The sequence below is a fragment of the Plectropomus leopardus genome, chromosome 2 (assembly GCF_008729295.1).
Source record: "Plectropomus leopardus isolate mb chromosome 2, YSFRI_Pleo_2.0, whole genome shotgun sequence".
Taxonomy (NCBI): Eukaryota; Metazoa; Chordata; class Actinopteri; order Perciformes; family Serranidae; genus Plectropomus; species Plectropomus leopardus.
In genome coordinates, this window is record NC_056464.1 from 27,330,508 (window position 1) to 27,544,161 (window position 213,654).

The 213,654-nt window shown below is 38.8% G+C and overlaps 10 protein-coding genes across 14 annotated transcripts; 5 read left to right on the forward strand and 5 right to left on the reverse strand.

Annotated features, from left to right (window-relative positions):
* Positions 1-4,538: 4,538 nt before the first annotated feature.
* Positions 4,539-103,668, forward strand: cacna2d2a (calcium channel, voltage-dependent, alpha 2/delta subunit 2a). The gene is made up of 37 exons (XM_042506155.1): positions 4,539-4,590; positions 5,766-5,797; positions 5,931-5,990; positions 28,124-28,168; positions 33,677-33,815; positions 49,271-49,402; positions 49,633-49,690; positions 64,233-64,283; positions 64,599-64,698; positions 66,731-66,892; positions 69,549-69,659; positions 70,533-70,611; positions 74,934-74,983; positions 77,968-78,057; positions 79,848-79,916; positions 80,530-80,604; positions 80,690-80,764; positions 80,878-80,949; positions 81,095-81,166; positions 81,346-81,407; positions 83,886-83,962; positions 88,251-88,311; positions 90,223-90,320; positions 91,351-91,441; positions 91,534-91,596; positions 91,751-91,854; positions 91,980-92,078; positions 93,730-93,821; positions 94,408-94,455; positions 94,549-94,620; positions 94,710-94,862; positions 95,017-95,069; positions 95,219-95,274; positions 96,136-96,259; positions 96,590-96,699; positions 96,969-97,051; positions 99,805-103,668. Exons 1-37 carry the CDS (start codon positions 4,539-4,541, stop codon positions 99,925-99,927), a joined length of 3,093 nt encoding a protein of 1,030 aa, XP_042362089.1. The 3' UTR covers positions 99,928-103,668.
* A 164-nt stretch (positions 103,669-103,832) lies between these two features.
* On the reverse strand, positions 103,833-108,872 carry abhd14b (abhydrolase domain containing 14B). Its single transcript, XM_042497474.1, has 4 exons — positions 108,736-108,872; positions 107,410-107,624; positions 106,855-107,096; positions 103,833-105,188 (listed from the first exon to the last, which is right to left on the reverse strand). Exons 2-4 carry the CDS (start codon positions 107,621-107,623, stop codon positions 105,009-105,011), a joined length of 636 nt encoding a protein of 211 aa, XP_042353408.1. The 5' UTR covers position 107,624; positions 108,736-108,872; the 3' UTR covers positions 103,833-105,008.
* Positions 108,873-109,102: 230 nt separating this feature from the next.
* mst1 (macrophage stimulating 1) lies at positions 109,103-127,010 on the forward strand. Its single transcript, XM_042508225.1, has 18 exons — positions 109,103-109,359; positions 111,268-111,412; positions 112,159-112,274; positions 112,354-112,468; positions 113,254-113,390; positions 114,117-114,237; positions 114,356-114,474; positions 118,850-119,024; positions 120,223-120,353; positions 121,091-121,193; positions 121,939-122,075; positions 122,208-122,240; positions 122,331-122,445; positions 122,541-122,618; positions 123,750-123,896; positions 123,994-124,100; positions 124,406-124,545; positions 126,592-127,010. Exons 1-18 carry the CDS (start codon positions 109,311-109,313, stop codon positions 126,751-126,753), a joined length of 2,130 nt encoding a protein of 709 aa, XP_042364159.1. The 5' UTR covers positions 109,103-109,310; the 3' UTR covers positions 126,754-127,010.
* Positions 127,011-130,260: 3,250 nt separating this feature from the next.
* On the forward strand, positions 130,261-146,229 carry si:ch211-161c3.6 (high mobility group AT-hook 2b). The gene is made up of 6 exons (XM_042507072.1): positions 130,261-130,941; positions 134,538-134,707; positions 136,557-136,640; positions 138,945-138,995; positions 139,111-139,149; positions 141,655-146,229. Exons 2-6 carry the CDS (start codon positions 134,603-134,605, stop codon positions 141,736-141,738), a joined length of 363 nt encoding a protein of 120 aa, XP_042363006.1. The 5' UTR covers positions 130,261-130,941; positions 134,538-134,602; the 3' UTR covers positions 141,739-146,229.
* A 2,437-nt stretch (positions 146,230-148,666) lies between these two features.
* Positions 148,667-155,192, reverse strand: si:ch211-161c3.5 (uncharacterized protein C3orf18). 2 transcript variants are annotated; one of them, XM_042494606.1, is made up of 5 exons: positions 154,852-155,192; positions 153,595-154,026; positions 153,354-153,379; positions 152,926-153,055; positions 148,667-151,065 (listed from the first exon to the last, which is right to left on the reverse strand). In XM_042494606.1, the coding sequence occupies exons 2-5, from the start codon at positions 153,853-153,855 to the stop codon at positions 150,985-150,987; spliced, it is 498 nt and encodes a 165-aa protein (XP_042350540.1). In that variant the 5' UTR covers positions 153,856-154,026; positions 154,852-155,192; the 3' UTR covers positions 148,667-150,984. The 2 variants fall into 2 exon arrangements, with proteins under 2 accessions (XP_042350540.1, XP_042350548.1); XM_042494614.1 differs by lacking the exon at positions 148,667-151,065 and adding an exon at positions 151,736-152,444.
* Positions 155,193-155,659: 467 nt separating this feature from the next.
* On the reverse strand, positions 155,660-162,273 carry LOC121957623 (calglandulin-like). Its single transcript, XM_042506311.1, has 6 exons — positions 162,266-162,273; positions 161,794-161,953; positions 158,982-159,156; positions 156,845-156,989; positions 156,482-156,582; positions 155,660-155,703 (listed from the first exon to the last, which is right to left on the reverse strand). Exons 1-6 carry the CDS (start codon positions 162,271-162,273, stop codon positions 155,660-155,662), a joined length of 633 nt encoding a protein of 210 aa, XP_042362245.1.
* Positions 161,856-176,304, forward strand: gnb1b (guanine nucleotide binding protein (G protein), beta polypeptide 1b). 3 transcript variants are annotated; one of them, XM_042507084.1, is made up of 11 exons: positions 161,856-161,944; positions 166,890-166,998; positions 167,134-167,172; positions 167,492-167,598; positions 167,884-167,947; positions 170,632-170,794; positions 170,889-170,955; positions 171,073-171,274; positions 171,391-171,607; positions 171,761-171,896; positions 174,559-176,304. In XM_042507084.1, exons 2-10 carry the CDS (start codon positions 166,942-166,944, stop codon positions 171,865-171,867), a joined length of 1,023 nt encoding a protein of 340 aa, XP_042363018.1. In that variant the 5' UTR covers positions 161,856-161,944; positions 166,890-166,941; the 3' UTR covers positions 171,868-171,896; positions 174,559-176,304. The 3 variants fall into 3 exon arrangements, with proteins under 3 accessions (XP_042363018.1, XP_042363013.1, XP_042363027.1); XM_042507079.1 differs by lacking the exon at positions 161,856-161,944 and adding an exon at positions 161,949-162,234; XM_042507093.1 differs by lacking the exon at positions 161,856-161,944 and adding an exon at positions 161,949-162,234 and having other exon boundaries at positions 171,761-171,876.
* Positions 176,305-192,888: 16,584 nt separating this feature from the next.
* Positions 192,889-198,061, forward strand: tardbpb (TAR DNA binding protein b). Of its 2 annotated transcripts, none has more exons than XM_042507117.1 (5): positions 192,889-193,670; positions 194,822-194,985; positions 195,101-195,250; positions 195,356-195,526; positions 196,390-198,061. In XM_042507117.1, the coding sequence occupies exons 1-5, from the start codon at positions 193,430-193,432 to the stop codon at positions 196,879-196,881; spliced, it is 1,218 nt and encodes a 405-aa protein (XP_042363051.1). In that variant the 5' UTR covers positions 192,889-193,429; the 3' UTR covers positions 196,882-198,061. The 2 variants fall into 2 exon arrangements, with proteins under 2 accessions (XP_042363051.1, XP_042363058.1); XM_042507124.1 differs by having other exon boundaries at positions 195,101-195,241.
* A 1,675-nt stretch (positions 198,062-199,736) lies between these two features.
* Positions 199,737-205,556, reverse strand: cenps (centromere protein S). Its single transcript, XM_042496633.1, has 5 exons — positions 205,418-205,556; positions 202,148-202,271; positions 200,550-200,583; positions 200,368-200,434; positions 199,737-200,172 (listed from the first exon to the last, which is right to left on the reverse strand). The coding sequence occupies exons 1-5, from the start codon at positions 205,445-205,447 to the stop codon at positions 200,059-200,061; spliced, it is 369 nt and encodes a 122-aa protein (XP_042352567.1). The 5' UTR covers positions 205,448-205,556; the 3' UTR covers positions 199,737-200,058.
* Positions 205,557-206,256: 700 nt separating this feature from the next.
* Positions 206,257-208,334, reverse strand: rbp7b (retinol binding protein 7b, cellular). The gene is made up of 4 exons (XM_042497716.1): positions 208,231-208,334; positions 207,426-207,604; positions 207,149-207,250; positions 206,257-206,402 (listed from the first exon to the last, which is right to left on the reverse strand). The coding sequence occupies exons 1-4, from the start codon at positions 208,301-208,303 to the stop codon at positions 206,349-206,351; spliced, it is 408 nt and encodes a 135-aa protein (XP_042353650.1). The 5' UTR covers positions 208,304-208,334; the 3' UTR covers positions 206,257-206,348.
* Positions 208,335-213,654: the final 5,320 nt, after the last annotated feature.

Here is a 213,654-nt window from a genome sequence, read left to right on the forward strand (position 1 = left end):
AGCAGGATCAGGCCAGAATAAAAGATAAGTAAAAAAATAAATTAGAAGCTAAAATTAAAAGACAAAATAAAAAATAAATAAATTAAAATAAATTAAAAGATAAGTTAAAAGACAAATTAAAAGACGACATCCTGTGAAAGCAAGTCTATAAAAATGGGTTTTAAGAATTGATTTAAAGAAGTCACTGATTCTTCTCAATATGGGAAGGACCCTTCAGAAAGCTATTCTATATTGAGACGACTCTTTACAAACAGCTTAGTGGCTTATCATGATGATTGTTACTGTCCAAAGCCAATCATAATAAAATTCACTAGGGGTCTTTTCTCGCCACGTTAGTCTGTCTAGGAAGGTTAAGTGACCTCAGCAGGATCATTTCACAGTCTTTTGGTCCCCAAGGTGACTTAAGCATTCCCAGAAACTGAGCAGAGGGAGTCATTTGGAACATGTTGAGTACCTCGATTCAGTGCTGCAATCACATGTACAGGCTGTTTCGTGTTTTCTCAAGTGCCCTCTCACTCAAACACACACATTGTAGGGCTGTTTTGGAGTGTCCCTCCAGATCACACAGATGACAGTGTGGTGTGTCGAGTGCCCTTTAAGTTAATGCTCAGTGGAAGGGCCTAACAGGCTGCAGCAATCATACAGGCGGCCCTGTGTCGAGTTCGCGCTCATCACAGCATGACGCTGTCCATCCCTGGTGCGCTGTCATTCCCCTTGAAATAACATGACTTCGAGTGATTAAACTGCTCCCCTCTGGAACAGAGCAAACTGAACTGTTATGAATATTAAAGATCCTAATCGCCTCATGCTGAGCTTTTTGTTATTACTTTTTTTTCCCCCCTTGCTCTGTGAGTTCACAGTCAGGGAGCACGGCTTTTCACCGTCAGGGTTCTTGGACAGCGGAGACATCTCCATGCTGCACATCCTGCTGTTGGGTTGTTTGTACATTTACACCATCACCTGCAGCATTATGTACGGTGTTTGTGTACGTGGCAGACTCCATTGTATGTTTTTTAAGACTGGAGACCTTGCAGAGGCACTTCACATGCCACTATCCATTACTGAGTTGTGTTTATGGTTCTTGACCTTGCCTGAAGGCTCGGTGACAAATCGCTGTACATGTGATGCATTTAGTGTCAAGGTTACAATGGCAATAACATTACAGGGGCCGCGCTCACGTTGTCAACTCATCTGGTGTCTTTGTGCCTGCATGCTGTAGTGTTATTTGCTGTGTTGTGTGGGCCTGTACCGAGCTTATCTGTGCTGTACTGTGCTGATCTCACTATGCTCATCCAGTGCTCTAAGCTGCTTGGGCTCCAGCCACCAGCATAGATGATATATCCCTGCCCCCCTCCTTCCCACATCTCTCACTCTGATTCATTGGCTGTTTGTGTTGCCCATCCATCTGGGCCAACACAGAGGAAGGAAAGACACATGAAGACACATGGCTGTTTTGGAGCAGGGGGACTGCATTAAGCTGCTGGGGAAGAGATAGGGTCCCAGAGAAATGGTGTCCTACCAGGGGAAGAGGGAGGAAAAATACCAAGGGAGAAGCAGCTGGAGAAACAGAGTGCTGAAAAAAAAGATGTGTAGGCTACTCAGGGGGAGAGAAATGGATTTTCTAAAGGGACAAAGTAGAGATTCTTACTGACAGATTAAATGCTGAGAAAAAGACTGAGCCAAGGGGATGAAAGACGAGCTAGATCAAATATCATGACAGAGGGTTGAAGGGGGAAAAAAAGTGTGGAGACAGTTCAAACAAGTGCAACTTGTTTTTCTATGCCCTCAAAAAGATCGATGCATAATAATTAAAAAAACATGCACTGTAAAATTTGACTAATTGATCTTAGACACTGATTGCCTTGAAAAAGAAAATATAACTATTAATCTTAATTGTTGTTTGCTTATATATGTGTTAGGTTTTCCCGAAATTTAGCTGTATTTGCTTAAATTTGTGAAGTTGTTACAACTTAAAATTGACAAGTGAAATTACCTTGTTCTTTCCAAGTGTCAGCAACTTCAGTAAACCACGTTAGTCTGACCTAACTTGATAATAAAAAGAAGATTTTGCCAATGACAAAGTGAGGAGATCTGCAAGTTCTGTTTTGTCAACATATTTAAGAAAATTCAAATATGATTGACTCATTTGCAACCAGCAGAATACAGAAACAGTAAACTTGGTTTACTGAAGTTGCTAAAACTAAGAAAGATTAATTGAATTAAACTTAAGTTGCAGCATCTTTACAAAATTAAGCAAATACAGGTACATTTCAAGTAAACGTAACAATTAGATACAAACTGATATGCACAATTTTAGATCTTTTGCCAATATTTGATATGTGGATATAAAAACAATCCATTTGGCCAATAACAGATACCAATATCAATATATAATCTTTTATTTCCACCCAATTCTAGTAACCATCAAGTCTCTTCTGTAGTAGAATTAACATCATATTATGCCCTCCAGCAGATGGAGACATAAAATACAATGCTTTTCAGTGTATGTAATACATGGAAAATAATAAAAATATTTCAACTTAAGGTTGATGTTTTGTACATGTTCACTTCATCAATTAAAAAACAAATATTGTTTTGTAATATCAGCAGAAATCAGCACGATTCCAATATTTCATTTTTAAGCCAATATTGGGTCGATATCGATGACATGATGATTTTATCCTGCATCCCGAAATAATTGTTTTACTTACTTTGAGGCAATTTAGATTTTTGAAGTAAAATCAGCTTGTCAGATTTTAGAGTGTACTACATATTCCAGTTGACAGCAAGTGAAATCATATGGCTTTCATTTTCAGGCTAATCTCAGAGCTGGGAACTCAGTGAGATTATTGTTCAGCTGCTCAGTGTTTATCCCTAATTGAAAATGTAGTGTTGATAGTTTCACCAAGAGATTACCACTGTGGCGCTGCCCTTTAGGAGGACTGACCCTCTCTTACGGAAAAGCCACACAATTACTGTCTTTTCTAATGGACTCTTTGGTAATCATTTCAGGGGGCTAATTAGATCCTCATTTCATTGTTTTAGTCACCTATTGTCTCATCGGGAAATGAATGAAATCTTATCATTGTTTTTTAAGGCTTGTTCAGGTGATTAAAAGCACAATGCAAAAAGCACAAAGAGGTCCAGGAATTTCCGTGATTCTCTTCTATTATGTGTCACAAATTCGATTAGTGATATCATATTTTGTACAAAGTTTGAACTGTTAGGCACCACTAACGTCCCTATATGATATATCTGCAAGAGTGTGGGCTGATACTCTGGGCCTGGTTTGTGTGTGCTTAGAGGAGGAGGAGCAGTTTGTGTGTGTGTGTGTGTGTGTGTGTGTGTGTGTGTGTGTGTGTGTGTGTGTGTGTGGGAGGGGCAGCTGAGATGAGGTGGGCGGGGCTTTTCATAGAAATAGGACAGCTTTTACTATAATGACAGTTTATGACTAGAGTGTTTTTTGTAGATAAAAGTTCTCCCCTGGTAGCGGACTGCTTTCTTCATTGTGACTCCTCAAATGAATGAGCTCACACTTTAGCAGGGGTCTAAATAGGGTTAGTAATTTCAGGGCTCTGGGACTTTACGGCTGATCACATTATTCTGGGACAGGAAGAAGATCGCCCCCTAGAGGCCTGGGAAAACCTAGATACTGAGACACGAGAGGGAGGGAAGTAGTGAGGGACAGAGACTCGAAGGCTTCACCATATTTGCCACTTGGATGACTTCCTATATGAGAAGCCCACATACTATAAGCTTCTTCAGAGATAAGCCTCAGCCACATCATGGTAAATCACATTAGACTGTTTAGGATGTTTTTTAAGGAAACATCAATGGGTAGTGGTGGTTGATACTAGTCTAAGATGAAAATTTTAATATTAATACACGTCAAATTGGATTGGATGTTATATCTCTTCTGTGTGGGTAAAATGCATCCAAAAGAAATGGTGTCATGCATTGACTGTAGCGACAGGATATGCATCACAGTACAGGGGTTACAATTCACCGTAACTACCGTAAGCAAGGCTTACATGTATTGCAATTGTTTAAAATCTAATTTAAGGGGAACCGCACTGTAAAATGAAACTAGTTGCTTAAACTAAATTAAAAATGTGTGTGGACTACCCTAAAACTTTAACTTGACTGAAAAGACAAGTTGAAATAATGTTGTAATTATTCTAAATAAATAAACTTTCTTGGTGTATCTAAAGAATTTAAGTATTACAAAATTAAGACTTTATTTGTCTAGAAGTCATTTCCAATAATTACAAAATTACCTCATTTTTTGTTCTCAGATTCAGTCAACTTAAAATTCTAAGATAGCCTGTACACTAAACTTAAAGTTTGAATAGACTCAGCCGTACGTTAAGTGTGACCTGCTGAGACGTTTCAGTTGCCAACTTATTGTCAGTCAAACTGTGTTTCTCTTGAGCTATATTTGCATGCGTTCTGTGGCACTTAAGATCTTGACAGCAGATGAATTTTGAGTCACAGCAAACATTACCTCTCTAACTCACGCCTGCCTGTTATCTAAAAGCATGGACAAATACCTTGCTGACTCGGCAGCAAACAAAAGACCACAAGAGAAAAGTACACAGCTGAAAAACTAACCTGCAAATGTCATGATTGGTCAGCATGAATTTCAGCTTGAGTGTATCTACCTGGGTAGATAATAATAATGATGATCTGTGCCTTGGCTTTTAGCACAAGTTTGTTTACATTGAATGTTATACCCCTGCCAGCTCAGCTGTTAGACAAATACACTTACGACCACCTCAGCAATACGTAACAACACATGGTATTCAAATTCCCACAGTCTAATTTTGTATTTCTGTTGATAACAGATCCTTGCCGTTGATTTTCAGGCGTGGGATTTTTACATTTTGTTTATCTGTAAAATCATTGTTTATTTAAAATGTATAGAAGTTTTACAACAAGCCAATTTTTAAGGTACAATTTACAGCTTCTAATGCCGATTAAATTTGTGTTGAGCTGGTTCTCCAAGTGTACAAACAGTTTTTGTTTAAGACAGTTGAGAAAGGTATATTTTATAATATTTTATCTAAAAATAACATACGCTTCCCCCTATAGGTTTGTGTTTTGTAATGTGTTACTGTTTTTTTAATTGTATTGGTTCTATGTGTTTTTTGTATTATACTAGTTCTATATTTTTTCTCTTCACTTGAAAAAAAAGCATTTTCCACTAGTTTTTGGTTATCTTATTGTAAGAGCATTTATTGATTTTGTACTTAATATTTATGGTATTCTAATGAAATGGTGTTTACTGTATCTTTACATTAATTGTATTATTCCTTATATTTATATTCCTTATATGATGTTCACTGTATCTTCACATTAATTGTTTCTTTTTATCTTATAAAATGTATATTTATATTGAAATCAACTTTCTGTAGTGACATTACAATTATTAAGACTTTTAATGTTGAAACACACCTGTCTCATCCTCTGCTAATACACACGTGATCATTTAAATAGAACAGCTGATGGTGAATAAACACAGAGCGAATCTAATGAATCGATATGCGAAATACGTAGTTCGCTCTTTCTTCTGTTGAACTATTAATAAATAATTGTCAACCAGACCATCCTGGTCTTCGCTGGAACTTTAATTTCTTTGAGTTTTTGTTTTGTGTTGCCAAGCTGTAATTTGGACCAGTACTTTAAGGGGAACTGTGTTTTTGGGGTTTGGCGCTCCCTAATCTCGGAATTATCCATTTAATTTACGGCTGTACTATCTGTTGTAGTGAACAAGGTCACCATCCCCATCGTCCCATCTGTATGTCTGTCTCACTCTCTCACGCACACACACACACACACACACACACACACACACACACACACACACAGAGAGAAATCAAAGTCCTACTGATTTCTGACACTCACACTGCTGTTTTTGTGTTTCCTTGTAGAAACTGGCCAAGGAGGCAGAACAGCTCCAGAACCTGCACGTATGGCAAGACGGTGTAACGGTAAAGTCGGACACCCGCTCCTCTACCTCCTTCTCCGAGACCTCTTCTGTCTTTTTTCCTTTTCTTTTCCAGACAAAACTGGTTTATCCTCCTATCAACTGTTTTCCAATTTCCTCTCAATTTAGCTGTTTTTTCCCCCATTTTACTTTTAACTCTTGAATGACAATGTGATCAGCATCACAGAGACAACGTGGTACTAAAATCTAGTGGAGAAAAACAATGATACACGCAAACACAGTTCTAACATGGATGCGCACACACACACACACACACACACACACACACTATAATTTCTTACTTTTGGGGTTGTTATTTTCATGCTCTTCAGTATTATCTAAGAGCCTTCTGTCCGTTTTGTTTCGCAGGCCACAGCAAGTTGAACATTGCATTCTCTTGCAGCTGACCTTTAAAACACAAGAGATCCGCTCTTGAAATGAAAAAAAAGAAGCAGAAATGGTATTGGTTTGTGTGTTTGACTGTGTGTGTTTGTGAGCCTGCCTGCTCCACTGACTCTCAAATTTGCAAACACATAAATGCCCCATGAACATGCTTGCACACTGATGCACGCGCAATCACACACACACACACACACACACACACACGCATATAGCCTTACCCGACAGATACACATGCACATTCCCTACTGTCATATCCTCTGTCTCCAGGGAGACGAGCTCGCTGTCATGGTACACTTCCCACAAATGGATTTTTAACCCAGCGCCTCCTGGGGGATATTTGAGAAAAGGCTTTAACTGATTTAAAACGAATAATTATGAGCCCTACTTCCCTGCAAAGTCCATTTTTATTCATGGTTGCTTACACTCTGAAGCTGTAGTCTTGGGGTGGCGGGGCTGCACCCCTCCCACCCCTCCCTGCCGGTCCGAGGGAGGGAGCTGCAGTGCGGCTGTCCCTTCATCTTAGGCCTGAGGGGGGTTGATGCCTGCCTCTCGCTGCCCGGCTCTGATGCACCTCGATCGGATGTCTAGCCATGCAGTAAGCGGAGCCCGGGTCACAGTGACCACACACAGCACACCTGTTCATAAGTAGCTGCATCCAATATGGCATCAATACCTCCTCAAGTGGAAAAGCCAGCATTCTCTTTAATCCAGTCCCCCACCAACCCCCCCACCTCCCCTTTTTCTCTTCTTGTTTCCCTTTCTCTCTCTCTCCATCCACTCACCAGCCTCATCCCCACTGCACCCACCATCACATTCATATACTTTCTCTGTTATCTGTATGTGTCGTTAATCAGGCATGAAAACAGTTGGAATATATCATATTGTTGCAAATACTGCAAAAGAATCCTAATGGTGCTCCTCTATTAATAATGTATTGGAACTGATTTCATTTGCCTTTATAATTAGGCCAGGTAATGAATCTCAGCAGGGGCGACTGTGAAACCATTAAAAAAAGAGGTGGAGTGGGGGAGGAAGAGAGGAGTGGGAGAGGTAGATATGCCACATCCTTGCAAGGAGATTTTTTTTTTCCCTGTTTGTAGATTTTGTGCTTTCCTAATTTCTCTTTAGGTGAACACTCTGCTGACTGACACTCTAATTAGATTAGGGCTGCATGCTCTTTGGGCATATTAGGAGGAATGCGTCGCATCTTAAACTAGCGGGTGGAGCAGTCTGTCAAATGAAGAGAAAAGGTGTTTATGCATGAGTGACGGTGTATTTTGATAGAATTTGTGAGAGTGTACGTGAGTGTGTGGGGGTTGGAAATGCGTAATGTTTGTGTTTGTCGGCGGGCGGGAATTTATTTGCATGTGTTTATTAACGGCAGGTTCTGTACCTGGCCCAGCCCATCTGCTCGCCTCACCAAACCAGTGACATCATAGGAACTCAATGATACGCCTGTTCCTCATAGCGGCTGCCATCGCAGCTGTTACCGTAGCGATGGAAAGACCTCTCTCTCTCTCACGTACACACACATTCAGGATTTTTCCCGGTCTAACTGCAGAGCCAGTTTTCTGACCATTTCGACTGTTGGACATTATGGATGTCAAAATGTTGATCGTAACAACTGTTGTGATGGTCGTTCAGGGTTTTAAATCCACTGAAATGAAATGGTGCGTGAAATAGACATTAAAGTGTTGGATTGCCGCTGGTTTCTCAAGGTCAGGTGCCCATCCCTCTGTGACAGTCCACTCTTGTGTTGGCAACAGACTCATCCCAAGGCGAACAGTCATTTTAGTGCCACTTTGCAATTCTCATAGGAAGGAGAGAGAACCAGCAACTTCAGAGCAAGTATCCAGACTCCTCTAACCAAAGTTTGTAGCCAAAAAAGAAAAAAAGAGTTCTATTAAACATCTCCAGATAATGTCAGCATAGTACTACTTATAAATGTTCCTATTGCAGAATGAGATTAAAATCCTGGGTCCTACAGCTCTGAACCTCCAGCGCTTTAATCAGCCACGTCAGAGGCTGAAAAAGTACCAAAAGTTGCAGTTCCTCCAAAGGCCACTTGAGGCTGGCTCCAAAACAGGGTCTTGAGTCTTTATAAATGGCAGATGGCAAACCAATGGGTGCGCAAGATAGTTATGTCTATTATTTACAGTATAATGTCTTTGGCTTAGATGTTGCTTTTCCATACAGAAAGCCAAAGTGCACTTCTCTGGGTGCTAGATTTCCTGGTTGTTTGACTTTTGCAAAATGTAGTTTTTCTTCCAGAATGCCAATGAACAACAATGTTAGCAACATCTATGACAAGAAGGTCTACACTCAAGATTTGAATAGTTTTCAGAAGCACGCATTTAGCATGTAAACATTTTAAGCATATAAATAAAATTGCAGCAGGACAGCCAAAAGAATTGGAAAAAAACAGCTGAAGAAATTCTTAGCTGAATAATATCCATAGGATTGCTTTGACTAAATTATCAGTAGATTTAAGCTGAAAAATCAGTAGGATTCTTATGTTATTGTTCATTTAAGGATTGAATGTACTCATGCAGAATGATCTCTCATTCAAAAACAAAGCATATTTGTTGATATTATGGCAATGCCCGAATATGGAATTTACAGGTTGTGAATATTGACATATATTTTATTCTACTTAAAAAGTATGGGTTACACCCATTCAGTTTTTCAATCCGGATACCGATACTTGGGCTGTGGGTAACGGTAGAGTTGTATTAATAAGCTGTATGCCTGACTGTGAAAGTGACTGGGATCATTTTTTTATGTGTAAGGCAACATTAGGCTGTTTAACTAACTTTGTAAAACAAAATGTAACTAATAAATGCATAACAATAAATTGTCATTTATTATTAAAATAACATATTGTGCAGCAGCAACTTGGTAATACCTGATCCAGCTATTTGGTCATTAACAGCCCAATATTTGATGTCAGTATCGTATTGGGGCATCCCTATGAAGATGACCATAAAAATGACTAAGATTAAAAATAAATAAATAAATTAATTAAAATTCAACTAAGGTCAAACAGACTGATGATGTATTAACTGGAGAGCAAGTAAATGGTGAGGCTTGCTAAATATGCTAGGTGTAGTGGAAGACACAATGTAGGCGTGTGCACCAAGCTTATTATGTATAGCAAGCTGTTTTTTTTACTATGACAGTTTAATATATCATGACTAATTAGCTTTTTGACCAACTAAAATGTAATGATGTGATATATGTGTGAAATATCTGAAACAAATGTTTTTAGTAGTCATGTATGAATTATACATACTGTATCTCCAGTGGGATTCAGTACAAGCTATTATATAATAAAGGACCTCTTTACATCTATCATGTCATTATAGATCTCTTTACATCTATCATGTCATTATAGATACATATCTTCAAATGAATTCTGAAAGATATATTTGGAGATATCTTGTCCTGACTGATCACAGTATAATTAGGACTCAGTAATGAATTTGCGCTGTAGATGTGTTATGGATTCTCTGCATGTAAAGTGCTGCTATATATTTATTAAAGTGACAGTTAAAGGGTTTTACCGTTTTTTATCCTAAACTAGAAAAAAAAACCTCACAGATGCTTGTTTCACATCTCTGTGCAGTATGAGTGTATGATAAATGGTGAGCTTGGCCTAGTTTAGCTCAGGTCATGCATGTGTGTGGGTTCAGTGACAGTGACTAATGCTGAGGGTTTAATACTTTGTAATGGTTAGCCTACGGTTAACACATCTTTGCACAAGGACAGTACAAACAATATCCTAACGATTACGTAATCATCAGAAATACTCTCTCTTTTTAGGAGCAGGTACAGCATTCAATTATTCCTTAACCCTCGTGTTGTCCTTGGGGTCAATCTGACCTCAAACGAAATCTTTTGCTATCAAAATATCTTCTTTATACTTATGTGAACAAGGTCTTTTGGCCCTAAATTCCAAAATGAAGGGAAAATGTGTGGTAATGGGTTGGACTAAGGTAAGACTAAAGGTGTAACACAGAATTGATTGACAATTTATACAATATGCTTTAAATAACAGTCATAACAGGGCAGGGTCAGAATGACCCCGGAGGACAAAAGGTGTATAGCATTACAAGGGTTAAAAAAAAAAGTATATCACACAGATTAGTTTGATTAGTGTAATTAGTGACTTAACCAATTTGTTTTCCTTTGTTTGTAGAAGCATCCATTTTTGGGAAACTTTAAAATGCCTACAATCAATATTTCTTTAATTTAAAAAAAATTATTTAAAAAAATGACTGCGCATGGCACTGGTAGTGATAAACCAACAAATATTGTCTGACTGTTGTCTTTTTCACCTCTTGCTTTATAGCTTCTTTCAGCTCAGCCTAATTGTTTTATCTTCCATCCCGCAACTGTTCGGTTTTTGATCACTTTCAGGCTTTCATAGTGTCATTTTCAGCCACAGTGTGCAGTCTTTATGAGTGAAAAAGCTCTTGAAAACTCACTGTACACTACCTGCTCAGCACCAAATGGCATACAGTCAAATTAAGTGACTCGCTGGTGAATGCAGTGGAGTGTTGAGTAACTAAAGAGACAGATTCCTCCCAGGGGTTGGTGGAGACCAAAAACAAAGACGAGTGGATTTTGGAATTGCATTCATAAGGTGACCAGAAACACGACTCCAAATGAATGTTGCTCTGTTTCTGTTTAATGCGAAAACTGTCTTCCATAAACTTGATAATGTATCAGGTTTTTTGTTCACAATAATTACACACTAATTTCACAAAACGGAAAATTGTTCTCTGTCACGATAATTGTCAAACTAATGATATGGCCAACCATATATTATCAGCAACATCATCATCAATCAGTTGTTTAACCACTCAACCCGTAGCATACACTGGCTGCAGATGATGACCACTGTCACTTTGCTGAAGGAGGGTCGACACGCAGTGCAACATGTTGGAGCAGACACAAGATTGGATGAAAGAAAAGGACGGATTGTGATGTGGCAGCTGCTGTACGTTTGAAATGCATTAGCGCTAATAGCGGTGCCATTAGGGGAGAGAGAGGCACTCTGTTGATGGGTTGCCATGATGAAACCAGGGAGAGGGGGTGACAAAGAGAGGCACGGAGGGAGAGAGAGGTGTAAGTGAGAAAGCAAGTGAGTGAGGGAAGAAGGTATAAGAGACGGAGAAAACGGGAAACAGAGATGGAGCCATCTTCCAGGCCATTTACTGCAATCATCACTCTCTAATCAATCAAGCCTTTCATCATAGGACAACACAATCTCTCCTTTTCTTTCTCTTCTTCTCTCTGCCTCTTTCTCTCTTCATCTCCACTCAGCCACCCACTCTCCTACATAACACAGCCGTGTTCGTGTGACTTCTTTTTTGCTCTTCACACGTGTATGTTCATTGGAACCTTTGTAGTACCTGCAAATAATATTCATAATAATGTTACGCGTAGGATACACACCCAGCCTCACCAGCTCTAATAGCCTTTGCTTTTCCCATCGTCTTTTGCCAGTTCCTTGAATTATATGCTGTAATTTTTTTGTGTTGCAATTAATGGTAATGATTAGAAATGGGATACATAGAATAGCAGATTAGCAATAGAATAACACAAAGCCAAACAGTCCTACTGAACACAAGCGAAACAAAACTGGGGTAGAGTTAGCATAAAATTAAAGCAAGAGGACAAATAATCCAAGATGCAGGATGCAAAATGTCAATATAAAATTATGCAAACAAATAGACCAAAAACAACAGCAATACAACCACACTAAAAAATAAATAAAACATTAATAAAATAGGTCAAACTAATAAACAATAAAAAACAGACAAAAAACTCATTAAAGAAAGTCTATAAAAATGGGTTTTAATGAGTGATGTAGCTACATTTAGCTGGTATTTTAGCTTCATTTACTGCCCCCAAAGTCACAAAAGTCCCCTCTGGGGTGTAACATGACCTGAAGTTCTAGGGGCACTAGCTGGAGTTACAGGGGTTTGTTCACTTGACCAAGTTCGGCTCCTTTCATAATGCCTCTATTTGAGATAATTGGCCCTTCAGAGGAAATGAGTGAGAATCATTGTGGCGACTCTCAGCCCAGCCCTCGAAGCTACCAGCTCCATTAGCCACAGAATACATTAGTCTTATGAGGGCTGCCTTTGACAGATTCAGATTCTGGTAAAATAGACAGAAATGAAGGGACGCCTCATTCTGCCTTTGTTTCATCTCGCTATGCTCTTAACATGTTCATTTTTTTAATATCCTTTCTCCTCTTTCTTGGAAATGATGGCAAACCCCTTTTTTCATCTCTCACTGGATTTACTAAAACAGGCAGCAATTGCCCATTTTGTCAAAGCACATGCGTTTTAGCATTTGTTAACAAATCTATTCCTGCTGAATTGTGACATTTTTCGTTCCCTCCCACTCTCATTAGTTGAGCTGAAGCAATAGGAGAAAATGGATGCAGTAATAATTACCAAGGTAGTAGTGTTTAATTTGGAAGTGATTTATATCAGTTTAGCTTTAGACTGTTTTGTATTTCTTGAACTGCACATCTGTCCCTGATGCAGACCTTCTAAAGCAGAAGTAAAAATCATTTTGCCAAACACCTTGTGTCGGCACCACAACAACCAAACGGATCTCCACAATGGAGGCCCGAGAGGTTGGAATATAGGTACGTGTGAGCCCTTTCTTAAATGCACCGTGCTTATTTCAAACCTCGATAAGCATAGCCACAGTGTATAATCACACATAAACTGCATCTATTTTGTGAGCTTTTTTTTTTTTTTTTTTTTTTAACTTACTTATGGCTGCGCTGAGACAGAGTGCTCGCAGCCTGCCGAGCACATAATGGAACTCATAAACAGTGTTATCACTGAATCCTGAGCCATGGAACGGACTTCCATCTGCTCGCCACAAGCAGGGAAAGAAATGAGGAGGGGTTATGTGGAGAGAAATTCTCACACAGTATACAATTTAGCAGAGTCTCCTCCCTATCAAATGTATCTGATGGTGTGGGTGCCTCAGTAGAAAGTGGACCAAGCTGAGATGCATTTGTAATGGATGCTAGCACACAAAAAAGAGAACGCTTTGAGTGTGTCTGTGTGGATCGAGCCACATTTGATCGACTGATCAGTTAGTATTACGTCTATACAGACTTCACCTTAAAGAAACATTTTGCTGCTGGGAAGATGGTCTTATGATAAAACTAGGCTTTCTACAGGAAAAAGATGCAAGTACTTTTGAAATCAGAAAACAGAGAAAAAGGATTGGAGCATTCGCTTTTGTTTTTAAAAGGTATAAATCCTACGTCTGCAAGAATGCACTGTGCCACAGCACACCAATAAACATTTAAAAAGACAATAAATGACAATAACAAAAAGTCTTTTGTTAAGTATGTACTGTACTATGTGACCATCTAGTCACCTACCACTCACTGAATTATTTGGCCTGAGAAGAAAAGCTGATCTGTTTCATCTCATTAGATGTTGAGGTATTTGGCACAGAAAGCATGGGGTATCAGCCAAGGTGGCACTCTGAACCATGTAAGTGTTTTTATTAAAAGAATAGCTCAGTTATTGCCGAGAGTTAGATGAGAAGGTCGTTATCACTCTCATGTCAAGTTAAATATGAAGCGGGCTTCCGGTTTGGCGATGTAGGAGAGAGACGCATGGGGTAGGGGCTCCAGATCACTTATCGTTTTAACTTTAATAACTGAACTTTTAAACGCATATCTAACGTCGTATCGACGTATTCCGACGCTTATTTGCTTACTGCCTGTGTAACAGTGCGACATTTGTATAGTTTGCTGAACTCTCGCAACGGCGAAATGGTGGAAACAAGAAACAGCTTAGCAAGCAAGTTAGCAACAATGGCGGCTGCACCCACTGACGGGGAAAATCCGGACCACGGCAAACGCGAAGACCCCATCTCCATGTCTCAACTAATAACCGAGCTGTCCAAGCAGCGGGCCAGCTTTAGAGATGATACACACAAAAATGTCATCCAGTGACTAAGAAGGCCCAAGGCTTATATTTGCCTGTCCTTTACAATCCATAAGATTAGACGTCCTAGAATATCAGCAGTAGAAAATTAATATGAAAAGAATCTTTACTGTAATTTCTAATTATTAATTATTTTACATTTTAAGACTTTCTTAAAACACAACAGAGAACTACATCATTTCAACTCATCACTGGGATTATTCCATAGTTTAACTCCCAAAACTGTAACACATTTGCATTTTACATGAACAGAGAATACTAAGAAAAAAGATGCTTTTGCTCAATAGATAGAAAACCTACAACTACCAGAATGCAGTGGCCGCACCAGACCAATAAACGCTCTTGCTGGTGGGTGACATAATTGTGGGACTTAAATAATATATACTACAGTAGTGGTTCCCAGCTGGTCCAGTCACAGGATCTCATTAGCTCCACACATTATAAATTTCTACATATTTAATTTTATATCACAAAATGTAACCAAATGTTGCGCTAGAACACAATAAAATAAACTTATTGTGAAAATAATCAGAGAAGGCATTTCAAATTAAAAGCTCTATGCCAGTAATTCACTCAAAGTAAAGCTTTTTGTTTTTTTTACAAACTTGACATGTTCATAGGTCGCCACTGGTTCAAACTGCAGTAAACAGTATGTTTTCTTCAACATTCACTCAGGAGCAAAAATCAGCTGAAAACTGTAAACTTATAGACGTAATGATTTGACTGTTTTGGTAGATAATTGTCGATATTCCCTGAGATAAAAATTTTTATCTGGATAACATTTTTTGCCATATCACCCAGCCCTGTAATCTTGGTTTCTGTTCGATCAGTTCTACTTAGTTTTACTGTCTCTTGGTCCACTTTTGTACTCGTTGTGTCCGCAGTGGCAGCATGGGTGGCTGAAAATAGGAAGTACAGCCTGTAGTTTGAGCAACAACCCAAGTGCCAATGAAAAACCGCCAGATGACCTGTTGTGCGTCATCCTGTGGTATTGTGGGGGGAGAAAGAAGATCAAGGCCATGGTTAGATGGAGGGAAGCTGACCCCAGTTCATTGACACAAACTACCCACATTGTTAGGATACAAAGCTGCTTGAAAATTGGCCAAGTGTCTTTTTAAACTCTCATGTTGTCTCCCTTTCCCTGAGCTCTCCTATCTCTATGTCGTATTCTCTCCTTTCCTCCCCTCACTTTCCATCAACTGCTGCTCGGCTCACAGCTTTGATCAGGCTGTTGGTTGCTGTGGTGACCCGGCAGTTTGGTATTTTCAGCTTCTTGATTGCAGACCACTGTAATTTGCTTAAGTGGTGCTCTCTAAGGTATAAATGTCCTTTTTCTCTGTTTTTTTCTTCTTCCCTTCTCAAACTCTTTCTCTCAATCCTCCCCCCTTCTGTGGCTCTTTTCTTCCCCTCCACATCTCACCCCTAGTGTTCCTGTGCTGCTTCAAGAGAGACCTCTTGAAAACTCATGCTGTTCCACACTCGAGCAGGGGGACACTGGCGAAGTCTAAAATGACTCAAAATGGAAGAAGCACTGAAGTACCTGTGCAAGTAATGAGAAAGCTAAGATAAAAAATAACACAGAGAGAAGGAGAAAAGTTCTGGTGTGTCAGTAAGCTTTCAGTCAGAAGCAGTTTGCCCAACTGTGATGCTGCGTGCTAGCCAGGAGGGAGGGTTGAGAGAGAGACCCCGTGTCTAAATCCCACTGATCGATCCCCTTGCCTCACAGGAGATGGGAATCAATAGTCAGAGAAATCCACAGAGCCATGCTACGGACCTCGATTTTCCCATTTCAACACATGGCCAAGACCCATGAAATGTTATTTTTAAGGCCCTTCTGGTCAGAGCAGAGTCATAAAAAGAAATGTATTTTTGTATTTCAATATTTTCTCTTATTTTAATTCAGACATTAATATTTATTGCCTTTTGGAGCTAAGAGCTTAAATCATCAAATAAAACATTAATTTGTTTACTGACATAAAATGAATCAACATTAAACATTTCAGCAATTTAATTGCTTCTATTAGAGGTGGTAAATATGTAAGCAAATGAGAGGAGGGAGAGATGTATAATGGCAACATGGGATTTTAGGGGTAGCCCCATAGGCTTGCTTCTCATATTTCAGCTATTGAATTACATCAAAAATTGAAAATGGATGCTAAAATTGGATAAGATTATGTAATCTAGTCATGGTTTTGATCTGGATCAGACTTTCAGTATGTGTTGTTAAACACTTTTTAGTGGGATTGATACACCTTTGATTTAAGTGGATTTCAAAAAGACAAATGTTATGACTGTTAAATCAGTCAAATATAGACTTATTTTTGTTGAGCACTTGATTTGTTAAACAGATACAGTGATTGAGTAGATAAAGTTGACTTTAGGCAGACTATTGAGCCTCAGTACAGTAAAGTGACAAAATAAAACAGTAGTTTCATGGGGGGGTTGTCCCCGTAAAACCATCCCCCAAATAACTCAGTATCCAACAAAAATTACTCAGTTTTAACTCTAATAACTATACATTTTTTTATAATTGTGCAGTCAAGTTTCTAACAGTTGCGTCCTTTGTGCTGTTTTGTGTCTCTTCATATAAAAAACACTTAATGTGGCCTCAGGCTGGCTATTCTACCTGTTGTTCCTCACATAGGTAGTAGCCTGCATTGTTCGTAGACCCATTTAGAGCAATTTTTATCTGGATTTGGTCATCTTGAAAAGTTTGTGCTTGGAACAAGCCGTTCAGAAACAAAGCAGGGTCAAAGATGTACATGGAAAATAATACATTAAGAAAACATTAAAATTGCATTCACACATTAATGGATAATAACAGGAACAGGGTGATTCAATCTGATGTTGCTTTAAAAAACCAGCGCATATAATGGACCAGTTGATCCTGGGGAGCAAAACATGCAATTTCCCAGTCTTAAAGTTTTTGAATAACTGGGCTGAGAATACTCATTCCATGTGAACATGGGAATTGATTTATCACAGCGCATGAATTATTACAATTTCTGCTCTCCTGGTGTAGATTTTGGGGATACAAAATACTACAGACACACTGCCCCCCCAGTAGAACCGCTATTGCCAGCGTTAAGTGAGGATGTTGTGGTTCATGGCCTTTGCCTTAAAGGTCTAGTGTGTAGGATTCAGTGTCATGTCAGCAGTAAGGTTACAGATTACAAAAACATGGCCCTATCTAGAGTCAGTTTTTGGTTTGTCCATTCTGAGCTACCGTAAAACAACATGGTGGACTCCATGGAAGAGGACCTGCACCAAAAAAAACACATTTTTGTTTCAGGTGATCTCAAACTAATGAAAACAAAGTTGTGAATGTTATATTCCATTTCTGCCAATATGTCCCACCAGATCATACTGGTCACACTGGACCTTTAAAACTCCATAGGCCATCAGGGCACCCTGACAGCACTTTTTGATTTCAGACTGAAAAATAATTCTTATAAAAAATGCTGGTGCCAGCATCTTAAATATATCAATTTGTTGCTCTTCTGTCATTTTGAGTTGAATATCTTTGGGTTTCAGACTGCTTGTTAGACAAAAGAAGCGATTTGAAGATGTCATGTTGGGCTCTTGTGATGGGCATTTTTCACTATTGTCAGAGATTTTATGGACTAAATGACTCATCATCTTATCTTGTCCAAGTAAAAGAGATGTCTGCAGTAAAAAAAGCACATATTTTACGTCTGAGGCTTCCTTGTGTTGCATTTTACCAAAGTGTTGGGGTAAAGTGATGCATCTGAGCGGGCGGGTTGTCATTTTATGAGCGGTGACAGGCTGGTTTTGCTGTGGCAGAGGGGAGATGCCCGCTGTGTTTTTTAGTGTTTGCTCACTGTATTCTGTCCTCACTGTCCTTGGTGCCTGTCTGCAGATATCTTCAAGAAGGCTTCCCTTTGTCATTTAAATGTTAAAATCATTGTGAGGGACAGCAATGCATCTGATGGAAATGATTATGGGGTCGAAAATAACAGGTTTCCTTTGGCTGGTGCTGATTGTTGATTGGCCACTCTCAGTCAGCCTGTAAAGAGGAGGTGGCGACTTCTATGGACTCTATGGACTAGCAGTGGTAAAATGGCTGAAAAACATCGGCGAAATGAAAAAGCTGTAGGAAAAATGGAACCTGGAAACATTTCACAGAGATAAGTGGAGCTCCGGTGTCACACCAAGCCGCTGTGTGATTGGACAGGGACATCCTGACCGAGCAGTTTGTTTGTGATTGGTCACCCTGGCTACAGATGTCATAAAAATGTTCAACGTGGATAATTACATTTGCTTTATCAAATCCCTCTGGAATCCAATGATAGCGTTAATATTGCCATGGCCTGTTTATCTTATTTGTCTTCATTTGGTGTTACAGCACCTCTTCCCTGCTTCCCCTCCGATGATCAGATTGGGGGCTTGTTTGGGAGGTGTTGGCATGCGTGTGTCATGTTGGATAGGCTTTTTATCTGGCACTGTGTCCATGCAGTGTGGTGATGCTATCAGCGTTAAAACCTGCTCCTCAATGGAGCCCTGTCAGCCAACAATGGAGAGCAGCATTACCCAGAGTGCAGCAGGACAAAGCCTTCTTTCGTTATCGCAGGATTGGAATATTCACAGACTGATTTAACTGCTTTTACCAAGGGGGAAGTGTCAGGCTCTGAAAGAGAGAGACAGCACAGCAGCGATGGGAGAGAGAGAGGGAGGAAAAGAGGAGAAAAATAAGATTCTGTGACCTGCAGGATGTTTACAAAGAGAGATTTATAGAGCAAAAATTGCAGATTCATGGGTGAAATTGGGGGCATGAAATGTAACCGTGGCATGTGTAACCTTAATATTTTTTTTAAAATTATGTATTCTTAATTTCACAATAATCAAAACGTCTCTCTTTCTAAATTGTTCTCCTCCTTTTCTCCTCCCTCACTCCTTCATCTATCTCTTGGGTTGCTGCCCATCTTCGTTAGAGTCTTTGAAGTGAGCGTGCAGTTAGAGGAGGCACGGCGCTCTGTCTGAAGAAGAGCAAGACATTGATGAGATGTGCATGGAGAATGTCATTCACTTTGCTGAATTTGCACTGTGTATTGGAGCTTTAATCTGGGGGCACATTTGTTTATTGGCATACAAATGAACATCTGCATGGAGCTATGCTTGGACGCCATGGTCTCAGCAGCTCCCTAATCGCTTAAAAGCCTGGAGATGCAGAGCATGCCAATGAGCGAGCGACAGAGAGAGTCAGAGAGAGAGAGACAGAGAGGGAGGCAGCCGCGCCCAAGGCCTCCGTCATGCACTCCTTTATCTGAGTTTCACTCCAGCTCGATAGCTCTCTCTCGCTCTCGCTGTCTTCCAGGCCAACAGTTTAATTTCCAGTTTGCTGGTTGACTCTTTATTGACTTGACATTACAAAGAGGCATTTCAGTAACCTTCAGTGGTTAAGACAACAGCCATATTTTTCAGACCAGACACCTCAAACAACATGTCTGCATTTATTTGTAAAGTGATGAGACAGGGTACCAAACGGCTCCTTCTAGGATAGAGGTGCGAATAAACTTTTAAATGTAAAGAGAAAAAATGCTATAAAGGGAAAATTAGTGACTTCAACGGCAACAGGTTAAAGTCAAAGATACTGTTGTGTTATAAAAATAAGAAATAACATTTTATTTATATTAGAAAGCATCTTTTTCATCATGTATTTATGGAGAGTTTGTTTTCTCTTGTCTAGGTGACCTTTTTATATGTGCATTTAAAAAACACTGATGTCACCAGAGAACCACTGGTATGTTGATTTAATGCTTTCTGTCCTGAGTTAGGCTCACTTAAACTTTGTTGGTATTTTTATTGTTCTTATTCTTGTTTTATTTCATTATTGTGGCCAGGTGAGTTTGTTTACCTGAATAATAACGACGATCCTGATTATAAATAGCAGATACAGTAGATTTAAAGGTGCTGTATCTAATTCTGGAGAAAGATACTTGCCAGTGGAGACCCGTTGAATCATAAATTAAATAATCTATATATTATATTTAATAATATATTACTTGGGAATGAGATCCAGCAATCAACTTTCTTTTTGCAGAGTTAGTAACCCAATTCCAAAAAAGTTGGGATGCTGTGTTAAACCTAAATAAAAACCGAATGCATTAATTTGTTAATACTTTAAGAAATATATTCAGTTAAATACAGTACAAAGACAAAATGATTAATGGTCAAACTGATAAACGTTGTTGTTTTTTATAATTATACAATAATTGTGAATTTGATGTCTGCGACACATTTCAAAAAAGTTTGGATAGAGACATGTTTTCAATGTGCTATATCACCTTTTCTTTTAACAATAACTGAGGACACTTACTGTTGAAGTTTTGAAAGTGACATTTCTTTCTCAAGATCCACAAGCTGCCTCTCCAAAACATTCAAGATTTAAAGACTGTGTGGAAGAGTGGGCCAAAATCCCACCTAAACACTGAGAGATTAGTTTCCTCATACAGAAAGTGTTTTGAAGCTGGCATTGCATCAGAAGGTTTGTTCAAATATTTAATAATTTCAGCCAGTGTGTTCAATACTTTTTTTCCTGTGTGCTTCCACTTTATTGCACAGAGTTTTTATGGATTGATTTCTTCATCAGTTTAGTTTTATTGAGTTAATGCCAATGTCTGGTCCAATAGAATGTGAATAGTTGTATTGAAAATATGTTTAATGAGAAGAATTCGACATGTTGAACACTTATCTCTCTCACTGCTGGTGTCAGAACGTTTTTTGTGTACTTTTGCTCAATGTCCCAACTTTTTTGAATGGTACAACACTTTTAATGGCCAATCAGGTGTTTGCTATACACACAGATGCCTTCATGAAGGTTATAAAGTTCAGTGTTTGTTGAACCTGTTTGAATGGTGTTCATTCAACTTTATGGTCGTCTTAGAGGCTGTTAGTTTGTAGTGCTGTTGAATTTGGCATTACATGGAGAGGTTTATTTTGTTTTAACCATTTCTACTAATTAGGGTAACAAACTATAGTCTCCAAGATGAAGATAACGTTGAGTGAATCAAGCAACAGCACCTTTCTGTGACAGCTGAAACAAAACTGAACATTATAACCTCCATGGAGAAAGGATTTCTTACACGGCTGTTGTGTTTGAAGGCATTAGTTTTAGCTCAGTGTACCTAATAAACTGGCAGCTGAGTATATATTGAACTGCCTGCCTTTTACACAGTAAAATGTTATATTTCAGTACCACTTAGGAGCTGCTAGTTGCTGGATCCCCCATTTAAGTGCAATTTAGGTACAAGTGAGAATCCTTTCTTGTCCAAATGCTGAATTTTGCACATTTACATGAATAGGGAATATGCCCACACTCTGTAAAGAATACGATTTAACATCCCCTGAATCAAAAAGGCTCCACCAAAGAACAAGAATTCATATTTTATTCACAGACAACCCCTGCAATTCAAGATCAAAGTGACTAAAGGGCTTTCAGATCTCTGACAAATGTCTACATGTCTATGATTAATTTACCTCTGTTTGAAAATCTTATTTTGAGAGCTCACGTTTCAACACTTGTGCAAACCTGTGGGCCATATGAGCTAAAGGAAACGAGCTGAGCTAATTCATTTCTGATGGCGTGTTGTGATTTCATTTTGACAGGTCTCCTTTCAGTACAAACGCCCTTGTGTGTGTATTTTCCTTTACATTTTATTCTCCAGATGAAATTAGGTGTCAGTCATTTCTTACTTAACATACGTAAATTGTAATGCACCCGTGCGCTACGTGTGCTCTGGAGTCAAAGTGTCAACGTAGCCTATGTGCTTAGCGTGGAGGATTGCATCCCCGCCCGTCACAGGAGAGGTCTCACCAGCTAATATGGGCGAGTGTTTATCTAGTTCAAATGTCTTGAGTTTCACAGCATTTGACATGTAGAGATGGGATATAAGGATGCCGTGGAAATGGAAAGACAGAGGGAGAGATAGGTAGAGACATGAGGAGAGATTGGAGTGGGCGAGATAAGAAACGGAGTTATAGCTGCATAACAGGTTTGCTTCAAACTTTAGCAGTTCTTTTCTGCAGCCAAATCACATTGTTTTTCCTCCTTTATTCTGGTTGCATTTTCACACTAAATGAGCTGTGTGTGTGTGTGTGTGTGTGCGCGCGCAGGTTTGTGTGTCGGTGTGTACCTTATGGGCTGATGTGTGTGGGTTAATGAAGAGCAGTAAATGAAATCCTTTATTGTGTTTGATATAATGTCAGCTTCCATTAGGGAAACTGGTGCTACGAATGATTGCTAGACTATCGAGGCCAGGAGAGAGGTGCACCGCGCGTGTGTGTATGTGAAAGATGCTGTGTGTGTGCGTTTGTGCGTGTTTGTGTGCACACCCCAGGGCACGGCGGAGGCACAGAGTGTGTTCTGTAATTATAAAATCATTAGCAGGTGTCCAGAGGAGATATGAATATGACTGTAATCTGTCCCCACCCATGATGGAGCGCTTGTCTCACGCTCAAATGTCAACCTGTCTCAGTCGGCCCATTGAGAGAGCTCACAGATTCAGAATTCAAAAGATTTAGTCCAAGCGACCACACTCCGTCATTACATGTACCCCTACATATGACAGCCTTTATGTAGCAGCCATTTTTCAATCGCACACTGTTAACTCGGCCCCGTGCTTTACTGGATAAATCATCTGTCAAGGTCCTCCTCACATATGATGAAATTTTGGGGCTCAAAAGGCTCCTCCGACCTTCACTTGACAGCAGATTTTTTGAAGTTTGAATGTATAACTACAAGCCATGGGTGGGTGACATTAAAATAACAGCATGCAGCGATGACAAGAAAACACGCTGGCAGATGAACAACCTCATAGTCTGAAAGAGTGACAGGCGTACAGACAAACAAAAGATAGGCAGGAATGTATCTGGTCAGACATAAAAATGAGCAGACATTGTAGCCCTGGCGAGGAGACAAAGTCACATTGTAATCTAGAGCAGAGGGGCGGTTTCTATAGCAACAGTAGGCATCTAACCTACGCGCCGCTGCTTTTGCTGAAATCTGAAATTGGCGAGAGGAGGCTGGTATTGAGGATAGAGAGATTGGGAGAGATGAAGATAAGACAGGGCAGGGTGGAGGAGGAGGAGGAGAGATGTGGCAAAGGGAGGAGAGAGGAAGCAGATCGAGATAAGGGTGAGGAGAGGGAAGGAGATGAGTGCAGGAAGATTGATGTAAGGGAGGGGCTGGAGATCATCACCTGACCTCAGTGTTTGTCTCCTGTTTGGAATTTGTTGGTCCACTCAGCATGATAGATTTAATTTACTGATAGCACTTTGTGTCAGTGGGAATTTCTCAGACTTTGTGTGTTTCTTTTACGCTCACGTGGCGTGTGAGCGCATACACTCGGGCCTTGAGCGCTCACTCGCTCTCTATGTACATTAACAAATGCATAAAGACTGTGTATGAGTTTAACTCTGGTATGTGTGCACATTTTGAGAGATATGCATGTGGGATAATTGCTGGCTTGGTGTTGTATCAGATGTGTGTTTAACCCAGACCCTGAGCCCATAGAGACCTGTGACCAGCCGCAGCAGATGGCCATGCTGCCCCTGGGGGCTGCTCAGAGGGTCATGGTGGCCTCTGACTCGTCCACACGGAGCCACCTCTTCTGTGCATGTCTATGTGGTGTGTGCCGGAGTGTGTGGTTGGAGGCAGAGGTTGCTCATGAGTTAGATCGGTTTAACTCTAACTGCTCAAATAACTATGTTTAGAGGTTTTATTTTAATATTTCAGAAGTCAACAAATGTGTCATTTATGTGTTATCTGAAATGAAGCAATGGTTACAAAGAAATTGTATTTTACTTTGTAGTACTTTAGGTATTGTTAGAAATTACTATTTGAAATCCAGTAAAAAATCTTTCATTTGCCCAGTCTGCTTTGAATACCAGATAAAAGCTTGATTTTACAAAATCGCCCCCACCCCCTGATTGCTCTGCATCTTTTCAGTCTTATTCATTAAATTAGCATTTAAAAGCAATGTATAAACATTTAGTATATTTATTAAAAGCAGATAGAAATGTTTATTTTTGTATTTTTGAACAACTATAACTTCCCATGTGGGCACTTGAGTATATGAAATTCATACAAGAAGTTGTAGTTGCTTTACATTAATTAAAATATACATTTTCAGTAACCTGCTTATAACTACTACTGTGTGTGTTTTAACCCATTTAGAATTAGATTCACCTTCATTAGCTGAGTGTGTATACACATAAAGGGAATTTGACTGTTTTTTCTTTTTGCTTCTTGAGCTTACACAGAAATAGACATAGCAACTAGAAACAATGTGAAGAAAGCTGAACAAGTAAAGGTAAAGAATAGACAAGACTATAATCTGCACAACTATGTGAAATAATGGGTGTATTTATAAACATTATATAAGTTTAGATATAAAAAGCACCAATGACAAAAAATAAATAAATAAAACGTCTATTGCAAGTCAAGTGTTAAACTACATAGTTGGTGCAAAGAAATCAATATTAAATGGATATACATGGACTGGATGATTATGTACAGTATGTGGATGTGTACAACAACAGTAACAGATTATATGTACAGTTACAGTAATTTCTTACATGTTTACATTCTGCTATATGAATACAAAATTGTACTATACTATACTTTTCTATACTACTATACTATACTATATGAAAGTAAACTATTACTAACTATAACTATACTACACAAAACTATACATACAAAACTTGCTCAAGTATATTAATGCTACTGATGTTAAGGATGTACTGTGCTGATTACTGCTCACTGTGAAGGTTCAGCAAGTGTAAGTGATATGTATAGGGTGAGGGTGCAGTAAAGTAAACACAGCTGTCCAGCTGTGCAAACAGACAGGATACCAATGACAGGTAGATGGCAAATAAAAGGAAAAACCCACCTAAAACATGTTAGACAGGTTCCACTGGAACAGCTTCAATGCTCCTTTGCATATAATCTGCTTGTCTGTGAGACTCCTCTAGAGGGATAGGATAGCATATGATTCACAAAAATTTCATGCTCATCAAATCAGTTCAGTGACCCCGTGTGGTCTGTATGGGATGATCTGCAGTCATTCTGTATGTTTCTCTGCTCATTTACTCAGGTTTTCCCTTTGATTTATCACACTGTGAATGATATTATTTGCAATAAAAAGCCATAATATGGGATGGATACAAACTAACAGTGTAATGAAGCGTTAGCCAGCAAGCTACAGTGTTGAACCTCTCACTAAACTCTCTCCTCAGTTATGTGTGTTATGTTTTTTTGAGTGTATTATTTGTTTGAGTAAAGCTGCTGGACGGTGTCCCTCGGGTGCAAGGAACCAAGCGTTTATTTACAGGAAGCAGTCCTGAATAATGAGTTGTAATGCCGCAGTAGTGAGAGTAAACTCTTTAGAAGCGAGGGACCAGTCTAAGCAGGACTGGGCTCCAGATCAATCCTGCTGGCAGACACAACAACACTGTTGCTCTGCCACAGTCTCACTCGTTCTCTGTCTCTTCTCTCTCTGCAGAGGCACGGGCTATTTTTAGCCCTGGCAGCTCTTTCCCCACTGCACCCACCACCACCACCACCACCACCACCCATCTCTCTCCTCTCAATTCATCCCTTCATATCACCCCGACCTCAGCCTCCATACTAACCCTCCACCTTAACCCAAAGTACTCCCTGAACGATCCGCTCTGATCCCTCCACTCAGCTCCTCTCCTTCGCTCCTGATCTCTCTGACAGAGCTGGGGAGGCAGAGCGAGTGCTGGTAAGTTGAGATGTGTCAGGGGGGCAGATTCTGCTCCTCCTCTATCTTGTCCACGCTTATTACCCAAAGACACAAGCTGTGTCCAGGCTGGTCGGCCCCCATGTTTGGTGTCAGTGCGAGTTTTGATCATACTGCATTTCTTTGGTGGGTTGTTAGGGAGTGAGCCGAGCTGATGACTGACTCTCTGATTAGCACTGGAAGCCAGCCAAGACCCCGGTCGTGGTGTATAGAGAGGCTCTCACGCCGAAGGGAGCTGAGAGAAGGATGGGGGCTGACAGAGACAGAAAATACTTGTGCATATAGGTTGTGTGTGTGTGTGTGTGTGTGTGTGTGTGTGTGTGTGTGTGTGTGTGTGTGTTTGTGTTTGTGTTTCTGAATTAGCTAAACGAACAGAGAACAGCATGTGTGTGAGACAGCAGGAAATGAAAACAGCGAAGAGCAAAACGGTGAAAGCGTGCGAATTGATAGAAAATAAGTCCAACTGGGTAAGTCGTGTCTAAGACTACCTGTACAGTAGACTCTCTCTGTCTCTGTCACCCCCCCCATCAGACCATGACTACTCCTCCAGTGAGGGCGAGTCAGTCACTGTGCTGCCCTTGAGAGCGCGTCCTTAGCCAGCCTCTTCATGATAATGAGGCAGGCCCCACGGACGCTGCTCGCTGCATGCAACCCCTGCCCGCCCTCTCGCCTGCCTCTACAGGAGATAAGGACGCCAGTTCAGAGGAGAAGAGGACAGCGGGGAGGCTAAGAGCCTATGGGGGTATGGGGTTCTTTGCTCGGGGTAAAGGCCAGGAGCTTGGTGACGAGGGGCTGAAATCTTGGGCTTCGGCTGGTGACTGGTAACTTCAGTATGTAATTAGAGCAAGACAGTGTAACAAAATAGCATAATTTGCATTATTTTCCTTATTCCTTTTCCTGTTTCTTTCCTTTTGTGAGAGCTGTTTTCCTCGACTGAAAACACAGCCAGCGGAGGTCGATAAGACTCCCAGAGAGAGTAGTATTTTGAGTTTATTCTCCTCTCACTGCATACAACAGCTGAATTCTTTGTTCAAGTTTTCCACAACACATAAAAATGTTCCTACGGTGTTTTTTAACACAAGTTTGAACATGTGCCACATACATTACATCTTATTAACACAAGCAAAGAGTACCTCAGAAATGAGTCCTTAAACCTGGAAATTAATTAGCATTTCAGCACCTCCAGTTCCCTCGTCTAAAAGTCGATATTTTGTTTTGTTTTTTGATTTTGTTTTAAATAAGATCTGTGGTTAACACAAGCTGAACATTTTGTTCTACAACATAAAATACGTCAGTAAATACCCCACTCACAAACTTTGAAGCTTTTACATGGTGGTTGCTAACAAGTAGCTAAATAAGACTACAGAACGTCATCCCATATAGCCATGCCAAATGCAACTTTATAGCCTCGGTGGTGCAGGTGCAGTGGAGATGTGACCGTAGTGTAGTTTAAGCTTAGCAATAGCTTTTTACTTATGGCGATTACATTTAGGCCTCAAAAATCCTGAAAGTGGTCTTCATTTGTGAAGATTATCTTGCTGAACAAAACATTTAAGTCTCATCAGTGTTGTGTTTACCACAGAGCTTACATTCTGCAATCTTCCAAAATCCAATGGAAAAGTCCAATGGGCTTTTTGACGAGGGAACCAGATCGCCGTTATCTTCCGGGTTGGCCTACAGAAAAATGTCATTCCTGGGGCACTCTATTGCCCAGACGCATTACATCCTCTGATATCTCTCTACAGCTGCCTGCCCGCCTTTTCATGACTGTCATTCCACATCACACTACTCCTCCTGTGTTCTGTGATGCTGATTATATTCTCATGCTGAACAGTGTGATTGAATATAACCATGGCTCTCTCTAGTTTACCACCGCCAGGACTTGGGGGCTGATATAGACACTGCTATATCTTCTCTCATCACCTGTCTTTTCACTCTTCTTTTCTGCACAGGAGAATGCCATTTCATACTACGATTCCAAAGCGGATTCAGACTATGTGAGTACAGTACAGACTGCACCCCCGTCTGCCTGCCTTAAACCCCAAATCCTACCCACTTACCCCTGCCACCCTGTCCTGCACAACCCCACCCCGTCTCTTCCCCCGGATTCCTGTGTTGATGCCCCCTCACCCAACCCCTCCGGTCGCAGGCCCCTGGGATGTCTGTGTGTGTTAGTGAGGTGACACTGCTTTATGGTGAGTTGGTGTGACAGAGCAGGGGCAGGCCGACGTGCATGTGACAGTGACTTCAGCTGTCCTCCCCCAGTCTTATTTCCAGAGTTTTCTCCCTCCCCGCTCTAACTGTGACGACGGCAGACCTGCGGTTGTTAGATCTCTGCACCCATCAAGTGGCGGTGGAAGAAGTGTTCAGATCCTTTACTAAAGTAAAAGTACTAATACCACCCTTTGAAAATAATCAGGTACAAATAAAAGATCTGCATTGAAAATGGTACTAAATTAAAAGTAAGAAAGTATGATCATGACAGTGTATTAAAAGTAAAATTACACAATGCAAAAAATAAAACAACAAAAACAAACAAAAAAGACTAATAAACCTCAAAAAGATCAACATTTAGAAACAATAATAGAAAAAATACACAAAACTGCAAAAACAATAAAAAAAAAAGGAGAAAAACATCCTCCCCAAAAATCTATTATTATCTGCCCCCCACCCAGCTCAAGATTATTGAAACAAGGAAAAAAAACATCAATAAAAGTTATAAACAATACTAAAAATGACACTCACCAACTTGTACTTGTTGCAACTGTACTTGTATTAACTGTTTGGTGATTTAATTTACAACAAACATTATATTTTAGAAACCCCTCTTATATTTTTTATGCAAAAATCTTAATTTGTGAAGTAACTAAAGCTGTAAGATAAATGTAGCAAAGTAAAAAGTACAATATTTCCCTCTGAAATGTAGTGGAGTAAAAGTGGCGTGAAAATGAAATACTCAAATAAAGTACAAGTACCTTGAATTCATACCTAAGTACAGTACTTGAGTAAATGTACTTAGTTACATTCGTCCACTGCCATCAAGACACCTCACGCCAAAAGTATATCACAATTTCATACACCAGGAAACCATTTTTATCATTTGTGTCATTCATATTGCAGAATATGAATGACATTCAAAGAAAGCTCTGCAGGCAAGGTGCACTGTTTCCTTCAGAAAAGCCCTGCAAGTCACCGCCACCTCCTCTCTGGCTGCAGTTCTTGCTCAGGATAGGTCACACTCTGCGCCCGTGTCCGCTGATTGATTAAGTTTCAAGGAGGAGTGCAAGAATCGCCCCCTAGATCACCAAAGCACAAAAAGATGGGAAGAGAGTGAGATAGAGAGGGGAAGAGAGTGAGGCGGAGGAGCCATAAATCATGGTGTGATTTTCTCTTTGTGCACGCCACTCCTGTGATTAATGACACAGCGCTTTAGGGCCTGTCAGCACATCTAATTGGAGAACATCAGTCATCATTAACATGGCACACTGAGGCCAAGCCGGTGACACACCCCTGACCCCCACTTCACCAACCCCACAACCACCCAAAAGACAGTGGCAGAGGTCAGTCAGAGGTCATTCCTCATTCCTGCAACCACAACAGTCGCCCACCAGTTCTCCCAGATCTGAATTATGATTCCCTCCACGATGACCCGGTTCAATTAAGGCTTTGCCGTTGGACTGAAAATGAGCTCTACGTGTACTAATGATCTCTACTATGAGGGAGATACGATAAGAATTCAGTGGTATAAAAGGTAAGTGATTGGTGGGCTCTCTTATCCAAGCCTTGTCTCCTCTGTTCCCTATCCTGTACTCTACACCCTGCTAACTTCTCCTCTTGTCACTGTACCCTTGATATAAAAGTGCAATGTGATAATTCTTTTTTTGTTCAATGTGTCAAAGCATGTGTGAACCGCACTTTATTTTTCCTATTCAGCTACCGACCTGCCTCCTTTTGGTTCTTTGTCTTACATATTTTAATGTTGTATGTTATGCAAGTTGAACAATATTATGACTATTATGAAGTTGGTTAAAACTACAGACAATATCAGCCCCCACACGCCTCATCCCCCCCCAAAAGATTGCAGTGTACACTTCAACAGAGCAGACAAAGAGTCCAGAGTGAAATTATTTTGGTTTACATGATCAAATAGTCAGTCATGTACCCAGGGTGCTAATACACCTTAAGGATTACAATCAAATATGATAATATGATTATCACATATGTGATTCTTAGTGCACCAATTTATTGTCTAAACATTGATATCGGCCGATATTCGCATTGACTGCCATCGACCTGTTGGTAAATGCAATGATGTTCTCAGCAGAACATCATTACAGTTGGTGCATCCCTAATGAAAATATAACATATTTTTTGTGCCTTCAGTTGTGGCATTTTACATTTATGTATATATAGTTTAATATGTTAAACTATTCACCAGTTTTAATTTTTTTTCTGAAGGAATCCTTGTTTGTTTAAAGGCCTGTTTTTTTTTAATCTTCCTCATTCATGCAGTCTTTCAAATAAACACCCACCCACCCACACACACAAACATATGCAGGGTCTTAAGTGACATGTTTGAGGTTAGCCCTGGTTGACTGAAGGCGGGAATGAAAGAATCTTCAAAATGTCATCTCTGGCCTCTTCAGCCTTTAATTAAACCTCGAGAACGGGGAGATAAAATTAACAAATTGGGTAATGAATCGAGCAAAACAGGTGGTGGATGGTTGAAGAAAATGAACCAATCAGTCTTTCCTGCGTGGATTTATTCAGCTCCTAATTAGACGCTGCCTTGGTTAATTATGATTGGGCTCTTCTGTAGAAGGGGGAAAAAATCCCTCCCTGCCCGACATTGACAGAATTAGTGTCAGACTGTATGATAAACAAACACCTCAACCCCACAGTTAGTGCTGCTGAAAAGCCAGCATCCCTAACCTAATCAGGTTTACTATTAACGGAGAGTCAAACTCAAACTGTACCAACAATCTGCACTAAACCAACATTAATCTAAAGTATCAGTTTGGATCATTTCCATGCAGTCTTCTGCCACGGGCACAACTGTTAGTTTTAATTGCTAGCATTTGTAGTCAGCAGTACATTTTATTGCATTTTTATTCTTTCATATCATTACAATTGCTCTCAGAGTTGTGTGATTTTATTATCAAGCTAAAAGCAGATATGACCTGGAAACAATCATCAATTTTAACATTTTCTCTTGCTTGGAGAGCTGCAGCCCTGTTTAGTTTTGCCTCAGTCCTTCCTTCTTTCCTCCAACTCTTACAAAGTAAGACATATTAATAAAAACCCCAAACTGGAATGGAACTGCTGGAAAATATTATATTACCACTTTAACAGTGATAATATAACACTGGTTAACTGCTAGTTACTGAATGTATTTTTAAGGAGTATAAAAGGAGGAAAGTCTTAAACCTTTTTAGCCTTGTGGTTGACGGATTGCAGCCTCAGGTCAGGTCCCAAAGGTGTAGGCTTAAAAAAGGCAAGCAGTCTTTTCTCAACAAAGTCCTGGACTAGAACTGACTAAAAGACATCACATCCAACTTGCATTATACGAGGAGGCTTTCCAATAAAGCGAAAGTAACAGCCAGTTCTTGTCTCACAACCTCTCAGTCATCCACATGAGCTGTCTGGTGATTCATAATAAAACACCTCCAACTTGTGACTCACAAAATATAGATAAGTCCTACAGCTCTATCACTTTTTAACCTTTTTGTTTTTTTGAGAAAGTAGTGCTATTTGTAAGGTTCATTTACATTTAATTTTTCTAAATTTCTAAATCATTACATCATTTCAGATTTGAATTTGTGAGGTTGTATTTGCCACAAACATTGATACGGTTTATATTTCTTTTCTTCTTTTTTTCTTCAAAATGAGCCAAGCTCTTCTGTGTGAAAGTCTTAATTTCTGATGTTACCAGTCATTAACTGTACTACTGAAAATATTAATGTCTTTTTACTTTCTACTTACGTCTTTGGGCAAAATGTAGATTAACTCAACTCACTCTAATAATCATATTCCTACATAAAATGTACCCAGGCTCAGGACCACAGGTCTGCTATACCATACTGTAATGCTTGAATTAGAAAAAGAAAATTTCTCCAAAAATCTGTTGTAAATTTGTTTAAATATTCTATTGAAAAGATCCCAAAAAGCATTCAGTTTAATTGTCTGCAGAGACCCTGACCAGGTGTGTCTCAGAAAACATCTATGTCCTAACGTGTTTCTCTATGGTCATGTCTCTCCTTAGCTCGTCTCTGTCATAACACTGTATTGTTCCGTATATTGACTTTCAGTGGGACTTTAGCACAACTATCCCCCCCGCTCGTCCCAACAACAGCTTGTAATTGCATTTTAATAGTCAATTAAAGTTGGCCCATCAATCAATTTTTGCTGTGGACATGGAGTTTTGATTTAATTTCTCCAAAAAACAAACAGTTTTCATCGTGTCAGATCCAATTAACCCGGGCTGCTTTATTAGGATGAAAGGTGCGCATTGCAGTTGCACATTTATGCCGAAGTAAATTTTTGCTCTTTAGAAATCAGAGTACATGAAGAATGAGCAGAGATGTGGGTTTTGTTTTAGTTTTGTGCTGTTTTCTAAGGATGCGTCTAACAGGGTTTTAGTCTAAGAATATGCACTGAAATCTGATCAAGAATAAGCCAATAAACTGAGCCAGAGAGTGGGGCTGTATCTTGCTGACATTTTTGTTTTCACATCCCACAATCACTTCCTCCTGTGGGAACAGGCACAGATTGCACTCCATTGATAACTTATCAAGATAAAAAGCTTAAATGTCAGTTTTTCTCTTTTATCTTTTGGCTTTCTTTGATATCTGACACTTTCCTAATGCAATATGTGTGTCAGGCTTTCTCACTGTGCACAATGGCCACGCTGAGAAGTTGTTAAAATGACAAAACATATTAGAAATATGCAGCATTAGTACTTTTTGTGTTTGTTTCTTTGTTTGTTTAAAACAGTTACGGGCAAGAGGGAGGAGACAGTCTGTTAAAAAATATACATTCATTCAAATAGATGGTAGTTAAAGGTGTGATTAAGTGGTGTTGGTTGCTAGTTATTGTTGGGGTTAATTTGTATGGCACCTCATGTGTCTGTGATAGTCATCTTGGTTACTAATGACTCTGTGTTTGGTGTCTGCTCTGATACCTGCTGTTGTTCTCTGATGAGAGGGAGAGTATAGAGCCACCTAAATCTGAAGGCAGACAAGAGGTGGAATAATTGCTGTTTTTTGTGCTAAACATTATCTAAATGCTGTGAAACTCTATGTGTGAGTCAGAAAGAGAGATTAAATAATAATAAACTGTAATAAAAACTGTATGTACCAGAGCCACAGATGGGCGCTTTAAAGGCACAATATGGGAGGTGACAGAATACGGTGCTATATTTACACGTTTCCCTTCTTTTCTAGTGTTTTTATTTGTATGCTCACTCAGATTTGTGTGCGTGTGTGTGTGCATGTGTGTGTCAGCAGGCGGAAGATGGAGAGGAGGAGAACCCGCTGGAGAGCTCGACGTCTTTGGAGCTGGAGTTTGTGGATGATCCCAATTTTAAAAACAAGGTCAACTTCTCTTCCAGTGCGGTCCAGATTCCTACAGACATATACAAAGGCTGTAAGTGAACAAGAATACTCTTTCTTTATGAGTGTCGTGGTGGAAATGTAATCGAGTGAGTGGTTCTGCATATGCAGCATAATAATGTTGGTTAACACCAGAGTGCTCTGGTAGAATTGTGACACAAATGAGAGAACTGCTAAACAACTGAGTTTATTGTGCTAACCACTACAGTTAAAAATGAGCCCTACTGCCCATACTGACTGTTTAATGAGCACACACTGCATTTCCTTTATGTGGCCAAAAATGTGAATAGTGTTTAAAAAAAAAAACAAAAAAAAAACATTGCACACAAATAAATCAATAACCACAACAAGGCCATGGCACCACACGCACAAGTTTCTGAAGAATCACAAAGAAACAGAGCTGTAGTAGAAGACTGTTCACCCGCACCTCTCTCACCTGTGTTGTTGAGATCATACGGCAGAGGATGAGGGAAAAATGAATACAGTCGATCTCTACCAGACTCTTTTGGAAGTCTTTCTGCCAACTGATATTTTAAAACACGACTCAATACCCACGAACTCCACCATGAACCACAAGCTAACTGTCAAGTGTGCTTTTATATGATGGTAGGGGTCAGGTAGTGTATCATAGTTAAATGAATAAATGTTCAAGTATGCCCTGGGTGCAGTATTAGTCATGAAATATATATCATTGTTTTCTAAGGAGACAAAAGTGAGGGATTTTGAAATTTAAATACTTAAAACATATATTTTGGACATATATTTGAAAAATATTGTACCAAGAGATGAAACAACAATTGAAACCAGGGCACAGGCGAAGAACTTATTATTATTAGTGATCGCCGCTGCAGTCGTCATCAGAGCTATCTGCTAATGGCTGAGTGAGGGTTACCGTTTGAAAAACCCAGATAAGAACGCAGAATGCATATTAACCCGCTCTTTAAAGCGTTCCTGCTGAATGATCTCAAATATGTGCAGGGCTATGGTAAAAACCAGTTAATTTCTTAAATGTTATACAGAAATAGAGGTTTACCTGTATCATACGTGCACCAAGATGTCTTCTCCTGGTTTCCATACACACCCCTGGTCTGTAGATAGAAGACGGTCTCCTGATTTGACTTGACCTCTCCCCTCTCCCAGTATGTTAGCTTGAACTCTCCATCCTTTTGTATCAGCCAGCATGTTAGCACACTAACATGATTTTAGATGACAGACGGTCTCTCACCAGATCTGTACTGTATTCTTTTTTTCTTTTCCTTTTTTGCGTGGGCATGGTCTCCCCCGCTCGTGGACCCTGCCCTTCCTGCTTGGCACCGTGCTGCCCTGCGGACATAACACCATCCTTAGTCTGCAGCTGCCAAATGGACAAAAGGGAACACATGTACCTTCCGGGACTCTGATTTCGCTTGGCATGTTCCCTCTGTTATCCACCTCTAACCTTTGGACACTCTCTGCCTGCCTCTTAAAAGACTCAAAAACCAGAGCATGTGCAGACAGACAGCCATTTTCACAGTGGCAATTTCTTTTTTTTCTCTCTCTCTCTGTTATTGTCTAGCTCTTCGTCCTCTTTGTTGAACAGGCAGTGTATGGCACCTGTCTGTGACAATGCCCTCCAGCTGTGTCTCCAGACAAATCTTGTCAGAATTAGACACTCTTGGTTCGGGAGGAGATGTCAAAGGCCACAGCTAACTCACAATAGAGCAATCAGGCCTGCACATTGTTCCCGCAGCCATTTTGTGCCAGCTCTGGTTCCCCTGTCTGAAGATATGAGTCAGAGAATAAAGGCCTCTCGATTGAGCCTGGTGGAGACTAGAGGAGTGGAGTGGTGCGGTGCATGGAATTAGCTTTTTCGGTTCTCTTCTGTAGAAAATGTTTACTATTGATGTTGTTTAGTTAGCTCCCATTGCGCGGTCTGCTGTGCTGAGATTGCCAATTGCAGATTTTGTGCCAACTCCATTATGAACATGTGTGCCATGTTTTAGTTGTTGCTGATAAATAAAGAGTGTTGAACAACATGTTGCTGCCCTAATGTAATGTCATTTTAAAAGACGCTGTGCCACCAAACCAAATGTCCCAGGCACAAATGTTGGTGTTAGAAACATCCATTTTGTGATGTTCGGTGTGCAGTGCAACGTAGACAAAGCTTAAGGGGAGCGCCACTGATTCTACACATCAAAGTCTGTTTACAGTTCTCGTGGCGTACGACTGCATCTGTGAAAAAAAGCTGTATGGAGCCTTTTGTGGCTTTTGTGGAGTTGTGCAAGGTGGTAAATTCCTCAGTTGCAGCTGAAGACTGTAAGTCAGAAAATGACACAAAAAAAGGAAAGAGTAAGTGGAGTAAAAAAAAAGGTAAGCTCACCATACCCCTGTAGCCGTTCCTCATGTCCGCTTGAGGTCACAGTAGCTGCTACCTGCATAACACAGCTACATTTCTGACTGAACTCTCAGCTAGTGATATTGTGTCAAACATATCAATTTATTGTTACATATTGATGCCATACATTATATAAAACAATGGACATAGCTACTTTGATGTCACCCATTGTTTTGAAACTTCAAGTTTGGCATTTTGCTGTCTTGGTTTGTTTTTTGGAGCCATTTGCAGTAAACGCTTTGCTGTTGGGACATGATGTCTTTATGTTCCGCTTAGCAGCAGCGGCTGAGTCAAGTGTGACACCTAGTGGTGAAATTTGGTAAATAGGTATGGTAGAGTATAGAGTTCGGCATTTCAGCTCACACCATCTTGGTTTTTTGGAGACTGAAGTGGCCATATTTGGATGAGAGGGTGGAGCTGTAGAGTGGGTTGATCTGTCTTACAGACTGTGGAGACAGCCTCTTGCTCAAGCGGCCCCGCCCTAATACATAACTTTAAGCCTTCATATAAACACCTGTACAGTCTTAATGATTGTTGTAATTTGCTTTAGAGACACAAACTCTTTTTCTTACCAGGCTGTAAATGTGTTTATTTCTGCTGTAAAGTTAGGCGTTTTGAAATGGCGGTCTGTAGGTATTGAGTTTATTTTTGAGCCAGCCTCTAGTGGCCATTCAAGGAACTGCAGTTTTTGTCACTTGGGCATTGACTTTATTTTTCAGCCCTGGAGGTTGCAGCCTAATAGACACTGAATGTCTGAAATGATTTCAATACTCATTTTCCACAGAATTGATACACTGATACCAGCTAAGCTTTCTCACCATATCTTATGGTTTGCAGAGTACTTAAGTCATTTTGCTGCGCCCTGCCACTAGCAATACAAAGAAGATAAGTTATAATCATGTTATAGCCTTATTATATTTATCTTTAGGTACAAGATTTTACATTTTATGTCCTTAATGTCATTTTTCCTTTGGTAGATATGAATATCAATATTTTTGCATTTTGCGTCATATGAGAACCGGGTTTAGACTTTAAAGAAGAATGTGTGGAATAAAAATGCCAATATCGCTGGTTCAGCAGCATTGATTTTAAACCTGTTTTTTTAACTGTCCATCATGAGTTCAGAACAATTAATAATGGAAATGTAACAAAAATGTGGGCACATTTCTCCATGCTCTATGGCATTGTCCCATGGTATTACCTTTTTGGCAGGTGGTACTGAAAAAACTTGAAGGGTGTCTCAAACAACCTAAACCGCTTGTCTGTCCAGGGACAAATCTCGTGCTCCACCAGGTCTTACTAAGGCAAAATTTAGACTCACAGTAACAGGTATTATTGCATCAGCCAGGCTCATTCTGTTCAACTGGAAGAGCCCACACGGGCTGGAGTTTACAAAGTGGCACAAATATAAGAAAAACTAGTCAAACATGGCAGTTTTTTTCTGGCTCAAATCAAAGGTGCAGCATCTTAGAGCGCGTACTCAGGAACAGGATATATATGTATGTTTATACTATATATGCATTTACATCAACTTTATGTCATGGGAGCTGCGTTTACTTTAGTGAGATGGTGAAAGGGGGATTATTATCTGTGTGTCATGTTCTGCTCCGGTCCCAGCAGCAGGAGCCTGCAGGGTGCCTCCGAGAGGATGTCTGAGGAAACTAATGTGGGTGGATTGTTGTCCTCTGGGTCTGGAGAGGTCTGGATCTACAGTATAGTATCTGTGGGTTTAGGATTAGCAGAAAAGAAGCAGTGTGAGTGGGTAGATTCAGCGCTCGTTCCTCAGGGGGAGGCCGGAGGAAAGGCAGAGAAAAGAAAAGTGTAGGAAGAATGGAGCACAGTCTAAAGTACAGCATGGTGTTCAACAGTTGTGAAATTCTCAAGTGTTGTTTATTAGCACTTGTTTGCACTGAGTTGCTGCTTTGATTTGTAGACATTGTTAATGCATTGAATAAATTGACTGTTTTCCAGAAAATAGCAGCATGAATTGAGATTCACAGCAGAATGGGTGTCCTTGGAGATGGACGGGAAGAGACACAGATAGAAGGAAAGATAGAAAGAAAGAGGGGTGAGAGGAGGGAGACACTTTAATAATAGAAACCATTTAGAGCAAAAAAAAAAAAAAAAAGCATTTTCTTTTTTTTCTCTTTTTTATTGTGATCCTTTCAGCAACTAAATGAGGCGGTGCATACGTCCTGGTTTGATTTGTCTGCTAGGCCCCATGTCCGTTTATTGAGATTGAGAGTGTTCCCTGAGCGCAGTAATGAACCATTTTATGATTCATTATCCCACTGCTGATTCCTGCTGCCAAGTCTGCAAACTTTCTAATTAGCTTAGGTCAAACATTCATACAGTTTTCCTCTAATTATCGTTGCTTATTACGGAATGGACATCGCAACACAGCCACAGAGGGATAAATTGATGTGGGTGGTGTCGTCAGCGGAGGTTTTATTCCCAGAGCAAATGTTGCAGAAATGGTGAGAAAGAGGCAGGGATTTGCTGAATAATTGCGGAGGAAGGGCTCTGGGAATATAATCTTTAAAATAATCACTGAAAAATAAGCATGAAAACAGCGAGGGAATACACAAATTATTCTTTGGCGACTATTTTGTAAATTCAGTGGAATCTCGTTGGTAATTGGACCGAGTTCATACGGCAGATAGAGGATACTAATCCAGATTGGGTCATTCCACAGTTGCATGTCCATTATAACATGTTGAAAATATAGAAGGTTGTAAATCAGCCTCTTCGAAAAGGTAGCAATTATGTGTGTGTATATAGTGTGCACATTGGTGTGTGACTACATTAGTGTTTGTGTGAGAATAAGCAGCCACTGTTCCCAGCAGGGAATAAAGAAAACCACCAGTGAATGTGGGAAGCCCTTTCATTGAATTTGAAGTTTAAATCCGCTGCATGCGGTGCCTTTTCTGGCAGCCTAACGTCATGTTGTCAGTTTGCTATTGTAGTCAGGCGCAGTGAGAAACTTGGTTATCAGAAATGAATGGCGAGGACTGGCTAACTTTGTGCAGATGAAAGAGCAAAGCTTAAATGTTTTGCATGGAGCGATTAAACCCCCCCCACCCCGACACACACACACACTCACACATTCACAACACAGCCATGATTACCACTCTGCCCTGTACTTGACTGTCCGATTGCTGTTTAGTTTTTGGACCATATCGGTGGGTTTGCAAAAGTTTGCCCTTTAGTTGACCATATGTTTATTAATTACTCAACCTGTGTCACATTGAATTTGTTAGGAAAATGGTTTCCTTGGATGCCTCCTTGGTGAATATGGAATCCAAAAACTGAGAAGTTCTTGATGACCTGAAATCATAGGGGTCATGTTAAACACTAATTGAACTATATCAAAACATCAGATAAACCCTCACACAACTATGATAATATAATTATGACTGATTATATATAATCAAAGTCTCATTTATCCAGTATCCATTTATCCACTTGTATGCTCAGTACCTTCCAAACAGAAAGCCTTTTCCGATGGGTAACTGAACTAAAAGCCAGACTCCAATGACTAAAATAGTCATTTTACCTCACTGAACACAGGAGCCGCTAGTCTACCGCTGCCCTGATCAGATAGTTTGTTTGTGTCATTTTGTGACCCTCGTGTTTTAAAGTGTAAGTTCAGATTCACCAAAGTGTAACAATAACACAAATAAACTATCTTATTGATTCAATGGTGGATCAGCAGCTCATGTGTTTGACGAGGTAAAATCCCTGTTTTTGTTCATTAAGTTTGGCTTTGAAGAGAGCATGGATAGGTTTAACTTTCAGTTCAGTTCCCCATCGGAAAGGGCTGTCTGCTTGGAAGGTACTGAGCATACGACTGAATTTTGCAGTAAACGGTAGGGGTGGGCAGTATGGCCCTAAAATAGTATCTCAATATTTTGGGGTATTTTTTTCCATAATAATAGTCTTGAAGATATGACATAATACAGAAAAATATTTAAAAAATCTTTATCATTAATTCCAAGAACATACAATTACAACAAAATGAGTGTATTCAGGTATTCAGTAATAACGAGCCAAAAATTATATCTCATCTCTCTCTACCCCCCGACCACCACCCCCCCCGCCCCCTACTCCTCGCATAAATATCTGGCTTTTTTCCTGCTAAATGCTGCTCTATTTTAGTTGTGAACTTTGTCTACTGTGTGTTGGTTAAAATGGTATGCTTTGAAAAGTGGTCATCAGTCATATGTAGGCTAGGCAATAGGCTAAAATGTTCAATTATTTATGAGACTGTAATTAACAAGAGAGGAAATAAAATACAGAATCAAAATCTGCCTAAATCAGCAGCAAGCTTGCTCTCCCTACCCTGTGAATGTTAGCCTCCATTTTGTTACTGCACTCTGTCTGGTCTGTGGTTGGATCGCCTGTGGGGAGCTTCTAGCAAAAAAAAAGCATCCAATTCACCTTTTTAAAGAGCAAATTGCACAGGGTGTATGTAATGTGCAGTGGAGAATTGAGTGCAACAGATACAGCAGATAGAGAGTCGCAGTGTCGTCTGCGATTTGAAAAGACGGGGAAGATTTGCATCTGCAGGGTTTTGTGTGAGTGAAACTACCTCTGATGTCTCTCATCTTCTTTAAAATGGATGTGGAGAAAAGTCAGCTCACCTGGTACTGAGGGGACAAAGGCGACTTTTGATAGACAGACGCAGGTCTGTTCACAATAGGAGGGCAAAATGAGAAAGCGTTTGCTTTGTCACTTAGTCAAATTATATGCTGTGGCTCCAATTAGCCAATGTTCCCTTTTCACTTTGTGCTATTGCCATATATTTCTATCACAACATGCTACATTTGTCATCTTAAAGTCATAAGCTGTGCATCTTGAGATTTGCCTCAGCTAAATGTAAAATGTCATCTTTGTGTGCGTGTGTGCATGTGTGTGTGTTTGCGTGTGCACAGTACACGCAGCCTGTATTCGTTTCACACGCCCCAGGTTCCTTCCAGTGGAGGAAGCTTCCCTGTCAACCAACTCACGCCACGCTGGAGATCAACTCAGCCCGTCTCAACATCAAACCAGATTTAAATGTGTGGAAAAAAGCAAAAGTGATTTGTGAAAGAAGAAAAAAAGAAAGTGTGCAAAAAAAGTGCAAAAAAAGAAGAGCTAGAGAGAGAGAGGGGGGGGGGGGATAAGGGAAATGGGATTTAAAGTTAAACCAAAAGAGAAGAAAGACAGTCCAAACACTGCGGGCTGTATTTCTGTCGTTCTTGACTTTACAGACTCACATCTTTCTCTCTCTCTGCCCCTCACCCATCCACCCCTATAGTGTGTGCCCAGTGAAGGGGCACTATCATTTACCAGCACACTAATTAGAACAGTCAGCACAGCACAACTCCACTTCACTCACCACCAGGCTCACAAATTACATTTCATGTGTTTGTTATTTACTGCTCTTCTTTAATTAGAAAGAATATTTGGAGGAGTTCTCTGGAGGTGTGGTGAAATCTCTCCCTTCTTTCTTATTCTGTATATTGAATAATCATTCGTCCTCAGAGAAATTTCCACACTCTCTCTCTCTCACACACACACACACACACACAGTCTGAGATTACCATTTAGCAAAACCGAGGTCCTTGCTGACAAATACACTCATACTAAATGCTTTTTCTGAGTGAAACCGCTTGAATCCTTCACATGAATTTTAATTATAATGAGTTAGTGCTGCTGTTTTAGTTGCAAAGAAATTCTCGGGGACCCGTTCTGTTAAGCACACTGCAAAAGAATACAAATGAGGTTATACAGTATCTCCTGGACGTTATTTTTCTCTAACCAAAGCTACAAAAAGACACATTTTTTTCTCTGGGAAGGCTTAGACTTTGTGGATGTGTGAGCTGCTGCCAGTTCCTGTTGCTGCCTTTTCCTCTGCAGGATGAAAGGTTTAATGTTCAGGCTCTTTAACACTCAGCCAGGCCACAAAACAGACCTGAAAGAAGAGAAAAGACGGAGAGACTGAGAGGAAACAGGAGAGAGGGGAGATGGAAGAGGAATTGGGTTGGCAATACAGAGAGACAAGGAGGGGGGTGGCATATGCAGATGCAAAGATGCTGGTCTGTAATGACATCAGAAACTGCATTTACACTGCCTGTTCAAGGCGGGAATATCACGCCATTATGCCGCCTTCTCGTTCTGTATGTAACATTCAATGGCGGAAAGGGGGGACAGAGTTGTCTCGCCTCTGAGCCAGGGCCGTAAGGTAATAGCAGCGCCTCAATGACGTCTGTGTAAAACATAAAGCGTGAAGACGTTATCATGGGTGGCACAACTGTGATGTTTTGACGTTGTGTTTTTGTGTGCGACCCACCACGGGAGATTTAAACAGCAGCTGTTAGCATAGCAGCTAACTGAAAGAAGAACATCAGTCGTAAATGTCCGGAAATTGGGAAACAATGAGATTTAAGAGCTAGTTACCCTCTGAGCAGAGGATGAGCTCAACTGCTGTACAACAAAGATGGTAAATGATTGTGATTGACGTTATGCCATTGTCTGCAGAAGCATACTTTATGTCACTCTAGAGACAGACTTTGTTGCAGCCCTGTATCACGATCTCTGTGTAAAAGTGGCTAAAATGTGCAGGCAGTGTGGGTTTATCACCCAAATTACAACTTAACATTTTCTCACTTACTTTAGTGTTATTGGAAAACTGCTCACAGTGAGCCTCCTACAGACTGGGAGATTTTATAAATCTTGTAAGTTTAGTGCAGCCTACACTGTTCAACATGGATCTAACAAACTTGGGTACAATTTCAAATTTCAAATTTATGTATGCAGACTGTACAATGACAACATCTACTGAATCGTAGGCTGTGATGTACGTTAGTCGATGTTATTACATAAGAACAAAACTTCGTCAGTGTGCGTCATCTGCTTTAGTAGTAAGAGAAACATGAATCGAGCCCTTGCATTAGTGGCATTTATGTGTGTCAAAAAAAGTCTGAAGAAGAGGAGGAAGAAGATAATGTGGTTGCAGTCGTGGCTAGGGAAAAGAGGCCAGTTTTTGCAATGAGAGCTCAAAGTAAGGATTAGCATCTACTAGCATTTAGCAGTGTCGTGCTGCTCAGTGCGTCATGTCATGTTGCATTTCTATTGGTTAGTTAGCAGATTTAGCTCATAACAGCAGTCACACAGTGAGATTCTCATCCCAAATATCTGACACTCAGAATTTTATCCCAGGTTGTCTTTGATAGTACGGCTGTGACAATATCCGTGTCTGGATATTAACTGAGATTTCAAAACAAGCGGTACTGTGTCAGTGTTGCGCTACCTGTCTGTTTGAGTAATGTCGCCTGTATGTCAAAGTAAAGTAGCATCGAACTGCGCCACTTAGTCAGTGTGTTTAAAAAGTACAATATGTAAACCCTTCATGCCGATGACAGTAATAATGGTTATGACTCTTCAAACGGACTCAGCTAATAGCTTCAGCTCCATTATGGCTGTCTTATGAGGGGCCACTTGTTTTCAGCTCTGATGTATCGCAGGCCTCTGTGCCTTTTTCCTGCTATGTGTGTACAGTAAAAGCATGCTCCGATTTCTATAATGTTGGATTAATACGGAGCATAAGGCGCAGAATGGCTCAGATGGCTCTTTATCTTCCGTATATGAGTGTGAATAATGTGTGTGTGAGGGGTTGGGGGGTGGGGTCATAGGATAGGGATAGTGGCGGGGGTGGGGGGGTTGAGAAATGATCTCACGCAGAGATGCTCCATAAATCCCACTCATAATTGTTTCCCTACTTGGTGTGCAGTCTTTCTCCATAAAGGGGCAAAGCCAAGGGTGCTCTAAATGTCAGGGGAGCGGCGCGCTGATGAATTACCTTTTAAAGATATCAGAGAGAGGCGCGTTTCACGTGAAAGATGAGCCCAAACAGCGCTCGGAGGCCCTGTCTGCCTGTGTGAGCATATTTCCCCCCCAGGGGAAATTTGTCTTTTTATCAACTGTCCAGAGAAGTCACAGCATATCCTAAATGAATAAATCAAAGAGAATTAGTTTGCTCTGTTCTCTTATCTCGATGTGCCTGTTTTTTTCTGTAGAGATCACCTGCAGGTGTGTGTGTGTGTGTGTGTGTGTGTGCGTGTGCAGAGTTGGCCTGACAGTAGAGGTGGTTCACATCTGAAACTGCCCAGTCTTTTTTATTTTTCAGCTGGCAACATAAACACACACTTGCTTTGGTTTGTCTCATTAACCTGTGACTGAAAGTCCTGCCCTTTCCCCATTGGACAAAAAATCCCAGCTAACGTGTGGCGTTTTTATTTAATGGGAAAAGTTAGAATCGGCATTCAATCCTGGGAGAAATTACTCTGCAGTAGTCACAGGATTTTACTGGCTCCAGCTGCGATCAGCTCTGATCAGCCGTGATGGAAACAAGACACCCGGATAGACACGCAAGTTTTAGCCCCTTTGCCAGCATGATGCAAGTGATGTCCGCTACAAAGTATCGTCTGTCTTTGTCCAAACATCGTTCAAAATTTAGTTGCCGTTAAGTTTGAGAGAGAGGCTGAATAAGTGAGATACACAGGGTTCCCATGGTCACTGAAAACCTGGAAAAGTCATGGAATTACAGTTACCTTTTTCAGGCCTGAAAAAGTCATGGAATTACAGTGAATCAGAACGTTTTGGAAAAATCACGGAATTTTGTTGTGTGTAATAAAACTACTAGAGTAATCCTCTATTGATAACCTTCAACATACAATAACATAACAGCAAATTTATTTTCTGTAAATGATAATGTAACGTTGCTCTTGTATGCATCAGTGTGTAAAGTTTTGTTTACCATCGGGTATCTTTCCTCATTTTCTCCTGCGTTCCTTCACTCCCTACATGTATGCTCGCTAGTTGAAATTATGTGTCAATCTGATATATTTGAAAAAAAGGCAGGCAAGTGAGACAAAAAAAATGATGGGTTCTTGAAAAGTCTGAAAAGGTTGTCCATGAAAATGTGGGAAACCTGGATTTAAAATAAAATGTAAAAACCTGCATTAACATGCTAATTTTATTGGGAAAAGGGTAAAAGTATGAATATAGATACTCACCACCACCACCATCAGTAGATACGTGACAAAGATTCTGTCTGTATCAGTGTGTGTGTGTGTGTGTGTGTGTGTGTCTGTCTGTCTGCAGCCCTGGGCAGCAATGCAGCTGATAAGCCTTGCATAGCCAGAGTTTGGTTGATGCCTTGATGTTAGTCAAGGTAGCTGAGATGGTGCTAGTTTTAAACTGAGGTCGCAGGATGTCTCTTTGCCCTTGGCCTGTCTGGGACAGCTATCATTACAGACCCAGTGCCTCTCCAGATAAGAGCACCTAGGACTTCACAGCACATAGGCTGTCGCTGCCGCAGCAACCTGCTGTGGTAGCTCATGCTTAAAGGATAATACTTTTTACACATTAATCAGATGGCTCTTTGACCACAGAGCATTGCACGGCCCAGATGAAATTGAAATGCATGGTTTGGTTCCCTGATAATCTCCACATAAACATCAGTAAAGTATTGCCCCTGCTGAAATGAATCATGGGAGCGACTGCGGCAAGTTTGAAAATTCAGAGTCAAAATTGCAGAGATTCAGAGAGTCTCACAAATTTCTCTCTCCACTTCACTTTTTGTAGTTCTTCAGACCATCTGGGCTGTTGGCAAATGTAAACTCTGTGTTGTGAGAGATAGAACATAAAGCTGTTTCACTCTCTAATTCGGGAAGAGTGCATTTAAGTCTGTCACAGAAACGTCACGGCTACACATTCTTCAGGAAGTAATCCTCATATAACCTTGAGACAAATAGATGCCAAAACAAATATTGTTTTCCAATAAATCAAAGGTAATGTTTCCTTGTTGCTTTACACTGATGACGAAGCCTCGAGTTCCCCAAAACAGTGATTAACAACTTTTCTCACCAGCTTCTTGTTCACCTACAAAGCAAAGGACAAATGTGATCCAGCATTTGTTACGTAACATGAAAACGCTTCAAATAATCAATTCTCTGACCTCTAAGTCTTTAATTCTGCCATTTTCAATTTAGCAGTTTAAAGTGAAGTTTATTTTGTGTGTTTTTTTTCCCTCCCTCCTTCCCTCATGAGCAAGAAATTGCCTTTTCGGGCTGTGAAAGCAGCCACTCATTCGTGTTAATTTCTGTGTTGCTTTCCATCAATCGTCCTCCCTCTCTCTCTGGGTTTTTATGTTTATCCCCATCTGTAGGGCTGCCTCTATCCTCCTCCATTCTTCCTTTGTGTTTACGTCTATGAATTTTGAGAAAAACATGTCGAGGAGCTCCCCTTGGTGATGGCAGCAATTTGGCTTTCATATATTCCTATCCTCCAGACACTGCTTAGTGCTGCTGTAGTGAGTGCCTGTGTGTGTGTCTTTGTATGTGTGTGTGTGTTTATTTTTTACAGGATGCTAAAGAGTAATGAAACTTAGCTGTTATTTTGAGCTACACATTCGAAGAGTTCAGCAACGTGGAAGTGAACATTTAGCTGAAAACAATATCATTTAGGCGTTGTCATGCGACTGATTATCCAGAGGCTTTCAGCTTACAGTAAAGGAGGTGCGCAGTGGAGGAGGGCCCGGTGGCGTGTTTCATACTTATAAACCGACAGCTCGTCAAACACGGAGAAGTAATTGAAAAGCAGAAGTGGATAATGATCATTTATTTGTGTGAAATTCGAACCAGGGGTTGAGATAAAGCTGGACTTGTCGGTTCAGAGGCTTGTCTAGCTTTGCTTGGCTGAGTAATTAAATCAGAGAAGCGAGTTCTCCTCAGCTCAGTGCCTCGTCTTGTTTCCTCTTTAATCAGGTGGCTATTAAACCTCTGATTGCACTCCCCATCCTCTGACTTCAGCTTAGCCATTAAACACAGACGGAAAGCTTTTTGGGTTTGTGTGAGTGTGTGTGTGGATGCCTATTGTTTCTGGTTGTAAGGATGGAAAAAAGGAAGAGAAAGGAATAAAGAATTTAAAAAAAAGGACAGTGTAAATTCAATTTAAGAGTCTGAGGTTGTTAGGGACCAAGCAGTGAAGCAACAAGAACACAGGAGTTTAGTCAAAAACAGGGGGTTTTATTTTACCAAAAAATTAGGGAAACATTACAAATCAGGAATTGAACAGGTAGGCCTATAAAAGAGGATATGGTAACAGAAATTGGCTTGATTTCTTTCAAAAACATGGGAAGAGGACAATTACCAGCTTAAGAAGAAATAACTCAGAAATGGACAAGAAATAAATAAAACGTAGAAAATTACCTGAAGAGTAACAAAAACAAGAACAAAACAAAAATAGGAAAGTAAAAAAAAAAACAAACAAACAAGGAAATGACCTGAAAAACTGCTAAAATATTATGATACTTTTTGTTAAACAATTATAAATATAGAATTATGATATATAGTTGACAGTTGACAGTTTTCCCTATCTTTTTAAAATATAATTTTCTAAATCTTCTAATTTCTTGCAATTTTCTAGGACATTTCTTGCCAAGCTGCTCGTTACCTTTTTCCCTGAAAAAAAGGCAGCAAAAGCGTTGATCCAGGTTTCAAAAGGGTTAATGCAACAACTAAACAGGGTGTTAACTGCACACACTGACAGGTCACAATGACACATTAGGAAGCACATATAGTGGCTTACCCCAAACCAAACAACACGAGATAATGAAGATGGACGCCAGCTACCACTAAATACAAAGCAACACTAACTAAATCCAAACCCTGACCCCCCCGTGACATGCCAGCACATGGTTTGGTCCAATAAGCCCTCAGCTTTGCCTTTTGCTCCATCAGGAAGGGTGAAGGACAATCAATATCAAACAATTTGTGTAACCCGACAATGCGAAAATGCATGCAATAAAAGTAAAATATGCAAGGTTAAAAGCAAATAAACAGATTCTGAATTGAACCAGCTTTGTGATGTTAATTGTTTAATTTTAGTTGGCTGTAAAATAAATTAATCTGTGTATAAATAACGAAATAATGAGTTTAAAGAGTGTGAATTGGGACAATAATACTGTGTGTGGCTGTGGCGAGCACAGAGGTAAAGAGGAAACGAGACACGTGGGTGGGGTCATAGTGATATTCCACCACCACCTGCAGTGCGTTATTCCACCTCTTGTTGACCAGATGATGAATACTTCTCACCACAACCATAAATCCGTTTCAAAGAGAACCACTGACCCGTGAGATAAATCTGCGACCTCACGTTTAAACTCAAAACGCACACATTGACACATTAAGCCACGCATGCACAAGCAGACCGGTACCTTTTTCTCTTCTCTTCTCTCCCAGTCATCACGCAGCCACAAATCCTCTTAACACACGCACATTTCATGGACATTTGCAGGAATTGTTTGTATTTCTCTGTGATCAAAAATTCCAAAGTGGCTTCTGCCTCCACATGCTGCGAGTGACATATGACCTCCTCCAAGGTCATCTCAGATTCCTCCTTCTGCACACCTCAGAGATCACCCAGATTAGACTGATGCCCGGCCACCGCCGGCCGAGCTGCCCGCATATATCCATTCATATGTACTCAGCTTACCGCTGTTGGCACGGACAAGGTTGTTCAGCAATGAGAGCTGACCCTTTGGTTTCTAATAGAGAAAATCTGTGGGTTTTTCAACCAAATGTAGGACTTATTGTTTTAGTTTTTATTTAAAAATTTGGAAATGGAATCTGTGTTTTTTTTTCTGAATATTGAGAAACGACTGCAAAATACAAAACTGGGTTTAAATCAGATTATTAAAAAAACTATTTTCAGAGCCTGTAGTTTAAGCATTTATTGGTTTTTTATATTTACTTTGAGGGGCTGTGGCACATAATCAGCAACTCATTTACATTTTCTCTCCTTTTTTTCATTTTTTGTAACCAGAAGCATATCCTCTGTCGTGCTCATTGCAAGAGGACCTTGTTTTTTTCTGTGTTTCGTGTTCTCTTGTGGCAGGCATCACAAAAATGTTTGAGATGCATGGGAACATTAAAATCTAACTGAGTTTTTTTAAACTTAATCGTTGATGAAACTTTTTCTGTGTAAACTGATGTACTATACTCTTTGACTCAATTTGACAGTTCACTATTGTGCATCTGATTGTGTGTTTATCTGTGTGTGTTTTACAGCCCCGGTCATCCTAAACGAGTTAAACTGGACCCAGGCGCTGGAGAGGGTCTTCATTGAGAACCGGAAGGAGGACAGCTCGCTGCGCTGGCAGGTGTTTGGCAGTGCCACAGGAGTGACTCGATACTACCCAGGTAGGCCGCAGGGTACTGAGTCAACAGTCCGCCTTATAACTCACGGCGAGATAAAGTCTAAATTGACCCGAGAGCTCCTCGGCTGCAGAACATTGGCAATCTCTTATCAGATGGCTGTACTAGTAACTAGATAGACAGAATGAAATTATGATTACTTTGATCTAATCTGATATGAAATATCCTACAGTGCACTGGACGACTTATAACTTATTTTCTGGCTCTCTCTTCAGCCACTCCATGGAGGGCGCCCAACAAGATTGACCTGTACGACGTCCGCAGAAGACCTTGGTAAGTGCCGTCTTTATCAAAAGCTGTATCAGGATCAGTGTGATTTTATTTCATTTCTTTTGCTGTTATTGCCTATTAGCCATTTTAGGAAAAATACCAAAAAAACTCCATTATCCTCAACATGTTGTGAAGTTTTCAGAGGTTTTTGCTTCCTAAATTGGAACGTTTGGACTTTTCAAGGGCATTAATGGTGATAGAAAGAACGCTGACAGTGGTGCTGGCACTGCTGAATAATCATCATCCAAAACAAAATCTGGCTTTTAGTGAAATATAGAGTTATTTGCTCACTGATTTTGGATATACACATCCAATTTTAAGTTTGACTTCAATATAGAACCATCAGCAGGTATAAAGAAGTACATTATAAACAGTTTTTACCCATAATAACAAAATCAGCTCTAGATTTGATAAATTCTTATATGAATCTGGCATATTTCAAAGAATATACATTTCAATTTTCTCCCAATTACCCCGGTCCAGATGAGTGTTGGAAGGTGTTCGTTTTGGGCACCAGGTGAGTCCAGCTGAGCGTTGAGAGTGAGGGAGATTGTCTCGCTTGGAGCGGACAGCCTCTAACCAAAACAAACAGCAGCAACCGAGTAAAAGTGCAGAAAATTGCAGAAATTTAACTTGTCATTGCAACACCTGTGCTGTCAGCAGTGGCACTGTCATGCTGTCTTAATATTGTGACAAACTGTTGGGATCTGATCGGAGTCCTCCTCACACATGCTGTTAACACAACAGATTTCTAGCATGTGTTTTATAATGGAGGTGTCTGTTAAACTTTCCTACTGCATGTGCTTATTTTGATGTTGTATTTAACATCAATTGAGGTCTTTTTGTTTTTACAATCTTATTAGTTATTTGCTCATTGCTGAAGTGAAATGGAATAATGCGCTTAACATACGACTGATTTTCAATTATCACATGTACTTCACTGCATTACACTAAAATACTTCTCTCCCAGATGTGGAAGGAAGTCACACATGTGCAAGTCATAAACAAATCTGTAGTTTTAACACTTAAGTTTCAAGCAAATCCCAAGTTACTGTGGTGACAATCAAGCAAGTCGAGTCCCTGCTATTAGTCAAGCAAGTCACAACTCTACTCATAAGGAGTTCTGATGATACAATAAGCTATTAAATCCACTTAGAAGACACATAAAGACACATTCCTGTTTCTTTCATTGTTGGTTTTGCAGTGACGGATGAAGTTGGATGTTGTGGTGGTCGTGTCACTGAATTTTTAGCTGCAGACGTTACATACAGCTGTTTTCTTCTTACTATCTTCAATGACAACATAATCTTTGAATCCGAATTGAATTATTTCTGGACTAGCCCCCTCCACGATAGCTTCCTTGTGCATCCACCTCTGCCTAGGAGGTTGCCAGGTTTGCGGACATTGCTTCAGAAATCACCCTTTCTTGCTTTGAAAGCAAAATGATTTTTCAATATCTAGAGAAATGTAAATAAGTCGAGTCTTTTTGAGTCATCTGTCTCATGTCTGAGTCCTCAATAATGGATACCAAGTCAGAGTCAGATCTATACTTTTATCAATTCCTTGAGGAGAAAAAGAAAAAAGCAAGCATATTCAGTTTTTTTTTAAACCATGGCTAATTATCATAAATACAAATTTAATATTATGTTACAGATCCTATTTTTATCCTATTTTAAGCACATATTTTCTTCTTTTTTTAATTACTTAATATTTTTTACTAAATTCAGGTAATTTTCTTATACTTTTTACTAATTTCTTGCAAATTTGGGGGTGCCTTCCTTTGTTGCTCATTGCCCTTTTTCCATGTTTTTGAAAGAAATCAAGCCAATTATCTCAGGTTTCAAAGAGTGCCCCTGACAAGATCTGGGCAGAGAGCAAGTTTAAAAAGGACAAAAGTTAAGTATTTTTTTTAAAACTTAAAAAAATTCTTTGTTTTTCCTTTAACTGGCACCTTAAGGCATATCTGCGCATTAGATGGCTTTGTGAATGTAACCACATGTCCAAAAACTCTTAAATGGTGCCTTATATTAGGATTCCTGTACAGTGCTTTGTCTCTGGCTCCTGTAGACCTCCTGTGCTCCTTCTACCCCGGAGCTAAATACAGGATGTTGTTTAGTGGAATGAGATCAAAGCGTTTCCCTGACCCATATTTATCTCAGTAAGTGATAATGTTGATGCATTGTCTTTTGCTACAAGGACAAAGCAAGATAGAGGCTAATGTTTTTGTTTAAGTGTCCTCCTTTGCCTGTGGTTCTCTGTGCAACAGCTGATCCCTGCACAGAGTGCCGGGGCGGGCGAGTGTGACGGGCTGGACAGAACTAGGCTGCTTTTGGCCAAACAACCCCTTCACCAAGCCGCCCCAGCTTCCTGTCCACCCTTCCACTTTCAATCTACCTGCCACTGTCACATCGGCTTTGTGGCAGCGCTGCCTGTTGCCTGGTTACAGGTTGGAGTGAACTGGACATAATCATGACAGCAATGTTGATTAGACCTGACCCCGTTTTCCATCTCTGTCTGGATCCAGCTCAGCCTGAGTGGCTGTTTGAGGTCAGCCCGGGCTGTCAGATGAAGTCAACGAGCCCCGACTAAACAAACAAAAGACAAGCAAAAGAAGCTTTTTTTGCATTCTGATGGAGTTCGTATGAAATCTCAAGATCCAAAAATGCACAATCTTTTAAACATCTTTAAATGCAGCCACGTCTGAAAGAGAATGAATGCGTTCGTCTTTAGAAGTAAATTTAATGTAACTTCAGACGCTTATTTGATGTGGGGTTTAAAGGCTCAGTCAAGGTTCAATTTATTCATCCATAATAACATGGAAATTACAGTGCTCCCATCCTAATCAACTAGCGCCAGTACCAAAACACAGCAACATTAATACCCATAAAAAAAAAATAAAACTATATTCCATAATGAAACTGTTAAAAAATAACACCCAAACAACATCAAAACAAAGATTCAAATAAATTAAAATTATAGTTTACAGCCTCCCCACTGTGCAAATTTGTGGTTGTTCTCTTATATCTTCTGTTTGATAAAAAAGAATAATTGTAGAGTTAATAATTTTTCAACCATGTTATTTAAACTGCAGGTATATTCAGATTTAACTGAAAAATTTAATCTCTCATTCAGTTTTGAAGTGACACAGTAGCAGGTAGGGTTGCAGCTGTATACCGGTTTTAAGGTATGACATGGTATGAAAATTGAAGGTTGATGTACTGTGAATGTTTGCTTATCTACATAATGAAAAAAAATGCATCCAGATGACATAATCCCACCTTTATTTTAGTTATTTTTTAAAAAGGAAGACTTTTTTACACATTCTTCTATAAAAAATTGCTTTAAGTTTCAATTATAGTGATAAATCTTTTACGATTTTTTTCATTCCTTTTAGTGTCATTTTAACTGATAATAGTAATAATAATAATAATAATAATTATGTAATGCCAGACACATGATAATGTGAAAAAGGAGGTTAAATAGGGAAGAAGTCATGGAGTCATATTGCATCATTTAATTTGGGTACAACACATGCGCAGTAAAATCTGCTCTGCACCTCTGAAAGGCTCAATAGCTGGCGCACTGTTGTTATTTTGTCTCACTGAGGCGTCCACCGTGGGCCTTAGGTCAGAATAAAATTGGAACGATATGGGTGAGAATTACAGTTCAGCAATGAAAATCCTGAATGAAAGACCATAAACAAATGCTTTCTAAATGAAAATGCTCAGCCAGCACCCATTCCAACATACCCAAAACATTCCGTCAGGCTCAGTGCACCCATTGAGACTTAAAGAGCATACCTGAGTGATACTTTATTTCTATCGCCGTCTGCTGTAACTCTCCAACATCGCAGCTCCAGTTTTCAGCAGTTAGTCAAAGAACCTGTCCCAACCTCTTTTGAAAAGCTTGCTTAAAGCAGCTTCTTTCTGAGACAGATATTGTGTGTTTTGTGAAAATCTTGTACCATTGCAACCCTAGTAGCAGGTTCTTATTGGGGTGACACTTTTGTTTTTTTTACTTTTTTTTTGCCTTTTAACAAAAAAATAAAAGTTACTGCCTAACACCTTGATGTACAGTATCTGCAATCATCAGACTAACGAGGTTAACATCAAAAGTCTCCCTAGTGCTCCAAAGTCACAGTAGCCAGAACTGTAAATATAGAAAAATGCTGAAAATCACAAGCCACTATGTAGCAGAATAAGTTAAAACAAGGATCCTGTCACTGATCTGTCAGCGCTACAACCCCAGTACGCTGGAGTTTAATTCTCCTACACATGTTGTGACTGGGGGACTCCTCCCGGAGACAGGAAGGAACAAGGAAAGAGAAAGATGAGGGGGACTGCTGAGCGGCAGCCGCGCGTGTGACATGGTTAGACAGGGGAAGAGGTGTATTTTTGCAGGAACACCTTGTCACCCCCCTGGTCTTCCATGTTTGTCACTCCTGTCGAGCTTTTCCTCATCCCGGAGCCTAAGACGTTCCTGTGGCCCGTTGCCTAGCAACTTGTGCCCAGCCGCGCTGAGTGGCGGGGCTGTGGCAGGGAGTGTCATGATATGTCAGGTCAGACTTGTGTGATTATAGTCTAACATGCTGTCTCCCCAGCTGACATTCTGTGGAGAGGTTGGCCAATCACACACGTTACAAAAACAGTCCTGGGGGGGTTACAGTAGGTAAACCCGTCATGTATGCTTATGTGACAGTATCAGATAGCAGCATGCGTCATGAGGACAGTAAAAACACGTGAGCAATTATGCAAGTCGTACTGATGCTAAGATGAACGTGCACAATATTTTAAAATCAAACTGACGTTTGAATTCTTCTTGTGTAAGAAAATATAAACTGTAATTATACAAGAGCTATACTTTATTTCCCCCCTTTTTGTAAACTGTTTTAGAAAACAGCATTGAGCTTTATGCATCTCGATGGGTGTTTCCCATGGCAACAGCTGAGTGACATCTGAGAGCCGGCATTACCAGGAGATGCGCTGTCAACTTGTTGGGTGTGTGATTGAAGCATGTCACATTGAACAGCTTAGGAACGTTGATAGAAGACCAAGCGGCAACTTCTGAGGCTGAAAAAGCAAGACAATGTGGAATTACCAAAAACAGTTCCTCACATGGCCACTTGGGGCTGGCTCCAAAACAGAGTCAATCCCCATTGACCCCCATGTTAAAATACCCAACTTTACAGCATAAATATACATGTTTACAGCCTGGTACAAAAAAAAATATCCTCTATAGTTAATTTCCCTGTTCATGACAACTGTGCAAGGGTGATTTTTTTTTTTTTTTTTTTTTTACAAAACTCTCCTGTTAGCATTTGTTAAGGCTTAAAGGTAAGCACATTCATGCCACGGACACTTTCAATGACATGCTGACTTTGAGGCATCGCTAAAATCTGAGTCAGATCCACCTCTTGCTCCTCCACAGCTCCACCCTCTTGTCCAAATATGGTTACTTCTGGCTCCAAAAAACCAAGATGGCAGCGGCTGAAATGCAAATTTTGATGCATCAAAATGGCAGTCCACAAACTAATGGGTAACATAATGGTAGCCACGCCCATTACTTTATACAGTCAATGTACAAAACAAAAGTCCAAACAAACGCCATGGATAAACATACAGGTTTAATTGACTTAACAACTAAATTCATGTGCAGAAATGTGCAAACAAAGACAAACACACGCAGATTACGTTTACATGCACACTAATATTCTACTAATATTCTAAATTTGACAAAATCCGGAATTTGAAATGGGTCATGTAAACAGCATAGTCCGTTCTGATATTCTGAATTAAGCCTTTATCCAAATGAAGCATTTTCCAATTGGGACACGAGAAAATTAATTGGGTTTTAGGAGCATTCTTCGTACATGTAAACAGCACATTCAGAATATGCATCTCAACTGTGGGTTGTTACTGCAGTTTGTGACATATTGCTTCTAGTACACAAACAAACTTACCAACAGTTTGCAAGGCTGCAGTAGACATGCATACCCAGAAGAAAAGCTAACATTTCAGATCGGAAGAATAAAGACACTTACTTTTAAACATCATAAAAGACTTGGACATCAGCAGGTTTTTGGAAATGTTCAAATATCGTAACCCCGACCTTTTCAGAAAGGTGGTTGAGGGGCGTTGGGTGACTCAGTGGATAAAGCAGGAACACCATAAATTAAGGCAATGTCCTTGCTGCAGCGGCCGTGGGTTCGATTCCAGCTCACGGCCCTTTGCTGCATGTCATCCCCTCTCTCTCCCCCTTTCACACTATCAATCTTCTATCCTGTCTATAAAGACAAAAATGCCAAAAATATGATCTTAAAAAAAAAAAAAAAAGGTGGTTGAAAGACTTAAAGAAGGAGGATGTGTTCGCTTGGCCAAACAAGTCCACCTAAATGACAAATCCATGATAAATGACATGTTAGGGCACGTTAATTTGAGTATGCACAATTGCATGTAACCAAGAATATTAGTGAAATATTCATTTTCATTGAGCAGCACAGCAGAAATATTCTTTTCTGAAATATGTGCAAAACCCAGATTGCACATGTAAAAGTCACACTGTATCACACATCCTCCCACACACACTTATCAGCAGTCCTTCCCTCACAAACTCACAGATTCATGAGATCACATGGGCTGATATGCCACGTAGATACTGGAGCTTCACAAATACCACCACACAGATGCAACTGGAGTACACAGATGCAATCTCAGGAACACGCTTCAGTAATGTTTGCACTGACGCTGTCTCTGGGAAGAGTCCTCCACTCAATGACGTGATTTACTATAGACAGTGAAATCAAGGGGCCAGAATTCACGGCCAGTTTGTAGCGTAATAGACCTGTAGCTTTCTTGGGACGGACTGGTGGCGGCACGGCCAACCTGGCCAAAGCTGTCCAGGTGCACCTCAGAGGAACAAGATCGGAGATCCGCCTGCCTCCACAGATGGGCTCTCTCCTCATGTGCACCCCCACCAACAGCCCCAGGAAAATTAATGGTCCAGTCAACACACTTAATTGTCTCCAATTGCTCTGACATTAATTATTAACATTTGTCCATTATAATGTCTGTTCGTGTTATCAAGGGAAGCGAAGCAGAGGGTGAAGTGAGGCAGAGGGAGAGGGGGAAAGCAGAAGGGCGAGGAGAGAAATAACCAGAGACAGGCATGGAGTCCTGTTAGCCAAGCGTTGCAAAGATCCCATTACCTCCCAGGTTCACAACAGCATGTAGGCTATATCACATATTGATTTCTTCAAAAAGTCAATCTAACCTCTTTGTAAATATTATGACTGCTGCTCAGTCCTTGAAGCAGAGGCTCCCCCAAAATACCATTCCTAGTATCTCGTCCTTTCAGTCTTCACCCCACTTCAAGGAGAAGCGACAGAGACACCTGTGTGTTACTGGTGAGACTGAAGGGTGACACAAAGCTTTAGCAGTCCCAATAAATATATTTGACATTTCAGTTTGAGCCAAAAATGTGAGCGACACAGCTGGAGACTTTTTATTCCATCTCAAAAGCAGCAGTAACAGACGAGTACTTGTCTGCTCATAATTGATGCTGATGTATTCCAATATGCATGACTAATTTAATATTCTGTACTTTTTTTCCAGAAGGAAAAGTGGTTGAAAAATTGAGCATAACATTTTTGTGTGTTCTTCTTTGGCATATCCGAAAATATGGAAATGTGAATCTCGGTACCAACACTTCCAATAATCAACAGAAAGTGGAATAAATAAACGGCAGACAACATCTCTTTCTCCTGCAGGCTCTCTGGGCGCTGTCCTCCTATATATATATTTTTTATCTTAATTCAATCTTTATTCGCCTGCCACATCCACAGGAGCACTAAGAGAGCAGCAGTCCATAAAATAATAAGCCCATCAGCACAACACAAATCCACGCACACATGGGAGCGTGCACACAAACACACCTACGCGCACACACCAACACGAGCTGTCTGTCTGTGTTATATACAGTTCACCCATTATTCTGCAGTTACTCTGCTTAGATCTACCCTACATGATGCATGTTTATCAGAGCTCACGCTGGGAAGAAAATTCACACATTAAAGTGGACAAACATACACAGATGGTACTGTATATACATCCTACTCATTATTTTTATATAATAAACATGATTTCCAACAAAAAAAGAAAAAAAAGTGAAACATGAACACACACAGAACATACAGTAAGCTTCCTCTGCACACTCACTGTAGCACATTAAAATCAGCCGAAGCCACTTCATGTATCATGCTACATGTATCCATTGCATGTTTCTGAAATGTATGTAGAAGATAATTCCTCCAATTTAAATGTAATGCACAACACTTTGTGGAGCAGGTCAGGGTGCATAAACACAATCTCCTGAGAGAGTTAGCCCCCCGGCACTGTTAATGTATTGATTTTTACAGCGCTGCGCCATGATAAAACTATTTCATGAATTCCAATGAGACTCCTTTTACCAGACGGCTGCAAAAAGGAGCAAAAATACAATCACCACAACGCTGAATATGTCATTGTGTTCATTGCTTGTATAATGCATTTCTTTTAGATTGATGGCGGGTGGTGGCGTGCTGTAAGGGTGCGGTGGATGTGAACGTTGTCGCTTTAATCTCCTCTCATTTAGAGCAATACCTAGCACCACCTCAGCGTAAAAGCACATGTCTGCGAGTCAGACCTTATCTCGACTGTACATATTGTAATGGTATAAACACATTTATGTCATGACATACATGATGTACGCTATGGCTTTTTGGTATGTTTTTTTTATGGGTGTACAAGTCACTGCTGCTGCTGTTGCGAAATTTGTTTTTGAGTTTATTGGCTTAATAATATATCATAGAATGGAAAAAAAACATTGGTCATTTAATGTCAGACAGTTACATGATATTTGCAATAAGCTATTAGCTGAAATGCCTTCTGTTACAGTGTTGAGATATAATGCAGGCCTCTGTATTTTGCTCAGTGGTTATTTCCCTTATTAGTAAACATGTTTTTTATTAATCAGCTTTTCCAAAAGGTTTTTTTTAAGAAGCAAAAATTGTTAATGCAGGCTTTCAGGGCCAAAGGTAAATTTGACTTACTTACTGTCCAAAACCAAAAAATATTAAATTACAACTACATAAAACATGTAAAAGGCAGAACATTTTCACATTTGAGAAGTAAATGTTTGACATTATTTTTGCTTGATAACAAAAAAGAAACTCTAGGGCTAAAAAAATTAAGCCAACGCTGAAGTGCCAAAAACTGCAGTTTCTCGAACAGCCACTTGAGGCTCTAGACCCCTATGTTAAAGTGCCCAACATTACAGCACCCGTTAAAATTTTACTAAGGCTTTAAATTATGCATAATAAAGGGCGTAAGTGCTTTGAGTTACAGGCTGTCTTCAAGTGTCACCACAGTCTGTGAGTCATATCCACCCCAGTTCCACCCTCGTGTCCAAATTTGGTCACTTCAGTCGCCCAAAATCCAAGATGACTAAAGCCAAAATTCTGAACTTGAGGCTTCAAAACAGAGTTGACAAACCATTTTCCGGCTGTTCTATCAAATAAAGGCAATAAAAGCTCTAAAAAAAACCAACTTTGAAACGTGACAGATTGGCGAGAACAGTCAGATTGAGAAACATCTGTAGAAATCAGATTGGAATCGCATTTCAGACCGCCTCTCTTCACTAGATGAAGAGCAGCCAGAAGACAGGCGAGCGCGTCAATTAGTAGCCTGTCTAGGCAGTCCCTCAGTGGCTTTAAGTTTAGGTTTAGCGGCTATATATTATGCATGATGAACAGGTATAAACACAATGAAATCACGTACAGTAAGAAGCTGTAATGAGCTGCCCGTAGAGTAATAAAAGAGCTGACACCTTCTCATATGTAAATGCAATAATAGTGTGTGAAATATAGTGCTGTCAGTAGTTATGGCTCAGCATCAGCGGTTAGATACTGACCATAAGTTAGAGTGAACGGACAGAGAGGCCATAGGCTGATATGTTGTGTCTGCTGGCTGATGGTTGATGGTTGTGTCGCGTTGGAACAGAATGGGCAACAGGGCTCAGTTCAGCACCAGCCAGGCCCATCTGCTTGTCACCTGGCCTTGGCACGCAGGAGACTGGGTAATGACAGGGAAAGAATGGCATCAGTGGGCAGAAGCTGAGAGGTAATTACTGACTGGAATCCATGCAGAAACAACACATCTGGATCCATGAGTCAAAATGTGGAGAATTATACACTGATACCGGCCTCAATTCATGATTTTTATCTGTCAGAACCGCATATCAGCCCTGGAGACCGAAAATCCTTGACTCCATCCCGCTCCCTCTGATCCTGATGTTCTCCGCTCAGAGGCACGGAGAAAATTCAATTGTACTTTAGGCAATGGAAAGGGAGAGAAAGAGAGCAGTGCTGATACACCAAGACAATCTGTGGGGAAAATCAGCCATGGCAGCACTATAGCTTCAGTGTTGAGTGACGCTATCCTGGCTCATGTGTTACTCCTCTCTACTCCATCACTGCTCACACATTCCTCCTAAACCCCATTACTGCTGATCAATGCCGCCTCTTTCACAGTTAGAGAGAAACGATCTGCTTGAAAGTGATATTTTCTCTGCAGATTTTAGGGCCAAAGCTTGTGCAGTTCCCCATTGTGCGATTTTACATTTGGGCTGTGGAAGATGACCTATAATGACTACTAGTAATGGAAGTCTGCATTGCCTTATAATTAGCACTTAGCCCCTTCAAAATAACTCGGAAGTCCCATTAAAGGACTATTCTCCTCTATGAGAAATAGACTGACCAGAGAAGTTAATGAAATCCTGCAGTTGGTCTGCAGGCAGCAGCCGTCACCAAATGACCCTCCTTCAATCTCCAGAAGGGGTGTCTCCGTCCGCGAGCCTGAGGGAGTGAAGACGTGGGCCACATTTTGACCGAGTTTCCGTCCTGCATCGGTGATCGCTTTCAAGAACCCCATCCGCTCGAAAGAAAGAAGCCGCCGCTGTGTGGAGTCTCAGCCCTCTCCCCCCCTCTCCCTCTCGACTCCCTCAAATTAAGATTTCAGTAATTAAATTGATAAAAGTCATGCATGCCAATATGCCTCATGGTTCCAGACCTGATTTCATACGCCACACAGTTGTGGAGAGCTGCGGAAGTTCTACCTTTGATGTGGCATTCTTTATTATTGAAAATAATTGGATTCTCCCTCCTCCCTCCTTCACTCTCTCTCTCTCTCTCACGCACACACACACACACACACACATTTTGCCCATGTTCACTCTGGGCATGCTCAGTTAATCGACCTCTTGCAGGGCAGCGCTGGTGCCGAGTCTCTGTTCCATCTGGGGGGTTTCAGGCAGCTTTTCAGCAGAGCGGGGCCCAGGTTGTGTCTGAAAAACGGATTTGAGCGGGCCCAGGCGGTGTGCTGAGGGACGTCCCTTCAACACGGGTCAGGGGTCATGCTGCAGGTTGGAGTGGCTCCTGCCAGTGAGTGGGAGTGGCGAGACTTGTGGGAGCAGTGGCGAAGCCTACTGGGGCTCTGTTGCTCTACCTCCATATCAGCTTGGCCGAGCATAAGAAAAGAGCCTCTCTGGCCCACAGGCAGCTGGCTTCTCTCCACACTCAGCGGAACGGCTGATAATCAGCAGAAAGAGACCCCTGATGATTACTCTGCCTCTGCCTAAGACGGCTGCTAACTGCTCGCCTGCTCACTCCTCAGAATGTCAAACTAGTCCTCTCATCTGAAACTCCCCCTCCCCCTTCCCGGTGTGCCATAGAAAAGCCTGCGATGTCCATCAATCTCTGCTCTCTTTGTATCAGGGCTAAATGTGAATTTAATTGCCACTGGAACAGAAAGAGGGAATTTTTGATTTCCCTCTGTATGTCATCCTCTATCAACCGTGGACAGATGTTACGTGTGCGCCTCTTCCAGGACACTAGTTGTCTGGCCTTGCAGTGCCGTCTACGCCTTGTGGGCCTACGCTGTGCCGTGGCTGCCACACACCCAGAACAGCCCTATTTTAGGAGTTGCTTTGCAGCAGAAGCATAATGGTCTTAAACAGCTTGTGCCTCCCCCCAACAAAGGGACCGCCAGAGTAAATAATGCGTTTGACGCCCAAGTGATGAGTCATCAAAGAAGCAGAACATCAGCTATCTTATTTTACTGACAGCACTTAGCTCAGCACAGGCTTTCCACAGTGCAGGTCAGCACCACTCAGGCTGCTCCTTGACAAGTTTATATAAATTTCAAGTGACTAAATATAAAGCATATTAGACTGTATGAGTCACCATAGCGTGACTGTAAAAGAAAAGCAATTTTTCCAAGTCATTTCTGCTCATTTCCTGTTGTTAAACCATGATATGAGTGGGTACTTCTGTTTCTTGAAATAATTATGAGTATCCTAAACAATCAAGGAAGGCAGTGTGTGATGGATAAGAGTACTTCTAAAACAAAGTGACTATCATGTTTAGAGTTGGGTACTGTTCACATTTCAACAGATACCAGTGCTGATATCTTGAGTTTGGAGTTGATACCCAACTATACTTTCTTTTTTTTTTTGGTACTTTACTCTTCCTGAAGGGTAATCAACATTTAATTTTTGAGAAAGCTGCAGCCAACAAGCAATTTTGCTCCTCTGCTTTTTTCTAAACATGAACAGAGCCAAGTCTCAGTCTGTCCTTCTGTCTGCTTGCTTGTGAGCGTGTGTCTACTCTCTTGCTCTCTGCTGAGACACAACTGACAAATATGCAAAATAAGTACCTAATTTAAAAAAAAAAAACAAAAAACAAAACAGACCAGATAGATCAAAACTACTGGGAAGCTAGCAAAGCATCAAGGCTTTGGGGTTCTATGCAACGCTTCTGCTTCCTTTATGCTGCTGCTTCTGCTTCCCGACTGCAAATTTGCACCTCCCAGGATAGTAAGGTGATGGCCCACCTTACTCTGCCTCTGATTGTCTGATCCTGACATTCTTACCCTAACCCTAACCAATCTTACTCTTCTTGCCTAAAACTATCCAACCAAAAAAGAAAAAAAAAGAAAAAGAAAAGGAAAAAAAGCTAATTTGCTTTGCAGCTTCATAATGTGGTGCTTTGTGGTGGTCCAGCTTCCTGCCTGTTTCTATCCAGTTGTGTTCTTAGGTACCAGAATTTGGCACATATTGATTTAATTTTAATCAATAATCGGTAGTACTGATGTCGTTCAGTTGGCATCCCTAAAAAGTACCTAGTTTGGAAACAGACGCCAATTTATGCTGACTGATACTGAAAATAGAATTTGACCATCTATTGGCAGTTTTTAAAGAAAACAAAAACTGTTAAGAAATCACTCTGATTAAACATCTTGTGAAAAGAAGAAATTTGAAATCAACAGGTCTCTGTCACGGCTTATTGTGGCATGTAACTGATTTAAATCATGTCACGTTTTTCAAAATGTATAATGTGGTTAGCTAATTTAAACCTCTGAAACCTGAGCAAATTGGCTTGATTTGTTTCAAAAACATGGAGAGAAGGTAATGAGCAATGAAAGACTAAATTAACCTAAAATCAGCAAGAAATTAGTAAAAAGTAATGAAAATGACCTGAAAATTAGTTTTTAAAAAAAGTAATAATAATAAATGAATAAAACACACACAAAGTGAAAAAAAAAAACTGAAAAAAAGCCGTTAAAAATATAATTATGTAACATGATCTCAAATATGTACAATATGTACCATGTATGATGGTCCTAAAAATAGTTTTTCCTTAGCTTTATTCTTTTTTTCTCTAGCCATTTTAGCTTTTTAAAAACAGCTAAAAAAAATTTTTCTAAATCTGCTGATTTCTTGAAATTTGTGAAACATTTTGTACCAAGTTGATCACTGCCTTTTATTCTGTTTTTGAAAGAAATCATACCAATTTGCCCTGGGTTCAAAGGGTTAAATATTTTAAAAGGCATCTAACAGAAGCGCAAAAAAAGTGATGTCGCTTCAGGTTTCAAAGGGTTAAGCAGGATCTAAAATTGATAGAATGCAATATAGATATATCTGAATATCAAAAACCAGTTAAAATACATTTAAAAAATCTCATCCCTTGTTGAAATATTAATTTGGTTTTTGGTACAAATGAACAAATGTATGAATCCTCCCTTTAGACACAAGATGTTTGCATGTTTTTGACCCAGCACTACGCTCATCTTTACAGACGGCTCGTGTGCTTAGGAGGTTGTAGTGCTGGCCGCTTTTAGTGAATGTGTTATTATATACTTAGTCCATAAACTAGCAATTACTTTGGCTTATGCAGTAATTATTTAGAGTAGGCATTGTTATTCAGTAAAGAGGAGAATCTCTGTTGAAGTCAGCCGACAGTAGCTGTAGCCAACACTGAAGTATACATAACACAACTTATTAACTCTTCTAAGCACATAAGCCTTTTCAGTATTCTGTAGCTTAAGTGGGCTCAGCCATGGCCGCTCCACATTATCATGGCTCAGCTCATTGTGGCTCTGGCTCCTTTTCTTCAGTGCAATTCTCAAAGATTACGGTAACAAATTAAAGTCCATTCTTTGTGTCTTTTGTGCAGGTATATCCAAGGTGCATCGTCTCCAAAGGACATGGTCATCATTGTGGATGTGTGAGTATCTTTCTCCCCAGTCTCTCTCGCTGCCTCCTCTTTCAACATTTCCCCCTGGTGGTAGTGCATATCGTCTGCAAAGGGCGCTAGTGCCACCTGTTGGTCTGAGGAAAGTTAAAGGGAGGCAAACGCTGCTCATTTTCTCACCGTAACTGAAGTACATTGAATCACCGTTTAAAATATGTATTTGTGATTTCGAATGCTAAACATGGAAATTCTAATGAGCAGAAACATATCTTTCACAAGTTAGGAAAATGGACAAAGGCTTTCTTGTAAATCTAAGCCGCTGAGTGTTTCATTGTGTCTTCTCTGCAGGAGTGGAAGTGTCAGCGGACTCACACTGAAGCTGATGAAAACCTCAGTGATAGAGATGCTGGACACTCTATCAGACGACGACTATGTGAATGTGGCCAGGGTGAGTAGAAGCTTGCATCAATTAATGATACAAATCACTCCCGAAAGCACCAATAACACAAATATTTGCTGTATTCATTTAACAGGTGGTAATCAAGCAGGGAGTAGGTGAACGGCACAGTGTGCTCACGCTGCTCTCAGTTGTTTGCTCGCAGTGGAAACACTGCACTTCCCTCATTATAGTGTATTTACTTTCCCGCACCGCCGTTGTCCATACGGGATTTGTCTCTCTCTCTCTCTCACTCTCCCTCTCTGCTGATTACCAAGCTTTCTATTAGAACTAATGTTTAGGGGGATATAAACTTTATCCTATATTGCAGGACAGATAACACACACACACATACACACAAACACATCCATATGCTCAATGTGGTGGCTCTGTTTGGAGACTTCCTTGGGTAATCCTTCATAATCCATTGCTCTTAGCCACTGTATGCCTCTAAATCCCAGCTCTAAGAGCAAGAAATGAGCATAGTAATCTGGGTGGGAAACGCATCTGATTTTCACCCCTATAAAGAAAGTGAAGGCTTACTAAATCTCACTGAGTCATTTGTAAACACAAAAGACATCAATAATCAAAAATTAACTGAAAATAATCATCAAATACCGTCTGTGGTGTCTTCACGCTTCAGCGTTTTTCTTTATGTGAAACTCTGGCTTCACTTCTGTAATGGCAACAGAATTAGTAATCATAATACAGAATAATAGATTATAGATAGTAGATGTAAGTCAGTTTTTTTCTTCTGAATCTGGTTTCACAGCTACTGCATTTCCCCAAGGTTTAAACAAGGTATCTGCAGATTTTTTAATTGTCTAAAATTTAATTACAAATATTAGGCCTCAAAAGTCATTAAATAGTCTTGAATTTTAACTTGGTGTCTTAATTAAATAATAAGAATAACCTTTATTTATAAAGATGAGTCTTTATGAATTTAGATTATTATAAAATTAATAAATGACTATTTTGAACAGATAAGTTTTAAGTGATTTAAAAGATGTCACAGATTATTCCAGTCTTAACATTTTATCTAATTTAATTTATCCATTTTTAGTTTCTTTTGCTCAAAATGAGTCAAGCTCATCTGTGTGAAAGTTGTAACAAATCTTTAAATCTTAAACTGACTTTTTAATTTAAACCTGCAACTCACCTGTTGGCAAAATGTAGATTAAATTTACTCACACTGATAACCATATTCCTACTTAAAACCTACCTCTGCTCAGGACCACATATATATACTTACCTGTGATGAAAGAAAGAGAAAAAAAATTATCTTGAAAATGTCCTTTTAATTGTTACATTTAGGTGCCCGATGCTTGTAGACACCCTGTTTTAAGACACACAGAAGTGACACAGTGATGAATATTGAATATGTGTCTATACTTTTGTGTGTTTGATTTCTTTGTCTGCAAATGTAAATATGACACCAGTCCGTGAGAAATGTCGGCTTCTCATGCACATAATGTTTTACATCAATCTGTCTTGAAAATGTCAGTAGATTTTGAAGTTGACCTTCAAGAAGAAACAGCATTTGAAACCTGCTATTACAGACATTGCTACTAATGTTGTAATCATGCATAGAAACGGCACACAAGTTAGAAAAAAAAAAAAAAAAAAAAAAAAAAAAAAAAAAACATCCACTCCCGACACACAAACCTGCACCCCCCCCCCCCCCCCCCCCCCCCCCCCCCCCCCCCCCCCCCCCCCCACACACACACACACACACACACAGACAGTTTTAGGCTAATTTGGTGGATGGGATGAGACAGATGATATTACCTTGGCTGGGTTTCTGTTCAGTGGTTTGCACTGGCGTTTCAGGTGCACCTGTTCTTTGTGTGGAAAGTTGTAATTACCAGTGTTTACTGCCAGCCAGAGAGTAGCAGGGCAGCTTACATCTGCACACACCCACGTCTGCATCCTGCCGCCATGAACTACACACACAGAAACATACGGAGATGCACAGTCTCACAAATGTTGGACACGTACTATATACAATTTGCTCATGAGCGTTTGTTTGCATTTCCTCTTCTAGTTCAATGAGAAGGCCGATGCTGTCGTTCCATGCTTCAGGACTTTGGTCCAAGCCAATGTTCGGAACAAGAAGATCTTCAAGGAGGCCGTCATGCATATGCAAGCCAAAGGAACCACAGATTACAAGTCTGGCTTCACATTTGCCTTTGAACAGCTCCTCAATGTAAGCGCCAACAAGCCTTTTGGGGAGGGGGGGTGATGGAAGAGTGGATGTTTGTGTGTTTGTGCTTCCAGAAAGTCCAGTAACATGCTGGAACTATGTACTATAGCTCCAGCATGTTATTATACAACCTGTCAAATCCAGTTAATAAATCTGAATTAACGGGGATGAAACAGCGCTGACAGTGAGTCGTCCAGGTTTGTAGAAGACATTTCCAGACTACTGTCATTGTCGAGTGTAAGTGTGATAATCGCTGCCGCTGTTGCGATGGAGTGACGTTTGCAGCAGCCAGCACCACGGTGAGATCTGTCAGCAGCAGGCGTCCACGTGCTCTCGACACAGGTGCTGCCTCAGCTCCGTATGCTGCTGTGTATTTTAAGAGGCTGCCACCCTAATGGGCTCTGATGGGATGATTGATGAGCGCAGCCCAGAGGAGATCAGCCACAGACACTTTATATTCCTCTGGTGGGCTTGGAGGCATAGAGCCAAGTGCCAGCTGCCCCCCTCCCCCTCCCCCACACCACCTTCTCTTGCCAGCAGAATGAGAAATAAAAAGGCCCGTTTAATCGCTGTCTGTGGCAGACTCACTCCTGTGATTGGTGGCAGAAGCACAATAAAAATATGTAATTGTGGCAATATTATTTATCTTTATTAGAATCTTGTCAGATTGACATGCCACTGGCCTGCATATCAATAGCAGCTGCTGTGCAGGCAGGCGGGGGGAGTTTGTATCAAAGCTGAATACTAAAAACTGGTGCCTGGATATGAGCATAAAGTGCTGAAATCAAATTTAACGCTAGAGTAATGTTGTATACTTTAAATGAAATCCCTAATATGAGGAAGGAACACACTACGAAATTTGTAAATGTATAATGAAAAGATAAGAATAAAAGCTTAGGGGTCTATTGCAGGAAAATTTACTATGTGAATATGATGATGTGGACTGTGAGAAATCTTTTTACCTCAGTATGGAGGGTCTAACTGCTCATTATGCCATGCATTAGTAGACTGCTCATAAACTCTAAAGATGTTAAAATAATGTTAGAGTGAATTTACAGGAAGACATGAAACTCTCTCCATCCTACACTGGAAACTGTCCACATTAACCATCAGTATTAAATGGAAAACACAAAACAAAACCATATCAATACCCACATACTTATGTAAGCATAAAAGATGGTACATTTATTTTGGTATGATTATTGGTATGATTAATTTTAAAGAAATGGTTGATACATTGCAGCAAGTAAAGCTCTACATCATCGTGAGCGTCATTATTAAAAGACATGGTGTTGAGAGTAAAGAAAAGAAATAAACGGGGCGCCCAGTAGCTCACCTGGTAGAGAAACCTTTGTTGAAAGTCATCAACTCTGTCTCCCCTTTCTCACTGCTGCTGTCCTATCCTACAGAGGCAAAAAAGGCCCAAAAATATATCGTTAAAAAAAAAAAAAGAAGAAATAGACAAAAATAAGTTGCACAAACAAAAGTGGAGGACCCAGACCACAGTGAATTAAATAAAAGGAGTACAATCCTATACACGGGAGATTCTTAGCCGTCAATAAAAATCTGCACATTAAATCACACATATGAAAGGATTCTTCTAAACGACCCTTTAATTGACTGAGGTCTCTACCACTGCATCTATCCAATGTGCTTTGGCTCTTATTAAAGTTGTTATGCCTTTAAATAATCCTGGACGCAGTCATCATATCTGCTAATAATTACTAAGAATACACAGTTTGATATATTTGATACTTGCAATCTTTCCCACAGTGAGTTTGAATCAGGATTCAAAGAGATCGCTTATTTATCAGTAGGACTGTGTTTCAGTACTCAATACCTTTAAGGTATTGCATGAAAAACCCAGTAATAGAATGTATCTAAACCTATTTGATACTTTTTGCATCGTTGTCTAAAAAAAAAAAGTATGGTTTCGCTTAAATTTTATCAACAAAAGCCTCAGATTTTATGCGTTGTATAATGGGTGCACTCCTACAGCAGTTCCAATACATACAGTCTGTGGTGCGGTGAAGTTGAACGCTGTAGGTTAGACAACTAAATGCTTATATTCACATGATAGGTATCAAATGAAGTACTCTACTGGTATCAGCATCACTTTAAGGGTACTGGTATTGGTACTTGTATCGTGATTTTTTTAAACGATACCCAGCCCTGTTGATCAAGCATGGTCTGATCAATGTTCATTCCCATTAACAACACAGGAAAGGATTTATGTGTTTAGTTAATGCACAGTATTTAACAACAATCATAATTTGTCTCGTAAATGTATTCTTTATATCATTACGACTGTGTTTTACTATATTGTCATTTTTTATCTGTTAATACACTTGTAGGTGCACACAGGACGAGTTGTAGTTCAAAAATAGATTTATGAACACACATCTGTGTAAAACTACTTAAACAATGTGTTAGAAACTATTCATGACATGCTTTTGTACTGCTTAATTTGCTAAATATGATCTATACAATATTTTGTATTTTTAACGTACCCTTTGACATATTTACTACAGTATCGTGCTGTTTTAAATGATGTTAACATGATCACCTTCCCCTTTTTATTCTTGCATGTTTCCTAACCTGTTTCCCTGTCTCTTCTTTTGCTCCTCTCTCCTCCCTCTTCCCTCCTCGTGTGCCACAGGAGAGCAGCGCCCCGAGGGCCAACTGCAATAAGATGATAATGATGTTTACAGATGGTGGGGAGGATCGTGCACAGGAAATCTTTGAGAAGTACAACTGGCCCAACAAAACGGTGAGTCTGTCCCCATAAGGCTTTTATCTATCCATCTATATCACTCTGCCAGCTGACGAGATCATGCATGTCCAGAAACTGCCTTAGCAGGCCTCTTTTCCCCCTCTCCGTCTCCCGCCATATTCTGCTGACATTGTCTCGTTATTGCACAGGCAGTTGTGTTGCTTCTGCTGTCAGACATGCCAAGCACTCCAATCTGTGCACACAACATCCTCTCCAAGCTTTCTTCACGTCCATTTTGGCTGTTTTTGATTCTGGATTTTTTTCCTCCTGTGATTCATTTCTCTGGCCTTTCTTCAGCTCTCTTCTTTTTATCTCTCTTTCTGTCTGTTTCTCTTTCTTTCTCTCCTCCTCTGTCTCTTTTGTTGTTTTGCTGCTGGTGTTAACAGCTCTGACCTGCTGACTAATTAGCCACTTTATCATCAGAGCCTATAAAATTACAGCCAATAGATACTCAGTTTGTGCCTTTGTTGCAGTCTTGCTTTCACTCCCACCCCTCCTTTCCCCACTTCACAGCCCCACCAATATTTATTCTGTATATCCATTACCATCCGGTTCCCTCCTGACGGCTGCTGTCATACAGGAATAATCTGCAGTTTGACAACTCTCTCACTGCAGTCTCCTGTTGGAGACACTTGTGTGAGTCGACTGGGAGGCTAATCTAATCATACTCGAGATTTGTGCATTGTAGTTTTCACATGACAGTGACCTTATTGCCTTCCAGAAGGAGGTTTTTGTGGTCTGGTTTTGCTCTATTAGCTGTTTCTGCAGGAAGTTACTTTTTGGGCTGTTTTTATTCCGGCATTGACGTCATATGATTTGTTCTTTTTTCGTCCTCTCTGTCTCTCTCCATTTGTCTTTTTCTCCATCCAGGTTCGCGTGTTCACCTTCTCTGTTGGCCAGCATAATTATGACGTCACCCCTCTGCAGTGGATAGCTTGTGCCAATAAAGGTAAGTGGATAAGGTGTTTCTATCAAGCACATGTTTGAAAGTACAATGTAAAGGAGAAATATGGCTTGGTACCTCAGCCTCCTGGTGTCTGAGATAGATTTTATAGATGAATACTTTTTTCATTAGCATTCACTAGATACCAAGGCAACAAGATATTAAAAGACACATCAGTAAAAATACATTTGTGGAGCATTCTGGTGAATGACATCTTTTTTCTCAAACCCCAATCGGTCTTTGTTTTTTCTTGCAAGACAAAACACTAACAGAGCAACATGAGGAAGACAATAACAGTGAATACAGGCCGATTAACATCAGGGAGGAAGAGAACAAGGTTATGTTTGTTAACGTGTGTTTTGTTGATTTGATGTTGGTGTATACGGGTGTAATTGTGTTCTTAACTGTCACTCTGGGGTGAAGTCTGTTAGGTTAATAGTTGAAATAAAAGGGGAAGGGTGGTAAACTAAGGGAAAGGATAGGAAAGGAAATAAACAAAACAACAAAACAACCAAAAAATTGAAAGAAAATTAGAATAAAACACCCCATCCCTCTGTACTAATGATTTTTCAAAAAATAGAATTAAAATTTAAAAAGTACACTAATGCTAAAACTAACCCTACCTTTTCTCTCGCCGTTGCTGCAACTACTAACAACAACAATATTAATAATATTAACAATTATAAAGTTAGAACCGGTCAGTAGGGTCAGCCTGGCAATATTGTTTCAAAACGGCTTATTGTTTCATTTTGCAGCTATTGATAAGAAATTTGAACTATCCCTGTTACAACCATGTTGTTTTGTAGATTATTTACTAAAAAGCCCAATTCGTCTCAACAATTAAATCATTGTCTTGCATTTATTCGTGAGAACATCATAGCACAACAAGTGCACGACAATGCATGTGTCTTCTGCTGATTGGTTCGAAGAGCATTATATTAACCCTTTCTTTATAAGCAGATAAAAATGGAAAGAGACTGGAGATTGAAAAGTAAAAGTCACAAAGTCATAACTGATCAGATACTGATAGAAATAAATACAAAAAAATCCATTAATTTTCTGTACTCCCTTTGCTTGTCAGTGGGTTACTGATCATATCCCAGAATGAAATGAAAAACGCTCCTGTCAAACAACTAAGTCATTCTTTAACTGTTTTTGTTTAACATTATTAGAATAAGATTAATTATTATATTACAACCCAGTCATCACAAAGATTTATCCTAGTGTTTGTCTTACTGCACGCAATGCCCAAATCAGTATTGTATTAATCTAAAGCAGCCGCAGTCCCTAACATGATGCAGCAAACAGCAGCTCTGCCTCTGACAGACAGTCTGACAAACCCGCATGATTCAGCTGCTCCTCCTGTTAGCTTCAGTGTCTGTATGAATCTCGTCCTGACTCATTTAATCCCAACTCAGACTGCTGTTGCCATACTCAGTTTTGAACACAGTTATTTTTTTAATCCATAACCCACTTTTCTTCCTCCCTTTTGTGGCTTGATTTAATATTGTTTCTCAGCATCGCAGTTTATCTGTAGCTGCTCCTTTATGAGGCCTTTAGCTGTCTATACGAGGCCTCGGCTAGCTGCTGCCGCTGATTAGCTTATTGCCAGTGGAGCCAAGTGCTTCAGAAGTATCTCCCCAGAAGTTGTTATTAATTAGCAGGAGTCTGGTAGCAGGATGATTACCGTGCCATCTCCCTGTCAGGCTGGGGAAAGTCCAGGATTACGCCTCTGTGCCAACATGCTCTCCGCTGTTCGCGACTGTAGTGATTACCATGGTACTAAAGTCTATGCCAACATAAGACAATGGTGTTGACACACCAGCCTCAATGGAGCTGTCCTCTCATATCTTCAGTACTTATTACTCTTTGGTATCTCACTCCAGCAGAGCCAGCTCCCTGACACTTCCACAGGCCCTAACCCTTCACCCGTGACATACACACATTTGACGAACAGCAGCAACGAACACACACAAGCGCAAACACACAACTAGGCCACTTGGAGATGCTAGCTGTTGTCTCACTTGAGCTTCAATCCCATTCTAAGAAGAAAGTAACCTCTCTGTGACTCTGAGGACAATGAAAGCGTTTCTCCATGCTCCCACACAGTGTAACAAAATCCAAAACAGTAGGAGAGTTATCTTCAAAAAAAGAAGGTTAAGTTGAGAATAAAAGCAGCAAATACGATATACTGCATTTGTGATCCTAATGCCTCTACAAAAATACTGTTTATAATCCAAAAATAGGAACAAAATATCCTTTAAATTCAGGATTGCTGTCCATAATAGAAGAATAGTTTACTGAGTAAACTAGTTTATATGATGTTGCAACAAAAATTTCTGAATAGAAAGGAGTGCAGGCTTGTCTACATTGGAGGAAACGCATACTCATAGTTGGCACAGAATCACTTTATGTACACTATACTTAACCTAAATTATTATTTTTTTAACTAATTAAAAAATTTAAGAGGGACAGTTAACCCCGAAATCAAAACTACATGTTTTTCCTCTTACCTGTGGTGCTGTTAATTAGTCCAGATTATTTTGGTGTGAGTTGCTGAGTGTTTGAGATATTGGCTGTACAGATTTCTTCCTGACCCGGTTACTCAAGCTAATCCACAGACCTTATTGTGGGCAGATTCATGTGGGATCTGCCTATGTTCTTTCTATTGAACAACACTCCACAACCATATCACTGCGTAGAAGGAAGTGTGCATCGACTCAGCCTTAGAGATAGAGTGAGGGCCTCGGACATCTAGGGGAAGTTCGGAGTAGAGCCGCTGCTCTTTTGGGTCGAAAGGGGGCCAGCTGAGGTGGTTACAGCATCTGATCAGGATGCGTCCTGGACGCCTTCCAGTAGACCCAGAGTATGCTGGAGGGATTGTATATCTCATCTGGCCTGGGAATGCCTCGGGGTCTCCCAGGAGGAGCTTGAAAGCATTGCTAGGGAGAGGGTTGTCTGGAGTGCTTTGCTCAGCCTGGGACCCACCCCCGGATAAGCAGACGATAATGGATGGATAGATGGATTAAACATGAATCAATACTTGGTAGTACCAATGTAATTCGGGCCCCTTAAAAGTACAGAGTTTGGTACCCAACCCTAAAAAAGATGTTCTTTGAGTTTTTCAAATGTATTTTTTGGCTCTTTGAGAACCATAAGAGGGGTGCCATTATATTAGTTTCATTACATTCAAAAAAGGCAGACATCTCTACAGCCAATATCTCCAACATTCGGTAACTCTTACCAAAATAATCAAGGTTGATAAATAGCACTACAGGTGAAAAAAAATTATTTATTTTTGATTTTTTGGGTGAACTGTGCCTTTAAGATCTATAGATAAATATATTCAAAATTACCCCAAATTTTCTGTCATATTTGTCTCTGACATTATAAATATGAGGATGACATTAGAGGGACACTGACTTCTAACAGTACAGGGGCATTATGTAAATGAGTTTTCAGGAAAAAAATAGGTTATTGATTAAATTTATAATTGCCCCTCACACAGCAGACCTCTGTTGTTAACCTGCACAGCACAGAGGGGATCCACATTACAGTCTCACTTTTAGTTACCACCTATGATTTCCTCTCTTCACCTCTCGCTGATCTTTGCCCTACACACACACAGATGCCACCTCTCTGGCACACTGCCACAAGCACTGGGACACACTACTGCTCTGAGCAAAAGTATATCAAATAGCTGTGCTCTGCATGTGCATGCATGTGAACCTCAGATTGTGCATGCAGACGTGTACGTATGCGCACAATGTCGGCACGCTTAAATGTGCAAATGAATGAGACGGAGAGGCAAATCTCGACACAAACCTCTGGCACAGAGCATATAATGTATCAAAATAATGAGAGTCATCTCAGCCTCTTAACATTCTGGGGATGCTGTCTCCGTTTTGCCGCTCTTTGTATAAACACTCATGGCTTTAATAACTTGGGGAGCGGCGTGGTTATTGACCCAGTCGGTCACTCTCCTCCATTCCTAATCAGCAGCAGCAGTGCCTGAGGCTCAGCATTCCCAATGAGCCTCCACATTTACATCCTACAGCACAGCCACAAGTGTGAAGAGGTCAATGGCCACAAGCTTTACCATGCCAGCTTGGCCCAACAGCATCAGCTGGAGATGATGGCATTACGTGTACCTAATCACATGGAAGAGATTAGACCCCAGTCTACAAATGGATCCATTTTGTACAAACTGTGACTGTTTAACTTCTGGAAATGTAGACGGAGTATGACACAGAGAGGCACCATGATGCAGGCTGCATGCGAAGCGTTCCGTTGAAATAGTGTATTGATTCTCTCTTCTTAATCTTCAGGTTACTACTTTGAAATTCCATCGATTGGAGCCATCAGAATCAACACCCAGGTAAGGTATATGGAGTGTGTACAAGCTCCTGCATGCACCTTTATGAATCCCCCAAAAAAAGCAATTTAAAGTGAGCAGCTGGTTCATTCTTCTTTCGCTGTTGCTTTGATGATAATTATACACATTGTAAATATTCTTTTAAGTGTCATAATAAAGAAACAGAAGATTAGCGATCCGAAGGACTACAGAGAGGAATTGAAAGAGTTGAAGTTTGAGTAATAACAAATAGGGGCGTGGTTTTTCTCTGTGAGAATGTTTGTTTTCAATCTGGAGTAAAGACTTCAGATCTCTTTCTAGTCTGTTTTACACTGAGATAGCACTATAGAGCTGCTACAAAGTCCCTTCTCCTTCCTCCTCTGTATTTTCGATGGCGTCATTCATTGTGTGATTATAGACAGCATGCCAGCATCGTAGAATCAAACAGGCATGACAGACGTTACCTTAACACAACAGCGCCTGCCTCTACTGTGAAATAAAACACATGCGTCCACAGCCCTTTTCAAATAATAACAATGGCTTAACATGGCAATAACAATCATTTGCCAACGCTGTTATATGGAGGCTGTGCTCCTCCTCTGCTCAGAGTGGAAGGAGCTACCAAACTTCATGTTTTTTCCTACTTTGCAGACATTTTCACCCACTGAAAAAGACAGTTAACAACTTGGCAAGAAATGTCTCACAAATTGCTAGGAATTAGTAAAAGGAAACAAGAAAATGACCTAAAAATTAATTTGAAAAAAAGGGGAGGGGAGTATTATAAAATTATATATAATATATATAAGCTAAATTAATTGCTAAATGTTACTTATTGCTTTTTAAATAACCCACAGTGGGTCACACACATAACACATAGTTTAAGTGTCACACCCATCCTGCCAGTTTTCCTGTTCATGCAGACACAGTTTTGGCGTCGTAACTAACTCCCATGGCGGCTTAAAGGCGAGGCCACTCTGTCTCCACACTCTGGGATCATACCTTATGTATACCACAGTGAGGTGGAATAACCACGCGATATTCAATATGTAAAAGGGGCTTCTATCTCTTTCCTTTGCTCTTTTTTTCACACATACACACACAGGACCCTGCCACCCCCACTCTTCCTTGAGGCACTGCGAGTCTCTGCAGCCCCTTGGGATAACCTCATTCCAGCTGTAGAAATTGACTCAGTTGCTGGGAGGTTGGGGGGAGCTACTGCACATCCCTCCTCCCCCTCTTTCTCCTCCCAACCACCCCCATCGGCCCCGGTGAGCGATCAGACCCCAGAATATACTGTCAGCTGTTCCATTAACTCCGGCATATTTATATTCTGAGAACTGCCACTTACTCTAATAGGTTTTCTGAAGGTGGGTGACTACAGCTCTCTGTAGAGGCCCGGAAGACACATTATTTAATCGTACTCTGCCCTTCAACATCACACACTCATCACATAGTTTCTAAGATGGCAACATTAAAATAACCGATGGACCATAGATGGCAAAAAATGTATTATTCATACCATCCTGAGTCATGCAATAATGTAGGAAGAGTTTTGAAAATAAATACTTTTTTGTTTTATGTGAGGCTGGAGTTTATAGTGACGTATGTCGTCCATTCTTTGTATAGGATCTCAGTGGAGCAACAATAGCAAGCCAGGCTTTACTTAGGGTGTTTGTCTTTAGAGGGAGTGTACTGATGAGTTTAATCTCTGGGATTTTGGCTGTTACGGTACCCATGGAGACAATAGCATTTAATCAACACAGAGGGACGCTGCTGGCTCCGGTTCCTTTGGACCACATATCTCCAGTTGCTGACTTTTTATGTTTCCTAGATTGTGCTAGCCAGGCGGAAAATTTCCCCCATATCCCGTGAAAAGGTCTGGCTGTCATTGTCCTGATGGAATATCTCCCTGTGGCGCGTTAAACCAGACTTTTATTGGGCTAATAATAGAATAGGTTACGCCTGTCAGCACCTCACTGTTCAGGCGATGGAAAAACAAACGGTCAAAAGCATAATACTGGAATAGCTGTGTGCTTGTGCGGGGCGCCCCTTTTGTGAGGAGATACAAGGGTCAAATGTGTGATAATGTTTCGCTTTTCACTGCAAAATGGGAGGAAATTTGTCATCATGTGAAAACGGCTAATGTTTTTTGGAATTAACATTTGACCCGAGAGAGCTTCTACATTCCCACTGATCCTGTTTTACATTTGTGTTGATATATAAAGATAGACATTTAGCATTTTTACTCACCGGCTGCTGCTGAATAGGATACAGAGGATGATTTCAGAGCTTTAGTAAATGTTGGCAGATGTATACACAGTCAGTACAATTAGAGAATAATGTTGCTGTCTCTGGGCTGTATAATAGCAACACACTAAAGGCTCTCAGTGTGATCGTCCTGTCCCTAGCAGGCTTTTTTCCTCTCAAAACTGTGCGGCTGCTTCATATGTCATGAGGTCACTGGCTCAATAATCTTACCAATTACACACCATCTCCAAAATGACAAGAATCAATACATTGTTTACAAAAAAAAGGCATATCAGCTGTTGTGCGAGGTGGCTCCTGAGAACAGAAGAATATAGTGAATATGATGTATTACTAGTGGATTTAACCCCTCACCTCTATTCACAATAGCTGTGGGACATTCTCACAGTGGCGGCAATGACAGTAGAGCCTCTGGGAGAATGGCCTGTTCGCACGTCGTGCCACTGACACCCTTAATGTGTTTTTAATAGCTCCTTCATAATGATGAGAAACAGCCTTGAGTGGCTCAGGACTGGAGGGTTTATGGCTCGGCAGGACCGGGATGCTGCTGCTGGTGGCCCACTGGTTTATGTGGTGACAGAGAGGAGGCCGGTCAGGGTCCTATAGTTTTATGACAGATGAGCGTTGGCTCTTCCAGCTCTTTGCTTTTAACGCCTCTACATGACAAGCGCTATAAATGTTTGTTCGATTGTGTGTGTTTATTGTGTATGGTCACACTGGCATGTGTGGTTTTGCTGTTGCAGGAGTACCTGGATGTCCTGGGTCGTCCCATGGTGCTGGCCGGGACTAAAGCAAAGCAGGTGCAGTGGACAAACGTCTACCAGGATGCTTTGGTGAGAGAGATTTTCAAAAGATGTATTGTTTCATTTACCCTTAAGTAACCTAGGATAGGATTTTCAGCATAGGATTTTTAAAATATGTCTATATCTATGTTTATATATTAAGTCCATCTGCTGCTTGTGATGTGTAAATTTCAAGCAATCGTTACAGATATTTGGGCAAATAGAAAACCCCAGTAATTAGTCTTAAAACCCAGAAATCTGTTGGCATTTTAGCACCTCTGGTTTCCTCGTCTCAAAGTCAATGGGTTTTTTTTTGTTAGAAGCCCGAAATAAGGTCTGTGATTAACACACCCTGAAGAGACTTTCATGTTTTGTTTTACGACATAAATACGTCTGTGTGTCTTCAAAAAGACAGTTGCTGACAAGTGGCTGCAGGAGACAACAGCGCATCATCGCACCTAACCGTGCCAAACACGGCTTAGCAGCCTCGTAGCAGTGGCAACACGTTCGTAGTGTAGTTTTGTTTTAGTTTAACAATAGCCTTTTACTTTTACAATTACATTTAGGCTTCTAAAATCCTGAAATGGGTGTTCATTTTTGAAGATTATCTTGCTGAACAAAACGTGTAAGTAACATAAATGTTTCTCTACCACAGAGCTTTTTTTTTGGTGTGATCCAGAATCCAATGAAATAATCCCATAGACTTTTTGAAGTGGGAAGCAGGGGGACTTTAGCTTCTGGGTTGGTCTACAGAAAAAATTCATCCCTGGGGCACTGTATGAAGTCATGGCCTCTTAACAATATAAGCACAGTTTCTGTTCCACTATTTTTTTAAGGATATTAAAAGATTATATTACCACAGTTTGTTATTCTTAAAGGCCCAGTGTGTAAAAGTTAGGGGGATTTTGTGGCATCTAGCGGTGGGGATTGCAGATTGCAACTAACTGAAACCTGTGGTCACAATTTCTTTAGTGTTCAGGAGGTTTTTGATGGGAATTATCTAGAAATTATCCACAGAGGTCTCTTCCTCTCCAAAATAAACACACCAGTTGATTTTTACCAGTATGAACACTGAGTAAAGCAGTTTCATATTACAAATCAGTGTTTTTCCAACGCCTGACTGCAACAAGCACCCACTTATGCTTGCTCTGGTGTTTTCTGATCCAGACGTTCAGAAGGTTTTTACTGTGAGCTAAACTATCCACAGAGGTGTCTTTCTCTCCAAAACACATACATACACAGTGATTTAAACTGTAAAAACAGAAAACAAGAAGAGAAGTTTCACATTAAAATATAAAGTGTTTCTCCAACACTGTTAGGCTTGTCAAAGATGGGCTGCTGCCCAGCACCTGCTAATGCCTGCTCACCTTTTTCTCTGATAACTAAAGAAGCCTAAGGTCATGAGTTTTTTACCCAGATCCAAATTATCCGCAGAGGTCTCCCCACCTCCAAAATGAATGTACCTGGTGATTCAATATGTTGAAAACACTTAATAAAGCAGCATCACGTAAAAAAAAACAAAAAAAAAAAAACAGCATTTTTCTGACGGTCTCGTAGCAGAGGTGTTGATAGAAGGATGCTAAAATGCCACAGTGTGAATTCTGTCCGTATATCTCCCTAAATCCTACACAGTGGACCTTTAAAGTCAAAATCCTACAGGTAGTTTAAGTGTGATGTAATCTATTTATTTTGTATACTTTAAAGCTGTTTTTTTCAGTGTATTTATTTTCAGCTTGTTGTGTTCATTGGATTTGATTTTCCATTATGCACCATATAAAGATTTATTCTTTTTTAAACAAAACATTTTAAGTTTTTTAAGTATTTTTAATATGTGTCATCAGGGTTTGGGCCTCGTCATCACCGGGACGATGCCGGTTTTCAACCTCACTGTCGACACTGTGAGCTCTCAGGTAAAAACAACACAGCATTACAAGACACTGAGCCTAAAATAGCTCTCTTACACAGCACACAGTATGACTCAGCCCAGCTCATTCTTCATATTAATGAGCCTTTACCTTCAGCATTATGTAAGAACAATGCTTTAATTGTCATTCGTGTGGTTAAGGCTACATAAGGTTATTCAAGCAGAAACAAGAGTTGGAGTAGCAGGTGGGCTTCAGGTTTTATTTTGCGTCTCTTTGCTGTCGTTGACCATCATCAGTCATTTGTAATGGCGTCCGCCCAGCTGCTGCTCTTCGAGGCAACACCTCCCCCCTGAGGTGACAACAGACATCACAGCCACCCATCTGTAGTCTCTATCATCATCCAGGGAGCACAGATGCACCCAGCTTTCAGTATCCATGACCAAAGTATTTACGCTGAGCTCATAACACAGGCTAAAAGCAAAATGACTCAGTTTAAGATAGAGTGTAAAAAATAATCAGATTGCACTCAAAGTAATAAGTCAAAGATGGCATGGAGATGTTATCGGTACTCTCACGGCAAAGCTACCGGCTCTCTGTTATTTTCTCTGACGTCAGTGTGGTTGTGGATAAAATGTTAATGATTATGTTCTCTCTACAGAACCAGCTCATCCTCGGAGTAATGGGGGTCGATATTGCAATCAACGAAATCAAAAAGAAGACACCTACGTACAGAGTGAGCATGTTCACACACTCAATATCACTCTCATATCGCTCTCATATTGATGATTATTGAATCACATCTCCCTTTTCATGTGCAGCTCGGAGCCAACGGCTACACATTTGCCATCGACCCAAATGGCTACGTGCTGCTGCATCCCAACCTGCGACCAAAAGTAGGTCCAACTGTGAACGCCGCCCCGCATCTAATGAGTTAATGTGCAAATCTGAACGTTTTTCTGGCTGGCTGACTCCTTCCGTCTTCCCCTGCTTTCTCTCTCTTGCTCAGATCATTAACTTCAGGGAGCCCGTCACTCTGGACTTTCTGGATGCAGAGCTGGAGGACAGCAACAAGGAGGAGGTAAAAACATCTCTGACACATCATTATTATCAACTCATGTGTTTAATGTAGTTTCATTAAATCATTTTATTTGTCATTTGTCTCCCCTTTTTATGTAGTGTGCCCTGTGACACTGTTCTGTCTCTTTCTCTCTCTCTCTTTTCAGATCCGTCGACAGATGATTGATGGCAAATCAGGGCAAAGGAAAATCAAGACGCTCATTAAGTCAGTTGATGAGGCAAGTCATCAATATATGAGACTCAATCATGATCCAAAGTAGCTCCATCCTGGATGGTGTTGTAATGAACCTGAATAACTCAGTATGTTTAGGATCTGTTGTCTCTCTCCAATTATGGGAAGAGAGATGTGCTGAGGATATGACGCTGTTAACAAGTTTCTCTCTGTGGTTGCCAACAGAGGTACATCGACGAGGCCATGCGCACGTACACATGGACACCTGTGGAGGGTACAGATTACAGGTAGGTTTGAAATCAAACATGCGTCACCCGACCTCAGACCAAAAAGGTTGCGCAACTTGAACCTGTGAGTGAAGTCCAACTTTGATACTTTTGATTCGCCCAGTTTGAGTCACAAGTGTCAGATTTACAGGTGACAGCTGTTACTCATCAACCAGCAGTGTTTGTTAAGAGGAGCCACCACGATCACGCACTTGGAATCGCTGTATAAAGGCAGCTTGCTCATTCGCCTGCTGTATTTGCATGAAATAATTCATCTGAAGCACTGAAATTAAAGAACACTTTTTTTCCTCTCTCTCATAAAAACCTTCAACAGTACTCTAAGCACAAATTAATTGCATAGTTTATTCAGCTCAAAACTTGGTTGAACATTTGAGGTTGCATCGTAATGACATTTCCTCCAGGCAGCACTTTGCAAATTACAGTTTATGATATTCAATAGTCCTACAAATGGCTGATGTGTGTTTTTACATCTGCTGGCAGCGTGCCTGGTCCTGGCCGAGTCCATATGAGGTTTCCTCTGCACAGCTCTATTAATATTCAACTCAAAGGGAAATTCCAGTGTATTTAACAATCCTCATGTGTTACAGTTGTTGCCTGCAAGAGTCAAGTCTAATGCTAAGCAAACATCTAAAGATCTACTCTGTCATGCATCCTACACTTCAGAGTTTAGGGACTTTCTTTTACTCATAAACTGGCGACGGCTGTTTCTTTAAATCTAAATTAGCTTTATATTATAGAGAGTCGACGGTGGCTCAGTCTGAACCTGGTGCTGTCACAGCCTGATTTTCTATCTGTTCCAATTAATCCTCTTACCGGGTTATGTTTTAGCTTTGTATTGCACCACAGATTAAGAGATGGGACATGTATTTCTATTTATTTTCGCTCTTTAATTTCTGGCTTTGACAGAAGAGTGAATATTTAGTAAAATAAAACATATGTAGGTCAAACAAGGATGCTGTAGGGATAACATTACAAAGTAAATCTGATACTTCTCTTTTGTTTGAACCCCCTTGAAGTTAGATTTGATTTACACAGGAATCAGCAATGTGTTGAAAATCAAGCATGTGTGATACTGTACAGAGAGCGCTCCCTCCAAACGCGGTTGCTTTGCTTTGTTCGGCAATGGCCTTCTCGCAGCAGGGTGTCATGGAGGACATGCCAAACGTTTATTCTGACTGTTTGATTTAGGCACATGTGGGACTCGGCTTAAAGATCCTCTGAATTGGAAACTTGAACTTCCCGGAGAACTGTATCTTCAGTAGTGGCGTCATGCTACACTAGTAGGTGTAACTAAAAATATAACCTATGGCAGCTTAAAAAATGGTAAAACCCTAATTTTATATCAACATTTTCTGTCAATTTATGACTATCTTTGACAAGTTAGTCAACCATACTGATTTTGGGCTACTTTTTATCAAACGGCTGCCACTTTGAGGTCTTGATCACCTTGTTGATTACCAAGCCTCCTGTAGTCTGTTCATGTAACCTTACCCGTATTACACAAACACGGTGAAAAAAGTTTCACAGCTAGATCCAAAAACTGAACCAATTTCAAAACAAAAGCTCACCATCTTGTCTACATGCGCTGCAAGTGTAGCCAGTAAAAAAGGTACATTTTGCAGCACATTACTCTGCGAATAGTCTAAATCTGTTGTATTTTCAGTCAGATTACAAGATAAGCTGACCATCTAGCTCACGCCATTGTTTATTAGTTTGCTACTCAGATGCAAAGAGGCATGGCATGCACCTGCGTGGGCCTGCAGGATGATGTATGACCTTTTAATTATCATTTTCCCATTTTAGCAGCAAACATTTGTAAAGTCTGAGCACAAAGTTAAACACTGTGGCTAATCAATATTGTCAGGACATGACTCTGAAAAATATGAAATATGATGAAAATACCAAAATACACTGCAGGGGGGCTTTAAATGAAACTGACTTTTTCTTTATACCTGTCAGTTTCCAACGGGCTTAAGGATACTTTGTGCAGTTTTCATTATGCCATGTAGTTTGTTAACAAATTTATGTTTATATTCAGTGTTTCTCCTGAGGTCTGGGTATCGCAGTCTCTTATTCAAACAAACTTTTCAGTGCTGCTTGGATTGAGGTGGATGGAATTTGCAGCTGAGATGACGAGTTGCAACGAGTCGTCGAAGTTACTGATGGCGGCGATGTGCATCGTGGCATCGCACCAAAACAGGACAAAAATTAGCTTGTCCACCCTGGTGTCATGCTCGGAGCCATTCTGAGCTGGAGCCAATAAATACCCGTGACTGCTGCAGAGTCATTTGTCCCGGAAATGACTGCTGATTGTGACCTCTCCCACTAAAGACAAAAGATGTTGGCAGAGTGTTTGTGGGTTTTTAGTCCAGTGGCAAAGAGGCTCAAGTGAGCGTGCCCGACTGTGTCTTTATGTTTATGGAGAGTTTTTATGTACATTCATAACATGTTCTTGATTTTCTGCCTCGTCACCTGCAGTCTAGGATTGGTACTCCCCACATATAGTGAGAACCACATCAAGGCCAACCTGAGTGACCAGATCCTTCAGGTGCAGTGTAAGTACCCGGGAATACCCAGCATCCTTCGCTCTCTGTCTCTCTCTCTTCTCTTTTTCTCTCTCCACTCTGTCTTCCTCTCTCTCTCTCTCCCAAAATATGACCTGATGCTCTTATCCAGTCCCCTGTCCTGGGTCTACAACATCATCATAGGGAGTGTACGAGCGGAGCCGCCTGCCCCGCTCCCGCCCTCTCCCCCCTGCTCCCCCGCTCTCTACGCTCTCTGATAGGCAGGATCATACCTGAGTCCCCCGACTCCTCTACTGCCCCCTGTTCCCTCCTGTCTTCATGCTGTGCTGTAAAATGGTGATGTTTTTTCTTCACACTGGCTGAAGAAAAAAATAACTGAACTGACAGAAAGGTGAAAGCTGTGGTTTTACTGTGTAACTCAGGTGAAAATAATGGTGACTTTTGTGCTATTATTTTTTTTGCCAAATGCTCTCGCCTCTTCTCCACCAAAGTAATGATTCTGAAGCATCTGTGTTCAAAGTATTTGATGTTCTGAAAAACTGTGAAAACACGCATGCTTTTCACTCCTTATGATGAGTTTTATGATTTGGGGAATTTTCCTTCTGTTATGTGTGTGATTTTATTTTTATTTATTTTTTATTATTATTTGTTAGATTGTGTGAGATGTTTCTCAGCTTTGGAATCATTCAGTAAATAAACTCCCACACGGCCCGGGATCAGGGCTCGTCTAATGTGGGAGTTTGGGTTTTTGTGGGTCTGAATGGGGACACACGTTGTCTCTCTCATTCTTTCTTTGTCTAGACCCTGTTACTCCCCTCTTTTCCTCTTTCATTTGATTTTTTTTCCTTTTCTGTTCGACCATGGTTTTCTCTCACAGTTACTGGTTTTGTCTTTACTGTTTTTCCTTTCCTGGATTTCCCAGGTTTTTGTTCCTTTCTTCTGTTGGTTTTCCTCGTTTGCTCTTGGCAAATAAGATGTTTGCTCTTCATTTCTTTTTTCTCTCTTGTCTTGTTTGACTTAAATTGGTTTCTTTCTTTCAAGAAAACAATATTTTTATTCAAACAGTAATTGAATAAAATATTGTCTGTGATCCCCCCCTTCCCACCCGACCCCCTGTTTCTTTTCTTGCTCACTCCTTCTCTGATGGATCCACACAGTGCCATACACCAAGGGCAAGTATACTCCTGTTGGTCCACGTTCCCTTCCTTTACTTCCTACTCCCTACCGCTGCCTCCTCCCCACACCTCTCGTCCTTAACCTCTTCCTGCTGCCCCCTTCCCTCCCCCCTCCTCCTCCTACCCCTCACCTGTCCCAGCCTGCTTGCCTCTGTTCCTGCCCGTCTTGCCTTCAGGACTTCCTACCTTTTTTCCCTCTTTTTACTCCTCCTCTTCCTCCTTTTATCCCTCCTTCTTCCTCTTCACCCTCTTGCTGCAGCTCAGATCCCACATCTCTCACCACGATGGCTCCTCCAGCCCCCAACCTCACCCTCCTCCTCCCCACATATCCGCTGCCCCAGAAGCAAAACAAAACAGAAAAAAAACATACCTACTGCACCCGAGGAAGACAGATATACATGTTCTCTGTTAAAACTTGTCTTTTGTCCTCCCTCCTAATCCTTTTCCTTCTGTGGATAGCTCCAAATGGGTGGTGTCTGCCTCTTTCCTCTCTCTCTCTCCCTCTCCATCTCTCCCTCTCACTCTTTTTCTTTGACCATATTTCTCTCTCTTCTCATTGTTCCTCCCCATTTCTCTTTCGCCATCTTTTCTCTTTCTGTCTTTTTCTTACAGTGTCTTTAGCTATTAAATGTTTTAACTAATTCTCACACTAGGGCTCAGGTGTTGACAGATTTTTAATTAGATTTTTTTTAAAACTCCCTCTTATTAGTGGTATAGCTAGGTCAATTTTGAACATATCAAGCTCTATGTTAAGTAAATATTCTTAACTGTTTGCTGTAATATTTTGATAATGTAGGAATGTAAACACATTAATCTCAGATATTAATTTTGTAGTGCTACATCTTAGCTATAATAACGTATCAGCACATATATATAATGTAAGTACAATCCCAATTCCCCAAAAGTTGGGACACTGATTAAAAAATGAATAAAAACAGAATGCAATGATTTGCAAATACATTTTGACCTATATTTGATATGGCAAGACTTTGAAGTATAAACCTATGATCTGTGGTCTGATGAGTCCACATTTCAGATTGTTTTATGGACGTAGTGTCCCCCTTGTAAAAGTGGAAAAGGACCATCTAGATCATAGCCAGAGCAAGGGTAAAAAGCCAGCATCTGTGATGGTATGAAGATGCGTTTGTGCCTATGGCATCATGGGTAACTTGCAAATTATGAAGGCATAATTGATGCTGAGAGGTACATACAGGGTTTGGAGCAGCATATGCTGCCAAGCAGACGACCTTCTTTTCAGGGACGTCCCTGCTTATTCCAGCGAGACAATGCAAAGCCATGTTTTGCACGTTATAACAGCATGGCTTCACAGTTAGAGTGTGGGCATCAAACTGGCATTAGACCTGACTCCCATTAAAAATGTGAGGCACATTATGAAGTGCAAAGTATGACAAGAGGGACCCCACAATGTTGAGCAATTTAAGTCGTATATAAAGCAAGAATGGGAAATAATTTCACTTTCAACAGTTAGTGTCCTAAGTTCCCAAACACTTTTATTTTTGCAAAATAGCAAAGTAAACAAACTCAAAATATTTTATATGGTTTTATCACAATGTCACTTTGTGCAGCTTTTTTTTTTTTAAATAAAATAACTAAGTAAACAAACTAAAATATGTCTTCAAAAATTGCTTTTAAATGCACTTTGCAGCACTGTATAAAAGTACAGAACACTGTGAACAAATAATATAATCACAGTTCCACTTTAAAATAGTGTTATTACATTCCCAGTCAAAACAAATAAAAACTGGTCACAATTCCACCTATTACAACAATATAGTAGACATAAACAAAGGATTGGGTGGGGTGTGTGCTTAAAATAACCAGTTCCAATTGATTAAAAAAAAAAACATTGATCAGGCTTGGTCCGATCAGGACATCCTTAGAATTTGCAAAAAACATTTGTAAAGTTTGTATTGTTTATATTTAAACATTTGTTATATTTGCTTTGTACTGTATTTGCTTTATACATATAGGTAAGAAAAGGCAGATCAATGCACTCTATTTTTATTTATGTTTCACACAGTGTCTCAACTTTGGGAATTTGGGTTATACTGTTTTATTTCTAGTAGAGTAAATAGGGGTCTCTTGTGATCCTAATATTTTAACATAGCTATAGTTTATTGATCTCCATATCATAAACACTTATTTAATGTTTGTTAGCTGCCGTAGTATCTCGTCCATAGCTGGAGACGTTGCAGCAGCCTGCAGACTGACCCTTCAGGGCTGAGCTGCCCGCCCAGGTCCTCCCATGTTGTCAGGTGTCAGGGTGCCGCTCGGCGCAGCGCCTGACTCCTGTGTCGTCCCTCTGTATTCCCTGTCTCCATCGGCTTGTCTCCCTCCCACCTCACCCCTCAGACTGCCGGGGGCACGGCCCAGCGCTTCCTCAGTAAACCCGACCCCGGATGTGCACGGCATTGTGGGCGGAAAACTACCTGGGCACTCTATTTTAGCTCTTAAAATTTAATTCCTCTGCTGTACACAGTTACAGGTCTTGACATAATGAGAAAATAACACGTTGGATTCGTCGTGCCTATTGAGGCTTAGGTGGCAGTGGATATTTTGTGCTCTGTTTTGTCTGAGATAGATGAAATGAAGTTGCCCTTCGACATGCCCTTCACAATGCAATGCATCTCCTCTGATTATGTGTCTCTCTGAGCCCTCTCCCCTGCCAGTCTGAGGGGTGACCACTTCCATCAGGACCTTCACCCACCTCCCCTGCAATAGTTGGCCATGTTGATGCCTGCCTGATCTTAAAAGCACTCATTGTGGATAATCTGTGTGAGAACTTGCTTCCCGACTAATCACGTCTCGCAAGTCAGTTCTCAGACATCCAAAATATGTTAGATCGAAACCAAACAAATCAGAAAATGTCTGTTAACAAAGTGACGAAAAGGAAAAAAAAAAGGTGTGAGTGCTTGTGAAACTAAAGCAGACGTCTATTGAGAGTCAGGTTCTATTTTTGGCACCATATTGGCTAACGCTAGTGTTCCCATGATACCTCAGTGTTGCTATGGTAAACTCCCTTCTGCGTCCCTGCACCTCTGAAGAACAGCTGCTGTTTACCCACAACTCCCCACCGCCCTGCCCACTGCTCTTCCTGGATAATCTTCCCCTTTCTGTTGCAGATTTTGAATCACTGCTGCCAAACAGTTTTGAGTCAGAAGGACATGTATTCATTGCTCCCAGGTAGCCCTGCGTGTGAATGCTTGGTGTCATTGATGGTTATCAGTGTTTCGTCTTGTCTTTGGATGCACTATATACTTCTTTTGTTGTTGTTGTTGTTGTTGTTGTTTTTTGGCTTCACATGGAGCATTGTTTATTTATCATCTTATTCTTATTCTTGAATTATGTCTTTTGTGATGTTGAGTTTCGCTGTGTGGAAGTGGTTGGTTTCATTCATTTATTTCCGATTTTGAGTGTTGTGTTAACTTACTGAGGAAAATTTAAGGAAAGTCTAAAATACATAATTACCTTATAATATTATTATTGTTATTATTATTATTTTATTTTTTTGCATTTCCCCATTCTCTACCCTGAGTTAACCTCATTACAACAAAGTGATGAAGCAACATCAAATCTTTGCATGCTGCCACTGTGCTGTTGTATTTTTGTATTATATGTTAATATTATTGGTTTGGTTGTACGACATAATGTTGGAGGTATACTCTGCAGGATTGTAGATTAGTGTTTGTAAACACCATAGACTGTATAAATAATGGACGTAGGTACTGTAACGTCACCCACTGGTTTGTGGACTCCTGTGTTAAAGCCTTGAGTCAAAAGTGAGGAGCGAGGGGTGGGTCTGACTAACAGACTGTGGTGATGCCTCGCAGACAGCCTGTCCCTTATATAAATGCGACCTTGGGCCTTAATAAAATGTAAATAAGAGAGTTAAATAAAACTCTACCACCTTGTACAGTGGTCATGAATTTTTAAATTAGCTAAGAGACCAAAAACTTTTCTTTTTTTCACCAGGCTGTAAACATGTTAACTTCTGTTGTAAAGTTGGACACTTTAACTTGGCAGTCTATGGGGATTAACTCAGTTTTGGAGCCTGCCTCAAGTGGTCATTAGATGTACTGCAGTTTTGGGCACTTATGCATTTGCATCTTCTCTCGGCCTTGGAGATTGCCTCTTGATAAACATACTCGCTTGTGAAAGTGAAAGTAAAGCCAACTCCAGATTCACTGTTGTTCAGTGTTTTGCCTCACTATATTTGCCTTTTTAGGCATTTTGTCTCTGGGATGTCTGTTGCTTAACAGTCTTTCATCTGGTGGCTACCTTTTCATAAAGCCTTGACCTCACCTGAGTGCTGTGGGAGTACACACCCATAAAGGTCCAAAGCAGCAGCGAAGGTTTAGCTCACCTGCGAGAGAGGGCACCAAATATGCTGAGGCCTTTGCAGTGGCCCGGGTTCGTTTCCGGCCTGTAGCCCTTTGCTGCTTGTCACTCCCCACTTACTCCTGTGGGAGAGAGGGAAAAATCCCCCCAAACTATAATCTTCAAAAAAAGAAGGATAAGTCTAAAGCACAGAAAATAAAAAAAAAGAAAAGAAAATATAGGCAGAGAGCAGGGTCTTTCCAGAAAAAAGAAAAAATACATCGCCACACACTTCTGGTGGGTCGTAAATGATGATTAGGAGGGGTTACTTCTATATGAGTCTATAAGTTGTTTTTAGGAAAATCTTGCACAGTATATCTTTCAGAATAAAATGGATATTGGACAGCAAAAGCTACAGTGTATATGGAAAATGACTGAAATCCTCTTTGCATGAGCTGTTTTGTTATCACACTCATGGCCTCCAGCTGCAGCCTGCATACTGAAACACACTGATACACATCACTCTTTCATTGTGATGCCTGTGCTCCACATTTTCACATGTGGTTTTGATCGACGGTCATGTTAGCATATTGGAGTTTAAGACTGAGGACGTGCATGCTGCACATGATAGCATCAGCATGTTTATAGCTTCATGCATCCCTCCTTTTTGTTGTGTGTTCGTCTATAAAGGACAAATAACACAGAGTGTAAATATCGCATAAACATGTTTGTTTTTAGCTCCTTTTTCGGATCTAAAACACAGTGTTTGTTCCTCAGGGAGTACTGCAATGATCTGGAACTGTCCAACAACAACACTGAGTTCCTGCTCAACTTCATTGCTCTTATGGAGAAGGTGACACCGGACTCCAAACAATGTGAGTGTCATTTCTTTTTCCTCACACACAATTTGCTTGCATTTTATCGATTTTAGGGTCGGTAATTAAATTGAGGAGTAAGGGCTGCTATTGTTATAGTATTTTGTTATTGTCAACAAACTGAAAAGACTAAAAGTATCAATGGATTTATTCAACTGCTAAGTAATGTCTGTGTAGCGAAAGCTACAGAAATGATAGATGCATGTTCATTTTGCCAGCATCAGTACTATCACCAAGCTTCTACAGAGACATGTTGAGTTTTGTAGATTTACTTTGGTTGGAAATTAGTGAAATTATTAAATTTGGAGAGAAATATGGTGTTTATTCATTTGGGGTGGAGCTTTATATCAACCTGGACTGATGTACTGATTCAGTGATCAATGATCCACTAGCATTAGTACACATTTAGTTTAGTGTAGTTTAGATCTTTATTTCAAATATACCAAACAAAATGGGAGAAGAAAATAAAATATAAGCACGAAAAACAACTTAATATTAAACAAAAATACATCAATACAAACTAAAAACATTGATATATATTTTCATTCTTAGGATATGCCTTTTTTTAAATTTTTAAATTACCATCCAAGTATCCGTCCAACCTAAACTTCAACCTAAATATTCAAACAGTGCTAGCACCAGGTTGACCAAAAAAAGGACAATGAGGATATTAACTGATATCGTCCCCTTTCTGCCCCTAAACTGAATCAAACTGAACTCGTATCATTTCAGATTTTGTGATATCAGCAAATATTATATTGTTGTCCAAAGAATCTACTGTATATAACATGGTATCACTTTTGATTTACATGATTTACACTTTTGTGTTCATATTCACTCCAATCCTTATGTTTGGTTAGATTTTTACTAAAAGTCCAGTTAGTTTAAAAAAACGTTTCTTTTTTTTATTTATTTTTTTTTATTTTCTGGTTGCCGTGTTCAAGGAAAAGAAATCTATGTCTGATGTGGTTAAAATTGATGTTATGTTAGTTTTCACCGTCTCTGGTCATCTCTACTTCATCATGTTCAGGTGACAATTTGCTCCTTCACAACCTGATTCTGGACACCGGCATCATCAGACAGCTGGTTGAAAAAGTCTGGAAGAATAAAGACTTGAATACGTGAGTTCGATTACTAAACTGCATTTTTTAGATTTGACTCTGAACAAGACATGGATATAATATTTGTCTCATTTCTCCATCCTTACGTTTAGATATGGCTTTCTGGCCGTGTTTGCGGCATCAGACGGAGGCGTAACAAGAGTGTTTCCAAACAAGTAAGTGCACTTCAGGTCAACTGTGTCTCTATCATGTTTGTCACTTTATTCTCTTTTAAAGCTGTAAGTTGTAAAGACTTAAAATGTTTTAGTGTAGCAGGAGGCTTGTACATCAGAGATTTACAGCCCTGGTGTCGGTACTCTTAAATCTCAGGGCTGCAGAAACCTGGGAGGAAGACCCTGAGCCCTTTAATGCCAGCTATTACCGCCGCAGTCTCGACAACAAGGGCTACATCTTCCGAGCGCCTTATCGAACAGGTGAATGATGCTCTCTTGTTGTGGGGTTATATATCTCACACTGAGCTTCGTAATGTGTTGTGGCTCTTTGTTTCTAACACCACCACCCCCATGGCTTGTTTCTCTATTTCGTTTCCCTCTTGAAGCCCGGGATGAGCTGCTGAACCCAGAGAATGACACCATAGGGATCCTGGTCAGCACGGCTGTGGAGATCACAGTAGGAGGGAAGACCATCAAACCTGCAGGTGGGTTCAGCTCTGAGAGAGGAAACAAAACCCTTATTCTTAGAGATGATAAAAGTATATTTTGCAGGATTTTCTTTAAAAAGAATGTATATTCCACTTATTTAAAAAGGACTATTACATATAAGTTAATGTCTCTTATATTCAAGCTCTTGCCAAATGAGTTCACACAATGCTGATTAAACCTTTCACCACCAGGGAAAGTAGTTGTGTTTTGCATCAGCCAATCAGAGATTGCGGGGGGTTGTTTATTTATTGTGAGATTTTTTTATTTTTTCTTTATTTTTTTCTGTTGTTTTTCTGATTTGCACTGTTCTGTATTTTGTTGTTTTCTCATTGCTTCATCCGGGGTTTCCATGGTCATGGAAAACTTTGAAATGTCAAGAAATTTCACAGTTTCATTTTCCAGGCCTGGAAAAGTAATGGAAATAGTAAATCATCATTGAAAGTTTTGGAAACGTCATGGAATTTTGTAAATAATTTACTGAAGTGTCATACTGCTACTCCAAACGCTACAAACGCTTCTTATTAAGACAGTGTGTTTTACATTTTAATAAGATATTTTCCCATCATTATGTTTTACAAACGTTTCATGTTTTTACATAAAAGTTTTATGTTATAACAAGATAAACAATATGTTGTTTTAACAAGAAAAGCTTGCTGCATGTGATAAATTTGTGTGACGAAATAACGTGACAACATCTTGTTAAAACATGAAAAACATCTTGTTGTAATAAGAAACTTTTCACATTATTACCTGATAGTGATTAGGTTTTTAACATTTGGAATGAAGTTTACTATCCATTTCTTTCATGTTACGTATGTTGTGAATGGTCATTGAATTTTGTTATGTGTCACTGAAAAATCATGGAGAAGTTTGGAAATTTTGTCAGTGAATATGTGTTGGAACCCTGTTCATCTGTAAGTGCATGGTTCTGATGTTTTCTTTTGTATGTATGTTCATAGTTTGATTTTTTAAAATTATGGTTTTTAAGAGGGAGGGGGGAGAAACTTCAGTGACAGAGCAGCAGCTGAAAAGTCATAAGAAGCTTCCAAGAAAAGTTTCTAGAGTTTATGATCCAGATAAAAAAGAAACCTGGCGTTCAGAGGAAGGATTAAAGTAAAAAAAGACTTGAAGAAAGCACTCCTAAGGCCAGTGGAGATGCAGCAAGCTCACTTGTGGGCATATGTCATAGGCAAGCGTCAACAGTGTTTATGTAATAATAGTAGTGCCAGAGGGAGGAGACAAAAGCTCTGCACTCCAGCTTTAAAGAAAATGTTTCAGAGTCAAGGCAGAGATAGTTACATATCTGTGTTTGTGTTTGCCGACACATTTTGTAATAAAAACACAAAGAAAGGTCTGAACACTGTATCTCCCTTATGTGCAATTTATTAGCAAATACACAAGTGATGTTTGGATGTGATAATAAATTGCACTTAAGGAAGTTACAGTGTGCATAGCTTTCTTCATGTTTTTTATTGCCATCTTTACTAGTGCCCGAAACAGTTTTGGATGTGTATGTGATGCTGTGATGCTTTTTTTGTCACTTTTTGTTGACATGTCCGTGCTCTGCATCTGTTGAGCCTTTTATGTGCATTTGTCATTTTGTTTTTTTGTATTTTCATCTCCTTTCTGATCTTCTCTTCCTCACAGTGGTCGGAGTGAAACTGGATCTTGAAGCCTGGACGGATAAGTTCAAGATTCTTGCCAGCAACCACACAGACAACCATCAGGGCTCCAACACAGTAATGAAATATACTTCATTTATATAATTTTCCCATGTTTTTCTGTCAAATTGACTAACGGAGACAACTGCTTTTAAAAAGTGTTACTTTAGCAAAAGAAAGGACATTCTTCAATAAAAGCACCCAGTTAACAAATAAGTTTTGGGATTTCTGACTGTAATAACAAAATTAATTTAAACATAGATGGGCGGTTTAAATAATACTTTGGCAAATACCTTTCTCTTTAGTTTATTAAGCTTACATTCTGACATGCAAACAAATATGAAACTATCATCATAACAGATGTTGCATATCCTCAGGTTTCTATCCAGTTCTTTTTTTATCTTCAAGTGATTTTAGGAATTCTGCTGTTGATTAGCCAAAAATCACAAATAGCCTGTCTATACTTTTGTTTTTCATGCAGCAGATACTTTTTCCAGTTTAAGCTCTTTAAATTTTACATATTGCATGAACTGATCTTTTGGTCTCTTTTGAACAGTTAGTTTCAACCAGCTGAAAATGAAATAAAAAATGAAAATGTTTCCCTTTAAGATTCAGCAGTATTTCTAAGATGTTCAGCTAATACTTTATGTTTTATCTGTGACAGTGTGGACCAAACAGGGGCTGTGAAATGGACTGCGAAGCCAACAGTGAGGTAAATATTCCTGTATACACTTTGATCGACTGTATCATATCACTGTACATTTTGTACTTCCAGTTGACAGCCTGTCTTTGCCTCTGTGTGCAGGATCTCCTGTGTTATTTGATAGATGATGGTGGATTCCTAATCATGTCCAATCAGAAAGAGGACTGGAACAAGGTGGAGATAATACATTTATTTTCACACTGACCATGTTTTCTTGTTTATCCTCACACTCAGCTCAACAGATGTTTCTTATTTCCACACAGGTTGGCATGTTCTTCAGTGATGTTGATCCCTACTTGATGTACGCGCTCTACAACAATTCGTTCTACAACCGTAAACAGTCATACGACTACCAGTCTGTGTGTGAACGGATGCCCAACAGTGAAGCCGGAGCTGCACCCAGAGGAGTGTTTGTGGTGAGAGCAACAAAAAATAAAACAGTAAACTAGATGATAATGTTTTAAAATCGCATATTGAGAAAGTGGTACATGTTTGATTGAGACGTGCATGTGATCCAGTTGTTATAACGATCCTATTGTTGTTACATTTTTTTTCCATCTGTATTTGCAGCCCACAATTGCTGATTTTGTAAACGTGGCTTGGTGGACATCAGCTGCTGCATGGTGAGGGTCCTCACGCTCCAAAAAAAAAAAATTCAGTGAAACAAACAATACACACATACTGTACCCAAAAGAAAGCCGACACAGGAACATATTTACTGCAAAATCCATCACTGTAACTTATCGCTGAGCCCCACGTCCTGTCTCCACAGGTCCTTGTTCCAACAGTTTATATATGGACTGGCTTATCACAGTTGGTTCGTCACAGGTGGGTTCATTTAAGACAGCCATTAAATGTTGGCTTGGTATTTTTCAAGTTTGTGTGGTCTGAATAAGTTGCTAAATTTGTCACTGGTTGCTTTTTAGAAATAAAGTTACTAAGAGTGTTGGAAAAATTATTAAATTTAGCGAGACATTTGTCAAGTTGACAACACTGTATGTTTTAAGTTATTTTAGCAATGTTGCTGCTAACTCCCACTGTAGGAGTTAAACATGATGATTTAAAGTCAAAGCTCATGATTTATGTGCTCACACTGTATGGTCCAGTCGTCAAGCCACGACCTGAGTGCTCACACTGTACGTGTAAAATAAAAATAAAATGGCCAGTCAGTCCCTGCAGGCAGTTCTGGCTTTTGACACTGTCAGCTGATACGCCAAAGCAGGCAGAAGTTTGTCTGCTAGCTGAGGTAGAGTTCACAATAATGTAGAAATAGAGGTCAGACAGAAGCAGTTGATGAGGCCATGATCCAGAAGTTCAAGTGGCTTTGCAGTAGCAACACTGTCTGTGTGAACCCCGAACGCGTGCAAGCCATCATGCACGCTAGCCGTATGTTCCCGGTCCCAAAATCGGAGTTATGAGCCAAGAATTTTCGAGTGCACTTACTAACCTTTAAATGGTTTACAGTATGTATCAGTATTTAAAGTGTGCAGTGTTCTCAAGACATTAGTTTGTTTGAAGCCTCAGTGCATAATCTATAAATGCAAACTTTGTAAGAACGGTGGAGAGGTTTTACAGCCTTTTTCAGGCCAGACATTCATCTCTGTAATCCCATTTTCAGTATCGGATGCTATAAATCAACTGAAGTGACAAGTGTAACTCTTATGTCTTTGTGCTCTGGTGATGCTGCAGATGAGGTGGATGCAGAAGGAATCGACTCCAAAGAGCGGAGTTGTGTAATGATCCAGACCCAGTACTATTTAAGTAATCTCAGCAGCTCCTACAACATTCTGCAAGACTGTGGAAACTGCTCCAGGTCTGTACACACAGAATAAAACACACAACACATGCAAACACACATGCATGCACTCACAAGTACACACTGCAAAGAATCGCGCTGTGACAGAGGCACAGTTAGCAAGACGGATTCATCTTACTGTCGGAGCTAATAAACTCTGCTGATGATTAAACCACATCAGCTTTAATGAAACGGTCATATCATCGGCTAAATGAGCCTTATAAGACTGTCTCATGAATCTCACTGATCCATTAGTAAATGAGGCTGTGATGTAAGCGAGCAGAGCGGGCTTGTTGACAGAGTTGTCTCTCTCTCTCTCTCTCGCTGTCTCTCTCTCTCTTTCTGCAGGCTGATTCATGCCAAGAGGATAAACAACACCAACTTGCTGTTTGTGGTGGCAGAGAAGATGCCGTGCAACACCTGCGAGATCGAGAAGCTGTCCCAGGAGGAGGAGGAGTGTATCCTTTTTCACATTGTACACCAGCTGGCAGAGAAGAAGACACATTAGATTTTATCTCCTTATTACCATACCTGTGGAAACACAGATGCGTCACATTCAATTCAAGGTTATTTTTATCTTAATGGTGTAAAATATGACCAGTCGTTATCCATCCGTAGGACTGCAGAGAAATCAGTGTGTGGGTGGATAATGAAACATAGCAAAATAAGAGAGAGAAAAGCAGCAAATCGAAGGATTTTAATTTTCCTTAATCGAGTTGATTTTCAGTCAAAGAGGAAAATCCATGTGAAGAAATGACTGTGGCGCGCTATCGAAAAGGACCCTCCACCTGCTTTGACAATAATATCTCTGTAAGATTTTCAGACACGATAACAAAAAGCACATTTGTTTGGATTTTAACATTTATCAACTCTTAGCACAACCATATTGCAATAATTGTATCTAATTATTAGTCCAATTCTTGTAATTGATTTTTCAGAGTAATTTAGCAGTCAACACAGTACAATCAGTACAAAACTGAATGACACATATGCCAGCCTTCATTCCCTTATCACTTGCCCTCACCCATCTCAGGTCGTAAAGTACATTAGGACAAACTAGGAGAAAACAACAACAATAATAATAGTGTTTAAAATAATAGAAATAGAAAATATGAACATTAAAACAGGATTAGGGATGGGATCTCAGTTTCTCAAATTCTATATTTTGAAGAGTTTCCTTAATCCAATGATCATGTGTAGGAGCAGAAATGTTCTTCCATTTTAGTAGAACTGGACATCTGGGTATCGCTTTATTTCTCCTGTCCAAATTAATGAGCAATTAAAACTGAAAGTTAGTGAAGACTCAAACACATAAAGAACAAAAAAAGATGAAACTCCATTCATTCCTTTAAAAATTAGGCCAACTATTTTATATGTGATTTTAGAAACATTAGCAATATAGGGATAGACTATGAAAAGAAAATCATTATTAATATCATAATGTATTATGTTATCATTATCAGCATGAGGGAGCATATTCAGTTTTTAGTTTAGATAAAAGTTTATGACTGTAACACTTTTTCTTTAAGGTAGTAGTTCAACATTTTGGGACATGCTGATTCGCTTCCTTATCAGGAGTTAGACTGACACCACTCTGGAGTCGTGTCATCACGCTCAGGGTGCCAGAAGATCCGATCCAGCAAGTAGCTTGTTCCAGCCACGATACAGACTGTGTCCGATATCGCTCCCTATTTACTGTACAGCGCACTACATTTACTGTCCGCTGTTTCATTCAAATGTGTTCTCAGTGGAATTACGTGTATTTTGTTTTATACATGCTGAAATCACAATCAACTTTAAAGTTGTCAATGGTCTGAAATCTCAATTTACTGCACACTGTTGAGTGTCTTTTATAGAGACTAGTGAATAAGTAAACAAGGGAGCGATTTTGGACACTCATTCACTCATTTTTACTTTGCACAAATTAAACAAATGTAATATAATTTGTTAATTAGTAAGCTGTGTTGGTAAGCAGATTTTGTTACCTTTGGACAGAGTCGAGCTCATTGTTTACAATCTTTATTCTGAGCTAACTGATGGCTGGCTGTAGCTTTATATATTACAGAAAACATTAGAGTGGTATCAATCTTCATGTCTAACTCTGTATATGTATATGCAGGGGTGCGGTGTTATTTGTTTAAGCACCAGAGCGCACCTTTGACACATGCACAAGTGCATTAGCACAGTTAAGATGCGGCTCGTTTTAAAGGTTATGTAACCACTGTTACTTTGGCAGCAAGTTTACATCGTTATAGATACTATAACCAGAAATTGAAAGAATGTTTTAATGATTTTCCTCTTTACTAGTTAACAGTTATCAGCTACAGACTGAGAAATAATTATTTAATTAACTGTGCCTCTCAAAGGCACACAGTGAAAACTTTTAAGGTGGAATGATTTCTTGCATGTTGCTCACTGCGCAAGTTGATATTGTGAATCAATCAACACATCCTAAATGTCAGTATGAAAGCTTTGACAATTCCATTTGTTTTTATCAGCTCTCATGCATGACGGATACTTTAGTTATGATTGGATCCTCAGGTGCATAAAACATTATATAAAATTAACCGGTTTATCCAATTGGCATATAATCCGTTTACTCATTTGGAGAAAAACAGTGGTGCAGCATTATTCTGGTGCACTTCTGCAGCTCTATATCCATATGTACATCTCACAAAACGTCACAGCTCAAAACAGCTCAAAACACTACAAATTGTGCATAATATCAACCATCTTTTTAGTAGTTTTTTTTTTTAGATAAAACAAAGTGTAGCATGTGCACAAACATAATGAAGCAAAAATGTTCATGGTAGTTATTTAGTTAATATGTGGATGTTTCCTTCCTCTTTCCACAAATTAATTATTGTATCTGATAATTAACAAAGCATGGAGATGAATATATTGTCCACAGAGTGCCCCAAGGATGACGTTTCTGTAGGCCAGCCCAGAAGCTAATGTCACCCTGGTTCCCTGGTTAAAAAAAAAGTCTACGAGATTGTTCCATTGGATTTTGGATCACTGCAGAAAATAAGCTCTGTTGTAAACAAACATTCATGATACTCACATGTTTTGTTCAGCAAGATAATCTTCACAGATGAACACCACTTTTAGGATTTTTGAAGAATAAATGCAGTCACCACAAGTAAAAAGCTATTGCTAGGCTAAAAGTAACTACACAACAGTCGCGTCGCCGTGGCTACGAGGCTGTAAGCCGTGTTTGGCTTGATAACGCTCTGTACTATCAAGGAGCCAGTTGTTTACAACAGTCTTTTTTAAGACATATAAAAGCTTCAAACTTTGCAAGTTGAAATATTTACTGACATATTTTATGTCATAGAACAAAATGTGAAAGTCTTGTGTTAACCACAGACCTTATTTCTGGCTTCTAACCAAAAACCTGTTCAGAAAACACATTGACTTTATGAGGGAACTGGAGGTGCTGAAATGCTAACGAATTTCTGGGCTTTAGGACTCATTACTGGGGTTCTCTGTTAGCATGCAGTATTAAAACATAGATTTGATGTCCTAGATGCGTACTTACAGCTGCAGTTTTCCCTCTACAGGAGAATACATCAGACTGCGGACGGGGCCACTCCTTCCGTCCGTCCCTCTACACCTTACTGCTCCTTCAGCTGCTGCTGCTTTACCCAGCCGTCAGCCCCCACTTTCAGTCTCTACTACATTAATTCCATTTTCCTCCACTTATCCTCCTTTTAACCCCTTCTGAGCTTCTTTCCCGACCTAAAACCCCCCGACCCCAACTCCCACCTCCGTGCCCCTATGCCCTCCACCCCGATATAGTCATAGGTAATAATGGGACTTCCCTTCACAGCAAGTTGGAAGCCCTGAGTGCCGCGCTACCCAGCTCGCTTCAGTTTGTGTCGCTTAGTGACAACTGCCGGACGTTTGTGTCCTCAGCCAGTTAACCTTCATCTGCAGGAGGAGTGGGTGGTGCTGGACCACCCGCATCATCAGAGGCAACGTCAGAAAAGAGAAAACAAACCCCCTCCACCTCCATGATCACCCCACCAACGTCCAGAGAAGGGAGGGGAAAGGGGACAGGCCGATGTCCTCGACACAGACCTCCCGCCTCACACAGACTGGAGAGTTGAGGTTGTCTGTCCTTCTTTGCCTCTGTTCGTCAGACAGACGGTGGGACTCCTCCTTCTTCTCCTCTCCTCCATCTCAGAGTCTCGCCGCTCTGTCACTCGCCTCTCGTCCAAGGCTGTGGACCATTCAGCCAGTTATAGCCACCATAAAAGAAAAAAGATAACAGATAAAAAAAGAACTGTCAAGTATACAAAATGTCGAGTATAAACCTCTGAAGTGATGAGTATTCCAAACATACAGTATATTTAGGTTTTAAATTTGAAAAAGGAACTTGTTCGGTGTTAATTTAAAAAGAATTCATTTATGCACTATATCTACTTGCCAAAATGAGATAGACTTTCATGTGGTCTTATTTTTTATAGCCAAAACAGGAGGAGGAAATGGTTTTAGATTTAGGATAAACCCTGAGAGGAAGAAGAGACACTCTGAGAAACTGAATGCTGATTCATTTTGTGCGGCACCCAATTACAGATTAATGCTTCTAAAAGACGTCCACTGGGGATTATTGTAATTAACATGATGGTAATCGCATTTCTTTAAGTATTTTTCCTCATATTTACAATTTAAGGCTTCACACGCTGCAAAATATGAATCAGTGTTTGGTGGCTGCCGATTTTGAGTGTCGTTGATGTCGTGTATTATTGTCCTTTACGATCAATCGACCATTCTGACCTCTGGTTTTGGACTGGTGTTTAAAAAAAAAAATCCCAGTGCTCTCTGATGCGAAAGCTCACCTCTGCCAATCCTCATGAGGCTTCTCCAGTAACCTCTACTAACCTAATCACGATTTGTATATGTGCTTTACAGACACACCAAGATCTCTGCCTCATGACCGTCTCATAGTGGTGGGTTTTTTCTTTTTTTACTCTCTCTCTCCTTTTTTCGGGCTTGTATTACCTTTGACTGATGCTGTTCAAAACTTCAAAAACCATTCGCTGCTGGGGGATAGGGGCTTATCAACATTTCCAACAAAAGTGCAGAAGAGGCAACTAAATATGGTGATCACGTACAGTAGTAGTCTGGTTGTAATCCGTCACAGTTCATCATTTGATCATTACGATGTGTGAAAAGTCATTTAGACTCCCATGTTTAGGAGCCGCTCTGTTTCATAGTGCCTTGATGCACTTTGTTTTGGACCACATCGGCTGTTTAAAGAGTAGAGCTACTGTATAGTACCTTTATAGAGCAGCCAACACAGGAGCCTGTGAGACTGAATCTGTCGGCTATAGAAATAGCTTTACACAGAGCCATCGCACTGACCGGCTCTCGCTTAATGTACTTGCTCTCTCGGCTGTGGAGCCACCTGACTGCCATCATATGGAGTTACTATACCGTTCCTTTACAAAGCCATGTATAGAGCTATGATACACTATCCGTATACAGCGACTTAACTGGCCATAGAGCGTTTTTAGGGCCACCTGACTGCTATAGTTCTGCCTGAGTCGTATGTGTCTGTGTGTGGATGTGTGTGTGTTAGTTTGCGTTAAAACCCCTCAAAGGGAATGTCTTTAAAACAGAGCGTATGAAGGATGACAGTTGTGGTATCATAACTGTTTTTTCCTGTTCCTATGTTGGAAAAAAAAAACCAGTGTTGTGGAGCAGATTAAAAAAAAAAAGGGATTTTACTGAAACAAAAAGAATCCATCTTTAACCATCAGTCTGCCTAAATGTTAATCTGAGGGAGCGGAGGTGTTTTTCGAAAGAATGTGTAGTTCATCAGTGTTTTTCTGCTTCAACTGCAACGTAGTTAACAAAGCCTCTCTAAATGCCTTAGTGTTACACAGTGCGGAGCTCTGATTTCCCTCCCTCATGTACACTCACGCAAACAGATCCTCCAAAAATACCCCTGGGTTTTCTCGGTGTTCTGCAGTAAAGTATAGTGAGCTCTAATTTTGTATTTTTCGCGTCTTGGAATGATTCGTTATTGATTGATGCCTGTTTTGATTAAACGCTTGAAAGCCAGTCGGGAGTTTTAAAAAATTTCAAACCGACCTTCGATGTTCACACCCACCCAGACCTCACTGTAATGCTCAGGTGGGACAATTTGAACCTTAACCACACACTCTGTACAGTTGTTGGTACTATTTGATGTGACAGACATGCTGGCACAGTAACTGCAGCGCGGCGCCAAACAAATCAGACGACCGTTATAAAAGTTTAAATTTTAAAAGACGCGTATTTCCAATTTGGCTCCTTTTCAGTGTCGAGCACCAACCAGCTCATCTGATGCCGGATGCAGTTTTACTTTTCCGGCATTTGTTTGTCTCTGTCTTGTGCCATTTAAAAATCTGTCTGTATTTCCCTTTTTCCACTGTCTGTAACTGAGCGCTACACGTGCCTGTGGAAATGTACCCCCTGCGACTTCCTCTCTTCTCCTGGCTCCGTAACAGTCCTCACTCATCAACTAAAATATATGTAGGCCTACGTTTTTGGTTTTTTTTTTGCACCTGCACCAAGACATTATGCACCGCACACCTATAGGCGAAACATGTAATGACACTTATTCATGGGAGATGTCAAGCACCAGGCAGAAGTAAGCCAAGGACGTCACTTCCCGGGTGTTTTTTTTTCTTTTTTTTCTTTTTTTGGTGAGCGGGTCAGAGGCAAGCTCAGGGAGTGGGTCTCCACAGAGCAGCACGGGCCTGTCGAACTGAAGGTCATGGAGGAAACGTAGTGACGTCTGTGTGTGCATCCTGACGGAAAACTCCTGAAGGAACACACATCTGATGTCTGTGGTTTGACAAATTTACTTTTGCCAAAAAAAAAAGGAAAAAAAGAAAAAAATAGAAAAATTGGACCAGCTGGGGGATGATGAGAGGGAGGGGGTAGCTTTAGGACAGGATCCCTTAAAGAAGTTGGGGATGGTTTTCATAAAGCCTCTCGCCCCCTCCTGACCCTCGCTGCATCTGTGTCGGTGCGTCTCTGTGGGAAAGACACGTGTGTATGTGATTCTGTAGTCTGTAGTCTGGTGCTATGTGACCATGTTTGACAAGTGTGTTAAAAAATAACAGCAACATTTAGAGAAAAAAAAAGAGTAAAATCAGTCGAGTTTAAAGTGAAGTTATAAAAAAAAAATTATAGGAATACAGCACTGTTGATAAGTTCGAGATCTGAAGTCCAAATGTTTTGAATTATTTTTGTTTTGTTTTTTTTCTTGTACGTGTGTGCGAGTGGGTGAATGTTTGTGTGCGTGGAAGATTTAGCTCCTTCTTTTCTGGGCACTGGTCCATGTCGCTCCATTCTTTTGTACAGATGAAGCTAAAAAAAAAAACAAACAAAAAAAAAGAAGAAGAGGGCAAAATTTGTAAAATATTGTGTCTGTGACTCCTTGTAAAATATTTTCAAATTGTTTATTACAGAGAATCAGTTATTAAATAATGTTCATATTTTTCACTTCATTTCACGTGTGGTGTTTTGTTTTTTCAGTAGAGACACGGGTGGAGGTTCATTTTCTATATCTTTCATTTATCTTTACATTAAAAATGTAAAGTCTATTTTTTAAAAAACAAGTAATTGTAATACATTATTACTTTTTGTGTTATTACAGGAAAAGTCTCACATCTTGGATAAACGCGTATTCACTTTCTTACTGAGACCAGACAATTAAAGGTCCAGTTTGTAGGAATTAGTGGCATCTATTGACGGAAATTGAATAGAATGTATTTAACTGTTTTCATTAGTTTATAATATAAAAATATGAGTCATCATGTTTTTGATACCTTTAAATTAGCTGTTTATATCTGCATATACAGCAGGTCCTCTTCCATGGAGTTTGTCCATAGATGTATAATAGATATCGGATGCTGAGCTGGTGCCTTTTCAGTCCAACAGAGTTGCTCACCTCACGCATGCACCAAATAAAGTTTTCTATCTTACTAATTGCGCTTTGTGCAGCCTACTGAATATGCACAGATGTGTTTCTCCTGCTGGCCCCACTTGCGAGTTCCCTCTCGGCTTGTAGTCCTTAAGTTGTGATGATGTCCGGATTTTCATATCATTTATCTTGACGGTGGGTCAGTTTTACAAGTATAAAATCTGCATGGATCAAAAATTTAGAGTTTCACAGATGTGTTTTGTCAAAACATAGACCACAGTTTTATAAATGTAGTCCTCCACTTTTGAAACACCAGAGATGTTTCAGTTCTGCAACCTCACAGCTAGCTGCCACTAAAATCTCCACACTGGACACTTATCAAGAGACTCATGTCTGCTGGGTTAGCAGGCTAAATTAGTTTAGTACAAAGACTGGAAACAGCTCGCCTGCCTGACAAAACACGTTAACGCGTTTTAGAGATGCTGGTACGTTGATTCTATCAGGCAAACCCCCCCATCCCGTTTCAAGTCTGTTAGCTGTAGCTTCACATTTAACATATAGATATCAGTCTTTTAATCTAACTTTCAGAAGCAAAGTGAATAAGCTTTTTCTCTCAAAAAGCCTGAGCCTCATCTCCTCTTGGCATTATAAAAGTCTTGACTTCCCGTTGTATTACTGACACTATTTAAAATGTCAAAATCAGGTCGTGCAGGAGGACATTTCTGTGGCCTAAATTTCTCATGAATGAATAATGTGTTATTTTGTGCGGCTCCTCTGAGTCATTTCTGTGTGATTGTTGTTGACAAGAATCTCTCCACTAATAGGCCTACACAGCGAGCAGCTTCACAGCGTGTTGATGAAGTCAGTGAGAGCTTTGTGCCAAGTGTCCGGGTCGTCCAGGTAACAGGGGTGACCTGCTCCTTTCATCACCACCACCCTGTGATTGGCCAGATTGCTCAGGTTGTTCAGTGACACCTCTCCGAGTTGAGTGTCCTGGTCGCCGTAAACGATCAGCGATGGGACCTGGGGGAGAGACGAGACACAAAAACATGATGGTAAGGAAATCTTTCTGATGACTCATCTCCAGAGTCCTTTCTCTCTCTTCTCATATTTATATATTTGTTTGTTTTTAAGGCCCGTAGCTAAAGGGATTTTCCGGATGTCCTCTATTTTACCTCAAGTAAAAAAAATCAAACAGGTCTTATAAAAAGATAAGAGGCAAGCTTTTTATTTATATTAGGTGTGACTAATTTATGTGTCAAGAATGAAAGCAAAGGAAATAAAAGAGTAAGAACAGACGAGTCGCATATTAATATTAGCTTGTATCAGCTGTGGCAAAAGTACTCAGAATCTTCACTTAAATTAAAGTAACAATACATTGTTTTAAGCTTTATTTAACCAGGAGAATCCCTGAGAGATTAAGAGTATCTTTTTCAAGAGAGACTTGGCTAAGTCAAGCAGCAGCATGAATAAAAACTACTATACGCAAATAACAAACATTCAAACAGACCATGCATTTTTATGGAAAAAAATTTCAAAACTTTACCATGACTTTTTTTAGGTTTTCTATAAAAATCATCAAAATGTTAGAGGAAAAAACAAAACGCCAATGTCTTAAATGTTCTCTATAAAAAATCACCCAAAAAAATAAATAAATAAATAAAAAATGCTAGAAAAATTTACAAATTGTGCTAAGGGACGAGTGACATTTATCTGTCAGCCACCCTGAAAGTTAACGTCGCCCTGATTCCCTCGTCAAAAAGCCTATGGTATTATGGCAGAAAATAAGCTCTGTGGTAGACAAACATTTATGATAATTGCACATTTTGTTCAGCAAGATAATCTTCACAAATGAACACCACTTTAAGGATTTCTGAAGCCTTGATCGGCCCCATACCGATCCATCCAATCCAGCTGAGACATCCCTGGTAAAATCTCAGCATGCAAAGTAACTAATTATTGTATTTGTCAAAGTAATTTTTCACCACTTGCTTTTCTTACTGTTTTATTACCTCCGCAGCGGAAATCATGTTTTCGGTTTGTTTTATTTGTTCGTCAGCAGTATTACAGAAAAACTACAGGCCTGGTCTTCATGCAACTTGGTGAAAGGGTGTAGGATGGACTAAATTTCATCGGAAATCGGATCCTAATAAATGAATACTTTTCGTTAACACTGCAAGATAGGGCATTTGGCGGAGGGCTGTGCTCTTTAAGCGCCCTTCTGGTTTGCTGCATGTATTCAGTTATTTTTATGTCAGCATTTCACTTTGGTTTCATGTCCCTTCTTTTCTGCGTCTTTTCTTTTCCCAAATCACTGAACATGAAGCAGCCATGATGCTCTAACTCGCATTTGTTCGCTTGTTTTTGGAGCTTTGGAACTTTTAAGATACAAACACGTCTCCTTCATGGATAAAGCACCTTCACTTCGCCATCTAAGAAATTGAATTTTGAAATGGTTAGGAGGTGGATAAAAGCCAGTGTGAAAGTCACATGATATCAGCTCCTGTCATGGTCATATGTAAAAGGGAGAGAAGGTTGTGATGGAAAAATGGGGTTGACATTCACGGTTGTTCAAGTTTTTCTTTAAAGAGGAAATGAAGAGCACATTCACTGTAAAAAAAAAAAAAAAAAAAAGTTTTGCAGTAAACTACAAGGGAATATAAAGTATAACCTGACACGCAGACTGTACCTTTACACTCTGGTACTGCTCCGCTGTGAATTTGTCGGTGCAGATGGGAGCGATGGGAATGTAGGCTCGTATCAGCGCCTGGTGCTGGTGGAGGAAGGGGAGGGAGTACATCCCGCTGAGCGACGGGCTGATCACAACCACCCGAGTCAGGCTCAGCTGCTCACATACCTCCTTCAGAAAACCTGCAGGGGCCAGTTCTCCGACCTTCGCGGGGGCCACGGCTGACTTAGACTGGCCGAGTCCTGTGAGTAAACAGAGAGAGAAAGCTGACAGAGAGAAGATGACGAGGGCAACAGGTTTTCACATTTACTAGATACCAGAACATTTAGAGCCGAGGTTTCAGACTGTGAGACGTGAGGCGGAGATACTGCATGAGGTGAAAGCGGGCAGCTGCATGTTGGTGCTCTTAAGACAACAGGAAGTTAGTTATTGGAGTCTGGTGCTGATTTGGCCCACACAGTCAGCAGTTGGTGCTGCACCAGTGAGTCTGAAACTCACAGGGCCTGATAATCATTTGCCTCTGTATAAGAGAGCTTTTAGGGCCATCAGACTCACCTGGCAGGTCGATGGCGACCGCTCGGCAGCCTGCTTTGGCCAGAGTCTCCAGAGTGCCGATGTTGAGCCAGTTTTCTGATGAGAAACGAATGCCGTGAAGAAGTAAAACTGACATCTTCACTTCCCCCGAGGCAGGCTCAGTCCGTCTGTAGAACAGCGGCGCTTTGCAGCTCTCCACCTGCACACTCCCCTCCGTCACCTTAACAGCCGACATCCTGAACAGAAAACAGCAGAAAATATTTTACTTTGCACCTTCATTTATAATTATGATTATTATAAATACAGCTTTTTTAATTTTTCAATTTTTCCCCAACTTAAAAAAAAAATCTAAATCTACTAATTTCTTGCAATTTGTGAAACATTTATTACCTAAGTGCTATTTGCAAGAAATCATAACAATTTGCTTAGGTCTCACACATTTAAATACTTGTGAAAAGCATCTTAAAGCAACACAAGAAAAGTGATGTTGCTTCAGGTCTCAAAGAGTTAATCTACATTTCACCAACAGGAAAGTGCAAGTTTAAAATAAAGTACTAGGTTCTGTCGTAGCCTACATTTAAAGATTTGTAACATCAGAAATGTGGACCTTCACACTGAATTGAGCTTGACTCATTTTGACCAAAATAAAAGTGGATAAATAAAATGTAGAGAACCTAATATGTTTGTAGCAATTAAGACATCAGAATTAAAAATTACATAATTTAATTTATAACATATTTGGTCTTTTTTAGTACCTGCTGTAAAATACTGTACATTAATAAACAAAACTGTCCTTTAAACTGTGTGCATCTGCTTATATTAAAAGACAAAAACTCTAAATAGACGACTAAAGAGTTGCCTGTTGAATATATGTGAAGTACAAATCTTAGATATTAAATAAAGTAGGAGTACCTCAAAACTGTAGGCTACTTAACGACAAACTACAATGCAGTATCAGGGGGGAGGTGCCGACTTAAACAAACCAGCCACCTCTATTTCAGTGCAGCAACAGCAGCCTCTCTGGCAGTTTCAATAAGTTAAACACTGCAAGTTTCTCTACAAAGACTTTTACTGCATTGAAGTGAACTGCACTTTCATGCACGATGTTGCTGTTAATTTGTCCACACTCCCTAACGCCTGAACACTGTGCTTTTATTTTGTTCTCCTCTGCATTTAACTCGTATCCAGTTAAGTGTTAAATAAGTTCAAGAGAAGAGTTTGTGTCCGACAGCAGCTTAAACATTCAGATCAAAGTCCAGATTAGATCATTTGATTTGTAATACTGAGCTCGCGCTCACAAACTTCATCGCAAACACTAGGAGAGAAAAACTCTCCTGTTCTTCTTACCTGACAGCCTCCAGGAATGACCCGATGTTTAATCTGCAAAATAAAGCAGCACAGTTTGGTCTCAAACCAGCTGCAGTTTCACTTTATCTCTCGGAAAACAGGAACAAAAAACTCCTCAGGAATTTGTTCTACTGACGTCTAGCGTTTGTAAGGAGAACTGCTTTTATTCTGAAGGCAGTTAAAAGACGCAATTTTGTGTTTTCTGCAAAATGTTTGTTTTAGTCGGTATGTACACTGTTGCCAGATCGTATATTTGAGTATCATGAAAAAAGTGCACGAAGCCGGACCGATGTGCCACTCCTCATTAATGATTAATACGCAGTATTGATTGGCTGTGTTTTGGGGATTAGGGCCTCTGTTTGAGTAACGGGCTCAGTGCTCGGCTGTGGGTGGTTTTGTTGAATTTTCTGCGTGGATTTCTAACATCCCTCTAAACTTGTAGGAGCAATATTACCCAGTGCAGGTCGACCTGATCGGATGTTTTAATTCCCAAAAAGAGAGTTCAGAGTAGAGATCTCAGTCTGATTTCCACACAGAAAAAAAAAACTGTCTTTCTCGTCCACAGACCACAAACAATGAGACTGCTGCTGCCCTTTATCCTCCTAACAGTCGGACTGGTCGCCGGTAAGAAAGTTTTGTGATCATTATTGTCTTAAATCATAATTGTCTCTTAATTATATATATCGTCTGTGTTGTTAGAATTAGTCTAAATGTTAAATCGTGTATTTTACATAAGATTTAGGATATGTAATGTTTATTAACTGTCTGTGAGTTTATGAAGAAATGTGTAAACAACAAAACAAATTACAAAGCAGTTACCAATTTCCAGTTTAAAAAGTAGCCTGCAAGGGTAATTATGTAATAAATGTGCATGAATGTCATTGGTGGGGGAAGTATTCAGATACAAGTAATAATACCACACTGTGAAGATACTCCACCACAAGTAAAAGTCCTGCATTTAAAGAGGCAAAACGTACTTTTACACTTTATTAGTCTGCCTAGTTCATAAAGTATTTGTTACATTTCAACAGGTTATTGGTTGAGATTTGACAATTCAACAGTTTTGCTTTATTCTGTATGTTTATCTTGAGTTTATGTGACAGTTCACCACATACTCCCAGAATACTTAAACTGAACTTGAACTTTTCACTCTACGCAGCAAAAGCTGAGTGAATCTCAACTAACAGCTGCTGAAATGTTACTAATAGTCTTAAACTTTTTGTGGGTTGAATATCCAAATAAAGTTTTACCAAATGTATCAAAAGTATCAAAAGTAAAAGAACTCATTATGCAATAAAATAAATAATAATGAAAAAGTTTACTTGTATATAATTTATCAAAACCGATGTGACACCTTTCTTTACTTAGCAAAACACAACAACAGAAACACAGTTGGTGTCTGAATAACCAGGCAGGCATAAAGGGGGAGAGGAAAAAAAGGAATAAACTTGTAGAAAAATCACATATTGAAATATGTGAATAAAACGCCAAAAAATAATAAATGATTTTAAAACCAAAACAAAGTACTGCACTATCTCTATTAGTGTATTATTAGTAGTATTTTTATTGTATATGATCTTTTTGGATTATTATTACTGCTGCATTAATGTTTATGTCGCATTTCACTGCTGTAGATGTTTAAATTTTAACTCCTTTACAAAGTGCTGAGTAGTTTAATGTACAGCAAAGCATCATATTCTGTAAGATCATCATGTGATGTGAGAACCACAAATCTCCAAAATGTTTTCACGGTATCTGAAAAAGTACTATCCCTTTTCAGCTTTGTGATGATGCATTTTCTAGCTGATCCAAGTGGGGTTTTAAAGAGTTTATTTAGTTTAAAAAATGTGAGAATTCTTTCAACATTAAAAAAGGGATATTTAAGTTATTATTAGTAGTTTAGTTTTCATTGGACATGAAGAGTATGAAATTGTAATCTGAAAAAGAACCTAAGCTGTCAGACAAGTATAGTATAAAGTACGATTTTTAGCTCTGAGATGTTGTGGAGTAAAAGTATAAAGTTGCAAGAAATGAAAATACTCAAATAAAGTATCTTAAAAATGTACTGGAGTATGTAGTTGAGATTGCTAAAGTCCTCCACTGTTAATTATTCACATATATGTAATCGTTGGTGTCATTGTAAAGGGTCTAACTTTCCTGTTTTATCATATATTTTAGATTAGAGGGTAAATGCGTATTAAGTACACAAACACAATCAGTTTTTTTCTGTTATATTCTTTTTGTGAGTATTAGGATTATAATGTCACAAATTTTAGCACTGCATTAATGTATACCAGGATTAGTAGCAGTAATAGCAATGGTCTATTTTAGTTACCAGATGTGTTTCTCTGGTCTCACAAACCAGCAGCAGCAGCGTCTTGGTCCAAAGGTTATATGTGAGCAGGCTCGTGCCCAAATGTTGCACTTGGTGCCAGTGAGCACCTGCACTCCAGTTCAAACCTGGACTAAACACATAGACAGACACGCTCGTGACAGTCAGTCTGATTTTATTGTTCTCTTCTGCATAAACAGGCTACCGCAGCCCTCTGAATGACTTCCAGCGCTCAGAGGGCAGAGAGCTGGTTCCCACCTCCTGGAACTCGGCTCGAGTGTCGCTGTTAGCGGGTCTGAACCTGGAGGACTGCGCCACACGCTGCTCACAATCTCTAGACTGCAGGTATCCAACCTTAACCTCTCCACCTTAACACAGCAGCTCAGGGGCCTTTTTATTCTTCAAGGGGATTAATAGAAAGCAACACATTTATCATAAAAATAATAATAATAAAGTTTTTTTTAGATAGCATTTATCAAAATCAGTGTTACAAAGTGCTGTACATTTAAAGTCACAAAACACACACAGGAAAACAAATTTAGACACAACACACAAAAAAATAGAAAGAAGATTTGATTTCTTTCAGAAATGTGGGGGGAAAAGGCAATGACCAACTTGAAATGTTACACAAATCGCAACAAATAAGTCAAAAGTGAGAAAGGAAATGACTTGAAAATTAACTGAAAATTAGTTTTCAAAAAGGGGCAATTATTATAAACTTACCAAAATACTCCGGAAAAATGTCCAGAAAGCTATATTTATACTCATTCTAATTCTATGTTTGAAATTATGTTATAGAAAAAAATACATATATTTTTTTCTCATTTTCTGCACTTTTTTTCTTGTTTGTTTTTGAGTTTTGTTTTTTTTTTTTTTTAAACTTTTTTGTGCTTATTTTCAGGTCATTATCTTGTAATACTTCTAAACTAATTTCTTGCTAGTTTTTGAGCTATGTGTTGTTAAATTTCTCACATCCTTCTACCCATGTTTTTGAACGAAATCAAACCAGTTTGCTCAGTTTTCAAAGGGTTAATAAGGTTGTCATCCATCAGTGTACAAAGTTTTGACATGACAACATTTTTCAACATCAGAGCGTTCAACTATGAGACACGTCCGACCGTCTCCTGTAAACATCTGCCCTGGGTGGGAGACGGGAGCAACGCAGAGGTGAAGAGGAACGTGAACTGTGACCTGTATGAGAAGAAAGGTAAGACTCGTTTTGATGATGTCACAGAGATCAAAGTGACGGATAAGTTGTTTGATTGATTTGTTTTTTTATCATAAAGTCTACGTCAGACAGTGCATCGTGGGTAAAGGGGAGGACTACCGAGGGAAAGTCTTCACCACGAGAAGCGGGCTCACCTGCCAGCAGTGGTGGTCCAAGTTTCCTCACGATCACAGGTGAGACGGATTAATCTCATATTAAGCTTTGATGGAGATTAAAGTTGGGTGAACGAGCGTATTTTCACTCACAGCTCGTCAAATACGGAGGCTTGCTCGATGACCGCTTCACGCTGTGACGCTTGGGGGCGTGTCTAGGGAGTGGCCTGCGGTGCCACCCTTTAAATCTGAGTGGCCACCCCATTATGATTAACTGTCTATCCAACCAGTTTGAACTGACAAGTGAATTTGACTAATTTTGGATTTAAAAATAAATAAATACAAATGAGAGTGTGTTAGCTTTATTTTACATTTGTGCTGGGCCGCTCTGATTTAACAGGTTGACAGATTGAGGAACAAAAGAATTTCTCAACCTGTTCAGTCGAGCATGTGGGACTCTAAATCTGCTGTGTGATGGCAAAAGCTGATCCTTCCTAAATAGCAGAGCTTTTCAGCCTCTTTTAGCACATAGTCTTGGCTTTCTGGCCAATCTGGTCAATAACAACAGGTGGCAGCTCTTATTAATATATGCCAGTATTGTGTGTTTTTAGCTTATAGTGTACTTTCCGTCCTCCAACATTGGGGTTCTGTGTATAAAAAGGGTTCCATCTCCCACACTGTTATTATGACGTGGATGTAAACTTCCCCAATTTAAAGCTGAGAGTCGGCGCTATAACATGTTACTCTTCCAATAATTTCAGGGGTACAGAACATGAAAAAACAAGCAAATGTGACATTGTGTCCTAAAACACTTTGACTGCTCTGTAAAATTACTGAATAACTGTAAAACTCTCTGTTGGTCTCAGGTGGACTCCCACAAGCACCAATGGTCTGGAGTTGAACTACTGCAGAAATCCAGATGGGGATCGGATCGGTCCGTGGTGCTACACCACTGACCCTGAGCGCCGTTATGAAAGCTGCAACATCCCCCAGTGCAAAGATGGTACGTTTCACACATTTCAACTCATCACCATGTTGTATGGAAAGGTTGTACAGGGTGCTAGGAACGAATTTATTCGATCCCTAAAATTTTCTATAATTTTCTAGAAGGCTTGGAACAAACTACACAATTTGGCACTGATCATAGAAAAAATATATTCTTTAAATTTTTAGTTAGTTTAAAAGTTACAATTTATTAGTTAGAGTTTTTACAGAAATACAAGAAAAAGAAAAAGAAAGAAATAAAGAAGATAGAAGATCAAAACTAAAAATAGTTTCATAGTTTAGCAGAGTTTATAAGCAGGTTTTGACTTCTTGTCCTTGAAAGAACTCCTTAGAAACTGACCCAAATCCATTAAAACCCCCCAAAATACTCACTTATTTTGTGGAAAACCTAACTCCCATTACTAATTTGTACGTCCTCCTTTACACAGAAAAACATTTTTACATTGTTTGCATGTTCAGCTAACCTGCTGCCCGCTGTGCACTGACTAAAAGATGATTACTTTGGTTAAAGAAGGTTGTAATTACAGAGTATACCAATTGAACACCATTTCCCTGCAATTAGTGCCAAATTACAGGGTCTTTTCCAGGAATCCTCCTATGAAAGTACATCGGCTCCTTTCAAGGGAATTATTTGGATATTCTGGGACATGTAAAAGGAAATGTTTGTGTGTTGTAATGTCTCTCACCTCTGACTCTGAAGCTGTGTTTGTGGTTTTGTTTGCAGAGGTTTGTATCACGTGTAACGGAGAGGACTACAGAGGGCAGGTCGACCACACTGTGAGTGGCAAAGAGTGTCAGAGATGGGACCAGCAGTACCCGCACCAACACATCTACCAGCCTGAAAAGTACTCTATTACTCATCACTACATTACCCCTCATGTGCCTAATCAGCCAAATGAATCAAAACTGTTTTCATCCTTTGTTTTGTTATTGTTGACATAAAAATGTTCATGTATTTTTCAGGTATCCTGATAAGAGTTTAGACGACAACTACTGCCGAAACCCCGACGCCTCTCCGGTGCCCTGGTGTTACACCACAGACTCCGAGGTGGAGAGGGAGAACTGTGACATCAGCAAGTGCAGTAAGATGTTTTTATTATAGTTATACTTTAAGAAATACTCGAAACCAGAGTAGCAATGGAACAGTTAGTTGATTAAATTACTAGTTGATTAAAATAGTCAGCAACTGTTATGATAATAGATTAATCAAATTTCTTTTAATATGCATATTTTTTGTAATTGATCCCATTCTCTCATATAGTATGACAATTTGCTACTTTTCTTTGTCCTCCATGATAGTAAACTGAATATATCAGATTTTTTTTTACTACTGGTTGGTTGAAATTTTTCACTACTCAAGGTGGGAATGTCACACAATTATGCCGCCTCGCCGTTGTGTGTAAAAAATTTCAATCACGGAATGATTACGGTAGAGTTATCTCACCTATAAGTCGCAAATGGAGGTGGTAACTGCGCCAAAACAGTCTCTTTATGAAAGGGACATCTGACAGGGTGGACCATGGGCAGGATGGGTGTGACGTTTTAAGACCCACTGGGGGAGATTTAAAAAGCAGCTAGATGCAGTTAGTGGGTAACCAGAGAAGAAGAAGAGCAACTGTAAATTTCTGCAAACTGGGAAAGCTCCTTACTCTCTGATGGTAAATGATCGTATTGCCATGTCATTCCATTGTTGTTTATTAGAAAACGTTGCCTACGCTTCAATTAAATGTCACACTGGAGGCTGACGCTGTTGTGTGAAACTTCAACGCCGTCACGCCTTTTTTTCTGCAATGCCAGCATGCTTTCTAAAATCACACACTAGAGCAGCATGAAGCTGCTGTTGCTTGGTTCTGTGTAAAAATAAAAAGACCCCCAATCTCTGAGTTAAAGAAAGTATAGACCAGGGGTGTCAAATCGCTCCAATTTGATCTCACATGGGCCGGACCAGTAAAATAATTGCATAATAATCTATAAAGAAAAACATCTCCAAGTTTTCCTTTCCTTTGGTATAAAGAAGTATATCCTTCAGTGAGATTCCAACATTACTGTTTTAAGAAAGAAGACTGGTACAGATTCTTTTGTACTGAAGCTGCTGATTGACAAAATGAAACAAAGTCAGATTTTCACACAGGAGCCATACTGTTCATTATTATCTAAATAATAAGTTATTTCAGTGTAGCATGCTACGGTAGAGTCACAACTTACATAACATATGTCATGTGAAGTTCTACAATTCTACAATTCTACAATTTCATTTAGCAGACGCTTTTATCCAAAGCGACGTACAACACAAGCAAGAATTTAGACTTAAGGAAAAAACCCTTAGTAAGTGCAAAAAGTGTTACATAACGCAAACCATTTTAACTCATTTTAAGCCAAGATTGAATGTTTTTTTTCTAAACCAACCAGACACTTTTGTTGCCCACATTGAAGGAAGTAAACCTGAAAACAAAGTGCTTTTTTTTAAAAGTTTTTTTTTGAAAGAGACTGTATACATGTAACAAGCACTGCACATGTAAGTGCAAATTTCCTGTGAAAATGTAAGTGTATTTAGAAAAGACGCATGCATTGCTATGAGCCTACATGAAGTTCCAAAACTGACGTCGGAGGGTACCTCGTGCTTCATATTTTGACATGTAGATTCACTGGCAAAGCGGCAGTGTTTGACAAGTTGGGATGAGAAAGCTCTGTCTGATAATGTCATCCAATGGGCCAGATTGGACACTTCGGTGGGCCGGTTCTGGCTTGTGTGCCGTATGTTTGACAACCCTGGTGTAGACCAAAAGATAAATCAAGAGAATAATTGAAAGATTAATCAATGATGAAAAGAATTTTTAGCTGCAGCCATAAAGAAGTTAAATTACAGTGTTTTGTAGCATACGTTTTCCTAAGACCTCCTTGTTTGTTTTTTCTTGTTTTGTTTTTGCCATTAGTTCCTTCTGGCACAATCCAGGGGACACAAGCAAAATTGAGTTGATCCTGCAGTGTTAGGAGACACAGTGGAATTAAAAAGTCTCATTAAGTCGCTGTAATTAAATCACCTTTTTGGTGTTTGTGCAAATTACTCCCCAAATTGTGAGACATTTCAAAATTGCCCCAATAATTCTCTCTGATAACGCAGCAAATGTGTTACGTTAAGCTCTGCATTGTCTCACAGGGATTCAGGTTAATTAAAGGTTAATTACATTTATTTTTTATTTTTTTATTTTATTTGTTTCTATATGGCTTGTTTTGATTTTCATTCAGTTTCTTTGAGTTTTTAATGTGGTATCAATTTCATTAGGAGTAGTAGGAGTTGTAGTAGTATACAGTTATTTCGCAAAAATACATAAAAAATATATTTAAGGTATGATAGAAGGTATTTTTTACTATTATGGTACTCTGTTGACTTTTTGTACATTGCAATGTTTTTATTCAATCATTTAAAATGTGGGACATTTAATTTTAGTTCTTTACAATAGTGTCCTGAACGTGAATGTGGTCTCTTTGATACAGAATAACATTCAATAATGATGCATTTTAGGCTAATTTTTACTCTGATTCTATTTTGAAATTTGGACTATATTTAATAAATGACAAGCTAAGGTAGACTCGAATGCTGAACTTTTAGCTTCAGTAGATAAATAAATAAATCCAAGCAGGTCATCATGTGTTTTCTCCAGAATTTCGACACAAGTTGTGCAAGATGTCATTGGCAACATTGGCATTTCCACTGAGGACAGAGATCACTGCAGCCAAACGTCTATGAGATAGCACCATCTTGTGGTGCAGCCAAACAAAACACTCCTCAAAATGTTTTTTTTGTTTTTTTTAAGAGATAAAGACGTTGTATTCAAGTTCATTAAAAAAAAAAAATAAATAAAAAAAAACGCAATCATAGGGGGAATTCTCATATTAAAATTTAGCAATTCAGACACTAGTTTTAAAAAATGAGCCTAAAGGAAATATAAAATAACTGATATATACAAGGAAGCGGGGTTCCTTACATTTCAGGAATCTAAGCAAAAAAAAAAAAAAAAAAAAATCCCAGTGTGATCTTCTCAATGTCAGGGGAAAAAACAGAGATGGATTTTTTATTTTGACTTCTTTTTAGTTAATAGAAATCATTCTAACGCAGTCATTACTTTGGAAAGAAGACTGTTAAATCTGATTCATTAAAAATCCCCTCCAGACATGTTTTTGAGAAACAGAAATACTTAACTTGGAATCATAATCTTATATTTATTATTATACTTCTATTTTGATTAAAAAAAAAATACACTCTTTCTCCCTCACTGAAAAATCCAGAATATATGAAAATACAAATGAAAAGTTAATCTGCAGATAACAGATGAGAGACATTCTTTGAATCAATAAACCACCAGTTTGATTTATATTCCTTTGAATAAAGAGAAGTTAAAAAAACCAACATGATTTATAAAACTTCAAAAACTTTGCGATATCTTATCAAAACAAACAGTTTGACTGATGTTCCTTGGCTTTTGGACACACTCACAAACAAAATAAATGAAAAAAAAAACCCCAGAAACATCTGTTTTTCAAATGAACCCTTCAAATATTATTCATTTCAAAAGTTTAACAGCTGCACAGAAGTCTATGTGTGCTGGAGAGTCCCCACATCATACTTGTAATGTCACAAAATCATGCTCGGTATACTTCATAGAGGGACAGTTCACCTCAAAGTCAAAACTACATATTTTTCCTATTATCTGTAGTGCTATTAGTGCTATTTATCAGTCTAGACTGTTTTGGTGTGAGCTGCTGAGTGTTGGAGATATCAGCTGTAGAGATGTCTGCTTTCTCTCTATTACAATGAAACTAAATGGCACTCGGCTTACAAAGTGTAAAAAAAAATCAAAAAGCTCAACAGTAATGTCTCTATACATAAATCATGACCCGGTTACTCAAGATAATCCACAGACCTTGTTGTGTGTAGTTTCATGTAGGAACTGTTCTCTTAACTGAACTACACCTGCCAACTGTATCACTGTGCAAGAGGAAGCGTACATCTGCTCATGCATGAGAGGCTCATGACAACCTGCACGTCGTTACAGTTGGGGTTGTGGTTCAGTAGAAATAGTTCCTACATGAAACTTCTCACAACAAAGTGTGTACATTATCTTAAGTAACCAGGTCATGATTTTTCGAAAGAGACATTGCTGTTGAGGTTTTCAAATGTTTTCTTTTCATTTTTTATTAATTAATTTATTTTTTAGCACCACAAGCAGGTAAATATATGTTTTTTTTTCTTTTTTAATTTTGGGGTGAACTGTCCCCTTAACAGATAAATCTGGAAATGTCAAACTCTGCACAAAAATCTTTCTTTTTTTTTTCTGAATGAAGCACAATAACAGTACATGACTCCCAAAACCTTCTCATCATTCAGTGGCCAGGGGTCCTGTGGGACCATATAAACTAACCTCACCTTTAACACTTTTATTTCCTCTTTCCCTCCAGCTGAGGTGCGGGTGGAGAAACGCCAGCGCTCCAGCTTCACAACCAACTGTTTCCGCGGCCGTGGGGAGGATTACCGTGGCAAAGTCAATGAGACAACATCAGGCATCCCCTGTCAGCGGTGGGATGCCCAAGAACCTCATGAGCATCCCTTCTACCCAAACACATACGAGTGCAAGTGAGTACGGATGTAACATCACTCATGACAAAGGAGAGTAGAAGAAGTTGTTTGAAATATAAAAGTACTTTGAAAGTGCTCTCTTTGCTCCACGCGTGAATATTAATGTCGAGATGTCATTGCAGTGAAATTTCTTGCGATCTTATTTCTCTGCTGACAGTTGACAGTCGATGATAAATCAGCCAACTCCAGATTAACAAGCGGGTCGCACTCTGAGCGGCAATATGGATGTGAAATGAATATTAAGCTTATTTGTGACTTGGTAATCATTCATCATGCCTAAATCAATTACAAGCGTTTCAGTCATCCGTTTTCTGTAGAAGTTACAAGAAGTGTTGGGTGTTATGAGAATGTTATTTTGGTATAATTTTTATATCTCTAAAATAAACATTAAACAGGCTAAGTAGATACAGTTAAGTATGTCTTCATTTTATGCATTAGTGATGATATACCCCACCACATTTTAAAGGGCAAAGTTTTTCATTTCACTCCACTACATTTATTTGACAGCTTTTCATACTAGTTACTTTGCAAATTTATGTTGTTAAAGCAAAATATAAATCAACAAATAAACTATGATATATTATTTTAGTTTATTATTATTTTTGCAGTATGTAAAGTAATTAAAATGAGCTCTGCCTTTACTATCTGCAACATTCATTTAATCACTTGTGACAATGGGCTTTATAAATAAGAAAAAAAAAACAATAATTACAGGTTGGAAAAAATTACAATAAAAAAAATTATAAGCCTGTGTAAGTATAGAGCATTTAAAGGGGAGACATCATTGGTGAATAGGGTAAAAATGTGGCAAACTTATTTAATTTTTTTTTATTTGCAAGTTTTTAAACATGTGCAAATGATTAATTGTCTAATTAAATATGCATTCATTTGCATACATTTCCAGAACCAAAATGACCACCTAAATGTATATTTTGAGAATACGCAGATTGACCGGTGCATGAAAAAATGGTTAAATGCTGCTAACTGGGGAACAGAAAATTAGTTATTAAAATGTTTTGGGTGTTTTTGTGCCATGTGTCAATTTTATGCATAACGCTTTGTTGTAAATGGGTTTTTTTATGGTTTGTTTTATTTTGGGGGGTTTAGGTGAATATATGGGGACAAGTGTGTTATGTGGAAGTCTTTTTATGACATACCAATTCTGCCTGACTGTGTGCTGCTGCACCTCTTCCAGGGGTTTGGAGGAGAACTACTGTCGTAACCCAGACGGCTCAGAGGCTCCCTGGTGTTTCACATCTGTGCCAGAGATGAGGACCGCTCTGTGCTTACAGATCAAACGTTGTGCAGACGACATAGAGGCTGAGGGTATGAACTTGTAAATCAGATGTGAACAAAAAGAGGAATTCAATGTTGCTGTTGACTGTAAAGGATAAAGGTGATGTTGTAAAGAATCCACAGAGGCACCACAATATGATATTATCACATTACTCAAGTCACAATAAAATGTTATTGTAATTTTAAACATGTTGCTTAATATTTTGATATTTTGATACACAACACTAGATTTTATTTCCTAAAATTAAAGCGACACTTTCACTTTTGAAAATGAAAAATTACTTTTGTGAGCAATCAAATGCACCTTTGGTCAATTCAATACACTGAGGGGTTTTGCTGCTACAGCCTTTAATGGCCTGGAAGTCTCAGATGGCTACTGTTAGCTCATTTCTACTTGCAAAGGGAAAATTAACATGCTGCCAACCCCTTCAAGTGAGTAGCCTGGGTGTATCGAGATGTAAATCCCTGCTACGCTGGGCTGACACGCTGAGTCAAACCAAATGTGTATAATAAAGGGCTAAATGGTAGCTATGGCCCCGCATGAGAAAGCCGCGATTTAGTGTTGTCTCCAATTCTATATATCTATATCTATATCTATATCTATCTATCTATCTATCTATCTATCTATCTATCTATCTATCCATCCATCTATATATATATATATATGAGAGAGATAAATATATAATTTTTTTAACCACTTTCACTGCATGCCATAACGCATTAAGGTCCCTGACATAATAACAATGTCTTTTTTTTTTTTTTTACAGACTGCTACCACGAAAATGGAAAAAACTACAGAGGCATGGTCCGCAAAACTCGTAAGGGGATCACCTGCCAGAAATGGAACGTCAACACACCTCACCTGACCAAGTACGATTTAATTGTTACAAAGGCACTTTTTCTCCCTAGAAGAAAACAGTCATCTATGAAACAATCAAAACAAGCTCTGCTTGTTGCCTCTTTATAAAATCGGTGTCCAAAATCCAAAATGCATCATAATTCTAGGCAGGTTTTGAGTATGTTGTGCATTTTACACTGAAAATAGTCTCTTGATTTTTTTTAATGGGCTTTTAAATTACACCTTTTCTCCAACAGTGCAATGCATGGAAATAGAGAAATAGAGGAGCTTCTCAAAGCTGGAAAAATTCAAACCAATAGTTGATAGTAGTTAAACTGCTTCAGGAATACCTACAAAAACAAACAAAGCAAACAAAAATAACGTGAAAAAAAAATAACTGGTACTACACACACACACACACACACACACACACACACAAAAAAAAAAAAAACCCGACATTCTCATAATTTCGCTCATACTGATACTTATACTCATACCACTATATGTATCCACACAACTCTCCCCTCCCTGCCCCTATCCACCATCAACCCTTTTTTGTGTGTGTAATATTAATTATCCTTCCTTTTTGTTTAAAATTTTTACCTCTGTTATATTTTAACCATTGTGATCACTGTTTCAAGTGAAGTGTTTTTGAAACTATTCATTTATTAAACCATATAGAAGGAGCTGAAAAAAAGCAACAAAAAATAGAAAAAAGTGAAAATATAATTGTATACTACAAATAAAAGCCTTGAAAAACAGTCTGTGATTTTCCAGGATAAATCCAAGGACGCATCCCGATGCCAACCTGACAGAAAACTACTGTCGTAACCCAGATGGAGACCAACATGGACCCTGGTGCTACACCACGGACCCCAAAACTGAGTTTGACTACTGTGCCATCAAACAGTGCGGTATGTAACTCTGCTTTCTTTGTCTCTCTGAACGTCCTCAGAATAGTTCATTTGACTGAATGGTGACAATAAATCCAGAGCTTCTGTGTTCTGACTTTAACGATTCATCTGTCTCTTGCTGTTTTCACACAGCTGGAGAGAAAGTGTCCCTGACTGAATCAGTCGGTAAGTTTCTGAATGAATATGTAGCAACATTTTGATGCTGGTGACAAGCCTTTTTTTTTAGAATATTATTTTCCCTTTTTGTGGACGCAGAGAAGGTGGAGTTCAGCGAGTGTGGGAAGAGAGACGACCGCATCCCAAGGACGAGGTTGCGTATTGTGAATGGGATTCCTGGGAACTCGCCGTGGACGGTGAGCCTCAGAGACAGGTGAGTGTGAGGGCTGATGGTGTTTGAGCCGGCCATGAGTGCATAAAATACACTCTGCTGTGCTCAGTGTGTGACCTCTGACCTCTTGTGTTCAGGAAAGGAAACCATTTCTGTGGAGGATCCTTGGTTAACCCCAGATGGGTGATCAGCACCAAGCAGTGTTTCTCCTCCTGGTAAACTTTATTTATTTCAAGGTTTTGGAGCACAGCCGATCAGCAGGATGTTAGCATCGTCACTGTGAACATATTAGCATTTACCTCAAAGCACTGCTGCAGCTAGCCTCACAGAGCCGGTAGTATGACTGCAGTATTTTTAGGTCTTTACACACGGTGGGTTTAACAAATAAATGTGAAATACTTACCTGCATGGATTCATCGTTTCTCCACATAAGAGTTGTGGAGGATATTTTGAGCTGTACTCAAAATATCCTCCACAACTGGTTCCAGATACATTTCAAAATGTCATATTTGTAAAAATACTTTAATATTAATTTGTCACATAATAACACAGAGTGCTGAGAAACACAAATTACTAACAAGTCGGCCGTTGTTGTGATGTGGCAACGTTGAGTCTGTTCTACACGCGGGTTAATGTATTCGTGGTGCAAAAGCATAGACTGTATAAAAATATTGGGCGCAGCCACCGTGATGTCACCTGTTGGTTTGTGGACTCCCATTTTAAAGCCTTAAATCTGGCACTTTGGCTGCTGCTATCTTGGATTGCTGGACTCAGAAATTACCCAAGGTGACCGTACTTTGACAAGAGTGTGGACTGAGTCCAAGGACACTATCCACAGACAGCCTGTCACTCAAAGCTACCTCGTCCTTAATTATGTGTAACTTTGAGCTTTGATAAAATCTAAACAGGGGAGTTATAAAAAAACATGCACATCCTGCACATCTTGTCATGAATGTTGAGATCAGATATACTGTAGAAAACAACACTGTCAAGTGGCCTTTCAAGGAACCACCTTTTTGGCGACTTCTGCATTGGCTTTATTTTTCAGCTGCAGAGGTTGAAAAATCAACCTTGTTCCAAGGCTTTTTACTGCATAATATTTACATTTTGTCTGTAAGTGCTTATAACAAAACCAGCAGTTTAAACGCTGCGCTAATGTGTGTATTAATCACATGAAACATATGCCTCCAGTGTATGAAGACCTTTGGTCTGGTTTAAAATATCTCTTGTAATTCCTTTATGGAAGAGCAGTTTTAAATTACTTGAGTTCCCCTTGGAGACTTTCGGATTTTTCAGGATAGGACATGAAATAGACTTGTATTGTGCTTGTCTGTATGTGTGCACAGCTATGTGGACCTGCCCGGGTACTCGGCCATGATGGGAACGCTGTATCGGGATCCACAAGAAGGAGAGCCTGGCGTGCAAACCATCCCACTGACCAAGATCGTCTGCGGCCCCTCGGAGTCTCAGCTTGTTATGCTACAACTGGAATCGTGTGTACTGTCCAGTGCCTCCAGCACACACACACACACACACACACACACACACAGGCATACAAATAATCTAGCTCTGCCTCTCTTCTCTTTGTAGCCCGGCCCAGTTTAATGAGCGTGTCTCTCAGATCTGCCTCCCTCCTGAGCGCTACATTGTAGCCGAGGGGACGACTTGTGAGATCGCAGGATGGGGTGAGACGAGAGGCAAGTATAATCTTTTGGAAATCATAACTTGACTCTGACTTAACGACACGCTGCGCTTCATGCCACTACAATATGCTTCATTTGCAGTAATTGATAATAGATGACTTCTTTAGAACAAGCATCTTGTTTCTGCCCTTGAAGTAATGTCGCATCCAAATGAGCGAGCTATTCAGACCGTTGAGCAACAGATGGCATTGCTATTTCCAGAACCATTCCACATCTGTCCACCTTCCCTTTTTTTCTTTTCTCCATCTCTCTAAACACATTGGCTGCTAACTAATTCCTCCTTCTTGCTATTTTTCAAGGGACTGGAGATGAGACTGTCCTCAACGTGGCCCACATACCAGTTCTCAGTAACAAGGAATGCAACAAATACTTCAGAGGTCGTGTTCGTGAGAATGAGATGTGCACGAGCTCCTTCCAGGGAGGGGTGGGCGCCTGTGAGGTAAGTGTCCATGAAAAAAGTGTGCATGCACAGTACTAAAGCTTCATTGTTCTTTCTGAGCTGACTTTTTTTCCACCCTGGATCTCTTTAAGTTTCTTAATTCACTATTTTATTTTTCAAACATTTATTTTTATGATTGCATTTTGCCTTTATTGGACTGTTTAAAACAGAAATGCATTGTGGTAATATGGCATGCGTCCAGGTCACCATGACGAAACAGACAATTTTCTGTGACATTTACTGCAGTGTGCAGTGGCATTAAAGGTATACTTTGACATTTGGGGGAATACGCTCAATCACTTTCTTGTCAATAGTTAGATGAGACTGATACCACTCTTCTATCTGTACGTTAAATATGAAGCAAGAGCCACTAGCCACTTAACTTAGTTTAACTTGGCTGTCCTGGTTCTGTCTCAATGTAACAAAATCCACCCACTAAAACCTTTACTAATTAACACTAATTAACTCACTCACTAATTAACACTTTATTTCTTTTTTAGTTTAATTCATTAAAAAAACAACAAATTGTGGTTTTAGGTGCAGGGGGATTTTCTTAGCTTTAAACAGAGTCAGGCAATTTCTGTGTTTCCATTTTTTATGTTAAAATAAGCCAACAGACTGCTGGGTACAGACTTCAGAGTAGTACCAATCTTCTCATCTAACTGACAGCTAAAAAAAAGAAAACAATGATTTTGACCAAAGTGTCGAACTAGCTGCAACTTTTTTTTTTTAAGATAATTTTTTGGGGCTTTTTTTGCCTTTAATGGACAGGACACTTTAAGCGTGAAAGGAGGAGAGAGAGAGGGGGCGACATGCAGCAAAGGGTCGAGGCCAGAATTGAACCACTGCGGCGAGGATACAACCTCTGTATATCCCCACTAGCTGCTACTTTTAATGAGCAAGGCAAACACAAAGAAAAAAAGCAAATAATTATTTATCAAGTAAATATATAGTGGTGTAATGGCATTTTGAGCAGAGAATGAAGTCACCTCTGTGTGTTGAAATCCAAGCTTATCTCTTTGTTGTGGTAGAGGGTCTGGCCATGTGTGCATCTTAGAGCATGTGAAATACAGTGTGTGGCGAGCTAATTGCCACCAATATGCAACATGTTAATATGGCAGTTACTGCTGACATCGTTGTCCTAATGCACTGTGGTGGAGCAGTGTTGTTGCAGAAGCATGCCACCGACCCTGTGGTTTCCCCAGTGGGTAACACCATTAGCTCTGTCACACATGGATGTATAAAGAGAACTTGATACAGGTTGGGGGCGGGCCCCAAAGTAGTGGTGCATGAAGTCAAAAAATCTTGATTTATGAGTTAGCTGAGCGGCTATTTTCTGGTTTAGCCTTCCACCAACTTGAATGGGAATAAAGTGATGTAATTGTGCAGCTGCTCTAGACTTTGGAGATGGAATCAGAGCAAATTAATCAAATCCCAATAGCGAAACGAGTCAATTCACAGAGGTTATGAGATCAAAAAATGTATCCACTGATTTATAGATGTCTCTTTCACAATGTACGTCTGCGGGAAAAGTCTTTTGGGCCTCATGGCACCCATGACTTGCAGGACATGACAGGAAGGTGTAATTCTGCTTTTGACCACTATGTGAAATTCGCTTCAAAGCCTGACACTGTCCCTGGGTGCTTATGTCAGTATTGTTGCTGTTGTTAGCGGTGTTTATGGAGTTAGCACTATTATCTGCTAGCTGCTGGTTCAGCCACCACCATGTTGAGATCCATATGCAGACAATCGCGCCCTCACTCTGGATCATAGATATGCTCCGCATGTCGCATACAGCTCCTTTAAGCGCTGAGAAATAACACTCAAGTACTGGTGGTGAAGAAACTCTTTTGATGATGAAGATCCCTTGAAGTAAAGAGCGTACAGCTATTTATATGTTCCTATAAATCAAACACATTCAACATGTGGATAATGGAGGTGGACTGGACAAGATGTGACTGCAAGATGTTTCCATCCTCAGCAGTGACAGTCAGTCATAACAGAGACAAATAATGACTCCAGAGTGTCGTTCCTGTGTGTCTGCAGAGAGACTACGGCGGCCCTCTGGCGTGTCAGAACAGGGACTGCTGGGTACTCGAGGGTGTCATCATCCCCATGAGGCGCTGTGGACACCCAGGGCAGCCCAACATCTTCATCCGAGTCTCTGTGTACGTGGACTGGATCAAGAAGGTCATGGAGATGGCTTAGAGACAGAGACTGCCATCCAACAGGGACATATCAAATCTGCTTTAAAAGCCCCCAAAACCAGTTAATCACTTAACCATTTACGTTCCTTGCTTCTCAGATGTATCCTTTACATTACAAAATGTAATTACTTTGACATTTATAGTCAGATTTTATTATTCCAGTTACAACAAGACTATAAAAAAAGATGTGTTCATTCAGGGAGAAAATGTAAAGGCAGCACAGTAATTGGTCACAGTACATATGCTTTAACCCTTTGACACCTGGATCGACATCACTTTCCTTGGGCTGCGTTCAGAGGCTTTCACAAGTATGTAAACCTTTGAAACACGAGCAAATTCGTTTGATTTTTTTTAAAACATGGGGAAAAGGCAGTGAACAACTTTGCAAAAAAATTAATAGATTTTGATTCTTTTTTCACAGGCTCGGGAAAAATGTCCAGAAAGTTCTATTTGTAATTATCATAATTATTTATTTAAAATTATGTTATAGGATTAATTTTTTTTTATTTTTTTTTTTTAGTTCAGGTCATTTCTCTTTGTTTCTTCCTCTTCCTTTTATTACTTTGCTTTAAAAAAAAAATCAAGTAAGTTTCTTGTACTTTTTTACTAATTTCTTACAAATTTTGAGGTCATTTCTTCTTAAGTTGCTCATTACCTTTGCATGTTTTTGAAACACATCAAGCTGAATTTGCTTAAGTTTCAATGGGTTAAATAGGGTTAAATACATTTTTAGCTGCATTTATATTTAGTAAATATTTTCAGCCAGAGTTGCAAACATTAAGTGCTCTATAAATTGGCATAAAGACAAAAAGTGCTTGCAAGCTGCCAGACATCAAACAGAATAAGCAGGAAACATCATCTCAAAATATCATCATGTTCTCTGAGATGCAAAACAATATAGAGATTTTTCATAAAAATGTAAGTAAACCTTTCAAGAAGTTCCATATTTAGCATTAATATAAACATTAAATAGATGTTTTATAACACACTGCAGTAGTAAGCAAATTTAAATACATTTCAAGTGTTTATTAAAGTACAACATTTGTCAACAATTATAACTTCTCATATGAATACATATTTTACATTATTACCTCTGACACGTAGTTTTTTTGTGGGGTTTTTTCGGTTTGTTTGTTTATCAACAGGATTACAGAAAAACTATTGGCCCAATTTTCATGAAACTTGATAGAAAGGTGCAGGATGGGTCAAGAAACAACCCATTAAATTTTGGATCAGATCAGAATGTGAGGGCAGAATCACAAATCATTTTTTAAAATTTCATTAACATTGCAAAATAGATTTGGTCTGCACACTCCAAGTGCCTTTCGAGTATCAGTTTTTTTTATTATGTTGTCACTCTTTATCTGTGTTAACAGCAGCCTCTACTTCTGGGTGACCACAAGAGGAGTTGTAGTTGCTCACAAATACATTAATAAACACTGCTTACAACTACTTTATAATGCGTTTCACGACATTTATTGGATGTTTAGCCAGTTCTTATAAATTCTAAATGTGGGGACGTAAGGTAAAGCATTGGGAATTTTTGTTATCTATTCACCATAAAGAGGATGTAGGGATAAATTGTAGCCACTCAGGTTCAGTGGAGAACAACTGCATAACTTTCAACAACAGGGGAGGTGTGTGGAGGTTACAGCATACATTTTAAGTTCCTAACATCCCCTGGAAATGCACCCTTTTACCACAAAACTGTACGCCTCCCCTCCTCTCCCCTGGCATTGAATGGAGCTCTGAAATACCTTCTTTGCCCCCAGCCTCAAAAGAAATCCCTCCTCTGCCTGTCTTTTGATGCCTGCCCCCACCTCTAAAGACATGCCTTTGTGCCTTATGCAGAACTGTATGCGCTGCACATTCTTTCTAGTTCTATAGGAGGATTTTTGTAACCCGGTCCTGATGAGCCCACGGAATTCAGCTTAAATAAACCTCAAGATCAGAGTCCGACCGAATCTCAGACACACCAGCCTGCAGAGGGCCACTGCGCTCACACACAGACACACACACACACAATTTCTCTCTCTTGTGCAAACCCTCCCCCTTTCTTTCTCTCTCTCTCTCTCTCTGTCTTATTTCCCATTCTTTCTGATTTCTGTCTCTTAAATTTTTCTCATTTTTCTCGACAATCAGCAGATTTTCACATTTTATCTTATGCAGAACAAACAGGACTGAAGTGTTGAAATGCTCCCTTTAACTAAAGACTGCTGCACACAGACAGTGTTTGGCGATAGCAGGTTGACAGTTATAATTTCAACGTCACTTTCATAGTAATGTTACAGTGGATGACTAATCAAATTTATATATGACTACCAGTTCTTACCAATTGTTAAAGCTTCTGGGAAACCGGAGTTCATTTTTTGTAATTGCCACCCCACAAATTTGCAAATAGTTTCTTTGTTATTTCATGTTAAGCATCTAATGATAATGATCTGAATGAGATCAACATGTTGTATCTTAAATATTTAAATTGAATCATAAAAACTGACATGATAAGGCGGTCGAATTAAGCCCTATGCTTCATCTGTGTAACTTAAAGCTTTATATTTTGGTCTCATGCCAGCATGACCTGACATGACTCCATGAGCGCTCCAGCATTATCTGCCCCTGGAATGTGTATTCACTGTGGTTAAAACATTTCCATCTGTATTTACCATTTTGTGCAAACTTGCAGTTATCTCTTGAAAATCACACACATTCACACACACACAAAAAAAAACAAAAAAAATTTGAACCTATACTGTAATATGTAAAAACAAACTAACTACAAAAGGGGAATTTATTTGCAAAAAGCAAGGAGGAACAAATTTTCAATTTTTTAAAATTTATATTTGGAAATAAAAAGAGCAAAGAGCACAACTTAGGGTATAACAGAAGAATAAAATACTAGAAGTGGTGTCTAAAAATAACTTCTACATGTTCTACACTATATATATATAAATCACCTTTCAAAACACACTTTAAAACAGAGAATGATTAAATGAACTAAAACTCACTTCTGTCATTTGATTATATCTTGTACATTTTTTTTCGTTTTGTTATTGTTTTTATTATAAAGCACTTTGTAATTTTGTTTTGAAAGGTGCTATATAAATTAACTTATTATTATTAGTTTTTTTCTAGGTTGCTTTTAATTTAGATGTATATTTTGACCATGCCAAATAAAATGGGAGGATGAAATAAAATATAAGCAAGAAAAGCAACACCAGAATGCCCATTGGATATATTCAGTAAACCAAAAAAATAAATAAATAAATAAATAAATAAACATTCCCAACTTCTGCTCCTATACTCATTATACACACCTTGATCTAATCAAACAAGAACTAAGACAAAACAAGAAAAGATCAATCTGAACACATCAATACAGAAAACAAATTATTATAAAAATGAATTAAAATGTCCTAAAATATAGGTAAAAGCAATTCTTTAAAAAGCAGGTTTTTAAATGTGATATGAAAGTCAAAAGAGAAAAATGTTATTTTGCAGCTCATATTTCATTCACCGCTCACTTCCAGTGTGTTTGCATGTGGTGCATGACTCACTGAACTAAACTGGGGTCAGTTTTCCTCCAAACAAATGCACATCAGATGGCTGCCCCTGCAGACTCTGTTCTCAGAAACCTCATTTGATCTTTCTGTCCTTTGTTTTGACTTGCAACGAGTGAAACCGCCGCTCGAAAATAGTCTAGACAGTTTGATCTCACCAGAATTTCTACTGAACCTTTTGCTCCCGTCTATAGGGACCTTCCCAGCCCCCGGACCCCACTTTGGGAACCCCGGAACCAGACTCTAACCTCCAGTCTGATGCCCGTCTTTCTCTCTCTTTCCTTTAAGTGGGTGGTCCGGTGAGCCTTTCGGGGCGGGGCCCTCTGTTTCAACCCTCCTACCCTAGTTCCCTCCTGAAACATGCTTTAATAGAGAAAGTATGCAATGCATACTGCTCTGCTACAACCCCCAATTATATTGCAACTGGGGTATTCGGACGTCTGGGGGATCACACACATTTCCGATTAGAGGAGGAGAGAGAGAAAGAGAGCGAGAGAGCGAGCGAGCGAGAGAGAGAGAGAGTTTACCCTTTCAGTCCAACCAATGAGACGGTCGATACACTAAGATTTTCATACTTGTGCAGGAGCACAAAGTGAGCTGAACTTCCAGGTGAAACTGCAAACCGTCTCAAGGTAAGTTCAACTCTCCGCGCTCTCATTGTGCTGCATTTGGCGCTGCCTGCATGAACAGGAGCACTCAGCCTGAACATGGAGCCTGAATGTATGCATGTGTGTGTTCATGGCTGGTCTGAAAGGAGAGCTTTTGCACCTGTGTTCTTCGCCTTTTGTCCTACTTGGTTAAGTTTTTGCAGCTCTTCGGGTTTTCACGGTTTATCACTGCAACATATTTTAAGATTTTTTTTTTTTTTTTTTAGAATTGCGCAAGTGATGGGAGCAGGCAGGAGGGTGTTGTGTAGTGAGCGCCGACTTTACGCTTTAAAACACTGATGGCCTCGGCTGTTTTTGGCGTTTTGCATGTGCAAGTTGCTCAACCCGAAGTCGGTAAGGTTTCAACTAACGGGCTCGCTGCAGCATCGCTTTACGCACCTTCTCCAAACGCTGTAAAAGAATGTGTTTTTAAGGTTGCAATTGCCGCCCATATGCAGGAAGTACACTCAGTCCCTGTAGGCCTACTTGACTTCCAAACAGACGAGTTTCAGCGGACGGTGTGCCGCTGCAGGAGAAGTGCAGGACGCTTGTTGTGTTGCTCCGAAATCAGGCTGCAAGCGTCGAGACGACGACGACTCGTTCGGCTTTAAATCGTTTGAGGACGTAGATTTATCAAATGACTTCCTGCGTCAGTGCGGCCGTTTTGATAGGCTGTGTTGGCAATTAGTGTTTGGCACATTCCTTACAGAGCTAGACCTTATGGTGAAAGACCACCCTGGGACTTTACCAGCAGCCTGCTTAAAGCTGACGGTTGGTTTACTCTTAACGAAAAACAAGCAAATATGCTTTTATTTGGGAGTAACCATGAAAAATTTACAGAAAGATACATAATTTGCAGTAGGGATGGTAAAAAGATTAATCGAGGATCGATTAATCGGTGATTAAGAATTTAACTGAGCATTAGAAATTTAATCAATCATATGCAAAATGTTTCTGTGAGCTCTGATTGACGAAGAAATGCATTTGATATTGTTTTAAGTAAATAAGTGAAGAAGTTTTTATTTTTTAATAGCGATTAATCGACTAATCATAAGTTAATTTTTACAAATAATTGATTAAGGAAGATGCTTATGATTTCTAATTCTATTTTCGCAGTAATGTATGGGTGCTATTTGTGGGACAACTAATTGCTTATGTGTAGATTTCAGGAGGATGCAGGGGGGCACGTTCATCCTAATATATTTGTCTCTCGCAATAAAATCATGAAAGTATCAAAAGACTTTTTTTTGCTAATAGTATAGACATTTGCCTTAAATAAAATAATAATAATAATAATAAATAATCAGTAAAACATATTGCAATAATCAATCTAAATTATTAATATGGCAAATATAACTCACCCTTTAGGTGGCCTAGAGTAGCTGGATAATATAGATTCATTATGTTGCAATGAAAATGACAGAAGAGAAATAAGAAAACTATCATATAAGATAAATCAGATGTTAACTAAGTTTTTCTTTGGGGACATCATTTGCAGTTAAAAAAAGTTAATCTCAATTTATCATAATACATGAGAATGAGGTAGTGGTGTACTCGATGATTGTCTTTATCTTATGAAACTCGAGAAAAACAGGTGCTCTTAAAGAAAAGTGTCATCATGTGAGAGAAAAAATGAGTGGAGCAGGAACAAATGTGCTTGAATAAAAAGCCTTTTTTTAAAAACAGCTACTTACATTAAAACAGCGACTGGTTTTGACCCTAAGGTCTTCATCAGGGTTCCAAAGTGCACGAGTGCCTGATTTTTTTTCTCTCTCTTATCATAATGTGTATAATTGCAAAAAAACTGTTTAAAATTGCAATAATATTTCATTGTGACCGAAATAACGTGATATTATCGTATTAAGGGGTGTCTGGTGATTCAGAAAAAGCACAAAATGTTGTACAAAAATTCCTCAAAATGCAGGAAATTAAGCATTTGATGCTCAAAAATTTCTGGCAGATAACGTCCAAACCCCCCAATTCATGTATTATCCTCCAATATTGAAAGAAAACCTGACCTGTCCTCTTGACTGTTTTGATCATAAGTAAATCATTTCAGCAATTTTTCAAGCAAACTATTTTCAAGTCTCAGACCCTCAAATGTAAGGATTTGCTGCCTCTCTTTGTCTTGACAGTATACCTAATACAGCTCAATATTGCAATATTTTGTGTGGTAATTTTGTGTTGATACACAGATGCCAAGTATCAATATTTTATTATATAAAATAATATTTTAAATACAAATTAAACTTTTAGTAGCCTACTAGAATTATGGAATAAATTGCTTTTTGGGTCCTCAAGTTACATTTTGCTGCAATAAAAATGGTTTAAGTGAGATGAACAGACTGAAAACTGTCTTCACTTTGATAAAAACAGATGCTGACAAAATTATTTCTTTGCAGTTGAAAAAAGTTATAAATTGCAATATATCAAGATATACTTCAATGCTCAACATATTGTGAAACATTTAAAATTGCAGTAATATTATATAGTGACCTAAATATCGTGATAATATCGTATCGAGGGGCCTTCTGTGAACGTAACATATTTTGGTTTGGACTGTAGTTTGGATAATGCAAGTAGTTTGAATGTGTCTCTCTGGCTGTGGGAGCTTGTTCCTGGTCATTTTCAAGATTTTTTAACATTTTATTGAGTAGATGATTAATCACTTCAGATATTGTTGACAGATTAAGACATTTTCTTGATAAACTATTATTTTAATCGGTCTGTAAAATGTCAGGAAATTGTGAAAAAAATCCTGAAAAACCAAGATAGTGCCTTTTAAATATCTGTTTTGTGTGTTTGTGCGTGACCCAAAGATATGCTGTTTATTGTCACATAATACAAGCAGCAAATAATTAAAGTCAAGAGGCTAAGAAAATTGATGTTTTGTTTGAAATTTTATGTAAATGATTAACACTCATCAAAAGCAGTAGCAGATTTGTTTTTAATTGACTGACTAAGTGATTAATCGACAAATCTTTGTAGCTCTAAAGTTCCCTCTAGGCTGCCAACTCTGATTTGCCAGGAGTGTTGCATGTTGTAGTAATTGTTTTCATTAAGACTTTGCATGTTTTCATGTGTCTCAGTTGCACAAGTTTCAGAGTAAAAGTTGTTGCAGCATCAGCACACCTACAACACGCACAACCCCATTGAGAAATACCTCGCAGAGGGCAGATGGAAAGGCAGCGTACAGTAGAGCAGATGCAGATTTTGGACGGCAGATTGAGTTGTGAATATCTGTGCTACTTTTAGTCGCTGGACACCACTCTCATGTTTCCTTGCGTCTGCCAGACCCCTGTCTGTGTTCCGATGAACCTGGTGCCAAGGCTTATGTATGAGCAGTTCCCACGCTTGCTCTTGGAAAAGGATACTGTGCAATTCTGAGTTATTCTTGCAATAATTTTCCGCACTGATTGAAGCTCGGTGTGGTAATTGTGCAAATAGAAAAAAAGATTTGAAGTGGTATAATGTAGTTTGGTATCCCTAATTCCCCAAAGATGACAGCTTTCTTTAAAAGTTGCACCTTTCTTTGCACACACCTCCAGCTCCTAATAATCAGGTCTTCTGCTCTTTTTAAGCCCTCGAGGCCGCTCCTCCAGGCTTTGATGCCCACACTCTTTGAAGCAGGTGGACAGACGCAGGCATGAGTAGCAGTGGGACCAAAGAGCCGTCTCCCCAGCCGAGCACTGCCCAGTCACCTCCTGAGCCTCAGCGCAGGAGCAGGGGGCGGCCAAGGAAACAGCAGCAGGTAGGACATCAGGTTTTGAAAGATTCTTGTTTGGGATGCACGATATTTGATTTTTGCTAATGTTTGGTATGCTGATATTTTTTGACTCATTTTGGCCAACTGCCGATAACAATATACACACATATGTATACAAACCATCCGTGAAATCGACTTTCCCTATTTTCAAATCCCGCCTCAAAACTCATCTTTTTAAACTTGCCTATTCTCAGTAATTCACTGTTGTTGAACTTTTATGTATTCATATGTGATTTTATGTTGTTTTATTGCTGTTGTTTTCTGTAAGGTGACCTTGAGTGCCCTGAAAGGCGCCCATGAATAAAATGTATTATAATTATTATTATAATTATGTTTTTCCACCTAACTGCCAGGGTTCCCACGGTCATGAAATTCCTGAAAAGGTTATGAAATAGAAAAACTGTTTTCCAGGTTTGGAAAGTGTTTGGAATCAACAGAATGTTGCGGAAAAGTTTTGAATATTCATTGTTTTGGCTAATTTAAAAAATGTGTTAAGAAAAATCCCAAAACATGTTTAACATTATGCATCACACTTTGCTCAAAATACAAATTTAAAACCCAGTGCTGTGCTGCATTACCATTGAAAGTCACTGGTACAGTGTCATGTGACTCACATTAGTGTATGCAGTAGGGTTGAGGAAAATAAGTGATATGCAACAATGTTATTAAATATCACAATAACAATATTACTTGCAATATAAGAGTGTAAAGTGTAGTCAGTTTTCTGCCGCTTTGAGTATACTGCTAAAATACAACAATTGATTGTTCGATTAAAACAATGAAAGGAAAGTATTTCCAGTCATTCTTTTATTAAACAAATTAAACATTAAACAAAACAGAAAAACAGACACAGAAAATAATAAAAAGACTGATATTTAGAGTTAAATAATGTTCAGTTTTCTACTGATATTCTCCTACAACTAACTCAAAAAATACCTGAATGCAATATCATAATCTTTCACAATGTGTTTATCGTGCAAGTTGACATCACAATGATGATTCAAACACGATATATTGTGCAGTTCTAGTATGCAACTAGTTGGCAGTGAGAATATTAATTAGTGAGTTAAGTTAGTAAGTAATGTGTGTTTAATAATGCATGGCCTTCAGACAACAAATATGCATTTTTTTCTACAATGTCTTAGCACACTGGAGTCTGTATAGGCCAACCCATTCTAAAATACTTAAATAAAGTCAGAAATAGTGTCAAACATTATGGAAAGGTTCAAATTCATTAGTAAAAATGTGCGGGAACCCTAAATTGCACATCAAGTCTCCCCTGTTGTGGAATTAACATATTACACCTACTCTTATCGTGATGAAGTGAAGGTGGCAGATGCAAACATAAAGTACAAACGTACTTATTCACTGGGCAAAACTAGAAAACTACTTGATGCTAGGTAACGGAAAAACATGAAGTATTTATTCTTATGCAACAAATTTAAAACAAAGCTATAAAATTCAACCAACTTTAACAGGCTTGGATGGTAACCTTCGTAAAACAATCCTGAAAATAGCCAAAAAAGGGCAAATTTGCTTTTTTTCAACTAGTTGAAGTTGCATCATTAAAGCATCGTCTTGGCCTGACGTATCTGCAGAAAAGTTAATTTCAGGCCAATGCCCATATTTCATTTTAAAGTTGTTATGTGCTGATACCGATGACATACCGATATTATCATGCATCCCGGATTATTATGATCAGCTCTGTACTTGACCTTAAATTATTCAAAGTAATTCTGCAAAATAAAGCAAGTTGATAATGCGTTCATGTGTCCCTGCTGTAAAAACCGCTCATGCAAAGAGCAGATAGTTACATTTCCACATTTCTCTTCAGGAGCCTGTTGGACAACCGACTCCAAAGCGACCGAGAGGACGACCGAAAGGCAGCAGGAACAAAGGCCCCAGCACTGCACTGAAGGTTTGAACTGAACACAGTATCTAAGATATTAACAAATAGATGTGTGTTTGTACTTTTAAACTGCCAGTCAGAACTTTTCAGACGCTCTTTACTCATACGCTTTTGTGAAATTACAAGACATGTTGTGACTTTATGGGTGATATCAGAAATAATGTTGCAATAATTGATAATTTGTCAAACACTGAGATTTGTCAGCAAGTAATTCGACTGTCAATTTATTGGTTTGAGTATTTTTTAAGAAAAAAAAGCAGAAAATGTCTAATTCTAGCTTCTTAAATGTGAATATTTTCTGGTTTCTTTACTTTTCTGACAGTAAATGAAATCTATTGGGCTTTTTGACAAAACAACACATTTGAGGACGTCATCTTGGGCTCTGGGAAACACATTTTTCACAGTGTATCTGTCATTTATAGACCAAACAACTAATCAGTTTATTTAAAAGATAATCAGCAGAATCATCGACAGTGAAAATAACCTTGAGATACATCCCTAATTATAAAACGCTATAAGAAAGAGAATTATCATGAGTCAATTTGGATGCATCGTTGACTACTTACTTCAGTTAAAACGACTCTAATCCCAACCCCAGTAACACACAACAACATATTTGTTTCCATTTTATTCTAAAAGAAAAGATTTATGTCTTTTGTATATTGCTGTAAGACAATCAGCAGCCATCATGAGGGCAAATGTCAGCTGTGAACAGAGAAAAGACAAACTGTTATTAAATCAATGCAGTAGGTCTCTGGGTCAGTGCAGATGCGGCTATTAATATTCTGAGGAAGAGAGATTGTCCTACAGAGAAATATCAGTGTAACATTATCAACAGTGATGGAAGATAACAAAGTACATCTGCTAAAAATACTGAAATTAAGAACAGCTTTGAGGTAAATGTTGAATATTTCAAATGTTATCCTACATTTGAGAGGGAAATTTGAACTTTTTCTGTACAGCTACTTGACAGATGAAGTAACTATTTACCTTTCTATTTACCATTTTACACATCATCTACTAAAATACTGCATGTAGTAGACGTAGTATGAAGTAGTAAGATATTAGCGCTCTGTCAGTCCAGATACAATATAAAAACTCAGCTTACACATCAGCTTACAATGCATCAGTGATATTAATGCAATAATATGACAGAGTAGTAGTAATCAAACACTCTTACAGGAGTCATTTTGCATAATGAGCATTACCTCTAATACTTAAGTACATTTTGAACACTGGACTTTCAATGTATTGTTGTTTTTGTACTGCCTTACACAGCTACAACTACTAAAGTACAGGATCTGAATACCTTTTCAGCTGCTGTGCTCAAAGTGACTGGTGACAGTGTTCAAGGTGTGCCTTAACTATTGGCTCTTGTTTCCAATAAATTAACAAAAAGAGGTGTGTTAAAGGTGTTGACATTTCTTAATGACAGCTGTTGAGGATGAACTTGCAGTAAACTTGTGCAAACGTGTCCCTCAGATATTCATTAAAAACAATATTGCTATTTGCAGTGTTATTGAAGGCTTTGTTTGTGTACGCAAAAATAACGATGCCCATTGCAATTTTGCTAAACATTCTCTTAAAGTTTGAGGATTTGCAGCAGCCGGCAGGAGGAGAAGTTGTTGTACTGCCCCTGCTGGCAGCTTTCCAGTGTGCCTGTGTATTTGTAGTAACACTGTAAATCTACTTGTCTTTTTATGCAAATGTGGACACTTGTCTTGTTTATTTTGTTTTATTGGGAGAGACAAAAAGAGACATTTTTTTTCTGTCTTGATAAACATTGCAAGGCAACTGAACTTGTTTAACTTGTTACATCAAAGCAGAGCAACACATTTGATGTATGCGTCATAAATTAGACTTGCTAATTACACAAATCAACTTTGTTTTCACATTTGGGGAAATTAAACATTTCTCTGAACAGTGAGATATAAGCAATATATGCCATAAATATGTGCACTTAGTTGCTGATATTTTATTATTTGGTTGTTTAAATCATTTCACTCAGGCTGTGAGAGTTCATAGTTAATGTTCACTCTGCAGGAGAGGATGCATGTGCAGGATTTTATTGAATTTACAGCACTGCAGAAGTGATGAAGTGATTACTTGCTTAAGAGAAGACGGTTCTTGTCTGTTTATCACCTAAGACTGTAGCATTGTTGCAGTTTTATTTGTCCTGCTGCCAAAGAGTCAGAAATTACAAGTCAAAATGAAAACTTCGAGTATATGCTCTTCATCTCAGTCAGTGATCAGTATGTAAGGATTGTGAAAATCTGAAACCTCTTTCTTAACCATCTATCTGTTCTTTCTCAGAAAGTAGAGCCTATTGGGGAGAAACGACCACGTGGGCGACCGAGGAAATGGGTATGGAGCAATCATTGACAGTTAGAGATATTGTGGTGTCCAAAGCTTCCGAGTTGTCTCCTGGAGCTGCACAGTCCTTCATGATGAATTAATTCTGTTCTCTGTCTCTCCACAGCCCCAGAAAGTAGTTCAAGAGGCAACTGAAGAGCATCAGGTGAGGAAAACAAAATGTTAGAAAGGTTTTGCGCCTTTTGCACTTTAAGGTTCCCTCCATTGAAAAAAAAAAAGATTTCATTTAAATGGGATGAAAAAAATAACAAGTGGGTCTGGTGCTGAATCTTTATATCAATACGTGCACACTTTATTTTAATAATGCACCGTTTACCAGATAATTTTTTACCTTATTTTTGAATAAGTCTCTAAGTAATGCTTCGTTACTTCATTAAACTGAAGCTAAAGTCACTTCGGAGAGTTTGGGACAATGGAGAAATGCAGCCTGTGCTTCAGTTGAACAGAAATCTCAGTTTGTGTCAAGTTTTACCTTTTGACTAATATCAGTCACATTTGTGATGAGGGATTTGTAGAAGCTGAACTGATCTCATTTAACTATTCATGAATATCTAATGCTTTACTCAAATTGAATTGTTTTTTTGCTTCTCAACAGTGAGATCTATGAGTCAGAATTTACAAGGAACCAGTGTTCAAATCCCAGTTGTCTCAAATTAGTCATTGTGGTGTCAACATTTTTGAGACCATAAATAGAGAGATTTCGAACTTTTCAAATTTATTCTAATTTCTGGGACCTGTATTACGAGGAACAGGACATAGTAACATGATAAGTTTAAAGAGAAAAAAACCAAAACATGTTGCCTAAAAGTTGACAAAAATGTCACAAATTTTTATCAACTAAAACTATGAAGGATAAAAATGACCAAAACCTACAAGCATTTTCGTCTAAAGACTAAGACAAGGTGTAAAATAGCCGCCGAAATGAACATTGGTGTTAAATACAGAGCATCAAACCTAAAATACACTCAAAAGCCCTTCAGACCCATTTTTATTTCAGTGGTGATGCAGCCAACAAACATGGCAGTGGGGCCACTTTATACTTTGATAAACACTCAATCCCCAGTTTCTAAATATACCTATCAAAAACTCATGGCTGATGCAATGCATTTTACTGAAATATGTTTCAAGACAAGAAATATGACGATAGAGGGTGATGACATAAAGCAAAAGTCCTCATCTTAACCCTCAAGCTTCCAGGTTGCTGTATTTGTAACTAAATGCACGTAAAGTGGCAAATGAGTGTGTAAGCTCAGAAAAAGTTCCTTCCCAGCTTGCACCGAACATCAAAATGATGTCAAAACGACGTTGGACTCTTGTGACTTAAAATTTTGGTTGGAATGAAAATCAATTTGACAGTTTTTCAATGTCTTAATGACACTATTATTTCATGTTATATGGATGTTAACATAATGACATTAGGGGGTTGCTCTCTATGCCATATGATTAAATTTGTTTACATCTGCAAACGTTGGCATGAGGTGAGGTTAAAGATGTTGGATTTTGGTAACTTAACACAACTTAAAATCATTCAAAAAAATTGTCACCTGTCATCAGTATTCTGCATTAAATTTGTATTTGGCATTAGATGTCCAAACATTAAATGTCGGTCACCTGACTTCACAATCTAAATTTAGCTAAATATCAACGTTTAACCATGTGGGTGGTCAGCTGGGATTCCTCCAAACTGTGTGTATTCTTCAGCTTGTGCAGCACAATGTCTCCAGTGGCTCCTTTGCACTGCCCTGCACATTGCATATTTGCAAGTGTGGCATATATACAGTGTACTTTGTACATATGTAACTTTTTCAATCTTGCGTTTTTGTCCTTTCTGTTTCATTTAATCCATATTTTTCACACTAGTCTCTAAGCACAACCTTAGGAGCATGCCACATTTCATCTCACTACATGTTTACTCTTGTATGTGAGAAATAGACCTTGTGAATTTCGCTATACTGCTTCTTATGAGATAATTAGAAAAGTGCTGAAATGGCTGTTGCTTTGGCACAAAACAACAACTGATTCACAAGTTCTTTTTGCTTTACTTAAACTGACTTCACAAGGATATGGCGGGTTCTTGGAAATGCACATACGGCGGTGCTAAATTCCCCAGATACACCTCCAAACATCCTTTCGTGACATCCAGTTTGCTGAATTTACACCCAGCGTTTCTGAGAAACTTTGGTTCTTTTAGCTTCTTTGTTCATTTTTCAAACGAGCAAAATTGCACAACAGTCGTCACCACGGCAGGCGGCTCTCTTGATGCCCCTGGTCTTGCTTATCGCATCCTCTCTGCTGAGCAGTTTGTCAAAGATGCTTCAAGAACTGAAACCGTTGAGACAGACTCCCTTTCTCAGACACACGCAGGGGAAGAATGAGTCAATGCAAAGAGGGGAAACCTGATCTAACTGTTCTCTTACTCTGTCTTCTTGGTTTCCTGACATAACCGTCATCTTCCTCACATTTCTAGGTCTGACAGCTGGACCTACTTCCCCGCACGCAGTCACGCAATGACATTCTGACACTCATTCTTGTATTTTCGCGCTCTTTCTAGTGTTGATTCATTATCTTGTGCACAATGAGTCACTACAGGAAGTGATCACACAATAACAGACAAAGTTACAGTGACTTTTTTGGTCCTTTGCTGTTCCAGGGCCCTTCAGAAGAGGCTGAGGAGGGCCCCTCACAGCTTGAGCCCCCCACATCTCAGGTTCCAGCGCAGGAGGAAGGGGAGTAGATAGGATGCCTCTCTACCTACCTCAAGGTTTGGCCTCAAACAAGCAGGGGGGGGCTGTCTCACTCCTATCTGTGATGGGGATTCAGGAACACACACAAACACAAAAAAAAATCATAGCAGACAGTGGTTTCTTCTCCTGATCTGACACTGTATCCTGGTTTTGTTAATTCACAACAAGAGTTTAGTGGTCAAACTCCATTTTAAAATTGAAGAATTTCATCTTTGGACTTTATGAGGGAATAGTTAAACATTTTGAGAAATATGCCTATTAACTTTCTGGCTAAGGGGTACATGAGAAGATTAACAACACTCGTGTCTGGGCCACACTGCCATGAGCAGCGCTTCTCAGGCATGGCTGAGCTGTGCAACATCTAGAGAAACCTGGTCTTGCCTTTTTTTCCCCCCTCCAAATAGGTGCTGTTTTGGGCAAAAATAGACAGTGAAACCAGTGTTTTGATAATTAGATTGACATAATACCCCCTTTTACTTTGCTAGTTTTAATGTCTGTATGTGTCACGAACATGATAAAATAGGCCTACAAATATATCTGTTTTACTCAGTCTCCCCTGTTACTGTTTCAAAATAGAAGCCCTCTGGCAACATTTGTCGTCAATTACCTTTAAATTGTTAATACGAGGCTTTTTATTATGAAATATTTGCTGGACCATGTTGATGACAATGCAGTCATCTACAATGCTGCACAGCTCCATACATCAGTGGAATATCTGCTTTTTATTCAAATACATACAGTAGTAACAGCAGCAGCAGGCAGCTCTGCAGCAGTGCCACAGCAACAACACTGTCTGTGTAAACACCATAAGTGTGCATGCTGCAGCAGTTCAGCAAAGTTGCTGTTACGTGCTGCTCACACATGCAGTGTGGCCCCAGCATCATGTCTGTGCGGTAAATATGAAGGTACAGTCAGCAGCCAGGTAGCTTCACTTAGCATGAAGACTGGAAACAGAGAAACAGCTAGCCTGGATCTGTCCAAAGGTAAAAAAAAAAAAAAAAAAAAAAATCCACCTATAGCTCAATTATATCATGTTTGATCCATACATCAACCAAAGTGTTAAGGAGTTCTTTTTAGTTTAGTTTTAACTGAGTTCATATGCCTTTTGAGCTTTAAAGTTGCTTGTTGGTGGATTTATTTACCTTAGGAGTGTTTCTAGTCTTTATGCTAATGTAAGCTCAGTGCTCCTCGCATCAAACTTCTCCTGTTACTTCACACAAATGTCAAAATGTGTATTTCCCAAAATGTTTAACTGTTGATTAAAGGACGCTTGCTTTTCTAAACCTCTCAGGCTACATCCACACTGATATGTTTTCATTTTAAAATGCATAACTATGGCTAACTTTATACCTAACGTCCACACTTTTCCGGTGTGATGGAAGCCCTAAAACACCTCTGAAAACGCTGCTGACCTGTTTGAGTTTGAAAACTCTAGGGTCGTGTTTCAGTCTGGAGAGGTGGAAACTGAGGCATTTTTTAAGCAATGATACAATCACCCATGTTTGCTCCCTGACTGGGTCTTACCAGTCACAACGTGTCAAGCTGAAACATGAAGCGAGATACCTTTTAGTGATTTCATCCTTCTTGTGTTGGTACTCTCACTCCCTCTTTCCCATGGCCATGGTCTCTTCAAGCGATGTACAAGGCTCCCAGTGCCGCTCTTATACTAATCCTTATTTGCTTTGTCTCAGTGTCTGTTATCTGCAGTCTTGACCGTCTTGTTCTCATGAATTACTTTTCGTAAAGGTTCCTCCTCATCGTCGGTCCATGCAAAGAATTCTCTTGTCTTCCTTTTTGCCATTTCTATAGTATTACCAGTAACTTGAAAAAACAAAACCCAGAGTAGACAAACTGTTTCCTGTTTACATAGGCACAGACATCCCTAGTGTATGTGAATGGTCACATGTGTACATTTTTAGGTGTGTATGCCAAAAACACACCAGGCAACAGCGAAGTGTAGCAATGAAGTGGTTATGGAAAGCTGTAGCAGCTGCTTCTCTTTGTGGCCATTTTAATCTGCAGCAAAGTGCGGCCAAACAAAAAGTTGGGGATAGCTTAACATTTAGTGCCGAACTGTGGATGGAGAATACCTCCAGCCAATGAGTAAACAGTGTCCTGTGATTCCTGTGACACATTCACTTATGTTGCAAAGAATTCTTTCCCGCTAAAACCACATAAACGTGCCTCTTCACCACAGAAAAAGCTAATTATTGCTGTGAGCCTCACTTTGCTGGTGCTTAGTGTGCTTTCAGCATTAGTATGGACGGAGATTATTTCCCTGAATGGTGCTTAAACACTTTTGTGTATTAAGATTTATTTTTGTTTTAAAGCGCTGCTTTAAAATGAAAACATATTAGTTTGGATGTGGCCTCAGTGTGTGTGTTTTTGTGTGTGTGTTGAGAGGGGATGGGCTTGCGGGTTAAAATGAGCAGGGGGGTTAAAAAAAAAAAGGAACCAACCTGAACCGTTTTATTGAGACATGTTTCTAAATCAAGTGTCATGAATCCTCATATGAAATGGGAGCAAGGCGATGACATTTTGAGTGACGTTACGATATAAACATGGTGCTCTGACATGAACGGTTTTATTCCAAAGTACAATATCCAGTTCAAACTAGAGAAAATGTTTTATTTTGTGTGCCTAGAATTTAAAAAAAGAAAATGCATAGAATTTTTTCGCTCAACGTTCAGTATTTAGATTTAAAATCTCGATGATTTTTTTTTCTTCCAACCAGGGCCAAGAAAAAAAAACACCCAAATGTTTAAATGGATATCTCATTTTTGGAAAGAAACCCTTCATTTTTTCTTTAGTCAGCAACGGTGTTGACGTGTCATTTATCACACTCAGGATTTTACTATTACAGTGCTTTTACACCATATTGAAACCTCAGGTACAAAACTATTCAGGAACATGTTGTCAGTCTACTCCGTAATAATTATTGTGCTGTGTTTGTTGTGCATTTCTGATCTGTATTTGACATTACCAGTATGCCTTGACACAAAGACCTCATTTAAACCTCAGTTGCCCTCAGTTTCTTAATCTCTCATTCTACCTCAGTAACACAAAAGATCTCCAACAAAACAGCACTCCGCTCCCTCAGCAGCGACATACGCACACACAGATCCTTGTGCAGATATACAGCACAGACAGGCAAAGCATTTTCAGGCCGTCATACCAACACACAATCAAAGAAAAGCATCATTGCTTTAAAAAAAATAGTGTATTTGAGTGAGACTTGGGTTATTCTCCTGGGAAATAAAATGCAACCAACAGTTTACAAAAACTTGATAATATACTTGCTTTTTAGGGTGTAGTTCCTTTTGAAGTACTTGTTCTTTGTTTTGGGTCTGTTACTCCTTTCTCATTTTTACTACATCATGTAATTTCTGATTCTTACACTGTATATTGTATGTGTGACGCTCTACATGCTTGTGATTTGAAAGGAAATGGCAGCAAATTTTCACACAGTGCTGAAATACATGACAGTTATTGGAAACAACCTTTACCTTGTGTAAAAAAAAATTGTTAAATAGTGAAAAAATTGCTTTAATACTAATCAATTACCCTGTCTTTGTTTTACCACTAAATGGAAAAAAAAGGACCCAAGTTGCTTCTTTTTCTATTTGGCGGTTAAAAGTGAGACTATAACTTTTATTCAGCAGCCACCACTGTGACCACAATGTGACAGTAATGGATGAATAGTAATTGCTAAAATATAATGTAAAAAAAGCATGAGTAATAATGAGTTATAAAATGAGCAGACTTACTCAGTAACATTATATATCAGTAATATCTACCCAGTAATGCTCTTGCAGGAAAACCCCTGATTGTCTGTAACTGATGAGTGTTATATTGCTTATTATACCAAAGTCTGCGTCAGTAATCAGTTAATATTGACTGTACATCAATACCTACTAGTTCAAGGGAAAATGTCTGCTTACCGAATCACTTACTTAATTCAACTTTAATTTGTGGTTAATTTTTCAAAAGTTAGCCAGTCTTGCTCTAAAGGGTCAGTTCACCCAAGTTTATAGATCAGATTTTCTCACCTACCTGTTGTAATGTCCAGCAATGCAGATACTTTTGGTCTTAAGATATTTGTTATTAAGACAATCAAAGACAATGGAAATTCAGCGCATTTTGTTTGCATACGCACTATTGTGCTCATGGAGTCGACAGAAAACAACCTGCATAATTAGTTACCACTCGAGGTTAAGTGTGGAAAAACCCAGAATTAAAGGTTAACACTTTGAAATCTGGATGGTTGTCAGTTTTTTTGAGCTGGGTTCAGATGCCTATTTGAGCCCTTAAAACCTGAGACGATTGGAGTGATTTCCTTTGAAATTATGAGGAAAAAAGAATTGACCAACTTGGCAAGACATGTTCTCCAAATTGCAAGATAATAGAAAAAGGAGACAAGAAAATTATCCAAATATTAGTTTTTAAAAAGAGGGAAAAATTATCAGAAAATCGTTTTAAAAATGGGGACATTTTCAGAAAACTATTTATAATTATAACATGTTTTTATTATTAATTCTGAAAAAAATTAAATAAAAAATAAATACTTACTTTTCAGCACTTTTTGTAGATCATTTCGTTTTTGTTTTTTTTGTGTGCACCACCCACCCCCCCTTTATTTCCAGGGAAATTCCTTTAAAAGAAATTTGCCTTACTTGTTGGTCATGTCTTGTTTAGTTGCTTGTTGCCTTCTCCCAAAATTTTGGAAACAAATCAAACACATTTGTTAAGCTGTAAAACTCAAATGAAACTAGTACATATCTGTAATGAATCAGTAATGGTTTAAGTATTTTGTTGGGATTTTTCTTAAGATAATCAAATTATCTCTTTTTTAAGAACAAAGGTAAACAGGTTTTAAGCGTGTTTTACAAAAAATGTTGGGAGACCTTGTTGATTTAATCAACAGAATAAACGTTGGCATATTCTTACTGAGTGAATGGACATGTAACATTTGTACCTAATTAGGTCACGGATATGTTTAAACTTTACAAATCTTTATGTTTCACCAACGCTGTGGCAGGCACCAAAAAAAACCTTGGTAATGATTTAAAAAGCAAATTTCAGCTTAAAATACCCACTTTTGGTGGCACTATCGAGACTGGAAATCCCACAGATTTCCTGCATAAAAACAATCAATTTTGTTGTTTGTTAGTCTAACAATGGTCTGCAGCTTAGTAGCCGTCTCACCAAGGTGTCACACCACCCCCCATCCCTTCCACCTCCCAGTGACAAAGTCAGCTCAAATATGTCATCAGAACTATGCCACTGAAGAAATGTTGACATGATACATGTGAAACATACAAATGTGATGTATCGTGGTTTGCAGAAACATACAAAGTCAACATTTTTTCCTGGAGACTGGGCTGCAGCATAAACTGCACATCACTTGCAAGTTAAATGACTTGAATATCACCCGTCATAATCTTTATAAGTCATGTGTTTCATTTAAAACATGCTTAGTTTGATCACAAATATATTGTATCCCAATAACTCCCTGTATTTCATCAGTGTTGTCTTAATTGCTGCCAGAGGAGCTTAATTCATTTAGAAGTATGTTTCCTTGTTCAGCTGCATTGACTTAACTTTTTTTTGCCCTTTTGGACTACCTCTGAAAACTAAGAAGCCTGGGACATTTGTGGGGAAATGTTTGGTTAACTGTATCCGACCGTTTCCACCAGACCTATGAAAACACGAAATCTTGAAATAACTGTCAAACTAGTACTGTCGTAGTCCATTCATCTCATCTCACTACATTCATGTCGCCAGAATGAATGGAAGTCAGCCTGAAGGGTGCCTCTTAATTTGACTACAGCTAGGTCAGTGTTTGTTGTCTGGATATTTACTCTCTAAATGTGGACAACGTCTTTCTGTGATCTTACAGGTAGTGATATAGTTACATTCAGTACTTGATCCATTTTCAGCTCTTGAAAAGTTGAAGTATAACTTGAGAAATCATCTTTTATGCCATGTTTTTAACACCATTTTGTAGTTACGTTATTGATGTGTCTACATCCACTTCATTAATACAACTCACAAACCTGTGATATATATTTTGTTACGATTCTCTACCATGTGATTTGTGTTACTCTGCTTCCTTGTCGCTTATCAATAAAATATCACGTCTATCGACTGTCTTTTGTGTGATAGATTTGTACAACAAACCCATTTTTCTGCTGCCCTGCCAGCAATAGCCAAGGCAGGAGGCATTATGTTTTCAGGTTGTCCTTCTATCTGTCCGTCCTGTTCTTGTGCGATATCTCAAGAATGCATTGAGGAAATTTCTTCAAATTTCACACAAACATCCACTTGAACGCAATCATTAACTAATTAAATTTTGACAGTCAAAGGACAAAGTCACTGTGAGCTCTTCTCATTCTTGTGAAAATGCTATATCCAGAACAGCTTGAGGGAATTATTATCAAATTTTGCAAATTTACTTGAATACAATGACCGACTGATCAGGTTTTGGCGGTCAAAGGGCAAGGTCACTGTGTCCTTGCATCTGTCTTATTCTGTGAGTGCAATAGGGAATTTCCTCAAATTTAAGCAAAAAAATGTCCACTTTAATTAAAAAATGATCTGATTTGAATTTTGTGGTGGAAGGTTAAAAGTCAAGGTTACTTACCATAAATGTCTAATAGGATAAAATGCTGAAGTGCTAACATTGTATATTTAAAAGGTAAAAGGTCAGTTTCACTGTGACACAAACCAAAAGAGCTTTTTTGGCCATCATTCAATGTAATATTTGACAACCTCGAAACTGTGCTGATTGTATAGAACTTGTGTTTTGCTGATGGGGAGGGAAGATGTGTGTGAAGCAGACGTGGATGTAATCTGTAAGTGCAATTTGAGTGGTTTACGGAGGCATACAACTGCAAGGCGATAATTCAAGTTTTCACATTTGTTTAAATAGTTTTAATGTATACAGTCAGAAACAAGTCCTTCATTGCTCAGTGAAGAAAAAGCAAAATGGAGTGGGACAGTTCACTTTAGGATGGTAACACATCCAGAGTTCAAGCATGTCAGAGACAAAAGACCACAAAATCAGTATAATAACACAAATGTACATTTCTCTCTTCTCAAACATGGAAGTAGATATTGAAGCTCAGACGAACTTCACAGACAAGCTACCAAACATTTTAACAGCAATGACACAACATGATTCAAGAAAAGTGCATCACACTGCATTTGTGTGCCGAATTGTAACAGTGCAAGATCATATGTTATGCTCCCTTATCATACATGCACCCTACGTTTTTTGTTTTTTGTTTTTTTTTCCATGTACTGCGTCGTACAGATGAAAATGTTCACCAAAGCTCCAGTTGTTCCCAAAAACAGTCCAAGTTTCCCTTTGTTTTCCTTCCTGAGAGACAGTGAGCTTTTCTTGTTTTACAGTTTGCACATCTTTGATTCCTCTTATCTCCTCTTCTCATGTCTTAGCCCCACCTGAGATACAAGCAAGGGGGGCAAAGGAAGAGACTCGAGGAGAGAGGAGTCGAGGCAACTGGCATTTAACAAAGTGAGACATCCCTGTTTCAGAGCTGTCATTTTAAAGTGATGTTAACTAAGACAATGTCTACATGTATACAGATATTTTTTCAAAATGAATATTTTCCTGAAAGTTTTAGCCCCTTGTCCATACACAAGTAGGGGTTTAGGTCACTGACATTGAGATTTTTGAAAACACTTTTTGAGGGGCAAATTTTTCCCAAACACTGGTTACTTTGTATCCGAGTGGACTTTTAAAATGTAGCATTTGGGAAATTATGATGTCATCTCCTTAATTTGCACATGCCCATTGTTACTTTGTGTGTACAATCCCAGACTACTGGTTTGTTTCAGTTGTTAGCACAGCTTTTTCTAATGAATAATTTACAGTGAAACTTAGTACTGCTGCACCACTTCACAGAAGAATAGAGGCGTCCGTTGCCACCAATAACAGCAGTTTTAGATCAGGCTCCGCAGAGCCAGCACGTGGTCAGATAATTTTGAGAGCGGGATTGTTGTCGATGAGGAATGGAAGGAAAACTTTTGCATGTTTTAGAGTGTCACTTCGTTCTGTGTTTTGAAAAGACAGCCTGTGTACATTACTATCTTCCAGATGAGAAGAGACTGAAGCTCGTTATACACTGTGCAATTTTAGGCTGTCCCAGACAAAAGATGACCATTGTGACAGAAACGTGGCAATATCTTTGGTCGTGGCTCTAAAACGATGGTCTTTCGTCACACAGTAAGAGAGGTTCAAGTATAGCAGCCTGGGATAAAATAGTGAAAGTGTCAGAAATGTGGGATGACCATCTCAGTGTGTAATTGCTGCGACCTACATCTGCTAACCAATAGACATGCCGTATGAAATGACACTGATCAGCGCAACATTGCTAAATTTTTAATGCTAGTAGATGCTAATTCTTACCCAGAGCTCTCGTTGCATAATTGCCAAGTAGGCCTCTTTTCCCCAGCAACGACCGCTTCCACATTCTCCTTCTCCAGATATTTAAAAAAAAAATAAATGCCACTATAAAGGGCTCAATTCATGTTTGTTTACATTTTTCTCTTTACCACTACAGTGGCATAGAAGGATGATGCACACTGAGGATGGTTTGCTCTTGCATATTGATGTTGATGGTCGTACGTTGTAGCCTGTGATTCAGTAGGTGTTGTCATCGTACAGTCTGCATATATCAAACTTGATGTTGTACCCAAGTTTATTATATCCATGTTGCACAGTGTCGCTTGCCATAAACTTATAAGATTGCTAAAATCGCACAGTCTGCAGGAGGCTTTTGAAAGATGGCTAATACCGGTGAGCATTTGGAGTTGTTTTTTATAATGGAAAATATCCATTTTCAAAAAATATCTGCATATGTATAGACAGGGCCTCAATTTGACGTGTGGCACAGTCGCCTTATAAGCTGTGTTAGGCCAGTCACGCCTCTTCTATATGTCACGATTGCTGAAAAGACTTCCACAAAGGATGCACCTGTGCATTCTTGCTCATAGCTCCCCGAGCAAGCCTCCTCTCCCCTCGCTCCTCAAGATGCATTTTAGGAACTGGGACATCCTTCAAGATGGTGTGCTAAGATTGATTTCCAACTCAGGCAGGAGAATGGAGGAGAGAAGAGATTAGGAGGCACAAAACAAATGAGAAAAGCCCAGTCTGTACCTTAATGAGGCCAGTGGCCCCCCACAAACTGAAGTCAGCTAATGGAAGAGAGCTGTTAAGCGTTGAGAGCTTTGGCTACATCTGTGAAGACCAGCCGACTGGGCCTTTGTGTGGTCCCCTGGGAGGTTGTGAGAGTCTGCAGAGGAGACAGGCAGCAGGACAGATGGGAGACAAAACTGTTAGTGACATTAAGATCACATGGTGACTCCAGCCTTGAATTGTAACAAACAGTGATGACAGCTAGTTGTCATATTATGTTTTGTACATTTTAAGAGAACTTAAAAAGTAAAATTGACTTTATGTTTTATGATTTAGAGAGTTACTGATTACTGAAACCAGAGAAAATTTGTTAGCATCAGAGGCCACATGTAAAACCATACAGTATGCAAACTGTTTAGAGGTGTGCGTAATAAATTTGCTAATATATTAGAAATGCCAACCTGCATCCTAAGAAGTGCTTGATAAGCAATTGTAGTATCAATGGACACACATCCTTCTTCAATGCAGTGCTCATCAAAAACAAAGAGTTTGACTGAATAATCCTGAAGTAGCAGAGTGTAAGGTTTAGTGGCTTCTACCAGTGAGGATTGCATCGCAACCAGCTGAAACTTCTCCCAGTTAGAATAACTTAAATTTTCATTGTTTAGGAGGTTTTTACTGGGAGCTGAATTATCTGCAGTAGTCTCCTCCTCTCCAAAACAAACAGACTCTGTGATTTAAACTTTAAAAAACCCCAAACAAATTAAGCAGTTTCACTTTAAAAAAAAAAAAAGTGTTTTTCCGATGCTGCTCGTTGCAGAGGGGCTGCTAACTAGGGTGGCTGACATAGCAAAACTGTAGAAACATGGGGGTGCTCCATGACTCTGTGGTTAACAGGTTGTACTAAAGTAATGAAAATATGACAATTACATGTCCTTCAATGTTTGGGAGTTTGCTAAGTTGTCTTCGGTTTGGTTCAGTTGCCCAGTGTGAGATGCAGGACAAGCTAGTTAAGTGGGCTTTGAGCTTTAGATCATGACCTTGCATGATCTAAATACATAAAACTGCAGTTATTTATCATTTTTCTTGATCAGTACCTCTCAGTCTCTCCGACTGTACTCTACCACTGAAAGTCTTCACATTGTGTGTGCATTAAATGCATAAATGGATGGATTTTATCATTTTAAATAACACAGAAGCTGGTGTTTTGCATACTTTTTGGGTGTGCATGTGCCCCCTTGAATATTTGATGATTTAAAGAATTGTTAAAAAAGCACAAAGGAAAGGATGAAAGATAATATGAATGTCTGTTCAAAGGTAAAGGGTGTGCTAGTGTGTGTCCTCGGCTGGCGTATACTTTAACACACATTAGTTAATATGAAATGACAATACACATTACACATCTTACCTACTGGTTTTTGTTTGAAATACTGAAATAATGACAGATGAGGATTGTGGGGAAAAAAAGGTTTAGAGAGATGACACTCAGGTGATACTTTACCATGTTTGCCCTTTACCATTATGCCATTGTCAAAACTTAAAAGAAATCGAAGAAAATTAAGACAAAATTAAAAAATTAAATTATGACAAAAACAAACAAACATGGACAGTTACAAATTTACAGCAATAAATCGAACCAAAGAAAAAGATGATCACTTGGCTAGGCTAAAATAAAGCACAGATGTACTGTGACAATGGCTAAAATAGAGATGTTATTGAAGTAACATTGTGTAAAAATACACAGATACACATAATTGAATATAAATATAATTCAACCGACATAAATTGCTTTATTGCACCATGATGTTGCATTTTTTTTTAAGTTTTGTTGTTATTGGTGATGGGAAATATTGTCTAAACCACTGTCTGAAAACTTTCCATTGTATCTAATTAGGAATATGAAATATGGTTATCATGGCTTTTGTGGGTGTCAAACCATTCACCACTTGTGGTCTGAATGGGAGCACTTTCATTCTAGTTAAGACAGTTATTTAAGTGGTTCCTGTGAGGACCTTACCTTGGCATTGGGACCTGTGAGGCTGCCTTCCCGACCATGGTCCAGTAGTTCCTGTTCCAGCAAGTCATCTTGTTCTTCAGCCGGGTCAAAGTTGTACATTGGCATGAGCTGGTGCCTCAGCTTCTCCAACCTGTATGACAAGAGTTTAGAGGTGAAGGCCAGTCAGCATTTAAGGATGAGGAAATATACCTTGTTGCAATGTTGCATTAAAGGTTACGTATATAACATTCAGAGCATTAATATAGTAGCAAAAAACCTATTTGTTATGTAAAGATACAGAGGAGTTATGGTGTCTTGAGCAGAGAACAAAGTCATGCTCCCTCTGTGTGTGTTGTAATGGTATGTGTCCACAGCATCTGACATTTCCACTCCTCCCATTCATTGTCTCCAAGAAAAAAACTTTGTACAAAAAATCTTTGTAAGCTTACCGCTTCCGTTTCCGTATATACAGCATCTGGGATGAAGAAAGTCAGAGAATGAGAAATATAAACAAGCTGTGACATTCATAGAAGTAACGTGTCCAAACTAAATGAACAAGTGTCTTTAATGTTCAAGGTGAGTCAGTACAAATACCTGTCCATAAACATTTGAACGTGATATTTGGTATATGATATATTGAGCTACTGAGTCAAATGCTAGTTTTGATACAAAATTTAAATAATTCCTTACAATTGCCACTGCCAAGCCAATGACAGTGATGATGCCAAAGGGTACGAGCACCATTCCCATCCCCGAGCCCTCGATCACCGCCTCCGGAAACGATGTGGCGTTGAAGCTGGTCTCGTTAGTTGTTATAGTAACAGTCATTAATGTTGTTCTGGAAGTAACATTGTCTCTGGCGCTCTTGCTTGTTGAGAGGAAGGGGATTGCGGTGGTCGTGGCAGTTGTGGAGAGAAAACTTGTTGTTGTCTTAGCTGCAGTTACAGCCATGGTCAGGTGTAGCAGTTGTAACTGAAGGATGTGTTTTTGATCTGTGTGTGGATGTTGTTGCTCAGCCTCTAATACGTCTCATGGTCGACGCAGGTGTCTGTCCTCTGGTGTGAGGTCTGCTGAGGCATTGATGAGGCTTTGTCCAAATGATGTGGAACCTAAAACCTAAAACTAAAAGTCAAAACAGTATGTGATTAATAGAGCGTTAGTTCACTCATTTTAAACCTAGGAAGAAATGTATTGTAGGCTGCTAAAATATAAATTATAAATTGCTTTTGTGCACTGATTATTTGCTTAAATCTTTGTGTTAACATTTCAGTTTTTGGCACGCCTCCCTCTCACTTTCAGTCAAACCACGGCTGATTGTGCCAGAGAGGTTGTGGTAGGTGTTTTTTTGGGCAGGATGTGGGTAGCAAAGGCTTAGGAGGAGTGGCATAACAAACTTGATAAAATACAGAGGAATACCAACCACTCAAACTGTAACGTGCAGTGTGAGGAAATATGCTGGCAGCGCGTTCAAAACGTCAAAGTCAAACTTACACCCACACACTCACACACACAGCTTCCACAAATATCCACTGCATCCACAACTCGCTACCTCCCACCCCACATCCCATGAAAGAGAAGAGCAATTTACATACATGAGAGGTTTTAAGACATTTCCTTTTAAAGCACAGTGTTATATGGAGGCACAGGAGGGCAAAATAGACACATGATTCATTCTTCTCTCCTGAGTGCATCCTGTGCCCTTAATGAGGAACATGTGCAGCTGAAGCAAACAACCAATGAAAACCAAAGGCTGCGTTCAGTCATTGCTGTTGTCCCTGCACTGCAACTAGACAGACATCTTTGTTTGAATCATGTTATGGCCTTATTACCGTGTTACTAACATGTTATTTTTAGGCAGGATGCTGTAACAGCTGATCTACTAATCCTGCCAACGTGACCAGGTCCTGCTTCCATGTGTCCTCTCAGATTAGAGACATGCATACGTACCTCAACATACAACATGCATGACTTCAGAGGTGATCTGCGGAAGGCCGGGGTTAGCTAGAGAAGGGAAAATTTCATTGGAAGAGGCAGCATTTCCTCCAGCAGCTGCCCCTCCTTCTCCTCCTCCTCCTCCTCCTCTTTAGCTTCCCCCTTTAGCAATGCAGGCACTGCACAGGCTGTTTACATGTACAAAACAGCCATTTTTCTATTAAGATGGAGTCCACACACCAGAGTAACCCTATCCCAGCAGCCTCCAGAGATCTCCTTCCAGTTCTCCGGTTGCCTCCTCGGATCTGCTCCCCCCGTCTTGCCCTTTCTTGTATTTCACACACAACAGAGGCTGCTCCAGGGATGCTGCAAACACAGATCAGTGTGGCGAGCTCCCTCCCCCGCCACCCTGCAATTGGTCTAATGGCTTCAAGATGACAGATGCGGTTGGCTCCCTCGGCTGTCTATTTGGCTTTGCAGGGATGAGAATGGGATTTAATGGCTCTGCTGCACACCAGATGCTGTCAGACCCATGTGAATGACTGCATCCGGGTGGCAGCTCTGAGGAAATTAACCCTGTGATGTCTAACTCTCAGTGATCTGAATTTACTCGATAACAAAACAGACTGAAAAAAAGGATGAATCACTCATAGATTTATTTTTATTTTAACGTGAAGGATTTGTACAGTAGAATCACACAGATATGTGATTGCAAACATTTCCACATGTGCAACTGCTATCGCTGAAAACTCAAAACATACTTGTCTTGTTCAATAATTGTGTAACACATGTTTAAAACAGCTACAATTTATCCACATGGTCTTCAGCTCATTTTGAACGAGTCCCCGGTCATCATGGCCACAAATTCTGAAAGAGTTAAAATCAGTTGTAAATATTTTTGTTATATACTTATAATCCCATTAGTAATCCCATTCATTTCTATTTAAGGACACATGTGAAATGTTAGAGTGTATCTGGACATTTTGGAGTAAAAAACCCAAATCTAAATAAATGCAATCCTTGTCACAGAAAACAACAATACTTTAAAGATCATATCTTTTTGTAATTTAATTTCCTAATAGACAACAATTGACAGGCTAAAGAGTTTTTATTGGCAGTAATGGAATATAATATAATAATTATGTTTTCTTTAGTGTACAGTTAATGATGTAAAAATAAATGAAAAGTGGTGTGTTTTTATTACTTTTGACAAGGAGTGGACCTCAAAATGGCGGCTTACATGTTTGGCACAGCGGCAAGGTTTCAGTAAGTTGCAGTCTGCAACCTCAGCCACTAAATCCTTCACACTGGACCTTTTAATGAAGGCCGTAGTGTTTAAAACATTGAATTTTTAATTCTTTAGTATAACATTGACACATTTACTTTATTGCAAAATAATGGATTTCTCTTGCAGAATAGTAATGACTTTTTAACCTGAACAATTCTGACTAAATTAAAAAAAAACCAAAAACAATTACCATAAAGATCAAGAGGTCAAAATGTCAAAAAACAAAACAACAATACAATGCTGTCAAAATGTACAGTATGGTAATAACTTTCCAGTAATGTTAAATGTATCTTTTCAACCAAATTAAAGTTGTATAGAGTTGTTATTATGGCCTGTAATTTCAATATATATTCAAACCTTCATAATCAATGGTTCCATCTCCATCTTTATCTGCTTCCTTCATCATCTGCTCAGCCTCGATCTCATTCAGTGGTTCCCCTGCATTCATCAGTACATATCTGCAAATGTACATTAAACATAAAGAATCCACTAAAAGAGTAAGGTGACAAAATAATGTTAACACTGCACAAACACATTAGCTGTTTTGGTTTAATCTGATTAATTTAGATTTTAATATGACAACAACAACAAAAAATATTATTTATCACTTACGTTGTTAATAGAGCAGTGTAATCCAGTATTCAATAGATCAAATTAAAATAATGTAGTTATTTAGCAAATGTTTATGCTTGTCTTTTCTGTCCCTTATGTTATTCTTACTTGAGTGTGTTCCAGTCAATATACCCTTTGGCCTCTTTGTCAAATACTTTAAAAGCAGCTCTGAGTTCAGCGTCCTGGTTCTTGGTTCTTTCGTGGTACAGCGCCATTAGACCCAGGAAGCTGTCACAGTTAAATATCCCTTTACCTGAGGGGACACGAAATGTATCAGTTCAAACAAAACATTATCCCTGTGCTGCAAGGTAACTTTTGTTTGTTAGTTTGGTGGACAAAGAGAGAGAGCATGCAAGCTAACATACATACTGTAGAAAAACAATGCATTAGATATTGTGATTTTTATGTTAAGTAAAATGATCACGTGCAACATCACAGCCTTTACTACAATTGTCTAACCACAATGACCTGCATCCCAGCATACTGTATCTCCAGTGAGAATCTGTTGAAATAAAACATTTTAGCTTTAATGTGTTTGGATAAAAGCATTAATGTCTGTAAGGCTTAGATTTTAAAATAGCATAAATCACAAAAATAGTCAATACATCTTTAACTTCTAATTGCAAAAATAGAATTAACAAAAATGGTCGCACTGAGAGGAGAGGCATAAAGAGGGAAACAGGAGGGAAAATTGGTAACCCGAAAGGAAATGTCAGATTTATAAAATGTATTAAGGTTAAGGTAAGGGGAACTTACAAAACAAAGTCAATCTAAAACATGCCTTCCTTCAATTAGCAGAAGGCAGAAAATCATAACGCAGTATTTCTATGCTCCTGAGCATGTAATTCAAGTCACAGTGACTGGTGATTTATTTCTTGTACTTTTATAATCTTTATGATTAAATTTCATAGCAATAAACTATTGTTATTATTTGGAAATTGTTTGGGTTGAGCTCTAAATTGTAGGAAAAGGAAATTAATTTTCAATGGAAAAACAAGGTCAAAATCAATAACTGTCTATAACTGTATGTCAGCTTTAAACTCAACGATTCTGGATGGATGTGTGTGCACGAGTGTGTGTGGCGGGGGCGGGCACAACTGTGGGATGCACTAACAGGCTTTTATTATAAACTGAGGCCCATTACACACACACACCACACAAAGTGAAACACTGACACCTAGTGATTCATGTGGTAACCTGCAGTAAAAAACAAAATACTGCAGTATTAGATAATGTTGGTTTTTTTTGTTTTTTTTATCATGCATTTTAGATGTTACTCTCTTGAAAAAAGTTACAAGGGCTTGTTTCATAAATCGTATCTAGATTTGCAATTAAAGTACAGATACGCTTGGCTGCAAAGAGTAATTCCAAATAGGTCTAAAGATTAATTTATCTTAACCTTATCAGGAAAGTGGCAAACATCCACTTTATTTACCATCCTACACTTCAGCTAATGATAATGGCAGACTTTGGCTGATGAGAATGGCAAGACTATCATTACACAGCACTAATTTAGCACTTTAATTGCTTACATGGTTCAGGCTGAACTTTAGTCAGATAATGCTTCTATCCTCAACTCCAGGTTCAGCTCAAAATACATGCTTTACTACATTTAAAGGCATTACGCGTGTATAGAAATAGAACCATTTTATAGCCAGTTTTGGGAAGGTGAAGATGCATAAGTGATATGCTGTCACACATGTGCATTATACCATAACTACTAAGAGTGCAGAAAGAAATCGATTCAGCATAGTAGGCTACTGCAATATTTTTATGTGACAAGATACTAGGCACCATTTTCTAATTATTAATATTACAAATGAAAATAAAACTTTTCTAGAATAACAAAAGCAATTGTTTTGTCAGTCCACAAGATTCATTTTTTTGCAATACAGAATTCTGAATTGAAATGAACATAATGAAAACTTATTAGATAATATACATGTTGACAAAGTTTTCTTTTAGGGACATAATTTGCAGTTGAAAAAAGGAAACAAATCGCCATATATTATCGCAATACCCAGCATATCGCAACATGTTTAAAATCGCAGTAATATTTTTGTGACTTCAGTATTGTGATAATATTGTATTGTAAGGGCCTCTGATTCTACCTTATATATCTATCTATTTATCTATCTATCTATCTATCTATCTATCTATCTATCTATCTATCTATCTATCTATCTATCTATCTGCCTGTCTATGTATAGTATGGGCTTAACAGTCATTACAGGTTTATATTCACCATCTTTGTCCACATCTTTGGCCATCTGGATGAGCTCTCTCTTTGTAGGATTGATCCCCATTAAACTCATCAGCCTCTCCAGCTCCTGCGTCTTCACATCCCCATTTCCCTCTTCATCGAACATCTCGAAAACTCCTTTGTACTCCGTTATCTGCTCTTGTGTTAACTTGCTGGCCTGGAAGAATATTGTGTAGCAAGTTGCAGGATTTGATACTATCAGTTACCAAGATTTATCAAGGGGAGAACAGATCAGCACAACAACGCCTCTGGAACTATGTCATGTTGAATTTAACAATGTTAATTACATGTTAGGATAAACGGTTTTGTTTGAGAGGTTAGTTCCTTTATGATAAGGTTCTCACCATTTTTATCTGGTAGTCCAAACACGGCTGAGTGCAAGCACTGCGACAAGTAGAATGAGAGGATGTCTTGGCCTCAACATTACATTTCTAATGCTCTTTCCCCAGAGTTTAAAGGAGCATGCTTCACAGCCTTTTATGGCACTTAAAGGATGGACTTGCTTATCACCCATGAGGAATATCTGGTTACTGATCTCAACTAACAAATGATAAACAGCATACTGAAATGTATATGTAGATAATAACGAGTTTGATAAAGTTGTAATTAGTTAAAATGCAATGTTCTCAAAGACAGAACAAGAGACAGAAGATAAAATGTGTAAACTATCTGATGCATTTCTGACCTCAACATCACATGGTCCACTTAAGGGAACAGCAATTAGCTCGCTGTTAGCCATTAGCAAGTGTTTTGTGCAGCCCCCCAGTGACACTCGTGAAAGCAGACAACCAAATAAGGAGGCACTTAACTACAAGAAGTTATTTCCAACATTGCAATGGGAACATTAAGAATTTCACATTTGTTAGTCAAGGGGAGAGGCTCTCTTTGTATGTCACGTCCTACACTGAGAGACAGCACCATGCACCAGCAAAATGAAAACTGGGAATGACTCCAAGATATTGGTTCTTCATACTTATGGTATCTCATATTTAGCAATAAAATAATGATAATATTGAAGTAATATATTAATATAAATATATTTAACATAAAAAGAAGCAGTTTAGATATGTATTGTTCTTTTCTATAATCAGTGGTGCCCCCAAGGCAGAGCCAAAGGGGGCCATGGCCATCCAACTTCTGCCATCTTTGTTGATCTCAATGAAACTTCCTGCAAAAATAAAGCCTCACTAAGAAATATTTGTTTCAGTTTTAGTTTAGTTAATTATATTTCTGTGTCAGGGACCACAGGATTGAGTATACAGACACCAAGGTGTCTCATACAATAAACATTGCGTCAAATTAATGTGGACAAGGCTGGTTTATTAAAATCCATATGGAGATCTATACATGTTTTCAAACTGTCAGGGCGTTTTTTCCATTTCTTAATGGCTGTGAAAAAAAGGTCAGATTGTGCAAAGGCAGATAATTGTTTTGGGACTCTACTCAATGAGCAGTTGACCCTAAAGCTTTTGCTCTGAGTAAAATTGTAAAAAGTTTTCTTAGTAATAGAGGTGCAGTATTGTCAGTTATTTTAAAAGTTTGTATATAAAACTGCACTGTCAAAGTTCAACATGATACATTTATGAGGTATTGTACAGATTGGCCAGAAAAATTCAAATTTAAAGATCCAGTGTGGATTTCGTGGCATCTAGGAGGGAGGTTGCAGATCCTTTGTATAGGAGAATTATGGTGTTTGAATGTGATGTTTTTTTCTACGCTTAACCATGTGCCCTCTTCTGCTAATCCTAACCATCCATGATTCTGTCACCTAAACCCAACCATCCATGCCACCATGTGCATTGTTGACGTCACGGTAGCGCCATACCGGAATGTAAAGAGCAGATGTAGAAGGACACCTAAAACTTAATATTTAGATACAGAACACGATAATATCAGCCCCATAACTGGCGACATGCAATGATGTGCCGCCACTAACTACTGTCCGTCTCTACCTAAGTAGCGTTAAAACATCAATCCAAATCAGTCTGCACCGAATTTGAAAGAGAGACTGAATCAGTAAGAGAATTTAAAGAGAAGTAACCCACTGTAAAGTTTTCACAGACCTCTGTCCATACTGCTCTCCACTGTTTACCTGTTCTCCGCCTGTCCGTGACATCGAATGGACACACCAAAGGTCAGCTACTGGCAATCTTACGATGGTCAAGCTGTTATTTTTTCAGCAAAGCTTCAAATTTTACGAGTGAGGTATTTACTGATGTATATTATGTCATGGAACAAAACAAAAGTCTTTTAATCTTGTGCTAACCACAGACCTTATTTCAGGCATCTAACTAAAAACCCATTTTTTAAAAAATAAAACAAAAAAACATTGCCTTTGAGATGAGGGAACCAGAGGTGCTAAATTGCAAAGTCATATCTGGGTTTTAGGACTCATTGCTTGTGTTCTCTATTGGTGAAAGTAGTGCTGTTACAACCATCCCCAGTCTCCCCTATTCTGAATCTCAGTAAAATGCCTAACACACACTTACATGAGAACACACTATTTTCTCATGAGCGATGTCCACATTATGTTGTTGATAGTGCTATCAGTAGCCATAGACAGCACTGCTGAAATCAGACCACTTCCTACTTTAAGAGCCAAGTTGGGGCTACTGACTAAACTGACTCAGCCTTTCTCCAGGTCTGAGGTGGAAAAAATGAACACCGTGTTCCCTTGGCTTTCAGTTCACTGTAAAGAAATGCACATATACCAAATGAAAGTATGAACAAAGTATTGTTCATAGTGATTGATAATCTCCAGCTGTAGATAAAACACCAATCGAAGGTTCTCTGCCCCTCGCTGCTGCAGCGTGGGGTTTCCCAGCGCTGACTGCAGGGTTACCGCGCCCATCTCGTCGATCGATGGCCGGACCAGAGTGTTACTACGGAAAGGGCAGATGTTAAGCTTGGCAAAAGGCAGACAGTAGGCCGTCTGGTTGAATGAGGTATAGTGACTTTAAAGATTAGCCTTTTTGGCTGCCTGGGCTGTATCTTCGGTGCAAGGCTAGTGGGTGTGATCCCCCCCTCCTCCCTCCCCTCTCCGGTTGGTTGACTGAGGTTGTCGAGCTTCCTAGCCGTAGCCTGCGTTCCTGTAGGGCTGCTCCTCGGAAAACTAACGCTAGCTGGCTAGCTAGTTAGTAAGCTAGCGCAGTGGTCGCCCGTTGATGCGTGGATCGGAGGTGTACGCCGTCTTGCTTTCCAGTCAATGCCAAAACGCAAACACAAATTGAAACAGGTAAGGCGAAATCGAGCGACATTCGTGCTACCTCCACATGTTTCACAGTAGCTGTTAATACAATTAGCTGATGGCGGAATTGAACTGTCCGGGGGTGGGGTAGCGACAGCTAGCTTCCTAGCCGTTTTTAGTTAGCTGCGGTTAGCTAACGTTAAGTTATCGTGAGCAAATACAAGTAGCTACGGTGTAAGAGAGTGTGTGCAGCGATGGATTAACAGTTTGATTCAAAGCTTTTGTCCACATTACTGCCTTATGCGCCCAGTCAGTGAGTTAAGTTAATGTTAGCGAAGGCTCCTGGCTGCCGCTTAAGTAACGTTCATTTTGGCCAGTGAGGCTTGATGTCAGTGATGGCCCTGCGGAGGTGCTTCTTGGCCTAAAATACAGCACCTGAAGTCTAGTTAATCGTCAAAAGGCATTGAAGACTAGTGTGCTGATAATATTAGCACCTCGTATGTGCTAGTGGTTTGCTTTGTACTCGAAATGTTACATTTAAAGACGTTGCTGTCAGTTGATGATGACACACAGGGCTGGGCTGGAACAATAAACGTCCCGTAAACAAATTAACAAATATATGGTATTGGCAATATCAGAGCAGTCAGCATTTCTAATCAATTTTAATATTGCATTATATGTATGCCATATGTACACCAGCTACGCTTTTTAACGTGAGGTATTGAAGCCGCGTTAACACCCTTTTTTTTCACAAGCTGAAGCAATAAGTTAGCATATTGCTGCCTTCCTGCAACGAAACTGCCGCGCCGGTGCTACGCCTTTAACTTAGGTTAGTAATGTTAGGTATGTATTAACAGTGATATTCAGGAGTCATGCAGCGATGGGTGATAGATGGCCATCTCCTTAATGAAAAATCATGCTTTTCTTTTTGCATTTGTTGCTTACTGATGTCAAACAGGCCATCGCCACCCGACCTTGCAGTTTTTACAGGCTCAGGTCCATTTCAGGATTAGAGAGGCAAATAAATATACCGATACGCGGTAATCAAATCAACTGTGTACTGTCGGAGTTAACGAGATTGATAGTGTGCAAGTAAGTGGATTTCTGGAGGCCAAGCAACCACCGACTTTCCAGGTTTAGCCACCGTATTGGCTTAAAAGCTAACTACATAGCACTCCGTGTAATTGCGGAAGAGCAGCTGAGTCTACCCTGAAGTGGATGTGGTTATTTCTCGCATTAAATGCTACGAGCTACATAATTTGTCTGTCATGTACTTAAACGCTTGCTCGAATACCTTACTCTGTTAAATCGTAGGCGACATTGTTAGTAACACACTGACAGTACATCGCTTTCTTGAATATTAGCTCTGCCCTGCATGCAGGCCTACACTGTCAAAACTGCTAGTAAGCTAACTAGCGGACAGCAGTCTGCAAGATGGCGTTTAGCTGCATCTTCTCAGATTTCCATCAGTGCAAGTCATATTATCACTGTGCACATTCAGAAAATGTAGGAATTTGATTAGACATAGTCGGATATTAATAGTCTAATCCTCAGAATATTGCCACATTATGATGTTGTATTGCAACAAATTTTCTCTTGAAATATGTGTAACCCAACCCTCCAGACATATTACATTAACAAACTGACTAAAACAGCTACCCAGCAGCCATTCAAATACAATGCAAACTATTCTACTGTTGTAGGCAAATCACAGTACTGCACACAGTGGCTAAGTCAACTATCAGTACAGCACAGTGCTGTGTAAACCTGTGCACAGACATTTAAAAAAAAAAAAAATGCATGTTAGGTATGTTGATTATATTGCATCTGTCATTTGGTATCTTAATAATCCTCTTTACATTAATATCATGTGTTGCACTTGTTTATGTAATTTGCAGATAAATCTGATACAAGCACAGTGTCCTTGAAAAAGCAACTAAACCCTAGTTTATTAAAGAGTAATGCTAATTTAACAGTATCTGGTCACACTACAACTGGAAGAGAGGGACTGCATTAGGGTTGTGATTTCACTGGCAGCGTGAAAATCCAGGCACTTGCTTTAAGCTTGTTGTGTGTAAAAGAATTAAGATTAAACTCATCCTTTTATGATTGGGAAAACATATTTCCAAAGCCTGGGCTAGTATTGCCAGCTGTTTATGTTAGTGGACATGGATAGGATTAGAGACTCATTGACGGAGGATTTTAGCTTTTAGGATTATGTAGTTTCTCAGTGATATTGCTGGTTATGGCTCTTTCTATGATCCAGCTTTAGACCTGTGAAACACTGCATTATCATTGTTTAACAGTACAGATAAGCAGACTAGTTCGCTAATATATATATATATGGCACCTTTTGAATGAGACACTTTTTGAAAATAACATGCACAGACTGCCCTTAAGGGACCTGAGCTCAGCTAGTGAGCTACAACTCCAGGCTGTTTGCCACTGCTCATTGTTTATCATGCAGTCAGCTGACCCTGATCAGGCGCTTGGAAAGGAGAAGTGATGAGGGAGAGGAACTCCTTAACTGTAAGCATCCACAGAGGTCAATAGGAAATAATAATTCTGAATGTGGAATATTTAAAACTCTGGCCTGTAACATCACCCAGGGCTGCCCCACTTCTGGATTCAATAAAGCAGTTTTTAGGGTTTGGTGTAAAAATAGCCAAGAATGGAAATTAACAGCATCTTGTAATTATTTGATTGAGAATAAAACTTACACATAACACTAAAGAGCATTTTCAAATGAATGACTAATAAAGGAGTTACCTTTCTGTCTTAATTTGATTATTTAGAACAGCATCTGAAAGTCAAGTAACTATTTTAAAGTTACAAGTTGGTAGCAGTATTTTGGCAATAAATCATTATTTAAACATGCATATAGTTATAAAATTGTTAAACTACTTAAACCCAAATTAAAAATATTTTAGATGCCTTTTTTTTCTGTCTTATCCAGGCTGAATGCTTGCTTAAACATGAAATGTACTGTATGTAGAGACAGAAAACACAAAATATTTAACATACACTACAGTGGATATTAAAAAACTGGCATCTGAAAATGCAAGTCAGCAAAACTGATTTCAAGTGTAATTTTATCACAGAAAAAAATATTTTACTTTGAAGAAAGTTGAAAATATTGTTTTTTATCTTAAACTTTAAAGGCAAGAATGGCATTCTGCTGTCACTCAGTGATACTGCGTAATATTTACATTCCATGACGTTTGTTTATAGATTAATGAGTCTAAGAGGATAACCCAGGTTAGAAAGGCCAACCAGTCAGAGGACCTACAGGATAACATAGTCAGGTAGAGAAGATTTTCAGTCATGTCTTGAAACATAGGCCTACTGACTGACATAAACCAGGTAAGACAGCAGGGAAGATGAGGTTGATTGGTGCATTGCTGTTTGCAATCTGCAATTAAATCTGGATTAGATACCTTCAATAGAATTATTCAGGTCTACTAATGGTTTTTGTTTAAACATTGTAATATTGCACTTTGAGCACCTACATGCATAATGCACTTTTACTCTGTTTTTTGTTTTTTAGGGAGGCAGCACGTCTCGCACAGATGACCTTTTGAACGTTTTTTTTTTTAAATTAACTCCAAAAAGTACCTGTGTTTGACATGCCTGAATAATTTATTAAATGGATCTGAGGAAAAGGTTATCCATTTTCCCAGAAAACTGGAGTTGGTGGGCAATTAGTTACTATTTCACAAACTAATATTCCAACTTCTGACCTTATTCAGAGAAGTCAGTGTATTCATTAAGGCATTTACAACTGTTGCTTGTCCTTGTGTTGTACTTCTGTGCTTTTTATTACCTTAAATACTCAGACTTGGGCTGTGCATGTTTCATCAAACAGATGGATTGCCGTATGTGTCACAGTATGCTGTAGAAACTGACGGATAGAAAATACCCATCAGTAATGCAACTACCATTTGAACACTTGATGAATTTGCTTATTCATGCTCAAAAGTTTACATTTTATTTTGTTTAAGGCTATCTGTAAATAAGGTTTCCATAGAGAATTGTTCCATCAAGTAATTGTTATAAGTTTTTATTCTGATATCATAGTCCATGTGAATGAAGACAGTGTTTTGTGCAGAAGTGGTCATCATGGCTGGAGTATTTGTTGCCATTTTACTGGCTTCCCTAAAATAACTGGCTTGAAATTTCTTGAAATAACGCATTACTTTTGCTTTGATAAGTGAGAGACTATGCCATAGTTATTTTAATTGGAACACACTCATGATGCAATTCTTTAATGTATTTTATTAGATGAACTTTAAGAGTGACCTGAGGTGCTATATTAATATAAGTGGCTTATTGATCACTTGGTTAAAATTCTGAGTATCCCAGGGATTGAGGTCAACAGGATAATGACTGCTTTTCGGATCATTGGAAAGTCATGCTTTAACAGGATTTGTCTGGCTATCTAAATTGTGCGGATTATTGTTAACGACATTGAGGTGCGAAAGTAAGCTTGAATCGTTACCTGCACGTTATTGCAGGTAAATCATTTAGTTGATTGAAATGTGAAAGTGGCACCTTGCTGGCTGAAAATCTTTCCCACCATAACCTTTTGCTGCTAAAAGATTTGTTATTTATCAGGCCCACTTCGCTTACAGCAAAAAATACAAGCTTAATTTTAAAATGAAGATTTATGTAACTGATTGAATGCTTCTCTATACTTTTTTTAGATCAACAAGTGCCCTGGTAGCTGGAGTAAGGTAATTGAAAAAGCAGAATAAAATGAGTGAACTGGACCAGTTACGCCAAGAGGCCGAGCAGCTCAAAAATCAGATCAGAGTGAGTAATTAACTTTTTTTTTATTTGCAAAAACATAAATTATCAGTAAGAATGAAATTTGCAAGTAAAGTGAAAATTAAGGATATAAAACAAAGAGAAATCATGCCCTAAAGATTTAATTTTTTTTCTTTACAGGATGCCAGGAAAGCATGCGCAGATGCCACGCTATCACAGGTAACATTCAATATTATGGTCTGTGTCTGTTTGAAAAGCACTTTTTAATTCTCATTTTCCCCCTTGCTTTTTTACTTATGTTTACCACCCAATTACTGTATTCTTCCATCTTAAATCAAACAATTTAGCTAGATTCCTAATTCTGTAGTTTATCATCTCAATTTTATAGATCTCATTAATTGAGTCTTTTCATTGGCTCAGTTGTGGCACCTCTGGTTTCAACCATTTTTTTGGTTCGTTTTCTGTCTAAGTGTGGCTTCTAACAAGAAAATAAAAGAGGTTGGTCTAAAATTAACCACTGTACTTAAATGTTTTGCAGATCACAGCTAATATTGACCCCGTTGGTCGAATCCAGATGCGTACAAGACGAACGCTGCGGGGTCATTTGGCTAAAATCTATGCCATGCATTGGGGAACAGATTCCAGGTAAAATTTAAAACTTATGATGTACGGGGAGAATTTGTTTATGATGCTGCATTCTGCTCTTGCTTTATGAAAATTTGAAAAGTTTAATGATGCCTAAATGTAAGAGTTTTTACACTGTTGCAGTTAATCTTGTATGGTTACATTATGTTTTTCAGCAGAGTGGCAGGCATCTTTTCCCCACAGTCCTGTTTGCTTAGTTTTTGGCTTATGATTCCAGATAAAAATAGATTTTGTGTGAAGATTGTTGTTGTGGTGGTGTTAATATCTCCGTTCTCATTTTTGCAGGCTCTTGGTCAGTGCCTCTCAAGATGGCAAACTCATTATTTGGGACAGCTATACCACAAATAAGGTAAGTAATTTTTTCTGATTTTTAATTTTTGACAGGGATTAATGAAGTTGAATCTGCAAATACCAATGTGTGCCATCTAATTGGAAAGCAAAGTTGTAACAGCAGCAGTTTAGACTTGCGGATGAAGGCACGTCAATGCTGCAAATCTACATGCAAATAAAATAATAGCTGCTACATTTTTATAACTTGTGGCACTTACAGGAAATGCAGTTACAGAAGAATGATAGTGGCCTGGTTGCTGGTGCTTTGCATCAGTGACTCTGTATATCTAATGCTTTTTCATATTATTACTGCTGCAGCATGCACCTATATCTGTAGGACTTGTAAAGTTATGCTAGAATTAGAATGAGGGAAACTAAGTAACTCTACTTGTTCTGCATTTATTTGGAATAAACTCAAAGAGGTTGCAGATCAGCTGAGAGAGGGGCATTTGAAGCCTTTGCCTTGAGGCTGCTGCATCTGATGTGCAGTTAGTGGGATGGATGGAAATGGTGCTCTGTTTTCCTCCCTAATGGATAATATTTGGTCTTTCCCATCATCACAGACAGAAAAATTAAGATAGAGAATTATTCTCCGTCAAGTCCTAGTACATTGAATAAGCTCTTACGGTGACACTGAAAAAAACATTGACATTGAGCTTGAAACAGCGAGTGATGAATCCAACTGGGAATTAAAAGATTAAAGGGTCATTCCTCCAATGTATCTCGAGACCTACTGAGAAGATTGCAGGCCAGATTGAGGTCAGAGTTGTATATGGGATACCTTATTTCGTATAGGGACTCAAAAATAAAAACACTGCTAGTTTCAAAGTAAGCTGCCACAGTGTGCTGTGTGAGTGCCGCTAAATAGCAACTTACTGATTACTGAATTGAAAAAATATGGGCATGATTATACAAGATGCTGTATAATGTCTTAATGGTTCATACTGGGCTCATTCTACTTGCGCTTGTTACTTGGATCATGGGTGCTTCAATTGGTGACCTTGCCAGAAAGTAACTCAGATTTTGGGCTGGTTGCACAACCGCACTCTGTGACAATAAAAGCATTAAGATGCATTCCCACTGTACATGAACAGTTCGCTTGAACTCGTATCTGCCTTGCCCCGCCGGTCGCTTGTGTTCATCCCACAATCCCCCCGCCCCCTCTTTACCAGTTTCACACGAGTGATTTATTTACGAAAAAGCAACAGTAAAAAAAAAACAGTTTCTGTCATATTTTACAAATAAACTGGAATGGGTTGATTCACATGAGTAATATTTTGCGATGCACTGGACTCAGAGTTGTGTCAGTCAAATCTGATTTGGCAGTTCAATACGAATATTTGACAATTTGTCTTGTTTTCCATATAAAGTTTTCAATTTTTAACGGGCCTATGGGATGTGAAGTGTAGCCGCGGCATTCACGTAATATAGTAAACAAGTTAATGGCGCAAATGACGGGTTGCAAATATGCAACAGCATTTTTGGCACACACTAGATATCAAATAAAGGCCAGAGATTGCAGCATATGAAATTGCTGAGTTGTAATCTCACCACTTCTAAGCAGAAGAGCAGATTCTCGCTCCCTCCGTGCCAAGAAGCTCCCCTGTGCAGCAGCTGCTTTAATTAAAAAGTAACTTGAAAGTCAAGAGTGCTCACTCTGCAGCAAAATCTGGAGACCAAAATGTCCCAATAAGTACACTGCACAACACACTGACTAGCAAAAAAAAAAAACAACAAAAAAAATGCTCAGCTTAATGCAATCTCAGTCGACTGAGGGGTCTTAAAATGATTATTTGAATATCTGACTTTAAAGGGGCAGCCCTAAAACATTGGCAGAAAAAACTGCTTTTTACACAGTTAAATGATCAACTACAGTACATTCATCATTAGGCTTACTTAAGCATTTCCTAGTTGTACACAGAGCTGTTCAGAAAGTCGCCTGTGTTGCAGCTTGAGTGGTTGTTTTGAAGTGAGCACCATTTGATTTTTTGAGATTTCCACAGCCACTTGTGGCACTGTGACTTGCATCGCAGATATCTCAGCCTGGGATCAGCAGCGAATTGGTTGCTTCCAATTCACATCAACGGGATCAAACCTGTGGTTGTGTATTATGGGCATGCACCGTAGCGCTGAAATGTGGCTCACCACAAAAGTCACATTTTTCTGTGGCTACGAGGTGTATTCTTGTGTTTTGGGCGGGAAGAAATTCTTTTTAGCACAGGTCGTATTGTCACAAGAGTCACAAGATGGTGTTTACAGATTGGCTGCGAGTATTTTGTGGCAGCAGTTTTCCGCTGAAAGTTTAACTCCTCCCAACTTTTAGTTTGGTTGCACTTCCCTGTAGAATCAAATGGCCACAGTTTGGAGTGCTCATTGTAGCTTTCCACAGACATTGCATGGCAGCTCGCCATAGGCTGCATTTTGCCTCTGCATGGTGTATTTTTGGTTGACCTTGAAATGTATATATAAGACTAGTACCCACAGGTGATCACACTGGTCATGGATATTATACATTAATGGCTTACCTTTTTCCCATAGTGCTGAAATAGGGTGTCTAATCTTACATATTAATTATTGAAAGGTTCCTCCAAAAAAATTAAATCCGACTTAACCAGCTATTTTAAAAATATTTACTTCAGTGTAAAACTGATTTTTATATTAAATTAATATGTGTGTGTGTGTGTTTTGTCACTTTTGTTGTAGGTTCACGCCATCCCACTTCGATCTTCCTGGGTCATGACTTGCGCATATGCACCTTCAGGAAATTATGTGGCCTGTGGTGGCTTAGACAACATCTGCTCCATTTACAACCTGAAAACACGTGAGGGGAATGTACGTGTGAGCCGTGAGCTCGCTGGACATACAGGTATATGATCCACTTTGATGGTTATTTTTCTGCTGCTAGTTCTAGATCTGAAATTCCATGTTAATAACTCCACTATTGATTCTTTGAATCTCAGGATACCTGTCCTGTTGTCGCTTTCTTGATGACAACCAGATTGTTACAAGCTCTGGAGATACCACTTGGTAAGTAAATGACTGCCTACATTGAGTTGCTTGACTGTTTTTATAATGTCAACATTTTTGTGCCAAAGACAGAACGCTGGAGAACCTGCTATCTTACTTGTGCGTTTTTTTTTATAGTGCACTTTGGGACATTGAGACTGGCCAGCAGACAACAACATTTGCTGGACACACAGGTGATGTCATGAGCCTGTCATTGGCCCCTGACTCACGGTTATTCGTCTCTGGTGCTTGTGATGCCTCTGCTAAACTCTGGGATGTTCGAGAGGGCATGTGCAGACAGACGTTCACTGGCCATGAGTCTGACATCAATGCCATCTGTGTAAGGTTTTTTTTTGTAGGAGAATTTACACTTTGGGATGTGCTTACAACTACAACTAGACTTTTTTTTTTTGCACAACTCTGATTTGCATTACTATTTTCTCTCATTATTTTCAGTTCTTCCCTAATGGCAATGCCTTTGCCACGGGCTCTGATGATGCCACCTGCAGGCTGTTTGATCTGCGTGCTGATCAGGAATTAATGATCTACTCTCATGACAATATCATATGTGGCATCACCTCCGTTGCATTTTCAAAGAGTGGCCGTCTCCTTCTGGCGGGATATGATGACTTCAACTGTAACGTGTGGGACACACTAAAAGCTGACCGGGCTGGTAAGGAGTTGAAGCATGATCTCAAATCGCAGCTGTATTTTTGTAACACGAAGGAACATGTTACAAATGTATTCTTGCACTGATAACCAGACAACGTGACAAACTGTACTTGTTTGCTGTCTTGTAGACTAAATTACAGTTGTACTTGTCTAGGTGTGTTGGCCGGACATGACAACCGCGTTAGCTGCCTGGGAGTTACTGATGATGGTATGGCAGTTGCAACGGGATCCTGGGACAGTTTTCTGAAGATCTGGAATTGAAGATTGAAGGTTCTTCTTTTATTATTACGGTATTATTATTGTTTTACATTTTATTACATTAGTACCTTTTCTATTCTTATGAAAGTGCTTGTCCTGAACCTGTAGCGAGTTGCACATTTGTTGACGCCTCCTCTTGCTCGGCTGAGGTGAAAGCTGATGTACTCTTGTTCTACTTTTGTCCCCTAACTGGTTGAAGAGCATTGCAGGTTCAGTGAAATATTTTTCTGTTTCTTAGTCTTTTGCTGGGTTGCATATTTGAGATCTGTGTTAAGTTGAATGGATCTTGGCAATCTGTTTAACTTGATCAACACAACATTCTTGCCCCTAAATTTTCACTAAGCTCTAGATAAACGTCAAAGAAAACTGCCCTGTTCGCACAGGACAAGTATTTAGAGGGGACCTCATCTGATTCAGAAATAACCATGTCTGTGTTTGTGCAACATATTTACAAGGAATAAGTGTAGCCTGTGCTTTAACTTACTCACATCTTTTGACATTGTCCACTGGATATGATGTCAAGGGGCCAAACGTTGCCATTTATAGGCTACCACATGATAACTGTTGAGCCTGTTGAAAAATACAAACACGTTTCTTACTGCCTGCTGCCATGCATGTCGTTCATTTCATCATCTTTTGAGATTTTGCTCCTCCGATGGATTTGAGCCATTTTTATCTGTTCATGATCTCCATGCTGTGTTCGGAGATTAGCCTCCTGACTTTGCACACAAAACTTTGTCTAAACTTAAACTGATAACATTGGTGGATGAAGTGCCTAAAAGTCACACCTGAGAAAAAGTACAGATATCTTACCAGAAAATGACTTTGGTAGAAGTTAAAGTCAGCAATCTCATATTTACTGTACCTAAGTGTCAAGTAATTATATATTAAATGTAGTCAGGTTTTGAAATAAAAGTGCAAGTAAATGCTGATAAAAAAAAAAAAAAACAACAGAATTTTGAGAATTATGAAGTTTTTTTTTTCTTAACATCTTTAAAACACACTATTGAAGGGAAACCAGAGCCTTTCCTACCGCCTTAAAAATAAAGCCTGCATAACACTTACAGAAAAACAAGGTCACCTTCACAACTTAAATTATTCAAAGAAACCTTTGACCTCCGGAGCTGCAATCACAGCGCAGTTGTCTGTCACAGATCTCTTTCTCCTTGAATCGTTACTCGCCCTCTGTGCTGTGTGACTACACTTTTTGCTTTTATTGTGAAGCCCGTCTCATCGTTTAAAGGAATTTTTGTTACGTATTCATTAGCATATAGCATCTGATTTGACATGCAGCCTGGACTTCACTAGAAATTGAAACTTAAGTGCAGCTTATAGAGCACTTGTTTGCACTTGCCCTTGCCTCATTAACGAATGATGTAGTTGCAGGCTAGGATTCGCCCAAAACTTTGGATTTTATTTTGTAGTAACAGAAAATGCTTAGGGGAATTGTATTGGAGTAAATCTATACATTTAATTTAGAAAATGCAGAGGGAAAGTTGATGGAAATATAAAAACTCACATTATTACAGATTCTTCCAAAATACACTTAATACTCATTACACCACTGATTTATAATTGCAAACGCTGCCTCTGTAATTCTTGACCAGGAAAGAGGCAGAATAGAGAAAACACAAAAACTAAATACAACCACATATCACAATTATACAGATTCACAAGGAGCTAGTACTTTCACTTCACCTCTGTGATTGGCTAAATATGGTAGGCAATACGCAGTGGAATTTTAATGTGACACACATTCAATATTTGTATTCTTACTTTATGTTAATTGTTTTGCACCAAAGCACCAACTCAAATTCCTTATATATGTAAATGTACTTGGCAATAAAAACGGATTTTGATTCTGACTACGGACATAGCAGCTTCACATTGGATTAAGATGACGGACGACATCAAGAATTATTACAGATTACTGTTGGTCCCCAGATAATACTAGTCTGATGCTAAATGCAGCACACAATAATGTAACAATTTTTACAAGATATAATGACGCCCAAAAAATGTAGTAACATTTGCATTTAACCTGATTGCAAAAATAATAAAATCCAGAATGTAATAATTTGACCAATAATGTAATATAATGTCCCAACTGATATTGCAATCATTTTTTTATCGATAATTGGTAAATTATCAGTAATTTGGGGTCATTTTGGTCCATTTTTTCAAAATTATTTTAACAGACAATGGCACTGTCTCTTACTTTGTGCCTCCCATGTGATTGTTGGCTGTTTTCAGAAGGCTAACATCACACAAGCAGTTTTATAAACTTTGCAAAATGGATACTTTTTTTTTTATACTTCTCATCCCTCAGATTCATTACATCATCCGTTTTGGAAAAAAAGTCATCCACTTGATAGGTAATACAGTATAAGTAAAAAAAGGTTGTTACAATATCAGTTAGCACATTTTATAACAGTACTGGTCAATTTATTACAAATTTGACTTTATAACGTTAGCTATCGGGTTAGGTGTCAATTTTTTACATTTCTGGCCAAATTACATTTTCAAGAAATTATGTCATTATTGTTGGTGCCACAGGGCTTTAGGTTTTTAGATTAGATAAGATCAGTTATATCTTTGCCATTAGTTCTAAAATTACATTTGACAGGGTTAAAGTAGCTAAACTGTTGATCAAACTAAGTACAATTTTAAATTTAATTTGTCTTCATTTCCCAGATGTTCTTTTAACTCCAAAGTTGACTGGAAGACCATTACAACTTCAGAATGTTCACAGCATCTTCTTCAACACTGTTTAAACAGACTTGGACACCACAAAAACGAAGGGAAACCAATGCCTTTCCTACACAAAGAAGAGCACAATTGTTTATCACCTAGTTAAGAAAGGATCTCCTGTGGTATCAAATCAGAAACTTGTGCATTCCTTCTTGGACCATTTTATGTTACCTTGAAAGAGAAAACAACACTATCATCCCATGCAAATGTGTGCGTCTTGAAAGCAAATGTTGGAGTGTAATTGTACAAATTATTTAACTTTTTTCTTTCTTTTTTTTTCTTTTTTTTTTTTAAAGAATTCTATTCCGATGTTTTGTTATTCTCGATGGCTTTCTTTTTGTCATACTTCTTTAGTGGTTTTAGATATGTTTGAATTACAGCTTGTCTTTCTAATCCAGTTAAATCATATAAGACAGATGAGAGAAAACATGCAGCAAGTAATGCAAGTAAAAGCTTGGATCATATTACACGAGCAGCTTTCAAAATGTCCATGATGTATTTATATACTAGCTGTTTTTGTTTCATCACAGCCTTTTGCACATGAAGAAGCTTTGCCTCTCAACTAATACTATGTTAACTAACCAAGCACATGCTATAAGTTATGAATGCTCATTCCAGTACAAAAGGAGTTATTACGAGTAACTTATCCAGTTAACCCCCTTAATTCTTGTACATGCCTTTGACTTTGGGTGGGACAGGGTGGGGTAGCAAGCTAGGTGCTGAAATTTGGGGCATGGCTGGATTTTATTATATGGTTGGGAGGGAGGGGGGGTTGTGTTTAGTATCCACTTTGAGCGAAACACCTCACCTGACTAAATAGACACTTCCTTTGCTTGGGACTGCAGTTGCAACTCTGTGAATGAAATGTACAAATCAATGTCTGAAAATAATGGTCTGATGTTTTAAGTTAAGACATTTAATTTTGTCTGCCATGAGTTAATTTAGATGTGCATGCTGTAGACTTGCTTTCAATGGTGCAAAATCCTAGATTTTCTTTTTTTTTTATCGTTTGTTTCTGAAAAGGAGAGTAACCTGTTGATTGAACTTAATAGAAGCCAAATTTTCTTTGGCTCAAATTCTGCATACATCATGTACTAATACTGGTAATGCTATGCACCAGAGTGAGCAAGAATGGAGAAAGACTTAATATTGACTGCATACTTAGTGTAAATTATGCTTACCAGTTCTATTGATGCCAATTTTTGTAATAATTATAACAATCAGTGTGAGAATTCTATCCTTGAAGTCCTTTTTCTCTCCTTCAAATCTTCACACTCAATGGAACAAAAACGTCCTCACATACTGTCCATACTAAAAACTTTTGTACATTTTTTTTTCTTGGTCTTAAATTGAAAATCAGAGCATCTGAATGACAACATTTCACTGTATACAGAAGCACTTTTGTTAAAGTTGTGACATATTTTCACTTTTCTTTTTTTCTGCGATGATGTACAATAAATGTGATGTATTCGTGTGTGGCCACAAGTGAAAATGCAATTCAACTGAGATGGATTCCCTTTTCTCTTTCCATTAATATTATAGAGCTCTGCACCCTTATGTACCTTTTCACTTTTTGTATTTCATTTCAGTCTGTTGGTGTTACACGGTGAGCTGGATGCAAGATAGATACTGTACTAAATTGTACTGTTATTGATTGAAAAATGTAATAAAACGCTGTTTGAGATCTCCTTAGTTGAGTTGGATCTGATAGCTTTAATGTAAGTTTGTTGTGTACATATATGTTGATTAGTGTGTCATTTAGATTAGAGACGCAACAAATAATGGATGAGTTGATGGGAAGAAATTTAGTTGCTAACTATTTTAATATTCAGCAAATTGTTGCAGTCATTTTTCAAGCAAAATGGTTTCTGGTTCCAGCTTCTTAATTGTGAGAATTTGCTGCTTTTCTACCTTAGTTTTGAAGTTAGTTTTTGAGTCTTTGGGTCTTGGACTGTATGTTGGACAAAAAAAGAAAGCAAAACAATTTGAAGATGTCACTTTAGGCTCTAGGAAATTGTGATGATATTTGTTTTGGCATTTTAAAGACTAGATTTTTAATTGATAATGTCACAAAAATCATCAGTTGCAGCCCTAATTTAGATTAAAATTTTCTAAAATTAGTTGTGCATCGACAGCTTTTTTACTATTGTTCTAGGCATAGATTCAAATTACTCAAGAAACCCAAGATTAATTTTAAAATGAAAAAAACAAAAATTGCTTGCAAATGTGCAGTTTAGTTACCTATATTATAGTCATGAAAGTCACAAAAAGGTAATAAAAAACTGTAATAATAAATTTAAAAAATGTTTAGTATGTCATAAAGAAAAAATATAGAAAGCACCCCCCCCCCCCCCCCAAAAAAAAACAATTTGTCATAGTATGTCATGACAGTCAAAGAATAGTTAGAAAAAACAACAAATGAAAAATGCTAGAAAAACTTTTAGCATATCATAAAAAGGCAAAGGCAAAAAGAGTCACAAAAATGAAATAGTAGAGTATGTCTTTTTTTCCTCTCTTGGACTGCAACCTTGCCGTGGTGGAGAGGCTTGCGTACTCCAGTGACCCCGAGAGCTATGCCGGAGGGGGTTTTATACCCCTGGCAGGTTCAACCAAACCGGACAGGTCAAGGGGGAGGAGGCAGACAAATGCAGTCCCTGGTCCTCCAGGTTGGGGGTTGGGCGTTGGGCTAACTACCCCACCCTGTAAAAAAAAGAGTCAGTTATGAGAACATTGACAAATGAAAACCAAATCACAAGCCTGGTTGAAGATGGTGACCCAGTGATGGGGATTATGATGCTTCCCAGCCAAACCTGTAAGGGAGCTGGGAAGCTGACACTTCTGACGCCAAGGAAGACGATCCATATGGGGAGATGGAACATCTGAACCATGCTACAGGCTGGTAAGGCTGCCAGGCTTGCCAAAGATGGTGAAGGATGGTGCGCTCAAGCCTCTAAGTCATGGGCTTTGCAGAAACAAGATGGACGCAGTTTCTGACCAGAGAGGTCAAATTGGCCAGTGGATCTACTCCAGACATGAAGACGTGGGAGCAAGGCACACAGAGGGAGTGGCCATCACGATGGCAAAGGACACGGAAACCCATCAGCTCCAACCTAATTTTTGCAACCTGCAATACCAACAACATAATCCAGTGCTACGCACCTAACAATGATGCAGATGATGAGGTCAAGGCCAGGTTCGTCTGAACCATCTACATGGTAGTTTTGGAGCCAAAGACCTCACTATCCTGATGAGGGATTTCAACACCAAGATTTGAGGCCAAAACAAGGGATATGAGGTGGCAGTGGGAAAACATAGAGTTGGGAATATGAATGAAAATGGTGAGATGTTTGCTGAGACCTGTGTCAACAAGTGTAGTCCCCCACAAGACAATCCACAAAACAACTTATCTCCAGGCGATGTCACAGAAAACCAAATAGACCACTACTACTGAGCGATCACCCTACTCTCTGTGCCCAGCAAAGTCCTCAACTGGGCCATTCTCAACAGTCTCCAGGAAGCTGTGACAGGCTCCGGGACCAGCAAGCAGGATTTTGGAAAGATCGATCATGTGTGGTCGACTGAATGGAACACATCCCTCTTCAAAAACTTAATCGACACTGAGAGGGAGCATTTCACAGCTCAGACAGAAGAACCCTGTGGTGGCTAATGGACCACTATGATATCCCCACCAAGATCACAAACTTAATTAAGAACTTCTATGAAGAAACACCGTGCAAAGTCATATATATTCTAAAGAGAAAGTGGAGTTGAATTGGAAACACCTTCAGAAAACCACTCACAAACATCACCCAAAAAAGCCCTGAAATGGATACCATAAGAAACAAGGAAAAGAGGTCACCCTAAGAACAGCTGGAGAAGAGGGGTCCAGGAAGAAATGTTGAGGAGTGGGCTCAACTGAGGAGACCTAGAAAAAACAGCAAACAGGGGCTTAAGTCAAGTAAGTCACAATATATCTTCCAAACTATCCAAAATTGCACAAAAAAGTCATGCTATATAATATCGTCCAAGTTCATACAAAAGTCATATGATCATGTGTCTAAAAATGCAAAAAAAATCGTAGTATGGTATGTCGTCCAAAAACGCACAAAAAAATCATACTATAGTATGTTTTCTAAAGTCGCACCAAAAAGTCATACTATAGGGTGTGGGGAAAAATCATACAAAATTTTTTTTAGTATTCTATGTCAGTTTTGGACGACATACTATAGAATGACTTTGCGATGCAATTACGGACAACATACTATAGTATGACTTTTTGGTGTGATTTTTGGACGACATACTATGAGTTTTTTGTGCAATTTTGGAAAATATTTTATGCTATGACTTTTTGGTGCGATTTTGGATGACATACTATACTATGCCTTTTTTGTGAAGTTTTGGACGACATACTATACTATGACTTTTTGGTGAGATTTTGGACGACGTATAATAGTATGACTGTTTGGTGCAATTTTTGATGACATTCTATACTATGACTTTTTGATGTGATATTGGACAACATACTATGTGTAGGAGCCATTAGCATATTTATTTGGTATTATTATGAAGTTCAATTTGATGAGTAAAGACTACATTATGTTGACTACTAGATAGTAATACCCTATAGTCTATGACATCATATAGTTTATGATATCAAATTGGGTGTGAGTCAACATCATAGTGGGTGTTAGATATATGTATTTTCAAAGTCATGATAGAGGGAAAGAACACAATGGACTTACTGTAAGCAAAAAGACAGCAAAGGTAAACCAGATCACTTCACTCATCACAAGACCATCAATCATCATTCTGCAATAAACGGGAACAGCACTCAAAGATAAGTCATTGTTCAGACATTCATTCATTTACTGGATACGAGTAAAGAACACCTTTCCGGCTATGCAAGTGACTGTAGCCTATTGAAATTTCTGGAATTCTTTTTCACAGTCGCAACATAAGTAAAAACCATCCCAGAAGAAAGGAAAAAAGTACCTGTCACGAGGAAAGGTGTAGCAAAGAGGATCCAGCGAACAAAGACGCCTGGAAAGCTGCTTGGAATGCCATCATCACAAGCATTACGAGTCGCCAAAAAACTTCGGTGCAAAGCAGAAGGCAAGGTAAGAGAGGCACCGATGGATAAGCCAAGATGTGCTTTTCTCTTGCCCAACGTTTGAATGTGCAGTGAACTCTTGTCTGCTGTTCGGGTTTTATTGGAAGAAAACTGTGGCATATATGAATGGAAATTGGAACTGTTGAAATGGCTCACTTGTGTTTTGAATGGACATGTGATTGTCGGAACACTGAACTTAAAGGCCAGTGCATTTGGACTGGTTTGTGCTGATGCGCATTTACCCACGCACACTTGCTGATGATGAGCACAAATGTCATATAGAAACAGAAAGGCTGTGAAAATGGATGCTGTTAACAATGAACAAGCTGATGCAGCTTAGAAGCATATGATGATGTTGCAAAGAACGAATATGCTGCAAAAAGTGATGTTGCTTTAAAAAATGATAAAAATGCTGCCATAAGTGATGTAAGAAAAATGAAAAGAAAGATGACTGCAATAGGCATGATATACCTGTTTTATATTGTTCAAAAAACAGGAAAAGATCCAGAAATGAAATGAAATTTAAGGCACATCATACAAACTCACCTCAACCAGATTTGTCACAACAGCCTCATTCAACTTTGCTAGGTGCACGTCCTAAAGAGAGCAAGCATGCCCGAATCCAGGAACAACATCCACGTCACCAACTCCAACACGATTTCTCATCAAGGCAACATATGCAAATCCCACAAAAGACAGAAAGACACAGTACGGTATTCAGTAACACTCATGAAGACCACAGGAGCCATAATATTACTACAACTCATACCTCAAATAGAAACACAGGACAGACCATTGACAACACCATTCAACTCCTGAAATTACCGCTCAGCTGCTTCAACAACAACAATCAGCATCTCTTCCACCAAGAGTCATACCTGTATTTGAGGGGGAACCTCTACGTTATGGATCTTTTATCAGGGCTTTCATGCAAGGAAAAAAAAAGAAAGAAAACTACAGATCATTAAGATTGTTTGTACTGCCTGGAACAGTACACCAGAGGACAGCCAAGTATAACATAGTATGTCATCCAAAATCGCACAAAGAAAATTATACTATAGTATGTTTTCCAAGAGAGATTGTCAGGAGCCACTTTCATATGCCAGAGGTGCCTGGCTATGAACAAGCCAAAAATTGTTATAGGAACATTTTGGAAAGAAATGAAAATTGCAATGGTGTACATGGAAAAGGCCTTGGGCTGGCCTTCAATCAAGTCAGAGGATACTGGCACTTCACATGCATTTTTTATTTTTCTCAGAGGATGCTGTAATATGATGGAAAGTTTGCAGTACATGGAAGAAATAAATGTGCCTTCCAAAGTCAGGAGCATTGCGCTGAAGCTACCATACAATATGCAGGAAAAGTGAGCTACAAGAGCGCAGGGGCTACTGAACCATGTTTCCTGATTTGGTCAACTTCATCGAGCGACAGGTTAAGATTCTCTCCAACCCTCTTTTTAGAAATATACAGGAAACAAACACCTCGCAACTCTGTCAAGTCAAAAGTCACGCCAAAACCTCTCAACAAAGAAAGAAGTCTTGCCACTGTAGCTGCGGTCAGCACCTCTGAGGATAAAATATCTACAGAGCAGCAGGCCCACATTATCTCCACTCCATCTTCAAGCAAGTCTGTTCTTAGTCGTGCATGTAAAGGTAGTCATGCTCTAGAGAAATATACTGCTGTGGCCACCCACACTGAACAAGGCTCAGAGAGCGGCAGAACATATGAAAGGACGCCAAACAGATTCATGGAGCAAAACAACCCGTTTATTCACAAGAGCTTAATCACAATCAAAGAAAGAGGAAGTTGGAGACCCCGGCAAAAACAAGGAAAAAAAAAAATGGGGAATCGCTGGGCCAACCACGCAGTGGGCTGTCGGACCCAGCTCATTCCCCTAAACAAAAACACCATAAAACAAAAGACTGAAAACAGGGCTGTTGGTGACCTCCAATCCCAACCTAGGATTACAAACAAAAAGGAAAGCTCAACAGAGGGTCATCGCCCTGCTGTTCCTGCTGCTGCTGCTGTGGCTGCGTCGGCTGTGGATGATGCGTCAACTGAGAGAGCAAGCGTCATCACCGCCCGGCCTTATATCTGTCCCGTGATTTGATGCACCTGAAGAAGAGATACACAAGCACACACACGGAAAAAGAGAGAGAGAGAGAGAGAGAGAGAGAGAGAGAAAACACTGGAAACAACGGCCATCACACATAACATGTGCACAGCTCAAGAAGAGGACTCACTGTCAAAGAACTGATCTCTTCATTAGAAAATGGGATTTGCTTTGGCTGTTTAAAACCTGGACACATCAGCAAGGATTGTAGAAATCGCATCAAATGCAGTGTGCACAGCCTAAAGAATCCCACAATTATCCACACCACATCAAAGCCGAAAACACCAGAAATGCAGTCACCAAGCAGAGCCCCTGTATCTCAGCAGACCTTTGCTCATACTGGGGCCAGGAAACAAGATTGTGACCAGTGCAAGTCAAAGCAAAGAGTGGAAACAACATCTTGAAAACATACGCTTTCTTGGACCCAGGTAGTTCAGTACAGAGCATCTGATGAGAAAAAACTGAATTTAAATGACACCAAAACCAGCATATTTCTCAGTACCATGGGCCAGGGGAAACAAACTGTCCTGACTGAATTGGAAGTGTAAAGTCATAACACTGACCTTTTTTTTTTTTATCTCCCTGATGTTTCTACTCAGGGGAGCATGCCTGTTTCAAAGGAGAGCTTTGTGACCCAGGATGACCTCAGAAGATGGCCCTATCTTGAAAAGGTTAAATTTCCCTATTTTGATTCTGAGGTGGATTGGAAATCATCAACAGCTGTGACAATGGACCTTATGCCATTCGGACCCTATTGGTGTGGGTTGTGAATGGTCCACTAAGAGGTGGTGAGGGTCACTCAGGGAAGAGAGGCTGCCCTTAAAGTCATTGCCAACAGAATTTCCATTGCCAGAGTTGAGGATCTATTGATTGCTCAGTACAATCAAGACTTTTAAGAAATCTTCTGATGAACTTGGGATGTCAAGGTAAATCCTCTATTATCTGCAGAAAATTCAGAAATTTATCTGCACCAACTTGCATTACAAAAATGACAGTGTTGTCTTTCCAAACAACTGTCCCATCACTGAACAAGAGGGAATAAGTTTGAAAAGGAAGTTCAAACGGAACAAAGAGTATCATTAAGAATATACACTCTGTCTTACTGATGTCATCAAGGATGATTATTGTGAACAAGTACCTCACTATCAGCTAAACGCTCCTGATGGCAATGTATGGTACATTTCACATCATGGGGTGTATCATTCCAAAAAGAAAACCCTAAGAGTGGTGTTTGATTGCAGAGCAAGTTTTAAAGGAACATCTCTGAACAATCAATTACCTCAAGGACCTGACTTAACCAACTCCCTGTTTGTTGTCCTTACAAGGTTCAGGCAGGAACCTGTCGCCTTAATGGCAGACATTAAAGCAATGGTCCACCAGGTGAAGGTGTCTCAGAAACATGTTGACTTCCTTCACTTTCTTTGGTGGCTCACTGGTGAAGTGACCAAGAACTTGGTGGACAATAGGATGAAGGTCCACCTCTTTGAAGCAACTTCCTCACCAAGTTGCGCCAACTATGCTATAAGGAGGGTTGCTGAGGTCAACAAGACCCATTTTCAACCTGAAGTTCTGAACACCTTCCAGAAAAACTTCTATGTGGATATCTGTTTGAAATCTGTGCCCTCTGTAACAGAAGCATTGTAGCTGGGAAAAATCTCACCACTGCATCTTCCAGAAGAGGTTTTCAGTTTTCAAAATGGATGAGCAACAGCAGACTTGATGCAGACTTGGCCAGCATCCTTAAAGAACATAGATCTAAAGCAACCAAGGTGCTCAATTTGGACAAAGACCACTTACCTGTCCATGTTAAAAATTGCAGCCGAAGAACATCCTCGCACTAGACGAGGCATCTTGTCAGTCATTATTTCCATCTACGACCCTCTTGGTTTTCTGTCACCATTCACTCTTACGCCCAAGCTCATGCTACAGAAAATGTGTAAGAGTAAGGTTGGCTTAGACAACAAGATATCCCAAACCCTCTTACAGCAATGGTCAGAAAGGCTTTCAAATCTACAGCGGGTGTCTGTGCTGAAAATTAATTGATGTATCAAGCCAAAGGACTTTGGACAACTAAAACAAGTACAGTTACATCATTTTTTCTGATGCAAGTGAATATGCATACAGGACTGTATCCTACTTGAGGATGCAGAACAAGTCCAACAAGGTGAATCTTGCTTTCATGCTTGGAAAATCCAGAGTAGCACCACTAAAACGAACTACAATCTCCGGATCTAAACTCACTGCTGCTGTATTTGGGGTTCGAGTTGACAAGATGCTGAATGTTGTTGTCAATGTTTCCATCTGCAAGGACTCAGAATGCACTATCAGAAGGTTGTTGAACTCCTTCTCATATTGGAACAAGCTAAAAGTCTCAGTTGCGTTGTTTCTCAAGTTCAAGGATGCGCTTTTGGAACTGAGAAGACAGAAGAAGTCTATTCAAGCCTCTCTCTGCAAAGATTACGACTCCAGCACATTGTTAGACAGAGTTGGAGAACAGATGCAGAAAAGCAAATAAAAAAAGTCCACTCATTGACTTTAGATGACCTTTCCAATGCAGAAACAGCCATCATTCACTTTTGTCAGTGAGAAAAATTTCAAAAGGGAATCTCCTCTTTGGAATGTGGTAAATCTGTTTTGAAAAAAGGCAGTGAGAGCTACAAGCTGGACCCGGTGCTTCAGAATGGATTCTTAAGGGTAGGAGGACGGCTAAGGAAAGCAGCTATGCCTGAGGAATTAAAACTCTACCTCCATCTTGTCTAAGGATCAACCCATATCTAAACTCATTCTACAACACATTCATAAACAACTAGGCTACGCAGGACTAAATCATATGATATCTGCCCTTTGAAAGAAATATTCGATCACTAATGCAAACTCAGAAAATCAGAAAAGGAAGTCAGAAAAATCATTGCCAACTGTGGTGTCTGTTGCTGCCTTCAAAGGAGAGTTGAAGAACAACAAATGGCCGACTTGCCAGTTGAAAGGATTTTACCAGATTTGCCACCGTGTATGGGTTGACTACTTCAGACCAACTTAGGTGAAGAGAGGTCGCAGTCTGGTTAAGATATGGAGTTGTCTTCACATGTATGACTAGTAGGGCAGTACATTTTGAGGTAGCCTACTCCCTGGATACTGATTCCTGCATAAATGCCATTCGTCATTTTGTGTGTCATCAAGGTCAAATTTCTTATCTAATATCTGACAATGGAAGTGGGACAAATTTCATCGAAGCTGAAAAGGAACTGAGAGAAGCCCTTGAAAACTTGAACCACAACAAGATACAGAGTGTTTTACTGCAGAAGGGAATAGAATGGAGTTTTAATTCCCCTGCTGGATGTCATCACGTTGGAGCATGGGAACGGATCATTCGCCTCATTAGGAAAGTGCTCAGTCCTCAAACAGCAGTCTCTGGATGATAAGCGCTTCCACACCATCCTTTGTGAGGTTGAGACTATTCTTAACAGCTGTCCAATCACCAAGCTCTCTGACAATCCAAATGACTTAGAAGCAATCACTCCCAACCACATCCTACTGTTGAAGTCTAAGTCACTTCCTCCTCCTTTACTCTTTCAGGAGAGTGATTTGTACATCAAAAGAAGATGGAAACAGGACAAAATTTGTCTGATCTCTTCTGGAAGCGGTGGGTGAAAGACTACCTTCCTCTGCTTCAGGAAAGGAAAGGGACCAGACAAAAACGAAGCTTTACTGTAGGTGACATAGTGGTCATCATCGATCCCTGTGCTCCACCTGGTTCCTGGCTTATGGGAAAAGTAACTGAAACCTATCCCGACAAGAGAGGTCTCATTTGCTGTGTACAACTGAGAACCAAGATGGGCTATCTGGAGAGGCCCGTCAAGAAACTCTATATGCTACTGGAAGCATAAGGACTGGTGGTAAAGACCAGATCCCAACTTGGCTATGTGCTGGTAACCTCTGGCCAAAGAAGACAGAGGATGCACACATGCACATACATTTTTTGGCTACTTTTGATTATTATTAATGGGGTAATCATAGGTGCACACCAACATAATTATGGGGCCGGTGTGTAGGAGCCATTTAGCATATTTATTTTGTGTTATTAGATATAGATATATGTATTAAATATATGTAATTTAAAGTCACGGTGGAGGGGAAGAACACAATGGAGCTTAGGTGTAGGTACATTCTTTAGGCACGGTTCTTACCGTAATCACAGCAAAAAGACAGCAAAGGTAAACCGGATCACTTCACTTTATCATCTCATCACAAGACCATCAATCATCATTCTGAAATAAACGGGAACATCACCCAAAGATATTTCATTGTTCAGACATTCATTCATTTACTGGATACGAGTAAGGAACACCTTTGGGGCTATTGTTATGTAATGTATTGTATTGTATAGTATTGTAACTATACTATGACTTTTTGGTACATACATACATACTGTGACTTTTCTGTGCGATTTTGGAAGACATACTATACTATGACCTTTTTGTGAGATCGTGGATGACATACTATAGTATGACTTTTTGGTGCAATTTTGGACAACATACTATAACGTTTTGGTGCAGTTTTGGACGACGCACTATGAAATGACTTTTTTTGTGCAATTTTGGACAACATACTATACTATGACATTTTGCTGACAGTTTTGACAACATACTTAAGTATGACTTTTTGGTGCAATTTTGGACAACATACTATAACGTTTTGGTGCAGTTTTGGACGACGCACTATGAAATGACTTTTTTTGTGCAATTTTGGACAACATACTATACTATGACATTTTGCTGACAGTTTTGACAACATACTTAAGTATGATTTTTTGGTGCAATTCTGGACGACATACTATACAAGATTTTTTGTGAGATTTAGGATGGCATTCTATAGTATGACGTTTTGGTGCAATTTTGGATGACCTACTATGCTGTGACTTTGGTGGGATTTTGAACAACACGACATACTATAACTTTTTTTATGAGATTTTGGAAGACATACTATAGTATGACTTTTTGGTGACAATTTCGATGACATACTATACTATGACTTTTTGGTGCGATTTTGGACGATAACCTAATTATGACTTTTTGGTGCGATTTGCGATGACCAAAATCGCACTATACTATGACAAAAACGCACTATATGGTTTTTGGATGACATACTATACTATTTTATACGATATCATCCATGGACAAAAATAGTACAAGGAGACAGCACTGTGTATGATTGTGGAAAAAGCAAGGATTAACCACCAGGTACCTAGGGGACTCCAACCTCTAGGGGGCCTCCAAACCCCACCAACTGTAGCATCCAGCCTTTGCTTCTTAAAAAAAAGTCTCACTGTGACGATAAGACTTGTGAAGACCTTATAACCATGACTGAATGTAGGGTCATGGGCTGCGGTCGAATACCTCTTTTTGCCTAGGAAGGTTCCTAATTGATTGAGATGAATATGCATAGAATGTTGTAAAAATGGCCAAAAACACCATAATATAACATGTCCAAAAAAATGACCGAAAATCCCAATTTTATAGTATGGCAAAAAATGTCTAAATGTGACATGTCCAAAAAAAGCTGGAAACCAAGTCATGCCAAGTCATGTCATATAAAAGCATGTCAAATAAATAAATGAAAAATGGCATTTACCAAAAACAGCTGAAAACTGCTAAAACATACATTAAATAGTGTGCCAAGACACGCCATAGGATAGAATGATGCAAAAACAGCAAAAAACAACTTATTATGGCATGTTGAAAAAATGACCAAAAAAGCAAGGCTATAGTAAGGCTATAGTAAGGCAAAAATGTCAAAAATGGCATTTCCCAAAAACAGCTGAAAACTGCTAAAACATACATTAAATAGCGTGCCGAGACACGCCATAGGATAGAATGATGCAAAAACAGCAAAAAACAACTTATTATGGCATGTTGAAAAAATGACCAAAAAAGCAAGGCTATAGTAAGGCAAAAATGTCAAAAAATGGCATTTCCCAAAAACAGCTGAAAACTGCTAAAACATACATTAAATAGCGTGCCGAGACACGCCATAGGATAGAATGATGCAAAAACAGCAAAAAACAACTTATTATGGCATGTTGAAAAAATGACCAAAAAAGCAAGGCTATAGTAAGGCTATAGTAAGGCAAAAATGTCAAAAATGGCATTTCCCAAAAACAGCTGAAAACTGCTAAAACATACATTAAATAGCGTGCCGAGACACGCCATAGGATAGAATGATGCAAAAACAGCAAAAAACAACTTATTATGGCATGTTGAAAAAATGACCAAAAAAGCAAGGCTATAGTAAGGCTATAGTAAGGCAAAAATGTCAAAAATGGCATTTCCCAAAAACAGCTGAAAACTGCTAAAACATACATTAAATAGCGTGCCGAGACACGCCATAGCATAGAATGATGCAAAAACAGCAAAAAACAACTTATTATGGCATGTTGAAAAAATGACCAAAAAAGCAAGGCTATAGTAAGGCAAAAATGTCAAAAAATGGCATTTCCCAAAAACAGCTGAAAACTGCTAAAACATACATTAAATAGCGTGCCGAGACACGCCATAGCATAGAATGATGCAAAAACAGCAAAAAACAACTTATTATGGCATGTTGAAAAAATGACCAAAAAAGCAAGGCTATAGTAAGGCAAAAATGTCAAAAAATGGCATTTCCCAAAAACAGCTGAAAACTGCTAAAACATACATTAAATAGCGTGCCGAGACACGCCATAGCATAGAATGATGCAAAAACAGCAAAAAAACACCTTATTATGGCATGTTGAAAAAATGACCAAAAAAGCAAGGCTATAGTAAGGCAAAAATGTCAAAAAATGGCATTTCCCAAAAACAGCTGAAAACTGCTAAAACATACATTAAATAATGTGCCGAGACACGCCATAGCATAGAATGATGCAAAAAGAAGCAAAAAACACCTTATTATGGCATGTTGAAAAAAATGACCAAAAAAGCAAGGCTATAGTAAGGCAAAAATGTCAAAAATGGCATTTCCCAAAAACAGCTGAAAACTGCTAAAACATACATTAAATAGCGTGCCGAGACACGCCATAGCATAAAATGTTTAAACAACGGTACAAAACACCTTAATAAGGCATGTCGAAATAATGACCTAAAAAGCAAGGCTATAGTATGACAAAAATGTCAAAAAATGTAATTTCCCAAAAACAGCTGAAAACTTCTAAAAGCTACATTAGAAAAAAGCGTATCTAGACACGCCATAGCATAGATGTTGTAATAACTGCCCAAAACACCAAAATACAGCATGTCAATCAAACGACTGAAAATGCCATACTATTGTATTGTATGTCATATTTTGACATCTTTCAACATTATTTTTTTGTTGCTATATTAGGATGTTTTTGGACATTTTTTCGACATTCTATACTATGACTTGTGTTGACACGTCAGAGCAGCGGTGGAGGTAGCATGGCAATCCCAAGGCACACTCACCTTTCGGAGCCCAGCTGTGTGGATATATCACCGCTGGTTCTCACTGATCGGACTGTAGTTGCCCTGCATCGCCGCATCCACATCTCCACAGAAAAGGATTCAATTCCTGCACTTGGTTTCGAAGAAAATCCAGAGTATCGTGAGTCCCTACTGGATTGGTTTCGAATTATTGAACACTTTTTTTTTTTCAAAGATTATTTTTTGGGGCATTTTCCCTTTATTGTACTATTACTATAGTATATTGTCCAAAATCTCACAAAAAAAGTCATAGTATAGTATGTTGGCCAAAATTGCACAAATACGTCATAGTATAGTATGTTGTCCAAAATCACACCAAAAACTCAAACTATAGTATGTCATTAAAAACCGTACTAAATGTCATCCAAAATCGCACCAAAAAGTCATTGTGTAGTACGTCGTACAAAATCTCACAAAAAAGTCATACTATATTATGACATTGAAAATTGTACCAAAAAGTCACAGTATACTATGTCGTCCGTAATTGCACCAAAAAGTCATAGTATAGAAGGTTTTCCAAAATCTCACAAAAGTCATAATATAGTATGATGTCCAAAATCATACCAAAATGTCATATTGTAGTGTGTCGGCGAACATCTCACCAAAAAGTCACAGTATACTATGTCGTCTGTAATTGCACCAAAAAGTCATAGTATAGTATGTCATCCAAAATCGCACCAAAAAGTCATAGTATAGTATGTCATCCAAAATCGCACCAAAAAGTCATAGTATAGTATGTCGTCCGTAATTGCACCACAAATTCCTAGTATAGCATGTCGTCCAAAATCTCACCAAAAAGTTATATTATACTATGCCGTCCATAATCGCACCTAAAAGTCATACTATAGTATGCTGTCCAAAATGACATACAATACTATGACTTTCAATAGTATGATCATACTATAGTTTGTCGTCCAAAATTTCATGCAAAGTCTTACTATAACATGTGGATCAAAATCGCATCAATGATATTGGATAGTATGTCATCTAAAAAGTTATATTATAGTAGTCGCTCAAAATAGACTGAAAAGTAATTGTATAGTATGTCATAGCAAAGTAAAAAAAATAGAAAAATCACAAGAAAGTCACAATATAGTTTGTCATAAAAGGCATAAAATTGGAACAATTTGTCATAAAAGTCATATCATGTAGTATGTAATTAGAAAGTTCAAAAATACCCGTCATAGTCAAATATATAAAACAATATTACAGGAAGTCACAGTACTGTATGTCATAACAAGATATACCATAGAATATCATACAAATTCACGTAAATGTCAGATTACAGTTTGTCCTTAAAAATCACAAAAATAATCATACCATAGTATGTCATGAAAACATCATGGTATAGTTTGTCACAAATTTCATATAAAAGTCACTATATAATGTCCTACAAATGTCACAGTTTATGTTATGAAATTCTATAAAAATGCAATTTTATACTTTCTCAGAAAAGCATGGTATTTCAGAGTTATAGAAAAGGCATAGTAGTGTTTGTCATTCAAAATTTATCGTGTAGTATGTAAAAAAAAAAGTCGTAGGATTTTATGTCAGAAAAGTCAGAAAAAAGTCATAGTATAGAATGTCATAAAAGTCTAAAAAAAATTCCAAAAAGTCATGAGATAGCATTTCTTAAAACTTTCAATAAAGTCATTCTACAGTAGGTTATAAAAAAGTGATGTTACAGTATGGTAGATAAAAAAAATTGAGGAAAGACAAAGTAATAGGATAATATGTCATCATACATCATAAAAACTCACAAAACACACTTACAGTATCTATTTCATGAAAGTACTAGAAAGGTCTCAGTGTTTCAGAAAAAGTCACAGTGTAATGTATAAGAGATGTCATACAGCATGTCTTACGAAAGTCACCAGCAATCTTAGTATAGCATGATGTAAAAAGTCACACAAATTTATTGTATAATCTGTCCCTAAAAGCCATAAAATGGCATTATATAGTATTTCTTCAAAGGTCCTAATATAGCATGTCATAAAAATGTCATAGTATAGGTTGTTATGTAAACTCATACTATAGCCTGGCATGTCATAAATATCTCATAAAAGGCAAACACTGTGTCATTAAAAAGACATGGTAGACTATGTCATAAAGCACCATAAAAAGTCACAAAAAATCATTGTATGGAATGTCATAAATGTCATTGTCTGTCATAATGCATCATATTAAAATGAAAAAATCACAGTAAAGTATTTCATTAAAAAGTCATTTAAAAAGTCATACTTTAGGATGTCAAAAAATAAGTCATTAAAATGTCATTGTATAGTTTGTCATCAAATCAAATCATGTGGTAACAACAACGCTTTAACACTGAATTTGAATGTTTGAGAAGTAACAATATTAAGCCTACATTTTTTCCCAATTTCTTTATTAAACAATCCAGTACAAGACACATAATTGATTGAAAAAACAATAAAAACATGCTATTAGAATTGCCAGGGGACAGTATTCATTCACAGAAATACATGGAGGTGCACAGATATGTCTTATAGCCTTCTTGTTTTTAAAGATAAAATAGTTTTATGTATTGCTTGGTCTCATTTTTAAATGTAATAAACAAAGGTTTAGAGTTATTAAATTTGGATTGGTGGATGTTATTTGCCAAAAGAATGATAGTTTAATAAAATAATTTTCTTTGATTTGTATTGCCATTACATTAACTGAAACCAAGCACAACATTCTTTAGGCTTACAGTGAAATAGGACTCGGTTTTATTAATAAGAAATCTACTCATCCTTACACAGTCATTTCGTAGGCTTGTAGGCACAGCACTAGTATTTATAGTATTATAGTTTTATACGATATTACATCAAGTTTACATAGACCTGAAAATGTGCATGACTGAAACAATGTGATGCAGCGATTATCAGTGTTTTGTTTTTTTGTTTTTTAATAAAGCATTGGTATAATTGGTATTGAATTTATAACAGATTTTACAATAACCAAAATTTTAAAAAAACAAACAAAAAAAAAAAAAAACCATGAACCCACATTAGTTACTGAAGGTTAGGATCAATTTTGTCCACATGGACATTGTAACATAAAACGCAACTGTTTTTGATCTACTTAATCTGCTGGGGAACAAAATCATAAAATCCTGCTTTTTTTAATCATTTTTAAGACTAGTACAGATAAATTTAAAACATTGTAACACCAGCTAAGGCTTTATTTATGGATTATTAACTTAAATGCCTTTTTACGGATCCGCGGGAGCCCTGGGTCTGATATAAACTAAAGTTTGAGCTTCATTTCTAAGTTTGTATGGCTTGAGGAAACCGCCATCTTCCAACCTCTGCCAACAAAACATCACAAGCTAACGGTAACGGAAGCTGCTAAACCTGGCCTACCACACTCACTTACGGAGGGGGGGGACGAAAATAAAATGATCAACAATACCATTTTGTTGACTTGTATCACATTCAAAACAAATTACAAATATACTCTTTATAGCAAGGTTGTTTTACACCTTTACACTGACGGTATGATTGAATTACTCCCTATTTTAATAACCCACTCTCGATACTTTAACCCCCATGAAAGTAAAGCATCCAATCTAATGACGTAGTTCCCTTTTCGCTTTGATAAAGCCATTTTGGTAGGCCGTACATAGTGGCTTCACATTTCACCTCGTGGAAAAATACATTCCCGGTTGTATTTCTTTTTGTGCGTTTCAGACGACTGTTTTGTTGAAGTCGGATAACTTTATTAGCCTAAGCACGCCATCTTGAGGAGATCGTTTTGTCGGATTATAAAGCGTGGGGACCGTACGCAGTTTTCATTACGCGGCACAGTTGAACGGTCGTCGTCCGGTGTTGACGTCCCGACGAACAAAGGAACAGTGAGGCCGACGCACGCTCGTTAGCGCATTCGTAGTGAGATATTATTTATGAAATAATTTAAAATTAAACCCGCCCAACGCCTTTTTTTGTTATAGTATTTTAATTTGAGACGTGTTTTTTCCTCCGATAAAACTAATCAATTAGCCTGAGTCATCCAGTCCTGTTAGCAACATCGGCTAAGGTTAGCCGCGTTTGTGGATATCTAGCACGCTAACTTTAGCATTGTTTTGATTCAAGAAAGAAGTTTTCTTTTCGGGCAAAAATGGCTGAAGTTTATATTCGAGTGGCGGAGGAGGAAAACGAGGAGCCCATGGAGATCCCGTCCGAGGACGATGGTACGGTTCTGCTCTCCACGGTAGCAGCTCAGTTTCCAGGGGCGTGTGGCCTACGGTTCAGGAGCCCCGTGTCTCAGTGCATGCGAGGAGTGCGTCTGGTGGAGGGGGTCCTACACGCGCCAGAAAACGGATGGGGGAATGTCGTGTATGTGGTGAACTATCCAAAAGGTAAGATATGAGCACTTTGCATGCATCTGTCGTTACATAACACTTTGTATGAACAGGTGGCCATATGTAACGGTATTTATAATTCATGATGAGCTCCAGTACGCTGAAAATAGATGACAATGACGTGACCTGTAGTTTGTCCACGCCCTCAAAAATGGGACACTAAGTCCATTCACAAAATGAGCAAATATTATAACGTTTTGTTTATGCAAAGTTGCCCATTTAAAAAGGCATTTTTGTCAAAGCAGCCCTGCAGTAAATAAGGTTTCCACGGATATGAAAAACCGGGAAAAGTAATGGGATCTCGAAATCACATTTTCCTGGTGCTGAAAACGCATGGAATTAGTTAAAAAAATGTTTAAAGTTTTGGAAAAGTCGTGGAATTTTGTGCAATTATATTGTTACAGTAAACTTTTCACGTAATTGTATTTTTTAATTTAGTATCTGTAGTTGTTGACATTACTTAGCTGTTGTTTACTATGATGTACGTTTCTTTATCCGCTCCTTTATATGTGCAAGCTAGTTGAGGTTATATTTGAAGAAAGTATGAGGCAGATATGGTTGCAAATGGGACAATAAATAATATACGGGTTCTTGAAAAGCCATGGAAAAGTAAAAATGTATGGGACCCTAAATAAACGTCAAAGTTAGGCATCAGGCTTTTGTTCTGGTTTTTTTTCTTTCTTTTTTAAGAAAGGATGAAGATATTACTTTTATGTTACAATTAGGGCTGAGTGTTATGGAGAATATAGAATATCACAATATTTCGAATATTGATCAGTGCTGTAGGACTGACTATTGATTACAAATATTTACATAATGAAGAACCTAGAACAGTCTGTTAAGTTCAGAAAATTACATAATATGACTGTAATGCAGCCTAACTAGGAAAATAAAACATTTAAGATAGAATACCCAAAATCTGAGATGAAAACTATTCTAATTCACATCATAATATTGAAATAATATTCATATGTTGCCCAGCCATATTATCAATTATAATTTTAAAAACTGTTTTGACATCAAAACTTTTGCAAAGATATTATGGGCAGAACAGTAGAAAACAAAGATCATTACAAATACAAAGAAACTAAGCTTTGCTCTTGAGTAGTGGTGACAGAATAAATAATTCTGTGTTAATCTCATTCTAGACAACAAAAGGAAAATGGAGGAAATTGACGCCTCCTCTGCAGTAAAGATGAAGCGAGGGGACATGAAAACGTCTGACCTGATCGTACTGGGCCTTCCTTGGAAAACAACTGAGCAGGACCTGAAAGACTACTTTAGCACATTTGGGGAAGTCATCATGGTTCAGGTAAAACGTCTGAAACAATGAGAATCGTATTAGTAACAGTCTGAAAATTCGCATTGTTTTGGGTTGCAAGTGGTGAAAATTGATCATCGTTGCTGTGTTTTTGTTTTTCTCTCAGGTAAAACGAGATGCTAAGACTGGAAACTCTAAAGGATTTGGCTTTGTGAGGTTCACAGAGTATGAGGCTCAAGAAAAGGTGATATCCCAGCGCCATATGATTGATGGGAGATGGTGTGACTGCAAGCTCCCTAACTCGAAGGTGAATCTGGTAATGTCCATGCGTATACCCACACTTCATGGGAATGAAAAAACATGTTAACTTTGTTAATACTCTGCAAGCTGTTGTTTTTAATGTTTTCCCTTTTGTTCACAGCAAGGTCCTGATGAGCCATTGAGGAGTCGTAAAGTGTTTGTAGGCCGTTGCACAGAGGACATGACCACTGACGACCTTCGGCAGTTCTTTATGCAGTATGGGGAAGTGACAGACGTCTTCATCCCCAAGCCATTCCGCGCTTTTGCCTTTGTCACATTTGCAGATGATCAGGTATACTATGAAATGTGTGGAAAGCACAGTCCCTCCAGGATGTTCAGATTGCATCAATTAACGCAAATACAGACAATCCCTGTGAATTCTGCATTATCTTGCAATTTTGTCCAATCACCACAAGTTGACGGCAAATTACAATATTTAAAACAGATAAAATGTTGTTTCATTCTTAAGCTGCATGCAGCGAATTGTTTCTGTCGGCTCTCTCTGTTAATCATGAGACTACTGCTGCAGAGCGTGAGATCAGTGCTTGGGACAAAGTCACACACACAGTGACACAAATAACTGTTAGAATCGCACAGCCAAAATTACCCAACAGTTATTAACAGGTTTAAACACAGTCAAGCCACGTCACTGAGATTATTGGTGCGGTTCAACAACTTGTCAGATGTTAGCCGCTGCTGTGTTTGCTGCTGTTAACTGTGCAGAGAGAGCAGAAGGAGAGCGCTGCTTTGAACAGCAGCAACAGCTTATCCTCGAGCCGCCAGCATCACAAACAGATTCCAATTCTTTGGGAAACACTGAATGCTTTTGTAGACTAATAAAATACAATATGATTAAATAAATAATGACATGACAATTTATACTCAATGTTCACGATGTAGTCACTTCATATATCCCAAGTGGAACGCGCAGTGATACATCGAGTACATTAGGTGTATCGCCCACCCTTGTGATGTTATTTCAAGAAAGGCCTATAATTACTGCAATGTTTCAAAAATCTGCCATTAATTCAGACATTTCAGGCCGCGCCAATCCTAAAAAAACAGCCTACAAAATCCTGGAAGGACTGTAACTACTTTCTGTTGTACTGGTACCACTGCCCAGATGACCTGATTCATGTCTCTTTGTCCTCACAGGTTGCCCAGTCTCTCTGTGGAGAGGACCTAATAATCAAGGGCGTCAGTGTTCACATCTCAAATGCTGAGCCCAAACATGGCAATAGGCAGTTTGACCGTACAGCACGGTTTGGAAATGGTTTTGGAGCTCAGGCATTTGGTAGCAGCCGTAGTGGGTTAGGGAGCGGCACTAACAGTAATCTGGCTAGTTTCAGTTCCTTCAGTCTGAACCCGGCCATGATGGCTGCTGCTCAGGCTGCGCTGCAGAGTAGTTGGGGGATGATGGGTATGCTTGCTAGCCAGCAGCAGACATCCACCTCAGGCAGCACCTCCAGTGGAACAAGCTCTAGTAGGGACCAGAGTCAGTCTTTCAGTACAGGCAACAGCAACTACGGCTCCACCTCTGCCAGTCTCGGCTGGGGAACAGGGTCAAACTCTACAACCAGTGGTAGTGGGTTTAGCTCAGGTTTTGGGTCCAGTATGGAGTCAAAGTCGTCTGGGTGGGGTATGTAAGTTAAATGTTTGTATGGTAAGTATTGTGACGAGATGAGTCTTTTCAAAGTTTATTTCTGGTGTTGATGCGTATCTGAGAACTTAACACTTTTGTGGAAGATGTTTTGTACATTTGGAAAAAAATGCTAAAGATTTAATTTAGGAAGTGTTGAAGTGAATTGTTTACCAGGATGTCTGACTAAAGTGCTATTTTTGATGTCTCATTTGTTTGTATCCATTTCAACTGGATTCTCTAATGCATGTATTGTGAAACGTGATATAACCATTTTGAAAATGCATGAATGTTCGTGGTTCACCATTATCCGGCTTTGTCATCGACCTAAAAGGCAATCTTGCATTGGGAAGAATCTGGTTGAAACCTAAATGTTTTAAGTGCAACTTTATTTGCAGTCAAGTTCTGTGGAAAAGCCTTCATTGAAATCTCTTCTGCAGTTCACCTCTCTTCCATTTTCCTGTGAGGAAGCTCCTCTTTGGCAGCATTCTTGGGGTGATATCGGTATCATTCTCCCTCTTCCCACCTGTAAATGCTATGCCATCAAAGAACGGCTTCACTCCGCATGTTCTAAGAGACGGTGGGTGTTTTCACTTTTATCCACTTTTAAATGGAAAGAACTGCGCAACTGACATTTTAAGAACTGATGAGTGCGATTGAGGATGGCTTGTGGCGAAGAGTGAAGCGATGAGTGAGCGAACGGAGAGACGCGTGAAACGGACTGGTTGTGCGGTGAAAGAGCCCAATTTGACTGCTTTTTGAATGTGTGAGAGTGGAAGCTGCAGATGCTACGAGCGCCTCCCCTAACATGGACATTCTTTAAGTAGTACTTCAAGATTTTTTTTTTTTTTTTTTTTTTTAATCTTTGCAAGTTTTTCCTTACTCTTTAAGTATGTCGATCAAGTGCAGAAATATCAAATGTAGTGGAATGTTGTGATGAATATTTGTATTGCTTATATTATCTGATTTGAATGCTGTATGGTGTGTGCTTTCATGTTATTGAACTGATCTGTAAGTGTGTACTTGATGTGGATGACAACCTGCTGAAGACTCTGGGGGACGCGAGTGATAGTGTGAGAACGGTGGAGTGGTGTGTCCAATGGTTCCCAGTAGCTCTTGTGTTGTTTGTGGGGTGTTTCAAAACATGTCAAATGAAGGGAGTTCTCTAATAAAGTTCATTTGAATAGATGCTTAGTTGATATTACTTGGGTCAGTTTTGTCAAATAAAAAAACATCTAATTCGATTCACATATCTAGGGACCTTGGGCTCTGCTGGTCGAGGTCTCCGTTTGAACCCTGACTGAAGTCTGTTCTGAAGGACGAAGACGGAAGTTCCAACACTTTCAGTGTGTGGCCTTCTCAGACATGACATGGGGTAGTACCTGTCTTTTTGCTGCTTTTGATGGCTTGTCAGAATGAATTATCCCTTTCTGATTATTGACAGCTACTTTTAAGGTTGGGGGGGGGGGGGGTGATATTGGGGGGTGGGGGCATTGTCTATTTATAACTTTGAATAGATCATCTCAGCAATGTGGCATCCCCTCCAAACTATTTTTTTGGCTTTAGTAAGATTAATAATACTGTAAGACAACTAATTGCATTAGTTTGGAAGTGGTGATATATATATATATTTTTTTTTAGATGACCTTATATACTTAGCGGTGTCTTTAGTAAGTATCCCTCTGCAATCTGTTGCAAATCAATACACAAGTTGTGCCATAAATTCTGTAGTCTTAAAAGCAGGGTTCCCATGGTAATGGAGAACCTGGAAAAGTTATGGAATTTCACAATCACATTTTCCAGGCCTGAAAAATTAACAGTCAGTAAAATCAAAGTTTTGGAAAAATCGTGGAATTTTGTAGTTTGTTATGTGTAGAGTATAACAGTAATCTTCTGTGGATAATCATGCACATCATGGAACAAAAGCTTTTTTCTGTAGCTGCTAGCATAACCAGGCTCTAATATGCGTTCATGTGTAGAGTTTAAATCTGATTACAAAAAAAAAAAAAGCAAGTGGGGATAGGAAAATATGTGTTACGTGTGGGAACCCTGTAATGCATTTAAATATTATTAAAATATTAAGGCCCTAATTGGCATTAAAATGTCCTAATCTTTTAAAAGTTAAAATTGACAAAACATGGGAAGTATGAATTAAGAATTTTTAATTAATTGATGTGTTGTAAAATCTTAAATAGGTTACATTTGAATTAAATAAAATGAGGGCATGCAACTGGCATAAACGACACCAAAAGTCATGTTACATGTTACTGTAAATACTGTAAATGATCATTTCCATGTCACTGATGTCCATTAGTGTTTTTTTTCCTTCAGTTTTGGTTACTGTTAAATTGGTCTTAACTTAAATTCAGATTGGCATTTAAATAAAGTCTTAAAGCTAAACTTTAGATTTTAGGAACCCTGATTTTTGTTGAGTCAGAAATATGTAAATTAATTTATGTCTAACGCAGAGGTCAAAGTTGGTTTTGTAAGGGACTGTATTATATTGACATGTTTTTTTTTTTTTTTTTAAATTGTCCTCATTATTTACATACATAAGTGGTCAAAAAAACACATCCGAATATATTGTAGACAAGTACAAAACCATCACTAATTTTTGAGGTCATACTTTCTTAAAGAATCAGCAAAAAATAAACTTACAGGCATAAAAAAAAACTAGGCCTTATGGAAGTTGTGTTGGATTGCTTCAGATTATGCAGATGTACCTACTAAAGTGGTCACTGAGTGTATGTTATGGATAGTTTGCCTGACAGTCTTTAACAAGAAAAAATAGATCATTGGTGTCAGTTTGGGGTAGGTAGGCGTATAATTTAGCAGAAAGTCAGTCAGTGTCACTTTGGCAGAAAAACAGCTACTTCCAAGTCAGTTCATACGAGTTGTTGTATGTCAAACTATTTCCAAATGCAGTTTAATTTGACCTTGCATCAACAGGCCCCAAGACAGATAACCTCTAAATCTGCAGGAAATATTGCATTAAATTATTGTAATGCCGGGATATCAGATGAGATCTGCTGTAGAATTGACAGTTGAAATTATTAATACCCAGAAAAGAATTGCTGTGGCACCTTAAATGACACGTAAACTTGTTGTCATGTGTTAGTCAGCCTTCATGTTTATTTGAATGTTGGGAACCAGTGAGACACTGCAGACCTTCCTGTGTCCTGTCCTTACTCTCTGCTCTCCTCCTCAGTGTCTCTGCTCTTCCTCTTTCCAGTACTCTTCTTTTTTAAATCCCTCTGCTCCTGGTTCAGTTCTTCACTTTTATTTTGTATGTAGATGAACTGAAATAAATAAAGGCAAATTAAACATTAAGTTTGCTGTCTGCTGTAGAATATATATACCCCTGCACAGCTCCAGTATAATGTATGATTGGGATGAAATGTTTTTGATTGTGACTAAGTGGTTCATAAGTTAAAAGACAGAACAATATAAGTGCTGTATAATTCCTTTCGGACAATATAATGAAAATAACTTACCAGTGCAGTACTGCGACGGGCTATGAGCTTTACATCCTCTGAAGAAACTGTGCTTCTTTTAGCATGCCTGAAATCAAAGTTGACATTGTTAATCAGATGAAAAAAGCGGGTATTTTATAACTTAAAAGGCTGTACATGCTGAATTCATCTTTTAATATAGAGACAAAAATAAAGATTCTCACCTTGCAAAAGCCTCCAGGTCTTTAGCAAATATATCTGAAAAAGGTGAGGGGGTGTTGAGTTTCGATTTGGCCTGTGCTGATTATGAAACAGATACTAAACACTGTTGGTGGTACTTTGTCTGCATCTATTTACATGCATGAGTATATATACACGAGTTAGAACATCATGTGAGATCTTTACAGCTAATCACATATTTCTCAGTGCCTGTCACACATTGAACACAGCAGTAGTTTATTTGGACAAAGTTGTATAACTTACGATTGTTTTGACACAAAATTAATGAAATGACTGCCTCCCTTCAAATATATATATATATATATATATATATATACACAGACACACATACATATATATATATATACATATATATTTTATAAATACACCGCACACAGCAACGTTCTGTATAACTGTTTAAAGCTCTGTTAGCACATTTTTTTTACCTTTTCCTTTTTATCTTTTCTACATTTTTTACATAATATCTTTACATAAAATAAAAAAAGACACCTTTTTTTTTTTACATTTTGCACTAACAAAAGTTGCCTCTATGACTTGAAAAATATATAAAAAGCACAGGTCTAATGTCCCATTTTGGCTGACAGGAGATTATGCCTTTAAAGTTTATATATATATATACATATATGGAAAGGAGTGTGTTATTTGTGATGACAATGCAATGAACACTGGATGCCTGAACACAAACGGAAGATTGCCAGGGATGCATCTGGCAAGCAAAGAGATACTTTTTCCCCGAGTGTCCATGAAATGTAAAGTGAATAGCAATGTTGTATGACTGATTACTTTGTTTGTTTTGACAATTTTGGGGACATTTTTGGTTTTATTAGAAAGACAGGCGGACATCAGAGAGCTGACAGGAAGTTTGGTGAAAGACGGGGAATGACTTGCAGCAAACCAGGGCTGTTGTCATTAAATGGTCAGCATTTAAACCGTCAAAGCACCGAGGTGCCTCAGAAACCTTTTGGTGCATAAAATTTCTCAGGGTGATAACAAAATAAGTTGATGCTGAGGCATCTATTAGGTGAAATGCATTAGAACATTCTGGATGTGACATTCAATTTTTGTACCAAGCTGCATGTTGGTGGTGAACTGTGATCTGTTTAGGAAACTCAATAAATGCATGTAAACAATTATTTAGAAAAAAATGTAATCAGATAAAAACAGCCCAAATTATTCCAGCTGCAACATTTAAGTGATGCTCACACATTAATAAATCAAAAGTTACAATCAAATAATGTAATGTCCATTACTCTTAAACAGGTCATTCATGTACTGAGAACGTTTGCTTTTTGATGCTAACACATTTGTGCTTTTGCAAGAAAACTTAAATGCAGGAGTGTTATTTGTGGAATTGCTAGTTTAACTGAAGTGAAAGATGTGACTATTCCCATCTCTGCATATTTCAGAGCTACAACTGGACTCCAAAAAAGTACAAATATACCAAATAAACTGGTTAATCTACCGATAAAGGTGACTGGATAAAGCTGTTCACTTGACAACATGATGTCTACATGTCTATTTTATTATATATTTTTTTTATTTACTGTCTTTCTCTTATGGTGTATGCTGGATTGAGACTCACCGCATTGTCTGAATGTTGTCTCTGCTATCGCTGCGATGACTTGTCGGCTGAACTCTCTCCGGTGATCTTCTCCCATCTTCTGACACAGACGACCCACAGTGTAATGGACTGCTGCCTTTAACCTCTGAAATTGAAAACATTAAATCAGATTATCCTCTACTTGTCATGAAATCAAGATATTGAATGATAAAGTACATACCGGTATTACAAAGAGCTTGTCACCTATATATATTTATTTTAAAATAATTATAGTATCAAGAGGTTTGGCTCAGTGGGTCAGAAAACCTTTTGACCCTTACAAGTGACTTTTAGGGATTATTGTCCAAATGTGAAAGGTAAAGAAAATGTCCAAAAGAGTATACATAACTGAAGTGTGGCTCAGGGGAAAGGTGGTCGGCTGGAGTCTACTTGGTTGACATTTCGAGCCTCACAAGTGAAGTGGTCATGTGACAGTACAAACCCATGGCTGACAAAATACAGCCAAATGATATTTTATGGCATAAATGAAATAAAATATTGGCTGATATCTGTCTACTCTGCTGATTTAAGGGTCATATGGTGTTGAAAGGGAAAAATCAGTATCAGCAGTGACGTCTGTCGAAAACTCGACTGATATATGAGTCAGGCTGAAATCCCTTGATTTCGACAGACGCATCCGTCAGTACTGGTTTTACCTGTTTTGGGACAACTTCACCTGATTTATCAACCAAAACAATATATTACTCAACTTTTCGTGCTTTAATTTGTTCTGCAATATCACAATCAGCATCTAAACTGTATAAATCTACAGCCAAATGATATTTTGTGGCATAAATAAAATAAAATATCTGCTGATATATCTGTCTGCTCTGCTGACATAAGGGTCATATGGTGTTGAAAGGGAAAATTCAGTAACAGCAGTGACGTGTACTTTCCACTGTTCTTATTCCTATTTTCACCTCTTATACTCTCATCCTCTACCTCCATCTTCTACCTTCACTCAACTTCCTGTCTCTCAACTGACTTCCTGTCTCTCAACTTAACTTTTTGTAACTTGACTAACCTTCCTGTCTCTCAACCCAACTGCCTGTAACTTGACTGACTTTCCTGTCTCTTGTCCTAACTTCTTGTCTTTCCCCTTAACTTCCTGTCCTTCCTGTCTGTCAACCCAACTTCATGTATTCAAGCTCTGTGCTGGACAGCAGTTGTCAAAATTAACATGTTTCAAGTAAGGCTTGAACCACCAACCTCAGGCACCCTAACCACCTGATTTACCCACTGAGCCAAACTTTGGCACAGCTTTTGTGGTTTCGACGTTCCCTTTAGCTCTGTGCTGGACAGCAGTTGTCAAAATTAACCTGTTTCAGGTAAGACTTGAACCACCAACCTCAGGTACACCAACCACCTGATTTACCCACTGAGCCAAACCTCCTGACACTTCAGTTTCTTTTCTTTTCTTTGTATGTTTTATCTTTTTAAATATCTTTAAAAGACCAATGCAGCAAATAAAATGCAATTTTCAACTTGCCAAAAAGTGATTGCAGCTCCTATCTTGCCACTGAAAGGTTGTTCTTGTCTCAAAATAATTTGATCTAACTTTCAATTACAATATCTTGTTAATAAATCATTCAGCCATCAGAGCAACTTACTTATGTCATACAATACCCCTAAAGTGATAACACTTTATGTGTAGAAACAATCTTTTAGCGACAAGATAGGAGCTGCAATCACTTTTTGGCAGGTTTTATGTGTTGTATTGGCTCTTCAAAGGTATATCAACAGGTAAAAGGAGGTAAAAAGGACTGGAGTGGTTATAATCTCAGACACAGAGCAGGTAATATAATGTCGGTTCAAAAGGATAATAGCAGATAATATCTTTATTTTTATATAACCCATTCGTTTCACAAAACGTACCTATATTAGGTTAATATTTTTGGTTTTGTGCTGCTTTCATTACACTCAAAATATAATTATGCCAAAAAATTGACTTTAAGTAATTTAATTACATGTAATGTTTTTCATGTATTTTTATTACATTATTTCAAGGTAAAATAATGCATTAAATGCAATACTTTCATATCAAGTTAAGACAGCTTGAATAAATTCAGTCACCTAGTCAGATTTAAATAAATTAAATTAGAACAAAGTTTTACATAAACTGTATGCGTAAACTTACTTAATAAATATAAAGTTAGATTAATCCTAAACTGTTTGTTGTAGGTCACTATAAGGTGACAAGGGTAGTGCTATTACACACATTAAACTTGCCGTAACTCAGATTTGAACCTGAGACCTTTCAATGAAAAGGTATCAATGCTAACCCCCACACCACCAGGCCTCTCTTGGCTGTTGATGAATTCATCTAATTATACATATATAGCCAAGCTGACCTTAAATAAAAACCCTATGTATTTATTTGATTAATACATTTAAACTTAATTTGATCTTATACAAAAACCTAAATAAAGTATTAATTCAAGTCAAACAGAGAAGCAATCTGATCACATAGATTTTACTCAAATCGTTTTACTTGAGTATATACAAAGCATATTTATATTGTATTTAGTTATTATCATTATAATGTAACTTTTAGTAACTTTAAGTTACATTTTACTCAAAAATATAGCTTAATTTTTATTTGGGCCAAGATTTTTTTTTTTTTTTTAGTATACCATGGATACTGTTTGACTTTCTACTCCATACTGTGCCTAAAAGTTGCAGCCAGACGCAACACACATGAGCCTGCAGAATAACCAGTCAAAGCTTTCAGTTGGTCGTAACTCTTAGCTGTAGTCGGACTTTACAGCCGGGCCTAAGTCACGTTTGTTCACTCGGCTCTGTTGACTGTATGTCCTGAAATATTTTTGACATCATGATGTCTTTAACTCTGAGCGTCACTCTTCTGACGGCGCAGAGGAATAACACCATCAGAAATAAGAAAATAAAAATAAGAAAAATAAGAAACAACGTAAATTTGACTTGTCATTTTGTGTTTTGTTTCCTTGTTCATTTGACTTTTAAGTTTTGAGCAGATGACGAGAATACAAACATACATTTTTCAATATTCGGATTAGGCTATACAATAAAAACAAACTAACGAAATTCTCCGTGTTTTTTGTTTTTTAGTTATCGAGATGAGATTGAATAATGAATGAACGGATTGGATGATATGTAAACGGATCGGGCTATATTTCTACACTGTGGTTTTGCTATTTTTCCCTTCCACCAGTTTGCTCCTGTAACGTTAACAGCCAAACTGATATGATAACGTTAACACTATAACGCTCTTACCTGCTGCATTTCTTCTTTATCGACAGACATTTTCCGGCGGAGATACTTCTGAACACCGCGGCTTCAATTCACTTACAACGTCCTCAAAAATCGAGGTTTAAGAGACAAAACAACACACCGTCTGTGACACACAGCGGACTCATTTGCTGAAGGTAACAGGTAACAGGAAAACAAAAACTCGCGGCACAAATTCACCAACAAACCAACAAGTGCAGAGTTGAATTCAGTGTTGTACATCACCACCGTGTGACCCGGAGGAGGTACTGCAGGTCTGTTTGGTTTGAGTTAGAAAAAAATAACTAACAAATTAGATAGCTATATTACTCTTTAAAATAAAAAAATCTCAGTCTCTCAGCAGATTAAAAGCAGGCTATGTAATTAATTTGATTATTATTTTAGCAAAATATTACATACATACAATTATTTGGCTCAAAAACCTACCCACTTTTTATATTATTAGAGACACTGATTACTATGCATGACAACAATTGAAAATCTAAAACTCATCAACTGGTAAAAAAAAACAAGTCGATCTTTATAGCAGACCCTGGGGGTATTTTTTGTTATATTTTATTGTGCATCCTATTTTTATCCTTATTTTTTATCCAACTTTTACTTGTATTATCAAGTGGGTTTTACCCATGTGAAGATGCAATCTACTCTGATGTTTTTTTTACATGCAGATTTTATTATGTCTTTTTGTCTTCTATGTCTTTTCATGTAAAGCGCATTGGACTGCATTTCTTGTATGAAACGTGCAATACAAATAGTGTATAATTATTGTTGTTATTATTATTATTGTTGTTGTTTCTTTATTTATTTAATCATACACATTACACTCATATTACATGCTCCTTTATTTTTAAGCCAGATTGTTACATGGAAATACTGTGAATGAAGCTCTGTGGCGTCTGTTTCCTAATTCTAAAGATCACAGAGTTCTTTTATAAATTTGCTTGCAGACTTGATCCTCACAAGTGAGTTCCTGTGGGGAGAAAACATGAAGTTTTTTTTTAATGGCTAAAATAAACATATCATAGAATGGATTTTCATTAGTTTCATAGGGAGGTAACATTTTTCTCGTGTTTAACCCTTAGATACCTATAATGACATCACTTTTCTTGTACTGCATTCAGATGCCTTTCACAAATTTAACCTTTGAACTCTGACAAATTGGTTTGATATCATTCAATAACACAGAGGGAAAAAAGGCAATGAGCAACTTTGCAGGCAATGTCCTGCAAATTGCAGGGAAAAAGTAGATTTCAAAAATTATTAAAAAAGCTAGGGAAAAAAGTCCAGAGAGCTATAAATTTCCAGTTAACATAATTATATATTTTAAATAATTTTACAGATTTATTATAATTTTAAAGAAGATTTTTCAGGCAATGTCCCTTTTCTTATTGTTTTACTTTCCCATTTTTTAAAAATGTTTTTATTAATTGCTTATTTTGAGTACTTTTCTTATACTTTTTTAACAATATTTTTGCTAATTTCTGGGCCATTTCCTCTTACGTAGCTCATTGCCTTCTCCCCATGTTTTTTTAAAGAAATTTGCCCATTGCCAATTTTCTCATGTTTCAAAGGTTTACCTAATTAATGATATTATTTTCTATGTGTGTGAGTCCACAAAATACATAAAATCAGTATCACACATGACGATGATGATTTAAGTGTTGGTCACATGTTGGACTGTAAGAGGCCACCAGAAGAAAAACTGCATAGTTATACCAAATGAAGCTCGTCTCCCTCAACCCAGTGAGTCCACCCTCGGTTCTTCTTTTCTCCTCTCTGAACACACACCAGCTTATCATTATCCCAGTTGACCACAGTCTGATAGAGAACAAAATTAAAATAAATACAAAATCAGCTGCAGATAAATAAGGTTTGTGATGTCTGAACAGCCACAGAAAACAGTCATTTGCTTTTATTTTTTTATATTCTGTTGTAATGATGACCCACCAGCATAAAACTTTGTGAGAACAATATAATTTACTCAAGATGTTACCTGGCATGTTCTGTTGTCCATCCCTTTTGTCACTTCTTTGACCTCTTCTCCGATTTTGAATGAACACTCATAATTTTTGAAAGTGGTGAATGTCTTAATTGTGAAGCAATCTCCGTCTTGCTTAATCACTTTCTGAGGCTTCAACACTGAGGCAATCCTGCGTGTTGCAAAATCAATGCCTGCGTGTCAAAATGAGAGGAGTTTGTTAAAAGAAGGTTTCACTTTTGTACATTTACGTTAACTTCATCCTGCTACAAAGGCGTGGATTTTGGGGGGCGCAGAGGACACATCCCCATCGGTATCCAGAATGTATACATTTTTTCTCCCAAAATAAAACATTAAAGTAGCAGAGGACTTTTATTTTTGACATTTACACCATAAACTGATGCAGATAATGCACAAATTGATGCATAAAGAATCACCAGAATGCAGGAAATTACATGTTAAATGCTCAAACTTTTCTGGCGGAGGACTCCCAAAACCCCTGTTTAATGTGTCCTCCAATGTTGAAAAGAAACCTACGCCCTTGCTCTGCCACTATGTTCATGAAACTGAGCAGGAAATAAACAAGTATTTTCTTTCACTGGATATATAACACTCGCCAGGTCACTGAGACAATGAGATGTATACTGATCAAGAATCAAGTATATTCCCATCTAGGGTACTTGAAAGATGCAGAAAACTATTTTACATTCACATGAGATAAATTACTCAGTTGGCTGCACTTTAGTGGTTTACTTATACCATATTCCATTCAAAGAAAACACTTAAATTTCGGTATGTGTAAAAGACCAGTGACACTCACCAAGTGCAATCATGTATCCATCAAAATTGACACTGCTGATCATGTCCCACGTCCCGCTGTAGTCGACAGGCATCTTGGATGTTGGTTTGACTCTCTGGAAAACTATCAGGAGTGATCAGATTTAAAGGTTATGGGGGATGTTTCATTGTTTGTCAATATAGGGTAGAGGTGACATGTTGTTGCCAGCAGCAGCAGCTATTTAGGACACATACTGTACAAAGGAGGAGCACTGAGAGCGGAACATGACTTTTCACACATAATATAAGGAAGCTATTCTGTTCCTGTTGAGGAAAAAGCACCTACACAGGGTGTTATTCTTACATCTTATGAGTGTACTGCATATTTAACACTTAGATAATGCAATCTTTGGTCAAAAACAGAGCCTAATCTTTAACCTTGCAGATGCTCAGTGTGCTTTTTGGTCTTTGGATTTTCCTTTCAGAAACAGAAATGAAAAATCCCAAAAGTATGACATTTTGATTTAAACATTTTATAAAAGAAAAGAAAAATACCTTCAAAAATTGAATATACAAAATTGAGCTACCAGTTAATTTTCTTTCTCTACTATCAAAAATAAAATAAAATAAAATAAAACAAAACAAAAAAAGGGGTGACAAACAGAAAAAAAGGAAAAAAAACAAATAACAACAAAATCCATCATTTTTTATTTTGTGAAAAAAAAATTCATTTCAGACTTGTAAAACATTTTCTTTCAACTGCAGAAATCTCTGCATGTTTGTCACATGTCAGGAAGTTGCGTTTATTTATCTTTAAAAAAAAATATATATTAAATATAAATATATTATCATTATTATTTTCATTGTTTTTACCAAAGACAACTTGTGGTTTCAGAAAATTAAAAAAAGGAAGGCTTTTTTGTCTTTATTTTCTTGGTATTTTATTTATTTATTTATTTTTGATAGGAGAAAAAGGAAATTAAATTAAGTAGCATTTTTATTCTTTATATCCCACTTCTGGCCCCCAAAACTAAAAATGACATGTCTTTCATTTTGGGATTTTGAAATGAATATATATATATATATTTCCATTTCTGTTTCTGAAAGGAAAATCCAAAGACCAAAAATAACTCTGACCGGCAAATGTTTGGCTTTAGGGGAATACACTGTGCAGCAGAGGTCTATGTGCATGAGCTGTGTGAAATACAATCCTCACTCCTACTGTTGGAGCTGTTGGCAGTTCTTAAGCTGCACATCAGACATCCAGCCATCAGGAGTAGTCTCACAGTTTTTGTCTGCCTGACTGTGAACATCAATGTTCCTCTACATACTCATCTTAATGGCATATCATAGCAGCAGATGGCTACCAAGGAATCAGAGGTTAAAATTGTAAGTGCCAGTCATGTTTCTGTTTTGAAATGATAGAAAAAAATACCATTAATTCAGGAATTCTAACTGCAGCAGGCTGTTTTATTGCATTTATAGTCAAATGGTGAATGCAGTGTTTGCGGCTCTTGTCCTGGTTCCTCAGTTCTACGTCATGGGAAGGTAACTAGGACATGGGTGATGGCATTGAGCCGTAGAGCTCATGGGTCACTTGTATAAGAGTAAACATGGTGTTAATAATTGTGGCATTTGTTTTGTTTAAAGGCCAAAATCCTCCAGATACTGCAGACAGCCTCTTCTCAACAACCTGTCAGCCTCTATTGCCTTGTCCTTCATCGCTACAGGTAAATCACATCAGACACATTTAAAAAACCAAATGCATAACACACTGGCAAATAATATTAATATACATAACTCTTTCAACAGGTTTTTCAGTGATATTCACATTGATAGACCCAGTTCCTCAGAGCTTGTGGGCTTCTTATCATTTGTTTGGGCTGCTAGCATGTGGGCAAGGACTATGCACCGTCATCCTGACTCTGACAGCTGCAGCATGTGTAAGTCTGGAGCGTTATCATGAGGTTCTGTAGACAAACTGCAGCATCAAAATGATTTCTATATATGTGTTTTCACAGGCAAAAACCACCCCTGAGCTCTACTACATGTCCATTATTTTAACAGCCGCTTCTATAGTCAGTACAGGTGAAGTACAATTTTTTAAATATTACATAGGATCATTTATATGGAGGACAAAAAAAGGTTTAAGTATCAAAAAATAAATATATACAGAAACAAAGAAATGTATGAATATCAATACAGAGATAAATTTCTTCTTAGATTTCTTATTTTTTAATTATTTATTTGTATTATTATTTATTTAAGAAATAATATATATATATATATATATATATATATATAGATTATATATATATAACTAGAATAAATAAAACAAGAAATATATGAAAGTATGTATGACTAAATACAGGTAAACACTGAAATATGGGAGGGGGGATGCAAGAACAAATGAATATTTAAATAAATAAGGAATTAAATAGGTAAATGCATAATTAAAAATTGTAAAATGTGTGCATGTTATTGATATAGTAGGTCCCTACCTCTGCATTCATTTCTTTATGTATTTGTTCATTCATTTCATTTTTTTTTTAATTTCAGTACTTATTTATTAATTTTCTTTTTTTTTAATTTTTGTATGTATTTCTACATTTACTTAATAATGTATTGATACTTGTGTCATTTTTCGTCCTCCATATATTTATACACTGAATATTTCAGTTCAAAGGAATAACACCTGCTTGTGTCTGTTCAAGGTTATGTCATGGTGAGAGGAGGACTCTGGTTACTTAAAAGAAAGCCTGTGACCGACCCGGGCAGAAACAATGAGCGATAAAGCGGTCCAGCTGTCCCACGTTGACACTCGATACTCCACATATTAAGATTTCATGTGGTTTCCATGCCACCAGCAGCTGGTAACTTTATACCATGGGAAACAAAAAAAAAGGGAAAGTGACTTAATCCTTCTCATGTTTTAATGCTCACTTCAGAAAAACATCACAGAGCAGGTGTTTGTCTCAACTGGTACAGCTGCTTGCTTTTTATTTGTTGATGGACATTTGCTTCATGTGGCAATCGCTCATAGAAAGATAATAAATATGTGCTTTACACAGTAGATTCAGGGTGTAATTATCAACACAGTGCTGAAGGTTATATTTATCTCAATGAAAAAGTAAAGCATTTAACATATTGTGGTAGGAAAACTTAAAAACTCATTTTCAATCACTTTGTAACATCACACCCAATGAACCAAACTCTAAAACAACTGGAAGATTATAGTAATGGAAAGAAAATCAAAATACACATAGGAACTAAATCGTATGGTAGCATTGTGCATCTATGTGCTCACCTCGCAGTGCATAGAAATAATATTATGCTTGATGTAGTGACTGTTTATCATTTTTTCAAAATGTACTTTACGGACCCATTCTGTTGTTTGTATTAAGACACCAGGATGGAGGACAAAGTCTCCTCATTTCAGCTGCTCATCAAAATGGAAATAAAGGCACAATAACTCGACAGCTAAAACTCAGTAACACTCAACTAATTTAAAGACAGTATATTAATCAATCTGTTAATGTAAATAAAGCTCTTGTTTGGACTCCATGTATAAAAAGCACCTAAAGATTACAGAGGTATTGACATTTCTAAGAGGAATGTGAATGAGTCAGATATAGGCGTGGGGGGGGGGTATCTATCTCTTCATTAGGGCAGTCAAACGAATTTTCTAAATTGCGATTAATCACAGAATTTCAATAGTTAATTGGGCTCAATAACATTACAAAACAATTTTGAAGCCCATATTGTCAAGGTGAAGCATTTCTCACCAAATTGTGTTGATTAGGAATCAAATGACAGCAAAAAACTGTATGGGACTAGCATAAAGTGGGCATGTTTGTAAAGGCGAGACTCATGGGTACCAACAGAACCCATTTTCATTCAGATATTTTGAGGTCATAGGTCAAGGGACCCCTTTGAAATGGCCAAAATTTATCCTAACTTTTGAGCGTTTTTCTGCCCTATTCTTGAAAAGCTAGACATGACATGGTTGGTACCACTGGATTCCTCAGGTCGTCTAGTGTCATACAGTATAAGTACTCTTACTTTAAGACTCAACCCGGTACAGCCTCTTAAAGACAGTCAAGTCACCAGGCAATTGACATGATTAAAAATATAAATGCATCAATTACAGTCCTTAATTGCATCACGATCAGTGCATTAATGCTGAGAGACCCTGCTTTTCACACCTTCCTTACATTTCACCAGGCTATATAGTACTTGTAGTGCGCAACACACATTACACAATACCCCTCCTCAAATCTCCTCAATAAAACATCTCCATATCAGTTTAATATAAAGTGGAGCGTCGTTATTGTTGACAGTATTGAAAATCTTGCCTTTGAAATTCACACCCCCGTATACTTTAATACGTTTATACCACCCGAGCCTAGAATGTGCTTTTTTTTATTTGTGAAGCACCAATTATTTAAAACTACCTGAAACATTTCAATAACAAATGTTTGTGTTTCTGTGTTTAACATACAAAGAAAGTTGATTATAAATGACACCAGTCACATTTCAGTCACTAATGAAACTCTAAGTGAGTCACCGCCACTCAACAATAGAAAACATACAATCAAGAGCTGTAGGTTAAACAGTAAACTGCATATCTGCAAATTCACAAAATCACCTGAGATCGTACAAGATGTGCATATAGTGCTACATACCATGTACTTAGTAAACACCAGATGTGTATAGTTCATATATTTGTCAAGATTTTCACTCATCTCACGCATATTCATGCATAGAGATAAACTATAAAAAAAGGCTGCAGATTCATTTCACACACACACACACACACACACACACACACACACACACACACACACACACACACACAGAAAAAGATTTGAATGATGTTTTAGCTTTCAGTGAAAAAAAAAGACCATATCACTGTTTTTAACCCATTAAAGCTGGAGTACAGAACTTTGTCTCCCCCCTCTGGCAATGAGAGTAATTTAAAAAACACTCCTGACGTGCTTATGACTTATGTCTGCAGGGGAGCTGGCAGCATCTCCCCAGCAATCCTTCCTTTGAACACTGAGCTTCTTTTATCCGAAACGTCCACTCCAGAGACATTTCTTGGACACTTCTGCTATGCTCATAGCTGCTGCTCTGTCACTATAGTCTCCTCCCCCTTCCTGCCCCCTTTACCTCTGGCTGGTTTAGGAAAGTCACCACAGAAACCACAGCTCTGCTATACTGCTTTTTAAAGAGAGCTTTCTGTAGCAGCAACAGGCTTAATCAGCTTTGTGTGAACTTATTTGGTTTGAATCTTACAGACGTTCATTTATATGTAAAAGTCCCACACTCCAGCTTTGACCACAAATAGCAAATACTCAACATTCCTCCCTGATAGTGATGGCATATTTTAATAAAATGTAATAAGAGTGGTTATGCATGTGTGGCTTTTATCTTATGTGCTGAGCCCTGTGTTTTAGATGAATTT

Excerpts from the sequence above, each read along its gene's own strand:
- tardbpb (XM_042507117.1), top strand. The coding sequence starts at position 193,430 with ATGGCTGAAGTTTATATTCGAGTGGCGGAGGAGGAAAACGAGGAGCCC. Across the intron at positions 193,671-194,821 it reads TGTGGTGAACTATCCAAAAG|ACAACAAAAGGAAAATGGAG; the intron begins GTAAGATATGAG and ends ATCTCATTCTAG. Across the intron at positions 194,986-195,100 it reads GGGAAGTCATCATGGTTCAG|GTAAAACGAGATGCTAAGAC; the intron begins GTAAAACGTCTG and ends TTTTTCTCTCAG.
- cenps (XM_042496633.1), bottom strand. The coding sequence starts at position 205,447 with ATGTCTGTCGATAAAGAAGAAATGCAGCAG. Across the intron at positions 202,272-205,417 it reads ATAAAGAAGAAATGCAGCAG|AGGTTAAAGGCAGCAGTCCA; the intron begins GTAAGAGCGTTA and ends TTTCAATTTCAG. Across the intron at positions 200,173-200,367 it reads CCCGTCGCAGTACTGCACTG|TTCATCTACATACAAAATAA; the intron begins GTAAGTTATTTT and ends TATTTATTTCAG.
- abhd14b (XM_042497474.1), bottom strand. The coding sequence starts at position 107,623 with ATGTCGGCTGTTAAGGTGACGGAGGGGAGTGTGCAGGTGGAGAGCTGC. Across the intron at positions 107,097-107,409 it reads GGTCGCCATCGACCTGCCAG|GACTCGGCCAGTCTAAGTCA; the intron begins GTGAGTCTGATG and ends GTTTACTCACAG. Across the intron at positions 105,189-106,854 it reads AGCAGTACCAGAGTGTAAAG|GTCCCATCGCTGATCGTTTA; the intron begins GTACAGTCTGCG and ends TCTCTCCCCCAG.
- LOC121957623 (XM_042506311.1), bottom strand. Across the intron at positions 156,990-158,981 it reads CAAAGATGTGGACAAAGATG|GTAAAGGGATATTTAACTGT; the intron begins GTGAATATAAAC and ends GTGTCCCCTCAG. Across the intron at positions 155,704-156,481 it reads TGGAACCATTGATTATGAAG|AATTTGTGGCCATGATGACC; the intron begins GTTTGAATATAT and ends TAACTCTTTCAG.
- cacna2d2a (XM_042506155.1), top strand. The coding sequence starts at position 4,539 with ATGGACAAATACCTTGCTGACTCGGCAGCAAACAAAAGACCACAAGAG. Across the intron at positions 49,691-64,232 it reads GACGTCCGCAGAAGACCTTG|GTATATCCAAGGTGCATCGT; the intron begins GTAAGTGCCGTC and ends TCTTTTGTGCAG. Across the intron at positions 80,605-80,689 it reads AGAAGACACCTACGTACAGA|CTCGGAGCCAACGGCTACAC; the intron begins GTGAGCATGTTC and ends TTTCATGTGCAG.
- mst1 (XM_042508225.1), top strand. The coding sequence starts at position 109,311 with ATGAGACTGCTGCTGCCCTTTATCCTCCTAACAGTCGGACTGGTCGCC. Across the intron at positions 109,360-111,267 it reads AACAGTCGGACTGGTCGCCG|GCTACCGCAGCCCTCTGAAT; the intron begins GTAAGAAAGTTT and ends CTGCATAAACAG. Across the intron at positions 122,446-122,540 it reads ACGGTGAGCCTCAGAGACAG|GAAAGGAAACCATTTCTGTG; the intron begins GTGAGTGTGAGG and ends TCTTGTGTTCAG.
- rbp7b (XM_042497716.1), bottom strand. The coding sequence starts at position 208,303 with ATGCCTGTCGACTACAGCGGGACGTGGGACATGATCAGCAGTGTCAAT. Across the intron at positions 207,251-207,425 it reads TGGACAACAGAACATGCCAG|ACTGTGGTCAACTGGGATAA; the intron begins GTAACATCTTGA and ends GTTCTCTATCAG. Across the intron at positions 206,403-207,148 it reads AGGGAGACGAGCTTCATTTG|GAACTCACTTGTGAGGATCA; the intron begins GTATAACTATGC and ends TTCTCCCCACAG.
- si:ch211-161c3.6 (XM_042507072.1), top strand. The coding sequence starts at position 134,603 with ATGAGTAGCAGTGGGACCAAAGAGCCGTCTCCCCAGCCGAGCACTGCC. Across the intron at positions 136,641-138,944 it reads GCCCCAGCACTGCACTGAAG|AAAGTAGAGCCTATTGGGGA; the intron begins GTTTGAACTGAA and ends GTTCTTTCTCAG. Across the intron at positions 138,996-139,110 it reads GTGGGCGACCGAGGAAATGG|CCCCAGAAAGTAGTTCAAGA; the intron begins GTATGGAGCAAT and ends GTCTCTCCACAG.
- gnb1b (XM_042507084.1), top strand. The coding sequence starts at position 166,942 with ATGAGTGAACTGGACCAGTTACGCCAAGAGGCCGAGCAGCTCAAAAAT. Across the intron at positions 167,599-167,883 it reads CATTGGGGAACAGATTCCAG|GCTCTTGGTCAGTGCCTCTC; the intron begins GTAAAATTTAAA and ends TCATTTTTGCAG. Across the intron at positions 167,948-170,631 it reads ACAGCTATACCACAAATAAG|GTTCACGCCATCCCACTTCG; the intron begins GTAAGTAATTTT and ends CTTTTGTTGTAG.
- si:ch211-161c3.5 (XM_042494606.1), bottom strand. The coding sequence starts at position 153,855 with ATGGCTGTAACTGCAGCTAAGACAACAACAAGTTTTCTCTCCACAACT. Across the intron at positions 153,056-153,353 it reads TATATACGGAAACGGAAGCG|GTTGGAGAAGCTGAGGCACC; the intron begins GTAAGCTTACAA and ends CTTGTCATACAG. Across the intron at positions 151,066-152,925 it reads TCACAGGTCCCAATGCCAAG|ACTCTCACAACCTCCCAGGG; the intron begins GTAAGGTCCTCA and ends TCTCCTCTGCAG.